Source organism: Myodes glareolus, chromosome X (genome assembly GCF_982192425.1).
Source record: "Myodes glareolus chromosome X, mMyoGla1.1, whole genome shotgun sequence".
Classification (NCBI taxonomy): Eukaryota; Metazoa; Chordata; class Mammalia; order Rodentia; family Cricetidae; genus Myodes; species Myodes glareolus.
The window spans coordinates 112,180,133-112,468,490 of record NC_142053.1 but is presented as its reverse complement, the minus strand read 5'-3'; the positions used below and the strand labels follow the sequence as shown (position 1 = coordinate 112,468,490).

Genomic DNA, 288,358 nt, shown 5'->3' with positions numbered 1-288,358 from the left:
CCTGTTCCCATTCAGAAATATTGAGGGCTCCACTGGTGATGAACCAGGGACTCCACGTTTCTATAGTTTTAAGAAAATCTTTTAAAGTCTTTACAGCTGTTCCCTGCTCTTTCAATAACCTCTTTAACTGAAACTTTAGCTCTGATTTACCCGGGGTATTCACCATTTCTTAATTATCTCTTATCTCTTAATTATCTCTTAATTTTCTTAAATATCGCTTATTTCTTAATTATATCTTAATCCGCAATGCATCCTGGCCGGACTACAGGATGACCTGGTCCACTATTCTCACCTTTCCAATCTCGGTGGGACCTCCAATTACCGTGCCAGCACGGTCTGGAGCCACGAGTCTCGGCGGAGGGTGTCCAGGTTAAATGAATCCACAGAGCATGAGGTTGAGGTGGAACAACTGCTTCTTTATTGTTCTGCTGGGGCTAGCTTTTATACCATGGCACCAAAAGAGGAGTGGGCTGTGAAGAGACTGTTACCTGACCCCAGGAGGGACTGTCACCTGACCACAGTAGGGGGTCAAGGACTGATTACGTGCACTCAACCTTCACCTGTCCCCAGTAGGGACTGTCACCTGACCCCAGCAGGGATCAAGGAATAATCACGTGCACTCAAACTTCCTTATCCAACTCCAGAAGCAGAGGGAAGTTATGATTCTTTGCAGATAAGCACCTCAAATGGGGGCAGGGAAAAGTAACTCGGGGCAGCAATTCCCACAGTCATGTAACTGGATTAGTTGAGAAGAGAGACTAGGAGAGGAAGTCCAACAGTCCACACTCCAAGGAGTGCTTGGGACTCCCAGTAAAACAAGAGAGCCTTCAGATAATCCTGGAGAGTGGCCCCAGGCAAAAGTTGTCAGTTGCTCTCAGGCAAGGAGGGAGTTCACACGAGGACAAGGATGGAAGGAAAAGTGGTGTTCGCTGACTGAGCGAGCTGCTTTTAGTGAGGTGTTTCCTCGGTTTGTTAGGCCGTGGCCCTATGCTCACACAGTGTCTTCAGGAGAAAAGGATCTGTCAGAGAGTTCTTTAATAGTTCTACCTCCTGGGTGATCATCTCTTACATGGAGGTACCTAGATGAATCAAGTCATGATGGAGAGTTCCTAACCGGGAAGACAAACAGGGGAAAGAAGAGAAAATGTAGGGATATGAAAGAAAGCCCCAGCTCACCAAAGCTTAGAAAACAAAAACAAAGGTCAACTTACCAAAAACAGCTGAAGGGGCAAACTCAAGGTGCTGGCAGGGAGATGGGATGGGGACAGCAGCCAGGGAAGCAACCAAGAAAGAAAAATGCCTAAAAGAGTATAAGGAGGACCCAAAAAGCAAGCAAAAGGAAAAGGTCCATCCATGTTGGGCTCCAGTTGTAGTTGTTGCAGGCTTGGTTTGTTTTGTTTTGTTATTTGTTAGTTGTTTTTTTTTTTTCGAGGCAGGATTTCACTGTAGTTTTGGAGTCTGTCCTGGAACTAGCTCGTGTAGACCAGGTTGGCTTCAAACTCAGAGAGATCCGCCTGCCTCCGCTTCCTGAGTGCTGGGATTAAAGATGTGTGCCACCACCACCACCATCCGGTGCAGGCTCATTGCTACCTGTTTTACAACCCCTGTTTTTTTGGTGGCAGGGCGCAGCAGGGGGTGAGAAGATGTAGAGCCAACGACACTGACTCCAAGAGATTCCAATACAGAAGCTCTTTGTTGTAAAAAGGTCGGGGGCTTTTATGGGGCTAGGGAAATTAAGCTGCCACACGAACATTTTTGACTCATCCTATTGAAACTGGCAGTTGATGGCCATGATGCTGGCATGTTGTGATTGGCTAGGAGTGCACATTATTAGTTACCCTTGGGTTTAGGGACATCATTTAGGGGTTGGTTATAATTAGTATAGGGTTGAGGGTTGGGGGAGGAATTTTATAAGCGCAGGAATCTTTTAAAAAAAAAGAGGGATAATTGGATTTGTACTTGTGAGTTATTGTTTTTAGACAAATATATTGGTATTGATTCTTATATATTGATACAAAGTTAAATTATGTTGACTATTTTATGCATGCATGCTTCTACCTCTGTTTAAAACATTTTTATGTATTGACATATATATATTGTATTGATATATGTATATTTTACCATATTGCATTGTACACTTCTACCTCTGATTAAGATACTTATATATTGTTTAGGTGTTGATATATATATTTACCATATTGCAATGCATACTTGCACATTGTTTATATTTGGAGGTCATATTGTCCCCATTTATTGCGCAGTTGTTTACTATCTCAGTCTTTAAGTTAGATAGATATTGAGAATTATATAGATCAATAATCATCTAAGTTTGTCATTTATAATTAGATTAATCAGGTTCTTTAGATACATAGAGATTATATTCAGTATAGATAGATAATCTTCAACCTCTTCAAAGAGCTGTAGAAAATGGCCTTTAATCTAATTCAGAGTTCTGTGGTAGGGAGACACAATCGCTCCTGGCAACACCGATCTATTCCCGAGAGAATGTTGAGCACCAAAGACACTCCACCTGGAGCCTTTCTTCTTGGCAGAACTGGCCTTTGGGTAAAGAAATGCCCATACCTCAACTACTGACAGAGTTACAGAATATCCGTAAATGGATAAAACAGGACTGTCATATCCTGCCAAGACAGGGTAAGATAGTTTTGAAAAGTTCCTTGCCTTTAAAAATGGTATGTCAGTTACGTTAGGCCTTAGCCAAAGTTGGCTGCTTCAACGCTGCAAACGTGACTTTGGGTGTTTGCCCAGGTAGCCAGTTGTCTCTGTGATTTGTTACATGTTCTGGAAGTTTGATTGCACTTCCTAATTACTCAGGTAACATTATTTCCCTTCTCAGATCTTTGATGGGATTGAAGATTATATAAACGTAGTTACTTTCTTTTCATGACGTGGCCAAGTTATTTCTTATACAAGACTTAAGCTAGTTAGAATAGGATATTTGTATTTATTGTATATAATTGTGTAGGTTTGTACTTACTGTATATAATTTAGTAGTAGGCTTAGAACTCTCTTACTTAAACAAAAGGGGGAGGTGCTGCAGGAGTATCTCCCGCTGCCTCAGCCAATAGTCGCTGAAGCACGAGCCCGCAGTGCAGCAGGGAGCGCCTTCCACTCCGTCAGCCAATAGCCGCTGAAATACCAGCCCACTGGGGCATGGTATATCTCTCTTTTAAAAAGAGACACAGATCCCGGATCAGGCCTCTTGGTTCCAGCGCTTGGTCCTGGCTCCTAGTCCCGGCTCCTGCTCCAGGCTCCTGCTCCCAGCTCCTGTTCCAGTGACTAGGCTCCCTTCCTGACGGTTTATGGTGTATGTAAGTTTTACCCCCTCAAAATAAATAACCCCTTAAAACATAACTGGTGTGGGATTGATTCGCCGATACTTGGCGCCTAGCAACAGCGCAGTGGCTGTGTCACGACCCTCTGCATCGGTTTGAACAGAGCAGCAGGGCAGGAGAGCCCAGCCAGGGTAGTCCAGGCTGCCTTGTTTATTGGCCACTAGAAGCTCTCTGACCTTTTGTGATCTGTGAATTTAACCTCTGGATTTGAGTGTATATATTCTAGAGTTTACTTCCTGAATCAACGCCACTGCCATGTGGATTCAGGTGTGCCCCACCTCCTACTGGCAGGCAACGGTCATTACAGGTAAGATTTTTCTTTTCGGTTGAAAATAAATACATACATACAAGTACAATTTCTTTTGATTGAAAATGTCAGAAAATATTACTATCCAAAAGTTCAATGGTTTTTTTAATTTTTTAACTGTGCTATGGAGGATATTCTAAAGGATGTCTCAGATATTCCTCTTACTTTGTTATTCCTGGGATCTGCTGCTTTTCTGGTGTTTGGCTATTTTATAAGAAAGATACAGTCCTTACAGACTGAATCTACAATGCCTGGGAGGCAGAGCAGACAGGTCTCTGTGAGTTCAAGGTGTGGTAGCACATACCTTTAATCCCAGCATTGGGGAGGTAGAGACAGGAGGATCTCTGTGAGTTCAAGGACAGCCTGGTCTACAGAGTTATTCCAGGACAAAGATATACAGAGAACCTGTCTCAAAAAGTAAAAGTAAAAATAAAAGAAATAAAAGTTAAAATAAAGCTGCATAAAGATGAAAAATATACAGAGAATCTTGATACTGTATGCTATTATGCTCTCTTTTAATTGTTTGAATGCTGAGGAAGGAGCAACAGTCGCCAAAATACATTTGCTTATAAATGCTGCAGAATTAATCCAAGATAGGTATTTTGAAAATACCTTGGCTTCAACATTGAAGTCAAAAGGTATGGTACTTTGGAGAAGAGATTGTGCTTTTGTTTCCACAGGAAATGAGAGGCTGTGGATTCATTCTGAGTTAAGAAAAATCCAGTTTGAACAAGGAACACCACCTGAGAAATCTCCGATAGGAACAGATGACCTGGAGTCTGAGTTCTTCATCCAGAACAGATTCAAGACTGCTGCCTGAGATGATCAAGACTCACAGGATACTCCAGTCAGGACTTGATCATAACTCTAAATTTTCTTTAGGTCCCCATAAGACTATCGGCGCCCCCAACCTGCAGGAAGTAGCCTGGAATACTTCGCCCACATTCCCAACAAATGGACTATGGATATTTTCCTTTGTTTAAAAAAAAAAAAAGAGGGAACTGGTGTGGGAGAATTGTCTGTATTCTGTCAATCATGTATTTTAATAAAACGCTGATTGGCCAGGCAGGAAGTATAGGCGAGTCAACCAGATAGGAAGTAGAGGCAGGACAATGAGAATAGGATAAGGCTAGGGAGGAGAAAGCTCCCTCTCCACTCCTGCACAGACCACCGAAGAGGCAACATGTAAGCTGCCCTGTTGAAAAAGGTACGGAGCCGTATGGCTAACTTAGATTAGAATAATGGGTTAAGATAAGTCATAAGAACTAATAAGTAGCCTGATCTAATGGGCCAATCAGCTTTATAACTTATAGAGTTCTCTGTGTGATTAATTTTCTTTGGGGCTTGCCGGTTGTGGGGTACTGGGCGGGACAGATACCCCAACAAGCGGGCCCTCATGCTACAGTTACCATGCTTTTGGTCTGCTGACAGGTTGTTTTGGCCAATTTTGCTTATTCATTGTGAGTTTGCGTGCACTTGCTTGTGCTTGTGCTATTGCCCTGACTCTGGTATGTAAGACAGAAGAGCTGAAAACTCTGAGGTTCACATGTGTGCATGTTTTTACCTCTGACTTGCCAACAAACTTATTCAGCATAGTATATTCTTATGAAGCACGTATATTATGTGCCAGACATTCAGTAGGCATGTTATATATGAAATCAAGTCATCAAAGGTCTTTGCCTTGGTCTAGAGTTTCAGACAGAACACTTACATGGATCATCCTAATATAACAGGAAATGTACTACAAGAAGGGACCACTGGAACACAAAAAAGGATTCAGGGTGGATGGAATCTTGATATATAAGACCGTTATCCAGAGAGAGAAGTGGTTGGTGGAAGACCATTCTAAATACTGTTCAAAACATGATCTGCAGTTTCCAAAGAGGGAAACATTTGAGAGTTTGAAGGGAAGTCAGGCTTTCCCCCTTTCACCTAATTTTTATTAGTGGCTCTTGAGATGAGGGATAGAATGTTCTGAAACACTTTTGTAAAACATTTGGACTTTCATGCATATTTTACTTTCTACTCCTTACTTCTGGAACCACAAGCAAAGAGTGAAGAGATGAAGGCAAGCAATTAGTTTGTTTGTTGCGCTTTGGTATTCAGCTTGCTTTCTGGCACAGATGCATGAATGAGTGAGCTGAAAAACACAGAAAATATGAAAGCTTTCCATATGCACACAAACTTTTTTCTATGTATCATCTATATGTCTAGGTATGTATCTGCCTATTATCTATCTCTCTATTATATACTCATATATATCAAAAGTTTATTGAGTTTAGTTGATAGTAATTAATACGTATAAGCTCAAGTACCTTATTTACTTCAGTGCATGGAGGTGGTGGGGGTGTTCTATTTTCTGTTCCCTTTCTTAAAAACACTTAAAAGCTTCAAAATATTTAAAAGTAGAAGATACTGAGTTCACAAACTCAGGTGAACAGAGAGAAAAATTTCTCCTTTATCATCAGTTTAAATGTGTTGGACTTCCCGGTAGGAATTTAAACTTGTTATATGTATTGACTGCCCTCAATGCCAAGTATTTATAACTGTTAAGTTTATTACTTTCAAGTTTTATGCCATGTCTCTGTGCCTGGGGCAAGTTGGAAAGCCCTACCAGGGTACTGATGTTTTGCTCTCATCCATCTTAATAGAGATATTTTCCAATGACTTATCCACACTTCTAAACCCATGAGAGGAAAAAACTTTCTTTCTCACACAAAGGTGATTTCTTCAACATATTAATTATTAGTTATATTGACAATGATATATGTACCTGTCTGATCTCTCATTTCCACAGAGCAGAAGAAATTCACTTTGCACATCTCACCTTTTTCATCTTTAATATAAAGTATTAGGTCTCAAATTTTTATTTTTCTCTCTCTTCAAATAACACTTTCGGTTAGAAAAATGTTTGCATACATTGGTGAAAGTGATCTTTGAGTTTCACACTCTAAAACATTGATGGTTGTGAGCATCTCAAATCATTTTGTTTTTCCACTGTTAATAAAAGTAGCTACTTCATAAAATATCTTTTTAGTTTCAGATCTCCAAAAAGCAAGTCTTAAAAACAATGGTAAGAACTTAGCATAAACAGAGACAATTCATTAGAAACATAAAGGTATATGCATATGTATATATTTTAAACATTTGTAATTTATGAACTGCATCTATAGTCTTCTGCTCTTAAAAGTAAAACACTCCTCAAAAAAAGGAACCATGCCAGGAAAACTCTCAGTTGCATTAGCGTTTAATATGAATTCATAAAACAAGCAAAGAAGTCTTTGTTTGCAAATATCAAGTCAGCCTAGTTGAGAGATGGAAGTCAATTGATAATTTTAACAGAAAGAATTTGGTATAAATTGTGCCTAGCACAGTAATTAAAGAGGCTTCCTTTGGCAGCTGATGGGATCAGATGCAGAGACCCACAGCCAGACATTAGGTGGAGTTTGGATGAATTGTACAGAAGTGGGGGAGGAAGGATTGTAGGAGCTGGTGGGGTTAAGAACACCAGGGAATTCAGCCCACAGAATCAATTAAGTAGGGCTCATAGGGGCTTACAAAGACTGAAGCAACAATCATGGAGTCTGCATGGGTCTGCACTAGGTTTTCTGCATACATACTGTGGTTGTTTAGCATGGAGTTTTGTGAGACTTCTAAAAGTTTAAGTGAGGGTGTCTTTGACTCTTTGATGCTCATGGGACCCTTTTCCTCCTACTGGGTTGTCTGGTCCAGCCTTGATCTGAGGGTTTGTGCCTAGTCTTATTGCACCTCGTTATGCTGTGTTCAGTTGATATCGCTGGGAGTCCTGCTCTTTTCTGATGGGAAACAGAGGAGCAATGGATCTGGGGGAGAAGTAAAAGGGACTGGAAGGAATGAAGGGAGGGGAGGCAGGGTAAATGGGAGGAGTGGAGGGATTGGAGGCTGTGGTCTAGATGTATTGTATGAGACAAGAATAAATAAAAAGAAAATAAGAATTGCTAAATGCATCTAGAGCTGTTTTTCAACCTGTGGGTTGTGACTTCCTTGGGATCACATATCAGATATTCACATTATGATTCATAATAGTAGCAAATTTACAGTTATGAATTAGCAATGAAAATAATTTTATGGTTGGGAGTCACCACAACACGAGGATTTGTGTTAAAGGGTAGCAGCATTAAGAAGGTTGAGAACACATTTCTCTAAAGTGTCAAACAGAAAGGCCTAAGATGTAATAGAGTTAGCACCTGCAGGACAGAACTGCCACCCTTGGAAAAATAAAGGGAAAGGGTTAGGTTATAATATGATGTGGGCCTGTGACAGTGGTACTCTAAGCCTGGGAAAAGGCACCCTGTTTAATGAGTGCTGGTATTTGGGAGGGATGATGAAGTACAATGACACACATATTGCATACATTGAAAAGTGAAAATTGAATTCAACTGCTCCAGTAGGAAGACCTGACCACTGCTAGAAAAATGTGAGGCTGGGGTGAGGATGATAGGAACAATAATCTAACAAGAAGGCCATGGGAAGCAAACATGAAACAGGAACAAACAAGTCCCCACAGCCCTTTCTGGCCTTGCAGCCTGCTGCTGGTACTCCCTAATGACAGAGCCTCTCAGGAATCAGCTGGAGAAGTAGAAATGGGTTTGCAGCATTCCAGGCCCAGCATCACAGAGCTGAAAATAGAAAGGCAGTTGGAGCTGGGTGGCAGTAGTTTAGTAATGGGCACTTAAGCTTGCAGAAGCAACTTTATCTACAATATGAGTTTGTTTGCCTTATGCAAAATCCAGAAGCTGGCCATTCTAATGGCCGTGATAATTGACTCCACATTACCCCATGGTCCCCAATAATTTGTCTGAGACAAAAATCCATATGCCTTACTAGTGACTGGTATAGAAATGAGTTTTTCATATTTTATCACAATCTAAGAGTTATATGCCCTCCAGAAAATTAATTAAATTGGTTCAATGCCAGAATTTATAATATGCCACAGTCACTAGCATTAGGACTTCATTCCAAAGTCCTGACATGTAACGAATTTCAGTCCTTGGCATTTGCTTTATATCAATAGCAGAGTTAGAAGGGAAAATAAAAGCAAAAGCAAAAAAAATATTTTTTGAAAATGTTTATAATCCATTTACTATATAAAATACAAAAACAAATGTTTAAAACTAAAGACAAATTTAGGTGTTTTTACTATTCAGTTGGCATTATGGGTTCCTAGCCAGTGTGTTTAAACAAAAAAAAGTAAATTAAATGTATGATTATCAGAAATTATCAGAATTTGAAGTTGATATCATCATTCACTCACGAAATCCAATTCAATCAATTCTAACCCTAATCAAATATTAGAGTTAGATAAGTAAACCAGATGTGATTAACATATACAAATAAATCATTTTCCTCCCACCCAGGCATAATTAGTTAGAAAATATAGTAATTAATAAGAACAAAATTTAAAGACCTTTTCATAATGCTATTAGAAACTTTTAAATACTCTATAGAAATAAAGTAAGTTCTTAAAAGGAATATATATATATATATATATATATATATATATATATATATATATAGTCTGTGTGTGGATCTGTGGACATAGTGCAGGTATTCACAGAGGCAAGAAGAAGGTATCTGATTCTCTGGATCTGGAGTTACAGCCTTTGCATGTTGCCAAATGTGGGTGCTTGGAATTGAACCTGGGTCCTCTGGAAAAGTAGGAGTGCTCTTAACTGCTGAACCATTTCTGAATCCCATGAAGTAAGTCTTCTAGAACTTGCAGTATTCTCTGGAATCTCTGAAAATTCTTTAATTTTTTTCCCTCAATTATATCTTCATTTGCAAATATGAGTGGATTCTGAATTAGCTACAACATGGAGTAGTAAATGTATGCCACGAAACAAATCCAAGATATTATTGGTTTTGTAACGGATGGTTCAGTAGACCCAGCCACCCTCACTTATTTATATAAGTATATTATATGTGGTTATGTTTGTACTAGGATGTCAGAGTTGAGTAACTGCAACAGAGACTGTGGCTCGCACAATGGAAATTACTTATTGTATCACCTTGACAGAAATGTGTTTGTTGACTACTGATCTGTACAATCACATTATTAGTAAGCTCAACCTGTTTGCTTTCATGTCTCTAATTAGACTGGTGCTTTATATGACTGTATCTGACTTTCAATATTGCTGGCTGATAACACACTGCTATGTCTAGTTTCGAATAAACTTACCACAAGAACCCATATCGCATTCTTCAATGAGATGAACAAGATGTATGTCTTGCACACCTGATTTCCACTTATAACACATTAATAGAAAAGACTTTTTTTGGTAAGTCATTTAGTAAGCCGGAAGTGGTTTGGTATAATTAAACTAAATTATCACAGTCACCAGACATTTACAGAAGTCTTCAGTAAAAAATTGAAATGTTTTGCCCAGTTATCTCCAAGTGTGTGTCTATAAAAAGGGTTGGATAGTGTAGCTATTAGATAATCCCTGGAATACTTGTATCATTGGATGATTTTCTCTAGCATAAGCAGAGAATACTCACGTTTTAATGGTAGCCACTGATTATTGTTCTATTATCAGACAAGATGTGAATATTTTATTTTCTGTACTTTCCTGCAGGCATTACTTATTATCATGTTTAAAGTACAATGTTTGGGTTTTCATGAATTAGCGAGGTTAAAATGGCAAAGAACTGAAAAGTACAGACATGATTGTTGTGATAAAGGTGAATTAGCATTGATGATAAAGATAAAGATTCTAGGCATGGCCCACACTCAAAATAAAATGAAATGTACAGGAAAATAAGATCACATTGATCAGTAGTTTACCATTAACACCTCTATACAATCAAACATATGCTCTAGTGACGATCCATTATGTGTTTACTTGATGCTGTTCAACTGTGCTTTTACAGTCGTTTGAATCAAATTTGTGAGCTTATTCTACTTTTCTGATTATAGAAAGCCCATATGCATAAATAAGAAGGTTATTTTTGTTTTCATGTTATTTAAATGTGTTCAAATATAAAACCAAGTGCAATTCCTTTACTGGATGGATATTAACTCCATAACAAAACATTCAAGTTGAAAAAAACAAGTTAATAAAAGTAAAGATACCATTGCCATGTTTCTCACCGGCAAAACAAAAGAATGGGCACAACAATCGTGAAAGTGGAAAAAACTGACCTGTCCATGCCTTTTTGTGAAGGCAAAGCTTGTATCACTTGTACAAACAGCATATACTAAAAGGAATGAAAATGAAAGTGATACTGGCAACACCTTATATTTGATTATTTTTCTAATTATCACACTTTCCTGCTTATAAAACTAAGACTCACCCAGGGTTGCTTAATGTAGCAAATAAAAATACAGGATGCCCAGTGAAATTTGAATTTCATATGAATAGAATTTTTTTTAGAATAAGTTTACCCCAAAAGATATTTAGAAGCCACTTGCAATGAATTATTCACCTTTCAAATTCAACTGGGCATTCTGTATAGACCTGGAAACCTTGTTCAAGAAAAATACTGAATTATTAAGACAAGTGCATAAATGAAAGGCATGTGCATCTCAACTCTTGAAAACAATCACTATCGGGGCATAGCTTGTGCTTCAAGGACAAATATGACTGCCTAGATGCACAAAGCGTTGGACTCCATCCCCAGCACGGGATTATCAGTGTAGGCTGGGTTTCCTTTTGTGGTGTGGGGACCGATTCGATGGTCTTATATGTATTAGGCAGGTACTCCTTCATTCAGTTATGCCACGGGATATGCATATTGAGCTTTTCAAGTAATAATGTCTTACATTAAGTACTCTCTCTATTGCCAGGTAACATTTGCAACAGACTATACTGTTGACTAACAAAAATAAAAAAAAATGAAATATGAGGGTATGGGGGAACTCTGTCAAAATGATATTGGGTTAAGCTTGATAGTCTTCAACTGAGATTTCATGTTAGGAACAGTTGACTTCATGTTAGAATCTTTGGATAGGACTAAACATTAATAGCTATGAATTACAGAAAAGTATAAAGGAAAAGGAATTTATTCAACTTCAAATCATGGACTGAATGTACTTTACCATCTGCTTTTGACAAGAGATTTATTGGAATAATACTCATATCTATTACAGGTTTGAAGTACATGAACTTTTTTCTATAACAGTAGAAACAAATGCCTTCCACAGAGACCATATATAGCTCAAAGCTTGAAATATTTATTATCTGGACTTACATGAGTTAAATGGTATCCCATGAAAAAAAAGATATATCTATGTGCTGACATCCAGAACCCACTAATGTAAAATTATTTATAAAAGAATTCTTTGAAGATATAATTGAAATCAAGCATCTCAAGAAGAAATTATCCTGGATTATCTAGGTTGGCCCTAGATTCAAAGGTAAGTGTCCTGTAAGGAATAGAACAGGAGTGTCCACACACACATAGTAGACCATGTAAAGGTGAAAGCGGAGATGAAAATGATGTGGCCACAAGTCGAAGAACATCAGGCACCCACAGAAGGTAGAAAAAGAATTGTAAGAGACCATATAATCATATCAAGGCTTCAATTTCAGATTTATCACCTCCAGGATGATGTGAAAACAAATTTCAGAAATTTCTATTATTTCAGGATGTGAAGTTCACCGTGATTTTATGATTTCAACCATAGGAAACTAAAGTACACCTCTTTACACGAAATGTTTTCGGGCTCCTCATTTCGATATTTTTATTTGGTAAAATAGAGTTCACAGTGTACTAATCAACATTTGCCAATTAATCTTAAAGTTTTTCAAGTTTTATCTTTATAATTCTCACCAGCACACTATCATGGGCAACATGAACACACAAAAACAGCCATACTACGTATATAGTGGTAGGTTAACACTTATCTCCACTGAGTCTTTCTGTAGTTATCAGACCCAAGCTTCTATTAAGAAGTGTGACACCATACACATCAACTCCAAATTCTATTACACACACTTTGAAGGCAGAAGGAAACATAATTGAAGTAAGGAATCCCTGAGATATTTAAAACAGTTGTATAAGCACAGTGATCACATCATGATGCAGTTTTTGTGTGTATAGTTTTTTAAAAGTCTATTTTGCAACAGTCAATGAGGTACATTAAGACGAATCACCTACTATTAGTTAAAGCAATGACCCAAGAAAACCTTCAAAACTTTAACTGGGTTATTGAATTTGGGTAATTTTCTTTTAATGACTGCTTCACAGGTAAACAAAGAATAGAGAGACCGAGGTTTCTAGAATAATATTCTCAAGGATTCCCTTAATAGTTGACAATTACAAATAAAGCTGTAGGCTGCTTTAGTCAACATGAAACTGTAACGTTAGCAGACAAAATTAGTTACCATAGTTACCTTTCTCCCACTGGGGAGAAGACATCAACTGCCTACAGCAGTTCCTTGAAGGGTTTGGTAATAACATACACAGACAGGGTTTCATCTGTTAACTTCAGAATGCTGTGGCTTCCGTGAAATTTAAGTTGGCATTGTTAAGACACACTGTGAGGTTTGCTACTATACCTATCTGCATGATTATTTTCTTAAAAAATTAAAATCTCCCTTTTAAGATTTGTAAACCTTTGATGAAAAATTAGAGGGAAATATTGCAATACAGGCTTCTAATTTCTGATCCCAGCAAGGCTGTGTCTTATAAAATGTGGAGAAACAGTTCCCCTTTGGTTTAATCAACCTTTTGAAGGTAAAAAGTGATGAGGAACCTTGTTTTAAAACTGTATTTTTATCTCTTTCCGTAGCGGCAACTGGAAGACCATGGATGCTTGCCAAGTGTTCCCTTCAAAGTTGCTGTAATGGAGAGCTACTGATATCCAGCTACGCGTTCATTATTTCAAATTGGTGAGGGCATGCCGCTGTGAGGTCACTCTGTGTTCTAGCTGGCTTCAGAGTGCTTCACTTCACCCATTTGCCATTAAGCTGATGTACTTACATGAGGTCACAACAGTGGTGGGATTTGTTTCTGCTGAAAATCCATCTGCAATTTCATATTTCTAGAAGCCCACACACTTGAAGAACCAGAAAGCTTTTTAATCTTGCTTTTTAATGATTTTTTTGTTGTGGAAAAACATGAGAAAATGTTTAAAAGCCCAAAGATACAAATAAAGTTATCCATATTTAATGTGTATGTGAACACACTTCCAGTATTTTGTCTATATTTTAAATGAACATTTGTGATATGTGCATACATATTTTATATGTGTGTACTTGGTATATGTGTCTGGACTATTAAACTTAATACAGATTTTTATTTCACATACTCACCACTTTTCCCTTAATTCAGTATTATTAGCATTTTTATAACAGTGTGCATTCTTCATAAATTCATCTATTATTTTTCTTTATTTTTGAGATAGGCTTTTACTATGTAGCCCAATCTAGCCTCAAATTCGTCATCCTTTTGCTCAACCTCACAAGCGCTGGGATTGCAGGAATGTGCCACTGTGTTTGCTCTACAATTTAACCCTCACAATATACTATTTCACAATTTCCCGAACCCAGTTCCTGTTTTCAGAACATTTAGGTTGCTTTAAGTTTTTTCCAGTTATAAATTCGAGACATGACTGGGAGCTAAATCTCAGTGCATATTCGTGGTTGTTTCTTCATGACAAATACATTGAGATGGATTGATGGTCAGTGGGTACACACACTTTGATTTTTAACTCAAAAATCCTTTAGGTATTTATTTTGTGGCTCTAAACGTTTTAAATGTGTTTTTAATGATGTTTCTAGATAAAGTTATAGAACATTCCCAGACTACAAGGAGACTTCCTTTGTGCTTTCTACCAATGTGTACACATTCCAGACTTAATCCAAGGCTAATTAGTATTCTGATTGCTATCCCCACAGTTTGCCTGCGCTTTGATTGAACACAAACAGAACTGTGCAACATGTGCTCTGTATACAGCTATTTTCATTCCTTATGTCTAAGAGATTCATTCATATTTTGTCTCTACAAGTACTCTGTTCTTCATAATTGCTATATAATAGTTACTTAAATGAATGAGTCTGAATACAACAGTATTGATACCGCCATTCTCTTGTTAATAGACATTTAGGTTGTTTTCAATATATGTGAAGCTAGTAAAATTAAAATTTCTGTGACTATTCCCATATACATCTTCCTCCCAGCAGTTATACACATTTCTGAGAACTGATGGTTTTGTCTTCTTGAATGAAGGAAATGGAAAAGTTAGCAAAGTCTTGGATTCTAGTAGATGCTGGTAGACAGAAATAAAGAGAGAGAGAGAACTGATCCCAAACACCTTTGGTTGTTGTTATTGTTCTGGGTGTTTCAGGAAGCAATCTAAAGAATCTGTAAAAGAAGCAAAGCTCTCACCAAGGGGAAGTAAACTTGGCCAGTGTTATACAACTGGCATTTTTTCTAAAGAGTGTGCTTCCCAGGAAGACAGAAAGAAAAATGCTTAACATGATCGGCAGATGGGAAAATTTGGAATAGATTTCTTAGAGTAGAAGCTGTGGTACTTTGAGCTGTTTCTGTCCCAGGACAAACTCAGTTCCCATTGATATCTTCCTTCACAGATGTGAGCCCAGAAAAGCTTCTCAGGAACTGCGGGTCTATGGATTCACGCAGTGCCACATGAAGTACTTACTGATTTATGACCAGATAAGAAGTAAATCAATAAACTGTGTGCTTTATTGGGGAAACCTTCATACCTGAAAGGTTAGGTGACTCAAATAACTTTACCACCAAAGTTGATTTGTATTTTGGTACAAGCTTCTTATTTTGCCACAAATCAATAATAGTTTACTAACAGATCATCTGTATACTACACAGATGTCTGAGTCACATTATCTGGGTTCAAATGAGCACTGAACTGCTTTAATATGCGACTCCTGTCACACATACATTCTGTAACCAGTTTAGGGTTTAATTTCTTCATCTGGAAAAGAGAGTTGGAACACATGTATACAGAGTGCCAGTTTTTGACACAAAGTCAGAGCTTCTATTGGAGCAGATACTCAGAATCTATAAAATATAATGGGCTACAGATACACTTAAGCACTTGAGTCCCAGTTATGCACTATGCAGTAGAGGCCCCGTGGATGCAAGCAGCATTTCTGAAATGACTAAGTATTCATAGTACCTTTCTACCCAACAAATTCTATGTTCTGTTCAGGGCACTAAGCATTACTTTGCCATCTCATTACAGAAAATATGCCATTAAATTAGCATATATTTTCTTCTTATCTCTCTGCATTAAGTCTACTTATTTACATGTCTTCCTCCCTCCATTGGACTAAGAATTCCTAAGGGTAGAGACTTGAACTAATTTCCTTAATATTTTTGCATGCCTTGCACATGCTGGAGTCGACACATTCTTTATTGACCGTGTGAAATGGCAGCTACTTGACATTAACTAGGAACATAAGATAGCACCAGCCTTTATCTACTATAATTGGGCTGACCTTTCCAGATGAATAATTTCTCCGCATTGTTTGGCCTTCCATGCATTATAATTGTTAGTATTTGACAATTAATTACGGTATGCTAATGTGAAAATACAAGCACCCTCAGGTGCGTGTCAAAGAGTAGATAGATGGACAGTCAGAAGTGGAAGGAACCTGTCACACCCAATTTTCACAAGGTCACTCAACATTTAGAGTCCCTTAATTCATTTTTTTTTTTCTGAACAAGCAGAATCTTGATCATCTATTTTTGGATTCTTTAAAGACAGCATGAAGTTGGTAAGGATTCTTGTCTGAAATGTATTCCTCCATGAAAAGTTCATTTGTCCTACCCGATTAGTTTCATCTCTTCACAATTTCCTTGGTCCTTTCAGCATTTCTGGTCTTCAGCTGAGGGCTTCAAGCAGACGGCACTTATGGCTGTGTGTGCTGAATTTGCCAACACTAGTCAACTTCACTCTTTGTCCAGGACAAGAACCTGGATCAGGCTCATTAGATACCTGTTGAGTCACTCCAATTCCCAAACAGACTGAATCCACAGAAGCAAGGATCCCTCCTTGAACTTCAGAGTCCAACTGTACTTTGAGTAGGGTATCAGAACTGGGAGAGTTAATACTCTCTGTGTGGTCGACATTGTGACTGTCAAATACTATAGTTTGGATAAAAGGACTTATCATGTAGTTGTTTCTTCCAGGTTGAGACATTTTTGCCTAGAGAGAAGAGAGGAAGGTTCAGAGGCCTCGGGAAGCCTGTGAAGCTCATGGGACTGGTCCATAAGGTTACACAAGTAGTAAAACATTGCTAGGGGAAAGAATACTTCTGTAGAACTGCCTGAAATTTGTGCTGGGAGTTCGGGGGGGGGGGGGTGAATAGCTCTGACATGAGTCATCACCCATGCTGGGGCAGGGCTTCTCAGTCATATGAATGGTTGAATAATCCTTGTTTCTATAAGTACCTCTTTCTCTATGCTCCTGTAAATGACTTCAATAAACCCATTTGTTTGCCAGGCTGAGTGTGGTAGAATAACTCCTTTAGTCTGTCACTGGTGGCTCATCTGGTGCTAACAGATATTTAGTCGCATTACTCTAGGACAAATCAGGCATACAGTCCGCCAAGACACATATGTTAGCAGCTTGTTCCCTATGCAGAAGGTGGCACCATTATGAGGCATCAGGAACTTTAAAAGGTAGGGGTCCAGAGGGAAGGTTGGGATCATTGTTGAGAGTGCATCTTGGAAAGTAATTATGGTGTCTTTCTTTTCTTCTTCTTTGGAGCCACTCATGCGGTAAATGATCCTCCTCTGGCACAAGCTCCTACCATGATGCACCGTGGTACCACTAGGCTCAATAAAGTAGTCATGGACTCAAGCTTCCAAAATACTGAACGTTTCTCTTCTTCTCCCCCTCCCTCTCCTCCTCTTCCTCTCTCCTTCTGCCCTGTGTGTGTCTGTGTTTGAAACAGAGTTTCCTGTATCTCAGACTGGCCTCAACCTCTATATATAGTGGAGGCTTGCCCTAAACTCCTAATCCTCCTGCCTCCACTTTACAAGTACGGAGATTACAGATGCACACCATCATGTCCAGCATTCTCAATATTTGTGACAGTAATACAAAAGTGATTAAAATAAGAAGCAATGTGCCTCTTTTCCTCTCAGATAGATGAATCCATTTAATCTGCTCAGCGAACAGAGCAGCTTAGTTTTCTCGTGAAGCTGTGACCAGCTTGAAAATATCCTGTGCTATGCTAGGAAATGTGTAAAAGCTTAACTCTTCAGACAAAAATCCCCAGGTTTGAAGCATTTACTGATTACTATAGCATCAACTCTTGCATCATAGATAATTTAAAGCAATCAAGGTAAGGCCCCTTGACAGAGTTGGAAGTTGACAAGTATAACTGACCCAATCATCAGCTAGAGCAGGCTAGCATCTCATTCTTTTTATGTTTTCTCATTTCTTGTTTTGGTTGCTTCCTTCCTCATTCTGGCTGCACTGGGATTATAGGCTACGTGTGGCCTATGGTGTATAACTCAATGACTTCTTTCAGCAGTCCTTAAGGAGCAAATAGAAGATTTTTATTGCTACTTTAGCATTATAAGTACATCGCTGGCCTCAGTTATTTCACAAAATTGTTCAAGTTCAAAGCATTTGACTAAAGATGCACAGAAATATTCCTTGAAGGATAAAGGGCAGGTAATTTGATTTGTGACATTGTTAAAACTTAATTGACAATGAGAAACCGTGAACCACAAGGGATAAAATTGTAGCTAAGAAGAAAATTCATATCAAATGCTAACTTTTAACCTAGAGCCCATCTTCCTGTGGTTTTCTTTTTTGCTTTATTAAGTACTTTATTGATATAATAGTCCTTTTCTATTTTATGGAATGAAAATTGAATGAAGACTTAGGGTTAGTTTTCTTTCATATTTTAAGTGTCAGAGGAAGAGAAGAGTCTAAGTAAAAGATAAAATAGACTGTTAAGAACTCATGACAGAGTCTTTCCCCGCCCCCCTCGACAATCTGGTCACCAGGCAGAGGCGACTCCTCCCTGCGGAGCTCTCCCGAATCCCGTCCCAGCCTTTATCCAGGTACACCTTCCTCTCTTCCCCCCCTCCCCTCTGGAGACACAAGATCTCCCCAGAGCTGCTCCCTTGCACGCTGGGCCTGGGCTGTGGGCTCAGTCCGGCAGGGGCAGCTCCGGTGCTTTGAGAGCCTGCCTGAGGACAGGCAAGCCCTGTCTCAGCTCAATCACATTCCTGGCCAGCAAGAGAGAGTGAACTTCTAGCAGACTTCCATTGGAGGAGGGAACCCTCATCTGGCAATGGATGGAGATGGAGGCGGAGAACCACATTGGAACACTGGACCTAGCTCCCTAGGTCCAAATGAGAGGCAGAAGGAAAGAGAACGTGAGCAAAGAAGGCAAGGGCAGAGGAAACCTTCATCCGACGTTGGATGGCGATACAGACGGAGACCCATATTGGAACACCGAACTGAGCACTCCATGGTCCAAATGAGGAGCAGAAGGATGAAGAAAATAAAAAAAGTAATCAGTACTGCGAGGGATGCGAGCACCCAATGATACAAGGGGACTGATATAATGAGAGTTCACCAAGGCCTGTTGGACTGGGACTGAACGAGGACATGATCCAACCAGATTCTCTGAATGTGGCTGGCCCGGAGCCTTTTTGAAAAGCCATTGACAATGACACTGGGACTTGCTTCCTCTGCATATACTGGATTTTGGCGCTCCAGTCTGTTTGGACTCTCACCTTCCCTGGACCTGGAGGGAGGGGAGAGGAACTTGAACTTCCCACAGGGCAGGAAACCCTGACTGCTCTAGGGGATGGAGAGGGAGGAGGAGAGGGAGTGGGGGGAGTGGGAGGGTGTTGGGAGGAGGGGCTGAAATGGAAACTTTTATAATTTAGTAAAAAAAAAGAACTCATGACATTTGAAGATAGATGGAAGATTTGCTGATATTTTGAGAAAGAGGTGATTTCTGGTATCTTACCTAGATCTCCATTATAAATGGGTGTAACTAGTCTTCAGCTATTTTTAACATTGGCTTCCCATCTTTTACATCTTCTTCCTTTTTCTGAGCAGGGTACTCCCAGAGTGGCAAACTTACTATAGTGATTATGCTCCACCCTTAGAAATAGAGGGCAGTGACTAACAGCCATGGAGTGTAAGTTGATAGTCTTCATCACCCAATGTAGACACAAACCTGTGGTATAATCCATGCCTTGTTGTTTTTCCTGTGTTCAGGCCAAAGTCAATAACCAGCCAAGATCAGATCTTTGCTTAGCTTTCTCCCCAGTGTACCATGTTTTCCTCATTTCACATCTCCCAAGAGCCTGTCATCCTTCAATGACATTCACAGGAGTACCTGTCTTAACTTCCACTCCCAGGAAACCCAGTTTAAGATGTTTTATATCCCTGCTTCCTTTCCTGAAGACCTCATTCATAAGATAGTCTCCTTTTAGCAGAGCACACCAATGAGAGAGAAAGGTAAAGATAACTTGATAATGTGTCTGGAGGAAGCTGTCTTCTCACTCACTGTTTAGGGAAGAATCAGTGCTGATGTCATTTGTTGTGTAGTGTGCTTATATTTCAAGGACATGTAGATAGATCTGTCTTGTCTTCACAATCAAGTTCTATAATTGAATATTCCATTAGCTTGTGACTCTGATTGTTGATTATCCTTACTAAGTGCTGGTTCTAGTTGCTGGTCTTTGCTATCCACCCTGACAGCCACTGTGTGGGATTCAGTTGCATAAAACTCCTGTGCTTTTGTTATATCAAAATGCTGTAGAATGAAGGGTCTATGAAATGACAGGATGCATTGAGCTGTTAAAGATGTTTCTGGAAAAAAGGAACGGATTATCGGAAGAGTTCCCATAGCTACCAACAGCAAGGATAGATAGCAGCTGAAATATGCCTGCAAGACCTTGGAGCCTTTCTGTAATGAAAAGTATTACTGTAATGAAAATTTGGAGACAGAAAATATAAATTATTTACCCTGAACTTACATTTTCTAAAGCTAGAAAGAACGGACTAAAGTGGAGTGGGGTAAATTTTGGAATAGGAGGACAATTCTATCTTAATCCATATAGAAATGTGCTTGTGTCCTAGATTGGTTGGGATTAACAATCAGGGACTTTTATAAGTAATCTGGGTTTGGTGGGTTAGAGTGTATTTAAGTCAAGTCGTCAATATGCATTTAAGAATGTGAGGGTCCTTTGTTTCTCTGGCCTGCAACTATTAACAAACCAACTTGCTTTATGTCATTTTTCTGCCATCTTCTAGTGATGAGAGGCATGTTAAACTTGAGGCTTGTGGACCACATACTTCCCAGTATCACTATGAATGTGACCCAACACAAAAATTATAAACTTAAAACATCATATTTTTGTGATTTTGTAGGTCAAGCATGTGTTTTGTAAGTCAGTCCTGCCATTATCAAATAAGAACTTTGTAGATAATAACATGGTATGGCTATATCAAAAGATTAGGCATGACCATCTAACTTTTTAAAATTGAATTTAGGCATCTCAGAAATTTTCTTATCATTTGCTAGACTATAATAATATGGCAAAAATTTGACTTCTTTTATATCTGGGTTATGTAAAGGTTCTTCATATAACCTTTACAGGAATCAGACAGTGAAAACTTCAGCATTCTCATTTCACAGGTGACAGTTAGAGACACAAAAAGGCTGAGGACAGAATTCAAGTCATCTAGTTAGAAAGTGGCTCAGAAATTTAACATTAATTTAATATCTCTTTGGGTGTTTCCCTTTATGTGTCTGTAAAAATCTATCATAAAGGTGTGGCCTACATATGTAATCTTGAATTTGGATGTTTCTTGGCCTATCATTGTAACATGAAGGGTCTGCTTGTTGGGGTTTCTGTCCCACCCCATACCCCACAGCTGGCAAGCCCCAAAGAAAATCACACAGAGATTTCCATAAGTTATAAAACTGATTGGCCCATTAGCTCAGGCTTCTTGTTAGTTCTTGTAGCTTATATTAACCCATTGTCCTTATCTACATTAGCCACATGGCTTGGTACCTTTCTCAGCCCGGCAGGCTACATCTTGCTTCTTCCGTCATCTGGGCAGGACTGGGAGAAGAGCTTCCTTCTTCCCAGAATACTCCTGTTCTTAAAGGTGTACCTGTGCTTAAAGGTGTACACCACCACTTGTAGCTTCCTTGTCTTCTTAGGTGCTGTGCTTAAAGGTGTATACCACCACTTCTAGCTTCCATGCCTTTTAGATTACACAGTGAATTAAATTAACAAAAGTAATATAGTTTAGTGGACAAGGCTGGGATAGAGTTTGCTCAGAGATTAGAGCAGACTTGGCAAAGAGCTAGGAAAGGGGAAAGGCTACCATGAAGGAAAAGGGCAAATATTGTCCTTGTCAGTTGCAACTTGGTGAACAAGTGTATCTCTAAGGCAGCACTATTGTGGGCAGATCTGTATAAAGGATGTTTTGAGAAGGCAGTCGTTTGAGGTTGCAAATTTATAGCATCAAGCAACACAAACACTAAAAAGAGGCTTAATGAGTAGAGAATTTACTCAAGGGAATTATTCCAAGGGAGAAAGAAAGCATGGGACCAAGAAGATGATCTGAGCACAGGTTTACACATGTCTCCAGAACTAGGTAAAATGGGATTCTTCTTTATAGGGTAAAATAAAAAGGCTATAAAGAACAAAGCCAGATATAGACGTATACAGCTGTAGTATCAGTATTTGAGAAGTGGAGGCAGGAAAATCAATTCAAGGCCATCCTTGGCTATATAAGGAGTTTAAGGCCAACCTGGGCTTCACAAAGCCAAATCTAAAAAAAAAAAAATACATACGTCATTAGGAATCACTACAATGCTATGTCTATTTAGCATAATAATAGTACTGAGTTCTCTACTAGGGATTATGACCTCTTTACCAGATAGGTATGGATTTCATTTTATAGAGTGGGCCTTAGATAAAAATCAGAAAGTGGTTGGTTATTCCCATATCATTTGTGTCATTATTGTACCAGTGAGTGTATCTTCTTAGACCAGGCATTGTTTTAGCTTGCAGGATTCACAGCTGGGTGGGACTGATGATTGTTTTTCTTCAATATTATGCATAGCACCTACTAGCACCATGAAAGCTGGCCAGCAATGATTGAGTTTCCAGGTGTGACTCCGCTTAACTTTTCTGTGATCTAAGACTCATGTATATGGTATCTTCAGCAGTAGATTCTTTCTATCAAGTTCTGGGAAAAAAAACCAACAGTATTGGCAATAGCTTATAGTGCTTGATGATCTATATATGGGACCCATTGGTCAATTACTCAAAAACAGATAATTTATTTGTAACACTGAGTGAATTATTTTTATACTCATAGGTCAGTGCATGTTTGAAAACTCATGAGAGACGCTTTTCCTTATAGTAGACATTCACACAGAAACCTTCAACTCGAGAGCTTGCAACAAATAAGAGATTTTTGAGTGTTCAACCCTAAATGGAAGATCTGTATCATGCCACCTCCCAAGGCTCCAGAGACCTCACAGAAGGGGCAGAAAGGTTTTAAGAGCCATAGGTGATGGATAACAGCAAGGGAACAGGGTTTTCCAGAAACAAGAGGACAGATGCACATATGCACTCACCGTGATTATGCCAGCGTACATAAGATTTGAAAAGACTCTGGTCACACCAAATCCCAACCTGGAGGGAAAAAAATGGGTGGCATAAAATCCTACCCATAACTGAAGAGCTATTGGCATTTTATACCTGCTGGGAGAGGGAGAAAGACAATTTTGTTTAATGACCCCTGGTAGGTCAATCACACTTCATGTCAGCCCCTACTCCTAGGAACAGTTGAACAATACAGACTATTTGGCTGGTTTCAAAGAAGAAGGAGAAGAAGAAGAAGAAGAAGAAGAAGAAGAAGAAGAAGAAGAAGAAGGAGAAGGAGAAGGAGAAGGAGAAGGAGAAGGAGAAGGAGAAGGAGAAGGAGACGAAGAAGAAGACTCAAAGTTGGATGAGTAGGAAGGGGAGGGCGAAAGGGGTAGGTATGCGACGGATTGGGGAGTAATATTGTTAAATAGGCACATTCTAAGAGGTCAAGTTCCTTGAAAGGGAGCTTATATGTGGCAAACCTAGGATTTCAGCACCAAATGAATGGGGAAAAAGGAAAGGGCACGACTCCTCCTAGGTATGGTGGAGGAGACGTGTGGGAGAGCATAGCCAGAGGCAGACACATCTAGTAGAGTCCAGAGTAAACATGGCCCCTGAGGTGGGCTGTGAAGCAGGGTTGGGAGGAGCCAGATCAAGAGGCCAGGAGGGTTTTGGGTAAATGAAAAAGGGCCAGGTAACCAAAATGGCTGGTTTATTTTTTCTTTTTTTTTCTTATTTTGTTGTTTTTATTGAGCTATAAGTTTTTTTTCCACTCCCCTCCCTTCTTACTCTCTCCTTTGTACCCTCTTCCGTGACCCCCTTGATCCCAATTTACTCAGGAGATCTTGTCTTTCTCACCTTCCTATGTAGATCCATGTATGTCTCTCTTAGGGTCCTCTTTGTTGCCTAGTTTCTCTCGGGTTATGGCCTGTAGGCTTATTTTGCTTTGCTTTATGTCTAAAAGCCACTTGTGAATGAATACATATTATATTTGTCTTTCTGGGTCTGTCTGACCTCTACTGGAGCCAGCAGGCAAAGAAGGGCCTCCCTTCCCCCCCACCTCCACCAGAGCCAGGAGGCAAGGAAGGCCAACCTACCACACTAACTAGACTTCTACCAAAATGGCTGGTTTATATATGAAAAGGAAGCTGTGGGAGGGGCAGCCCAGCACTTGGGCTGGAGAAGTTTAGAGTAGGTAGGTTACAATCAGCCAGAAGGATCCAATAATGGATAGGGACTAAAGGATAATGCTGGGAGAACCTGGTGGCCAGGTCTGCTTTGATATGATAAATAGGCACCTCAGCCATTTGTCCTGGGTTTGAGCCCTAATAAATATGATCAAAATCCACTATATGAAATTCTCAAAAAAAATAATAAAATGTTGTTTTTAAAAGAAAGGAAAGAAGTGGGGAGGGAAAGGACAGAGAGTAAAGAGAGGGAAGGAGTCAGAGAGGAAAAGAAGAGGAAGAGAAAAAAAGAAGACTGTGTCAGGTATTACTAAGTAGGCAGGGGAGCTTGGAGAAGATTTTCTGCTGAATCTAGCCTGCTGTCAAGACCTTGGCCTCTCACACTCATTCACCATGGGCACTTTTTCCCTTATTTCTATGTGCCATACTTTTCTACTAAGGTGACACAGTACCATGACCAAGGCAATCTGTAAAGAGAGAATATAGGTGGGGCACGCTGACATTTTCAGAAGGTGAGTCCATGATTTTCCAGAGCATGAGATTTTGGCTCCCAGCACTCACATCAGTGGGCTCACAATTTACTGTAGCTCCAGCTCCTGGGGTTTTAATTGTCCTTTTCTGGTCTTTGAGGATACCTGCACACATGTAACACACACACACACACACACATAATTTAAAAAAACTTACAATTCATCATTTCCATTAATTGTAGCCTCAGAATTATCAGTCATATATACATAGCTGTACTTCTCTCTGGTGTCCCTTATTGCATCCATTTAATGGGTATATTAGCAGTATTTTGTTTTTATCTGTGGTCTATTTGGGTATCTAGTGTAATTCTCTGCATTTTTCGTGATGTACAAACATATGCATCTCTATCACAGTCCTTTAATCCCTTCACTGGAAGCAAAGTTGCCTCTCTGGGATTTTTGCTAAGCAATTCGGTTAAATTCTCACAAAGATTTTTTAAATGGCCCAACTCCATGTAGATGTTCTTGTGTTGCATATTCAGGACCCAGTCAACAAGAAAGTCCCTCTGCAGAAAGTATCCCAGCACTTAGGAAAGTTCCTCAGCCCTGAGGTAAGAGCAAGCCACTTGAATTCTTATAAACTGCAGTTTCTTAATAAAATACAAAGTGTACAACTGCCCATGACTGATTCACTTTTGATAAAAGGGAATACATGAAATAAAAAAATTTTTATTGCATTAGTTGAATTATTCCTGTACTTCTCTAGCACAATCAAGTACACAAAAGATTATGCTTTCTTAAATCTCCCTCTCTTAGGTGCACACACACGCATACAGACACGTGCACACACACATGTGCGCATACACACATGCATGTGCTTGAGAGCATGCATGAGTGTGTGTGTGTGTGTGTATGTGTGTGTGTGTGTGTTCTATTGGGTAGTTGGGGGTAACTGTGAGTGAGAAAATGCTATCCTGTCAAAATGCTTTATCGTTAAACTGTAAACCAATCCTTATTGAAGTCAGTCTCAGAACACTGCCAACTTTCATCTTGGAGCTTAGATTATCTTTCAGAAAAGGAAGCTGGAAGTTGTGTTGACATAAAAGAAATGTCATTTGTGAAATCCCTGCATTAGCTGAGCTCTTCTGGGAAGTGACTTATACTCAGATTTCAGAGCCAAGTGTCTGTCTATTGTGCACATTTATGTCATGTCAGACAGTCCCTGAATAGTAAGCGACTCAGGATGCCTTCAAGTAATATTTTTAAAGGAATCACCAAAGAACAAAGATACAATGAGCATAATGTTATCTTTGAGTCTGATAAAGACCAAGATAACAAATGAAGCCATCTACAGGTGCCCCAAAGAATAAGAACCAATATATGGGGTTGAATATGATATATTAAAGAAATTGTATGCTTAGAGATTCATGGCTTCGAACATTGCTTATATAGAGAATTTCAAGGGGTGAATCTCAGAAACAGATTATAAAGGTGGATACTAGAGGCCCAGGGGCTTGGAGGGATGGAGAAAGGAAAGATGTTGAGCAAAGCATATAAAATTTTAGTTAAATGGTCCAGGAGGTGGCTCAGCAGTTAAAGAGCTTGCCTTGCAAACAAGTCAACTACAGTTCAGATATGCAGAACCCATACAAATGTCCCACGCGTATGGCAGCTCATCTGTAATTCAAGCCTTAGAAGGTGGAGACGGGGGATCACTAGAGCAAGACTGTTATGAAACAGCTCCACGTGTATGGCTGTGTTTTGCGGTTTATGAGAAACCCTGTCTCAAAGAAAAAGGTGGAAGAATGTTTGAAGAATCCAGACACCAGCCTTGGCCTTTCACACTCAGGGACACACATGTGTCCACACACATTTGAGCATGCATACACATACTGATGTATAACACAGGCATGCATATGAAAGGAAGAAACAAAGGGGAAAAAAGGATTCAATTAAATGGGAAGAGAAAATGCTAAGTACTTTATTGCACGACGTGGTGACCATAGTTCCTATTGCCATGATAACAATAACAGGAGGTATTGTAGCTGGGCGGTGGTGGCACACACCTTTAATCCCAGCCCTCAGGATGCAGAGGCAGGAGGATCTCTGTGAGTTCATGGCCAGTCTGGTCTACAAAGCAAGTTCCAGGACAGGGTCCAAAGCTACACAGAGCAACCCTGTCTCGAAAAACCAAAAAGGATGGTATTTTATATTTCAAATATGCTGAAATCGGTCTGTTAACCTTCTTATTACAAAAATAAACTGATAGATATGTTAATTAACTTGATTAAGACTTTCTATAATGTACACATAGGTCAAAAGATTACACTCTATTCCATAAATACACATTTTTATCTGACATTTTAAAAACTGAATAATAAAAATGTAATGTATTCTATTAATATTTTAGAACATTTCTCTAGGATTTTTGTCTTTATGCAAATTTATGCTTCAGAAAGAACAATAAGCTTGCAATTTGTTTTGTTAGCTTCCTTCCCACCTGTTTACCTCCCTTACAACAGTAATTTTTCCATCCTGCCCACAGACTAAAATCCCTAAAGAGTTTTAAGAGTATGGAAGCCATAGGTGGGGAATGGGTATATCTTGAAGAGCCTTGTTTGGACAGCCTTTTCCGGTTTTGATTGCACGTTAGAATTCCCTTTGGGAGGCTTTACAAACTTTCTTCCCGAGAGCCAATTATACCAGAGTCCTCATGGGATAAGAGTCACAGAATTTTTTTTTCGAAGTCCCCAGATGATCCCAGTGAGAGGTCATGGTTAAGGATCTTTGCCTTAGCATTTGAGCTACAGAGTAGGTTTTCTTATAAGTCTCCCAGGTGATTAAAACATCCATGTAGCCTATATCTAGGTCATAAAATTTGCTTGGTACCATTTAAGATATAGCTGTACGTGCCTAGGCACGTTGTCATGTGTTCTCCTTTTGGCCTAGAACAATCCATTGCTAGGGCCATTGTCCTGAATTACCAAGAGCGTTTAAGGGGTGGAATTAGCAAATGCATAGCAAGTGTCTGCCTAGCCTAGCAGGCATATGGTATAATAATATAGTCAATCTTTTTAAATTAAATTAACTGATGCTACTTCTTAGTTAAGCGCATTGGTTCTGGATCCTGGATCGATACTAGACTGCTTGGGCCTTGCTCTAGATAGTTTTCTTGTTAGCTGACACACATTGCCGTTATCTGAGAAGAGAAACCTCAGTTGAGAAAACGCTCCAGAAGATTGTCCGTCGGCACGTCTATGGGTCACTTTCTTGATTGATGGTTGATGTGGGGGTAGTGCCACCTCTGCCACTCTGGTACTGGACGGTGTAAGAGGACAGGCTGAGCGAGCCATGAGGAATAAACGAGTAAGTAGCATTCTTCCAAGGCTTCTGCTGGAGTTCCTGCCATGAGTTCCTGCCCTTGACCTCCATCAGTGATGGAGTTTCACCTGAGCATTGTAAGCTGAAACAAACCCTTTCCTCCCCATGTTGCTTTGGGTCCTGGTGTTTTATTACAGCAATGGAAATGCTAACCAAGGCGGTCCTCTAATAGCCCCAAACCTCAGTCCACACACTCCTGACCCAAAGGCCAGGACCTATGAAGAAGGGAAAAGAAAGTAATTGATGTTTGAATTCCCAAAACCTATTCCAATGTGCTATCTAGGCACAATAGAGAGCCACTGGTTCACAACAGGGTTTCTTAATTAGTAGTCCCTGACAGTGGCAGCACCAAGTACCTAGAAGAATTGCTAATTTTCAGGCTCCTTCCAAAACCTACAGAATCATGAACTCAGGGGCAGCATCTGGTAATTTGTGTCCTGACAAGTTATTGCAGAAGTATCTAACCTGTGGCTTATGGGCCATATGTGTCCCAGGATAGCTATGAGCATGGACAGCCAAACACATTTGGAGAAGACAACATCATGTTATAAAGGTCAAAATATCGGCCCTCCCTGCAAAGGTTGCTAATGTTCCAGGTTGAAAGCCACTGGTTTAGCGTGTTGGCTACGTTTTCTTTAAGCTTGCTCTATTCTTGTCAAGTATAAAGATACAAGTTCATCACACCCCTCAGATGAAGTCAAACGATCATCTGTAATGTGTTCTGTATTTATATCACTTTTTATTCTACTTACTGTTATCAACAAGCTTGAAACAGATATTCATTTACGTCCTTTTCTTTTTTTGAACTAGGAAAAACTGAAGATTAGGAAAGATCATTTCTAAAGTGAGCTCCTCTTACTCATGATACTTGGATATCTCAGTCTCCCTCTATGTCTTCAAAATTGATAATTGATGGAAAGGGTATGTAGCCCAACAGCACAAATGAGCCTGGTATGTTCAGTTCCCGGATTTCCATCATTATTGAATGGTGGCAGGAGATAAACTATGAAAATACACATGCCCAGAGTCACAGCCAAAACTCCAGTTGTGAGAAGCCATTTCTAGGAATTAGCCACCATTACCTATGAAAGCAGGAGAATGGCAGGCAAGAAGCAGGAGGCTGAGAGGCATGAGCAAGGGTGGGCAGTGCTGCAGTCAAGGAGACAATGATAAGGGAGGGTGGAGACATCAAGGGAAATTACGCTGTCCATAGGTCAGGATCAGGATCAGCTGCACATCTGGCAAGGGCAGCTGCTGCTCTAGACACCCTCAGGCCCTTGCGTACTGATCCTCGGGCAAATCAGTATTTTATATTCTCAGAGAGAAGCTTATCTTATCTAGGACATCTTCTGGGGAAAAGGCTGCTAAGATTTGTGGCAAATTCTTGGAAAATGGTAGGAAGGTAGGCAGTGGTGTCAGGAGAAGAGCTTAAGAGCTGCTTTTGTCAAGTGAAGTATATAGAACACACAGACATACACATGCATACACACACATGCGCGCGCACACACACACACACACACACACCTGGCAGTACTATATGGAGGGAGTGCGTCCCTTGGAAAAGGAATCTTGGAAATATGCTACCAAATTCCTAGTTCCACCTTGCCATTAAAGAGGCTGTGGTTCGAGCCCTCTTCTTTCTTTGTACTACATTTATGAACTGGTTACTGGTGAAAAACAGTGTTTCTCAAGTTGGTGTTTTAGAATGTCCGGGGTTCTAATACTATACTTTAAGGGGAGTTACGTCCACAATAATAAATTATTAAATTTACCTTTGTTGATGATTTTGAAATTAATTTAGGCATGACTTAGATAATCAAGATGGTAACCTTTACAGTTACCAGTATTGTAGTAGTCGCCTACACCATTTGAGGAGGTGTCTATTGTTACCATTGTTTTAAAGATAAGTAAGGCTTTTACAATAAAATCAACTCTCCAGCTTTGAGTGAGTTAAAAGAAGAGGCACCATTAGTGACCTAAATTTTGCCACTGTGTTAGTGTCAGCTTCAATTGTCCCTAGGCAATGAGCCAAACTGAGATAGACTTAATAATGTAAATCATCAATTACACCTGAATAAAGGCCAATTACATCCCAGCGTGCAGTATGAACAGATGTAACGGTAGTTCAAAGAGAGATGTGTGGTTGAAAATTTTAATGACTCCTAAGGAAAACAATTTCCCCAAACAGATTTAAGTAAGCCGGGTATTCAACGGCTTTGATTGCTGGAGAAATCTGCTAATAGATGTTTGGAAAAGAAACAGGAACTGTGCCTATATGGGTTGAGTATTGCTTGGAACGAGTTGGTGCCATTGTGCTAATTGCATCTTCATCAGGGGATAAAAACTTGTAAGTCCAAGTGACAGCAACAAAGTGCTGGCTTTACTCTTTACAACTCAGTACATAGCTAATGTGCATTACTTCTCCTTAAGGGCTGCTGTATAGCCATTACATAAAATGCTTCTGAAGACACTGTGCTTTACTGTTAACCCATACTGCTTGGTAAGGAAGTGACCAGTTTACCTTATGAAGCAAGCAAGTGCTGCCACTAAATAACTGATGCTTAATCTTGATCGTCAGCTTGGCTGGATTTAGAATCACCTAGAAGACAAAGTTCTGAGAGAGCCTGTGGTTGTATTTGTGGAGAGATGAACAGGAGACAGGAGATCCACTTTAAAATATAAGCAGTACCATCTCTTTGCCGGGGCTCCTCAGCTGCGGAAGTGAGAAGGGAAGCAAAGCACCAGCGTTCATCTCTTTCTCTGGTACCCAGCTGTGGGACCAGCAGCCTCACATTCCTTCATCCATGTCTTCCCTGGTTTTGATGGACTGTACCCTCAAACTGTGGGCTGGAACGAACTCCTCTTTCCTTAAGCTGCTCTTGTCACATATTGTGCCCCAGCAGTAAGTAAAGCAAGTCATTAATACAGTAAGTGATCTGTGCTGGAAACAGTCCCCCATTTGGAGCAACCTCTGAATGTTTCTTTTCTTTTCTTTTCAAAACAGCAATCTCCATCTGCTGGTTTCCTCATTAATAAGTAACAAACTTTGGCTTGTGGTCAGATTAATTCACTTAGGTAATTTGGCTGCAATCATCTTTCCAAGTCTCATGAAGACAAGGAGATCTTAAAAAACAAAAACTGGCACCAGTGAAGGCCAGTCATTACTGATCCTTCAAGTGGATATTTTGCTTCAGAAATAAAGAAAGCAAAACAAGATCATTTATCAATGTCTCTTATTTTCATTAGTATTTCTTGAGTAAATTAGTTCCTGTTTCTAGCACTTTCTGCATTGGTTGGTCCATCAATTCAACAAGTTTCTGTCTTCAGAAAACTTATGATGTGAGGACGCCAGGCAATGGCCAAAAGCACTTAAGGGAAATAAATGAGTGGAAAGAAGAACAAAGAGAAGAGCAAGTGTAGAAGAGGGTTCTATTTTGAATAAAGGGGTGGGGAGGACTCTCAGGAGTGACTTCTGAGTAAATATTTGAATAAAGTAGAGGAGAGAGCCAAGAAAAGAGATGGGAGAAGAACATCCCAGATAAAGCATCAAAAATAGGAAAAAGGTGGAGCTGGAAGTGTATAGCTCGGTGGTAGACATGGCTTAGCATCTGCACGACCATCAGTTTGATCTATCCATCCACACACAAAAGAACGCGTGCTTCCGTGGAAAACTATACATTGTTAAGAGCAATGATTCTCAAGCAGGAGGAGGCAATATTGTGCTCCACCCCCTAGCGAGACCTGGTAATATCTGAAGAAATTTTGAGTTGTTTTGCACCTCCACAAGCGTGCTGCTGGGATCTCATGAGTAGAGGACAAAGATACTGCTCCACAACCTACATTGTGTAGGGCAGGCTTTCCCACCACCGAGAATTCATTCAACAGTTCATTCTTTCAACAGTGCTCAGGTCTGAAAGCTTTAAACTACACCTAGGGGTAGTTTGATTATGATTCTATGAGGAGTCTGCATCTATCATAGCCTTTGAATGATTGGGCAGTTCTCTTAGTTGTAAATAAGTGATGTGCATACATAATAGTACCGGTCTATAATCATGCAATGAAATCTTTCTCTTGGAGGTCATGCTGACTTTCCTCTGTCGCTGAGCAAGAGACTTATTTTGTTATTCCAATACCCTTGATCTAGAAATACGTTTGTTCTTTTCACTTACCTTTGAATTGGTGACAATATCTTGCTGCTTTCATCACTGACAATGAGGTAACTAAAGTCCTTAATTGATGTTGATTTTACATTTGCATAAAGAGCCATAATGCTTCCTAAAAAGTTATCCTTAGGCTGGGGAGATTGCTCAGTGGGTAACAGTGCTTGCACTGCGAGTATGAGGACCTCAATTCTAATTCCATAGTTCATGCGAAAAGTCCAGGTATGGTTGTACATGCCAACAACCCCAGCATTCAGGAGGGAGATAAGTGTATTTTGAAGACTAGCTGGCCCACCCACCTAGACCAAACAGTGAACTTCTGGTTCAGTAAGAAGGCCTGCTTCAAGGCAATGAGTCAGAGAATGACAAGTCACCTGCATGTCTTTCTCCGGCGTCTCCAAGTACATGCGAATACACTGGGTGAGTGCACTTCTATATTCATGTGTGTGTAGCGCACATACACACATGAGTAAATTTTAAAAACTATCTTTTATCATAGTAAGGACAAAATCCCTGAATTATGTTTAAATCCTTGTTTTATCTAAACAGATCAAATTATAGACATTATTATATACCCAGAATTTAGATATAAAAGAATACTTAGAGATACTCCCATTAACTCAGAGATACCTAAGCACACCTCAGTCCTTTGCCTAGCTGTATGATATTCAGTTTACCATATGTACTAGCATATATAAGCAGCCTTCTTATAATGTATTTGCAGTGCTATGCAGAGAAAGAATTTTCCATTCACTGCCAAGTTGTAATTAAAGCACTCAGGAGGAGGAAGCAGCTGGAACAGAGTTTGAAATCAGCCTGCTATCTATAGTAAGCCCTTGACTCAGAAAACAAAATCCATTTGCTGAAGATATTACTTGTGATAAAAGTTTTTCAGTGTACAGCTTCAATTTTTTCACTATTTTGTATAAAACAGCCTACTCTTGATTCCCCATGGAATCCTCAAATTGGCTCTTTCAATGAACTCTGAAATTACTATGATAGAATCAAATGTGAAAGGTTGCAGGGAAAAACTTAATCAACATTACACTTCTATGGACCTTACCATTGCCTTTCTAGATTTTTCTTTATTCTGCTCTTTTCTACCTTCTTTAAATGTTAGCCCTGCTGGGCAGTGGTGACACATACCTTTAATTTTTCATAAGTGGAAATTTTCTGCATAATTCCTTCTTCCATCTTTTTATATTCTTAGTCTCACCTCATTCCTACAGACCTACAAATGGCAAGAGCTACCCAGCACTGGGTCCTATGAAACAGAGATCTATAAGTGATCTCTATGTAAGTAGACTTTTGTTTGAGTTTGGAACAACTGTTTACCTCTGCATGGTCCCTACAACTACGAGCTATAACTCCATTTTCACTTTTAAATTCACTTTGAATGAATTATCTTTCCAGACTTGCAACCCCTGTTAAAACCAACTCAAGAACATGAACAGCCTCCGGACAGACTGTTGGAATTCAAATGATGTCTAGGGAACCAAAGTGCTAGCTATTGACCTGGTCAATCAGTCTCTTGCTCAGCAGGTGCTCACTGAGCCCTGAGTTGCTGCAAACCATTCCAGCTAGTGGTAGGAAGGAAGGACCCATAGTCTCTGCACTTTGGTGCTCATATACATATATGGGTGCCACTTGTGCCCTCCAAGCTACGGGAAATGATGAGTATACCAGGCATTATATGCAAGGAATTGCTTTGGAAATGTAGGTCAACAGCTCTAGGGAAATACCTGGCCCCAAAGGTATTTCATCTTTTACTTGCATCTGTTAGGATCTTCTGATCATAAGTAACAGAAATTCAAGTGTAATTGGCGTAGAGTCAAGAAGAGCTTAAATTGCCATGAGCCAATGGAAAGCACAATGATCAATTTGACTTCGGCTTCCTGCTGAGCCCAGGAACATCAGCTTTATAGCCAAAGAGCTGTTATTTCTACATTTCTTTGATTTGGTCTTTATGCTGACTCCATGCTCAAACTCCCACAGGGAGTCAGAACCATAGGCTTCAGGCCTGCATATTCCTGGTGAAAGATTAAACAGGAAAGGAGAAAGAATCTTCTCCACAATTTCCATCAGCTTAACTTGATCATCAACTCAAGTCCGAGTACATGGGAGAAAATGGGGGGAAAAGAAACACTTATTGAGTACCTAATATTTTTCTTTCATTATTCTAAGCATGTTTCCAATTTGATAGTGTTATTACTATGTGCATTTTACTGAAGAAGAAAGTAAATGTATAAACACTACACCCTGGAGCTAATCAGTAAAAACAAAAACAGAGTTCTGACCTAGGTAGTCTTGCTTCAGTCCTGAAGAGAAATCATTATACAGTCCTGTGTATGAAACGCTAAAAGGGCAGAGAGCAGAAAATCTGTTAGGAAAGCCAGGGAATATGGAGAGTGACAGGACAAAGTCCAAACGCTGGAGTCGGAAACACCGAATACAGGAGGGACCATGAGATCTCTGGCACTCAGTGAATTAGGGACATCAGCCCCCAAATGCCAAGTCTGAGGAGCTGATTCTGAGACTTCAGAATTCGTCAGCAATGTGAACAGGCAATGCTGCAACTGAAACTCAGGCCATAACTGCTTAATTAAAAGAAGCCTGGGTTTGGCTTTAATGGCTACAAAAAACGCTGAAGACAAATATTGAATTTCTAGATAGAAGGAATGAGTAATACAGCAGCAAAGCTGGTAGGAAAACATTCTTTTAATTGGGAAAAGATGAGGTTTTTCTAAATGAATTCAAGAATTAGCTTCTGACAGCACCCCTGCTTTTTTCCAAACAATATTCTGGATGTAGAGTGCAAAATAGCCTCATATTTTTGAAGAGATCAAGCATTAATATTCAGAGTCTCTGGTGGAGGAAGAGTGCAGTGGTGCTGAATAACATGAGATCCATTTTCTGTCCAGAGGAAGAAGCTTTTCTCCACCAAACATCTCAAAAACCTTTCCTCTAGAAGTATGCACAAACAGTCTTAGCCACTGGAGTCAAGAATGCTGGCACTCCGAAAATTCAGGTGCAAGTATGGAAGTGTATTGGGCAACTACTCCAAGCACCAAGAGGCAAGCCTTCAGAACTTTTGGTGATTTGATCACAGAACAGATGTCAGAAAGTTTTTGTCTGTTTTTAGTTCTATAAGAGGAGCAGAAGAAACGTCCTGTCTTGAAACCTATTGTAGAAGCCTCAGGGCAGCAGTCCCACTCCTGGCTTCACTGAGAGTCATCCTGGGCTCTTGAAACTTGAAGGACTAGGCCTCAATCTAAGCCTGTTGAAACAGCATATTTTAGAGCAAGCGTCCAGACGTTGGTGTTCTTAGAAGCTCTCTGGGTGACTGTAACATTCAGTCTATACGACAATCTCTTCTCTCCTCTATCTGGCACACATGCATACATACACACACATACACACATGGTAAGAGGCATAGCATTCTCCACGCAGTTTGCTCACAAGGCATAATATGCAGAAATTCCAGCTAGTATTTTTGTTAAATCTAGCATGTCCTCCAGATATTAGTACGTAAAGATATGTAGACTCAGTGTAATTTATTGACTTTGAATATCTTGCTTTGCATGACCAGAACAGCAAAAGTGTTGCATGTAGCTTTGTCTTCCCCTTAGACTGTCTTGCATCCATATGATTCATTTTGCTGTGAAGGTAATATTTGCTTCTTAATAGAGACAGATGCCTAGAAATATAGAAGGTGAAGTATGATCTTATATGAAAAGTTTTTAATTATGCTATAAGGAGAAAAGAAATGTGTCTTGTAAGAACTTACCTTGGAATGAGCATAAAAATTAATGAGAAATGAAAAGGGAGAAGTAAACCCCTTACTGAATAAAAATCATTCTTTTTTGAGATCAGGGTATTTTATGGAAATGCTTTTCATCAAAATAAAATATGAACATCATGCTGTAGTATACATGTTTGCAAAATATATGCACATCATACACACAATCTTCAAAAAATCGGACAGGTTGAAGCTCAGGATTATGATATGTAAACCAAGAGAAAGAAAAGACCATTTCAGAATGCAGTAGTATTAGTAGAGAAACCGGGAAAAAGCTTCTATGTGCTTGTATTTACATTTTCTTCAGTTTTTTCTTTTACCCTGGGTTTCAGCTTGATTTTATTATGCTTAATTAAGACTGAATAGATGATCTTTGATTATTATGGGGTTAGTCCTCAATAAACCAATCACAAGATGAAAACAGCGTATCAAAAATGCATTAAAGGGACTGGGGAGACAGCTCAGGGGTTAAGTGTGCTTGTATTAGTGTTTTCTAGGGCCACAGAAATTATGGGATGAGTCTCTCTCTCTCTCTCTTTCTGTATACACACACACACACACACACACACACACACACACACACACGGGGATTTATTGGAATTACTTACAGGGCACAGTCCATCTAATCCAACAATGATTAGCTGTGAATGGAAAGTTCAAGATTCTAGGAGTTGCTCAGTCCCACAAGGCTCGATTTCTCAAACTGTTATTCTGTATATACTGGAATCCCAAAGAAGTAGGCTCCAATGCCAGTGAAGAAATGGACTTGATAGCAAGGTGAAGGCAAGAAGGCAAAGAGCTAAAGCTTCCTTCTTCTGTGTCCTTATCCAAGCTTCCAGCAGAAAGTATGGCCCTTATTAAAGGTATGTCTTCTCACCTCAAGATATGAATTAAAGGCATTATTCTTTCCACCTCAAGATCTGAATTAAAGGCCTGTATGTTCCAGCATTAATAACTGGATCAAAGGTATGTGTCTTTCTACTCAAAGGTCTAGAAGTGGACTTGCTCACTTAAAACCAAACAGAAAATCTATCACAGGTGTTCCCCTCTATTTCTAGATTGTAGTTCATTCCAGGTGCAGTCAAGTTGACAACCAAGTATAGCCAACTCACTGCTCTTGCAAGGGACCCAAGTTTGGTTTCTAGCACTAACACTTTAGCTCCAGAGGGCAGTACATCCTGTTTTCTCCTCTATCAGTTCCTATATCTCTCTTTCTGTGTGTGTGTATTCACACAAATATATATAGATAATAAAACTATACCTTTTAAAACAAATGCACCAAATATATGTCACCTCGTTAACAAATGAGTTTAGTAAAACAGCTCACTCTATGGAACAGTTATTTCCCCTCACGGTCACGTGACTGAAGCTCCATGACACAATCAGAAGAGAAGAACATCCTACACACCATCTGAGCCCAGGAATATATCCAAGCTTAAAGTACCATTTCTACTGAGTGTGTAGTCACTCTTGCATCTTTGTAAAGTCAGAATCTTAAGTCAAATCCCTTTAAATCAGGAACCATCTCTACTCGTGTTTTTAAAAGTACAATGTACTTCTTTTCTTTTGCAGATTTATTTTAAATTATGTGTATTTGTGTGTTGTGTAACCACATACACAGGTACTCCTAGAGACCAGGGTAGGGGGTTAGATGCCCTAGAACTGGGATTGCAGGCAATTTTGAGCCATCTAATGTGGGTATTGGGGATCAAACTGGGATCCTTTGGGAGAGCAGCAAGTGCTGTTAACCACTGGACTCTCTTTCTATATATACCATGAGCTTTATCTTATAGAAAGGACAAAAAGGTAGAAGACACATTCTACTGATATCATGGAAAATAAGTTGCTGGATCATAGAAGTTAAGCATGCTATACTAGGGGCAGAGTATTTAATATAGTACCAAAAGGCACCAGCAATCATCCAGTTCACTGTCATTCTGGTACAAATTAAAAGTTGCACAAACTTCAAAATTAAAAACAATTTACAAGTTTACATTGAAGGTTTGGAAATTGTAGTCAAGAGATTGAGATTACACAGGACGGCCTTTCTTCTGACACAAATTGCAAGTTTGGAAGGAGGGGAAATCTTCTAAATTTCTCTGGGTGGCGTTCAACAGTATACTAAGAAGACTCACAGCAATCGCTAAAAGCTTCCCTAACTATGGCTATTGTTTAGTTCAAGGAAAGAATACTTTTTAAAATCAGCCAAGGGAGGATATTCACAAGAAGGATGAGGAAAAGTAGAAATGGAGCTTCCAGCGTCTTCTGGGGAGTGATGCACAACATTACTTTCTGGGGTAAATGTATGGCATTTGTGTGAATGTTGCTAAGTGATAAGCCTGTCTGAACTTTAGTGCCATGCTTGTGTGTATATGCAAATGTATATGCAACGGAGTGTATACACATTTTGTGGAGGGCATAGGAATCTGAGCGTGTCATTTTTACGAATGTTGATGCTGTTCTCCTTCTTTAAGTCAGGTTTTCTCATTGATCTGTAGCTCACCACCTTAGAAAGAACAGCTGACCAGCTATTCCCAGAGATTCTCCTGTCACTGCCTCCCTAATGCTGGGATTACCAACATGCTCAGGAAGCAGCTTTGCATGGTTTCTTTGAATGAAATCTTTACTGAGTGAATTATCTCCCCAGCTCAACTATATTGAATTTTTATAAAATATGATGGCTAGAGTGAGGCTTTCATTTGTATTGTATTCCTCAGTCTTGGCTCAAATCGTTCAGTCCTGTATGGTAGCCACGGTTTCTTCTGAATAGCACATGAGGCAATGAGAGTTTGAGTAATTTGGCAAGGACTTGTAGGCAGTGATAGAGTCAAATTCCAGTCTTTGTGGGACAGCCTCCAAGTTCATTTCTTATATCCCCAGGATTTGTCTTCTAGTTAGTAAGCTTTGGATGAAATAATCCAGATCGAGAGGTTGTAACAAAAATATATATGTTTAAAAGACTGAAGAAATGACTCATCAGGGAGTGCTTGCTGGGCAAGAATGAAGACATGAGTTCCAATTCCCAGCACTCACATAAAAATCTGTGTTTGGTCCCATGTGCTTATAATCTCAGTTATAAGTTATAAGGGAAGGGAGAGCTAGGAGGATTGCTGGGGATTGCTGGTTGACAGCTTTGCTACAGGTTCACTAAGAGACCCTGTCATAAGGGAATAAAGTAGGGACCTCATGCACATGCATAGGTACATGCACCTATTCACACATGTGTGGATACACTACATATACACTCTTACATAAACACATGTACATAAACATGTCTGAACATGTGCACATATAGAGAGAGATGGGAAACATAAAAATATTGGAATAATAAAATGACATTAATTCTATTTGCATGCAAATGGAAAGAAGATGGCTGATCACTAATTACCTTTGCCTGGGACAACACAGAAAGACATTAAACATTGAAATACCTGGCTCTTGTTGGATGAGTGGAAAAAACATTAAGGCAAGGAAATTCAATTTTTTTCATGTTGTTGACATTAGGTCTTAAGCATTACAGAAAAATTGAAATCTAATCTGTCTTGTATAGGGAACATAGTAAACATTTGTCTGCCTCCAATTTGAAATTTTCAATATTGTAACTGTCACCTACCAAACCTCTGCAGGGAGATTATGGGAATTAGCAGTGAGCTTTGAAAGCTCTTCTGACTATTGCTCATAAAGTGAGGAATAAGAATAAAATGTTCTTAGAATAACTAGTAAATATGCATGATACTCGAGAGAAAATTTGCTCTACTAAAGTGTGGGCTGGTGAAATGGTTTTGCTGGAGTGTCCCTGTGAATGTCATCCGAATAATACAAGATTTGGGGAATTTTATTGTCTGCGAAATGTCCTCCACCGTTGGGAATCTGAGAGTTCTAAAGGACTGCTGTGTTTTCTATTTCTCAAATGAAGTAATGTGAAGGGGCAGGCTGCTGAGTTGAGTATCCGAAGGAAGAGAGCAGAAGTGTAGAAGACTCATATTTTATTGAAGTGATACTTGAGGGCATGATAGAAATGCTATTAGAACATAATATTGACTCCTCCTATGAGGATGTTCTTTTTCTCCTAAAGAACACATCAAACTCAGTCTATAAAGGCCTCCTATTCCCATAGCCTAAATAACAAACTGTTCTTGAAAGATGCCAGCATTGTTCTAATGAATATGACTGTGTGTCATTGTGAAATAATGTGAATCTAGGTTTTTCTGTGATTTTTAAGCTGGTTTTAAAATTAACTATATTCAGATTTCAATTATTTGTTCATGGAAAGCATCCTATCAGAAAGTATCAAAAGGAAACTGGATGTGCATATAAAAATAAAATGCTGGCTCTGATAAGAATATTAATTTTAGGTTACTTAACTAGTCCTGTTTTCTTCAGCAATTTCAGTTCTGAAACTCTATACCCTAAACATACCGGTAGGAATAAGAAAGGACATATGAACAAAAATTCACTGCAGCTACATTTATAATATAAAAATATTCTTGTGGAGCTGGAGATGCTCAGTGATTATGAGTTCATGCTGCTCTCGCAGAGGACCAAAGTTCAGTTCCCAGCACCCATGCCAGGAGGCTTACAGCCACTTGAAATGCCAGCTCCTGAATCCGAGTCTCTCCTCTGAACAGCACAGAAACTGCTCCCCCTCTTAACATAATACTAAATCTTTTAAAAATGATATCAAAACACTAAAAATAACTAAATGTCCCTCATTAGGAGATTGTGTGTACATTTACACACTAGAACAGTGTAGCTGTGAAAAATAATGTGAAATTGCTCTGAATATTGCTTTGGAATGATTTCCAGGATGCATTACTAAGTGAAACAATCAAAGCATAAAAATTATGTATGCCATTCTACTAGTTAATTTAGAAAATATGAACTTATCTGTATATATTTATTTGTAATAAGACAATAAAAGGCTAGACAATAGTTTTAAGGAAGAGAATGAGGGCAAAAGAGATTGCTCAGAGGGTAAAATACTTGATGCACTAGTGTGAGGACCTGAGATCAGACCCTGCATATCCATGTGAAAGCTGGGCATGGTGGCATGAGTCCATAACCCCAGTGCTGGGGGCTGCAGATAGACAGCTCCCTAGAGTACACTGACAGACAGCCTAGTTGAAACAGTGAGTCTCAGACCATGTGAAAGGCCCTGAACCAAAATAAAACAACAACCATGTAAATGAGGCAAGCAAGCAATTGAGAAACATTCTGACGTTAATCTCTGATCTCCACATGCACCCGCAAGGGTCAGTTAATGTGTACATACACATAAGAGTGCACACATGCAAGTCACGTGCATACACACACATATACACACACACACACACTATATATATATATATATATGCATGCAAACACATTTACTATACGCATTTACAATATGTGCACACATGTATAGGATACAGAGACGGAAAGAGAAGAAAAAGAATAGAATGGGGATAAAATAGAGACTAGACTTTAATGATTGAGCTTGTGTTTGCATAATTAATAAAAAATAAATTTAAAACAATGAATATATGAGTATAAGGGTTCTCTTTGGGTTTCGAGGAAGTTCTGAAATTAGCTAAACTGAGGTCAGCTTCACTGGGATAAATTCAAGCAGGATTGCATTCACTCTGAAGCGTCTTTGGTAGAAATCTTTTCCCTTTTTTATTTCCCGAAATGCAGATCTTGGCTCCTGACCTCCTTCTTCCATCTTCAAAGTCCGCAGTACGTCATCTTCATCTCTCTCTATTCCAGTACATTCTACTTTCTGTTTAGAATCTTTCTCTGCCTTCTTTTAATAAGGGCACTTGTGGTTATATGTAGACTTCATCTGGATGATCCAAGATCATCTGTAACACACCGTCCTTAGTTTCACATCTGAAAGGACATTTTTGCATGTAAGACAATAAACTCCATGTGTTGAAGAAATTTTGATCCATTATTATTAGACACCAATATGTCAGTATACTATGCTTCCAAGTTGGATTGTCTCTAAAAAGACCAAGGAGTCCTAAGTTCATGTGGCATCTTCTGCTGGATGACAGATTCCCAATTGTCCACCAACTTCCATTTGTCCACATTCCCAGAATATACCTCTGAATGTAGAACTCCAGAAGGAATGGAAGAAAGGGAAAATAAGTTTTGTTACTGACTACTCTGCAGAGTTTCTAACCCTCTAACCAACTCTTCTGTACAGAGTTTGGCTTACTGAGCCCAGTGGATAAACTAACACAAGAGAAACTCCAAAGAAGGCAATAGTGGCATTTAGAACCCTCTCTGCCATTTCTCAAACCCTCTTTCTGTGCTCAGGTGCGGTTCCATCCTTTGAATGTAGTGATTGACTCATGCATTGCTGTTCAGATGAAAAGGAAGGTTACAGGAGGATTGCTCTAGGCATGGTTTTCAGGATATTAAGGAGAGTGCAAGGTAAGATGCATTTCATTTCCAGATACAGCAGCCAAATTAAATCGAGCTGTCTGATCTCTTTATATTTAGGGGCCAAAATCAATATCCTGCTACATGTGTAACCTTTTTCCACATGAGCAAGCTTTGAAGGTTCCTGTAGGCATTTGCCTAGGCTCCATATCAGAGTGCTTTTCTGTTGAGCACATTTTGTTCCACTGGTAGTCCAGTGATGTAAGACACTGTTGCATTGCTCGCTTAACCTCAGTGTCATAGGCGAAGATTTTTCCCTCTAAGTAGACAAATGACATCTCTTTTGCCCTATCAACTTAACCTTACTCACCTTTGACTTTAAGTAAAAGTGCTAAGGTGAATTTTTTTTTCTTCACAGTGATAAAAATGCTATCAAACCATTTTTGGGACATGCCTAAATATGCTATATGGATAAATGCAGAATGATTACTGGAGAGTTTCAGGTATCTGTATAGCTCAGTCTGGGATCTTCTGCAAGCAGAACCTGAGCACAAAGTTTACAAAGAGTTTCTTGTGGTCTATCTTTTCTTATTTGGGTTGCTGTAAAATTTATTCTTCAGGGTTCTGTGAGCTGGGAATCCACAGGGCGGGGTGCATGGCACTTCCTTAGGGTTGGAGGGGTGGGGGTAGGGTTGGTGGAGGGAGAGGGAGGGGACTGAAAAGAGGTGAGTGAGTGGGAATTTGGATTGGTATTTTTTAAGTAATAATAAAAAAGAAAGAAAAAATTCACACAGAAAAAAAAGAAAGAAAATATTTTCAGTTAACAGATTATGAACAACAGAAACTTACTTCCTAGTTCTGAAGGCTGGAAGTTGCTAGTTGACTTAGCATTTCATGATGGCCCATTTCTTGATGGTCATATTCTTTGAGATCGTTTTAGTATCTTATTAAAATAACTCAAAGTCGACTTGTATACCATGAATCAATATTGATGATTACTTAGCAGTCATCATGTGGATAAAATGCGTGCTTTTTTCCTTTTCCTTCTTTTATTAAGCTACACATTTTTCTTCACTCCCTTCTCTTCCTCCCCTCTCCCTTCTACACTTTCCCATGACCTCTAAGCTCCCAGTTTACGCAGGAGATCTTGTCTTTTTCACCTTCCTTCGTAGATCCATGTATGTCTGTCTTAGGGTCCTCTTTGTTGTCTAGGTTCTCTAGGGTTGTGGCCTGTAGGCAGTTTTTCGTTGTTTTATGACTAAAAGCCAGTTATGAATGAACTCATACTATATTTGTCTTTCTGTGTCTGAGTTACCTCACTCAATAAGGTTTTTTTCTAGATTCATTCATTTGCCTGTAAATTTTTTGATGTCATTATTTTTTTACTACTGTGTAGTACTCCATTGTGTAAATGTACTGCATATTCTTTATCCATTCTTTGGTTGAGGGGCATCTAGGTTCTTTCCAGGTTCTAGCTATTATAAATAATGCTGCTATGAACATAGTAGAGCACATGTCCTTGTGGTATATGAGTGTCTTTTGGGTAGATACCCAACAACAGTATTTCTGGGACTTGAGGTAGGTGGTTTCCAAAGTTTCTGAGAAATCGCCATTTTTATTTCTGAAGTGGCTGTACAAGTTTTCACTCCCACCAGCAATGGAAGAACTTTCCCCTTACTCCACAGCCTCTGCAGCATAAACTGTCATCAGTGTTTTTGATCTTGGCCCTTCTTACAGGTGTAAGATGGAATCTCAGAGTTGTTTTGATTTGCATTTCTCTTTTAACATGGCTAAGGATGTTGAGCATTTCCTTAAGTGTCTTTTAGCCCTTTGAGATTTGTCTGTTGAGATTTCTCTGTTTAGGTCTGCACCCCATTTTTTATTGAATTATTTGTTCTTTAGATGCCAAGTTTCTTGAGTTCTTTGTATGTTTTGGACTTCAGCCCTCTGTCCATTGTAGGGTTGGTGAAGATCTTTTTCCATTCTGTAGGCTGCTATTTTGTCTTTTTAACCATGTCTTTGCTTTATAGAAGCTCCTCAGATTCAGGAGGTCACATTCATTAATTGTTTCTCTCAGCGTCTGTGCTACTGGGTTATATTTAGGAAATGGTCTCCTGTGCCAATGAGTTCAAGTGTACTTCCCACTTTCTCTTCTATGAGGTTCAGTGTGGCTGGTTTTCTGTTGAGGTCTTTGATCCATTTGAACTTGAGTTTTGTGCATGGGGATAGATATGGGTATATTTTCATTCTTCTACATGTTGATATCCAGTTATGACCGCAACATTTGTTGAATATGCTTTCTTTTTTCCATTATGTATTTTTTGCTTCTTTGTCAAAAATCAGGTATTCCTAGGTGTATGAATTGATATCTGGGTCTTCATTACAGTCATGAAAACAGCCTGGTATTGGCCTAAAAACGGACAATGCATGCTTTTTGATCCTTGACCTAATTACAGATATTCACTTTATTTTCTGGATCCCTCCCAGTATTTCCTGGCTTTGAATTGTCCCTGAAATGGAACTTATGAGAGGTATGTAAGTGTAATAGTTTATTTTGAAAGTGAGAGGCAAAACAGTAGAGTCTATCACTGTAGATATTGAGAACTTGATCCTGCTGGGAAACACTCAGAGAAAACAGAATTTTCCTTTCCGAGGGAGAGAGAACATTATTCATTCTACTTTCTACTAGAGATTGACTGTGGTCTAATAACAGGGTGCATTTGCTGCTCAGTACTTTGCCATGGCACCCAAAGAAGACTTCAGTAACAACCCCAAGCAGGAAAACTCAGTCACTGAAACCAGGGGTAATGGCTGATGCCTGTAATCTCAGTACTAGTGAGGCAGAGGCAGGAGTTTGTACAGTTTGAGGCCAGCCTAGGATACATAGCAAGACCTTGTGTAGAAAAACAAAGCATGGGGAGAGAGAATGGAAACAAGGGGGAAAAGAGGAGACAGGAAAGATTGTTTAGTGATTGAGATCATGCTGCGCTGCTTTTGCAGACCCCAGTTCAGTTCCCAAAACCCAAGTACCAAAACTCACAGGGCTCTTAGGGACCCAATGGTCTCATCTGTCCTCTGTGGGTGGCTGCACTCACATGCATATACCACCACATAGGGATACACGCATGCACAAAATTTAAAGGTGATAACAAAAGTAAAGCTTTTTTAAAAGGAAGAAAGAAAATGAAATGGATTTATTGCCTGTTGGGAGACAAACTGGTAGGCAAAAAAAAAAAATGCAGGAAGGTGCGAACATAGAAGCTAGATTCAACAGACATAAACCATAAACCTTGATGTTCATATATTTATGTATAACATGGTTAATTCTGTAGAGAGATTTCTGGAAATATTAGGCAGGAAAACAGAGCTAACGGTATATTGAGTTATCATAAAAGTTTGTCTCATGTGATGATAGAGGCTGAAGCAGTCCAAGATTTGCCATGTTTAAGCTATTAATCCAAGAAAACCAATGGTGTAGCCGCAGCCTAGTCCAGAGGCCTGGGAATTGGGACAGCAAATGCTTTATTTAGTCTTGTCTGAGGGCTGGGAAAGACTGTTATTCTAGCTCAAGTAGTCAGACTGGGAGACTGAATTCTCTCTGTGACCTTTTGTTCTAGTCAGGTGTTGTAGGAAATTTTTCAGAACAAATGTCTGTTCACCTCAGACAAGGTACCAATGACAGAAATAGAAACGGTACACCTAAATACAACCTGGTGAACCAATGTAATACTTCATATTACTTACAGGAATATTAATTAACTAATTAACTAATTAACTAATATTGGCAACTTACGAGTGGTTATACTACTAAATAAAAATTTCCCAGCACCTGTTGACTCTTTGTAAATTCTGGAAAAACAATCTAATTGCCCTTCCCCCTAGCAACCATTAATTGCCTTTAAATGATCACAAAGGCTCTCCTGTCCAACAGGAGAGAAAGTTAAGGTCCCAGTCTTATAAATGACTCCTGTGGGTAATCGCAGTCTGTCCTCACTAAAACCAATGTTTTAGCCAGATATCTGAGCACTCTTGTGACCGTGAACATTACACTGGATTGAAACATGTGCTTATTTTAATTTCAACAAATGTTATGTGTTTGCTTTTGAAAACAACAGTTATAGTTTACAGTTTCCCAAGCACAATTTCAAATTATTCTTTACTTCTACTTTAAAGCGAACAAGGAGCTAGAACCTTTAAAAACTTTGATCAGTGTAATATCACACAACATCTTGTTACTGCCCAAGTTTGTCCTAATAGTTTGCTTCATTGACCAAGTGAATTAACTCTCTGGAAATAAACACCTCTTTCGAGTCCTCGGACTTTCTTTTAGTCGATTGCTCTGTTTTTCTTTATGACAATGTTTTGTGTATTAATTATAGTGACTCACTGGTTTTTCTTTATGCTGCATAGAGTTTTTTCCACATCTGTTATTTGTCTAGCAAAACTTTACTAAAGTATTTTTGTGAATACTCTATTTTGTGAATCAAAGGTGTCAAGACCCACTACTATCCACTGCTAAAGATTGGGAAAATGCTACCTACTCAAGCTTTCTTGTGGCCTTGTACACTAGTTTACACTTGTAGACGAAACCTTTTCTGTTACTTAATATTGATGATATAATAGTACCGCACATAGAAAAACACTGAGTTTTGTTAGCAATATCTGCTCGACTCTCTTAGCTTTCCTTCTGTTAAATTATATATAGCTACTAGCTTAGAATCAGCTTCTATTCCAAGTCCACAGGAAGTTTTGGACAGCTTGATGTCAGACTCTCTAATGATACCACAGCATGAATTGTTCAGAGTGGCCTTTCATACCTTAGAAATGTCTCTCATCTTTTCCAAGCAATTCCACAGGTCTCTACTCTCTGTTGTTGGACTTGATCGTGAGACTCAGTGTTTGACCACACGTCTCAAACAAAAAATGGAAGGCAGAGTCACTTGTTTCTGGACGTCTTTCTTTCTGGAACCATAAGGAACTTGGTTGCTGTGAGAAGGGCAGAGGTCCTGAGTAGTCCTGTAGCAGAAATGGCGACGTGGTTTTTCTAATAAAAACCATGTGCTTATATTGCTTCACAACCTCAAGAAATGTTTGCTGAATTGGTTAAAGGATGATCTCTGTGGGAAATTTTATTTATTGAAACTTCTCTTATTCATAAAAACTTGTTTTGTTAAATTAGTTAATTTGGGTTCTTTTTTTCCAGCACAAAGTTTCCCCTCCCTCCTCTCCTTCCAGTAGCTCCCCCAACCTATGCTACCCACCCTATCCACTCCTCCTCCTTTCTCTTTAGTCATGGCATATCAAGTTGCAGTAAGACTAGGCACCTCCTCTCCTATTCTGGCTGGACTAGGCAGCCTAGTAGGAGGGAAGGATCCCAACAGCAGATAACAAGGTGAGAGACAGCTCCTGCTCCCACTGCTATGAGTCCCACAAGAAGACCAAGGCACACAACTGTAACATATGTGCAAAGGACCTAGATCCGTCCCATGCAAGCTCTCTGGCCAGTGGTTCAGAATCTGTGAGCTCCTATGAGTCAGGTTAGTTGATTCTGTGGGTTTTCTTGCAGTGTCTTTGGCCCCTCTGGTGCCCATAATCCTTCTTCCGCCTAAGAATTCTCTGAACTCTGCCTAATGTTTGATGTGGGTCTCTGTATCTGCTTCCATCAGTAGCTGAGTGAGGCATCTCTGATGACAATTGAGTTACAATGATCTATGACTATAGCAGTATATCATTAGGAATCATTTCATTGACTTTTTTTTTCTTTTCTGCCAGTCATGTTTGGTTCTGTCGTAGGTCTCTGGGCTGTCCAGTCTCTGGGTTCTGGCCCTCCAGGTAGTGTCAGGGGTGGTCTCTTTCTCATCTCAAACTGGACCAGCCCTTGGTTGGCCATTTCATAATTTCTGTGCCACTTTTGTCGCTGCACATCTTACAAGCAGGACAAATTGTAGGTCAAAGGTTATGTGGCTAGGTTGGTGTTCCAGTTCCTCCACTAGAAGTCATCCCTGGTTACAGGAGATGCCCAATTCAGGCTATGTAACCCCCATTGCTAGGAATCTTAACTAAGGTCACCTTCATAGATTCCTGGGGATTTCCATTGCTCTAGGGTTCTAGCTTGTCCCTGAGGTTACCCCAATTCCAGGTGTGTCTACCAGTAAGTACTCTTTCTCTCTCCATCTTCCCCCCACCTGATTCCTCCTGTTCTCATGCTCACCCCCATCCAGACTCCTCCCCCACTGTCCACTTGTGATGTCTATCCTATCTCCCCTTCACAGTGAGACTCATGTGTTCCTTCTCCCCTTGCGCCCTGCTTGCTTCTTAGCTTCTCTATTCCTGTGGATTGTAGCATGATTATCCTTTATTTAACAGCTACTATCCACTTATAAATGAGGACATACCATGTTTGTCTTTCTGGTTCTGGGTTTCCTCGCTCAGGATAATGTTTTCTAATTCCATCTATTTGCCAGCAAATTTCATGGTGTCATTATTTTTAACAGATAAATAATACTCCACTGTGTAAATAGACCACATTTCTTTATCCATTCTTCAGTTGATGGACATCTAGGTTGTTTCCAGTTTCTGGCTATTATGAATAAAACTTCTATGAACATAGCTGAGCAAGTACCCTTGTAATATTGTAGAGTGTCATTTGGGTATATGCCCAGGAATGCTTTGGTTGAGTCTTGAGGGAGGAAGTTTTTATATATAATAATAATAATGCATTAATTTTTGAGAATGCCATACAATGTTCTTTGATTGTAATCACCCCTTCAGTTCCCCAACTCTTCTCAGATATGCCCCCACCTTCCTACCCACCCAACTTCATCTTCTCTCTTTAAAAAATAAACCATCAAGTGAAATTTGTATTACCCAACTACTCATGTGTATAGGTCCTCCCTTGGAATGTGGTAGATTTATAAGTAATTATACCATTAGAAAAAATGGACTCTTCCTCTCCCAACAGTTTTATAAAAGGCCCAAAGCTCCTCAGACAGAGATGGGACTTGATGCTGCTTTCCTATTTTCATACCAGGATTTGTTTTGCCATGAGGTTGAACAGGTCTCCTGCGGGCTGTCACAACTGCTATGAATTAGTTTATGCAATTTCCCCATAGTGTTCATAAAGCACTATTTTCTTAGCCATCTATTCTATTATCTCTGGCTCTTACAGTCTTTCCTCACCCCTCCCATTATAATCCTTGAGCCTTGGTGGTAGGGGCTGAGTATGATACTGATATCCCATTTATGGATGAGCATTGTATAATATCTTCTGCTCTGCACATTGACCAGTTGTGGGTGTCTGTATTAATTGACATCTACTGATAAGGGCTGAAAAATGAACTGATCTATGGGTATGCCAGTAAGTCATTTAGGAGCTTTTTAATATTGTATCAGTTTAGCAGAATGATAGTAGGGGGCTCTATCCTAGGTCTTATCACATACCTAGTCTCAGGTTAACAATAACGGACCCTGATAATGACAGCAAGTAGGGATTCCATCTTGTGGAGTGGGTCTTAGATCTAACCAGAAAGTGATTGACCACTTCCATAACTTTCATACCACTATTGTGCCAGTGGGAATATCTGGATGAGCTGGTTGTTATTGTAGTTGCCAGGGTTTACACCTGGGTGAGAATGATGGTTTCTTTTCTTTTACAGTAGCATGAATAACATCTTCTATCACTATGGAGTCTAGCCAATATGGAGATATCTTTGAGGTTTGAATTCTTCATGTTTCATGACAAAAAACATAGGAAATCTTCAGCAGTAGGGTCTTACTATCAAGTTCTGGAGGGTGACCAAAAGTAATGGCAATAACCTTTAATGTTTGGTGGTCTCTGGGACCCCATTGGCCAACAACTCAAAAGAGGTAACTTTGGAAAGTAATCTCAAATTTTGTTTTTTCTCCTTTCCTTCCCAGCAATTTCATTATAAAATATAATTTCAATGACTAATAACTCACTTATGTAATGCATATGCCTTAATGAGTTTTTGTGTATTCTCAGTTGTAACGGCATCATCCAAATCAGTTTTAGAGCCTCTTCATCACATTTTATGGAAACCGCCATTGCCTTTAGCTGTTATCTCTATATCTTCTAATTCTCAGTCTTACAAGCAAGATATTAAATAGAAAAGAAATGTAAATGTAATATGTACCTTTTGTGACTGATTTCTTTCATTTGCATGTTTTTAAAGTTCATTCATTTTGTAGCATGTATTAGTATTTCAATCATATTGATTTCAAAATAGTATTTCTTTGTATAAATATACTGTGCCTTATCCATACTTTCATCAGTTGATAGGCTTTTGAGTCATTTCTACTTTTTGTTAGTATAAACATTCATGTACAAGCTCCTGTGTAGACATGTTTTTATTTCTCTTGGATACATATGTATGAGGAGACTTACAGGACCATATGATAATTCTTCATTAAGCCCTTTAAGAAAATAGCATCCCCCAATGTTCAAAATGGCACTTTTGCATAAAGTATCAGAAACAAAGAGTAAGAAGACAAAGTGGGGGTGTTTAGGAGGCTATTAAAGTCATCATGAAAAAGAACATTGAAAGGACACATCACCCTTTAAATAATTTTTGAGTCTCAATCACACACTAAGTCCTGATGTAGGTGCCAGAGATACTTCAAGAGAGGATGGAAAAGTAAATAAATCAGGAAGTAAATAAACCATCTGAAATAGTGAAAAGAACCAAGAAGAAAATAAAACAGGATGATATTTATGATGGGAGATGGTCAAGGGAAGGCAACATCAAGTAGGAAGGTCATGGGGGACACCTTATGATCCTTAGACCTGAAAGGTAACAATATGTCTCCATAGAACCATTTGGAAATGATCATAGTAACCCATATTCATTTGAGAACTTAGGAAAGAATAAAATGATAGGCTATTGTGGGAATTCATTCAGCCAATAACTTTTAGGGTACCGGCCCTTTGGACATGGTCTGAGGTGTTAAGTATAATGGGGAGAAGCAGTGTGCTTGCTCTCTTGGGAGGTCAGAGCAGAGCAAGCTTGTTTCCATCACTCCGGAGCAGAGAAATGGGACACTGTGGTTTTCACCCTATCCAGTATTCAGTGAGTCTGTGTGTTCCCTTTGAACTCTATTTCCTTTGTATCTCCATAATAAAAATAGCTTGTAGCTCTTGCAATATCTCTTGCATTAATAGGCAATATTCTATGCTATTAACTCTTCATAACTGAGTCAATAATCAAGTATATTCTCAAGACTTTTCAGAATGTGGAATAAAGTGTCTTTTTTATTTGCTTCTTCCATCCTTTTTATTGTTTAGGAACTGTAATTATTACCTATGAGGAGTATAAGTTATCACTCTCTTCTCTTTATTGCAAAGTGAATTTCATGACAAAAATTCTGCCTGTAGTATCCTCACTATTTTATGCCTTTGAACTGTGGTTGTCAACCATATTTAGAAATAAAATTCCCAGCAAGGCACAGACAAAATATACTGTTTCTGTAGTCAAATTTGGGAAATGGAAATATGATACCTTATCAGTATCTATTTTTGTCCAAGAAAATGAACTACAACACCAAAATATTTTGACTGTGCACTAGCAAGAAATGATTAGTTTTAATTTCAGCATGGTGGATGCTCACTGGTAAATTTAGCCCTCAGCAGGCTGAGGTGGGAAGATTGCTATAACTTTGAGGCTAACCAGAGCTCTATCATGAGTCACTGCCTCAAAAAGAAAACAAGATATATTTTCCATGTTTCTAGCAGCAAACTTGCCCAGGATGTTTTGGATAAATTAAGATGTAAGAGTTAGCCAATAAAAAGCTAGAGCTAACAGGCCAAACAATGATTTAATAATAAAAAAAACTGCATTCTCCCACTCCCTCAAGATGTGACACTGAATTTATATTACCTGAAGGTTAAGACAACAATCTAAAAACTAAACTATGATTATGTCTCCACCTGTCTCACACTTAGCCTGTTTCTAGTCTCACCTCCTTATCACTAACCTCTCTCCTTCCAGAATTTGCCCTACCAAAAATTTGAGGAAATTTTGGTGGCGAAGAACATGAATTCAATAAATAAACAGATATTTGTTGAGTGTTCTCAGAAAAGCTGTCTTCCCAGATGATGCTCACATTAGGAATAATAGGAGAAGGGAATAAGTAAGTGCGTCATATAAGCCATAAAAAGTATCAAAACTCACCAAGAAGACAAGAAAACCACAAAATAAATAGGAAGATATCGAAGAGGTGGATGAAAATTAAGTTGACCGTGAAAGTCATGCCACCTCCTTTATTTGCTTAATGAATCGCATTGTCCCTCCAAACTCAAGTGCCTGTGTAATTCAGTGAAGGTCAGGGCCAATTTTACCCCAGAAAGTATATCTTGATTAATTTGAGCCAGTTGGCCTGGTCTATCTCTCTTTCCAGTGATTGGTTTAGACCTAAGATAAGACAATCTTGACTGGGGAAAACTTACTAGAGAGAGTTGATTTTTTTTTCTTCCACATCCCTTTAGATTTTCTTTGAGAAACGTTGTGTGGAGCTGTTAGAGAAGTTGGTTCTTAAATCCATAAGGCAGAAGATGAAGGTGAGAGAAGAAATGGAAAGAACCTGGGTCAAAGAAAATCTGGAGCCATGCTATCTTCTGACTTCTTGATATGTGAGATCAAATCCTTTTTTATTATTTAAGGCTGTTGAGTTAGTTTGTCTCTTGCTTGTCTTCTGGGCTATAGTACAAAGTAACATCCCTAAAAAAATATGTGAGCGTCTAGTTTCTTGAGTTCTTTGTATATTTTGGAGATCAGACCTTTGTCTGATGAGGGGTTGGTGAAGATCTTCTCCCAGTCAGAAGGCAGCCTTTTTGTCCTACTGACAGTGTCCTTTGCTTTACAGAAGCTTCCCAGTTTCAGTAGATCCCATTTATTCATTGTTTCTCTTATTGTCTGTGCTGCTGGGGTCCTACTTAGGAAGAGGCCTCCTGTGCCTAAATCTTGTAGACTACTTCCCACTTTCTCTTCAATCAGGTTCAAAGTGGACGGATTAATGTTGATGTCTTTAATCCATTTGGACTTGATTTTTGTGCATGGTGATAGATATGGATCTACTTTCATTTTTTTACAGGTTGACATCCAGTTATGCCAGCACCATTTGTTAAAGATGCTTTCCTTCTTCCATTGTATACCTTTAGCTCCCTTGTCGAAAATTAGGTGTTCATACGTTTGTGGGTTAATATCTGGGTCTTCTGTTCGATTCCATAGGTCGACTTCTCTGTTCTTATGCCAATACCAAGCTGTTTTCAACACTGTTGCTCTGTAATAGAGTTTGAAGTCAGGGATGGTAATGCCTCCAGAAGTTCTTTTATTGTATAAGATTGTTTTGGCTATCCTGGGTTTTTTGTTTTTCCATATAAACTTGATTAATGTTCTCTCAAGGTCTGTGAAGAAGTTTGATGGGATTTTGATGGGGATTGCATTGAATCTGTAGATTGCTTTTGGTAGAATTGCCATTTTTACTATGTTGATTCTCCCAATCCAAGAGCAGGGGAGGTCTTTCCATTTTCTGGTATCCTCCTCAATTTCTCTTTTCAAAGGCTTAAAGTTCTTGTCAAATAGGTCTTTCACATCCTTGGTTAGAGTAACCCCAAGGTACTGATCTGAACAGAGAATTCACAACAGATGAACTTCGAATGGCCAGAAGACACTTAAGGTCATGCTCAACCTCCTTAGCGATCAGGGAAATGCAAATCAAAACCACTTTGAGATACCATCTTACACCTGTCAGAATAGCTAAAGTTAAAAACACCAATGATAGCCTATGCTGGAGAGGATGTGGGGTGAGGGGAACACTCATCCATTGTTGGTGGGAATGCAAACTTGTGCAGCCACTTTGGAAATCAGTGTGGCGGTTTCTCAGGAAACTGGGAGTCAACCTCCCTCAGGACCCAGCAATTCCTCTCTTGGGAATATACCCTAGAGATTCCCAAACATACTACAAAAGTGTTTGTTCAACTATGTTCATAGCAGCACTATTTGTAATAGCCAGAACCTGGAAACAGCCTAGGTGCCCCTCAATAGAAGAATGGTTAAAAAAGGTGTGGAACATATACACATTAGAGTTTTACTCAGCGGTAAAAAATAATGACATCTTGAATTTTGCATGCAAATGGATGGACATAGAAAACGCTTTACTGAGTGAGGTAAGCCAGACCCAAAAAGAGGAACACGGTATGTATTCACTCATAAGTGGATTCTAACCATAATTTAAGGTCTTTGAGCCTATTATTCGTGATCCTAGAGAAGCTAAATAAGAAGACGAACCTGATGAAGATTATTTAGCTATCCGCCAGGAGGTAGGAAATAGTCAAGAGTCCCAGGTAACCTTGGGTGCATGGGGCGGGGGGTAGGAGGGTTGTTGGAAGGGGAGAGGGTTAGAGAGAAGGGAGTAGGGGAGGAATGGAGAAAGCTCGGCTGACCGAGATGGGGGGAAGGGAGGAAGGATGAATGTGGGATCAGGGAAGAATATATTTCAACTAAGGGAGTCATTTTAGAGTTTACAGGAAACTTGATTATATATGGGATCCCAGGTCCAAGGAGAGATCCCCAGATTGTTCTCTGGACAGAGGAGGGGGTGCCTGAACCGGCCTTGGCCCGTGACCATACTGATGAATATTTTGCTTATCACCATAGATCCTTCATCTGGCGTTGGATGGCGATACAGATGAAGGCCCGCGTTGGAGCACCGAACTGAGCCCCCCAAGATCCAAATGAGGAGCAGAAGGAGGAAGAAAATGACGAAGGACTGCGAGGGATACTATCACTCACTGATACAAGGGGTCGGATCTAATGAGAATTTACCAAGGCCAGATGGACCGTGACTGAACGAGCATGTGATCCAACCAGATTCTCTGAATGTGGCCGGATTTTCTGAATGTGGCTGGCCTGCAGTCTTTCTGAGAAGCCATTGACAATGACACTGGGACTTGTTTCCTCTGCATATACTGGATTTTTGGGATCCAGTCTGTTTGGATGCTCACCTTCCTGGACCTGGAGGGAGGGGGGAGGAACTTGGACTTCCCACAGGGCAGGAGACCCTGACTGCCCTTGGGGACAAAGAGGGAGGAGGAGAGGGAGGGGGGGAGTGGGAGGGCGTTGGGAGGAGGGGCGTAAATGGAAACTTTTTATAATTTAATAAAATTACTTTCAAAAAAAATATGTGAGCACAGATATGAATAATAGGAAGGTAAACATAGCACAAAGATATCTGGCCTTCATCTGCCAGTTCATCACAGTGTGATCGTCTTACAGGAGACTCAGCACAGCAAAGCATAGGCACACATTTTTGAATATAGGGCCCTAGACATCAAGACAATGAATTCTTTATATTGCTACATGGAGGAACACCAGTGTACCAGGCTTTTTCTTTTGGGCCACCAACCAGCTCCCAAACCATGGCACAGAGACTTATCATTAGTTTTGAATGCTCGGCCTAGCTTAGGCTCTTTTCTTCCTAGCTCTTATAACTTAACCTGTTTCTCTTCATCTGCCTTTTGCCTCAGGCTGTTTTTACCTTTTTTCTTTGTTTATGTCTTACTTTTCCGCTGTCTATATGTCTGTCAGTGATTCATTTTTGAAACAGTGTCTCTCTATATATCCCTAGCTTTCTTGAAACTAGTTAAGTAAACCAGGCTAGCCTCCAACTCAAAGAGAGAGAACTGCCTGCCTCTGCCTTCCAAATGCTGGGATTAAAGGTGTTCGCAACTATATCTGATGATGCTGTTGTTTAAAGAAATGTGTAAATAGATTTGCAAGTAGATGAATTTCAAGAGATGAATTGCATGTAAAATACAATATATAATATCCATATGATTTTTCTGTGACTATAGTAGTCACTATATGAAAAATAATAAAAAAAAGAAAAACACACACACAAAATAGTCACTATATGTTTCAGCTTGTTGTCCTGTTGACATGAGAAACTACTGACCAAAAGTAACTAGGAGAGGGAAAGATTTATTTTACCTTAGAGGTTGCAGACCATCATCAGGGGAGGACAAGCCAAAAACTCAAGGTAGATGCTTTAAGCCAGTAGTTCTCAACCTGTAGATCGTGACCGCTTTGGGGTAGAATGACCCTTTGACAGGGGTCACATATCAGATATCCTGCATATCAGATATTTACATTGTACTTCATAACAGTAGCAAAATTACAGTTGTCAAGTAGCAACAAAAAATGATTTTATGGTTGGGAGTCACCAAAACATGAAGAGCTGTATTAAAGAATAGCAGCATTAGGAAGGTTGAGAACAACTGCTTTAAACTATGGAAGAAAGTCACTCACTGACTTATGTAGCTTGTTCAGTGGCTCCTGCTCATCTGTCATACAGTCTGGGCCCATCTGCTTAGGATGATGCCACCCTCAGTTGTCTAGACCCTCCAACATCAATTATCAATGGAAAGAATTCCTCACAGGCCAATCTGATTGAGGCAATTCTTCATTTGAGATTTCATCTTATTTAGTGACTCTAGGTTGGATCAAGTTGACAATAGAATCTAACCAGCAGTTTATATTAGGTTTACTTCAGCTCAAGGCATTCTTAAAATCATGTTTTCATTCAACTAATTTACTTTGGAGATCATTCGAGAAGCCATTGTGCGGGAATGAGAAAATGAGCTAGTAAGGAAAGGAAAATCAGTGATGAGGGAGTTAATAAAGAGAAACTTAGAACGGGCAACCAAAGTTCAATCTCCTGGGCCACCTACTAATAGACTTTACATAATAAACACCAAATGTTTTTGTGCTAGCTTTGTTCTCTATGATATAAATCACCTACCTAAAGAAGATAGCAAACAATGCCAATGTCAACAAGTGTTGATTTACAGTTACATAACCATTATAGATCTCCTTATTGTATTTATAGCATTTTATTGGCTATGCATTATATCTTAAGCATATGCAATACTGACTGACATTTAATCATTGCTTATGAAAATATTGAATAAAATAATGATGAATAAATGTTAAACTATAGGAATCAAAATCTAGTATAAAATTTCCTTGACATACTTTAACATTTGTTCTTTAAATAGACATATTGCAGATGCTGAAGACTCAGTGAAAGAGATGCTGCAAATTGACAAACATATTTAATTTTGGATGGACCTATGCTAAATTTAAAAAATGGAAATGCAAATAAAGACAGATTAAAAGCTTTTTTTTCTGGCTGGGTCATGAGGTATTTTGGCAGAGAAGAAGCTCAATAGTGGGATTAGAATAAAGAATTCTGTGTAAATTGAAAAGACTAATCTAAAAATTTAGCTTATATCATCTTTTAATGTATCTAAGTCAACCAGAAAATTTGTGTGTGTGTGTGTGTGTGTGTGTGTGTGTGTGTATCATTGTGATGTGGACTATGTTGATCTATTACTGCCATTTGAAAATGAAATTGTTCCATATCAGAGCCACTTAAATACCCCCACAAAGCAGTCAAACATCCTTCATCCTTTAATCCTCCCTGTTTAGCTTTTTAATTTTAGATTAAAATAAAAACTGTATAAGAAACCATCTAATGCGTGTAATGATTTTTATCTTGTTTACTGAAAAAATTCCAGTGAATGTGATGTGGAATTCCCCTCTGTATGCTGTTATTAACATTGATGAATAAAGAAACTGCCTTGGACTGTTGATAGAGCAGAACTTAGGCAGGGAAAACTAAACTGAATGCTGGGAGAAAGAGGGCAGAGTCAAGGAGAAGCCATGTAGCCCCACCCAATACAGATGCCCGAACTTTACCCAGTAAGCCACAGCCTCATGGCAATACACAGATTAATAGAAATGGGTTAAATTAATATGTAAGAGATAGCTAATAAGAAGTTAGAGCTAATAGGCCAAGCAGTGATTTAATTAATATAGTTTCTGTGTGATTATTTTGGGGTTGAGTAGCTGGGAACCAACAAGCCCCCTCTGTACAACATGAATACACTTGAGGATAACCTAGAATTCAGATTGATTTGGGAATCACCTCTGCATACTGTGAATGTTTTATTACCTTTGGTTAATAAAGAAGTTAGTTTGACCTATGTCAAGGCAGAATATAGCAAGGTGGAGAATCCAAGCAGAGATAGAGGAGGAAAGAAGGCTGTGTCAGAGAGACACCATGCAGCTGCCAAAGAAGAAAGACAGAAAGACAGTTTACAGTAGATGATGTGGAATGACAGAAAAAATGGAGTACTGCAGTTGGCAGATATATCAATAATAGTCCAAAACATCAGTAGTCAGCTTTGACTGGTCACATGTCAGCTTTGCTTATATGTGTGCCTTGTCACTTTCATTACTTTCCTTCGGGTGAATTTGGTGCTTAAAAATAAAGATACCCTTCCCTAAACTTTTATTTCCCTCCAGCTAACATCACATCTTGTTCCTTCCTATCATCTCCATCTTTCTTCAATTAACCTCCCTATCTGGGAACAAATGCATCCAAGTCCTTTCAGCATCCGGCTTCCAGTATCAGCCAGTAGCATCCTACTTTAAAAATCTAGGGGCTGAAGAGATGGCTCAGAGTTTAAGAGCACAGGCTGCTCTTCCAGAGGTTCTGAGTTCAATTCCCAACACCCACATGGTGGCTCACATCTATAATGAGATCTGGTGACTTTTTCTGGCATGCAGGCATTCATGCAGACAGAACACTGTATAGAGTGGTGGATTCTGCTCAGGCCAGTGTAGGCATTCCAGAAAAGTTGGGGAATCAAGCCCTTTGAGACATCTATCAGTAAATAATACATGAAGGTTGGAAGGAGAACAAGCATGGCCTAGTCCCACCTTCTAGTATAGGCATAATTCTGAGTTGTGCTCTGTTATTTCCCAGATATCCCCAGGGGTGATAAAGTCAACAATAGCTCCTCAGGACCACTTCTCATTCCTTCTATCCCTCTTTCCCCCCAGCTCCTATCTCTTCCCTCCTCCACCTCCTCTTCCTCTTCTCTCTACTCCTTTCCTAAGATTGCCTCCCAAACTGAAGATAAACCATCTGAACTCAAGTCATAGTGCCAGGAGATTCTCCTATAGGAACCCAGCCTGGCACCGACCCAATTCTGTTCCTTTATCTTTTGTCATTATCCACACATTCTCATGTTAATTCTGTCCCATCATATCACAGAAGACTTCCATGTCAATGAGCACAAGGCATTTTGATCCACTTTTTCTTCCAATACCATTCCAATCCTTTTGGTGTCTGTTTCAGGGAATGCCAACAACACCCATCCAGCTTTCAAATGCTGAAATGCACCTTAGTAATCATTACCCATTAATTCTTTTTCATTAAAATTCTTAACTCACATGTTTAAACCATCACTTGTTAACATAACTAATGTCACCATCTGAATATTTTTTATTTAGTCACTTCCGTCTCTTCGTCACTGAACCTTTACAGCTAATCTCTTAAATTGCTTGGTCACATCCTCTCTTTGATCCACTTTCAAAGTGGTATGGTTACTGCCATATTTATCTCCACCCCAGATTTAAGATTCTTTAATGGCTCCCCACTGCTCATCAAATAGATACAAGATACTTTATTTAACATGTGGAACCAGATTATCTATCCCATCTACTTTCTGGCCTCACTAGTCTCAGATGCCCCCTAGCCCCCATCCCCTCATCTGATTATAGTGACCTTAATTTTTAATTCCACACATATTCCTGGACAACAGATCCTTGCATATACTATCATTGTCTCTTCTTCCCTTCTACTTTCTCCTCTTCTTCCTTCTTTCTCTAATTTCTAATTCTTGGTTTTTTCTGCTTGTTTGTTTTTGTTTTCATTTTATTTTATTTTATTTTTTCTTAGATCAAATCTGACTCTGCCACCCAGGCTGGCCTATAAATCTCACTATATAGTCTATAACTTAGGCTTGCCTCAATCTTATGACAATCCCCTGTCTCGGCTTTCCAATTACTGGAGTAAAAAGGATGAGCCACTATTTCCAGCTCTGCTTCTTCTTCTTAAAATATGCTTTGCTCCTTAATTTGTCCCATATTAATTAATTTTTATTTTATTCTAATTATTTTTACATCCTGATCTCAGTTTCCCCTCCCTCCTCTCCTCTGAGTCCCTCCTCCACCTCCTGTCTACCCCCACCTACTCTTCTTCTGTTTCTTTCCAGAAAAGGGCAGGCCTCCCGTGGATACCAAACAAACATGACATTTCAAATTGCAGTAATACTAGGCATCTCTCCTCCTATTAAGGTTGGACAAGAAAACCCAGTAGAAGGAAAGGGTCACAGAATCAGTCAAGAGTCAGAGGCAGCTCCTACTCCCACTGTTAGAAGTTCCACCAGAAGACCAAATAACACAACTGGAACATATATGCAGAGGGTCTAGAATTTTTTAAGTTTCTTTTTTACTTATTTTTTATGACTTTCACATCATGCATCTCCATTCCATTCACTCCCCATCCCTTCATATCCAACTTCTGCCCTTGCAATCTCCCCCACTTAAAAAAATTAAAATAAAATAAAAAGAAAAGAAAAGAAAAAAAAAAACAAAAGAAAAAAAGAAAAAAAATCAATCTGGTCATGATAGCTGTAGTGTGACACAGTGAGCCATGCAGTAAACCCCTTTCTCCATATGTCTTTACTTGCAAGTGTTCATTGTAGAGAGTTATTGGTCTGGTTCGAGACCTCCATTTTCAGCTATGCTATCGATATTGGGCTTTTACTGGGACTCCTCCTGGTTATTCTGCTGTTGCTCTGTGTTGTTGAGATCCTGAAGCTTCAAGTCTGCAGGGCCTGCCCTTTCATGTGCTCCAGCAGATCACAAATGGGCTGGATATTGGGATGGGCCAACCCATAACCCTGGTTCTGGGCCTGGGTAGCGCAGGGTTGGTCAGCTCTTCAGGTCTTCCTTGTCCTCACCACCAGTGCACACTCTCCTGCATTGCCCTGGCTAATTCCTCCATTGCAGCTATGACCAAGGGGCAAGGGCAGTTCTCCTGCTTTCACATCCTCAGGGGCAGTTCTTCTGTATCTACACCTTCAAGGTCAATTCTATTGTGTTGTTCAGGTGAGGTATAGGAGCCACTCTTCCAAGTGCTGCGGCTGATGAGGGACAGGGCCAGCTTTTCTGCTCTTACAACCTCAGGGACAGCTCTTTCAACTGCCCGAGGGGGTCATCTCTCCCCCGGCCCATGCTGCCACATGACAGATGAGTAATAAGGACAGCTCTCCCCTACTCACAGCTTTGGGGCTGGCCTGCCCACACTTCCACCAACAGGATTGGCTCTATTGGGCTGCCCAGGCGAAGTGCAGACAGAGCCTGCTCTGACCTGCTACATGTGGCAGAGGGCAGTGACAGCTCTCCCACTCTTATGACCTCACAGCCAGTTCTCCCACCTGCCTCAGGCACTGATGGGCGGGGGCGGGGTGGGGGAGGACATCTCTTCTGCAACCATACTGCCACGTGCCGGATGAGTAATGAGGACAGCTCTCCCATGCTCACAACTTCAGGACCGGCTGGGCTTGGCTCTATTGTGCTATCCAGGCGAGGTACACGGCCTGCTCACCTGAGTGTTACAGCCGGTGAGGGGCAGGGTCTCTCTCCTATGACCTCAGGACCAGCTTTTCCACCTGTCTCAGATGTTGACTGTGGGGTCCTCTCTCCCCATCCCACGCTGCCATATGGCAGATGAGGGGTGGGATCGGGTCCCCCATGCTCCCATTCCCAGGGTGGACTTCCCTGTGCCCTGTCAAGAGGGTCCGTTCCACTGTGCTGCCCAGATCCCAAGTGTTGCAGTTGGTAGAGGGGTCCAGCTCCTTCACCAGCTGGAGGCAGTAGGGACAAGGGAGAACATCTTACCCTCATCCCCACCATCACACCACAGACGAGGGAGGTGATGCCAGCTATGCCCCCTCATGCTCTCAGGGCTGGCTCACTCAGACCCTATCTACAGGGTCAAATCTACAGTTCTGCCAAGGTGAGGTGTAAGGTCTGCATGTGGTGAGTGGTTGGCCAGGTCCCCCACCTGCTGCAGGCAGTGAGGGGTGAGGCGAGGTATCCTTCCCATACCACATGGCAGATGCAACCTGCTCTCCTCTTTTCCCGCCCTCAGAGTCAATCAGCTCAGCCCTGCCCCTGCGAACAGGAGCAGCTCTGTTGTGCTGCCCAGGTGAGGTGTAAGACCTCTCTCCTGAGTGTTTCAGCCCATGAGGGACAAAACCAGTTCTCCCTCATGTGGTAGCCAGTGAGAGTGTGGGGCAGGGCCAACTCTATACAGCCCTATCCTCTCATCCTTTGGTGGTATCAGGAGTCACAGACCGTGTTTACATCAGGGCCATGAACGCAGACATGGGCCCCAGGTACCATCATGCTACCCACGTTAGCCCACTCCTCACCACTTTCGCCTCTTCAGATATGCCTCTGTCCACAGACCATGAACCATTCCGCCTTTCTCTCATACTTCACCATAATAGTGCCCATCTGCTCGGCACCAGCTGTGGGCCTCCTCGTCCACTCAGTCTGTCATGGCACTGGGCAGGACCCTGCTTACAAGTGGTACCTGACTACCTGGCCCCAGAGGTACCTGGGGCAGAGCTCTGTTCTTCTTCTGGGAGTCTCCAAGTTTAGAAAAGGCAGCAGATGGGCTCCTGGGTGAACTTTCTTCAGCCCCAAGTCTAGTGACCTGGGGTAGAGCTGTGTTTGTCCTCCAGAGGTCTGTCAGGTTTAGAAACGAGAGCCGACAATCTTTAAGAAAGGAAAGATAAATTGAACATCTGGAAAAAGAATAGAATTTGACACTTTTCTGTATAAAAGGATAGATTTTGAGTAGTGAATAGACTTGCCCAAAACTGATTAGTTTTGGATCTGTTGGTGGACATTTACTAGGGTTTTCATCACACCGTGAAGTCCATTAGAAGTCATCCAACAGCAACGGAGAAACAGAATAATGATCAGTGGGTCACCCTCATAGATTCCTGGGAGTTTCCATTGCACTAGGTTCCTAGCTTGTCCCCTAGATGGCCTCCAATTCCAGTTCTGTCTCTGGGTACTCTTTCCTTCCATCCTCCTCCCACCTGATCCCTCCTCTTCCCATCTTCTGCCCCCACCCCCTAAATGTTTAGTTAATTCTAAATGCTTTAGTTAATTCTCTGACAAGGCCAAATCCTAATCAGATAAACTTTCATCACTCTACAGGTGATTGGATGACAACTATTATAGTGAAGAGTCATAACTGTTCAACGAATGAACAACTGCATGTAATTAGTGAATGAAGCTACATTTCTAAAGTTAGAATAATCTTATCTCTTGCTCGAGGTTCTATTGTGTGCCCTTGCCCAAAATCCTGTGTTTAAACTCCTAGCCCAAGTACATCACAATTGTATTGTACTTGTATAATTATCTCCTAAAAAAAGTAACCAAGTTTAAGTGGGTTTAATATGTGATTTTTTTTGATGTGACTGATACTCTTTTTAAGATTTATTTTATTTTATGTGTATTGATATTTTGCCTACATGTATGTATGTGTACCATGTGCATGCCTGGTGCCTTTAGAGGTCAAAAGAGGGTAGTGAATTCCCTGGAACTGGAATTACAGACAGTTGTATTTCATCATGTGGATGCTGGAAGCCAAACTTGGATCCTCAGCAAGACCCACTAACAAATATTCTTAAGCACTGAGCCATCTCTTCAGCCCCCAGAACTGATAGTGTCAAAGGAAGAACATACTGAGACAGAGACAGAAGACAGAAGGATGCCACACAGACACAGTCATACTGCAAAGGTCGCCAGTCATCTAGAAGCCAAGGAGAGAAAGAAGAAACCAGTGCTAGCAATATTCTTGTTCTTGGAGTTCCAGCATCCAGAACTGTGACCAAAACGGCATTTATTATTTTCACCATTCAATTGCTGTACTTTGTTAAGGAAGCTCAGGAAAACTAATATATCTCCATTAGTTCAATGGGTCAGTGTGCAGTGCGGTGGGATGCACCCAGAACTCTCTCATTCTTCAGGAGTTTCCCTCATGTACTCTGCCAAATACAGCTTCGAATCTGCCAGGATGTTCCCATCTGCTCTAAATGAAGTAGCATTCATCATTGTCCTGTATGTTCACTGTGAAAGCCAATCTTTATAAACTGGGGGATGAAGTGACCCTGATGCTATGCGCAGTACCCTTACTACACGGGTAGAGATCAATAGTGTTTAAGGAATGTGCCTTCGGGCACCTTTGGTGTTGAATAAATGCAGTTTTACTATCCTTTCAAAAGAGCACACAAAAGTATTTCCTACAGGTTTATGACAGAGAGTTTTAACATTTCTGTCCATTCTATTCATTTTGCTTAGAGCAGCTGTGATAACTGGTAGGCTCATGTTGAAAATGATAAGATTCTTTACATGAGGAGATGGCATTGGTCAGTAGTAGAAACTTATAATGGTTTCTATTAATTTTTAAAAATGTTTTAGAGACATTTTAGAGCATTAGCTTATTTCGTTAATATTTAATATGGTAATATTAATAGTAGAACAAGCCTTCCACTTGAATAGGTTGCATCATTTCTGTAAGTGGTGCCATAAGCGGTTAATAGCCTAGCCCAAAGCTAGCTGTGTTTTCAAATATGATTAGTATTTCTCTGTCTTTTTCTTAATGCTCCATTAACTAGTGCAAAGTAAGTGGTCCCACTGCCAAAAGCCTTTTCCATTAAATGGAAAATGCATTTATTCACTTTGCAAGTTAATTAAGGCCATATGGAGTTCAGAACAGAAGATTGTGGCTTACACATTTTGTTGTAGAGAGATTTAGAAAAGATAGAGCCATTTGTGCCCAACGGGACTCCCATGGGCTTTCATATTTGAAAATGAAAATATCAGTGTTTAAACTTTTACCTCAACTATGACAACTTTTGTATGCATGATTACAGCAAGATTCCAAAGTATATGTGATTCATAGCAACAAGGGGTACCAAATATTGAAACCTTTGTAAGAAAAATAATTCTTTGGTTGATTTCCCCCTGCTTCCCTAAAGCTCTGTTTCAGTATAATAATGGAGGGTTGGCTTTCTAGGAAACTAAGAGGATGCTTAACAGTATCTCTAGCCTGAAAGACAGTAGATACCCACTTAATTCAATAGTTATATCAGGCAAGGCACCATGCTTACTCTCAAAAGTCAAAGAAATAGAAATCTAATATTTTTCTTAAAAATGGTTTTTACTTATTTACTATGTGCCAGTGTACATGTTCTCCTGCTGGGGTACACCTGTGGAGGTCAGAGGACAGCTTTCTAGAGTGCTTTTTTGCCTTCCACTGCACTGAGGATCTTTCATTGTTTCTTTTTTATTGATTTTATGGAGCTATACATTTTTCTCTGCTCTCCTCCCTTCCTCTTCCCTCCCCTTCTGCCCTCTCCCATGGTCCCCATGCTACCAATTTACTCAGGAGATTTTGTCTTTTTCTATTTCCCATATAGATTATATTAGGGTTCTCTCATTGTTTCTGATGCTCAGCATACTCCAGTTTAGCTAGCCCATGAGCTACTGGGGGATTTTCCTCTTTCTATCTCACCATAGAAGAGTTGAGATAACAGATGGGGCTCACTATATTTGCCTTTTTATGTGGCTTACTGGAATCAAACTCAAGTTGTCAGGTTTGTGTGGTGAGTGCTCTTACACCCTATCTCTCGAATCCTCCTAATATTGTCTTTATCCACCAGAAAGGCACACGAAGGTACAGAAGATAGGCCCATATATAAAAGATATCATTTTTTTCCTGGAGTTGCATTAAGAAGAGGTTCTGGTGGATTAAACAATAGTAAACTTTGAGAACTTTTTTCATTAACATATTTTTCTTTGCTCTTTATCACAATACTTGTATATTGAACATTTACTCTAGGCAAACATGAATACAGAAACTAAATTGCATATACTCATACATTATGAGTTGTACATGGTGAGGCAGCTATTCCTCACTCCATGTGAGACAGATGTTCATTCATAGGCATCTTCCACAGAAATTCCTTGTCATTTATTGATAAAGAAATAAGTCACTATTTCATAGGAAAATGTAAATATTCCTATTTCAAATATTCAAATATTCATACTTTTCAAAACCGAGAATATCATTTCTCAAATTTTAGTATTTTTCAAGATGATTTGCTAAAACATAGATCCCTGGGTTTCAGCTAAGTCTGAAGTAGAACTCAGGAATTTGTATTTATAGCAGATGCCCAAGAAGACACTATGTTGATCTGGGAATTTCACTCTAAGAATCACAGACCCAGGACACAGCCAGGACTATGTTCAAGCCAGGCCCTCTCAGATCTTCAATGCTAAAGTCATCTCTCAACATTTACCACCATAAAAGTCCAATATACCAGAAAGAGAATGCTGTCTATAATGGCTTCATCACTGTTGGCCCAGTTGATGACATTGTACCTCCATCAATAATGGACAACTAATTATACCAGCACTATGTCAAACACTGTGATAGGATTCTGAATACAATGATACTAGCTAATAGACACTGAGTCTTTATCTGTGCTAGTCATAGTCATAGTAATTTAAAGAAAAAATCTCATTGGACTCCCACTATAACTCATTTTATTAATCAGAAAACTGAAGTATATAGAGTCCAATAATTTATCCAGGGACATGTGGCATATAGCTAGTAAATAATGGAAACAAAATTATAAAATAAAGGGGTGAGTTCTTGACCCTTAAGACACAGTGCCTCTCAACATGGACCTGTATATATCTAAATTTTATTTAATATTCACAAGAATCTTAAAATTAATTATTGTTAGCCTCATTTTCACATGAGAGAACTAAAACTTTGAGGCATTAACAACTTTGTTATAGACTGAGGGATGGGTAGGAACATAGATTTGCTGAGTGCTGAGTACCAGTTTCTGGTATATAGAAGCCTATATTTGCCTTGGTATATGGGGATGGCCATTTTGTATCAATGTGTATGACACACATATGACCTTCTAGCAAAAGTCATTTCCTAAGTTGGCTGAAATGAAGATGGAAGATGATTTGGAGCCATCAGGAGTCTTTTTACTTTTTATTTTTAAATATATACTTTTATTTTTATAATCCAACCATTGCTTCCCCTCCCTCCTCTCCTTCCAACACCTTCCCCCATCTCCCTTCTGCCCCCCCCCGCCCGCCACTACTCCTCTGTTTCTGTTCAAAGGAGGGTAGATCTCTCATGAATATCAACCAAACATGGCATAACAAGTTGAAGGCTGGATAAGGCAACCCAGTAGGAGGGAAGAGCCCCAACAGCAGGTAACAGAGTCAGAGACAGCTCCTGCTCCCACTGTTAGGGGTCCCACAAGAGGCCTAAGCTACACAGCTGGCACATATACACAGAGTGCTGAGGTCAGTCCCATGCAAGCTCTCTGGTTGTCAGTTCAGTTTCTCTGAGCCCCTATGGGCGTAGGTTAGCTTATTATGTGGGTTTTCTTATGAGGTCCTTGATCCCCCTGGCTGCTACTGTTCTCCTTTCCTCTCTTCAGTAGGATTCTCCAAAGTCCCCCTAATGTTTGATTGTGAGTCTCTGCATCTGTTTCCTTCTGTAGCTGGATGAAGCCTTTCTGTTTCTCATTAGCTGACCATGTAGAATTGTTAAAAGAATGTAAATCATCCTCAGAGGGATGGTTGACTCTTCGTTTTGCTTTCCTCAAATGCCAAAACCACGGTGGTAGAAGTTGAGGACAAGGGCCGCTGAGTCTGGCTTATTTGATTTTAAAGACAAAAATAACTGCTCTGTAAAGTACTGACTGGACCCTCATCTATGCCCATCACTATGTGGTAGTTATGAGTGCCTGGAATATAACTTACTGATAAATCGTCATCTTCCAATGCCCCTCTATTTAGAACTGAAGTATTTACTAGTTTAATTGCTAAAGCAGCAAATGATATATGATATCTCAGTTCCCTTCCAGAATTTTCCCTTAGCTGAAGAGAAACACCTCATCCAAGGCAGTACTTCCTTGGACAGTAGGGAAAAAAAAATCCCTCTATCCAGTGAGTGGTTGGTCTGGAGCATAAACATAATCCTAGTCATGATTCAAGCTACTTCTGGGACCAGGCATATAGCCTGTGAAAAATGAAAATAAAATGTATGCCCTGGTAATGCTGAAGCATGCATAGGCAGCCTGTATATGGTGGTTCTGTTGAACTTGTCCATATTGGGTTTTATGGTCTAAGTTGATGAGGAAGACTGATCAGGTCTCTTCCTCAAGAGGGCACCAGATCTCATTACAGGTGGTTGTAAGCCCCTTAGAGCATATGTATGAAGTCTTGAGTTTATCCACGGCAACAGCAGCAGCAGCAACACAATAGAAATAACAAGATCTACAGAAGATTATATGAACTCCAGAGGTTCTAGGTTGATCAACTAACTCTCTTGGTTTGCCCTAGTTTGACAGGTTTTCCAGGACCTGAGATTTTAAGTGCAAAGACCTGGAAAATTTTCGAACAAAGAGGAAGATTTGAGTCATCCTAAGATATCCTTTTTATGGTTGTTTGAGACCCAGCTTGTCCTCTACCTAGTCGGCTTCCTCTTTTTCCTCACAAGTTTTGCTTCTGAGACCACGCCTTAACCTAAGACATTCCCTGTACGTCAATCCCCTTCTTGGGCCTGTTTAGCATCCTTTTCCTAAATCTTTACAAAATTCCACTGTCACCTGTGAAAGCCAGGGTTTACCAGGAAATGCTAGAGATGGCACTGTCCTCTAACTTGCTTCTTTCTTTCAGAGGTTTAATGACCCATAGAAAGGCTCTAGAGACATGGTGCCAAAAGTTACGATAATGAAGCTGACTGGAATCACAGCCGCTCCATTGAATGCATTCAGCAGTTCCAGTAATTTCAATGCATTTGTCAGAGAGGCACCCATTATGTCTGAAACAGGGTAGAATAAACCTGACTTGTGCCCAGAATGAACACTTTTAATTTTGATTTTTAGAAAAAAAAATGTGTTCCAATTGGAAGACATTCTATAAACTCCAGTTATTTCTCTTTATGCCTTTCCTCTTTCTCTTTCTCCCTCACTCCTCCTTCTCTCCTGCAGTCTGTGTCTTTCCACTTCCTTTCTCACTTGCTTCCTCATGTGTTCTTCCCATTTTCTGGGGCTTATGCCTTTCCCGAAGCTTTTAGAGAATCAAAATGTGTTTGCCAAGCTTGACTCCCTCAAGTCAGATGCAACATTATTGAATTCTAAATTTTGTATAGCATGGGCTATCATCAAGGTGGAGATCCTTACTGCAAAATAATTAGCTTTGGGTATAGAAAGCTCAACAGAAGCATAATAATTAAATTGGCTCCCTGGTTTTATTTTATTGAGAACACTAAGCTATATTGATCTTCTTTCAAACCAGATGCTGATTCATACACTCCCTCGCAGATCTTTCCTGAAGTGCTAATAGTAAAAGAATAAAGTTGAGAATTCTACCTCAGTGCACCAGCATTTGGGAAAATCTCAATGTTTCCGATTCAAAATAATGTTTAGCTTGGGGTTTTAAATTCTTCCAAGTAGGATGACTGAAGTGGGAGATGAGAGTTCTTAAAATATTTGGTTATTTTCCTAACAGAGAAGAGAAAAATCTAAGAAGAGAGTAGGATTGCTAGATTTTCAGTTTCACAAGATGACAAAGCTCTAAAGATCCACAATGATATACAAATATGTTGAACACTATTCAACTCTACACTTAAAGTATGTAAATGGGTACATTTTAAGTTCTGTGACTTTTTGTTAGATATGAGATATTAAAATTATAAACATGAGAAATTGAATGCTTACAGATCTGGAGACTGATGAGTCTGTGGATAGAGTGTCAGAAGGTTTGGTGTCTGCTGAAGGCTCACTTCCTGTTCAAAGATGGCTGCCTAAGCTGAGTTTTTACACATGATAGAAGGCAGAAAACGTGTGTGTGTGTGTGTGTGTGTGTGTGTGTGTGTGTGTGTGTGTAAAATTTCATAAGGGGTCTTTCCTCTAGAAACACCCCCACTTCACATTCAGGAAGCTAGTTATACCCTCTGTTCTGCTCCCGCAGCCCAGTTTACATATTAGCTATGTTGACATAATTGTTCGTTTCCATTTCACTTGTTTATATTTCTATGTCTTTAGCCAATGCTAGGCTTAGGTGGCACGTGATTGACTAGAAAGTTATTTTGTTTGCTCCTATATAGAATAGGTTACTTATTTGTAATTTCATGATTTTTGAAACCTAATGGAAATGAGTTTATTCTAACAATTAATTTGGTTTGAAAAAGGATGATTTTATTGTTGAGCACTCATCCATTTTAGAAGACATCTTTATGATTTTCCATATTATAAAAATATGAAAACCTCTATGATTACAATTGGGCTAGGCACCAATCTATGAGTATAGCATAATATCACCAGGAAACATTACATTATCACTTCATTTTTCTTAAGTTGTGTTTGGTTCTGTCCTAAAACTCTGAGTCATCCAGCCCATGGGATCCTGGGTGCTCCAGACAGTGTCAAGGGTGGTCTTACTCTCATGGGATGATCTCAGGCTGAATCAGTCATTGGTTGGTCACTCCCTCAATCTCTAAGCCAGCCTTACCCCAGCACATCCCATAGGCAGGGCAGACTGCAGATCGAGGTTCATGTGTCTGGGTTACTGTCCCAATCTCTCCAATTGAAGTCTTGCCTGATCACAGGAGATGGCCAGTGCAGGCTACATAGCCGCTATTGCTAGGCGTCTTAGCTGGGGTCATCTTTGTAGATCCCTGTTATCAGAGAGGTTTCATCCAGCAACTGCTGGAAACAAATGCAGACTCACAGTCAAACATTAAGTGGAACTTGCGGAGTCCTGCAGAAAAGGAGGGGGAAGGATTCTAGGAGCCAGAGGGGTCAAGGACACCACAAGAAAATACACAAAATCAACCAACCTGAGCTCACAGTGGCTCACAGAGACTGATCTGACAACCAGGGAGCCTGCATGGGTCTGACCTAGGTAGGCCCTCTGCATATATGTGAGAGTTATGTAGCTTGTTCTTCTTGTGGAGCTCCCAATAGTGGGAACAGGGGCTGTCTCTGACTCTTTTGCTGACTTTGGGCAAACTACTCCTCATACTGGGGCGCCTTGCCCAGCCTTAATACATGGACGTAGTGCTTAATCTTATTGCAACTTGATAGGCCATTTTTTAATATCCATGGGAAGCCTGCCCATTCCTGAACAGAAATGGAAGTGGAGTGGATTGGGGGTGGAAACAGAGTCGGGTTGTGGGTGAGGGACTGGGAGGAAGCAGGGGACCTGAAGCTCAGATGTAAAATTTAACAAAAGCACACCTCTTCTAAAATGGCATAAAATCTTATGAAAGTTATAGAAACAATTTCTATAATATAATTTTGGTTATTTCTCTCTAGAGAGAAACTGCAGTGCTCAATGTTACCTATAATGGAAAATCAATGATTTTAAAAATAAAAGCATTGATGTTACTTGTGTTAGACAGGTCCTCCTTCACTGACTTACAATGACAGCCTGATTTCTTATCATTTATGGCACATTAGATTTATGACATGCTCTTTTTTGAGGCAGGGCCTTATGTAGCCCAGGCTGGCCTCAAACTGGGTGTGTATCCAAAAATAACGACAGTAAACTTTGAATCCTCCTGCCTCCACTGTCTGAGCACTCTGGTTATGCTTGGTTTATGCAATGTTAAATATCTGGTCCAGAGCCTTGTGTATGTAAGGCAAAAACTCTACCAATCCCATCTCTAGCCCCAAATTTATATCTCAGAAGAAAAAACCTTTTGACCCAGGCATTCTTTTTAGCTATTTTTGACCATAAATCTACCTAATCCATAGAGATTTAGAGGTAAGAGTTTTTTATGCCGTGTATTGGTATTTAACCAACCCTGGCTAGTGAGGCCATGGGAAGTAGAGGAAAACCTTTCACTAAGCCTAAACCAGTATAATGTCAAAATGCATTTTAATACTTATCCTTCTATGGACATAGAAGTGTAGCTCTGGTCCTTCATCAAAGAAGGCTTTTTTGTCTTTTATCAATTTAAAATTTTTCATGCTATATATTTCGATCATATTTTTCCTCACCTCCAACTCCTCCCAGATCTTCCTCCCCTCTCTAATCCACCTACCTTTTATGTTCATTCTCTTTCTTAAAGAGGCTTCTTTTTGCAGCAGAGACCATTACAAATGTCTTTGTATGGTCAATGTACAAAGAGCAACTGATCATGGGATATTCAGCTCCCATTGATACATACAAAATATAATTTCTGCAGCTAAGGCTCAGGGAGCATCATGGAAGAGGGGGCAGAAAGATCATAAGATACAAAGGACCAGGATGTCTGCTCTGAGGGTTGTGCCTCCTAGAAACTAGTTATACTTGTGATACATTAATAATATAGCTGCCTAAATAAAATCTGATCAATGAAAACAGGAGTGGACATCCCATCTTGGACGGAGGAAATTTCATGAATTCCTGCCCTTAGATAAAGAAGTATAACTAATTGATGTCTGATGACGGGGGGATTAGTTTTCTCCAATGATGAGATCCTAATTGATTAGCCAGTTCCAAGTAGTCAGCACTGAAAACCTATGCATACTAGCAACATTAGAGAAACTCAGCAGGTTGTACTCATATATTTGTATCTGTGTGTCCATGTAACAACAATGATTAAAGAAAAATAGAAGGAAAAGAGAGAGTGGGGAGGTGGGAGTGGACCTGGGAGGAGTTAGGAGTTGGGTAGAGGGTGAACATGATCAAATTACATTTTATGAAATTCTCAAAGGATTAATAACACGCTGCATTAATTTGTTAGAAAGAATGGCTAGGCGTACAGAAGGAATATAATTTAGTTCCTATTATTTTATCAGAGTTTTATTTAGCTATAAAGTTATAAGACATTCATAATGCACATATTTACTTTTAAGTTTATATAAAAGCACATCACCATCCTCGCTTCCATAGAAGACTGTTTTCTCCTTGATTGATTTATTTTTATGTAACTATCTCATAGCTCCAAATAGCACATTTCACTGGATAATGCTATTTCTTTATGCTGTGGTTCAGGAATTAGAGATTGACTTTTCACTGTAGAAAATGAGCAGCTAACATGCTCCCCTTATCTCAATGCCCATACCTTAACTTTACTTCGACCGATATTGCTTATCTTATTATGACTATGTAACTGTTATCCATGAGTGAGCTTTGTACTAAAATATGATTGCTTTTCCTTTAACATACTTTTCATTCTCTTATGAAAGATAATTGCCTTCTTTTTGCACAGGATGCTAGATTTTCTTGTATCGTATCCAACATTAGATCTTAAACCTTAGATCTTAAATCTTATGTCTGTTGCTTGCTTGACTCTCTTCTCTAGAGATCCAGTCATATCAGGTGCTCCATAGTGTTTACTTTTTATTTATAAACATCTATAAATATTGTTTTTGTGGTTTCTTTTGGTTTGTTTTTGTTCTGTGATACTGGGTACAGAACCCAGAACTTCACTACTACTCGACAAGTTCCCAACCACCGAACTACTGCCCCAGCCTTCTTTCTTGATGTCTTAGGTTGATGGTGCTCTATTCTGGATGAGTCACCTCCATGTCTGCTGCACTGCTGCCACAGTGAGGGCTATCTTTCCCCTTGCTCCAGAGCTATTGTCTCTGGGTGCTATACTGACAAATTGCTTCATTGCATACCTACAGTGACTTCCTCATTGAATATGAAATGTTATATAATGCTTTCCCAATTGACTGACAATTTGGTTGGGTGTATAATTGGGATGGAAATCATGTTAAAGCACTGTTCTATTCTCTTGTAGCTTCTGGCATTGTTATTGAGAAGCCTGTCCGCACTCAAATTTCTGATTATTAGTATGTGGTTTTATCACATTCGCTCCCATCTGGAATGGAAAACAGTTTTCTCAGTTGTGTGTGGAAAGGGGTGATTCTCTGGACCTAAAACAATTCCTAAGTTTAGTTTAGAGGATGCATGCTTTCTTTTATATGCATAATATAGATTTCTATAATATTTATAGACATAAGACATCAAAGTAGAAGTGGATTGTGTAAGAATAAAAGGATTTATCCCTTACGAAAAAGGTTCTTAAAATCTCTCAACCCATGTGTTGGAGTTTGATTTTCAATCTGCTACATTCTGTTTGAGGAATTAGTACCCTAGTCCTTTTTTTGTTTCTAGTATCTTCTCTGGTGATACTAATAATATATCTTTAAGTTTTCTTTAATTTGTGAACTCTAACTTGCTTTTTTTCTAAGATATTGCTATTGTGCTTAACACTGTATTTCAAGATTTTCCTTGTGTGCCTGGTAACGCTTGGTACCTTCTCATATGTTTAAGAATATAGGGTTATGACAACCCCAGAGAACCTAGGTAACAAAGAGGACCCTAAGAGAGGCATACATGGATCCATCTAGGAAGGGGGGAAAAAGACAAGATCTCCTGAATAAATTGGGAGCATGGAGGGCACGGGGGTGGGGAGTGGGAGAAGAGAGGGGAGGAGAGAAGAAGAGTGGGGAAAATTGTATAGCCCATTCCTATTCAAACAATTAAAATGAGAAAAGAAATATTTAAAAAAGAGTGTAGGGTTAAATATCTATTTGGAAGATTGGGCTTATCAGAGTTACCAATTCCCCTGACCGTTAAATTTCTGGTGACATCTTATTTCATGCATGGTGAGTTTTCAAGAGATGAAGAGACAAGGTAGACAAGGAAGAGACAGACTCAGTGGTGAAGTACTTGCCTTCTATCATGAGGCCCTAGGTTTCACCCGAAGTACTGCAGACACAGAGAAAGAATGCAAATGATGCCACTTGAAGCCTCTACTCCAATGTATTGTTTCCTTTCATTTCTCCACAACTTCAGCTGCAGCACCTTGCAGTTTTCCTTTTTTAGAAACTTTAAAATTGTTTTTTATGTTATTTGTAGGACTTCCAGTTGAAAGGTGTGTGTGTGTGTGTGTGTGTGTCAGACACAACGTATTTTACAAGCTTTCTCTTCCTGCCTTAAAATAATGAAATCTATGCTGCCTACAAGTGTGAGTGATCATCAGCTATTCATTATGTCGCTTTGGCTTTCTCCTAATGGTCCATACACCTCATGAATGTCTACATGTTGTCCAGTGTTCAGCAGTGAGAATATGTGATGCGAGGACAGGACATAGGAATTTTTTGCAACTAATGGGGATGGTGAAGTCACATTTTCTCCAAGGGTCATTTTTTTCCCTCAGATATCTCATTCAGTTCAGGGCTACTTTAATGGAGAGAAACAGTGCCATAGATAGCCTGTAATTTCTTACTTTTCAGTCTTACTGATTTTTTTGGCTGATGGAACATGCATTAATGTCCTCTTCTCAGAGTTTCCCTGCACTTACTTTGTGATTACAATGTGAATGAACATAATATCCTTATTTCCCAGATGTATTTTACATTACTACTTTATAAATAATATTTGCTACACAATTTCCAGTTTCTCCTTTAAAGGTGGGAAATAACTTCTCAACCTGAGAGGTATATCTATTACTCAGCAATTTCTGGTTAGTCTCCACAGCAAAAATAATAATAGTGATGATGAGAAGTTAAAATACTGTGATGATAGTTACTCTTCTTTTTGAGCCATAGCCAAATGTAAAATACATTAGCTTTCTATTACATCTAATGATGGTTCACTCTCAAAATTAGGTTGATTTAGAAAGTCTGCTTCGCATACTGCTGAATCCCACAGGACTTAATATAGTTTCTTATTCTTGTTGTTGTTCAAAAAATGGAGGCTGCAAAATAATGCCCAATTTGACTTGGAAACACTTGTTCCTGTCAAAAATACTTTCTGAGATTTGTATAATAGGCATTTCTGATTTTGAAAACCCTGAAAATGGTGTTTATCACATTTATTAGTCATTTCCATCACATGAGCCTCTGGGCATACTTAACATATCCTAGAACTGCAGTACAAGAGATCAGCATTCATTGAGGCTCATACTCTACAGTTCCTGTCTTAAAAACCGCAAGTATATTATTTGATCTCCAACCCAGCAGCTATTTGTAGGGTAAGAACTATTAAATAGGGAATTGGATAGCACCAAAAAGAGGCAGAGTTTGGAGGCCTCAGTGAGAAAGACTAGGTATTCCTTAAGCAGCACCTCCTGATAATTAAAACCTCAAGGGACTCATCAGTTCTTAATTGCCCTCACATTCTCATGAAATCCAAGCTCTTATCTCACCTAATTTCTATTTTCTTTTCTTCCTTTTAAAAAAAAATATTTGACCACTTTTTCCATTTTGTAGACTTTTGTTATTCCTGTTTTCTTCCAAAACACAACACCGTGACTAAACACTCTCCAGTAACTTTTTCTTGAGTCTTATCTGACTATAAAATGTCTGTTAGTTTTTTATGTGTGTATGAGTTTGTGTGTGTGTGTGTGTGTGTGTGTGTGTGTGTGCAAGCATCACAAGCACACAAGCAGGTACATATGGAAGATGAAGGAAAGGTCGGTTTCAAGTATGTTCCTCTATCACTCTATACCTCAGTTTTTAAACATATTTTTAAAATTAATTCTTAGGGAATTTTACTTTATACACCCCAATCCTGCTTATTTCCCAGTCCCTCCATATCTGCTCCTACTCCCATAGGGCCCCCAAAAGAAAATTAAAAAACTATTAGTTAAAAACAAAAGAAAACAAACAAACAAAAACCCACTTCACTCTTCCATTTTTCCTGCCTCTCAAATACCTCTTCATTTGTCTTAGAGACATTGGGAGCTGGGGTGTGTCACACACTATCTCTGCTTTACTAGCAAATGTTCATAGTAATGAGTTGTTGATCTGGTTCAAAGCCTCTGGCATACCATCGACACTGGTTCCACACTGAAACTCCTCCTGGATATTTTTCTGATGTTCCCACGGAAATCCCATGGCTATGGTTCTGCAGAACCATTTCTTTTACACACTTCCGCAGGTCATGGATGTGGTAGATGTTGGGGTGGACCAAACTAAAGCCCAGAATGTGGGTCTGGGTGGTAGCTGATTTGGTCAGTCCAGCCCACTGGGGCTGCCTCCTTCATGTAAGGGGCAGAGCCTGCTATTGTATGTCCATACAATCAGGGCAGATCTCCCACACCTGTGGTGAGAGGTAGGACCACCTCTCTTGACTGTGAGGAATGGTGTTGTCGGAGGCTGCTTGTTCATTCCTGGCTGCCCAGACCTGAAATAATCACACAGAAATTGTATTAATTAAAACACTGCTTAGCCAATTGCTTAGGCATATTGCTAGCTAGCTCTTATATCTTAAATTAACCCATTTCTATTATTCCGTGTATTGCCACATGGTTGTGGCCTACTGGTAAGGTCCTGTTTGGCATCTGGCATCTATCTCCTGTGGCGGTTGTGGCTTCTCTTTGACTCTGCCTACTCTTTACTCCTCTATCTGCTTGGAATTACCGCCTTGCCCTATTCTGCACTGCAATAGGCCCAAAGTAGCTTCTTTACTAACCAATGGTATTCACAGCATATAGAGGGGAATTCCACATCAGGATGGGACCAGTTCTTCTTGTGCAGTGGCCAGCCAGTGGCAGGGCCAGCTCTCCCAGTGTCAGCATAGGGTGGTGCTGGTTCAGTATGGCCCTTGGATTTCCATACACATGGTTCCTATGAGCCCCTGTGATATCATGGGCCATGAAGATCAGCACAGAATCCAGCTGCAACAGGACCACAGACCCAGACATTGCCCTCAGCAACAGCTTGGGCCTGGATGTCACCATGGCACCGGGTGGCAGTGAAGGCAGATACTAACATGACAACAGATGGCAGCCCAGATCCTAGGGCATCTATGCAGCCTTTGGTGGGAACATGGGCCATGGATGCCAGCACAGACCCTGGCTGTGGTAGAACCATGGACTCAGACAGACGTAGTCATCAGCAGCAGCCTGGGACTGAATATCACACTGGCCTTGGGTGACAAGCAAATCACCTACATCAACCTGTTTCTCACTGCCTTTGCTTTTTTAGTTATTCCTATTTCCACCACACATGAACGGATCGACTTACCTTTCTCTCCTATGTCTCCAGACTCCTGGACTTGTGGATGTCTTCAGTCAATCCGGGGTCATGAGGAACCAAGTACCCCCCCCAACCTGGGTCTGTCTTTCACCAACCTGGTCCATGAAGGTCTCTCTACCTTATTTCATATTTTTACACTTATTTATTTTTATTTTATATGGATGGGTAAATTGCCTCCAAGTTTGTATACCATGTGACTGCCTGGGTTCTGCAGAGACCAGAAGAAGATGCTAGGTTCCCTGGATCTGGAATTATAGATGGTTGTGAGTCACAATGTGGGTGCTGGGAATTGGACTCAGGTCCTTTGAGAAACCAACCAGTGCTCTTAACCTCTGAGCTATCTCTCCAGCCCCTCTGGCTTATTTTTTGAGACAGAATTTCTCACTAAAAAATGAAGTGGCTACCCAATAAGCTTCTATGAGCCACCTTTCTGCACACTTCTCCATCTTCTCCTGCACTGGGGATACAGGCCCACACTGCCATGTCCAGCTTTGTTTTTTTAAAAACATATGAGTGCTGGGGAGCCAAATCCAGATACACAGCAAACACCAAGCCATCTCTCCATCCCTGCTTTCAGTATTTTAATCTTAGATCAATATAGTATGCATAATAATTCCGGGACAATTTCTTAATTCTGCTACAGGGAAACAGATAAGAGTGATGAATGAATGTATACATACAGATTCAGTAACTGAGACGGTCCTCAACCTAAATGCTTCCATTTCTGTTTCTTCTAATTCTAAGAATTAGCTCTTTCCAGCCTCCAAATATCCAGAAGGTAAAATAGAAAGGCATTTCTTTAACTCCCCCACTCTCCTTCCTTCAGCTCTTGGAAAGATTTTTACAGAGTGTGATCTATAAAGCAATGTAAAATTTCTCCTCTTTAGGAAATGAAATGTCCACGCAATCTGAGTGCACACAAAAAGATTCATCTGCACCACTACCGTGGTCCTTGTCTTTCCTCATGGCTCAAGGGCGGAGGGTTTCTAGCTGCGTGATCATAAGGCTGCAACTCTAAGAATATTTTTTCTGCGAAGTGACACAGTGGTGGATAATGAAAGTGATCGTATGGGCATCAAGTGGATACACTTCCGGATTGGTAAAATATAGAGAATTAGATGAGATCGTTCTGAGGTCCTTTGCAGCTGTAACATTTTATGCTGTGCATCAATGGGACTATATCCGTCTGGAAGCACATTCTCACCTCTTGTTCTTTTCATTTTGTGATAAGACCTTTATGAAACCCTGACTTTATAGTGTATGATGGATAAGTATATCCCCTTCAATCCTTGTATTATAGTTCTTTCCTTTAGAAATACCATGAAGGTGACATCAACTAAATCCTATACTTCTAAACTCTCTAGGCTTAATATTCTTGCATGGGGTTAAGAGCTCTGAACAGTTACACAGGCACTGTGTCATCTTGCTTTCCCAAGAGGATTTTATTCTGACCTCTAAGAACTGAAATAACTCAACAATATAAAATGCTGAGGACTTTGTGGTAACCATCTCTCTTCAGCAAACAGCTTTCCGTAGCTCACAGGTTTTGTCAGAGGAACTTGCAATAGTGGAATGAAAGTCCCATCATCATATACAAGCATTTTGACTTGTACTCTGCAATGGCAGATGACAAGAGAAAAAGCTAAATTTTTCGCTTCATATTAATAGCTAATCCTCAGATAGACAATTTTTTGATACTAAAATGACTACCAAACAAGTTCTTGAATTGTGTTCATCTCTAAATTCATACTCCCATAATCTGTTTACTGAGAGAGAGTTGATAGAATTATATGATTGAATTCATTTTTCCTTCCTACTTTGTATTGTAAGATCTTCTCCCCTGGAAAATAGAGCCTTGCATAACAGATATATTTCAAGAATCTGGTGGCCCAAGTTAAAGTTTCAACCTCAGACTTTATTTATAGGTCATCAGTTGACTGCCACCAAAACAAATGTAATATGCGACAATGCTTTCTACTGGTGAGGAGGATCATGGTAAGTTCTGAGGTATGACTTCTTGCCATTACATTTCCAGAATTAACTACAGAAAATAGCAGAGAAAAAGTGCTGAGGAAGACCAGGAGCACCTCTTTACCTAAAGAGGTTGTTATGTAAGTCTTTGGCTAGCACCGTGTCACTAGCTAATAATACGTGCATGACTCTATAGAACAACTCTAGGGGGAGCAAATGTTGAATTTCTGATGGAGCTGGAGTTTGATGGTATGAATCCTTGGGAAGGAAGGACCTCTCTGCTACCCTAAGATGAGTTCTTTCCAATTTCTCCTCAGTTCCTATGCTTTCTTGTTTTTTTTTCTCTTTTCTTTTTTCTTTTTTCTTTTTTTTTTTTTTTTTTTTTTTTTTTTTTTTTTTTTTTTGGTTACCTGAGTAGCTAGGCAGCCATCTTATGTGGTATATCAACACAATAGTCAAATCCAATTACTGGAGTCAAAACTCTTGGATAAGAAATGCCAGTCAAAGTGTAGGGATGTGCATGGAAGGGAAGATGAACAGAAATGTGTGTGTGTGTGTGTGTGTGTGTGTGTGTGTGTGTGTGTGTGTGTGAAAAAGAGAGAGAGAGTGAGAGAGAGAGAGAGAGAGAGAGAGAGAGAGAGAGAGAGATCCTGTGGGGCATCTGGAATTGAACTTAAGAACTTAAGAGGAAACTTATAAGAATCATTCTAGAAAGTTAATGTTTCCATTACATTGCCTAAGGAGTAAAGGAACTGAATATTATACAGAAATTTTGTCAGTCACTGGCTGAGCATTACTCTCAACGATGTCCATTTCCTGGCATTACCAGCTTGCATCAGCATGGGCACAGTGTATTCTAATGGTCACAGAGACTCTCAAGGAGATATACAGGTTTTTGAAGTTGGAAATGTCCTTCAAGGAGCAACCTCCAATTTCAAACCCAAGATCTACAATATATAGGGTACTTTGCATGAATCAGGCTATAGATCTGCAAGGTAACTGGGGCAGGTCTGTAACATGCCCTAGTCTCTAGTCTGTAACTTCATGTGTCCATTTTCTTCGTAGCAATGGTCTGGAAGAAAGTACTTGGGGCTTCTTAACATTTAGATATTGAATCCACTCTGTCACTTTTTTTGCCCACTTTTCATTGATCAAGCTTATCAACAAAGAGGTGAGGAGAATGCTATTTTTCCTGTAGAAATAAAGTAAGGGAGATTGATATTGTTAAACAAAAAGCCAGTCTACCATGTTCTCTAAGCCTGAAGTCTCAAAATCCGTATTAACAAATATCCATGGAGAAAAAGAAATGGCTGCTGTCATTGTTGTCAAGTGGTGCCTATTGATTATCTTCAAGGATGCTCTTTCAGCAGAAGAGAGGAGATACTAATGAAACTCTTAGAAAAAAAGATTAATTAAGAAATAATTAATACTTGTATATATCACAATAAGTAATTTGTTAATTGTAATGCAATCTTTAAGAAAAACAACTAACATAACTGGTGCATTGTGGTGATATTTTGTTTGTGCTGTAACATATAAAGCTTGCCTGAAGATCAGTGTGTGAAGTGAGCCACACTAGTTAGCCATAGATGCCAGGCAGTGGTGGCACACTCTTTAATCCCAGCACTCGGGAGACAGAGGCAGATGGATCTCTGTTAGTTCAAGGCCACCCTGGGTTACATGAGACTGAATCAGTCTAAAAGAAAAACAGAAGGAGCTCACCTATGCCAGCTGGACTGGGAGTGATGGAGCGTGTGATCAAACTGGACACTCTCAATGTGGCTGGCAACGAAGGCTGACGGAGAAGCCAAGGGCAATGGCACTGGGTTTCGATTCTACTGCATGGACTGACTTTGTGGGAGCCTGGTTTGTTTAGATGCTTACCTTTATAGACCTGGATGGAGGGGGGAGGACCTTGGACTTCCCATGGTGCAGGGAACCCTGACTGCTCTTAAGACTAGAAAGGGAGGGGGAGGTGAAGAGGGGGAGGGAAAAGACAGGCGGGGAGGAGGTGGAAATTTTTAATAAATAAATTAATTAATTAAAAAGAGAGAGAGAGAGAGAGAGAGAGAGAAACAGAGCTCACACAAAGGTGATCCCAGCCCTTGGGATCACATGCCTTTAATCCTAGCACTAGGGAGGTGGAGACAGGAGTGTTATAGCTGGGTGGAGAGAGGAACATAAGGCAGGAGGAGACAGGAGCTTGAAGCCTTCCATCCGAGGATTCATAGGAACAGGATCTCCCCTTTAGTCTAAAGATTCAACAGAAGTAAGAACTAGTGACTGGCTGCTCTGCTTTTCTGATCTTTCTGCATTTACGTCCATATCCGACTCCAGGTTTTTATCATTAAAACCAATAAGAATTTGTGCTACAGTGCATGGAAAGTCACTTAGGAACTTAGTAGAGAGGCAAATCAAAAGATTGGGCAAGAACTAGATAAGTATGAAGGATTAATACTTTGCTAGAAGTCAAGAAAACACCACGAACTCAAGAAAATAAAGGTTGACTGCAAGAGTAAATTTGAGGAGGAGGTGGGAGAGACTGCCGAAAGCAGCGCTGCCAAGCATGGTGAGCAACTTCACAACAATACATTCAGGGCACTTTTCTGCCAAGATTCCAAACTAATTATTCATTAAGATAACAATTACGAACCCTCATAATAATTTTGTCATGCAATTTTATGTCGAGGGTTTTTCATTCTCTTTATTTTCAGTGTCATCTTCTCTCCTAAACTGCTAATTTGGAAAATCAAACTCTCGACTAACAATATTCTTATTAGTCTTTGTGTGACAGGCAATATAATAGCTTACAAAGTTGTTGAGTTTCTAGAACCTGTGAATACTTTACCTTACAAAAAAACCCCACAGTTTTGAAGATGCTCTTAAAATGAGAGGATAACCTGAATTACCCAGGAAAAGTCAAAGCAAGCAAAAGAAGCTGGTGAGACATAGGAAGGAGGAAAATAGGAGGAGAGAAAGGAATTTGGAGAATTAAACACAAGTAGGATCTATGCCACCAAGAGTCAAGCCATGTAAGAAGCCTCTAGAAGGTAAGAAAGGTGAAGATCAGATTCTCTGAGGCCTCTAGAAGAGTCCACATCTGCCAACACCTTGATTTTATCCCAGTAAGAGTTATTTCAAACCTCTGACCTCTCGAAATATAAGATTACATTTATGTTGTTTGGAACCACTAAGTTTATGGTGAACTGCTGCAGCTGGTATGCTCAGGAAGTCAAAATTCAAACTCAGTGTTCACACTATGGGGTATTCTCCATGTTGAGTTAAGAACATTACAATTTTTTTATTCAAAGGCATAAGCAATTCTCAATGATCAGTTCTAGGGTGGGAGCTAGAAAGACACAGTGGGACAAAATGAAGCTAAAAAGCCTTGTAGTGCTGAAAACCAATATAAAGGATAAGGTGTGCCAAATTGATAGGTAAGCAATCTTAATATGTGCCTCATTGGCCAAAACTGAGCAACTAAATATCTTTATTATTTTTGCATTGCTGTGAGATTTCTGACAGAAGCATTTAAAGGACTAATTACTTACTTTAAACCACAGTTTTGGAAGGCTCAATGCATGGCCACTTCACTTCCTGTTTCTGGGTCCATGATGAAACAGAAAACCATGGGAGTGGGAGAATGTGGTAGTTGATCATCTCACAGTAAACAAGAGATAAAAAGAGCTACGAAAGAAAGGGCCAGGGCAAGAAATAGCTTCTAAGAATGCACACCAGAGGCCTACACTTTTCAAGAGGTTCCCCCACCTCCAGACGTTTTCACCACTTCCAAATGATGTCATCATATGGATTAATGCCACTCCTGGAACAAGCCATTAGTAAAGGTTTTCCCCCAAATCACACATCCATCAACTGAACCCTTAGTACATGAACCTGTGAGGAATTTTCATATTTCAACCATAACAGAACCCAAAGTAGAAGACATAGAACAATGGATCTATTTTTATACAATATTTAGATTATACCCCTTCTCCAAAACTTGGCGCTTCATCTTCTCACTGAGTTTGGACTAAGTTTATTGAGAGAATGATTAGTATTATTAAGAGTATGGCAAGAGAAAAGTGATAACTGTTCAGTGAATAAACTTGGCAAACAGCCCCTTATCTTAGTTACGAAGGATACTATCACTAGTGTGGATGTCAGGTGTCCCCTGTTGGGATGTGATTAAAGCATCTCATTCCAGTGTGGTTTTCTTCTTTCACAATCTCTAAATCCAAACAATGAGAAAACAACAGATAGCCCCAATTAGGGGGCATCCTAAGTTATACACGGCCAACAGTCTTTAAAACAGGGTAACCAATGCAACAAGGTAAACTGGACTATAAAATGATGTTATTGGAAAAACTGATCGAATCCAAAGAAAGTCTGGGGTTTCACCAACAGTAAAAGAGTGAGCCAAATGTGGGGTCTCACAACTGTAACTGCAGTGCTCTAGGGGCTGAAACAGAGATTTCAACAAGTTGTAGGCTAGCCTGGAGTATATAGTAAATTTTAGACCACCCTGGACAGCAGAATAAGTTTCTCATCTCAAAAATTATAGCATATGGCTTGAAAGAGTAAGAAGGCAATCTCGGTAAAAATGAACTGTGGATATATAGTGGTGTGTTGAAGAGGTGGTAGTTCAACAAAACAACAGCAACAACTTAATGGTGTTTTATTCATTTTCACCCAAACCACTTCACTTCCACATGTCAGAGTATCACAAGTAGTAAAGTCTCTCTCTCTCTCTCTCTCTCTCTCTCTCTCTCTCACACACACACACACACACACACACACACACATTGTCTTGTTCTCATTCTCATTATCTACTGGGCACAGTTGACTCTATTTCTTGTCTAGAACTGCTACTTTACAATGCCTTACAGGCTACCTGGCTGACTTAGAATCACAGAGCTGAATGGTTCAGAATTGAGATTAGTATTGAAGCTTCCTGTTTTCCAGTTGGGCGCGTCACCCTCTCTCCAGGTAACAAACCCCACCTTCCTTTTTTTTCATTTTCCAGAGCACAGTGACAGTCTCTCAATTTCAGTAGTCACTCTGACCCTTTCATAATGACCAAAATGGAAACAATTTTGAGCACCAAAATAAATGACATACAATTAAATTACAGCCCAAGGTATAAATAAGCAGGCACAATCGTCGCCACTGTAATTAAATGGTTAAATAACAGAACAGAGAAGAAGGAGTTCCTTTGATTCTTTCCCCTGACCTGGCTTAATAACCCTTAAATGGTTAAGGCTCATCCAGCCTTGGCATGAAGGTCTAATCCTATTGTATCCTGTTCTGTTCAGTTGTAATCCCTGGGAGGCCTGCTCTTTTCCAAAGGGGAAAGGAGGAGGAGTGGGTCTGGGGGAGAGGGGTGGTGTGGGGGGGGGGAGAAGTGGGAGAAGTAGGAGAGTGGAGGGAAGGGAAGCTTAGGTCCATATGTAGCTGTCTGGATGTAATGTATGAGAAAAGGAAGAAAGGAAGGAAGGAAGGAAGGAAGGAAGGAAGGAAGGAAGGAAGGAAGGGAGGGAGGGAGGGAGGGAGGGAGGGAGGGAGGGAGGGAGGGAGGGAGGGAAGAAGGAAGGGAAGAAAGGAAGAAGGAAGAAAGGAAGAAAGAAAGAAAGGAAAGAAAGAAAGAAAGAAAGAAAGAAAGAAAGAAGAAAAAAGCAAGCTCATTGGCATATAGTCTAACTACAAGCTGAGAACTGAACAGTTTTTTTAAAAAATTGTCATTGGTCTAGTTTTTGACAAGATTCTGACCCTAATATATTGTCTCAAGGACTGAGGACAATTCAAAATTTATTCTGCTTTATGGATATTGTCTTGACAGCTCCTGGCCTTTTTTAATCTTTGAGGATTAGATTTGTTTATAGTTGTTTTTTATTTAATATCTTTTGGCAGCCTTTGGAGTTTGACTTTTTATGTTCTCTGCAGTTAGACAGTAGTGTTATCACCAGCTAGTGTCCTTCTCATAAACACTTTACTCTCACAGAGAAGAATAACATTACATTTTTAGGATTGGTGAAGACTTTAACAAGTATTTTATGTCTTGAATCTCCTCTTTCTTCAAATTGTATTCAAATGGAATCTGCTCCTATTTTCTTTAGAATCATGTCAACAGCTCAGCGCTTGGTGGGTTTTCGTGGAAAGCAGATTGGGAACTCTTCATCAAAAGTATCAGCATTTGGATTCGCAATTCAGTCATATGTAGTTCAGAAACAATAAAATGGAAAAAAGCATTTTCAGATTTAGTCACTATCGCAATAATACACATTTGTGAAGGGCATTTCTTCTTCCAGTGAGTGCTTGCTCTGTTTTCTCCCCCCGAAATCTTATGAAACCTAATGAAGTTAGAAATACTGTCTCTTCGTTGGCTGAAGTTTGGTCATTTTCCACTGGCCAGGAGCATGCTCTGGGAGATATTTACTTTTTGTGTGCTATTAATTTTGTCTTGACTTTGTAGGTCAGTGGACAGTCAACTTAGCCTAAGAATGGCTGAGTTTCTCCTGCTGTTGACGTCATCATTTTGAACCAACAAGTCTCAGACTAAGGCTGAGGGATGTTAGGTAATTGAATTGCTGAAAAGGCACAAAGATGAGAGAAGGGAATTATACATCAATTCCAAGGGACAGCAGGTCAATTTCTTCATATATTATGGTCTTGAGCTAAACATTTTAAAAGTTGTCAGCATAATTAATATACAGTTCAGTAGAATCTGACCGAAAGGTGAAAGCAACAGTGCGGACAAACACAATATGAAGACAGAAATTCCCAGTCTCATTATCCCATTGTAACATGAAGAGGCCTACTTGTTGGGGTTTCTGTCCCGCCGGGTACCCCACAGTTCGCAAGTCCCAAAGAAAATCACACAGAGATCTCCATAAGATTATATACTGATTGGCCCACTAGCTCAGGCTACTTATTAGCTCTTGTAGCTTATATTAACCCATTATTCTTATCTATGTTAGCCACATGGCTCAGTACCTTTCTCAGCGGGGTAGGTCACATCCTGCTTCTTTGGTGATCTGGGCAGGAACTGTAGAGGGAGCTTCCTGCTTCCCAGAATTCTCCTGTTCTCATTGCCCCACCTCTACTTCCTGTCTGGTTGATCCACCTATACTTCCTACCTGGCCAATCAGCATTTATTTAAAGCATTATTGACAGACTACAGACAATTATCCCACACCATCCCATTTTAAGCACCAGTTAGATGTTAGCAAGTCCAAGTGTAGATTCAGTGGTTTTAAGCAAAGTATATGTGCAGTAACCTGGGCAGTTGTTTTTATAACTTGCATATACAGGATGTTGTTTACTACAAACAAAGAAATAAAACCTTCATTTACATCAAAAAAAGAAATACTGTCTCTTTCATAAGTGAGGAGATATAAGTTAGACCAAAGTTTGCTAGGTTAATTGTAAAACACAAAGATTTCATGCTTCCTTGACATCTTAAGGAGAAATGATTGTAGTAAGGCAAATTCTACCACCATACCGTAATCATCACTTTGATGAGGATATCATAATGATTCTTAGATACATTACCTCCACAAAAATTACACCAAAACACATTTACTAGTTTATGGTAGGATAGTAAGAAATGAGGCAAAATCAAGGCTACCAATAGTCATTCTTCTGGTTTCCATCTATATTTCACAAGCAAGGAAAAAATCATGTGCAAAAGTCTACTAAAACATGGCGAGATGACATAACAACTCTCTATATATGCCTTTTAGCAGAAAACATCCCAGTGCCTTAAAAAATAACAGAACTGTTAGTTATTTTTAAAAGCACGTAGCCAGTGATGTAATAGGGTGAGTTTGGGACTCAGATTTGAGACTCTGGCACTTAGTAGTTGAGATGCTTAATTGAGATAATAAAATCTTTATGAAGCTGCTGTATTATAAGGTAAAATTATGTCTTTTGCATAATGTACTTACATTCAATAGTTATTATAGTTGTTGTTTGTGGCTTTATTAAATGGCTGTCCAGTTGCATACATTAGAAAATCTTTAGATAAATGCCTTCTTGTCCCTAGACTAGAAAATGTCAGCCTTGAAATTTGTTCTTTCTTTGTACTCACTGGCAACCAATGCTTTCAAAATTAATGTACTGAAGAATTACTTGTTTAATGCTCATAAAACCACTTCTTAGGTTATTTACTTGAAAATGAATTTCATGGGGAGGAAAACATCAAGCAGTAGGGCAGGAAAATTTCTCCTAACTGTGATATCAAGGCAGGTTACAAGTATTGAAGCAGCAGCAGGTACTTCAGATGAAGAAGTACATGCCATTCAAATAATGACGAAAGTCATCTGAAGCAGAACAGTGAAGACAAGTCCAATTTGTTAAATGCTCTTAAGATGTAGAGGTATGAGTAACACTTCAAACGTGCACAGCCTCTGCCTTTGCACATGAAAGGAGTTTTATTTCAGTAACCATGGTTACCTTTTTCACTCTACTAAAATATTCGTTAAGTGGAAGAGACCAATGCAGAATAAAGTTAAGCCCTGTTGAGATGTATAATGCAGGCACTGGTCAAGTAATAAAATGCTCTATTGCTTTGAAAATTTAGATTTGTTTGGACAGTGATGTAGTTATTTTTTATACATGTATTTTTCTCATGTCAGGACAGTACCCTGACCTAGTCCACAGTAATAGCTTAGAAACTAAAATGGCAGCTTCTTGTAGAAAATATATACTGACTGACTGTAAAATCATGAGAGTGACTGAGGGAGTAGGGATGTGAGAACAAAATAACCATTAAGTGTTCATAGCACATACGCCTTAAGAAGTTATACAAGAGCTTCCATCCAGAGGGCCTTCGGAGTGATCCTTCATCTGGCGAAGGACGGCGATACAGTCGGAGACCCACATTGGAGCACCGGACTGAGCCCCCCGAGGTCCAAATGAGGAGCAGAAGGAGGAAGAACATGAAAAACGAAATCAGTACTGCGAGGGATGCTATCACCCACTGATACAAGGGAACGGATCTGATGAGAGTTTACCAAGGCCAGTTGGACTGGGACTGAACGAGGACGTGATCTAACCAGATTCTCGGAATTTGGCCGGATTCTCTGACTGTGGCTGGCCCGAAGTCTTTCTGAAAAGCCATTGACTATGACACTGGGACCTGTTTCCTCTACATATACTGGAGTTTGGGGATCCAGTCTGTTTGGACACTCACCTTCCTGGACCTGGAGGGAGGGGGAAGGAACTGGAACTTCCCACAGGGCAGGAAACCCTGACTGCCCTGGGGGACGAAGAGGGAGGAGGAGGGGGAGTGGGGGGAGTGGGAGGGTGTTGGGAGGGGGGTCGGAAATGGAAACTTTTATAATTTAATAAAATTTACTTAAAAAAAGAAGTTATACAAACCACAATCTTAGAAAATTATAATTCAGAATAAAAAAATCAAAAGCAAGTACCACCACTCCCTAGAAAAAAAAAATAATAAGGGAGCCCAAAGAGTTAAACTGTGTCACTGTGTGGTTAATGAATCACTCAATGTAAGACTATGCAACTAATCAATAAGGGGTCCCAGGAGGCTGGCTATGGGATATAAATCTATTACTGACTTTTCTATGGTTCAGTATTATACAGTGGCATTCGTCTGCTCTACTTTAAATATAGATGAAAGCACAATATAGATGGACTCGATAGATGATTCTGATAATATTTATTAGATGTCACCTTCTTCATCAACCCCATAGAGAAAAGCTGGTCCCGGAGGATTCATGTGTCAAGAAGACATGTTTAGGGAGAGGAGAAAACCTTGAATGAGTGAAGTCCCAAGTGAATGTGTGCTGTTGATATGGACAATGGATATGTCAATGGCACCATAGCTCAGAGGGATGGCAAAAGTCTTTCCTGGGGGACAGAGTGAGAGAGTTGACAGTGTGTACAGAAAATGTCTACCATAACTCTCTCTGCCTTGATACTACTGGCCTGAAGACTGCTCCCTACAGAGACTGTCCTATGGAGATTAGCAAACCTTGTTTTCTTGCTTCCGCTATACACCATAAACCCTAAATTCTTTCTATCTGCATGTAACAACCATGCCTTCCAGCTCAACTGTATGTAATAAACACTCCATGCTCCTAGAGTTCTGTGATTTCTTCACTAGCAGTCCCAGTCCACCTTACTCCAGCTTTTCTGTGTTTGTCAGTCTGTCTTTCCTTCATTCCCTGGATATCCCAGTCAGGTGCTAGATGCAGCCAGTAAACCTTTTGCCACTACTTCCCAAGATAGGGTTTCCTCCCACTCTTTTAGAAGAGAATTTTAGCTGAAAAATCTCACTACTATTCATAGGGAAATCTATTTTCATACTCTCTACAATGTTTATTTTCTCATTTAAAAATTATTCTGTTTAGGGTACCCTGCCTTCTCTTAGGACTGGAAGGGAGGGGAGGGGAAGGGGGAGGAAAATGGGAAGAGGGGAGGAAAATGGGAAGAGGGGAGGAAAATGGGAAGAGGGGAAGAAGTGGAAATTTTGAGTGGTATTATTTATAAAGCAATAAAAATTTTAAGAAATATCCTGTTTAAGATTATCTTTATTTTTAATTATGTGTATACATGTATGTCTCTGTAGTATATGTGGGCATGAGTGCAGGTGTACAAGGAGACAAGAAGTGATTGTCAGATAACCATGGAGTTGCTGGCGGGTGCAAGCCCTTCAGTGATAGTGCTGAGAAATGCATGCTGGTCCTCTTCAAGAGAAGTATGCACCCTGAACCTTTGAGCCATCATTTAAGAACTACTGAATGAAAGAACTTACATAGTAAAAAAGAAAAGAATACAAGACTGTTGTGGAATATTAGTTCAAGATGTGCTACATTCATATATGCTGTGAAATATTTGCTTAATGATGCAAAGATGTGTTGTATTCTTGTATGATCCGTTGTTTAACTCTGTAAAGCTGTGTTAATTTGCCTGCCCAAAACACCTAATTGGTCTAATAAAGAGCTGAATGGCCAATAGCTAGGCAGGAAAGGGATAGGCATGGCTGCCCTGCCAGGCAGAGAGAATAAATAGGAGGAGAAATGTAGGCTCTAGTAAAGAGGGAGGAGTGAGAAAAGGAGAAAGAGAGAACACCAATGGTCAGACACCTACTGACACAGCCACAGAGTAAGAAGGAAAGAAAGATATATAAAAATAAAGGTTAAAAAAAAGTCCAGAGGCAAAACGTCGTTAAAGAGAAATGGGATAATTTCAAGTTAGAAAAATTGGCTAGAAACAAACCAAGCTAAGGCTAGGCATTCATAAATGAGAATAACTCTCCAAGTATTCATTTGGAAGCTGGGTGGTGGGCCTCCAAGGAGGAAAAATGAACAAAAAAATAAAAACCAACTACACAAAACAGTTTATGCAGAAAAAAATAATCTTTCACTTCACAACTCATAACCACCCAGTGTTACTCTTCAGTGGAATTTTGTTTTTATTTTAGCTCTTTTAGTGAGGACATTTAGAGGTAAGTATATGTACAGCCTGGAATGTCTATGACTATTTTGCCAACAAGGGGAAAGGATGCTTGAGAGGAATGCTTAGTCTTGGAAAGGGGGTGGTTCTTATGGAAAGGTAAAGAAATGGAAGCAGAGTCCTACTTCAAGCACACCTAAAAGCCCTCTCTCTACCACAAACTCACCAGATCATTGTTTTCTTTCATTTCAAAGAAGTTTAAAAGTTTACAAACCAAAGTCGCAAAAGAAAATTCTTCTCTTCTAAGCCCTGAGTTTTGAACACCAGTTCTCCTGCCATTAGTATTTAAACTTCCTTAAGCTCTATTCAACTGACAATCTCCCTCTATCTATTTTTTTCATTTTCATTTTTAAAATTGTTTTTATTGAGCTATATACTTTTCTCCGCTCCCCTTTCTTCCTCTCGCCTCCCTTCTACCCTCCCCCAAAGTCCCCACGCTCAGGACCTTTACTCAGGAGATCTTGTCTTTTTCGACTTTCCATGTAGATTAGATCCATGTATGTCTCTCTTAGTGTCATCTTTGTTGTCTAGGTTCTCTGGAAATGTGAACTGTGGGCTGCTTTTTCTTTGCTTTATGTCTAAAAGTTACTTATGAGTGAGTACATATGATATTTGTTTTTCTGGGTCCGGGTTACCTCACTCAATATGATGTTTTCTAGATCCATCCATTTGCCTACAGATTTCAAGATGTCATTATTTTTTTGCTGTGTAGTACTCCATTGTGTAAATGCATCATATTTTCCTTATCTGTTCTTCAGTTGAGGGGCATTTAGGTTGTTTTCAGGTTCTGACTATGACACATAATGCTGCTATGAACATAGTTGAGCACATGTTCTTGTGGTATGATTCAGAATCCTTTGGGTATATACCCAAAAGTGGTATTGCTTGGTCTTGAGGTAGGTTGTCAGATTGGTGCTCATTTTTCTTTTCTATATCCTCACCCAATTTTACAAATAAATGCTCAATAATTTCCATTTCCTCACCTCTTCTCACACTTCACAATGTAATTTGACTCCTTTCCAAGGATCAAAATTGCTTATCCCAAGATAGGTGCTCATTTTCACACTCATAGGTCCATTGAACAGTCTTCAGAATTCTGACGTTTTCCACTACCTTCAAAACTATTACTCTCTCTTTTTTTGATGTATGTATCCTTTGCATACATCAAATGTGGTTGTCAGAGGAGAACTTGTGGGAATCAGTTCTTTCCCTCTATTGTGTAAATAAGCAAATGTTCTTAAAACTGATTCTCTCTTCTGTCCTCCAGATGAGTTTATTGTCTCGTGGGCATTTAAAACTACTTTGTAGCTAAGGTTAAACAGGTCATATGGAATTTTTAAATATGAGTTTCATTCAGTATTTATTAATTTAAAAGTTGTCCCCACAATCTCCCCAAATGTTAAAGACAGAAATCTAAGTAATAGTGTGATTAAGTCTCTCACCCACCTACCTTCCATCAACTCCTGTCTTAGGAGAGAGGGGGTGGTGGAGATTGTAGACCGGTACAAGGACTTCAGGATCCAAAATTTCAAAATGGAAAATATTCAGGCATTGTTTTATAGGTTTGAATATGACTCCCACTGGAGGGAGAAAGTGAAAACAGCTATGAGCCTAACAGGTTGAAACTTTCTACACACCAGTAAGGGGAAAATACATCTATCTACGTATATTGAAAGATAAGACATGCATTCATCTTAATGGTCCTTTTAAATATTTTGCCAGGAAAGTGTGGAGTAATGATTTCCAGTAAGACACAACCAAATCTCAATGCAAATAGTGGCATTTTATACCTTGCAGTATTAAACTGTATATATCTTTTTCTAATTAGGAACAAATGATTACTTTCCAACTTTGCCCTTTGATAATAGAACTAATTTAAAGCTCTGGTTTCTTAGCAACTAGAGCTGACCCACACATTTCATGGGCATAGTAGATATGCACTTCTGAAAGGTTTGAAGTTACTGCCTAAGCATAGCAGAAGATGTTTTGAGAATGCACTTAAATAGCATATGTTCAAATGGAGAGATATGAATTTTATTTCAGTACTCATATACTTTATGGCAATAAAAATCTAGCCAAAGTTTCTGGATTGTCCACTCATATGTAGCTGCAATAGTACCTCAATATGTGCAATAGAAGGGATTGCTTGATGTAATCTGCATTCTAATTTATTCCTCTTTGCCATTTATAATAAAATTTTAGTGAATTGTAATTTGTTAAGTGTTCTATTCTTTTAGGTACTATATTGGTCGATGTATGATCCTCCCTTATTCAGGATTCAAATCTTAAATTTATTAACTCAAATGCCCCTTTCCAATGAATATCTTGTCCCATACAAGGTTATAAATTACAATAATAGAGCACTGTCAAAAGTGGCCCAAGCTGTTGGTAGAAAATTAGCTTCATCAAAGTGGTTTTGTTTTAGCTTCGTTTCTTCCCTTTTCCAGGCCAGGAATACAAATTCATGTAATTGCTTTCAACATACATCAGTGAGAGGAAGGTCAAAAGTTCTCAAGTTTGATTTTTGTGTTTACCCCGTAGGCTCCAACACTTAGTCAGGGGCTTTCAAAATGATTGAATTTGAATTCTGTATATTCTTCCAAATAATAAATGTTATAAGTGCTTGGTCAGAAGTTTCAGAAAATTAATCGAAACATCTTACAAGCAATGTAGGAAAATCATAAAGAATGAAAGAGAAAAGTCAAGCAATTTTCAAATAGGCTTGTGGACATAATTCAAATCTGAGAAAGAAATTCATTAGCAAATACAGTTCCTCCCATATGTTAGAGGCTTCTAGGACCTAATTTCTAGCCTTGGGCTATTTTTATCACTTAACTTTCCCTTCATTTTGAGCAAGGGCATTTCCCAATCATACTCCATATTAATAACCAACTAAATGAAATGAAATATGTTACTTTTGTTGTTCTCTTGAAGCCCATCTGGGTTAAAAATAAAGAGACATCTGTAACAGAGGCCCAGTGTAATACTCATCTTCATAGCCAACCTGAGAGGATTTAGAGCCACCTAGAAAAAAGAACCCTCTACATGTGTCTGTGAAAGTATTTCCAAATAGGTTTAACTGAAGAGGGAAGGCCCTCCTCTGAATAAGCATGGCACCATCCTATGATCTATGGTCTCAGACTGAATAAAAAAGGGAAAGTAAGCAGAGCATTCTTCTCTCTGTGTTTCCTGACTCTGGACTGTGGGCACAATGCAACCAGCTACCTCACTCTTCTGTCAGTATACCTTCCCTGCTGTACCCCAAAATTATGAACCTAAACAAGCTCTTCCTTTCCTACGTTGCTTTCCAGGTGCCCTCCTACCAGAGCAACAAAAAAGTAAGTACTATGTAGGTAAGTACCCATTTGTGGAATAAATAACTATATTTCTGAAATACCACTAAGATCTATTTCATTAATACATCATCTTGTAATTGCTTGTGCAATCAGAAGTATATAACAGATTATTAAAAAACAGCACTGTGGCCTCCTTCTGTTTCTGGATGGTATAATGATGAAGTCCCCAAAAGTCCCTTACCTGTCTCTTCCTTATGATAATCCTAAACACCCCCTGCCTTAACTGAGTATCCTGAATTGCATACTGAATAGAAATTACTTCATTGGCCTATTTTTGATATATCTATCAATCAGATCATTTAGTATATAGCCTAACACATTTAGCTCAGCCTTTCATTAGTATTTACAATTTATCCGTGTTGTTGTGGGGAAGTCTAATTGCCTAGGTGAATGGTATGCTATCCAGTCGATCTCCATTGGTACAATACTGCAACTACTGAGTTGTTCCTATTGGGAGTGCTGTTTACATATAAGCACATATTTCTGTGGAGGGAAAGGCACAGGGATAGAATTGTTGTCTCACAGGCTATACACATTTTAAGCTTTATTCTCAAATATTATTCAAATTTACTTTATTATGTATATTTCCACTAATGGTGCATGAGAATACTCATTGCTGTGCCTGCTTATTAAAACTTGGCAATTATATGTACATATAATAAATTGCCATTCTGATATGTCTAAATAGATAGATAAAAATAGATAATTGTGTGTTTTACTTTTTATGCTTATTTATTTATAGTGCTGGGAATAGAACCCATAGACTTGTACATGTTTGGCAAGTACTTTTCCATTTAGCCACATTTCTAGTCCAGATGTTTTAATATTCTTTTTTTAATATTTTAATCAATGTGAAGCACAACCCTATTGTGCTTAGTAATTAGTAATATTCTAATCAATGTGCAGCACTACCCTATTGTACTTAGTCATTAGCAAAAGGTATATATATATATATGTATGTGTGTGTGTATGTATATATATATATATATATATATATATATTGATGTTGATATTTTTCACCAGTGTATTCTAACTAGAAGCTAGAGGCATGAATAATGAATAGCTACATTTTATCTATATGTACCCTGGGGTCTCAGTTTCCTTAGTGACTCATAGTGATTGGCTTACCCATAAAATTGAAAAAGATTAAAGTAATTCACTAGAATCTATTTAATTTTAAACATACCTGTACTTTTAATTTCTATGATGTTCTCCTTTGAACATTTTCTTCTCTTTTTCATTACTTTTAATGAAATTACTTAGCAACCATTTATTACTTGGAAGTCTCTGCCAATCAGCCCATCTTATCTCTCCCAAGTACAAGGACAAGCTAAATTATATTTTTCTCTGAAACCACGTGTAACATTTAAATTAAAAAGGGCAGCACACTAAATTGAGTAACACATTAGAATTCATTCTACTTATTAAACCCCTTTTTAAAAATAGCACTAATATTACTTCTTGCATCTTATTCCTTACATGTAGATAATCTGTGTCATGTTAAAGTGCTAAAAACTTGAACTTTGATTACCCAAAGTATTTTATGTCTTATAAAATATTGAATAACTCTACTCTCATTAAAAAGCTAGAAGAGAGAGATTACTGTTGTAGTCTTACAGTGGAGCAAGGCCCCAGAATCAATTTCTAACACTGTCAAAAGATCTCGTCTGGCATAAATACTTCCATAGTCTTTGGTATTTGACTTTAAAAAGGCCATTTTGATGTACCTTCAGCTATCCTTTGTCTTTACAGTCATGCTTTGGATTTTTCTTCTTGGGAATTCTATCAGAAGAGGGAGCATTTATCTGCACCAATAGTCCTCTAGAGGACTTACTTTAATATGCAGCCCTGTCTCCTGTGGCTATGTACGAACTTGCAAAAAGATAATCATGTAAATGAACACATAACTCAAATTTCAATAAGTTACATATTTCTGATAATTTTGTTGGGCTAAATCTTTTAGGACTGAATTAAAATATTAACATTTAGCTATATAAAACAATTTCTGGCAACTATCTGTAAAGATGAAAAACACCTATTAAGAGTACTTCTTCTGCTTCTCTCTGGAGGGTGCCTATTTACTTTAGAAAACACTAAGAACTTGGCACCAAGGGTTACAGCTACTGGGGTCTCAACTGCATCGCTTAAAAGTACAGGTGAGGCAACTTAGGGGTTTAAGAAACGCCTTCTTTAGTGATGATGATCTTCGTTCCCCTCTCAGCAGTTTCGCCAAGTGTAAACGTTGGGTGCTTTGATGTACATCATTAGTCTTCCAGCAGTACGGGATCCTTTCATCACAGATGATCTTTGCAACTCAAAGATTCACCATATCCAATGCAAATGCCTGTAGGACTAGCATCTGAAGGACTTCAGTCACTTTTTCTAACTTACCGCTGTAGCTCTAAGGCATCAGAAATTTCATTCCTCATTCTTTTCAGTGGATAAACTTTGTAATGGCTTGAAATATTATGTCTTCGTACAAATTTAGTATGACTAAAGTGAATTGAGACTTGTTGAGAAGTATAGAATATGATGGAATTTGTTCATCAACCATACAGAATTGGATGCTAGAAGTATGATTTATATTTCTACTTTGGAGTGGGAATATATCTAAGGAGGAGAGGGAGAGGGGAGAAAGAGGGAGAGCAAGCCGGCAGGAAAGAGTGAGTGTATGTACTGGGACAATATTTCATAAGACCCAGGCAAAGAAACTGCCTCTTGCAGCAGATGGTAACAAATTCAGAAACCCAGAGCCAGACATTACATAGAGAGGGACAGACTTTGGAACACTCGGCACTAAATGAGATAAACCCATCAAACTCTTCCCCTCTGAGCTCAGGAAACTTCACAGAAGAGTTTAAGAGCCAGAGAAAACAGAGGCCATCAGGAGAACAAGGCACTCTAAATCAACAGAGTGAAGCTCATATGAGCTCATATAGACTGAGGCAACATGCCCAGGACCTGCACGTCTGTGTGGGAGCATCTGCGTATATATTATCACTTCCAGTATAGTGTCTTTACGAGATTCCTGAGGATGTAAAGAATTGGGTCTCTGTTTCTTGTGCCTTCTCTTGGTATCTTTCTTTCTGTTTGTTTTGTCTAATTCCAATTTGTTAGTTTTTGTTTTACTTTATAATGTTATAGTATATTATAATCCCTTAGAAGCCTGTTTGTTTCCTACTGAGAGACAGTAAGGGAGTTGATCCAGAAGGTAGAGGAAGTTGGGAGAAACTGGGTGGAGTAGAGAGAGGGGATATAGTAACCAGGATATATTATATATACAAATTCTATTTTTCAATAAAAGGAAAAAAGGCAGAGGCAATCTATTAAAAGAGACTGAATTATAAGTGAGAAAATAACTATGCTAAGTTTACATTGTTATTTTAACTTTATATATGTTAAGGTTTTATTTTTCATGAAAATTCAGTAGCCCAAATACATTCTATAAGGAAACACAAAATGAACATGGTTAAAGGAATAGTATAATATTACTAAATGAAGGATCAGATTGTAGCTGAGTTGAGTACTTGCCTAGCATGTGAGATGCTCTGGGTTCAAAACCTAACACCACAAAACAATTATTAACTTAAGAGGAAGGTTGTTTTTTTCTCTTTCAAAGTAAAACCACACACAAATTAAATATCAATGTATAGCAAGTTAACTCCTGTGTCTTTGCCAATTAAAGGTAGATAGCTTTCACTAAGGAGTCAAAAATTGCTGCTTGCGAAACCTTCCTAGAATTGTGCAGGCATTGGTAGCAGGCTTTTTCTTGTGGGCCACTAATCAGCATCTTAATCATGACATAGAGACTTAGTTTTGAAAGCGCAACCTTGTTCAGGCTCTTTTTTGTCTAGCTCCTTTAACTTAATCTGCGTCTCATTATCTAAGGTTTGCCTCGGAGCTTATTGCCTGTTTATCCTCTGTAAATCTTACCTTCACTGCTTCTCAGTCTGGCTGGCTGGCATCTGCCTGGCTTCCTGCCCCGGGCCTGTTCTTCTTTCTCTCTTCCTTCTCTCGTTCTTCCCTTTCTTCTTTTAGAGCTCAGATTTCTCCCCATTTATTCTCTCTGCCTGGAAGCCCTGCCTATCCCTCTCTCTGCCCAGCTATTGGCCATTCAGCTCTTTATTAGACTAATCGGGTGCCTTTGGCAGGCAAAGTGGAACAAATGCAATACATCTTTTCATAATTAAACACACATCCTTACATCTCTAAACAAATGCCACGTAAGCAAAAAAACCACACCTTTACATAGTTAAAGTAATATTCTGCATCATAAACAAATGTAGCTCATCTTTGCCTAGTTAAGATAAATTTTATGACATTTATCTTTTCAAAAAAGGAGGGACAATTGCAGTGATGTAAAGTATACAACTTATGGCCTCCTAAAAGATGAAATGAGGCTCAATAAAATGTTAAAGGATTCATGGACCCAAACACCTATTCTCAGCCCTTAACCAGAAGTGGCTCAGGAGCTGCAGCAGGGAGCACAGGAGAATGACTTTAGAAAACAAAGGAAATCAGTTACAGAGGGGCCTTGTTTGTCTATCCTGAAGGGAAGTCCCTAGTTTTAGAACTTCGTGGCTTCTGACTAGTTAGCAGTGCTTTTTCTCCCTTAATATGTTCCGTTTTACAAGAAATGTTATAAATTGTGTTTCACCTAGGGTCACAAATTAAACAAGATGAAGGTCATTTATGAGGTTTGGCTGGCTTTGTCTGCTCAGAGTTTCTTCAGGTCTGGTCTCCACTTTAATTTATTTCAACAAAGCATAGACTCTCCAGCTCAAATTGTTCTATTTAAGTCAGCCTTTTCTGCTAGTTGTCCCAGCTCAATGAAAAGGAGCCTATACCACCTGCATCAGTTCAGCCTAGGAATGTAGTTAGTACTTCTGTCCTTGATTTTTCTGATTCTCAACACAAGGCAAAAGATAATTCTTCTGGAACTATGTTTAGAAGGATATATTGTAGAACTTTTTAGCTTAGTAACTGTTTTGACGTTTTATTTTATCATAAACTATAAACTAAACCAGTCTGTAACAGGATTGTAATGAACAAGGGAAATGCCAGGGGAAAACAATATTCTACAGAATGTCCAAGATCTATTTCTTTGAATGTTGTAGAAGATGATTATTAAAGCTAGACATTGTGACATGTGCTAACAATCTTTCTTGCCTGGGAGGCTAAGACAAGGGGATTCCAAGTTCAAGACCTCTTTGGAAAATATATAAAGACCCTATCTCAAATTTATAGTGGCGGTTAAATATTGCTGACATATTTTAGTGTTCCAACACCAAAACATCTTAAGGCTCATACAACTATTCAGTTCATTCCCAAGAAATTACTTCTTTCCTGGAGGACAAAAATTCACTCCTTTGGTCCTAACACCCCTGATTAATCAGATGTTCTATGACTTATCATGGTCACCTCCTAATGAACTCATACTAAATTGAAACTATTGCAAATCAAAACTGTGTTCAATATACATTCCCATATTTTTATATTGTTGCTTAGCAACATACTGCATCTTAGGGTACCATTGTTTTCGTTTAATACTGTGGAGTTGACTGGGAGGTATGGCTTACTGGGAGAAGATCGTGCCATATCACACCAGCTCAGAGGAAAGATCATTATCTAAAATGTGATGCACTGTTTCTAGTAAATGGGGATAACTTTTACATTACCCTAAATGAAAAACATGGAAGTTGAATCATAACTCAAAAGTTTTCTGCAATCCTGAAATAGCAAGGTTTTGCTGGTATTCTAGATGTCATTGCTGTTTCTGAAAGAGAATCTCACTGTGTAACTATGACTGGTTTAGTAATCACTATGTATGCCTGACTGACCTCTGCCTTCCAAGCATTGAGATTAAAGTCATATATTCCAGATCCAGCCAGAAATGAGTTTTTAAAACATATTACTAGGCTGGAAAGAAAGAGAGAGAGAGAGAGAGAGAGAGAGAGAGAGAGAGAGAGAAGGAGCAAGGGAGGGGGAAAAGAAAGAGAGGAGGTAAGGCAAGATGAAGAGGAAGTGAGAACTGATGTGAGCTCATAAAATACTAAGGTGAAGACCTTAATAAGAGAATTTAGCACAAAGCTAGGACCTTAAAGATCCTTCTTTTTAGGTTCTGCAATGATGAGATTTGAGTCTGGAAACTTGTCTACATCTGTCTTGTTCCTGGAAAGAAGGGGAACCATCTAGAGGGGGAAATAGATATGTCCTCAAAATGGAATATTATATACACTAGAAAATAAATATAGTAGAGCCACATGAATCAATCTGTGTGAATATCAAACTTATAGTGCTCATTAAAAGCATTAAGTCAGGGGGCTGGGGAGATGGCTCAATGAGGAAAGTGTGTGTCATGTAATCCTGAGAATCGGTCTTTGGATCCTCAGCACTCATGTAAAAAGCTAGGTGTGGGGCACTAGAAAGATAGCTCAGCAGTTAAGAGCACTCGCTGATCTTCTGGAAGACTGAGGTTGATTTCCCAGCCCCTACATGATGACTCACAATAGTCTGTAACACCGGTTTCAGGGGATCCAATGCCCTCATCTGGCTTCATCAGGTACCAGGCATGCACATGGTGCACAGATATACACACAGGAAAACACTCATATTCATAAAATTCAAAAATTAAAAAGCCAAGCATTGTGGTATGCAATTGCAATCTTAGCACTGGATAGACAGAGACAGGAGGATCCTTTGCGTTTACTGGTCAACTAGCATAACCATGCAGTGTGCTCTGGGTTCAGTGAGAGACCCTGCCTCAAAAAATGAAGTGGAGACCAATAAATGAAGATACATGATGTCAAATTCTTTCCTCTACAAGCAAGTACAAACACACACACCCCATGCATGCATTCACATGAACACATATACATAAATGTATCAGACACATACATGTATATATATACACAGAGACACAAATTTTAAAAGAAAAAATGGTGATTTTTAGGAGAACACGTATGCATGATTAAATTTATTCAGAGTTATACAATACTGGTAACATTGGGCTAGGCATCTTATTCTGGTTGGAATACATTATAACTCTTAAATGGAATTAGGACTATAACATATATGGGGTGAGGTGACATTATTTAACCTGTTAATAGCACAGGACAGTTCCCCACAACAGAGGGCTATCATCTTTGCAGATCAATAATGCTGCTGCTGAGAAAGTCTGGAGAAAGACAATAATGAAAGGAAGGGAATGAGAGGCAGAGTGCTTGTCTGGTACATACAAGGCCCGCAGTTTGATTCCCAGCACAATAAAAAGTAGTGGAATGGTTCATATACAACTCTGAATACTTTCGAGGAGTGTAAGAATTACACATGAGATATGTTTATTTAGCATATTAATTTTTACCTGTGTGATTATTTTATCGATACTAAAATTAAAAAATGATGGGTGTATGATTAAATTAGAAGATTAAAAAATAGACTTCATATTTGGATGAATCCATTCATTCATTCATTTGAGGTTAAACTGAGGTTATGATTAAATGTATTGTTTAGGTCTCATTTCAGAGTAATGGTGAGAAATAGATAATGTAGCTTGTCAGACGTGATCTGAGGGCTTCTTTTGAGCAGATCAAAGGTTTTCAGGATTCCAGTAGTTGAGATTCTCTAGTTTCACCACATTCCTGAATTTTCAGTCTCATTACTGAGAAAGAAGAGAAGGCAAACTACTGGAATACACGTATATTTCACTGGAGGGCTCATCTTCAAGACCTGGAAGCAGCATAAAGCAATAAATCAGAGTGTGAGGTCCAGAGGCAGTCTCCCTGGAACTGAATCTTGCCTATGTCCTTTGCTGACTGGTCAGGTTAATCTCTCCAAGCCTCTGTTTTCATTAATACAAAATGAGGCTATAAATTATACTTACTAATAGAATTGTTCTAAATAATAAGTGAGGTAGTAGTTGGTATGCTAAATATTCAGTAGTATTCATCATCATCATTATCATCATCATCAACATCATCATTATCCCTTTCTTGTTTCCTTTGATGAGGTTCTTTGAGCAACATGTGCACCTGTTTTTTTATCCATCTCATTCTACAAACTATTATAAGACAAAAATAGTAACAAGAAACTATTTTCTTAGTTCCACGTATTAATATGTGAACACATGTGGCTCACAAAAAGTGATTCAAAGGACTGGAAGCTTGAAACTTAAATACATTCTTCATATAGGTGAAGGCTGTGGGCCACTTAAAGTAAGATTAAACATACAACAAGAAGCAAAGACAAAAAAATAAACAAACACACACAAAAAAGGTGATAGCCTTGGAAAACTTTACTTGGACTCTGAATGTGTTATCAACTCCAGGGCTTCTATGAGTTCATATTCTAGATGATCTGGCTTTTAAATATACAGAGGAGCTCCAGAAAGTGACCATTCCTATGCTTCAGGAGCAGTAGAGAGACAAGAGATGGGCAGGACAAAAGAAGTTCACAAAGACTTTCATCATGAGGTTACTTCTAAGTGTCAAACTAAGGGACATCATTTTCTGAACCTCAACAATACCTTGCCCCCTACAAAACTGCTGCACTGTACAGTGGTAAAGAGGATTATTGAGGCCTAACTGAATCTACCAGCCTATCCAAAGGAATAGACCAGAATATTTTGTGTAGTAGTAATATAAATGAGAAATTGGAAGTTCAGCGCAGTTTCTGAACTTCTTTAACATCTCCTCATATCGTTGCTTTGCTGCCTAAGCAAAGTTGGGATATTAATACTATGCACAGCAACTGAATACCAGACCCCCTCCATTTTCTTGACATTATTCTGTTCCTGCTAAGACTACAAGCAAGCAGAAGGGAGCAGCAAGTCTCAGAAGAAGAAGCTGCTTGCTCTAGCGTAATATAAATTCATCAGTAATTCTTACTGGTAGTCTTGCACCCAGGATACCTTATAGCATCACCATCCTGGAAGCTCACAGAGAATCTCGGGTCTGCCCCAAATCAACTTTATCACAGATCCTTAGGGAAATATTACATAATCTAAAATGGCAAAAGTGTCACTGCAGAGAACTCTGGTTCTGACGCTTGGCTACACATTGGAATTATGTGGAAATCATAAAAATGTTAATGCTTGCATGAGTGCACCTGAGGCAGCTCCACTATAATTTGTCTAGACTATAATCTGTACATTGAGATTTATACTTTTAAAACTCCACACAGGATGTTATTTTGTGCTTAAGCTTGAGGACCATTTCTTTCCATGACACGCTATAGTTTGGATAAGTATACCTTAAAAGTTCCCATGTGGTGTTGGTTCCTAGCCCATGGCAAAGTAGGGAGGCAGTAGACGTTGTGGGAGGTAAAGTCTTGTGAGGAAAAAGTAGGTTATTGAGGGGAATTTGGGGCCTCTAGCTCTTGTTCCCTCTTTCACTTTCCTGCTACCACATGTAATTTCTTCCACAATGCCAACAGGATCTGACACCTCACCACAGGCGCAAAAGCGATGGGCCAACCATTCATAGACCTAAAACTCTATATTGTGAGCAAAACAAAACTTTCTTTGGATGGAATCAATATGTTGCAGGCTGTAGTCACTCAGCACTTTTCCCGTATCTCCATGAGATGGAAGCAAAATACTAGGCCTGTGGCTGCCAGGAGAGGTGGGTATCACAGAAAACCACTGCAGTCTAAAAAAATAGATTGTCTGCAATCAAGTGAAACCTGGAGATAGTAGACTTTAAAATTGTAAATGAAGCAGAGCTCAAACATTGAGTATGAGTGAGTGAAGTAGAAAGAGGGGAAGATCCCTCTCTGTAGGGCTACAAACAAAAGAAAGAAGGAAAGATGTAGAGTCCCCCAAATGTAGTACATCAAAAATTATAATCTATGAGATGGGCTTTGTGGTCCACATAGTGAGGCAATGCTGAAGAATGGGTCTCTGTTACTTTCCATCTTCCTTGTAGCTGCCACTATTGGGAGCAATAATCTTAAGTGGGTGTTCCCTTCTGCCCTTACTGGCAGTGGATTGAAAGCTGCGACATTTTTCAATCTAGAAAAGCAGTTTATTCCATCATATTCTCTTACACAGTTAGTCATGGAGAACAACAGGCCTGATGATGCGTTTTTTTGAATCTCCAAATCCAACTGGCCTCTCCCCTTCGCTGGTTCAATGGGTAGTCAACCTGAGAGAGTCATTGTATGCTCAAGAAATGCACTATGAGTTGAACAGAAGTCTGCATTGTGGGAGTTGTAGTTTGCATTGAGGAAGGAAGTAGAATGCACATCTATTTCAAAGCTCAACCTCCAAGGATTCAGAGTCTGTGAATCAGTATGGGGGCTGGGACAGATACAAACAAGGCAAGGGCTAGCAGGATCATCAGTTCCCTACTTACTGAATAGATTGCTTAGGTTTGAATGACAAAAATTATCCATAATCTCTGACATCTGAACTTTTAGTCCCCAATCAGTGACCCTATTTGGGAATGCTTAGGAAGTATGGCCTTGCTGGAGAAAGCCTATCACTAGGGGAAGGTTGTGTCCTAAAGACTTGTGCCATTTTGATTTGTCCCTGTCTGCTTCCAGCTCCAGGCATTATCATCATGGACTTCTATCATCCTGGAACCATAAGATCAAATAAGATCTTTTTTTCTGTAAGTTGCTTTTGTTGTGGTGTTTTATCATTGCAATAGAAAAGTAACTAATACAGAGACACTTATAGGAAATGCTTGGATATTTCCTACACTAATGACAGAACATAGTAAATACAAGCAACCACTCACGTGGTCCCCAAGCTAGTGGGAAGGGACCACAGACACCTTCTTTTGTCACTTGTGTCCTTCAGTTGTCACAGAGCTCACTGGTATGAGGGGCACCCTGTAGTGGTTCTTGTGTTAACTAGTACCAGCTGGTAAACATGCTGGGTTCTCAGCACCTGAAAGCATCCTCTGGTTAGACCTGTTTGGTGAGAAATAACATATTGGTCCTCTAACTAGAAAACTCTAAAATTAGAATGCTAAGACAAAGACAAATAGGAGAAACACTCCAATCTCTTAAGCAAGGAGAATCTCTCTCTCTCTCTCTCTCTCTCTCTCTCTCTCATCTCATCTCATAATTCATTTGTTCATGTACTTTTATGTTTTTACATTTCATCACCATTTTCTTTATTTATTACATTTTTACTTTATCGGTGTTTAAATTCTTAGTTTAGTCTATGTAGTATTTTGAGGTTTTATCTGTTTGGTTGTTTGAGAGAAGATCTCCCTCTACAGCCCAGACTATCATGGAACTTTCTGTATAGGCCAAGATGGTCTGAACTTCACAACAATCCTGTCTCATATTCTCAAGCACTAGAATTATTACCATGAGCCACCACATCAAGGCTCAATTGGTTATCCTTTATTATTTTATTTTATTCCTTTGTAATCTAGTAGTAGTAGTATGTAGGCTGTGTTTTAATTTTCATTCACTATATTTCTACATCTAATTTATTCTTTTTGTTAAAGCAAAAAACTCTATTGAAACATAGATCAGGATACACACACACACACACACACACACACACACACACATATATATATATATATATATATATATATATATATATATATATATATATATTAAATGATGGCAAAAATGAAAGTAGAAGGTAAAACATCTGGGATTAAAAAATTAAATAGAGAAGAAATTTAGGGATGTCCGGAACAAAGATTAGAGAAGAGGGTTAATTGAAACAAGAGCTTTCCAAATCAGGGTTACTGTCTTAGTTAGGTTTCTATTGCTATTATAAACACCATGACCAAAAGCAACTGGGAGGAAAAGGCTTTATTCTACCTTTGACTTCTAGATACAGTCTGTCACTGAGAGAAGTCAGGGTAGAATCTTGGAGGTGGTAGGCACTGAAGAAGAAAACACAAGGGATGCTACTTACTGACTTGTAAAACAAAGTTTCCATTGCCAGGGTTTGGGTTATTACTTATGAATTGTTGGTTAGGGAGGTTCCAGAGGCCCAATGAACAATATAGGCTCCTACCATTGCTCTTTGCTGCCCGCCATAACTAGATGATACGGCTCTATTACTGAACATGCCAAAGACATTAATTGCAAGATATAAAGCAAGCCAGAACTGAGTTAGAAATTTCTTCATTGTTGAATAATGTTCAATGTGCTGGAAGTTGTGATGCAGGTATCTGAGAGAAAAAAAGATGTTAAATAATCTTACCAGCTCTGCCAGGGAAGATACGCCACACATCTATGCATTAGTGACACAATTGTTTGGGTGGAAGTCAAGCACTCTTTAATATGAATTGAGATCAACTCCACAATATCAAATATATGTCTGGTATAGTAAGCCTCATCAATAACTGATGTATTGAGGGGTCATAGGTCCAAGGGGGAAATTTACTACTGATAGTTTAGTAGATTGACATATAAAATTACCTTCTAAATATCTATGTTTATACTCATAAGCAGAGCTACTTTTAGCCTTATCAGAGAAGTCTCTTTTTGCTGTGAATGGAAGTGAATGCAGAGACTTGTGGCTGCCCCAAATACTGAGAATAAGTGACAAGCAAGGACCCAAGCCCTAAATGAGATGTTTATACCACCCTCTCTAAAGAAAAATTGCAGAATTGTGGGAGGAAAGAATGCAAGAGGTGGAGTAGAGGGAGAAGACAGTCAAATCCATCCTCTGGGAATGACACAACCATTGCAAAATCATGTACTCTCTAGAGCTGTGGTTACTTCCAGTAGCCTTGCACAAGGCTGGCTCTGTTAATAATCAGCCATGAATCAGGGAGGAGCTTAAGAGGCCCCACCCATTCCTGCTTAACTATAGGCTACCGACAGATTCTTGGAGATGGGGAGCCTTTGTCTCTAGTTTCCATGCACAGGTTAATCTATCAGTTTCCGGTGGAAACCTCTAAGTCCATGGTCACCCAGATGGCCCTGGTTAAATTCAATGGGTCACAAAGCAAACCAAACAGGCTTTTGAAAAGAGGTTTGTGAGGAAGGCAGTATAGAAAGAACTGAAAGGAAACTAAGTGTGTGTGCACGCGCTCGCGGGCGTGTGTGTGTGTGTGTGTGTGTACGTTGTAGAGTGATTACAAAGGGTTAAAGAGACAAAGACTTTAAAGAATTTGGATTAGCAAAAACTGGGAAACCAATAAGGACATGAGAGTGGCTTTGTTGGTAAGATGATGAACTCAAAGGGAAGCAAAGGAGAAGATGCTGTGGTGGCCCACACATTTGAGAAGGAAGCTGAAGAGTTGAGGACAGCTTTAGCAGCAAAGGGGAAAGATGATAGTTAGATGAAGAAACGGATGGGTGGAGAACAGGTTCAGACGGGAGAGCATGAGGGTAGACTGCAGTTGAGTAGGCTACATCAACAACTAAAACAGAGCCAAGCTAATGCCCCAGGAATAGTAGGACGCTCTCTATCTATGAGCCCTTGGCACATACACCACCAGGTCCTTAGGTGACAGGTAGGAGGCATTACCATCATAGTCTTAGCTGTCTTCCTGTTTGCAAGATTCAAGTAAAGGAGTTAGACCCTTCCCTCAGCCTAGTATGTTCAGCAAGTTTTCGGAACTGCTTCCTCTAATGTGATTTTAATACACTCGTGTGCTCTCACAGTCTCAGTTTACCCAAGTAAATTTCTAGGGAAGCACTTTTTGTCCTCACAGGAACAAGTCTTGGATCAGTCTGTGACACATGGTATAATGCCAGACAATGGTGCTGTTTACGTATCTATGCAAACACACAGTCCCTCTCCATCCTCAAAATGGAGTAGAATATTAATTGAAGATGTATATTGCTTACATTTATGCTGTGGAATATTTGTTTAATGGTGTAAAGATATGTTGCAGTCTTTTTAAAAAAATTGTTTTCACTGAGCTATATATTTTTACTCACTCCCCTCCTTCCACGTGTTGTGTTCTTTTATGTTGCACTTGTTTAACTCGGTGAGATTGTGCTACTTTGCCTACCCAAAACACCTGATAGGTCTAATAAAGAGCGGAGTGACCAAGAGCTAGGCAGAAGATGGATAGGTGGGACTGCCAGGCAGAAAGAATAAATAGAAGGAGAAAAATAAAAGAGGAGGCAAAGTGAGAAAAGGAAGAGGAGGCTGCCAGGGGTTAGTCACCCAGCCCAACAGCCAGACACAGAAAAAGAAGGAAAGAAAAGACGTGCAGAAATAGAAAAAGGTAAAAGCCCAGAGGCAAAAGGTAGATGGGATAATTTAAGAAAAGCTGACTAGAAATAAGCCAAGAGAAGGCCGGGCATTCATAAGTAATAATAAGTCTACGTGTGACTATTTGGGAGCTAGGGGTGGGCCCCCAAAAGAGTAAAGGGTCCAAGAGTAAAAATAGTCACCTACAGTCAAGAGGTGCTTAAATGAAGTCTCTTTGGGCAAGGCTCAGTCTGAAAAAAGGTCACTGTTTTACACAAAGTAGAGTAATTTAAAACAGCACTCCCTGATCTTTTTATTTATTTATTTTTATTAATTTATTTATTTGTTTATAAAAATTTCCACTTCCTCCCCTCCTCCCCATACCTTCCCATTCCCCCCACTCCCTCTCCTCCTCCCCCCCACTCCCTCTCCTCCTCCCTCTCCAGTCCTAAGAGCAGTCAGGGTTTCCTGCCCTGTGGGAAGTTCAAGTTCCTCCCCTCTCCCTCCAGGTCTAGGAAGGTGAGCATCCAAACAGACTAGGATCCAAGAAAGCTAGTACATGCAGACAAAACAAGACCCAGTGCCATTGTCAATGTCTTCTCAGTCAGCCCCCATGTCAGTCACATTTAGAGACTCCGGTTTGATCACATGCTCGTTCAGTCCCAGTCCAGCTGGCCTTGGTGAGCTCTCATTTTATCAGTCCCCTTGTATCAGAGGGTGAACACCCCCCACACGGGGTCCTGATTTCCTTTTTCATGTTTCCTCTCCTTCTGCTCCTCATTTGGACCTTCTAGCCATAGTTAAAGGTCTTTGAGCCTATAATTCGTGATCCTAGAGAAGCTAAATAAGAAGGTGAACTTGAAGAAAATCATATAGCTATCCTCTTGGATATTGGAAGTAGACAAGATTGCCAGGCAAACTTGGGTGCATGGGGGGTGAGGTGGAGGGGAGATGGTTAGAGAGAAGGGAGAGGGGGAGGATTGGGGATGGCTTGGAGGAATGGGATGGTGGGGGAGGAAGGATGGATATGGGACTAGGGAAGTGTATATCTCAACTAAGGGAGCCATTTTAGGGTTTGCAAGCGTCTTGATTCTGGAGGGGTTCCCAGGCCCAAGGAGAGGTCCCCTAATCTTAACAGTAAGCCTTGCTATGATTCACCAGCACATTCTTTGAAGAACTAGTAATGTCAGGACTGTAGTATCCTGATTATTTAAAACTAAAAGCCCTTGGAGATCAGAAGATTCTCGAGGAACCTTACTCTGAACTTCGTTTTTGTCTTAAGACTTGCTAAAGAGTTATTAGCAATTACTTTTCATCTCTTCCCTGAAGGAAAGTAGAATGAATCGACACCTGGATAGACTCTGTCTCACAGTAATGTCTGTCTCTCTAGGCTCCTCCAAATTAGAAAGGGAATCATTTACAAGGTAATTTCTGGCTCCTGGGTTCATTCATCTCCCCCTAGACCATCTAGTACACCTCAAAATTACATTCCCACATATCCCTCTTTGCTACGAAGAAGCATCTGAACCTCACTGGGCTATTGAGTAATCATTTGCCTGTGGTTTTCCCTATGCACATTAAAGTTAAATACATCTGTGTGCCTTTTCTCCCTGTTGTTTCAGCAGACTCTATTACTGAGCCCTCAGAGAGAAAGTTTAAACATCCTTCAGCTCCTTTCACGGAATGTTCTATTGAGCACATTACAGATATCAGTGGAATAGTCGTGCATGCCACAGATGCAAAGAGTCAGTCGGGAAAGACAGGGGATTACTAACAGGGATCAAAATGAATGCTTGGGCAACTTTTTCTTCAGGGAGCCAGGTACGTGCATAAATAATCATGGAGAGCAACAAAGGGTTTGACCATGTAGGGTGCAGGGTGTTCTAGTAGATGAGTTAGTTTCTGGAAGGGTAATCCCATACCTAGGTCATCCCTACCTAACTGCAATGCAAGAGCATTGCATCAAAATACTGGTGGTGCGGGAGAATTATCTGTATTCTGTCAATCATGTATTCTAATAAAACGCTGATTGACCAGGCAGGAAGTATAGGCGGGAAAACCAGACAGGAAGTAGAGGTGATGCAATGAGAACAGAAGAATTCTGGGAAGCAGGAAGGTTCCTCAGCCACTCCTGCGCAGACCACCGAAGAGGCAACATGTAAGCTGTCACACTGAGAAAGGTACTGAGCCCATATGGCTAACATAGATAAGGATAATGGGGTAACATAAGTTATAAGAGTTAACAAGAAGCCTGACCTAATGGGCCAATCAGTTTATAATCTTATGGAGTCTTGTGTGTGATTTTTCCTTGGGGTATGCCGGTTGTGGGGTACTGGGCGGGACAGAAACCCCCACAAGCCGGCCCTCATGTTACATACTGGGTTCTTACATACAAGTTGGAAAGACAGATCAAGCTAATTTCTAACGTGCTGTCTGCCACATATAACAATGAAAGGGTCCATTTTCCCCATTGTTCTATGCTATTTGACTGGACTATGAATGAAAACTGACATAAAACAGATTAAGAACAACAATCAAAAAGTTTAATTACATCTATTTTCTAGGGAGTCTTGTACAAATATGAGGTTCCTAAAACAAAGCCAGGATTGGGGGAATGGGAGGAAGATTCCTTGCGTGACATATATATGAGGCCCTTAGCTCAATTCCCAGCAACCCAGCGCCCCAACACATACACAGTGACTGGGGGCTGATTCTCATATAGCATCTTGAGCTACAGAAAGAAATGGGGCTTGAGACTTCTGGAAATTTAAAATGACAAGCTCTAGAAGGCTGGGAGGAAATGTATGGTGAGCGTATGAATATATATGATCATATTGTGTTTTAGACAGGCATTGTGTCATTGTGACAGAATCTCTGACTTGACAACTGAAAAGAGAAAAGGTTGACTTTAGGCCATGGTTTCAGGGAGTTCAGTGCACAGTTGCTTGGCTCCATGTGCTTAGGCAAAACATCATCGTGACAAGAAAATGATGATGATGACAATAATAATAATAATAATAGTTTTAATAATAACAATAATAATAATTTTTATTTTGCCACAAAGTAAATATAAAATAGGTTAGAAGGACAAAGGACTTATCCCAAATGAACTACTTTGTCCATCTAGCTCCACTTCCTAAAGTTTCCCAAACTGCTCTAAATAGTGTCAACAACTGAGAACGCATGATCCTGTAAAAAACATTACATAGTCAAATCAAAATCCAAGGCTATGACAATCTCATAATGAGATAAAATGCATTTAGTCCATCTTTCAGAGTCCCTTAAGTCAATTTCCACCATTGTTAAAAAGTTCAAGTGCAGACCAAAGAAATGGGCTGGTAGGTAAGGGCACTGCTCTTGCCACCAAGCCTGTCAACCTGAGTTCAGTCCCTGAAACCCACATGGTAGATAGAGTCAAGTGATTTATGTAAATTGTCCTCTGACCTGCACAGTGCACTATGGGACATACATGCCCTCCCCTATCATGTATATATATATACATGGGCACACATTAAATATAAACAAATAAATGTAAAACATTGAAACAAAGTTTAAAATCTCCTATGAGAGTTAAGTCTAACTTTGAGGTGTGAATCCCTATAAAAATAAAAAAAATTAAAAGCCTTTAAGTTGCATACTTCCAACACCTAATGGCAAAGGAAGCGTTTCTGTTCCAAAAAAAAAAAGAGAGTAGTGAAGGCCCATAGAGTTAGAATGGGGCCCAAACAAGACTGGCACTCAATAGGGAAACTACGAAATGCTACAGTGCCATGTTTGGGATACGAGGTACGCATGGTGTGATGAGAACTCTTACAGGTTTGGGCAGCGCTTACAGCCCTGCTATTTGCAGCCCACATACTTCCCTGTTGGGTGAGCTCTGTTTCTCATCACAGCATTTCTCCATCAGGTGAACTGTGTTTCTGGTGTTTCCAGCACACTGGAATCTCCACTAAATCTTGGGCTGTGCCTTCACAGCTCTGTTCATTGTCAAATCATTGACAGCGATTTGTCAATGCAAGAACTAGCGGTAACAGCGTGACCTGAGAACTTATGAGAAGTGCAAAGTCCATGCATCATCCCTGGTGTTTGATAAAGCACTGCAGGTGATTTTCATGTACTTTTAAGTTTAAGAAATGCTGGCTGGCCGGTTAAGAGTTCATATCAAGGTGGAAAATTGACCAAGTTCCGCCACATTTTTTCTCTGTGACTTTATGTCATGAGCACGCTGTGTCAGAAACAAACATCGAACACAAACATGTTTTTGGCTTCTGAAGATGCCAGAATTGATTTGACTAACAGTAAATTCACAAGGTACAGCAGTTTCAATGGTAGTCATTTGCCATCGTCCCACTTTCTTTGATAGTCCTGGCCAACGCAAGCAGATTCTTTTATGCCAATCTCAATCACTGATACTAACTCACAGGTCATGCAACACACAGTAAATACATCCTCTGCCTGTTTCTCTGTCTGTGTCCGTTTCCCCCAACCTCTCCTAAAATCTACTCCCAGGCTCTTCCTCAGGAAGTATCCAGAACCTCCCAAATTAATGCTGTCAGCTGAGGACCAGTCATTCAAGATGTGAGCCTGTGGGAGACCTTTTATATTTAAACTCTGATGCTTTGTTATGCAGATGATATCTCTCAAGTGATGAAGGTGATCTAGCACTTTTTTTTGAAACAGATATCTTTATTAATGAAAATTTACTTAATAGAGAGAAATTTATTTTTATTGGCATATATTAATTGAACATATCAATGGGATGGAAACTTCTTTTACCAAACAGCAGCTTTTTGCAGTTACTCCTGTGTCATGAAAGCTGTCAAAATCAATAGGCCAAAGGAAAATGTTGGGGGACTGATGTGTTTTATGCCTCCATGTAACTGAGGAGTCAAGCATGTTAAAAATTATGAAGACATACACACATGTTTACAGATCAAGAATATCAAAATGCAATCCAAGCATGGTATCATGTGTCTATTAATCCCAGTACTGGGCAAGAGGAGGTAGGAAAATCGGGAGTTTGAGGTGATCCTTAGCTATATAGCGAGTTTGAGTACAGCCTGGGCTACACGAGTTCCTGCCTCAAAAAAAGAAGATATAAAAATGTATATATCAATGGAAACTAATGTCTAATAATTTGGTAGGTATTTGTTTTTCACTAACTCTTGAAGGAGCCTATTTCAGAATCCTTGGAATTTCCTGACGGATTGCAGGGTCTCTCTACAATTGGCTATGGTCCCATAGAATACGCTTCTCAGGATGGACATTAAACATGCTAGAAAAAGTCAGCCATGCGAAGGGACGACTGGGGCTTTGCACAGGGAAGCTGGGGATTGAGTTTCAATCATATACCCCAAGATTAGTCAATCACACTTGTACAACATAGTCTTAGTAAAAACTCTCAACACCAGGACAAGTTTCCTGGTGCCTGAACACGTGGCTTTACTGGAAGAGTGATGTGGCATGCCGTCATCTAGGGAGAAGGTCGCTGGAGTGGTATGTTTAGCCTCATGGACCCCTTCATTTGATTTGTAGTGATCATAAGTCCAGTGATTTTGTGACCTTTGTGCTTCAAGCAGTTGTTTCAGGACATTACCAAGCCAGAGAAAGTAATGGGAACTCCTGAATTTATAACGGAAGTGAGCACAATAGTTCCGCATCTTGGTGAGTATAAAACCAGTAACTCCAGCCCGAGGATGAAAAGAGTGAAGAGAGATTTCTTCCTTGTGGCTACTAAGGAGTGCACTGGAGGTAATTATTCAAATCAGTGGTGCCCTCTGGCCGAAGAAAGAATGACACTTTTATTGGGAAATTTATTCATATTCATATAGGAAATTCATTGTATGTAGAGGGATACATTCCTGAGTGTACTCACGCACCTGGGTAAATAATTTAATATCATACTTTTAAAAGAATGAGTCAGTATGATGTGGCACTGGTAGCCAGTTTTTGCTAGTTTTTTTTGAAGTCCTTTAAGAAGGACAACAAGAAATAAGTTTGACGTCATACTAACATTCTTTTAAAGAAGCAGAAGCGCTTCCTGTACACAGAGGAGCTGACCCTTAAAAGTGCCTGCCTATTATTACCAGAGTCTTAGTCCAGAGGCCTGACCCTAAGAGCCCCAATAAATCAAGTCCAATCATTCAACCAAATAAAAGCTGAAAATACCAATGGACAAAAACAGGAAACAAACTTCAATTAATATAGCAATAATACCAGGAAAACAAGAGGACAGATGGCCTTCGCCCTGTGTTTGGAGGTACTGACAGGAGCTCCTAGACATTGTAGGGAGGGAGCACGCATGACCTGGGATGCATAGCTCATCTTGGTCACAGTGGAGTCTGGCTGATCACTGTCTTTGGAACTGTCACTTGTGTTGCCATCCTTTGTGAGTAGAAAACCATTGCTGCCTGTGGAGTAGGCCCCACCATTGTCACAAGATATTCCACCGTCAGACCTATTGCTCCTGAAATCCAAGGGAAATGACTCAGAGAAAAGGAGGCAGGTATAGAAGCCAAGATGCCTCTATTTTTTTTATTCTAATTTTACTTACCCATTGGACATTTGCATGGCAAAATGAAAAGTCAGGATTTCTACCAAAAATTATCTGTAAGTTCATGTTATATGCCTAGTAGTTGACAGTTGTTTATTAGAATTGCATGTGTACTGGAGAATGTCACATTTGTATGTGACTATTGTAGTCAGGACCATTTTTTTTCATGAGAGAGTGCTTTTAATCTGTGGAGCCTGCATTAACTGAGATTGTTAACATCAGAATTTCCTGATGGTATTGTAGAGATTTCAGCTCCCTCATCTGGTCTGAGGACACCAGGAATGCACATGGTGCACATGCACACATGTGCACAAAACACTCATACAAACTGTTTTAGTTAGGGTTTCTATTGTTGTGAAAAAACTCCATGACCATGGCAGCTCTCATAAAGGTTTTCCTTTAATGTTTTCATTTAATTGAAACTGGCTTGCATTTCAGAGGTTTAGTTCATTATTGTCATGACAAGAAGCATGGCAGCATGCAGGCAGACATGGTGCTGGAGAAGGAGCTGGGAGTTCTCCATCTGGATCCACTGGCAGCGGGAAGTAAACTGTCTACCACACTGGGTACATCTTGAGCATATGAGACTTCAAAGCCTGCCCACACAATGACATACTTCCTCCAATATGGCCACATCTTCTCCAGTAAGTGGCACTCCCTTTGGGGGCCATTTTCTTTCAAACCACCACATAAACAAAGTAAATATAAAAGGAAAAATTTTAAAGAATGGTCTTTGTAGTGGTTATCTATGGCTTTTGAGGTTGTGAAATAGCTTTTACTGATTCCAAATGGGATAATCAGTCAGAATAAACTATAGATAGTTTCCCTTGAAACTCCAAGTTTTCTCGATATACTAGCTTACATGAGAAAGAAATGGAACCTGAGAAGGTTTTAAATCCATCCCCCAGCACCTAAGGAGAACCTACATAGAAATAATACTGGCTGACCAGTAAACAACACGCAAGTTCTAAACTTAAATATTCAGACAAGCTGAACTTTGTCTTCTACTGACACTTATCCTATGAGCACCAAGCCTCCCAACTGGGAAATTCCTTCAGATGTGCAACTCAGCACCTCATGCACCCTGTGGACATTAATAATCATGAAATTAGTAAATAACCAAAGTTCTCCTCTTTGTTTTCTCAAGGCTGATCTGTCTTCCATAATAAAACATGAACATCTCATCCACAAAGTAGCGTTTCTCTATCTTCCAAGTCTCCCAACTGACCTGCTCTGCTTTATGTATTTTGGGTTTGTTATTTTCCTTTATGCCTCTGACTTTGTTTGCATTGTTATCCTGTATTGCATTTAGTTGCTGCTTTGGGCATGAAGCTAAAAGTTTCTGCTTGCAAGTCATGTGAGGACTATCCAAAGGCAGCACCTCTCATGTGATTTCAAATCCCATGCTAATGTAACATGCTAGACACCCAAATGTTTACCAAAATGAAAAAGTTACTTGGGTACAAATTCTGGCATTGTATGCAAATTTTCTTTTAGATAAATATGAGGTACTCATAAATTATTTTAGGATAATTTTGAAGGTATTTGCTCAGCAGTGGCTCTCTGAGGCTGATCTCACATCTCCTGAGAAGTTCTGGAGATCCAAAATTTCAAGCCCCCTTCCCCCACTCCAGACTTTTAGACCAGAAACAGTGGGATATAGTTCAACAGGCTGTTCTACAGATTTTTAGTTTTTGTAGAATCTGAGGTCCAAATGGTCAGCAGAAGCCAGTATGCATAAGGAAATGCGAGTGCTTTCTGCCTCTGTCTCTGGCCATGGCCTGGTTATTCAGCTTTGCAGGCAGAATCCCCAGGGTTTTGAAGACAAGCATTAACAGAGTCATACTGTTCATGACACTCACTTATTTACCCATACCATACTGTTCCTCATGTAGGACAAGAACTATACAAATCCAATGGGAGTTTAGAAATTCCACCGTCCATCCTAACTCACATTTATGTTCTAACTACACATCTTCATCTGCTTGTGAAGAAACTTTCCAATAGGACCAGCTGTACAAATCCATCGCTGCATCTCCTAAATGCTTAAACGTTTGCTTCCAGAGTGCTTGGCCCAAGAAAATCAGGGGCAATGAGCTTTCAACAGACTTGTTTGCCTAAATTTTTAGCCACAGTTCAGAGAACCTCTGTTACATGCCGTTCTATGTCATTAACATCCCACTCCCCTTGCTAGTGTGACTCATATTTTGGCATCTGTTCCTTTTGGCAAGAGAGGAGACTTTTAGTCATAGTGCAAAGCATGCAATTCTCTCTCATTCGATTCATTTAAACTTCTTTTCTCTTCCAAATCTCCCTAAAGACTGCTGCCAGAGGTGCTGACTCCTCTCAGATGCTCAGCTTGCAAGTGTCTTCTGAATGGGGGCGGAGAGGATGTTTTCCCTTGGGAGGATATCTTCCAGTATTATGGAATCTGGAGGCGAATGCAGACAAATACCTTCCAAACGAGGCTCTGTAATTATGCATGTCTGATGAAAATGACAGCCTGCAGGTGGCATATCGCTTTGGAGGTGTGATCACAAACACCAGCCTCCTTGGGAGATGAGGTAAAGGCAGTTAGTGCTTAAATTGGTTTATCTTTAATTTGCATTTGATGTTGGCCCACCAGGTGGGAACAAGTTGATGAGTTGAGAATCTCTATTTTGCAGAGGAGCTGCTCTCCCTTCAGCACATCTGGAGACTTGGCATGCCTATGAACTCTGCCTGGTTCACACAAGAGATTCTGATGTGCAAGATTCCTAACTGTAGAAGGCAGGCAGTGCTTTGAATTTGAGATCTGCTGTTTCCAGTAACGATGCTTCTACAGACATTGTCTTTTGCATTGGCAAATGCTTCGATGTGTGTAGAAAGTACTTCATTTGAACATTAGGCATATTTTATAAATCTATTCTCTATTTTGTTAACTGTTTTTGTTAAGATTTTCAGGGCATCAAAGTCAATTTTATATCACTAAAACTGACATTTTAGGCAGTGTTTTCAATTTTAGCTGCATATTAGAATCACTAAAGACTCTTTTAAAAAAACAAAAACAAAACAAAACAAAAAACCTCAGTGTACCTGATATCAAGCCTGATGATCTGGGTGTGATTTTCGAAATTCCACACAGTAGAGGGAGAAAACTGAGTCCTGTGGGTTGTCTCTGACTGCCATGTGCATGATGTGTCCCACACCCTACACACACACACACACACACACACACACACACTTAAATAAATAAATGTAATAAAAAGAAATCCCAATGACCAATAAATGATTCCCTCAAAATATGGAAAGGTTTTCTCTGATGTTCTCAAATGGGTGAGACTTATACATGTTACAGGAAGAAAAACTCAAGAGCTAGAGTCCAAAGAACACTCAGAGCCCAGAGAAACTGTTTGAGACTGTTGTCTGCTCTTTGGGCCCATTTATCTCTCTAAGAATCTTTTACACTTCCTCAAAAATGCCCATATCTTCCACTTCCTTATAAACAAGACATAGGGGAAGTGCAGACCTAGATCAATAGTTAAGAGCAAACAGTACTATTTCAGAGGATCCAAGTTTGGGTCCCAACACCCATGTCAGGAGGCTCACAAATAACTATCTGTAACTCTGGTTTCCGGGGCTCTGCCACTGCTGGCTTCCAGGGTACTTGCATTCACATGGTTATTAGATACTGATTTTCTTGTGACATCTCACATACAGAAAACTTAAATGTATGCCATTTCCTCTTTCTCAAAAAAATGAATCTCAGTGGAGGAGAAAGAACAGTCTTGCATACTACACTTAGGGTACACCTCAGACCAATGACGTCACGTTGAATGGTGTTGGGGCAGAAATAACAACATACTTAAAAGATTTCCAGGACATCCTATTGCAGAAGGAGAGAGAGAGAGAGAGAGAGAGAGAGAGAACTAGTACTTGGACAATTGCATGACAGTCAGTTGAGGAGTCCTGTGAGCTCGGGATAGACAAATCTATTTGGAAGAAAAGGGATATTGGGATATGTATCAGAAATAGGATAGGCAAAAAGTTTTCTTGGCCTTAAAATATTAGAATAGTCAGTGAAATTGGAGTGGGCAGAGTTGCCACTCATCCTCAACTTGTCAGTTTCTAAATGGGAAAGCGTTCAAGTTAGTGTCTGCTGGTGTCAATCTTAGTCTATTCCAGGGGTATCTGGGTGGGAGAGTGGCTCACTCAGAACAAAGAAATCATTATCAACATACACATGTTACCCTCTTAATAATATACATATACAGATTCCTTTGTACAATATGAAGTACAAGTATGTCTTTAAAGTACAGAATAGCAAGGTACCTGTGTTCACATCCATTCCTCTTACCCTCTGTCATTTAGGGGCCTTTAAAAACTTCCAGGACTTGGCCATAAAGTCAAGGTCGTTGGATGATCTGCATCGGGTAGTGGAAAAACAAGACAAAACAAAACAAAAAACACCCTCGGGTAATTTTGACTTGCCTGCAAGGTGAAGAAGCAGTGGTTTGAAACAGTGCTTCTCAAATTTGGTTGCATACTAGCATTCCCTCTTAGGAGCAGTGTTATCTTTAGAAAATATCACATGTTATTATCCACTCAAGTGACCTGAGACTTCTCAGGGTATGACTCAGTTATGGACCTTGTATAACCTCCCTGGGTAAGTTCAGACCCACCTGAGAACTAGTCCTCTGACAGGTGAAAGAGAGGCTAATAGAGCAGAAAAGAGGATAAAGGATATAGGAAGACATCACTAAGAATTTTGTACACTTGATCAACTGCTCAAATTCTGTTCTTATAAATGATTTTTTTTCAGTCCTGAAGCAAGTCTGGTGAATCCAAACAGTTTGCTCTCTGGTTTGACATTATGTTGAGGTATAAAGTATCCCCCGAAGAGGCTGTATTCTTCCTCTTGTTTTATGTATTGAAGGTGAAGATCACTCTTATTCAGAAAGCCCCAGATCAGCATTTTTCCCCACCTGCCTCCAGGCTCTATTTTATAAATTCCTATTACGAGACACGCTTTACCCAGGGAGAACCATGCCTTAACTTCAGCTGCGTATTAAAAATTACAGGAAGAGATTTCAAATCTTCACTGCTCGGGTCTCACTCCAGGTCAATGAAAGCAGAGTCTGGGAGAGAGGAGGAAGGGGTGGAGTTCATACTAAGAACGAGAGAGAGAGAGAGAGAGAGAGAGAGAGAGAGAGAGAGAGAGAGAGAGAGAGAGCGAGCTTGTGCCTCCTGCATGGTAAGTGAATGCTCGCCTTGAGTTCCCACCACCAGTCCCAGTGTGTTTTTAAACTGGAAAATGTATTCAGATAATTTCAGATTTTCACACAACAGCTTTGATGTGCATTTCTCTAAAGGACGATATCCAACACCTTTTCACATGCTTATTTGTTGGCCCTGTATCCTCTGTGGGGAGACATTTGTTTGAGTCTTTTGCCCATATTCTAATACATTCTTTGTAGCTTTGCTGTTGAGCTTGAGAGTTCTGTAGAGCTTTGTCAGACGCTGTGTTGGTTATCACTGTCACCTTGACAGGGTCTAGAATTACCATGGAAACAAGCTTCTGAGCATGTGTGGGGAGGTTTGTCTACATTAGGTTAACTGAGGTGGACACAGCTGCCCGAGATGTAGGATCTGCCATTCTCTGAGCTGAGATTTCATATTGTATAACATATAAGGGGGAAAGTTAGCTGAGCACAGAACTCATCTTGTTCTCTCTCCGAGCACAAACATTAGTCTCTGTTTCCTGCCTATGAAAATGATGTGACCACAGGCCTTCTGCTCTGCCCCCATGTCTTCCCCCACTAATGGACAGTATCCCTGGCATTGTGACCCTAAAACAAAAAGCATCAAAGAAATTCAAAACCTACCTTTTTAAAGCTGTTTCTTAGCAGGTATTTCTGTCGTTGCAATGTAAAAACTGGTACAAATACGTTTTCGCACACTATAGCTTGTATTTTCACCCTTTGTACACGGGTGTCCATAAAACACAAGTTTTCAGACTTGACGAAGTTCAGCTTACTGGTATTTCTTCTAATGAATAATGCCTTTTGTACAACGTCAAAGAATTCAGCCTCTGTTTCTGAAGCTTCCCCACATCTTACCCACACAAACTGTGTTGTTGTTTTTTTTTTCTGTAGGTGGCTCAGTAGCAGTAGTAATTGGATTCCGTGAGTTATAAAGATTTTTTTAAAAAGAATAAAAGATAGGAAGTTGGTAGGGGGAGCAGGAGTGGATAGGATCGAAATGCATTCTATACATGTGTGAACTTTTCAAAGAACAGATATGTTGCAAGCTTTATAGTTTTACATTTTCCTTTTTATGATAAAAGGATGCACTTTTGGAATGAGTCAACTGGACTCAGTTTAGGTGATCTAAGTTTGGTTGAGATTCAAAGTACCACAAACAGTAGCCGGTAGAGCAGGTGGCTTCTTGCCATCAGGCCAGATCACAGGATTGGCTTCAACTGCTTCCGTATCACAGAGTTCCACAGCCTGTTTGCTCTGCTCTTTGGTGCTTGTTGGTTTGGACATGCACCATGAACTCAGACTTGGGGATCACAGGGCATTGGATACTGGTATTTTGGCCAAGTCTATTTCTCCTAGAGTATCTCTCTCCTAAATATATTTAGGTTATGTCCGGATTTAACAATGCTGGCCACCAGAAGATGACAGACTTTTTTTTGTTTGGTTTGGTTTGGTTTTTCTGCCAGAGGTTGGGTGTGGAGGTTGTAGACTCATTTCAGCACTTTTGGCTTTCGTTAGAAGCAGAACATTACTTCATCTTCAGTGCACCATCTTCATAGCAAGGTACATTTTTCATTTGAGCATATCTATTTTGAGTAAAGTTTTTATGAGTCAGAGTATATGTCTATTGCCTTTATTTATCTTTCTTCCTTTCTTTCTTTCTATGTCTGTGGATATCGCAAATTGGCATTTTCAAATTTATTTTCTTATTTTATGTGAATGAGCACCTTACTCACATGCAAGTATATGTACTATGCACATGTCTGGTGCCTAAGGAGGTCAGAAGAAGGATCAGATCCCATGTAACTGAAGTTACAGATGGCTGTGAGCTACCATGTGGGTTCTTGGAACTGAACTTGGATCCTCTGCAATAGCAACAGATGTTCTTAACCACTAAGCCATCTCTCCAGCTCTGCAACAGTATTTTTAAAAAGCTCCCCACATCTGGTCAGATGACTCACTAGGTAAAGATACTTGCCACCAAACATGACAACTTGAGTTCAATCCCTGTGACCCACACAGTGGAAAGAAAGAACCGAATCCTGCAAAGTGCCCTCTGACCTGTGGGCGTGCACTATGTGTGCACGTGTATGCATATACATACTCACATGCAATGAATGAAATAAATAAATAATAAAATGGATTATATTTGTAAATAAAATAAAAGCTCTCAAAGTCATCTGTGTAGCCAAGGCTGAAGACCTGTGGTGCTGTGTGATGCTTTCTCATGAGAAAGCAGCACAATGAGATGCTTAAAATGATAGAGAGGCTGGAGAAATGGTCCAGCAATTAAAAGCAGGTACTGATCTTGCAAAGGACCCGAGAGCTGCTCCTACCATCCACAACAGGGGGCTCACAGCTGCCTGTAACTCCAGTTCCAGAGTGCTCTAACAACCTTTTTTGTTCTCCATGGGCATCTGCACACACCCGCACACATATTCGCATAATTAGAAAAAGATAATACGTGTTTTAAAAATAATGAGAGAAGTATATCCTCTCAGATCAACACTGATCAGCAGACATGGAATGGGAATAACACATATAAATTTTAATTTTCTAGTGTGCTCATTAAGAAAGGATGAGGCTTGAGGATGGCTCAGCAGTTAAGAGCACTCATACACATAAAATAAAGATAGATACATTTTTAACAAAAGAAGTTGTCAGGTGTTGGGGGATATTATTTTTAGGTATATGATATTGTTTACAATGCATTTGTTTAACTCTGAGGCTGTTACTGTGCCTGTCTAAAACACCTAATGATCCTAATAAAGAGATGAATGGCCAATAGTGAGGAGCAAGGATAGGCAGGGGTAGTAGGCAGAGAGTATAAATAGAAGGAGCATTCTGAGGGGAGAACAAGGAACAAGAGGAGAGAAGGACAACAGGTGCCAGTCACCCAGCTACACAGCAAGCCATAGAGAAAGAAGTAAAGTAAGGTATGCAGAAATAGAGAAAGGTAAAAGAAGCCCAGAGGCAAAAGGTAGTTGAGATTATTTAAGATAAGAAAAGCTGGCAAGCAACAAACCAAGCTAAGGCCGGGCATTCACAACTAAGGAAAAGCCTGTGTGTGTGATTTATTTGGGAACTGGGAGGCGAGTCCCCCCTCCCCAAGCAAAACCAAGAGTAATACATCGCACAATATTCTGGCGTTCCATTGTGGGACTCAAAAATACATCTTGAGTCTGAAAAAACTGAAAAAAAAATACGGCTCCTTTAAGAGTTTATGCCAGCTGGTGAGCCCTTAAGCAACCAGTACATTAAGTAGGGCCAAAAAAGAAAAGAAGAAGAAGAAGAAGAAGAAGAAGAAGAAGAAGAAGAAGAAGAAGAAGAAGAAGAAGAAGAAGAAGAAGAAGAAGAAGAAGAAGAAGAAGAAGAAGAATTAAAAATGCCTGCCACAACGCGAGTATCGCTATTCTAGAGCTCTAGAATTTAGAATGTTTAATGTGGTTCTTGATTACGAACCTCCAACCAGGCTGCACACTTTGGGCTTGGCTCTCAAGATGCGAGAGTGGGCAGAGTTAGCTGCTAGAGCATCGAGAAGATCCAGGTGTAGCTAAACTGTCTCAAGTTTGCTCATGATGTCAAAAAAAGGCTAAAAGACAAGCAGCAAAAGAGGTCCAAACAGAAGAAACCCCTAGACAGGTTCCGGTGTGTTTTATATTGTGCGAAGGTTTAAGAAAGAAAAAAAAATGGGTATAGGCAGTCATAGAAACAAAAAGAAATAGTTTTTTTTAAGTAAAATAAAATCTTTAAAGAGACAGTAAAAGTAATGTCAAATAAAAAAGTCACATAAAGATGGAAAACACACAGGGAGTCTGGATCCTGTTTAGTATTGTGTTGATTTTGATTTTTTTTTTTGATTGCTGAAAAGCGAAGGACAGCTGCTAAGAGACCTGGGACTGAAAGAAGGAATGTAGGAATAAATGAGTCTAGATAGTTTAAAAATGTCTTAACTTTAAAAAAGTCAAAAAAAATGTATTTGACAAATGGAAATGAAAAATGCTTTGGAGAAGAGGTTTTGCATTTGTTTCCATGAGAAAACAACAAGAGGTTGTGGGTTAGTTCCAGGTTGATTTGCATCTGGTTTGATCAGGGGAGAGCTCCTGAAACTTGACAGGTGATATTTATTAACAAAGGTTATAACTGGTCTTCCCAGGACTTGGCCATTATCTCAAATTTTCTCTCTGGGACCTTAAAGATGCCTTCACTCACATTCAGCAGGAACCAATCTAGAGAACACAATGTCCACCTTCCCAAGAGTGGGGTGCGGGTAGTCTTTGGCTATTTTGCTGGTCATAGATGTTTGTTATAATTTAAAGGAATATAGGATGAAAAGACAACTGTAAATCTCAGATATTTTGCATTGGCATGAATTTGGGTATATAGGTACAAATTCAAAGTCAATTTTGTTACACTGTTTATATGTTTTTACTCTTGTTTAAAGGACTTTTATATATTGATACAAATTTAAGGTAATTTTTGTTACAACACACTGTATATATGTTTCTAATGTTGTTTAAATGATTTTTGTATGTTAATACCAAGTTAAGGTTATTTTGTTACAACATATTGCATATATGTTTTTGCTCTTGTTTAATGTATTTTATCAATGCTATTCACTTAAAAGTATAAGGTAAAATTCTAGTTTTTGAAAACTATTATCATAAACTATTTAGTATAATCAAGAAACACAGGTCAGTAGTTAGTCATCTATAACAAATTTGTAGATATGCTAGGTATGTTTTCCTGATCATGTTGAGATATATTTTAGATATATATAGATAGTCTTCAAATCTTTCAAAGACATACAGAATATGGCATTTAAAATGTTAATTTAGGGATTTTCATAATAATGAGACACATCTGCTCCTGGAGGCACCAATTTGCTACAGAGATGATGGGCATTGAAGAAACTTATTGTGGAGTTTTCTGTCATTGTGGCAAGATTAGCCATTTGGGCGAGAAGGTGCCCTTGCTTGGACTGCTTGACAGTATGGTGTATAAACTGGACATGAAGGACCCAAAAGAAAGGGACCAGTGAAATTTGCCAAACTGGAAAAGGCAGGATGGTTCTTCAGAGTTCCTGTTTCACAGAAGTAACTACCAGACATTCTGCAGGACACAAGGGAAAGTTATGGACAAATGGTCAATATAGGTGGGACAATCTTTCAAATTTCCTGCTTCATTGAAAAGTCTGCCAAATACTATGGGTCTGTAGGCTGAAGATGGATGCCCCAACGTTGCAAAAAAACTTTTTGTGACTATCCAGGCAGTCAGATGTCTCTATCATTTATAGAGTTTTTGGAAGTCATTTGTAATCTACTTTTTGTTTATTTAAATAATATTATATCCTTCTGGTGCCTTTGATGGAATTGAAGACTAGATAATTATAGTTGCAGTTTTTAGATATGATAGTAAGTTAGGTATAAAATTTTGAATTTACTAAGATAGGATAGATCATGGAGTATTTTCTTTAAATTTACCAGATACATATGAATTAGAATTCAGTACATTGTGAATGTAATATTTACTTGATAATTGTTCTTATTGTATACAGTCTTACTATGCTAAAGTCGAAACTTCATTTTTTTTAGAAAGAAGAAAAGGGAAATATTAGGGAATATTATTTTCAGGTATGTGACTTTTGTTTACGCTGTATTTATTTGACTCCATGAAGCTGTGTTACTGTGCATGTCTAGAAGACCTGATGATCCTAATAAAGAAATAATGGCCAATAGTGAGGCAGGAGCAAGGAGAGGCAGGCCTAGCAGGCAAAGTGTATAAATAGAAGCATTCGGACAGGAGAACAAGGAACAAGAGAAGAGGAGGACATCAGGTGCCAGTCACCCAGCTATACAGCAAGCCATGGAGAAGGAAGTAAAGTAAGGTATCCAGAAATAGAGAAAGACAAAAACTCAGAGGTAAAAGGTAGTTGGGATAATTTAAGATAAGAAAAGCTGGCAAGCAACAAACCAAGCTAAGGCCGGGCATTCACAACTAAGGATAAGCCTGTGTATGTGATTTATTTAGGAGCTGGGTGGCATGTCCCCCCCACCAAAAAAAAATTTAAAAGAGTAAAACATCACACAACAGTCAGGCATGGTGGCACAGGTCTGTAGTTCTAGCACTCAGGAGGTGGAGGCAGGAAGATCATGAGTTTAAGGAGAGCTTAGGTTACATAGTGAGATCCTGTCTTTTTAACAAAAAGTCACAGACTCATAACTGAACATAATTTTAACAGTCAATTTTATTTACTTCAGCATAGTTAGAAATTATCACTTCAATGTCAGACAGTCTAGAAATTATTGAGGCATTTTGTATGTTTTCTTATAAAGTATTTAAAACCCAGTTTGACCAGTGAACTGGCTCAGTGGGCAAAGGTCTTGGCACTAAGTCTGAAGTTTGCCAACTTGAGTTCAGTCCCTGGAATCCTCGTGGTGACCGACTTCTACAAGCTGTCGCCTGATCGCCACACATGTATGTGCTTCTCCCCCAAATAAATAAAAGGGAGCAAAAATGAAAAGCCCCTCTGTATCTGACATTTATATACACCTCAATTTGTGCTACCACATTTCAAATGCTCAGTAATCACAAAGGGTTAATACCTAGTGTTTTGGAAATCACAGTTCCAGGCAAAGGAATTCTTATTCTCCATCCCTATCTTTCTCATGTTTGTTAACGGAATAGTAATCTCATGTACTGTTTCTACCCGAAGCCAATGTAGGACCCCCTCACTTCAAATAATAGCAGCTGTATATCGAAAGCCTGGCTTCTGATTAAAGCAGGATGAAACAATCTTGTCCTGGACAAATGCATTCACGGTGGAATGTGCTGATATAAATATTTATATCGGACTGACAGTGATGGCCCCACAGCCTGAGAGCCACCATGTCTTCTCCCTATGCTTGGATCTTATCTTATTTTCCCTCGACTAAAGTTATTAAATTCACATGAGTTTGCACAGTGTTCTAAATTCATGAGAGCCTTGTTTAGAGATGGAATGGCGCAGCGCTGAAGGTGGGACAAGGTAAATCTTCCATGTCATCACTTAAACTGTCTAAGGAACAAAATGCTGAGCAGAACTGATTTCCATTCTACAAATGAATGCATGCAGATTTAAATACATGCATCCTTCCGCACCCAGCACCAGCTAGACTTCTCACCCGCAAGGCTGATGACATTTGTTATTTTTAATTTTTTTTAAAAAAATGTTCTTGCTGAGGGGATGTCCTGTGCACTGTTAGGGTATGTGGCATCATCTGTGATCCCCAATGTCTATGTCAAATATTATCTCTAGACAGTGCTGAATGACCCTTAGAGATCACTCTGAGCTGAGTCTCACTGGCTCACACTGAAATGAATTTCGGAAGTGTGCATAGCTTCCTCTCTGTTCTCATTTCCTTTTCTCTTAACTTTTTTAGGCAGGACCTCATGCATCTCAGGCTGACCTCAAACTCGCCATATGGCTCAGGCTAACCCTAACCTTTTGATCTTGCCTCCACCTCCCAGGACTGGGATTATAAACCTATGCAAACATGTTGGGTTTATTCTTGCTGGAGATCAAACCTAGGGTTTCATTACATGCTAGGAAAGCCCTTACTTGAGCAGTCTTCCTTCCTTTCTTCCTTCCTTCCTTCCCTCCCTCCCTCCCTTCTTCCTTCCTTCCTTCCTTCCTTCTGCCGTCTCTCCCTCTCTCCCTTCATTCCCTTCTTTCTCCCTTTCTTCCTTCTTGGACTTCACCAAATTTGAAGATTCACATGACTAACAGAATTCCTTTAATATTATGGACCATTCCAATTTATTTTTGATGCTTTTTCAAAGTTCTTGTGAAATTTGTTAGTCATAGAGAAAATGTTGCCTGGTTTCAGGTCACAGTACTATGGACACCTTAACATCGAGAAGTGGGATATTTTCTTATACTGATGCAAAACACAGCTCTTACCTCAAAAGAAATGAGAGCGTTTGTTCTGAACCAAGTATGAGTGGCCATGGCCTGGGGGCACAGATTCAAGTGGCCCTGAATAACATGTTCCAGTATGGAACTTTTATAGTCACAGAATAAAAGAAAGTCATAAATCAAGGTATTACCACCCACACTGATGGGGACTGCAGCTAGGCATTTATTTCTTTCAGTGTGGGCAATCTCTGCTGTGTATCCTATCCGTCACAGACGTTATCGGGTGGTGGTCATGGCTTTTTCATTGACAGAAGCTAGGAAATACATTCAAAGTTTGCACCTGAGTAAAATATGTTAGGTCAGACACAGAGATCTATAATGAATAGCTATTAAGAGGACTGAATGTAGGCCAAAACTCAAGGCATGACTAGCACGTGCTAGCACGGGCGGCAGAGACAGGAAGAGAGCCACAAGTTGGCGGCCAATCTGCTCTACACACTGAGTTCCAAGGCAGCCTGAGCTACAGTGTGAGATCCGGTTTCAATGATAGCACTAACAACACTATTAATAAGGGTAGCCCAAAATATTTTAGCTCTAGATCTGCAGTATTCCTACTACCCCTCAGTCATGAAATTCTTTGTGTATACATGTGTTTATCTTCACAAGTGTATGTTCACAGGTAGGTAAGAATGCATGTATTTGGATACATGTGGAGACGAGAGGGAAACCTCAATTACTGTTACTCAGGAGTCATCTACATTATTTTGAGACAGGGTCTCTCATTAATCTGCAGCTTGCCAATTAGGTTAGGCCAGCAGACTGGTGAGCCTCAGGAGTCTACCTATACCTGTGTGCTCATTTCTGGGATTACAGAGGCACGTAGCTGTCATGAGTGTCGGTCTTCTGAGGCAAGCAATTGGCATCTTGGGGCATGCAGTGCCCCCTTGAAACACAGCATTCCACTTGGGCCTGGTGACAGTTTGTTCCTCCAAGAGAGGTATGGGGAGGGTCAGGAGACTCTCACCTGAGTATCCAGCTGCTCCCTACCACTTATTTATGCAACTTATTTAATTGCAAACGGCCTGGAGGAGGGGTTAGAGTGCCTAGGCCTGAGAAGCCTAGGGGAAGCAGGCTTGTTTGTCTGTGTGACCTTCAGCCCTGCTGAGTACGGCTTTTCAGGCCCTTTGGCTTGTTGAAAGGGGAAAACCCACACTCTCCACCTACGTTCTGTGAGGAAGCCCAATACATTCATTGATTCCACAGAGCGAACTTTGGCAGAATCGTGACTCAATTTGTTTTGGGGACTTTGGTATTGGAACTTTAGGAGAAAGGCTAGACCTTGCTTAGGTCTTCCTCTGAGAAGGAATTTAAGTAACAGCCACAATGCCTGGTTTTTAAATGTGGGTTCTGGGGATTGAACTCAGCTTTTTATCTACTGAGACATTTCATCAGCCCAGAGTTTTAAGCCATCAGTAAGCCTTGTAGATTCTTCAACACAGGTGTGTTTTTTTTTTCCTACCAGTTTCAAGATTATTCACTGCCCAATGAGCTTCTCCTCATCCTGCAAGAGACAGCTTGGATTCCCACACATATGGAAAGAGTCTGTTTGTTTCTCTGGGCAGCAAGATGACGCTGGAGTTAGAAGTCTTCCTCTTCTTTGCCAGAGCTCCCCAAAGAGACTTTATTCAGTATTATGGTTGCCTCTGCACAGCGCGTGAATGAACAAACGCAGGATTACAAGTGGCATTGCGGGTAGAAGCTGGGGACTGAAGTATAGGACTAAACCAAGAAATGGGTTTACTAGAATCTGGGGACAATGGACAGAACAAAAGGGATCACTTAGGGATGGTGTGCTTGGAGCACAGTTCAAACTCACCAAATCTACTTGGAAGTTAAAAAAGAAGATTGACAGCATGATGCTTTCAGTGTCTGCCCCGTGTCTTCTGAAAGGGGAAACCTGTGGCACCCCATTCTAGTGATGACCAGCAAGACAGATTCAGATTTAGGGATTTAATTTACATTGAAATTAGGGGATTTAAACTACCATAGATCTACTTTGAACAGATGTGTGGCTGATTTCTGGGGTGTTATCAGGAGTTGTAGTCATATGAGAAAACACACCAATTTAATTTAGCAATCTCAATTCTTGGAGGACCAGGCGATCCTTCATTCAGTGATAGGATGAAATGTTCGGATGGGACAAGAGGAGGTGAGTTTATAAGTATGGCAGAACAGGAGAAAGCAGAAGCAAAACAACCAAAGTAGCCATTCCAAAGTCACTTTGCTTTTAAGATAGAAGCGGTAGCTGATGGGATCGAGGGTACAGCTCAATGATATAGTGCCCTGAGGATGTTGTGTAGTCCCTTAAGTAAATGACAGTTGCTCATTTTGTTCTGATCAGTAATTTCCTCTTTGGGGTGGCTGTAGGGAGAGCAGGGAATTGATCTCAGAGCCATATGTGTGCTAACTGTGAGTTCTGTACCTGAGCGACATCCCCAGCCCTGTGCCACAGCAGCTTTTTCCCATCGCTCTCATGAAATAGCTGTCTAAGGCAACTTGACGAAGCAAAGGTTTATTTTGGTTCACACAGTCTAAGGGAATAGAGGCCATATGGTAGGGAAAAGCATGGTAGCAGCAGCAGCTCACAGCTGCGGTGATGGGGCCCTGATCACTTCTGGGCAAATCAGGAGGTGGAGTAGGGTAATGATGTTGATGGGTTTCCTTTTTCTGCTTGTATTCAGTTCAGGACCCACAACCCATAGAATGATGCCATATACCTTCGGAACAGATCTCCCCAATTTAGCTAATCTGATCTGGAAACATTTTTACAGAAACACCCAAACTGTTCCTCGTTAATGTCCTATTTTATTTTTCTGTGTGTTTGGTGTATGTGCTTGTACATGTGCATTTAGAGGACAGGGGTTGGTGATGGGAGTCTTCCTCAACTTGTATCCATCTTATTCTTTGAGACAGGGTCACTCACTGACCATGGAGCTCCCTGATTGGCTAGGCTGGCTGGACGATAAATTCAAGGGATCTGCCTGCCTTTATGACTCTTCAACATCAACATGCCCATCTTTTATGTGCATGCCAGGGATACAAATTCAGGTCTTCAAGACTGCATAGCTGGCACCTTACCAACTGAACCAGGTGTTTCTTAATCTAATCATGTTGACTTAATCTTGAATTAATTGAATGTGATAAATTTTTAAAGATTTTCTAATCCATTATGAATTTAATCTTTTCGTTTAGCAGCTCTTTTTAGAGTTTATTTACTATGTATTTGAAAAGTTATTTTTCAAGGATTTTGAACTGCAGCTTCAAAGCCAGCAAAAAAAAAAAAACAATCAGAATAGAAAAGTATTTGGAATGGGAATTCCTGAACATTACTTCCAAATTAGTGCTGACCTCCCTTATAAATATGGGCCTGGGAAACCAAAACAAGAACCATCAGATGACTGAGGAAAGCATCCTAAAAAAACCATCCTGGGCTTGCTTTCTGCTCTTCCGTGAAGAAACCGAGGGGGTCAGGAACAGAAAGTTCTTAGCAAACCCAACAGTGAAGGCATGTGAGTGTGTGGCTTTATATTTGTGGTTCTGATAGGAAGAAGCAATTTATCAGCTGAGACAATTCAGGGGGAAAGGAAGGAAAGGGGTGGAGAGAGGGGGTGGAGGAGGGGAAGCATCGGCTATAAGTTTCTGTGCTTAGATACATCTTCCTCAATCTCAGATCATTGACCTTTGACAGTGAAACAGTCTTTGAGGAACTGCTCTGTTTATTGTGTGACATTTCACAACATCATTGCCCTTTTCCAACCAAACAATACATACCTTCCCAGTTAAGAACATCAAAAATGTCTCCAGCCATTGCCAAATGCCTACCAGGGGCAAGCAACTCCCCATCTGACCACCAACTGATCACCACTGCTTCAGATGAGCTGACCCAGATTGGAAGATGTAGAGCAAAACCTCAAAAATTATTGGTAGGGGAAAACCAGTTTGTGTGTGCACGTATGTGTGATGTATGTTCGTTTATGTTCGTGTGTTTGAGTACAGGTAAATGCTATGGTTGCTTTGTGGAGGTCAGACAACAAGCTTGGGAGTCAGTCCTTGCCTTTCGCCTTGTTTGAGACATGGTCTCTTTGTTGTTGACTGCTCTCTGGGTGATGGCCCTGAGGAGTCTCTTGTCTCTGCACCCCATCACTTCATAGAAGCACTGGTGTTAACAGACATTCATGCTCCTGTAACCCATGTTTCTGTGGATTCTTGAGATTCAAACTCAGTTCCCCCACACTTGTGTGGCAAGTGTCTTACCTGCTGAGTCATCTCCTCAGCCACCCCCAATGAATTTCTTAAAGATTTTCACATCCATTATGAACCAAAGTATCTTTAAAACATAAGAAAACTGTGTCATAGTGCAATAACTCACCTTATGGTAAAATGGCACCTTAAATATACATTGTTATTTAAAAACAGAGCAAGGCAAGTAACAGCAGCTGCAATGGAATGAGCCTTTGCGAATGGGAATCGAGTGAAGAAAGTTTGCTCAGTTGGTGGCCATGCGTCTTCATCAGAATTTGTAAGTAATGCATTAACATGTTCCTTAACTGCACACAGCTTAGGCACAGAGATCTTTCTGATTAGATAAAGCACCAGAACTCAGGGGAAAATGACAGCACAGCACAGTGGAGCAGTTCAGGACAAACAATGGGGCGGTGTCAGTTAATGTGTCAGCTGTGGTTATTTTGTCCCTTTAAGATCTTTGGCTGTGCCTTTGACATTAGTAGTGGTGGTGGTGAAGTAGCGCTGGATACAAGAACCTTATTTCTTTTCACCACCACAGCATAGCTTTGGAACGTGGCAATTCAGTAGTAACTGACCTCCCCTTCTTCTGGGATGAGTAAGCGGATGAGAAATCACTGATGCCACAATCCTTAAACACATCCAAAAATGCAATATTTGGTTACTTCTTTTGCTTAGAGCAATGTGTTTTGTAGCTTTGAAGCCCTGTGTGGCATGTCCTCTCTGAAGCCCTGTGTGGCCTGTCCTCTCTGAAGCCCTGTGTGGCATGTCCTCTTTCTCTTTGCAGCACTTCTCCTTCAATGACAGATCCACTAAAATACTAGGTAGACTGCGTCTTGCTTGCCTTCATTCTGCCGTCTTTTATGGATGGCTGTGCTTTGTTGTGGTGGTTGGTTTGGTTTTTGTTTTTGTTGTTGTCATTTGGTCTGTCATTTGGTTGGTTAGTTGGTTTTTGTTTTTGGGGATATGGTGGTTTGAAAGAAAATGCCCCCCATAGACTCATAGGGACTGGCGATATTAGGGGGTGTGGCCTTGTTGGAGTAGGTGTGGCTTTGTCGGAGAAAGTGCATCACTAAAGGTCGGGCTTTGAGGTCTTAGATGCTCAAATGTGGCATTCACTTCCTGCTGAATGTGAAGCTTTCTGCTCCTTCTCCAGTACTGAGTCTGCCTGCATGCTGCCATGCTTCCTGCCGTGACAATAATGAACTAAACCTCTGAAACTGGGAGGCAGCACCAATAAAATGTTTTCCTTTATGAGTTGCATGGTTTCTCTTCACAGCAATAGAAACCCTAACTAAGACAGTGGGAAGAATTTCCTGTTTGTTTTTGTATGAACAATTTCCCCTGATATTCAAAAAAAGAATGAGTACTTAGAACTGTTCCTCTCATGAAAGGAAAGGCTATCTACGATAGTGCATTTCTCTGAAGAGCTCTGTCATACCATTCTTTAGGACCTGTGCTGGAAATGTACATCCAGTCTCAAATGATACCTTTAAATTGTCTGCTCTAGTTTCATAAAGGTGGGGTAGTATCACGTCATAGGTCTGCAAAAGTCAAATACTTTCTACCTATTTCATGACTTGTAGGAACAAGCATGCTTTATCACAGTTCATTTTTTTTTTTTGGTATGATGTCTCATGTAGCCCAGGCTGGCCCTAAATTCTCTATGTAGGTCCCTATTAGGTTGTACACTCAGGTGATGAAAAGGACAACTTGCAGGCAGCTTTTTCTTTCTACCATGCGGGTCCTGAAGATCAAACTCAGGTCTTCAGCTTGGAGGAAAGTGTCTTTACCTACTGAAGCATCTCACTGGTTCTTAATGTCTTCCTTAAGGGACTGGATTAGTTACATGAGGATGGCTTGCTGTAACGTCAGGCTGCCCTTTATGGTTGGCCTCTTCCATGCGTGCCCACTTGCTTTCTACTTTCCATCGTGTTATAATCTATCAAGGGCCTTCAACCAAATGCAGCTTCCCGGTTTGGGATTTCTAGTTCCCAGAACCATGAACGGAATCAACTCCCTTCCTTTATGGATTGTCCATTTGAGATAGCCTATCATAAGAACAACAAACTGGAGCAGCCACTGTAGTGCAGCACCAGCAATAGATGGAAACTTTATGAAACTACAGAATCAGACCTACTGAGTCATAAGCCGCATTTTCACAAACGTCCCAGGGAATCCATTGGCTTAGTAGGCGCTGGAAGCATTGCTATAAGATAATAGAAAAGACTGAACTCTATACTATTTTTCCAGAGGGATATTGTGGTAATACCATTTCCTGTTACTGTGGTCAAATATGATTACAAAATCAACACAGGTTTTATTTGGACTCAAAAGTCAAGGTTACAGCCTGTCATGGAAGAGATGTCATAGTGGAAGGAGTTTAAAGTGGCTGATTGTATTGTATCCACAATCAGGAAGCATAGAAAGAGAGATGCTGGTGCTCAGCTCAGTTTATCTTTTTTATTCAGTCCAGAACCAGAACCCATAGAATGATACCATGCACACTTAGGGTGAGTTTTCTCACCTCGGTTAAACCAGTATTTTAACTCCCTCAGAGACATGTACAGACATTTGTTTCTGTGATAATTCTAAATCCACATTATGTTGAATGTCAATATAAGCTATCACAGACACAGATAGCTATTATAAGATGTTTGAACACTGAAGGTTGGCTAAGCCACGAATAGCTCTAGCTGCTCTCACATTCCTATGCCTTATAGAGCAAGTAGTGTCTTTGAGGAGGTAGAAAAGATAAATCCCAGCAAGCTGGATGCAGGGAGTATGGTGCATGCAAGACAGAGAGTAAAACTGTCTTTAAAGCAAGGACAATCTTCCAAAATTCTAAGCAATATGTAGATTGGTGTCTAACAAAGCAAACTACCATTGGCTGTTTTGGGGGAGAACTAAGGTTATAATTATTCATGGCCCGAAAGTCAAACAAGAAAAAAGAACTCTGGTTTTGAGATGTTCACTTTGAGGAATGAGCCTGGCGAGCTCTTTGAAATGGAAAGAGACCAAACACAGAGACATCGAACAGCTATGAAATGCAAGACACCTCAATAGGAAAAGCATTTTTCCTGTGGCACTCAGTGGCAATGCTTCCTCACTTTATTTTTGATATTGGTTTAAAACAATCTTAGTGTATCAAAAAAAATTATGTAACTAATGTAGGTCATCATTAAATTTGTTTTCATAAATAATTTTTAAGGTCTTTCATCAAATTCCAATTATAAAATATAGAAGTATCATAAGCTCATTTTTTTAAAAAAAAAAAATGAGAGACTGGAGAGATGGCTCAGCAGTTAAGAACACTGACTGTTCTTTCAGAGGACCCAGGTACAATTCCCAGCATCCACATGACAGCTCATCACTATCTGTAATTTCAGTTCTAGGAATCTGACCCCTCCCACAGACACCAAATGCACATACAGTTTTAAAAAAATAAGGAAAGAGAGAAATAGTGGAAACCGAATTTTCACCATAAAAACAACTGCTGTTGATTAAGCATATCCTCAGAGTGTTCCATCTTTCTGGAATGATTAAACTTTTTTTTTGAATTATGTTTTCTCAGTAATCATGGACACACACACATGTACACTGTCTGCTTTCTTCACAAACATTTTCTTACAATCTATTTTATGATTTTAATTTTAGGGGATGTAGAGAGGGCTCAGTGGTTAAGATCACTTGTTGCTTTTGCAGAGGACCCAGGTTTGGAGCCCAGTACGTATAGGGTAGCTCACAATCATCTGCACCTCCAGCTTCAGGGTTCAATGTCCTCCTCTGGCCTCTTTGGGCACTGGACTGGACTCATGAGGTACACTCACATGCATGCAGATAAACATTTATACACGTGAAATAAAATTTTAAAAATTAAAGATTTTGTTTGTAATTTTATTTCTTTCTCTCTGTGTGTGGTTATAAGCACATGGAAGGGAGTGCTCCTGGTGGCCAGAAGAGGCCATCAATACCTGGGACTGGAATTACAGGCTGTTAGTGAGAGACCTGATGTGGGTGCAGGGTACTGAATGTGGTTCCCCTGGGGGAGCAAAAAGTGCTCTTAACCAACAAAGCAATATCCCCAACCCTTATAATAAAACATTTTGTCATGCTATGATGTTTGCATCATTTTGGGTGTAAGATCACTCTAATGATTTGTGAAAATGGTTGAATTTGCAAGTGTGTGAATTTCACAGGTCTTATATTACATAATTATTCAGATAAATACCTATAGAAAATTCTGAAGACCCTATCACCTATCCAAAGAAGTGTTTAATCCAAGAGTCCTCTCTTAGTATAGCCCACCATTTATCTCATTTGGGAGCAAAGAAATCTAATCTCTCCATTGGCAGCAAAGCCCAGAAGAATTGCTGATTTAATTCAGTGGCTATTTGTAGAACCTATTTTTAGATGCAGTCTTGCCCTTTTATTTTCACCTTAAGAGTGACAGACAGAGATGTTGTGCCAAAGAAACAAACAACATTAAAAAAAAAGCCTTGCTTTTCCCAGCTACTTTTCAGTGACATTTCTTTGCAAAATAACCACTATCTAGAATCATACCCTTCTCTCCTATCCCAAGGATGTTTGGTAGCTAGCCTCAGAGGGGAGAACCATTTTCCCCATAGGGTGAAAGTAAATGGAGACAAGTTAGTAGATACATTAGCTAAAGGACATTCAGTAAGAAATGGATTGATTTCACAGACCCACTAAAGCAAAATCCACATAATGAGCACACAGATGAATCCATTCACTTAATATGGTGGTTTTCAGGAAAGAGTTTGGGAAGGACTTCCTATTTCCAAGGACCATATTATGTGTAAGGATAGAAATAATGTAAAAAAAAACCCAAAAACATGCATAATACCCATTTAGGTCAGTTGGTCTCTCTCTCTCTCTCTCTCTCTCTCTCTCTCTCTCTCTCTCCCCCCCTTGAGAGATTTCCAGTGTTGAATAATTGGTCTCTAGAATAAGCTCTGTTTGGATCATGGGTTTAAAAGATTAAACAATTCTGCTAATTTGCATTAAACATCTGAATTAATTTTTAGAGCGGAATGTCAAAATGTCATTTTCTACTAGTGATCATATGAGCAGCTATAACTGCTAGACTCCACCCAATACAGCTCACCATATGCCCTCTATATTTTAAATGTTCGCTTAATGTGCATAGTTATATGTCCCCCAAACCACAGCGTGACACTTGGTTAATCATGAATGTCTTTGAGACAACACAGGGATGCACTATGTATCAGATAGTCTTCCAGGCAATACACCCTAAGACACTTACATTTCCACTTGTAATGGTTAATCTTGATTGCCAACTTGGTGAGATTTAGAATCCCATGGTGGTGAAAAACTATGACCATATCTCTGAAGGATTTCTAGATTCAGTTAATTAAGGTAAGAAAACACACCTTAAATTTGGCTGACACTATTTATGGGTTGAGGTCTTTGGATAAAAAAAAGCAAAGGATATTTGAGCACCACCATTCCTTTCTCTTTGTTTCCTCGCCGTGGATGCTATTTCGCTGCTGCCGCCTCCCTTACCTCCTTCTTGCCTCTACAACATGATGGTCTCTACATCCTGGAAGTATGAGCCCAAATAATCCCTTTCTTCCCGAAATCACTTTTGTCATAGCAACCAGACAAGTAACACATACGTCAGTTCTCATTTACTACCTCCCATCTCCAGGATACATCTGTGGAACTGGGGTGAACTATTTTCCACGCAAGCACTTTTTTACCCACACACTCCCCTTTGGAGACGGTGCATATTATCAGCTAGCCCCTAGGAAGACCACCTATGCCTATGGAAAAGAAAGGTTGAATTTTGGTTTGCATTCTAGCCTTTCCCTCCCTAGTAAAATTAGGAAGACGGACTCTGTCAACATTCCTTGTAGATTTGCTAATTGACCTACTTGATGATATTTCCTCTTGGGGAGTGCTTACTTACACGATATCCTCGTTGTGATACACCAAGTTGGACTATTATTAGTTATGATAATCCCACCAGGCATCTGTAGATTTCTGGGGCATGCCCAGATGAAAAATACTACACTTCTAATTATCCAACTTCAGAATGAAGATGTTTCATGACACAAAATAGTTTGTTTTTTTATATCCTCCCACATACTTCAAACAACAATTTGATATTATGTATGTTAAACCTGGCAGGGACCAATCACCCTATTCTAATTCTATGATTTCCTGACAATAGGGGCTATATCTTGTTTTTCCTTGGGACACTATGCCAAGTATAGCACCTAACATATAGAAAGCATTCAATACATGTATAACTTATTTTGAAGAATATCCATACATAACACAGGTTCCTCATAAATGGACATAAACTATATGAATTATGAAATCCATGGAAGAGCATACAAAACAGCTTTTAACCACAACTCTTGAAGTTGGGGGAATGATTCATAATCAAGTAAAAAGGAGAAATCATTAAGGGCAGAGGGAAAAGTATCCTTTCTATGAATGTTTGTCAGACTTTACATAGGACCATTTGAGAACTTGGGAATCTTATGCACATATACACATGTAGATTCTGTTCTCTCTCTTCTCCTCTCTGTCTCTCTCTCTCTGTTTGTGTGTAGAGAGAAAACATGTTCATGTGTGTGAGTGTAGGCATGTATGCCATAGTGCACATGTGCAGCTGAAAGGACAGTTTCCACTGTCAGTCCTCACTGTCCACCTTGTATGAGACAAGACCTCTTGCTTACATGCCAGGGATTCTCCAGCCTCCATCCCTCACACAACTGCAGGAATGCTGGGATTGTAGATGCCCACTACAGTGTTCAGCTTTATGTGGGTTCTGGCATCCAGACTCAGATCTTCATGTGTTGTCTGAGGTTTCTGTTCTGCCCAGTTCCCGCAATTGTTAAGTCCCAAAGAAATCACACAGAGGTCTACATTAACTATAAACTGATTGGCCCATTAGCTCAGGTTTCCTATTAACTCTTACAACTTCTATTAGCCCATTGTCTGTGTGGTCTGTGTTAGCCACATGGCTCAGTACTTTTTTCAGTGGCATAGGCACATCTTGCTTCTTCTGTGGTTGGGTCAGGACTGCAGAGGGAGCTTCCCTCTTTCTCAGAATTCTCCTGTTCTCATTGACCCACCTCTACTTCCTATCTGGTTGTCCCACCTATACTTCCTGCCTGGCTGCTGGCCAATCAGCGTTTATTTAAAACATAATTGACAGAATATAGACAATTGTCCCGTACCATTCATACTTGCTCAGCAAGTGCTCTACTTACTGGGCCACATGCCCAGCTGGCAGTTAGGCACTGGTTTTAGTCTTTCCTAACATTTCAATAGTCTTCCTCAAAGCATAGTACAGGTACTTTGACCCGAGCATTGCTGGCATGTTAATAGAGCAGAATCTTCAGCCCAGTGCCAACCCTTCTTAGTCACGCTCTGGCTCCTCATTCAATGAGTCCTTCAGACACAGTCCTGGTAAAAAGGTCTAAGGATTCCTTATTGATCTCTCTTCGAGGTTATCTGGCCCTGCTTAAGAAGTGATATTTTCGTTGATTCTTCTATATCCCCATTATGATTGGTTGGCTTTCACAGGCTTAGACCTAAGAGATGACACACCAGTTTTCTATCCTTCATACTTTCCAGAACCTACAGATGTTGACCTTTCAGTCCATTTGATTCAAGCCCTGCATGTTATGGGCTGCTTTGAAAACAGTCTAATACTATTATGTATGCGGTTTACTGGAGGGCAGGAAAATACAATATTGAATAATGAGTCCCATGGGCAGGGAAGGGAATGTGGAAATTTCACCTATAATTGAGTTAACATTAGATTCAATAAGTAGCTGAGAGATGTGCCTGGGGTAAATAAAATGCATTGGTATATAGCAAGTTCACAGGCTCTTTTCCCTGAACCTCTAATAAAAATGTACATTGATTTAAAACGGAAGGGTTAATAGGAACAATTAGCCAAAGATTAGTGTCAGAATCATTGAAATTCAAAATGCCAGTGAAGAAAATAGTACTGGAACGAAAAGAAGCATCCGGAGGAACATAAATTAGCAAGACGCCACATAAAGAAATGTCACAAACCCATGAAGAGTCAAGCTGTCTTGAAATTGTGTGAAGTCTAATCTAGAGAAGAGCACAAACTTGAAACAACCTTGTCACGTGGATACTTACATGTTGTGCTTGTAATGAGATCTGCTAAGGTTAGGGTTTTCATAATGCTTCTGAAGTCTACTTGACTTTACCCCAAGTGAATATTTGCTGCTAATGACTGCCTCACTGTCAGGAATTTAGGTCCTAAGCTCTGTGGGGGTTGGCCAGAGCAGCAAGCACAGAGCAATAGTGACTTTCATGATGACCTTGCATTTCAGTGAGTCTCAGTTGCCGTTTCCTTGTTTCCTTGTTCAACCAAATCACAGAGAGATAACAAACATAAAACTGGTTGAGAAAGACCAGAATAGGAAGGAAGGGAGCCACACACACACAGATTGTGCTCTGGCTGTGACTAAACTCTAGACTACTGTAGAGGTTCCCCTGAAAAACAGGAATGCAAATCCCCTGAGGGGGCTTAGAGATTCCATGTGGTTTTCCGTTGTTGTTGTCCTTGTTGGTAAAACCCACACTTTGGTAAAACTGACTAACTTTACAAATGCCATTCACAAAATGGAGCCTTCTCTCTCCTCTTTTATTTACAAAATAAAAGAGGCATTTTGACTTTGCACATCTTAGTATTCTGACAGTCAGAGGGAAGGAGTCAGGCCTTATCGATAAGCAATTTAAATAAAGAAGAACCAGAGCAAAAAGTTCCCTGTCTTTTGTTTTGGTTTGAGACTGAGTCTTGATATGTTGCCAAGACTAGCTTTCTCCAGCCTTAGTCTCATGGTTACCTAGAGCAACAGGTATATGGTAGGCCCAGTTGAAATGGTCATTTTGAAGCTACTTTTCTCAAAAGTGGGGGTGGGGACAGGGTGACAGACTAGCAGGAGGTAACTGACCAGTTAACCTCTATTTTAAGTAACTTCTTTTGTCTGTAGTTTGAAACAGAAAAAACATCATAGCTATATGCAATTCTTCTATTTGCAAAATTTCAGTGGTGTCTTTCCAATCCCAATTTTTAAGGTCAGAAAAAGCTTAGTCTCAGGTTGGTAAAAGGAAATTTTAGCATAAATGATTCCATTTTGATTTTTAGATTGGTCTATTGGGGCCTAATGCAGGAGATTGGTTCAAAAAGAGAGAGTCACCTAAACTTTTTATTTAATATGAAGTCTACAAATTTGGGGAACACCTTTTACTCTAAAAAATCATTATGCATGTTAGCATATACAGATTCTAGCACATTTGTACTTAGGTGTAGCTCAAGTGGTAGGGCGGTTTACCAGCATCAAAGACCCTGAATTCCATCTCTAGCACCACAACAAAGCAGAAATAGATTGCGAGAAATTCTATAGGCCAGAAACAATTTTGTTTAATGCCATATTTCTTAACATTATATGAAATAGCAAATTTTTGTCCCAGTGTGAGTTAGGGAGGAAGGAATGTTGGGAGAAATCTTCCCGAGAAAATGATGACTTGCAAAGCTAGAAAATAAAGCATAGGGATGTATCCTAATTCAATATTACATGGGTCATAGTGTTCCCTACTAGGATAGGAACAGTGTCGAAAAGCTGGGAAAACAGCCTACTCATCAAAGCTTTGGGTGAGCCCCAATATTTTTCCACTCTAGTGAAGCCAGGATGAAAGAAATTTCATCGTGTGTTCTAGAAAGATAATGCCCCCACTTACCAGTAAGACCCCAGCCCAGTTAATCTAGGTTCTATAGTACTGATCTATCCTTTGCCTAAAGCTGTGCTGGTGGACATACATTTATGCACATGAGGAGGACAGTCAGGAATGAATAGGAAGAATATAAGCACAGAACTTAATTATTTTCTAGCTTTAAAACCGTATTCATTTTTTCCTTCATGCCAGGTCTCCTTGATAAACATCTTCTCTTGTGGAATTTAGAATCTAATAGGGAGAGAAGGGTTAATGCAAATTATAAAGATTTTAAAATACAAGATATTATGAGTGTGCTATGAAAAAAAAAACCTGGTACTGTCAGTTGGGGGAATATTTAATTCTCTGAGTCAATGATGAGTTGAGAGCCAATGGGAAGGGGGTGAGGAAGGTAGGATTTAGGAAATGTCAGGCCGAGAAATGGGCCTGAGTCGTAAAGGTACTTGAGGATTTGAGAAAGGGGCTAGAAAGGTACATAAGGCCTTGAATATTCAGGGAGTTGGAAGGAAAGTTATGAAGTTATTCATGTGCTAACAGATAGGAGAGCCATTTCGTGTTTCGTTTAGTATATGTATAATGTGTATGTGTGAATCCAGGCCTACCTGTGCTACACTGCACATGCGGAAGTCAGAGGGCAGCTTTGGCGAGTTGCTTTTCTCCATTATCGGTCCAAACCCAGGTCACCAGGCTTGTGCATCAAACACTTTCACTTACTGGACTATCTTGCTGACTCTATTTTGAGGGCTTTAATCAGATCTCACTAGATCTATAGTTTTTACACTGTATTTCTGAATTGATATACAGAAGTTGCCCAGATCCGTTGAGACTCTTGAAGGAGTCCGGGTGAAAGAAGCTATGATATATTTAGGGATAGTAGAAGGGGAGAGAGGGAAATAAAAATATGGAGAGATGATACATAGACATACAGATGGATGGATGGATGGATGGATGGATAGACAGACAGACAGACAGACAGACAGACAGACAGACAGACAGACAGATAGATAGATAAGGGAAGGTGTCAAGGTAGAAAGTCAAATTCCTAGGTGGTATAAATGGAGGGAGGGTGGTATCATCACTAAAATGGAGCAGCCATTGCAATAGAGATTAGACTTCCAACTCAAGTGGGTGATCATGAATTTTTGTTTTCTCATTTGTGACAGAGCCTTACCACTCCTAAGTTGATAATACAAACATGTGTGCCAACTCGCAACAGTGTATTTGGGCTCCGAACTTTGGAGCCTGTCCTGGAACTAGCTCTTGTAGACCAGGCTGGCCTTGAACTCACAGAGATCCACCTGCTTCTATCAATTTGCTTTCGACTTCCTCTTTTTACCACCTATCAGTTCAGTCACATTAGAACGGTCCATTTTCTAGACTGTGTCGTGCTATTTTTACTGTCTTATAATAATAACCTCCTTTCGTCTCCACTACCAGAAGGAAATAGTTGGAGTCATAGGGTTGGAGTAGTGAAATCACCTTTGTTTTGACATTTAGTTGACAGTTGAGAGCAGTTTTCTTTTGGCTTCTGATTCATGTTGCTCTACCGCATCTGCATTTCATTACGTTTCTGTACAAATTTGACTGCAAACAAGTTTTACTCAATGACTCTGTATGAAAGCATAAGAGCGCCTGGTTCATAAAAGTGACAGGTGACTATTACATTAGGGAAACACAAATTATTTTTTAATTTCTCATAATCCTAGCTCCAGCAAGGAAAGGGAGCAGGCACAATATCAAGTTTGGGAAATTTCTCAAGTCAGCAATTTATACATATACAAATTCTGATATGAATCAGGAAATCAGTGAGATTTTTCATCATGCATATACAGCTTGAGAACTACTTGAAAATGCATAAAGGGTCTTCTGGAAAAAAAGAGATTGTAAAGTATCAGAATTTGGTTCAAAACGAATTGGACAGCTTAAACGTTAGAAACTGCATGCAGGTCATGGGGAAAAGAGATAGGTATATGCTCTCCTTTACATTCTTCCTATTTTCCCCTTTATAGTTTTAACATTTTCATAGAGAATCCTTATGTGTAAGAAAATTAACGTGAATAAATCCATTGAAGTAAATGGATTATTCCTAAACTTACGCAAGAGGCATGTTTTAAAAGTGAGTTGGTCTTACTAGAGCATCATTTAGAAAAGTACGCAATTCCTGGATATACCCTTTGTTCTAGCAAGTGAACTCACTGTCAGAATCTTTTTTGAGTGCCTTTGTGATGGGATTAATGTTCAAGGTGGGATCACGAGCTTTCTCTTAAGAATTTAGTCCTGAGGGGCTGGAGAGATGGCTCAGAGGTTAAGAGCATTGCCTGCTCTTCCAAAGGTCCTGAGTTCAATTCCCAGCAACCACATGGTGGCTCACAACTATCTGTAATGGGGTCTGGTGCTCTCTTCTGGCCTGCAGGCATACACACAGACAATATTGTATACATAATAAATAAGTATATATATATATATACTTATATATATATATATATATATATATATATATATATATATATATATATATATATATATAAAAGAATTTAGTCCTGAGAGACTAAAGCTGTGACTAGGCTAGAGAAAAACTATCCAGAGTCTGGTACTTGGTGCCTAGCACAGAAGTTCTAATTGATGTTCTTTGAAGTGAGGAGCATCTCCAAAGCCGTCCACGAGCGGACACAAGGCTGAGCTCTGACTCTGATTCCAGGGGTATTGAGTTGGAAGAACTTTCAGATAGGCCCCACCCAACACAGCCTACAAACCATCTACTTGCCGGTGGGGGTGGGGTTTAAGAATGTGACTTTATGTCACTCTCCTAATTAAGGTATGCTATATGGCAGAGACTTTTACAGGCTTAGGCTTAATGAAGTTTCCAAAAGAGTAGCTTTGAGGAGCTAACAGTAAGGCCCTCTGCCACCAACAAATCAAACTAAAGCACCTGGGCACTCTCCCACACCAGTGCACTAATAAAGGGCCTGCAGCCTCCAAAAGTTGGAACATCAATAAAATATCACTTGTTTTGACACTCCCCCACTTTTGTGGACTTTTCTAGAACATTATGATAAGAAATATCCCCAAAAGGAGCTTCCATACATCATAACAGGAGGGAAAAATTGGATTCCCTTACTCCATGAGTATGCCACCCACTTAAACATATTCATATGAGCCAGGTGGTAGTGGCATATACCTGTAATCCCAGCACTCAGGAGGCAGAGACAGGCAGAGGCAGGCAGATCTCTGTGAGTTTGAGGCCAGCCTGGTCTACAAGAGCTAGTTCCAGGACAGGCTCCAAAGTTACAGAGAAACCCTGTCTCAAACAAAAAAACACATAAAAATATTCATATGAAACCTTTTTAAATTCATGCTGCAGAACCTACTGGGCTGTTCCCTGCCCTGGGGCAGCACGCTTCAACCTCTCTTGGGAGTATTTACTTTACTTAGCTTTGCTAAATATCTGCTGAAATTGTCTATGGCTCTTGACCAAGTTCAAAAAGATAAGAACTAAGGGACCCCAAACAGTCCATCTGCCATTTGGAAAACTAAAAATCTCAGTGTGTGTATGTCTCTGTGTGTGGGGGGGGGGGCGTATGCACACATGTGAACATTCCACTGAAATAAAGTTAACTCAGTGAACTTGGAGCTAGGCTGATGGCCAGAAAGCCCCAGCAATCCTCCTGTGTCTCTCCCAGCTCTGCAATTACAGGTATGACCACACCCTGCTTTTTAACCTGGGGACTAGGATCCAAACTCTGGATGTGCCCTTACCCACCGAGCCATCTCTCCAGTCCCAAGAAACCAGTTGTTCAGTTTTTCTATCACATGTTTTTCTTTGAACCTTTTCTGTTCACTCTCTTTTTCTTTTCATCCCATTTAGTGAAGGTAAAGCAGGGTTAGATCTCCCCATTCTACATTTTAACCAGTTTCTCAGATGTGGCAACTCTGGTTTTGCTTTTTTTTAAAAACTTTCTTTTCATTTATTCTTTGTGCCTTTCACATCATGAATCTCCATTCCATTCATTTCCTGTCCTTGCAGATCTGCGCCCCCCCCCAATTTAAGAGACAAAAGAAAAAAAATCAATCTCGTCACGGAAGTTGTAGTGTGATACCATGAGTCATGCCATGAACCCCTTTATCCATAGATCTTGCAAATGTTCATTGCAAAGAGTCATTGGTCTGGTTCGAGGCCTCAGGTTTCTGCTACACTATCAATGCTGGGCCCTCACTTAGAACTCCTCTTGGTTATCCTGCAGCTGCTGTGTCTGCAGGGCCTGCTCCTTCATGTGCTCCAGTATACCCCACATGGGGTGGATACTCATTCACTTAGCAAGCCAGAGAGACTTCCCCACCACCCATCAATGCCTGAGGCAAGCCATGGGAGAGCTGTCCCCCTGAGGTTAGGAGAGGAGGAGCTAGGCCTGCCCCACACCTGCTGAAGCACTCAGGAGAGTGGCCCCTTCACCATGCCTGGGTAACACAGTATAGAGCTAACTTTGGGGGGTTTTAACAGACTTTACAAGGGGGAAGGTGGCTCAACTTAGCTCCGAAGTTGCATAGTATGTAATCTAGGGAAAAAGAATGACTTCTAGGTTCCTCATTTTCCTTGTTCATAAAATCCAAGACTTCATGATACACGGAGGCAGGCTGTTAGGAGAAAGGAGTACGGAAAACTTGTTTCAAGGACCAAACTTGCTCTAGAGTGTGCATATACTGTTTACAAACAATGGTCTGGCCAATTAAACCAATTATCTTGAAATTTTTGGTGTGGTGTGTGTACAGGATTCAGACAACAATCTCAGGTGTCTTTCCTTAGGTATTAGCCACTTTTTTTTTTAAAGGTCTCTTACTAAATGTGAAGCTTGCTGCATAGGTAGACTGGTGATGGAGGAGGAGGGTCATCTGTCTATATGTTACTTTCATTGGTTAGTAAAGAAACTGCCTTGGCCCTTTGATAGGACAGAAAATTAGGTAAGGCGGAGTAAACAGAACAGAATGCTGGGAGGAAGAAGGCAGTGAGACAGTCGCCATGACTCTCCTCTCCGAGACAGACGCAGGTTAAGATCCTTCCTGGTAAGCCACCACCTCATGGTGCTACACAGATTAATAGAAATGGGTTAATCAAGATGTGAGAGTTAGCCAATAAGAGGCTGGAACTAATGGGCCATAAGAACGCAGCCTGCTGTTCCTTCTACAGAGTGGTGCCCAACGTGGTAATAAACTCCATGTAAAACCTGAGAGGGCTTAAAAAAAAGGGAAAGAGAGTTTAACACAGCTTTTTGCTGTTTGCTAGGACGTGCTGTAGAGAGATTTCCTGTTTCAGTATTAGCGGCAGAAAAAACTGTGCCATTTTAAAATGAGGCTTCCTGGGTCCTGTGGCCGGTGCAAACTCCGGCTATGGAGTATTTCTGGGCCCGGACGTCTGTCTGCCCACTCGGGGTCGGGAGCAAAGTAGCTGAGACCATGCCCATGGCTCAGCTCTTCCTGCCTGAGTAAGCAGTGGGATCAGGTCTACTAGAAAGTGGTGGTTTTGAAATACCAGTTTCTGGGCCGTGCCGCCATCGCAATCTCTGTCTGGCTCCTGCGGGAGACAGAACTTTTGAATGGAGCATTTGGAGTAAAGTGCTACAATTTGTTTGATGGCAACTAGACTCATTGTGTGCCTAAAAGGGGATCATTGCGTGCTGTGACTCAGTGCCTAAAAGGGGGTCATTGTGTGCTGTGGCTCAGAGGCACAAGCAGCTCTGCCATGTTGGGGTGGGCAGGGCAAGCAGGCAGTACCTGTTTTTGACCTAGGAATGTCACAGCTTTAGATTCTTAAGTGCTTAGTGATTTAAAACTGCAAAACAAAAATGCTCCTAGATAGAAAAAAAATTACAGATTCACAATAGGACAGATTCAGACATAAAAGACCTCTAAAATTGGATGAGTGTACGTAGGCTTGAGAGAAAGAAGAAAAAGAATATAGAGAATAAAGTTAATGCCTTAAAAAAGGGTAAAGTCTTTAAAGAGACAGAGTACAGATAGTTATAGATTAAAAGGAATAAATAAAAATAAGCCATGTAAAAATGGAAAATTCACAGAGAGTCTGGATTATGTACATTGTGTTTTCTTTAAAAATTTTGACTGTGAAGGAGCTAACTACAGAGAGACATTTCATTATATGGGCTGCCAAGCTAAACCAGAATGGATTTCATAAGGGTATTATGACTTCAAAATTTGGATCTAAGGTTATGATGCTTTGGAAAAGTCCTTCTTTTGTTTTCACAGAGGATGAGACCCTGTGGATTGCTTCTATCCCAATATGGTATGATAGACCACGTCCTCCTGAAAGGTTGCTGTGAACACCTTCAGAAAATTACTTCACTCAACTGCCGACTGAGATGAATCTAGCACACAGGTTATACCATGAAAGACCTGAATAACAGCCCCCCTATTCAGTATGAAGCAGTTTGGAGAGAAATAACTACGTCCACATTCCCAAGTATTGTTTATAAATGTTCTTTTACATTGAAAGGGGGATATGACATAGATATAAATAATTTGCATTGGTACGGACTTTAAAGTCAATTTTGTTATATTGTATATGTATGTCTGCTCTTGATTGAGATATTGTGATTGTGTAGTTCATTTAAAAATGTAATATATAGTTAAGTAATATGGGTTGTTAATGGATACTCATCAATAATAGTCAAGCTTGTAGTCATGTTAGATTTTCTAGATATATAGAGAGATATTTCAGTTAGATAAGCATTCTTCATATTTTTCAAAGACTACAGAATATGGCATTTTAAATGTTTTAATAACTTAGGGCTTTTTATGACAATGAGACATGTCTGCTCCTGGCAGCACCAATCTACTTCAAGAGGAAGATGGGCATTGAAGAGGCTTCTAATGGGATTTGATAGCCACTTTTCTTGCCTGGACTGTTGCATAAACTGGACACAAAGAACCCGCAGAGAGAGGACTGCTGAACTCACCTAAAGGTGAGATGATCTTTCGGGGTTCCTGATTCATGAAAGAGTCTGCAAGACATTCTGCAGGACACAGCAGATAGTGACTGGACTGCCTTTGAAATTTCCTGCTTCATGGAAATGTCCCTGGATACTATGGACCTATAGGCTGAAGATGGATGCCCCAACGGTACAAAAGAACTTTGGGTAACTATCCAGGCAGCGAGATGTCACTGTCATTTCTAGAGTTTGGAAGTTGCTTATTTCTTATTTGCTTAGGCAATATTATATCCTTCTGGAGTCTTTGATGGAGTTGAAGAATTGTTAGTTATAGTTATGGTTTTCCTTAGTTATAATAAAAGATAAAATAGCTATAGATATTGTAACTGTAATTATTTCTTGATAACTGTTTTGTTATATGTAATTTTACTATGTTAAAGTTAAAGCCTTTCTTTTTTGTTTAAACAGAAAAAGGGGAAATGATGGAGGAAGGTCATCTGTCTATGTGTACTTTCATTGGTTAGTAAAGAAACTGCCTTGGCCCTTTGATAGGACAGAAAATTAGGTAAGGCGGAGTAAACAGAACAGAATGCTGGGAGGAAGAAGGCAGTGAGACAGTCGCCATGACTCTCCTCTCCGAGACAGACGCAGGTTAAGATCCTTCCTGGTAAGCCACAACCTCATGGTGCTGTACAGATTAATAGAAATGGCTTAATCAAGATGTGAGAGTTAGCCAATAAGAGGCTGGAACTAATGGGCCATGGAAACGCGGCCCACTGTTCCTTCTACAGACTGGGTGACCAGTGAGCAGTGATTTTCTCTTCTCTGCTTGCCTAGTGTTTGAATTATGAGTGTATGACAATATGCCTGGCTATTTTCTTTTTCTTTCTTTCTCTCTCTCTCCCCCCTCTCTTTTTTTCTTCCTTCCTTCCTTTCTTCCTTCCTTCCTTTCTTCCTTCCTTCCTTCCTTCCTTTTTATTTAATGTGTGCTTTGGGGATCAAACGCAGGTCATTTTGTTTAAAAGTCTAGCAATTTTTCTGAGTGAGCTAAGTTCCTAGTCCTGGTTATCTTCAAATGTTTTAACATGCCCAAAAGATTAGGAAACCTGAATGGGGTAGGGAAGGTATGAGATTTTGGACATTAAAAGCCAATACTGTTTATTCAAAGAAGGAAACCATCAGTAGGCAAATGGAAAAGATCTGATGTGGTGATTATGTTGGGGTGCCAGGGCAGAGGTAGGAATACCAAGCAGGAAAATTTGAAGAACTGATACTTGGCTCTCTGTAAGGTGCAATGTTCAGGATATTCACCTCTGAACAGTTCTAGGAAGGCAGAGGGAGGCCTCACTCTCACACCTATCATGTGTAAGATACAATCACCCAAAAGGGAGAAGGTACACATGGTTTACCTTGCCCTAGATATGAAGTCTAGGGAGGTGACCAGGATGTGCCTAACCACTGTTTCAGATGGAACAAGTGGGAAAATTTCCAGCCAGTTCCTTTGGGTTCTGGAGGAAGGAAACACCCTGTGTGTTGGGAGGGCCCATGCTACCAGTGATGTCAGGAACCCTCCAGTGGGCGGTGAAAAATGCAAGGAGAAAGAGCAGCTTGTTGTAATCAACCCTTCCCTAAGTAGAGAATTTCCCTGAGAAATGTGCTGGCAAGGAAATCTTCCTTTAGGAAAAATCACCCAGTCCCAGGTTGGTACTTAATCTGCAGGTTAATGTTGTCATTTTAAGTCTCTTTCTTTCATCACATGCACTTGGCCTTTATCCTATCTGATTTTGTATCTCTGCTTTCAATGTAGGAGGATTAGTTATTCACTTGATTTTTATGGAGGGGGCTGCTTTCTGGAAAAGTTATGTCTTCTAATAGTGAGAGGACAAAAATTATTAGCTTCACTGGCCTCTTCTGTCACCAGCTTGAGTTCTCCTTGTGCCCTCCCATCACCCAATCACCTGTCAAGTACAAAGGTATGTGGCTACCAGGACTCAAGGAAAGGGTACAAGGGGCAGTCCAGACTTAGGTGGTTCCAGAGTCTCATGCCAAAGCCTGAGTTTAATGTCAAAAACTGCACTGCTGTGCAGCCTTAACTAGACACAGGGACAAGAAGAAACTGGACACACTCAAGGACAGGGGCTTTTGACATGGCAGTCACCTTTGGAAGCCCAAAGTAGGGTCCTTATAAAAATGTAAAGGTGATCCAAATGGAATTCTGATGGTCTTTAAAAGGACAGAGATGGTCTGGTCTGAACACTGATTTTTTTTTAAGACAATGATTTTAGACAATGTCTAATGATTTTAAGACAATGTCAATTAGAGACAAAAGTTTTTCCTGATGATATTTATTTCATAAATGTAATTATTTTCTAAAACATATTAAAATAGAAAACATGTTCTTTTGATCAATTCATACAAAGAAAATACCAATATAGTAATAAAATACTGAAAATATATGAAAAGCACCAGAACATTAGAGAAATTACACTGGCAACAATTCTAGGAATATATTTTTTATAATTATATAATAAAGTGCTATTAAATCCAGTCAAAATTAGTGGCAAGATATAAAAAGTTATGGTTTTATGAAATTTGAGACTAGGTTTATTAGCAATTGCATTTTAGGCTACTTGCAGATCAAGCTAATGATCTTTTATTAATGTTTTCATGGAAAATGTATTAATTTCCATTCCCAAGTGAAAACCAAAATCAAAATGAAAATCTGGCAATTTGATCACAAAAAAGCAATGACATAATTAAAGATAAAAGTATTGATCAGAATACCAAAAATAATCATGCAAATATGATTCAATTAAATGAAGACAGAACAAATAAAATGCAAATATATAAATTAATCAAGATTGGTAGAAAAGTTTAGATGCCTTTGACATTATGGTTAATTTTCCGCAGTTCTGTTTAGTCACATTTACCACACAGTTTTGAGGAGTGATGTAACAATGTATATATGTTACATTCATGTATGTTACATTACAATGAATGCCAACAAGGTATGTTACTAAATTCAACTGACCAGACATTAAGCAAGGAAGGGTGTTTAGTGGGTCAAAATTAAAGGGACACTGTTAGGACAATTATATTCCTCATCGTGGCTAATTGATTCCTCATTTATTTATGAGGAATGAAAAGCACAGAGAAATACTTTGGAATGAGATTATATTAAGGCCCTGAATCTACCACTTGGGAAGATTCCCAGCACAGTGGGAAGTCTCTGTGGACATACAGGGACATAGATACTGTGCACAGGACTTAGTGTGGACTGCAGTCTGTTCCACATCTGGAGGTGGCAAACTGAAACAGAAAAACCCAAATTAAGACAGAGTATCACACTAGTGTCCTTTTAAGGTTTTACTTCCTCAGCTGACCTTTTAAGGAGCTCTGTTCCATCACTCCTCCAAATTCAGGGTTGGAATCAACTTCTTCAAGTTGAGAGCCCCCAACTCTACTCCTGAGAATCCTAAATCTTTAAACATGGCTAAACATTCATTGGCTAGGCAGACTACTTTTCTTTCATCAAAACAGATGTACATTTGAACCTAAAGCAACTGAAACTGGTCATGCTAATGACAACACAAACTAATTGCATCAGCCTCTGCTTCTGCAAGGTGTATTTATGTAGGGATTGAATGTACTGAAGGCAGAGTATCAAGCGATCCAGAGAGCCCATTGGGAGTGGTGGCTCCCGTTCTCTGAGCCTCTAAATATTTGCACACATGGATACTCCAGTCTTTTCAACGTTTCCTTCTCACCAACAATTTTAACAAGGATCATTTTGAACCTAAGGTTAGTTATACTAATGATCAGCTAAAACAACCAGACTTTCAATAACGTTACCTAATGCCTTTCTTTCATTTAAAAGTGAGGGCGAACAAGGCATAATTTGTGGTCCACAGAAAAGACTCCTTTGCCCTGGAATGAAAGTGAGGATGGGACAACGGAAGAGTAGGCCCTTCTACTAAACCAGGCAAAGGTTCACTGTTCAAACACAATGAATGGCATGAAACTGCATAGAACTGATTAGAAAGGGGGCTGTTTTGGACACTTTCCTTCTGGGCATGGCTACCGGAAATCTATGAAAATTCAACCACATGTAGCTTTCCATATTGTGTCAAAACCAAAGTGATCAGTAAAGAGCCCAGATTAATAAAGAGGCAGGCTGCTCAGCGATGCTGAGAAACAAAGGCTAAGGTGGTTTGGCATTAAATAGCTTTACATTCCAAAAAGAATATTGACTATCATCTGGAAGTAGTTCTCAAAGTTACAAAGTCATGGTTACATAAATTACTCTGTTTAAGTAGGTCTCCTTTTCAATATACATATTTTACATACATAGTATAGAAAAGCTAGTAAGTCAGCTCAGCTAGTAATTCTGTATTTTAAAAAAAGCAGATTACATCTTTTGGCTACAACAAAGCATGTTACATAGACTTTTCAGCCCAAATTGTGTATTTACATAATAAACTCTGCTTTGACTGCATTCAAATCAAAAAGAAAAAAATAAATTATGTTTAAGCTATTGATTTACACAATGCATATACCTTTACTTAGTTTCCTAACTAGCTACAGTCTCTAATAGTCAATGCCTTGAACATTTCTCTATCCAAAGAACCTATTTTCAAGCCAGGCACCCTGCTATGTGCTACATAGTTCCTTTTAGGAAGCCCAGATGTATAGTAGTTCTAGAAGGTGGGTGGAGGAGTTTGAGTGCCATCTGTATACCTTCTCCAGACCATGTCTAAAGGAGTTACATTTCTGACCAGGCACCACTTCTTTAACTGTATAACGAATAAAAGAAAGAAACAACAAAAGCAAGCAAGACCATTGTTAAGGCAAGCAGCAGCTGCTGGAACCAGATAGAGCGCTGGAGTTGGTCTTCAAGTTTCCTATTGCTTTCTAGTAAACGATTGAGCTGAATGGGAAGAAAAAGGAACGAAAGATTGACATCAACGAAACAATCATTAATCATGAGAATGCCAAACTGGACTATCAGAACTCCAAACACTTAAGGGATGGGGCCCATCTACTCTGAAAAGCTGGGGGCTAAAAATACAAGAAGGCATCCAAAGTAAAGTTTGGTGGACATATATGTCCTTCTTGCTCTGCTCTGAAAAGTCCCATTTTCTAGTTGAAACAGGAACAGAGCAATAACTTCCTGGAGGTTCAGATACCTTTGAACTATTTATCTCTTTTTGGTTTCTGTTTCTTTTGGGCATCACACCTACGGCACTGCCATGACAAGTAAGAATTCCACCAGTGGGTTGTATACACAAAGCCCCCTTGTTTCTTTCCAATTGAAACACACTAGTTGGTGACCTTTTTCTACAAGATGGAACTCTTTTGTACTCACCAAAGCACCACGTGCTTTACTACTTGGCTCCGATTCCATAGTAAAATTACCGAAGTCTTTAAAAGCTTGTGGCCATCTGAACGCAGCCTGTGGCTTACCATTTCTAACTAGCCTCTTCACGGAGAAGAGGGCACTTCCAAGCCAGGAGTGGCGGCTCATACCTGCAGCTCTAGCACTTGGAAGACTGAGGCAGGAGGATTATAAGGAGTTTCAGGCCAGCCTGGGTTCAAGATGAGTCTTTGCCTCCAAGAGCAGAAACACAGAAACCCCAACAAACAACAAACAAACCCTAAACCCCAGAAAAGAAACAAAACCAAAACTAGGAAAGAAAGAGAGGGCTAGAGAGCAAACCGCAGACTTTCACTGTGTCTCTGCTAAAAGGTTCCCTTCCGTTAGTGGAACACAGATGGCCTTCTGGCGCTGCTTACTACTGGTGATTTGTTTAGGCAGGGAGAAAGCACACTTACTTGCAGATATAGATCTTCACTGGTTTTATCTGACATGTTAGAAGCACTGTCTTTCAGTGTGAGAGTGTTTGGTTTGCTGCTCTCAACAGTATGGCATCTTAACCTAGGAAATTCAAAGGCAACATAACTTCATCAAAGTTTTAGCAAACATTTTTTTTTTTCTGAAAGTAGAATAGGGAATACAGGGTTAAATGCAAGTGCTTGTGTACTGAAGGCACAAGGTTTCACTCCTCTCCGTAAGCACAATTCAACAAGCAGCTCAGTCTAAACTTATCTATTATCTTCCAAGGTCTTTTACTCTCCAGTGAAAATGAAAGCAGGGGCTTTGTGCTTGCTTATAAACCACGGAGCTTAACCCTCAGTCTCCTTCAGCTACCAAATGTGTATAAAGAACAAGAGACTGTGTATACTGCCCACTGCCCCACGGGATGCAATAGAAAGCTTTTTCCCATGTTGTGCAGTAGAATTTACTCCACTTATCTTTCAGTGTCTAGAAGGGAGGATGGCGCTTTACTTGAGCTTTTAGCAGCAAACCACTAGGGTCCCTCCCACCTTCTAGGTGGGAGCAGAGATTCTCTGAGAGTTCTGGAGAAGGTAGCCATTTGGAACTGGTAAAAGCTAAAGCAAAGACTGTAAAGCAACTTATATTTAACAAACCCCTTCATTTTGCGTGTTTTATAAGCACTCTGAATTAATCTCGAATTCTTTTGTGTCACTCATTCTAAACCTTTCAAAAATTTCCCATGCTTTTAACCAAAAACAAAAAGCTCTTGAGGCCCAGGTCACCCCGGGAGTACAAACCAAAGCCCTGTTTCATGAGCAGAACAAACCAATCTAAACAAAAACAAACAAAGCTGGACAGAATGCAGTGTTTTTTCCTATGATATAATTTGAAAATGTCAGTATTATTTTGTGAAAAGCAGGTGGTACCTCTGCACAATGCCCTATATCAACTTCTCCAATAGTTTTTGTTAGCTTTTTTCCCCCTTCTTTGTAACCACATAGGTTTCCCTATGTAGTTCATATTAGCCTCAAACTTTTGATCTTCCTGCTGCAACCTGCAAGTACTTATGTGTTGGGATTATAGGTCTCTATTGCCATGGCCCTCATTTTTTTTTTTGTTTGTTTGGCTGTGTACAGGATGGAACATGTGAATATTGAGTATCTCCTCATGTAGTATTGAGATAGCTCCTCCAGCCTGTTTATTTAAACAGTGCTCAAATTTCTCATGATTAAAACCTCAAGACAGGCTCGGCATAGCAGAGAGCACTTGCAATGCCAATACTTAAAAGGCCGAGCCAGGAGAATTGTTACAAGTTTGAGGCTAATGCTTGGCTATACAATGACACCCTATCTAAACAAACAAACAACTCCCTAAGCCAACATGCATCCCCTAGACCAATACAAAAACAAACCATGACCCCAAACAAAAACAAAAACCTACAGTCGAAGAAGCCAAAGATCCCTTCATCAACTACATGGCTGCTCTGTAATCTGCCACACCTCTAGTCTAGCCCAGTTGTCCCCATCCATCTCTTCAGCATAGGCTCTGGCTTATGTGGTTCCTCCATCCTAAAAATGCTCTTGAAGGTCATCAGTAAGATGACCATCAGTGGGCAGCACCAATACCTCACCCTTCTTTATCTGCATGGCAGTACTTAGTACTCCTGTTTATTTCTCTGCAACACTTTCTTCCGTGGGCTTTGATGACCTGATAAGAGCTAGCCTTTGATCATGGAGTATTCCTCTAGGCTGGGCCCAATTCAATACTCCTTAGAAGCAATGATCTAGCTCCCTGCTAGCTGTCTCTTGGCCACCCCCCCCCAAGTTAAGGCAAACAGACCTCCTTGCTGTTTTCAGGTAAGCCAAGCACATTTCTTTTTCTTGAAACTTGATTTGCCCGCCACCACAAAGCTTTTTGTGCAGTTACAATGAGTCACAACGTGACTTCCTCTTTCATTTCCTTCATGCCCTAGTCACTGTGTCAGCAGAGAGACTATCCTTAACTACCCTATAAACCAGGGTTTCCTACCTCAGTGCTGGGGGGGGGGGCTCATGATTTTGGGGGAATAGTGTCCATCAAATGCATTGTAGGAGGCTTAGGAGCATTTGCTAGATGCCCACTGTACCCCACCCCTGAGTTGTGAAAAATAAAGATGTCTCTGGGTGTTGGCAAATGTCCTTGGGTGCATGGGGGGGGGTCAAAACTGATGTCCCTTCAATAAATTATAATTTCATTTTAAAAAGGAATAAAGCAAAGCAAAGTAGAAAGCAGTCTTCTCTTGCCTCCTTTACTTTCCCATGTATATTTAAAGACATTTGTCCCAGATGACATACAGGGGCATATGGCTGTCACACAACTGGACAACTGTGCACTCACTCTATTTTAAATAAGATACTGTATCCATGTCTCTTTGAGCAGCTTTCCTAATTGTGTATCTACTGTGTTACTTCATGTGGGAGCAGAGTGACTGACTCCTCCCAGTGGCTCCAGAGTACTGCAACACGGGCAGGTGCCAATGCATCTCAACCAGGATTTACCCGTGGCCCTCCATGTCCTGCCTTTCCCTTTGACAGACAATTCGCTTCAGACAATGCCACAGTCTACGAAGCAAGTAAGCTTTCTGATATGGTGGGCTTGAGGGTTAGAGATGCGCACCTGTCAACTGGCCAGTCCTGGGCCACTTCCCTCTTTCAGGTCAGGCCCTCCAAGAATCTGACAGTTGTAAGGAAAACATAGTGCCCTCCACCCCAGGAAGGAATCTCTGATTTTGAGTCTTCCGTCACATTTGAAAGTCTGTGAGTAAAAGCGCTTACCTGTGCTCCATCACTTTGTTTCTTGGAACTTCTTTCCAGAACTGGGTCAATTCTGCTGACCCAGTGCCAGATGACTGCTCCATTTCTGCTGCCATGATCAGAAACCGGTCTTGGGCAGAGACTCTTAAGCCTGCATTCCATAAGAGTAGTGCAACATATGAACACCAACTGTCATTGGGCTAGATATACGGCTTAAGGCATTATTATGATTTTTAAATAATAACTTTATTATTTAAAACAAATTTTAAATGTAAATATATTTTGATCATATTCTTCCCCACCCTAAGTCCTTACAGATCCTCCATATGTACCTTCAAAGGCATACAACTATAAGTTCTTTCTCAAAAAACAAAGGAAACTCCAATAACAACAATAACCCCCACCCAAGAAAACAAAATAAAACACCACCCCCAAACAAACAAACAAAACCCGAACAAACTGCAGCCAAATAAGAGCATACAAAAAGTTTAGTGGATTCCATTATATATTGGCCAACTACTTCTGAACATGAGGCATTAAGAATACATTAAGAGGAAGAAGAAGGAAAGACAGCGCACCTCCATGTGGAGAAACGATGATATCAACTGAAGCTCCAGGATCGCAGCTGCTGTTGCTTGGCTTAACTCTGTACTTCTCTGGAGCAGTAGTTCGTACCTGTTCAGAAACAGCATATCACGTCATGTTGCTTTACAGGAATGGTTTAAGAATCTCTTAAAAAAAAGAGCAGCTCCACTCCGGATGTATAGACAGGAGGATCTCTGTGAGTTCAAGGCCAGCTTGGTTTACAAGAGCTAGTTCCAGGACAGCTAGAACTGTTACACAGAGAAACACTGTCTCCAAACAAACAAAAGAGCAGCTACTAAACAATGAGTGAACTCTATGCATCCACCTTGGTTGTTGCATGGAGAATGTTGTTTGTCTTCGCCAATAAGATAAAAACATCCTGAGTTATTTAAAAGCTACTTTTAAATCCTACTGACACTTGGCCTTCCTCTTTTTTCTTTTTTTGAAACAGGGTGTTACTTTGTGGTCATTGCTGGCCTGAAGCTGGCTATGTTGGCTAGGCTAGTCGTAAACTCATAGAGATCCACCTACCTCTGCCTCTCATGGGCTGGGATTAAAGGCATGCACCACCAAACCTGGCCCTAGCTTTCCTCTTGTATGTAAACATATATGTGCACATGTATGTGCAGTCCCAAGGAAACCTTCGTTAGATGAAACATCTGGTTTCCAACACTGAAGGATAAAGCAGTCAAGTTGAAAGTGTCTTTTCCTGCCAGGCGGTGGTGGCGCACGCCTTTAATCCCAGCACTCGGGAGGCAGAGGCGGGCGGATCTTTGTGAGTTCGAGGCCAGCCTGGTCTACAAGAGCTAGCTCCAGGACAGACACCAAAGCTACAGAGAAACCCTGTCTCGAAAAACCAAAAAAAAAAAAAAAAAAGAAAGTGTCTTTTCCTCACATTTCATATAACCTGGAGTGTAGTTTCTATTGGACCCTCGTGGATCAGCAAATACCAAGTGTAGGAGACTGTGCTCACTATCAGCCTTATGAGAAGGGAATAGGACAGAGTTCATAGTACTAGAAATAAAAACAGGGCACGAGCTGAGTATTTTACACACAGTTGTTTAGTGTCTGACTTCTACTCTTTCCATAAGTATATGTTCCAAATCACTTGCCATTATCTCACTTTCATAATTTATTATGGCTTTCAATTGTTTGTTTGTTTGTTTTTTTACCTTAAAGGCCACTATATTTTTCGTGACGTTTGTCAACACTATTAGAGTTTTCTTCTCTCCAGATTCCATGCTTCCAAAATATAATTCTTCGGCTGGGCTAGGTAGATAAACAAATAAGGCATTTGTAGTACTCAGACTAAATAGCATTATAATCCTTAGTCTGAAAAAAAAGTTTGACTGATAGTTTATGCTCACTTGCATGAGGAGACTTTCTTATACAAGATGCCTACAAAAACAGTTACCTAATATAATTTTGTACTTTAAACTTCCTGATGCTATGCATGCTAGGAAACACTATGGTTTTCCCTAAGGTCAGAAGGAAAACAGGAAGGAACAGAAGAGAGAATTATGAAGACGCTGAATTAATCCTATGATCAACACAATCTAAGGTGGATCTGTGTAAGCTCTCTGGGAGGTTAAGGATTGTAAGAAGAGAAAAAGCACAGGTCCCAGTGCTGATTCTGCTCTCCCTAACTACAAACACATAAGACTTGAGCTGCCTTTTTATACCAACAGAGAAGAACATAATCTCGCAGAATGATTAGTAGGGATATATTTATGTAACAGAATAATTTCTTACTACACAATGGCTATTCTGAGTAATTTGGAGTAGCAACCAGAGGGTAGTTAAACTGGTAAAACTAGGAAGCCTCAAGCTTCCAAGTATGCTATTATTGCTACTGTAATATCTATAACCAAAAATGAAAAGATTCAATTCTCCAGAAAAATTGTATAGTTTAACAACATTAGCCAAACTGTATCAGGTGCCTCAAAATTACAGGAAGGACATTTGTAGTAGTGATTTTTTCTTTAAATTGAAAACCGAATAGCTTAAGTGATTTTTTTAAATAACCCTAAGTGTGTATGTGTGCTGTGTGTATGTGTGTATGTATTTTAAAGTTTTGAGACTCTTTAGGTAGCCCAGGCTAGGCTCCAAGTGTGAGCCTCTTGTCTCTTTTTCGGTTTTTTGAGACAGGATTTCTCTGTAGCTTTGGAGCCTGTCCTGGAACTAGCTCTTGTAGACCAGGCTGGCCTTAAACTCACAGAGATCCTCCTGCCTCTGCCCCGAGTGCTGGGATTAAAGGCGTGTGCCACCACTACCCAGCAAGCCTCTTGTCTTTTAAAACTCCTGGAATTGAAGGCCTGCATTTGGTAAGCCCAGAAGGAGCTATGTTTCTATCTGCTATGTTACACAAGAAATGCCTTCACACCAAGGATATTCATTAGTCTAGAGAAGACCTGTGGTTAAGAATGAACTTGCCCACCTTTGGGCAAGACAACAAACACACAGGATTGCTTAATTCCTTTAGGAGACATGAAAACACAGCGATGGTATAGACGCTAGAGCGTGTCTCGGTAAACACTATAAAAATCAGGAACAGCTTAGGAACATGACATTGGCGGTGTCCTTGTGTACATGAAGGAGCAGCTCTGCAACTCAGGGCCACAGAGTCATGTTCAAAGTGTAGCCCTGGAGATTGTCCTGTTCTACCCTGCCTTCTCAGCTGCTTCCATTGCTAAACCTCAGAGTTGCAGGCTAGGATCTATGCTTTAGACAGCCCTTCTGTGAAGCATGAAATGTTGCCTTCAAAACTAGTAGAAGAAAAAGTGCAAACACACACTCCAAAGGTGGGAAATGGCAAAGAAAAACCATGGGAGACAAAATTTATGTTGTGTGTCTCTCCTTTACTCGCATAAATACACAGACAATGACAATAAACCCAAACCCAACACCACCAAGAATCAACACACATGTAAACAAACCAGTTTTATCAATTAGAGAATTTCAGATTACATTTTTTTTAGAAGTATAGCTGTACTGTTGATGGAAGATGCACTCCAATAAACTCCAAATACAGTTACACAAGAAGGTTTTAAGGAAAAGGACAAAAATGCCATAATTAGGTCATCACTAACTAGTGTTGGTATAGCAATACTGCACATAATAATACAGGAAATAGTCCTGGGCTTTTTTCAGTGCTAGGGATCAAACTCAGGGATTTACACAATTCCACCAATGACCTGTACCCCCAGCTTCCAATCCCAAATCTGGATTAGTGGATTAATAACAAAGAACAGAGATAAACATGTCTGAAATTAGGGTTTCATCAAAACCCTATTTTCCAAGAACATGCTGGGCTTTCAGAAGGTCAAATTGACAAATACATCCTCTTATTTTTACAAGTATCAGTAAAACAAATGCATCAAGATTAATAAATGAAGATTGAATATTACTATCTTAAGTGTGATGAGGGCTTTGACACATATTCAGTGGAAAAAAAATAAAAAGGTAGGTAGAAGCGGTCACTAAGGCTGGAAAACAAGGCAAACTGTACTCTGAACAAACTGTACTCTGTACTCTTAGGAAACTGTCTTAATCTTGCAGTCCTCCTTACCCCCAAGATGATCAAGATAGGTTACAGCAATGCAGTGAGTAAAATCTTTGTTACCTGATGTGTAATAAGGGCCCTTTAAAAACACTCAATGGCTTTTTAAAAGTTTTCATCTTTGAATCAACCTTTTCATTTTCATCTGTTTTAGGAGCAGATTCAGTTGGGCTAGTCTAAAGATTAAAAACAAAAATAGAAACAAAGGAGAAAAGATGTTTTAGTTCTAGTTGGACATGTCATTAGAGAACAAATAAACATCTAGATTCAATGCAAATTAGTTTTAACATGTTTAGCATGCCTGAATGACATGTTTAACATATATTGACATGACCCTGAAAAACATTATATGATTCTCTTATAAACATGACATTATTGAAGATATTTATTCTAAATTACAATGTACTTATCAAGCAAGCCTTTGCTAAGTTTCGTAAAGAGTGACAATTATCAAGCCCTTCAAAATGAGATAAAGAGTAACTTCATCCAGGTGAAGTTTTATATTAATCAGTTTATTTTTATCTTAGATAAATAAATACATTTTTGACAAAAAATTCCTTCCAGATGTACTTTGACAAGTTTTACATAGAGGATGAACTCAGCTCTTTTTACACGAGAGAAAAAAAAAAGATACTACAATTCAATTTACCTCATCCCCTCTTCTTCATTTTCTCAAGAAAAATGTGGAAGCAAGGTTGGGTTATCTCAAGACACAGGCAGAGCTGGGGAGACATGAAAGCACTTCTCCCGTTCGCACTGGGGATCGAACCCAAGGCATCATGCATGCTGAACAAGCGCTCTACCACTGAGCTATGGCCCAAGTTTTAGATGACAGCTTTTGATTCCGTTTGACTTTATTTCTAAAATTACCTTTTCTGTCTGAGCTGGTTGTTCTTCGTTAGAAACTGTTTCCAAGGTTTCCTTACCATCCCCTTCTATATCTTCTTTACTTGAGGTTTCGTCCTCACTGGCAATTGGCCCATTCTCACACAGAGGCGTCTGGAAGTCATCATCTACCAGTGGTGGGTAGCTATACTTGAAAGGATCCTAAAGGAGAGAATTTTCCTTATCAACCTGCTAGTAATGGAGAGAGAAATAATTCTCTCATGATATATTAAAAATTGATTAATTTAGCTAAGAATATATGCTTAATTAGTGAAACAAGGAAAAAATGGGATTCATTTCAAATTAGAGAGGGAAAGGACAGTAATAGAGATAATTATGAGCTACGCAAGAAAAAAAAATCAATCAAGTTACATCTTTAGCTTACTCCACAGCAAAAAAATGTTCAGATGACTAGAAGCATTAAATGTAGTGTGTGTATCTTTGTGTGGTTTTTAAACCATAAAAGTATGCATTAAAACAGAAGAGGAATAAAAAAAATCCACAAAAATCTAAATAAGGCAGATTCTCCTATACAACACAGAACATAGATAACGCAGTACTAGTGACAATTGGTTCTCAACCTGACTCAATGGTAGAGTACTTCCCTAGCATGTTGGAGAACTTAGGTTCAACGATTAGCACTAAGAATAAGACAAACCTCAATCAATTAACAAAAAATTTAAAAACACCATATTACTAAAACAAAATATAAAAAAAATAAAAAGAAGGCTAAAGATGGATTAAGTGACGGTCAAGCAAGTACAAAGACTTGAATTTAGATCCCATGTGAAAAGGCACATGAGGTAATACTTGCCTGTAATTCCAGTACTGGGAGGCAGACAGGAGGACCTTAGGGGTTCAATAGTCACCGAGTCTAGCTAAACAGTAAGTTTCAGGCACAGTGAGAGATCCTTTCTCTAAAACTAAGGTGGAGAGCAATAGAGGAAGACGGCTAATGTTGAACCTGGGCCTCCACATGTACAGGCACACACACATGCACACATACTACAGGCACACACACATGCACACATACTACATACCACACAGAAGCAAGAAGAAGCAAACACAAGGGCTGGAGAGGCGGCTCAGGGCTGAAGAGTGCTTCCTGCACTATCAGGGGCCAGAGCTCAGATCCCAGCACCATATCAGGCTGTTCACAGACAATTGCACTTGGGACTACAGTTTCAAAGTATTTTTAGCTCCTTTTGGCCTCTATAGGTACCTGCACACACACACACACACACACACAGAGAGAGAGAGAGAGAGAGACAGAGAGACAGAGAGGACAGAGAGAGACACACTCAGGGGGAGAGAGAGAGAGGCAGAGAGAAACAGAGAGAAGAAAGAAAATGTATCTTAAAAAAACACAAGTGAACAAAACACATGAAGAGGTAGGCCTACTAGCTAAATATGATAATTATATGCCTATAATCTGAGTACTTCAGAGTCTAGAAGAGACTTAGTCTCAAAACAAAAAGCATAAACAAAGAAGGGGATAATTGCAACGATGGTTTACTTTAATTACAAGCTTAGCATCTGAAATGCAAAATATTCAGTTTTTCTAGGTTAAAAATAAAGTTCCAGAATAAGAAAGGTACAGACTTCAAATTAATTTTTTTGGTTTAAGTCTCTTTTGATTAATGAAAACAAACAGAAGGACACCAAAATTCTAAGCCTGCTAGTCCTTGGTTCTCCTTAAATACAATTCCGTCAGGCAGGCAAAATATACTTACAGTTATTCACATAGGTTTCACACTTTTGGAAAAGTCATTGTCATATTCATTTTTACAGTTATATAGATATTAAAAAAATATTTGTGATGGGGAATCACCATGAAGTCCAGGCTGGCCTAGAGTTTGTAGTCCTCCTTAGGTACTGGGGTTCCAGGTATGTACTACCACATCTGGCCACAACACTAAACATTTCAAACACACCCAACTGTTCCTGACCTCTCTTAATAAGTAATCAAAACCAGTTCAGAACAATTCTGAGGGCGGGGCAAGTGCCATTTGCCTAGTGTGGATCTGGCCCCTGGATTGATTCTTAACGCTCACAATAAAGGAAAAAAAATCAATCAATCAAAAGCAAATACCCCTTCCAAACTTTGGAAGCACATCTTTAAGGATACATTTCAGATTAATAAGACTACTGGATAGGAAAGATGGGGAAAAAAAAAAACCAAGAACACACATCAAAAGCGAATTCAGTAACTTATGGCTCATGTTAGATGCTGGAACACTGTAGCACATAGGCAGAAGCTTGCCACACACTCATTTGGAATCTCTCCACTGTGTTGTAAAGAAAAAAACTGATAAATAAAACATTGTATAAATACACTATTGATGTGGGATTCCCCTCTCACACCTCCTATTAGATGAGTAGGAGGAAGGCTTATGTACACTTGCCCACATGTGCAATACACATCCCTGAAAATTAAGATATGGAACACAATCATGCAAGGTAATAGGGTGGTTGAGACAAGAGTAGAAGACTTGTCTGAATACTTACTTCTGAATATACTTCTGAATCCTAAATGCACTTCAGCTTAGAATCATAATAATAATAATAATAATAATAATAATAATAATAATAATAATAATAATCTTAGAATATATATATGCTATTTAAAAAAGTTAGTGAACTTTGAAACATAAGTGAAAAGTATTTACACCATTGCATCCGTTTTGGGGGCTATCAGTGATCCTTCCTTGGGCATTAAGATATGGCATGGATCTCCATAAGAAGGGGAAATAGAATAGATTTCACAGGCAGACTGGGGGCAGGTGGGGATGCTAACAGGAGGGATCAGGTGGGGGGAAGGAGGGAAAGAGTATGGGGAGAGATAACTGGAATTGTAGGGCATCTGGGGCCTGATGGGAAACAGTGCAGTGGAAACTCCCTGGAATCTACAAGGGTGACCGTTTCGAGGACCCCTAGTAAAGAAGTCTCTGGAGCCTTAACCAGCAATCCTCCTAAACAAGGCAAGACCTCTAGTGGTGGGTTTGTGACACTAAACCAGCCACAAAACCTTCGACCTATAGCCTGCACTGCCTGCAAGATGTGCTGGGGCAACGGTGGTACAGAACTTGTGGGAGTGGTCAACCAATGACTGGTCTAATTTGAGGCCTACACGATGAAAGGGAGCCCATGCCCAATACTGCCAGGATGACCAGGAACTGAAGGCTAGATAGCCCAAGGACCTAGGATAGACAGACTGAAACACGAATGGAAAAAAGTCAATGAAATGATTTCTAATGATATTCCGTCATACCCATAGATCAGTGCCTAGCTCAGTTGCCATCAGAGAGGCTTCCTCTGGTAGCTGATGGGAGTAGATGAAGAGATCCACAGTCAAGTCAAACATTAGGAGGGGCTTGGGGAACCCTGAGTAAGAGGGGAAGGAAGAACTATAGGAGCCAGAGGTGTTGAGGACACTAGGAGAACACAGCTCATAGCTATGGCTGGAATGTATTGTATGAGAGGAGAATAAATAACAACATTTTAAAAAGATACAGTCTTTTTCTTTTGAGTACATACTGTAGAGTGCTATTGCTTAGTGTTATTCTTTTAAGTTCAAGGACTGTACTTACTGTCCCACCCATGTGGGGAGGCAGGTATTCCACACTGACATAGTCCTGGATTTCATTTTTACTTGTAAACTTCAACAAACTTACTGCTTCGGGGCCAAGCCAGCTTTTCACAATTTTGAAAGCAGCTGAGGAGAAATAATCAAGTCACAGAACTTTACCTGCTTTGTCAAGCACTTTAGTTTACGTACTAACCCACATCTTCTGGAACCAGTTTGAACGAGGAGCTGTTAATGTGTTTCTTCTGAGGCAGGGCACGTACCATTCTTTAATTCCAGAGGGAGGCTTTATGGTAGGCACAGCCCTCACATGGGGATTCAGGAAGACTAATTACCCTGATGCTCACTGAGCAGCTTTTCAGGGTTTTGACCTCTGACCACATCTATCAGTGTGGCCTCTCAACAACTTTGACTTTGAGACAATGGACCAAACTACTCTGTGGTTCAGGAAGGAATTGCATGATGTCGTGAAGAATCTTTTACTTTGTGCTTCTTCTGATAAACCCTCAATTTGAAAACCCTCCTCAAAGGGAAAGGCAGAAACAGGAGGAAGAGGCCCTGCTCATTATGGGTGTGAGCCAGAGCCAGCTTCCTTCCTGACTCAAAACTCTGCATTTTCCCAGGCCTCACCGTTTATAGAACCACAAGCAAGACTCTAAGAATAAACTACTATCAAGCACAGCTTGTTGACAGTTACACTTCTGTCCAGTGCCATGCCCTTTGCTTTATACTCAACTTTTAAAATATTTCTGTTGGGAGATTTTTAACCCATTTGGAAAAAGCTGAAAGCAGAATGCTACAGTAAATGTGCAAAAGTGATAGTAGAAAAGAGGGAGAATAAGAATAATAAAAACATGTGGTTTAGAAAATCAGGTTTTTTGTTAATTCTGGTTCACTATGATTTAAGCTTTTGTTCAAATACTATTTAAACTTTCCTTTTCAATTTAAAACAGCTTGCGACTTGTCAGGATTCAAGTCATGCTATTGAAATTAAATGAAGTGTTAACTCTGTTTTTTTTTCATGCCAGCTTTATTGAAATAATTCACAAATGATTATAGCCGTGGGTTATCATAAATGCCAAAACCCTCTGTTCTGTGCAGTTAAAAATTACCCTTACCTAAAGAGAGGTCTGGCCTTTGCTCCCAGCTTCTGGGAGGTAGCCTTCCTATTTGGTAGGATTGTCTTTTTTTAGTTGGGGCCGTAGTGAGAACAGCATGATTTTGGGTTTAGGTTGGGACTTGGAAAACCAACATGTGATTTAAGGTAGGGGTAGTGGGTCATGGAGTGACTAACCACAGGCAAAAATCAATCATGCCCACATAATGGAGCTCCAAGATAATTTCTGAGCACCAAGGCACAAAGGCTTCAAAGAATTTCCTTGGTTGGCAAAACTACATGTGTCCTGCTCATACTGATGCTGACAGAGAGATCTCTTTCACATTTGAAACATCTCTCTGAATCCATTCCCCGCAATAAATCACAAAAGTGAGCATCCTTGCTTTCAATGGGTTTTAGCAGTCATAGTGAACATGAAAGGCATTTGGGGAACTTCTTGAGTTTGTGGAAGGTAGCCTTGTATGAACTGCTAGGTGGTGCGGGAGAATTGTCTATATTCTGTCAATCATGTTTTAAATAAACGCTAATTGGCCAGGCAGGAGGTATAGGCGGGAAAACCAGACAGGAAGTGGAAATGATGCAAAGAGAGCAGGAGAATTCTGGGGAGGAAGCTGATTCCTCCCACTCCTGCCCAGATCACCGAAGCAGCAGGATGTGAGCTGCCCCACTGAAAAAGGTACTGCGCCACATGGCTAACATAGATCAGAAAAATGGGTTAATCAAGATGTGAGAGTTAGCTAATAAGTAGCCAGAACTAATGGGCCAATCAGCATTATAACTTACAGAGTCCTGTGTGTGATTTTTCTCTGGGACTAAATAGCTGGGGAGCTGGGCAGGACAGAAATCCCCAACAAACAGGCCCCCTCATGTTACAGCTAGGATCCTTTTGAAATCGACTGTTTCAACAGCACTTTCTGGTCCTACTTTTTAAAGTGTTTTATCATCAGATGGTATTAGATTTTTGTCATTTTTCATTTTATTAATATGGTGTATTATACTTATTTTCCCCCTTGGACTGACTTTTCATTCTTAAGACAACTTCTGCTTTGTCATGGTTTGTAATGCTTTTTGATGTGTGTTTGTGTGTACATGCATATGCATGCATCTGGGAGCCATAAGACAATTTTAGGGGTCATTCCTCAAGAGTTATCTGCATTGTCTTTTTGACACAGGATCTCACCAGCCTAAGCTCATTAATTAGATCAGACTGGCTAGCTATACAGCTCCAGAATTCTGCCTGTTGGTACCCTCACCCCTCACTCCCAATGCTAAGGTTACAGGAACATACTACTACTATGACTGGCTTCTTTGCACAGGTTCTTGGGAGATTAAACTCAGTTCTCAAGCACTTTATCAACTGAGTGAGACATCTCTGTAGCCTATAATGTTTTTTATATTACTTTGGCTACAGTTGGTTAGCTATGGCCTTCTGTAGCACTAGGGGTGGGGCTTCACACAGGCTAGACCATACCCCTAGCCATAGTAGCGTCAGAGGACTGGTGCATCTATAGGTGTAAAGGGTTGCAGTTGGTAGTTTCATCTGATGTTTGGTATCAGGCCTGCACTTACTCATAAATGAGTTACAAGCAGTCCTTTGTGGCCTATTTTTAGAACTGTTTACAAAGGATCAGGGTAAATTCTTTAACTGTTTCATAGAATTCGTCAGAAAAGCCACCAGGGCCTGAATGTTTCTTTGTGAGATTTTTTTTTTGGGGTGTGTGTGTTGGCTATTACTTCTGATTATTTTTGAGTCAGTTTGAGTCTTTCTAATAATTTGTCAGTTTCATCTAGTTTTCTAATTTCATTGCCAAAATTGTTTTTTAATTCCATAAAGTCAGTAGTGACCTCTGTTTTTTGATTTCACATTTTACTAAGTGTTTCTTTATTCTTTACCAGTATTAAAAGGTCTGCCAGTCAAGAATTTTTCACAGAACCGATTTTTAGTTTGTAGCATGACCCCACTGTTTGCTGTGCCTGCAATGGCGGACTTAGGGCAACAGCAATGAAAACAGAAGGTGAAGCAGCAACACTCCTCTGCAAATCGCTCAGAGGAAAATTATGACTGTCTAAAAGGGCTATGTGACTACAGTGATTTAGAGTGACTCAGATTCCTCCCACCTTGTTCCTCAACACTTGAAGCCCAAGAGAAAAGCTAGCCAATGCATGTTTTATTAGATACCCTATGTGTGGGAAACAGAACAAGGTTTCTTGTCATTGTTTTGACTAAATGGCACATTATCTTGAGGCTGGTTTTAGAAAAGACGAGTGGGAAAACTCTCAGTGTCTCAGAAGAGAATGTCAGCCCTGTTTGTTTAAAAGCAATCTTTCAGTACTCCGGCTGTAGCCTTTTAAGAGTATACAAGTATAACACACACATTTTCCTAAACAGCTGTATAAACATGGTTGAACTGGCCAAGTAAGACAAAAAACAAACCAAGATGCTGTAGGAAAACACAAGTAATATACTCACCATTCATTATCCAAGGCATATCAAAGATCACTATTTTTGCTGAAAGACAAAAAAAAATCACTCAGTTCAACTTTGTACGTTTACATTACTCCACCAGTTTGACCTTATCTAGAAAAAAATCACCACGTCATGGAAAACTGAGCTGATTGGCCAAGTTTTAATTGAAGGACATATGAGTGGTGCTGGGACTGACCATCATCTCACAATGGGGAGGGGTCCCAATAATGCAAAAAAAGCAATCCTCTGTTCATTTGCTGATTTCGCTGCTTGAACAAAAGTACACAGGAGAACAGTTAAGGGGACACGGGTGTGACATGCCAGATCAGTGTTGAAAGCAACTGCACTTTAAAAACAATATTTACATGCCTAATTTATGGCTTCACTTATAATATCCTTGAGATTACACCGTTAAACTAGTCACAGAGCTGCCCCTTTCTTCTGATTCTAAGAAACAGAAACTATTTTTTCTTAAATGTTATGAGCCCAGGAAGCCAACAGTTCCAAGGTACACAGAACTGTTATTTTACATACGGAACTGAGGCTGTAAAGTCGCACTATCAATACCTCTGAGGGAAAAAAAAAATCAGTAACCACAAAGGAGATTTGTGATAGCCAATTCATTCTTCTATTCCAGATGAACCAAATATGTACTTTCACTCCTCTCTGAGCAGAGACTCCCATAGAAGGTGACACAAAACTAGCACGAGGTAAAGTGCACAGAAAGAACATGGCGCCGTGAGAGGTAGCCTGGCGCTCAGGAGTTCTCTTATTCAGTGGGGATATAATTAAGGTGCAATAGTTCATGACAGGTTTTGAAGAACAATCAGTTTAAGGGCCCATAAAACCAAATGTCTGCAAAACCACACCATTTTGGTAGAACACAGACATAATCTATAGTTAACTGAAATGAACAATATTACCGTTCACTTTTATATGAACCCATGTACAACTCTTTCAAAATACTCCTGGACATATTTGATAAATAACTATAGTTATATTTTTTTCTCAGTGGCTCATCACAAATGCTTTTAAGTATTTCAGTCAACAGGTATTTTTGAAGGTGGAGTGTGTTTTATAATGTAATACTTATATTAGTATTATTTCTGCATGGCTCACCACATCCTTTAGATACCCTAATAAACAAACATTTCAGTTTTGTTTTGTCCATAAAAGAAACAAGTTAATATCATGAAGTAGTAATTCTAGAGTACCCATTGTTGGGCACGGCTCAGCAAAACTTAATGAGTCAGGATATGTGGCAGATACACAAGGAGTAATAGATCGTTCAAGTTTCCCAACCTAGACACAGTCATTCTCTTTACGAACATTCACAAATAGTCTCTAAAGAGATTGCAGTATAGGGTTGTAGATGGTGCTGATTCCAGACATCCATAATGGTTTTGGTTACCCAAGAGACCCAAATTGTGGTACCTCTCAGGAATATGTGCAGGCAGTTTTGTGAATTTCCATTTTGATATTCCTTTGTCTCTCCTGCCCTTTCAATGTTACCGAACTAGAGTTGAATATATTTGACTGTTTATGTTGGTTGGCCACTTATTGTCCCCATGGGAAACCCATTACATAAATCCAACTGATGAAAAATGTACACATAAGACTTAGGAGTTCATCATTTGTATCATTAATGGGAGAATTACCATTAAAAACAAACTAAACAAGGCTGGGGATGCTAATTCGGTGGTAAAACACTTGCCTGGCATGTACAAAGCCCTAGGTCTAATCTCCAGCACCAGAAGGAAACAAAATACTATGAAACTCTTTAAATACCAGAGTCAAATGTAGTGCATTCTTATTCAGTATTTTCCTAGCGCCAATTTTGAAAATAGCAAATGGTAACATACTGCATTTATTTAATGTAAAATGTACCTTATCAGTACTCCTAATCTGCTTTAGCAAGCAGCAAGTTCCATATAATGAATATAATTTTAGACAAAGATCAAGAAAAATGGGCTCATGTTGCAAATAAATACGCAATTGCACACAGCTGTGTGTTAGATGCTATGGGATATTTTGGTGTTTAGAATGTCACTTGTATAAGTAACTGTAAAGAAAAACTACTTCAAAAAATTGTCTACCATGATAAGGATTTACAGGTCTACCTAGGAATACATTTAAAGTGCTTCATCAGAAAACAATGTTCCAGGTAGGAAACTTTATATTTTTGGACACCATCTATAATTTCAACATAATATATTGTTATGAAGGAGTAAGTTACTTACAGAGGTATTTGGGGTAATACACCTTAAAGCAGTTGATGATAAAGCGTACAAAGTCCATGTCCTAAAATAAAGATTAAAGATCTGAGACTTTAGAACTTCAAATTACACATGTCTAAAGGTGATAAATTATTAAATACAAAGGAGGTGACTATTTTTCTTAAAAGATAAGCCACTATAAGTATCTACAGACCCAAGGGTTAAGGTTTTAGATCATTAAGCTAAGAATTCGTTCTGAAATTGAGTTGAAGAAGTTAGACACTTATTGGTATTTTAAAAATTATCTGTATTACTTCACACTAGTTATATGCTTCAGGCTACAAAAGCTATAGGGTATGCAATGTATATAAAAGTTATCCCCACAGAGAGACTCTAAAATTCTAGTGTACAAATAAAGAATTATTTAAAAGGGTATACAGTTTATAACCTGACTGACTGGAATAATATATACACATTCATTTGTAGCTATACATATATACATTATGGTTAAGTATTTACTTTCTAAATCTAATTTTTACCTTATAAGAGCTTCAACAAGAATACGGTATTAATATCTTACACAAGATCCCACTGATCAGACCTGCCTGTTTACTTTTGATTTAAGAGGACTCAGATTACTTTTGTTTTTGTTGGTTTTAAGTTTATAATCAAGTGCTGTTCATTCATTCCAATTGTTAGGAGACTGTATTAATCAGCTGTCTGGTTAGTTCTCTTGCTTCGTATACATCGACAGGAAATTAGGTCATTAGGGATATTTTTCATGTTTCACCCCTCATATTATCCCATGCTACCAGGCTGTTTCATTAATCCTGTTCAGCCACCTTATAAACACTGCTAATTTGAAGAGTTAAGCAGACAAGCTGAAATCCAGGATAGCTACTAAAGAGCTGGTTATTCTAGATGGGACAAGCTACAAAGTCATTCCTAGCATATGAGTTGCAGCACCTTTAATTACAGTAAACTGAAAGTAAGCATCCTCAGCTATAACTCTTTAATATGGGGAAAGTCCTAGTATATAATAATACCTTTATAAATAATCATTCTATCCACTGGGCATAGTTTCAAAACTCTATATAAAGAGTCAGAGAAAGGGCTTAAAAAACTAGCTGAACAAAATTTTGGTTACCTACTTTAAAAACATGACCACTCTCAGATACTGATACTAGCTAGTCTTCATTTAGCAGTCATTGCCATCATTTATTCAACTGAATGTCCTTGTTCAGAAAGCTTGGGTTACTGCTAATTTTAGGGGACTTGATGTCAGTGGTGTGTGTCTACACTGGGCCCTACATAACATAGCTCCATGAAATAGTTTGTTTTATAATCTCTCAGTGCTTTTCAGAATGCTTTTCTTATTATGCAAAGTGTTCATCCTCTGATGATGCATGCAAGATTTTTCTTTCTAGTTCAACTGCTGAGAATGGATACATTTCTCCTAAAATGCTGATTATTTAAGGTCTAGCTATTTGTATGATTTTAAGTGATTTCATTCTTTTAGCTAGGAAGGTCACAGGCTATCGTCAATATGGCAGTCCAACTCTTACTAAAGCATTTTTATGCATCTTTATCAGCTGACTTTGTGAATCATGAAAGTGTCATATAAAAAGAAATTATCCAATGAAGATTCAGGTGCTATATAACATTAATAATGACACAAATATGCAATAGTACCAATAGTCTTTCTTTACAAATTAGAAATGATATTATGCAAGTTGCTTGAAAAATCATCAGATAGCTCCTGTCAATCCACTATATTGGGGAACAGAAAACATTAACATACATTGTTCATGGTTATGAGGTAATAAATAGGTGACTTTGGTACCTAAAGAACAACAAAATCATAGTCTATCTTTATTGAATGCTAACTTATCTAAGTAATTTTAGTGTCATTTAGAACATAAAACGTTTTACTCTGTAACTTAAAATCCACTCATTGGAAATTACATTTTTTAAAACTTCAGGGAATTGCATTCTTAACGTGAGAAAACATTCTGCCGCTTCCCTCTCCAAAAGCTCTTTTGATTTGTTCTCTCTACTCTGGTTTTGTTGTTGTTTAAATCTAAGACATCATTATTTTGGGCTACACGGCAACACACATACTGTAATAAAATAAAATAGTTCTTTTGATCTTAAGCAAGTATTCACCAATATTATTAAAGTTCTCCACAAATACCAACATATATAGTTATGTATACCTTATCAATTAGATATAACATAATTTACCATTTTGTTATGTTGGCCATCTAGACTTTTTCCTACTCATTATTTTTTTAAACGGTCTCACCATGCTGTCCAAGCTATCTGTGAACTCCTAGGTTTAAATGATCTTTATACCTCAGCTTCACAAGTAGCTATAGCCATTGGTATACATAGGATAATGTATTGTTATTCTAACTAGTGATTTAACTAAGTTTTTAGGCTGGTAAAATCCCCAAGATTACTAAATAAAATGAACAAATAAAAACATTCAAGAGGTATACACAAGTGTCCGACAAAAGCACAGTATGTTAGATGAGGGACACCCACATGAACATCTTGTAACTTTAAGACAAGGCAGAAATATAAGATAACAGAGAGTACGCATGTGTTCATGCACGTATTCAGTACTTAGTGACTATGTTATTCTGTGCCAGGCATGGTGGTTGGTGCTGGGGGATATTAGCATGGTCAAAAAGTTCAGTGTTCACCACAATGACCCATGTCCTACTGGCCTCCATGTCTTACCTCCTCATCTTTCACGCCAGACATGGAACACTGTTAGGAAACATAGTACTCATACCAAATACTGAAGCAAATTGAATTCTCGGCAAACCCTATTCCACATTTGGCTTCACATAGAATGCAAGGGGAAAAATAATCCTTTTGAATTCTGCTAGCTTCATTACAACATTATTTGGATGGCAAGAAAACAGGGAAAACAGAGGAAACCAGAACAAAGCATGATTTAGGATTAATGAAGAATGCTTACTATGCTATTGAGTCCAGTTTCTGACATGTCAAACATCACTGTGATAGGCTTCCCATTTTCTCTCTTGGCATATCGTTCCAACCAGAACGCTATGAGCTTCTTTTTGTCCATTATGGTTTTCTGGTCTTTTATATGATACTTCACTCTGATCCAGACTTAAAGCAAAACAGCAGATAAAAAAAATACGCATATTATCTGTAGCATTTTATTGGATATATATCCTTCCCTTGGCATGTTCCTCCATTTAAAATTCATCTTGTTTTGAATAAAATACATCTCTTGCCTCCTTACAAGGAAAATAGTTACACTTGGGACCTTTAAATTAAAGAGTAGCAGAGAGGCTACTTTACGAAATAAACAGACGTCACTTTTAAGTGAGGTGAAGAGAGAATGCAGGTGACCAAACAACACTTTGTAATAACCCAGAAGTGCTCTTCTCTATGCTTACTTAAGAGGAAAGCCACTGGTCTGATCAAATGCTAGAAAACATGTTTCACCCGAACAGACACACAGGCAGGAGGGAGGCCTGGGGAATGCCTTGCAGGGGAGGACACACAGACAGGCAGGAGCGAGGCCTGGGGAATGCTGTGCCGGTAAGAGGACACACAGACAGGCACCAGGGAGGCCCGGGGAGTGCCTTGCAGGGGAGGACACACAGACAGGCAGGAGGGAGGCCTGGGGAATGCCTTGCAGGGGAGGACACACAGACAGGCAGGAGGGAGGCCTGGGGAGTGCCTTGGAGGGGAGTGGACACACAGACAGGCAGGAGGGAGGCCTGGGAGTGCCGTGCAGGGTGAAATGGGACAGGGAGAAGAGAGGCAGAGCAGAAGCAGGGGACGGCTAGATGACTCTGAAGTCCTAGCTCTGTTTTGGTTTTCCTATTTCAAAACCTAGCTTGGCAGTGCCATAGAGGTTGGAGTGGAAAAGAGGCCAGGGAGGCAATCTATCTCGTCACAACCTGGGAAGGAACTGGCAATAACAGAACAGGCTAGGCAGGACAGAACTGAGGAAGTGGCTGGTAAAGATAAAACAGAAACCAAAATGAAGCAAAATTACAGGGAGAGCCAAGAAATGGGCCAGAGCTGAGAATCCAGAAGGAACATGAGTGGCAGGACATAAGTTGTAGAGCATGTTGAAGGTGGTTCACAGTCGAGGGACAGCAGGTGGCAGGACATGAGGGTGAGCTGTAGGGCATGTTGAAGGTGGCTCACAGTCGAGGGACAGCAGGTGGCAAGCAGCTGGGTATGTGCAAGTAGGTTGGGAGTTGCACGGGACCTGCACTGTGAATTGGGAGACTGCTAAAGCTGATGTATCTGAGATGACCCCATGGGACAGTATCAGCTGCAAAGTATAAGAAACCACGAAAAACACAGGCTCTGGAAAACACATTTCAGGAGCAAACCACGAAAGAGTTCTAAGAAAAGGAAATGGCAAAGAAAGAAGCAGGGATAAGAGGAAAGTGCACTGTACTGTCAAAATATAGTATAGCTAACAGCTGAAGAAAAGGCAAGCAAGATGCACATGCAGGCTCTCCCAGACTTAGTAACACCTGGAGCTAGACTGGGGGAAGTGGAAGGGAGAAGAAAGTCATGTGGACAGCAGATGACTGCTATTCTTCCCATTGCCAAACAGATTTCAGTAAGAGGAGACCAGGAGAGACTTAAAAGCCATTTTGCATATTTAGCAACTATCAAAAGATTCTCCATAAAAATACATACTAGGTGAAGTGCTACCAACAAGGAGAAAGAAGACAACGACTAACTGAAATGACGCGGGCTGTGTTACCACTGCTCAAGCGCCTGCCTGCTACCATCCTCTCCATTATGGTGGTAGTGGACTCTAACCTTCTGAAACCAGAAGCCCTAAATAAACACTTTTATTAAGTTGCCTTGGTCATGAGGTCTTATCAGTGTTATCACAGAACTAGATAAGTAACTAAGAAACAGCACTTGTGTTTATGCTTAGTTTGTGATAATGCAAACTATGCCTTGATATTATTTGACAGGGGTAAAGATGGCCACACACGTCTAGTTGCAGGATATTTGTTACATCTACATATAGAAAAGTTCTGTGATTATTAATCGAGACACAGACATACATTTTAAAATCTTAAAAAGCTAGGGTATGAACAGAATATACTTACATAATTTGTTTCCTTCTTTGTCATAGCCATGGAGATAAATACCACCAAGTTCTAATAACCACCTTGGAATAGAGGATTCGTTAAGATCTGGAAAGTGGTAAACTCTGATCAGTAACAGTAACCTATGTACCTAAAAGAAAACTCACACTGTCAAGGTAATGGTACACAGCAGTTCAACGATCACTTGAATTTGAACAAGATGCAACTTACTTAAATATTGTCTAAAACAGAACTTATTCAAAAATTAGAAAGAGTGGCTGGTAACACAAAAGCTATTTCCTGCTGAGAAAAACTAACACAAGATTTACAGATGCTGGAAAGAACTGGAAAACTTATTTTGGTGGGTATCTGCAGATTCTGGTCGGCTTTCAAGCCACGATTTGACTTATCAATACATGTTCACACATTTGATTTAACACTGGGGGTGGGGTGGGGTCTGGGTGTAATCCAGTGGTAGGAGGGTACATGTTTAGCACAGACAAGGTCATAGATTCCATTCCTAGGTTCCCCCTAAACAAACAAAAGCTACATTAGTAAAATACTCACACAACCTTGGAATTTGAAGGGGACAAATATCACTATTTTGTCTAGCAAGTTGCGACTTTTCTCTGTGTTTCTTCTCTTCCTCTCTAGCCCCCTCCCCGTGTGTGCATGTATATAGAGCAGGCACTAATGTAGGTTGCTTTCCTCTACCACTCTCACCTTGATTTCGTGAGAGAGTATCTCACTGAATCTAGAGCTCGATGAACAGATTTGGTTATATTATACTAGCTGGCCAGCAAAGCCCCCTGGGATACTGGCTTTGCCCCACCCTCCATGCCCAGCATTCCAATCACAAGTGCATGTTCCCATGGCTAGCTTTTGAAGGGAATGCTAGGGATCTCAACCTAGTCATGCTTACACAACAAGCAGTTTACCTACTGTGCTATCTCCCCAACCCCAAGATGGAATTTTTCTACAAAGTTTAATATACATACAGTAAACGCTAATGTTCTAGAGCAGGTGGGAAATAATTCAAGAAAAAACCTAAACTTCTTTAGCAGGAAAAACAAACAACAGACCTAACTAGTGTCTAAGGGAGGCTGAGGACCAATGCGGCAAGGCAGCACACGGAAGGCGCACACTCATGTTTCCTTCGCCAGCACTTCCCAGAGAACTTTCCAAATTTCTCTTTCATTCCCTCTGCCTAGCTCATATCTTTGCTGTATGTGACCAGGAACTAGCAACCTGTGCAAGAATACATGCATTGTTGAATTTAGTATGACATCCTCAATGAGCTAAAAAAAAGATTTAGAAATTGCAGATATGTGCTCCATTTTTGACTAATACACGTTTCTTTGTTTAAACTGACTACAGTGCTTACATTTCCCATCATTTTACTTCTTATATTTTCGGTATGCCCTTTCTTGTGGACTCTAAAATAAAGAATGGGGGGGCACATTAGCTCTAGATTTGTTGGCTATTGTGCATTAAGTCTTTAGACCCAGTCACTCCAGAGCCCCAGTCATCTAGGACAGGTGATGCTGTATAGGGAGCTGAAATGAGCAATATGTCTACTTATTCTTGCTAACGTTTTAGAGGGAGACAACAGGTTCCAGCAGCATTCTCCACACATCTGCAAACTGCTGTAAAATTCCCTCTAAGATTTCAAACACACACTTTGATGACAGATTTTGATCTAGTGCAAGAGGTTAGAAGTCCGTCACTGGGAATCCTTGCTTTTCTAGGCTCCCCACTCAGTTACAGAACACTCCCAGCACGAGGTACTCCGAGGATAGGACAAAGCAAAACAGGACAGCAACAGCTTATTATTTCTCCATTGTTTAATGGCATCGAACCAAACACAAATTAGGCAACCAGGCTTTTAGTGATGATGTGTGACTGAGCAACCGTGATCTGATTTTATGAATGATTCTCCTTCTAAGATTTTTGTCCCACACTGTCCATTTGAAAGTATGATGAGGACCCTAAGGGTAACATTCTAGTGTTTATAATGACTACTAGGGATGTGTGAAAACACAGACAAGTGTCTAACAGTGACATTTGCATAGATGGTATTACCCTGTCCAGGTGAAGTCTGACAGCTTACCGTTGACAGAAAATTCTTTCCTCCACTGGAAACTCTCATCAAGCATCTTCAGGGTTTCATCCACAACATTATGTCTCCCAAGCAAGTAACTTTCAACCCAGTTATCATCTTGTTGAAGCCTTTCAACATCACGTGCATCATATTTTTCTGACTTTTCTAGGGAAAAAACAATAGTGAACATCTAAATCAGGTTAATTCTGCTGTGACAAATAAAAATAATGGCAAAGAGAAGAAGGCTCTGGAAGACAAAGACATACTTTTCCAAGATACACACACACACAGGGATATTTTTCAGGTAAAAATGCAAGCTAAGGAATCGACTGGATGTCTAAGTGAGAGCAGAATAAAGTTATCTAAAGTCTATAGATTTGAGAAGATGTCTAACTACGCTGTCCAGGATGTCTTTGGATTCTTGGAGCTCAAGTCATCTTCTTGCCCCAGACTTGGTAGCTAGAATTCTTGCTGTGTACTTCTGCACATGGCACAGAAAACTGTCCATTATCTAAAGTGTACTAGCTAATACTTCATTCCTGCGACAAAATCAAAGGAAGGAAGGAAAGAGTTTTTTGTGGATTATAAGGTGATCTCTAATTTGTAGTCCTTCTTCCTCCGTCCCCCAAGTACTGCGGTTACGTGGGTGCACTGCCGAGAGCAGCTAAGGAAGCACTGATCTTGGCTCACAGCTTCAAGGGGTCAAGTCTGTGCCAACTGTCTCTGTTCTTCCTCGGTCTGTGATGAGACAGCTTGTCATGGTAGAATGGTACTCGGGAACAAAACTGCTCATATCATGGCAGCCAGGAAGCAGAGAGACAGCCAGCAAGGGGCCAGGGAATAGGTATACTGTTCAAATGCACATTCCCCCAGTGACTAACTTCTTCCAGCAAGGCCCCATTTCCTAACAGACCACTCAGCTACAAACTCATCAGTGGATTTGTCCACTGATGTGACTCAGTCACTTCTTATCTGCTACCAGCTGGGGACCAAGGCCTTCAACACACAAGCTTTTTTTTCAGGAAATAGTTTACATCTAAATTATAACATGCAGCAGCATCATGTTTTTAGACTCTGAGGCCAACATCTTCAATAATTTAGTGGAGTGATTATATTTAATTATAATTGTGTGTCTTCATACACATGCCACATTCCCCACTGACTTCTCCACCAGATCAGCCTCCTTGTAGTGCTATCTACATGCTATGCTCGCCTCACTAGTTTATCGTGAGGGAATTCTTGTCTCCAGGTAATCACCTTTGTACATCTAAATTCGACCATTTGGGAGCAATCTTTTCAGATACTTCCTCTTCTTACAAATATTTCCTGTGACCAAGAGTCATTCTTGGGTGAGCTGCAGCAACAGGTCTTCATTTAAGCTTTTCCTAAGGCATCCATTCATATGTCTCTTGAATCAGAGACCACTGGTGCGCACACACACCTCAAGCAAACAGGAAAGTCCCAGTCTTTATGCCTTGAGAATTCCCCAGCTGGGTGGCGGTGGCAGACACCTTTAATCCCAGGGAAGCAAAGGCAGGTGGATCTCTGTGAGTTCAAGGCCAGCCTAGTACACCAAGCTAGTTCCAGCTAGGGCTATCCCACAGAGAAACACTGTCTCGAAAAACAAACAAACAAAAAGAATTCCCCAAAGCAGATGACACATTTATTGACAGACTCTAGTCTGTCTTTATTTTCATTTCTTCAACCATCCATTCCCTCTTAAATGCTAAAGCAAACAGATCTGGGAAATTCCCTGGTTTCTGTATCTCCTTTTCTTTCACAAGTATTTAGTTGCTAGGTTGTACATCGTCTACCTCCTCTCCACTTGTACTGCCTTTAGTTCAGGGCCTTGAGCTAACAGATGGGAGGGCAGGAAAGGGTAAAGTGCATTAAGACAATTAACCTCTTTGAGTCTCCACTTTCTCATCTTCAAACTGTTTTAGACACACAGAGTCCTGCGTGAGGCTCCGATGAAAAAGAACGGATCAAAGTGTGTGGAAATGTAAAAACACTACACAATATGAGACCATAAATCGCACATTTGTGAAATGTCATCTGGGGTGAAGGTTTTAATGTATGGGCTCGATTTTTCTAATCTAGAAAATAAGTGTTTCCACACTACATAAACTTCAGGAAATAGTCTTAGCTCTGTAATTTGAAGATTCACTAGCATCACAAGCACGTTTTTCCTTTAACAGTAAATAACGTTTGAGAGCATAAGACAGCTTTAAAAGAGTTAACATAGCCTCTGTCTTATTAAGGAGGGCTTACTCCATTTGGCCATTGTACCAGTAGGATATTTTCCTTAATATTATAGCTGCCTCCATTCACTTGCAGGAAAATGTCTGCCACACAGTCCCAGTTAGCATAAGCACAGTTTACTTTGAAGCTCGTCTTCCAAATAAAAATGGTGCTCAGTGAAAAGGGGACTAAGTAAGCTCCCAAGTCAAACACACTTACCATGGAGAAATGGTCTATGGGTACACCCCCATTTTCTCATACAAGGCATTAAAAGCACAGGTCTTCAAAGATCAAGGTTTAATAAAATTAGCAGTATCATTAGAGAGCTTCTAAGATTATCTGACTACTTCGTCTCCTTCTTTCATGAACAGGATAAGCACCACAGTGACTACTTTCCTTGGCTCCAGTCACAGGGTCAGCAGTTTTCCCTGGTATTGCTTTTGTATAATCAGTACAAATGTCAGCACAATGGAAAAAGCAAATTATATCTTAGGACTATGATTAAAAACCGTTTGACCTCAGAAGCTCTGGAAAAGTCTTAGGCGCCCACTAGGACCACTAGGGTCCCAGACTATACTGAGAAGAGCTTTGGTAGAAAAGTATTCATAAGTGGCATAAACAGCGAGATGCTATCACTAACGTTATTACCCTTGGTAGCACTGCCATCAAGACACTGGCCACTCCTGGCCATGTAAAGCCCTCTTCCTTTGCTAGTGTTCATGGATCCCCATCTCTGCAGTCAGAAGTTCCCGTTTAACATGCTCATGAACAGGAATGAATTTACACAGGAAATACTGCTGCTGCTGTCTTAACCTTAACCCTGGACAAGCAGACCTGAAATCAGATAAAGGGGAAAAAATGAGAGACAGCTGGAGAGGGGAAGAGGCAAAGGTTAGCCGAGGGAGGCAGGAGAAGAGTAGAAGCAGGGATAAAGAACAAAAGGAAATAGGGAAAGGGCCAAGGGAGGCAGGAGGGAGAGAGTAGAAGACAGCAAGAGAAAAGAGGGATATGGGAACAGGGAAGGAAGTGACCAGTCAGCATTCTATGACTTTGGATCACACAGTTGAGGAACTGACTAACCATACTTGGTACACTAAAATCCACAGTTTTCTTTTAAAATTCATTATATTACTCATCAATTTCTTTGTATTATTTACAGTGTGCATGTGTGGTGGTCAGAGGATAACCTGGATGGAGCCAGTTCTCTCCTACCATGTGTGTTCCAGGAATTGAACTCAGTTTGTCAGAGTTGGTGGTCTGCACCTTTTGATGGCACCACTGAGCCATTTTGATGAGCCCCCAGACCTCTTGTTTTCATACATAGGCCTTAGATTCCTCCATGAATCTTTAGTATAGATCGGATGAAAGTTCGAACAGGGGTTTGGGAGAGAAGGGCAAACTATGGATGTGTTGAGAATGGAAGTCATTGGGAAACGAAACAACAATAACATCGACAAAAACCACCCCCTTAGCGGTTGACCACATCTACTCGGAATCTCTCCATATCTGTCAAGCTATCTGGAAGACTGAGTAAAAGGTGATCTATGACAGAACAAGTCTCATGTTGCAGCGTGCATCAGAACCACTAAGGGCTGGTAACACAGGTTCCGTACCTAGATTGTGAATTTTGGAGGCGATCCAAGCATCAGAAAGCTGGCATAAGGACCATACCTAGTGAACCTCTGGTCGACTGCAGGGCTTGGCAATTCCCACCACCATACCCCATGTAGGGTTAGATGGTAAACATCTTAAACCTTGAGGGACACAGATATCCTGTTGCTGATTCCTTGTATGTGTATTAGAAAGTCCTTTAAAATACAAACTGACCCAAATAATTCTCAGGCGAGGGCTGTATAAAAACAGGCCTTGGATGATCTCTACTCAGTTGCAGGGAAGGTGGAACATTCTACTAATTCAGCTGTTTTCCTTCAAGAGCACCAAGGTCTAAATTTTCACCAGTCACCAGCTAATTATCCAGGCTAAGGAGACTTAATGGATTTTGGCCATTCCTACATATGATGGACTGTGTCAGGCCTCAGTGTGGACTCATTATATACAATTTGGTGTGTGCTCTTTTTAGTCCAAATCAAATGTGGGGCCCATCTCATTAAAAATCCAGGCTTGGTGACACAAGCCTGCAATTCCGGTTACTCAGGAGTCCAAGGCCTGCTCCAGCTACACAGTGAATTCAAGGACAGGCAGGTGACTTAACAGATACCTTTTCAAACTAAAAACTGAGAAAAAAAATGGCTAAGTTATACAACTCAATGGAGGGATGGCAGTGTGCTAGCCTAGCATGTATGAATCCCTGGGTTCAATCTCCAACTCACACACATGCACAAATGTCCCATGGAAACACTGAAAAATAAGCAATAAGCATTCATTTTTAAGGAAACAGCTCTTTAAATCACAAGTGCAAATGTCGAAGAGCCTGTGTAATGAGGCAGAGGGCATGAGGGGAGTGCGGGCTGAGGCTGTTCCTGCTCTGCTGAGCTGCAAGAGGTCAGGGACGTAGGAAAGTCACCTCCCATCCTCCTAATGCCTACCAACAATAGATGCACATGAAAACTTTAAATCAGAATGATTATCTCTGTATAAGTCTGCCCCCCACCTACCCCGACATTTCTCAGGGCCCCGATCTTTAATAATAGATTGCATTGTTCTTGCCCTTTTGAAAAGTTAAAAATGTACAGAATAGAAAATAAAGTTATCCAATACCGAGGCAGCAAAGACCCTGAATTGAAAAGAAAAACCAAGCTTACTGACTTCAGCTAAAATTACCCCTGATCTTTCCATATACACGTTCTCCTAGTGTTAACATTTTTTTGCTACTCTCATTAAGCCCCGGGTTATTTAGCAGAAGAAAGAACCGCACACATTGCTGGGAGGTTATTAATCCATAGAAGTATGTTGTTTTAGCTTCTTAAAACTTAATTTGTTTCTAAGTACCTGCTTATTATGATTCCAAATATACTTGCCTTATGGTGTGAGAACCCAGCCTTTCTGATCTAGTTGCTTTAGAACTTTCTGAGACTTCTTTTCTTACTTATCACAAGAGAAATGTTTGCAAAAGCTCCTGTATCCATTTTCTATTTGTTGGTTAGGAAAACCTACATACGCACACACAAACACATACAACAAGGCGACTCAACTGTGTGTCTACAATCAAGTTTGTTCACTGTGCTGATAAAATATAAAATCTTAAGAGTATTTTCACCTGCTGTGTTCTAGTTGTGAAAGAAATCTGCTGGAATTGATTCCTTCGCATGTTTATAGATTTCTTGAGTTTCCTTTTTAATTCTAGGAACTTGAATTTTTAAAGCTACATACATCATTAAGTAGTTTTTGAGTTGCCGAATGTCTTGTTCACTGAGAATACACAGCAGTATAATGAAAAAAGAACCATGGCAACTAGAAAAGGTAAATGAATAAGTTGTACATGAACATAAACTGTGTAACATTGTTACGTTGTTTAGTGAAATGTATCAAATTTATGTCCTCTCATTCTTTGTAAAATGGTGACTGAAGCAGGAGAGAGTCCTTTGGGAAGGTCTAGTCAATAGTCTATAGATCTTTTATTGCTGTTGTTTCATTTCTTTTAATTTTGAGACAGGAATCCATGTAGCCCAGAAGGGCCTCAGACCCACTACGGAGCTCAGGCTGGCTTTCAACTCCTGATTTCCTATGTTCATCTCAAGTGCTGGGATTACAGACCTGACCGACCACACTTGGTTCTTCTAGATATTTTATTGTGATGGTTAGCTTACTGTCATCTTGCTATGGCCTACAAACATCCAGGAAGAGTCTCAAGTGAGGGACTGTCTACACTGGGCTGGACTGTGGGCATGTCTGTGGAGGACTGTCTTAATCAAGTTACTTGAAGTGACAAGGCCCAGCCCACTGTAGGCAGTGCCATTACCTTGACAAGAAGTCCAGAACCACGGAAGAGGGGAGAAATGGAGCATATGCAAGTAAGCAAATGAGTCTAGATGCATGCATTTTGCTCTTTTCTTGATTGTAGATACAGTGGGACTTGCTATTTGAAGTTCCTGTTCCCACTCACCCATAACACTGATGGTAAGCGAATTAATCCATTTTTCCCCTCAGTTGTCTTTTGATCAGGGTGTTATATGACTAGGGATAAATTACATAGAGATATGAATTTTAAAAACCCACTGAAAGATAAAAGGATATTTGCTAGGCAACGCACAGGGTCATTACTGGGACTAAAGATTAAAAAGTAAGCAGGCCTACCAATTCTTCATTCTCATCTAAGTTTATGACTCAAGCCTTTGACGAAAGCCAGATTTCACATCCTCTAAAGCAGAGACTTGGTCATTTTAGATCTATCATAAAGATAAAAATTAATCCTTTTCAAAAACTGACTGACAAATAATTATACACATTATGGCACATGTAATGTTCTTATGCATACATTGTAGAACATATAAATCAAGCTAATGGAAAGATATTTTTCCATACATTTCTTTTTCTTTTTCTTTTTTTCGGTTTTTTGAGACAGGGTTTTTCTGTGGCTTTTGGAGCCTGTCCTGGACTTAGCTCTTACAGACCAGGCTGGCCTCGAACTCACAGAGATCCGCCTGCCTTTGCCTCCCAAGGGCTGGGATTAAAGGCGTGCGCCATCACCGCCCCGCCCATACCTTTTGTTTTTATTGTAAGTGTATCTAAAATCTGCCTTAGTACTTTACAGGTATACAATGTTGCTATTAACTATACTCACTGTGTTGTACAAAGAGCTCTTGAACTCATTCCTACTGTCTGACTGATATTTTCTATCCGTTGACCCTCCTTTCTTTCTGTGTTCAGAAATGTATAGGCAATGGTCACAGCAGCAGCATAAGAAATCAAGCCTGTCAAAAACTGAACTTCAACTGCTTGATGCATTCTACAAACTATTACAATGTTCCAAAATTAGTTATATTACAATATGAAGGAATCCCAAACTGAGGCAAATCACTGGAAATATAAAGGTTAAAAAGAAACAAAAATAGTAATCAAGTTTTTTGTGGAGGAGACTTCTTAGGCAATAAAACTAAGGAAAAACAAGAGAATGAGTAATACAAAAAGCAGGAAAGGTGTCTCTCAAATGTCACAGTGTATGGGAAGCATCTAAGGTAATGGATCTAGATCTTAGGCTGAATAGTAAGTACACGGTTGCATATTCTTTCATTTTTAGAGATTATGTTCATTAAAATCATCAACATTCGACTAAAACAAAATGAAAATGAAAAGGTCAGAAACATCGCTGGGTGAGAGGAATCAACTTAAATAGCAACTGAAGAAACCATAACACAATGGGTGATTTTTAGTTTAAAAAAGTGCCAAAATCAGCGATAGTGGCATAAACAAAGAAAGGTGTATATATAAATAAACATAATCATACAAAAAGAAGTTTAGTCAAACTAGTAATCAAATGCAAACTTAAAAACTGTTAGTTTAGAAATGATGACACTGAACAAGGCTAAGGTGTGAGAGACAATATTGCACAAGGCCAGCAGAAATCAACTTGAGCAGCAAGTATGATGGAAGTTGGATATATATTATCAAATGGGCCCCAAATATGTACTTGGGAAAACAATAATTTGACTCCAAAACATGAATCTAAAGGAAGTAATCTGAACTGCTTCATAAAGCTGTACTAACAAAAACATGGAAGTAATCTAGATATGCAGAAAGAGATTATCTAAATGAAATGACAATTGTCTTTTACTAGTAGATTCAAATATACACACACACACACACACACACACAATGTGGCCTACTTTATAAAATGGGGAATAAGATCATGTCAATGAAAATGTAACATACAAATGATAATCAGGATGGTCTTTAAACTTTTGCTTTCATAAGGATATAGACAAAAGATTAGAAGAAAATTGACCACTATAAAATTAATTCTAGATGGTAGGCAGGCTTTTTTACTGTTCTGCTATCAACTAAGTTTATTTAAATAAATTCCTCTACCTGTAAGATCAGACAAAGCCCTTGAGCAGACATACTAAAGTATAACGCACCACCCAGGACATCCCAGGTTCTCTACTCCATATTTCTATTGTTTTCATCCAGGTGCACAGCAAGCTTTCAAGTGCTTCCTGAACAAGATGTAAACCTTTTTGCCTCAGTGCCTTTGCTCAGAAAGCCTGACCCACCTAGCTTACCTTCTCTACCTGGCCAAGTTCCACCTAAGTTCATAAGAAATACTACCTGGGTTAGTCAGCTGTCTGTCACCACAGCAAATAGCAGAGATCAAGAGAGTGAAGGTTTATTTTGGCTCAGAGTGTCAAAGGTTTAGTGTGTGATCAGTTTGCCTAGTTGCTTTTGAACCTGTGGTGAAGAAGGACTCAGGCAGGTAGAACAAAGAGGCCCAAACTGATAACAACATGGCCAGGAAACAACAGGACAAGGAAGGAACCAAGGTTTCCTAATCATCTTTAAAGGAACCATTCCCAAGAACTCTTACTAGACGGTCAGTCCTTCTTTTGTTTGGTTGGTTTTGGTTTTTCAAGACAGGGTTTCTCTGTGTAGCCCCGGGTGTCCTGGAACTCACTTTGTAGACCAAGATGGCCTTGAACTCACAGGTATCCGCCTGCCTGGGATTAAAGGTGTGTGCCAGTATTGCTGGGGCTATAAATAGCTCTTCAAGATTCTACAATTTCCCACTAGCACCACGTTTTTAAAGCAAGCTTTCCTAAGGTTTGGGAGCTGCTCAGCTTTTCCTTAACATTGCTTTGAACTCAGTACTAACCTGCTCACCAAGCTGCAGGTATCTTTGGCTTTCTTTGAGAAAAGGTCTCAGAAGTTTGGGCGGAGTGCAAATCTCTAAGTAGTCAAGGCTAACCTTTTTGAACTCACAATCCTGCTTTCACTTCCCACTTTCTGGAACTATGGGTGAATACCTCTACGCGGAGGGACCCATTTGGTCCTTGGTCCTTGGGATCCAGCGTACCTTAACTAGCCGTTTATCTTGTTCTAATGTACACTAGAGTGCACAAATTAGGAAAATGGTTCTATCATTCACTAATACTGACACCCTGATTTACAGAATTAAACAGATAATGAGTACTTTCAGAGCTGAATACATTATTGTCACAAAGAGAAAGAAGAAAAGAACAGGAAATGTTTCTTATTTGAGACACAGCATGGAACTTCTCACAGTTAACAATGACGGAGAAAAGTACCATAATTATGGACCTGTATTTTCCTCTTTTTACCTGTTCAAAATCTTCCCATATTTGGTAATATTTTCTACAGGCAAAAAAAAAAAGAGCTTGGAATTCCCAAGAACCTGTTTTCATATGAATGTCTGAAGAGAGATACTAGTGGATAATACTTTTCTTTAGGAAAAACATCATTATGGCTTGTACGCCTTAAACCTTATGAAGCAAAATATTGTTAACGACAATAGAAACTGAAAAACAAAAGTGGATGCTCTAAACACAAAGTTAAGGTTTTTTTCTTATTTTATCTCTTTCTACACACACACACACACACACACACACACACACACACATTTTTGGTTTTTTAAGACAGGGTTTCTTTGTATATCCTTGGCTGTCCTAGAACTAGCTCTGTAGACCAGGCTGGCCTCGAACTCACAGAGACCTCCTTGCCTCTGCCTCCCAGGTGCTGAATAAAGGCCTGCACTACCACCACCCGGCTACTATTTATATTTTTTAATGATGGGATTTCACTTCCGTTCATACTTACCTGGAACTCAAACGTCCTCCTGCCTCAGCCTCTTGAGGTTCTAGGATTACATGCACTAAGAACATCATCTTTACCAAGGTTAATTTGTAAATAGCAACTTTATAAGGGAGAATCCACATGAACTTAAAAAAGCCTTATTTAGTTTACAGTACACCTGCAACTTACAAGTGAGAAAGTCTTTCATGGTTTCTACTTGCCTAACTCACAGACCAATTCACCTATACCTAAGGGTGTGTATTAAGTGTAAAGCCACCCCATGCCAAACACTATCTTTCTCTGAAAAAAAAAAAGTTTGTCTTTATGACATACACTGTGAAGGCTACTCTTTGCCAGACTTTTGGTAACAAAGGGGAGCTGGTTAGGTCAGTTAATATGAATTGGCAGTTCTTCCAATGATCTTCTAATGCAAGTCTTAAAGTAGTGCCATATTCATTCAAGGATTATGTACTCCACACTGCAAGGTATTGAGGGGTGAGAAAAATCCATAAAGCATCTGCCTTCAACTTCTATAGGCTGCTACTAGTAATTAATCCCATCTGTCATCGCTGGGAGGTAAGGAACAGTAAACAAACAGGACAATTACAGGCTAGGAGGGAAAGTACGCAGGACAGGAAGCTACTTAATAACCAGCGAAGGCCACTCAGATACATTGAAGCCTTGAAGAGACAAAAACAAAACAAAACAAAAAGGCCTAACCATACACAGTAACTGGCGAAAAGCAACCCAGGCCTAGAGAAATGGAAAGGTCCCAAGATGCAGACAGACACACTCTGTTTGAAGAACACAGTGAGGCAGTGTAGATAGATATATTTATCGAACTGTGGATCAGGTTTTGGAGTGTGATGTCAATTTTGTGGGTCACTGCATTTTAAAAAAGAAAGTCAAATAGAAAATACATTAGTCACATGTTTTTAGACTATTCTTTAATAAACTTTTGCTTCGTGTGTGTGTGTGTGTGTGTGTGTGTGTGTACTGGCTGGCTATTTGTGTGTTTTTTAATGCAGGGGGTGGTCAAATCTGCACTAAGCAAGGACAGTAATAACAGTTGAGGATGAACAGGTAGCCAAGAGCTAGGCAATATATGGCTTTGCATTTGTAGGCCACCACTGGGAAGAACTGGAACTTTCTTCAAAATACACACAGTGGGAAGGCACCAAAGGGTTTCAGGCTGGGGAGTGACATGACTTAATCTGACATTGCGACGTTGCTGAAAGATTACTAAAGTGAAATCCAAAAGGCCAGGCCAAAACTCTTAACACTGTGGATTCTGAGAAAATTGCTTAATCTTACTACACTCCACTTCCCTCATTTAAAAAAATGAGAAGACTGAATCAAGATGACCTTTAAGACCTTGGAGATTGCATAACATAGTTATCTTCTGCTTGAACCCTTGAGCATAAGTAAATGACTATTAGAGATCATCAATTCATTAGTTACGAGTTACATCTTAGTATACTATAAACCATGTAGCTATGAATTACATTCATATAGAGCATTATTTTACAACTACGGCCTTACTGTAACCAGCTATGATAACAGACACGAGCGAGATCTCTGTGGTAAAAGCGAGTGGAGTGCTTTTGCAATTCCCTGGTACAAAGTTTGGTGTGTGAAGAAAACTGGCCATGAGGTATGAAAAGGTTTACTGACAGGACTATTTGGAACTTCACTTGTTCTAGGTCATCAACTGTTGTACAACACAGACCAGTATAGGGGTATAGGAATCTTCTGGTAAGCACTAAAGTCAGAAGTTTAATTCCTTTCGCAGTAACCAAATGACTGAGGCAAAATCTATATTGACAACCTACTAGTTTTTACTTCTACACTTGACAATCTAAAACAAGCTTCTTTACTTAATCCTTTAACCTTATTTACATTTCACAGATATGGAAACAGGAACTCAGAGCATGTAAGTAAGCTATTTAGTGGAGGGGTCCAGATTAGCGTCAATCAAGGCAGATGGCAACTTGAGCTTTTAAATTCCATATTTATAACTTATTGTAAATGTTTAAAAATACTGATCAGACGTACTTGACAACTCAAATATCTATGACATTGAGACACTGAATGTTCAACCAATAAATCAACTTAGTATTTGACTTACAGAAACTTTCAAGTACAGAGCGTGATAAGTACTTGTGAATAGCACTTTTGGATTTTAGAAGCGGAATTAAGCAAAATAAAGGGAACTGGATTACCAAATTATGTACAAAGCGTATAGCAAAAGTACAATGACAGTTTCCTGGTTTATTTTCTGGTGAGAGGCCAGGACAAGAACCATGAACTGCAATATGCTATTTACCAAATAGCCCGCCAGGGCCATGATCACAAGATGCTAAACATTCTGGTTTCTAACTTACTTACATTAACCTTTTAAAGAAAGAAGCGAGCACACCATCTGCCCATCTGAAGCAGCGCACACAGCATGGCAAAACCCTTGGAACACGTACAGCATCTTTCTAGGGAAGGTTGAAAAGGTCTCTAACATCTGCCAGCAAACACCCAAGCAGCCTAGCAAAAGTTAGATCTTCTCGCTGCACACCCCACTTCAAGCCCTAGAACGCATGCTCACCTGTCACATACTCAGCTTCGAATCTTCGCCGGGTCTCAGAGATTAGCTTGGCTTTATTCTGGGCGTTATTCTGGATGGGAGACACAACAGAACCTTAGATGCTTAGGGTCTTTACTCAGCTCACTCTGAACACAGCGCACCTACACCGGAGCGCACGGGCCCTGGGCCTGGAAGACGGCTTCCCGATCCGGGGACCCAGCCGTGGTGCGGTGTTGCTCACCTCGGCCATGGTCACGGTCGCGGACTTGATTGTAGCTGTAGCCGTCGCCTCTTCCACAGCCGGCAGCCAAGTAGCTCATCACCAGCCAACCCAGCCCAAAGGTAGACTAAGAAAGGAGGGAGGAGGAGGAGGAGGAGGCGGTCGCGTGACACCGGATGGTAGAAGGAAGTGTCTCCATACTGTCCAATCCCCTACTGTCGTCCGGGGGTAGAGGCGGGAATAAGTCCTCTGCTAGGCTCCCACTTGCTTCTATAAGGAGAAACCCCGCCCTCCGTCGGCCTCCAGGCACAGCTGTCCTGCCCCCAGCAGCCTGGAGCACTCCGACGCTGTCCCTGAAGCACAGCCCCTGGCAGACAGGCCGGTTATTCGCTTCCACCACTCGGAGGCCCCGCCCGCTCCCGTCTCCCTTGGCAACCGTCTCCCTCAGGCTCAGCCTCCTAATTTTTTTTCACTCAGCTATTGGGCCGGCTGTCCCAGCGTGCAATGCGCGGGCGGGAGGTTTGGAGTACTAGGTGCTTCTGGAACATGGCGATTTGGCTGCCTTGGAGAACTGTTTCTGTCTCCTGACCCGTCGAGGATAATTTGGATTGTGAGTGTTCTCTATATCCGGCGATTATTTCCGTTAAGAGTTTTTGTTGTAGTGTCTTGCATTATAGGGCTGACAGGCCTGGCTGGAACTTGGTCTGTAGCCCAGGTTGGCCTCAACTCTCACACATGTTTCTCTTTCTGCCTCTCTGGTCGAGACTGCAAGTGTTACCACCACTCTTGCTTGTGGAGTGAGACGCTTGCAAGGAAAAGGTCGTTGAACTCTTGAGTTGAAGTGGTTATAGAAAGTTAAAAGGAAAGGTGTTATATCGAGGTGCTTGTTGCAAACGAGGTGAGGGTAGGGCTCTTACTTCTGCCATGTAAGTGACATTTGTGGTTGTCACAGCTTGGGGATGGGAGTGCATCTGATTTTGAATGGATAAAAGCCTGGGATGCTGCCAGACTTGTGGGACAAGTCACAGTCCTTACCAGGGCAAAATGCAAACCTTGCCAAGGCTGGTAAAACTTAGATTTATAAAGTACTGGAACAAACCTTAGGTTTGGTGGTTTGGTTGAACATAATGTTGCCTTTCTTAAAAATTGACAGATACTGAAGTCTACTTGTAGAAATTGTAAATCCAGCAGCCCTTCCCCTCCACCAAAATAGAAACCCCAAATGTTTCCTCGTAAATCCCTTATCTGTAGCTGGTACACAGTGTTTCCTATGTTTATGTTTTTATTGCAGAAGTTGAACACATTGTTTAAAACTTGCTTGAAAATATTCATAAAATTATTTGAATAGCTAAATTCTCCCCTAGGCTCCATTCCCCTAGTTTAATATCCATAATGCTTATTAAAATTTAACCATCATGATATGCAATGCATTCCTCTTAACTATAGTGTGATGTTCCATCTGTTTATTTTCCTACCGGTAAACATTTGAATTTGTAATTTTTATATTGCAAATAGCAGTGCAGTATATATTTTAGAGTAGTGGTATCCTGCTATAAGTAGTTCTGTTTCTCTGGAATAATCAACTCAGAAATGCAATTTACAAAGATACACATTTCAATTTATTGCCAGGTTAAATTTTTTTCTTTCTTTCTTTTCTTTTTCTTTCTTTCTTTCTTTCTTTCTTTTTCTTTTCTTTTCTTTTTTTTTTTTTTTTGGCTTTTCAAGACAGAGTTTCTCTGTTGCTTTGGAGCCTGTCCTGGAACTAGCTCTTAGACCAGGCTGGCCTCCAAGTGCTGGGATTAAAGGCATGTAACACCACCGCCAGGCTAGGCCAGGTTAAATTCTATAGTCACCGCTCTCTTTCATAAATTGCTTATTAAGTATCCTTCAACATGAACTTTGTTCCTCATTCACATATTTCAGGACTGTCACTCAGATGCAGTAGTACCATTCTGTGATGTTTGTGGTTTTAATTCATTCCATGTGTTGTTACTTAAAAGAGTGATTCTGTATGTATGTAGCCATTGACACAAGAGAGAACAACATTTTTCTATGTCTGTTGAATTTAGAGGCTGTTCCTTTGCTTACATTGATTTTCCTCTTTCTCTCACACTGCTTTCCTATAGGCATTCCTGGCTGTCCTGGAACTCACTTTGTAGACCAGGCTGGCCTCAAACTCCCGCTGCCTCTCAAGTGCTGGGATTAAAGGTGTGCGCCATCACCTCGTTGCTGGCAGTTTTTTTCTTACTAGGGACATGCATCCCATGACAGTATGATTAACAGCCATGGCTCAAGAGACAAGGTGATTCTTTTCGAAAGCTTGGCAGCGCTGCCGATGAGGATTGTAAGCATGAATCGATGCTGCAACCTTGGGACAGTTTACCTTCATTAAAGTAAGGGGTCTGAATTTACAGAAAGGAAGGAGAAGAGTGGTTATTTTGAGAGAATAGTTGTAAACCCGAAGTGATATAGTGCATGTGTTGTAACAGACAGAGATAAAAAGCACAAGGAATTGATCACAGTTACTTAATTCCTCTCTTCATTATAGTTAGTTGTCTTCACCGTCAGATTTCCCCTATTTTGAATAGCCATAGTTTTCCTCCATACATAAGAATGTCTTGTAAGGTAAGAGGTATTTCTGGTTTTTTTTCCTATAGTGATTTGGAAGCTTTGTTTTTAAGAGTTTTCTTTCATCATGGAGCCTGTACAAACTTTGTCCTTAGGAAATAGGGGCCAAATGCCTTGGCTGTGGGGAGCAACCTAATTCAGCAATCAACATTTTTAGGGAAGTTTGAGTTTCAAGACAAGTAAAGCATTGATTAACCGAATCTCATTCTAAAGATATTAAGATAAACCCAGATTAGATTTAATAGATTTGTAACAGAGGGAAGTAGAAAATTCACTGAGCCAGAATGATATTGGAGGTCATTTTGTGTGTGTGTGTGTACTCTCAGAGTCTCTCTGGCTTATGCTGGCCTTCTCCCGATTTTATCTCCAGAGTAAATTAGAGGTATAGTCTCCCACATCTAGCCTCCAGACACCTTTACATTAAATTTGGGGTGTGGTTTTGTGTGTGTGGCCATGGCGCACATAGGAATGTCAGAGGACAGTTTTGCTGGAGTTGCTTCTTGCCTTCTACCCTGCGGAGGCAGTCTAGTTTCTGCTGCTGTTTTACACATTCCAGGTTTAGGTGGCCTGTGGGCTTTCCGGAGGTTTTCCTGTCTCTGCCGTCCCACCTCACCAATGGAATGCTGGGATTACTAGGCACACTACTTCTGCAGGCTGCTGTTTACTTCCTGAAGTCTGACCCTTCTGCTTGTGCAGTCTTGTGCACCTTTACTCTTCCGATAAAAGGGACTTTTAATAGAACTTCTAAATAAAGCTTGCCATGCACAGAGCACATTCAGGTCTCTTTTCTGAATTAGTTAGTCACAGTCTTGCATTGTGTAAGTATGACATTGTCACCAGGTGTGTAATGCATACCTGTAATTCCAGCGCTCCAGAGGCAGAGGCGGAAGCATTACAAGGTCAAGAACAGCAAAGGTCTATTATGTAGCAAGGCCTTCTCTTCATAAAATGTCACAATTGTATAAGAAGTTTTTTGATATGTTTACTTAAAATGAAATATATGGTTACCTGTATGATAATTTTCTAACAAAATATGTTTTCCACTCTACCTGCTCCATTTAGTCTTTCTTCTTTGTTTCCCCCTTAGGATTAAAGGCCTCAATTGGAATCCCTTTGCATTTGGAACTGGGTCAACACAGAGACTTGATATATTAGGATGCCTGGCAACCAAGCAATGCCATTTAATGAGCAAGCAAAATTCTTGTGTTATAATGGAGAAGTCCTTGTTTTTCATTTGTCCAAAGACTATTTTGAAGATTGTGAAATGCCTACAGACACATCTGCATTATATGTCAAAAGGATGATATTTGACAGAGAAAAAGGGACATTTTTTCCTATATCCACGGGTTTTTTAAGCATTAAGGAGAAAGCTTCACATTTAAAAATTCTGTGTTGTAAATGTGTGTCAGATTTCAAAACGAGAATTAACCTCCCTTGCATTTTGATACAATATGAACAATATAATAGTAGAGATTTCAAATATTGTATACTGTTTCTTCACAATCTGAATAAATTTGAAAAACATTTGAGCTTTACACTCAATCATGCGTTGGATGAGAGCTTAAAGATCTTTGATGGTCCTATAATTTTTTGGCAATATCTCAACAAATTCTTCTATATCTCTTCCCAAACTGGAGAGGTTACTCACATATCAGTTACTCTTTCTTCTGTTGAGTGGGTAGGTGAGATCGAAAATTTTGGTGTAGGATTTTTGGGGCTAGCAGAACCACCTGCGGCTGGTACCCATACGGTTTCAGAATCAGATTGTGAATTTTCTGATTCCAACCTTTGTGCATATGATCTTAAAACTCAAGAAAAATTAAGCACCAGTTACCTTATCCCTCTTGCTTATAGTAGTATTGTAACTCATGTGCATGTCTATGCCGCTGAAATGGTCGACAGTCAGCTACAAATGGCTCTGATTGCCCTTACGCAAAAGAATCAGCTCATTTTGTTCCAAAATGGCATTCCTGTAAGAGTGTGCCAGCTTCCATTTGTAGATCCTTGTTCAGTTCAAATTCTCGATTCAGGTAAAAGAAACCGATTTTTCATCGTATCCTTCAACTCCAAGGCTTGTGCCGTTTCGGAAAAGAAATTTAAGGTACAGTGCTTGATCTCAGTCTTACAGTAATTCAGCTGGTAGTCTTGGGCTTTTCGTTTCCTGTGTTTACTTTGTTTTGTTTTTTGAAACAGGGCTGGGTCTTAATATCTAGTACAGATGGCTTTAGAGTTTCCAGAGTCTTGTGCTACCATCATGTCCAACTATTTGTAGGCTTTCTGAGCATTCCTGTTTTGTAAGTCAGTTTTTAGCATTAGTCTTTGTACATGTTTCATTGTTTTTCTCGTTTTGTTTTTGTTTTTTGTTCTTGAAATTGCCTGAATTCTACTTGATAATGATTTGGGGCCTTGGTGTTTGAAGTCATAAAGCCTTTGAGTTTGGAAGCATAAATATATAACTATAATTATATTTATCAGTCATTTATTCTATTTGTAATTTTTATTAATGTGATCATATTGCAACACCTAAGTTAGAAGAAATACAGTTATTATACTTGAACAATTATACTTAGTAGTTAAGACAAAACAATAAACATGGTAAGATTTAAAATGAAATGAAACATTTTCTAATATTGAATACTAAGCCTTTACTATTGATGACTTTACGTGAAAGGTTTTATATAATAGAATTAATATTTTATTTAATAATAAAATTATTTCTTTAATAATCAGGTTTTTTTTGTTGTTGTTCAAGACAGGGTTTCCCTTGTATAACAGCTCCGGCTGTCCTGAAACTCCCTTTGTAGACCAGGCTGGTCTCAAACTCAAAGAGATTGACTTGTGCCTCTGCCTGCAGAGTGCTGGGATTAAAGGCGTGTGCCCTGACTGTCCAGCAAGGACTGATTTTCCTTCCTTCCTTCCTTCCTTCCTTCCTTCCTTCCTTCCTTCCTTCCTTCCTTCCTTCCTTCCTTCCTCCTTCCCTCCCTCCCTCCCTCCCTCCTTTCTTCCTTCCTTCCTTCCTTCTTTCCTTGATTTCCTTTCTTTCTTTTTTGTTTTTCAAGACAAGTTTTCTCTGTGTAGCCTTAGCTATTCTAGAATTTACTCCGTAGACCATGTTGGCCTCGAACTCACAGAGATCCACCTGCCTCTGCCTCCTGAGTGCTGGGATTAAAGGCATGTGCCATCACCACCTGGCTAATAGCAGTTTTATCCTTATATAGAAAGTAACAATATTTCTTTGTGGAAGGTATGAATCTGTTTATTCTGCTTCATTTCAAGAAGGAATTGAGGTAGATTACAAAAATATGTTCAAGCATAAATTTAAGTAAATAATGAAAATCTAAGTCATTCTGCTCCCAGACTAGCCCTTCATAAAAGCCTTAGAGATATTTAGTTCAGTGACAGGACTACATTTTCTCTTAGGCTTTCTCTCAAGTGGAAATTGTCTCTGCACGTTTTGACAAGAATCTGTTTAGTGACCATTTCAGATTTGAGGACATTGTCAGGTAGGCACAGATATTTGTGTTTTCAATAGAAGAGATTCATATGTTCTGTAATTGTACTGTTAAATATAGCCAATAGCCTTGAAGTTATGGAGTATTTGAAATATGAATGGTCTGAATTAAAATATATTAAAAATGCCAAGTCATCCTGAGATTTCAGACTTCGTAAAGGGCTAGGTATGGTGTCATATTGTAACGCCAACAGTGGAGAAATCAAGGCAAACTAGTAAGACCCTGTCTTTGAAAAAAATATTAAAAATTCAGTAAAACATTTTGATTCTTACTTGATTATATTGAATTGCAATGGCAATGTTCTGAACATACTGTGTTAAAGTCAGCCCTCCATATCTAAGTGTTCTACAAGCACTGACTCTGCCAACTGCAATTTAAAATATTTGACAAAAACTAGGGTTTGTATTGAACATGTGTAACCTTTTTCCTTGTCTCTATGCCCTAACAAGTACAGTATAGCCACTGTAATATTGTATTTGACATTATAAATAACCTAGAGATGTTTTAAAGCTTATAGCAGGATATGGGTAAATTATTATTATTATTATCATTCTTATTTTTATTGCTTTTGGTTTTTCAAGACAGGGCTTCTCTGTTTAACAGTCCTGAATGTCCTGGAACTCACTAGGTAGACCAGGCTGGCCTTGAACTCAGAGATCCTCCTGCCTCTGCCTCCCCAGTACTAGGATTAAAGGCATGCACCACCATGCTTAGCTGAATATTATATACAAATTGTAAACCAATAAACATCTACACAATCTTGAATCTATAGAGGCTCGAAGAGCTACTCTTCCACTTACATTGAGAAATGACTATTACATTTTTACTGAAAGTTTAAAATTGTATGTGTGCTTCCCATTTTTGGTTCACTTGTATTTGTGTTAAATAGCACTTTTTGAAAGATATTCTTTACTAACACGCTTGTACATTTATGCATAGTTCTTTGATGTTTACATGTCCTCAGAATGTCAGAAGCTACACCTATAAAAATCTCACCAACACGACTGCCTAAACATGAGCTGAACATGTTAAACAAATTTTGATTGCCAGTTTCTCATTTCTGTAGTTCATTATGCCCCATAATTGTATGGGGTCATATGGGTTTTCAGATATGCTGCCTCCCTGGCCAAGTGAAGAACCACATCTTTGGGAATTAATCCTGTAGAGCCAGGATTGGTGTTTCATTATGTAGATTGAAGTGCCTTACTTACATTCTTTCTGAAGTATAAGCCACATTCCTGGGTCCTCTAGAAAACGTGGCTGTGTTCCTTGGATTCTGGGTAGGAAGTGTAGCTCTTCTGCCTTAGGTGATCTGATACATGCAATGTTAAAGCCTTTAGCTCTATGGACCTTTAAGGAATCTATTTTAAACTCCCTGTCTCCTATTCTATTATAAACTTAACAAATCATTCTATTTAAGTAGAATGCTTCTAGGTGTCCTGCTGTTACAGATTCATTCGTTTCCTTTTGTGTCCCTGATAATAACAATGCCTGTACCACTGCTACTGAGGTTAAGCTGTTAAGTTCCTCTTGAGCTTATGCTACTTTGAGGATTCTTCAAAATGTACTGCTCCCTTTCAGTTATCCAGTGCTACTGAATTCCTTGGGGAATTGCTCTGATTGGAAACAGCATGTCCACTGAGGCTTATGGGAAATAGGGTCATCCTTAAATTATCCATAGTAGAGAAAGAATCTACATTAGAGCTTCACTCATGCTAGATGTTAGGCCTCCCAAAGTTTTAGTTATGAGAAGTATTTGAATTTGTACATAGATCATAAGATTTGAATACAGAAATTAGAACCATGATAGTCTCTAGATAAGCATTAATAAAATATGACATAAATATCCTGTTATTTACAAAGTTGTCATAGTTCTTTATGGTTTTGGATCCTATACTAGTTTTTTTCTTTAGCTTTTGTGTTATGACTTTCATCAGTCTTTTGTAAGAATGAGGTTAACAGATTATAACTGCATGGAACAAAAAGACTTACGAACTAGTTGGTTCATATTTCTCCTTTCTGTATCCCTCCTGTAATGTTCTTTTTCTTTCAGGTTGTTGCTAAGTGGGAACAACTTAGCTTAGTCTTGATAAATGACTTTGTTGGAGTTGGAACTGACCAACTACTGATCATTTTTGATGCCGCTCTGAACACAGATCAGCTGACTTCATTTGCTATAACAGATTTTGTCAGAATAAACTTTTCCGTAAGTTCTGTTTACATAGTATAATTTAAGAGCCATTTTACTACTTAAAAGTTTGATCCGCTATCTAAATGAATAGTTTCTATCTTTAGCGAAATTATCTATCTAAATGATTTCATACTGTAACTTTAAAAGTGTATAGTCTCAGTCCTTTAAATGTGTACATTGTCCTTTTCAACAAAGGCTGTATAAGTTGACCATCCTTTTCTTATAAGCTTGTATGGTAGTATATCTAAGGGTCACTCAAATGATGGGAATGCTGTAAGTAAACTTTATTGTTGCTTCTGAAATATCATTTTGTATCACTAAATAATACTGCATTAATTAAGGAATAAAAGGAAGTATAACTACTTCTTAAAAGAGGAAATCAGTGACTGTGAAATGCCTCAGTGATCAGGGTACTTTGTTGCCCAGCCTGATGCTCTGAGTTGTGTGCCTGGAACTTACACGGCAGAAGGAGAAAGCTGACTTCCACAGGTTGTGCTTTGAGCTCCATATACATGCGAGAATACATGCTGCTGAACACGTCCAACACCAGAAAAAAAATAATGTAAATGTTTTAAAATACAAGATTTAAAGTGGTCTTGGAAGTCTTTATCATAAGAGAAAGGATTTTTTTTTCCGAAGTTTCAGATCTAAGTAGAATCAGAGTCTCCCCATTTTTTTCTTTTGTAAAATGAAGATGATTGTTGTTTGTTCTAGGGTTTTATTGAGAATAATGATACAGCCTCCCAATTTGTGATACAGTATACAACTGTACACAGTATATACAGTATAGGACCCACAGTGATACTCACCTATTTCCCAGATGGTGAAAATACATTTTTTTTAAACGTAGAACTGCCCTTTGGACAAATAGTGACTGTATTTTTAATCCTCTGAATTTTCAGTTTATTTTAAAAATTTTTCTTGTTCTTTCCTGTTATTAGACTGAACCACTGGATTGCATTGAAGACCCTTTTGCTGAAGAGGAACATGAAAATTATTATTTGGTGCTTCCGGCACTGGAAGCACAATTGGAAGTTAGTGTCTCTATCTGCTGTCTCCTTCTGCTTTTTGATTAACCAATTCTAACTGAAGTAAATAACATATAACCAAGTCTAACTGAAGTAAATAACATAGAGGGATGTTTACAGTATTCAACAACTCAGTGTTTAGAAGAAAGGGGTATTTCAGAGAGCTCTAGGTTTTGGGCACTGCTGTAAAAACTATTAATATTATGAAGGTGAGTGTGGTATTGTAGGCTGTGCTTTTGGCACTTGAGAGGGTGAGGCAGGCTAATTGTTAGTTTGAGTCCAGTTTGGCTATACACAGTTTCAGGACAGCTTAGGCAACACAGCAAGAACTGTCTCAAAATTAATAACCCAAACTAGTGTGAGGTTACATGTAAGTATATTGTCTGGAAATGACAACTTTCAGTAGTAGGATTTGGTAAGGTTAACAAGCTATATGAATGAAAATGCAGAAGCCCAGTTTTTTTTTTTTAAATATTTATTTATTTTATCATGTATACAATATTCTGTCTGCATGTATGCCTGTAGTCCAGAAGAGGGCACCAGACCTCATTACAGATGGTTGTGAGCCACCATGTGGTTGCTGGGAATTGAACTCAGGACCTTCGGAAGAGCAGGCAATGCTCTTAACCGCTGAGCCATCTCTCCAGCCCCCATGAATGAAAATGCAGAAGCCCAGTTTTAAAAAGGAGCCTGACCTATAGAATCAGCATGCCACAGCATCTCTCTTAGAATGACAGTGACTATAATAGGTTATAGCACATTAACAGACATGTAACAGTAGAGTGTAACGTCAATACATACCATGTCCCAAACCAGCATAGAAGAGACTCAATAATTCCTGTAAGAGAACTATTAGTTTTGGCTAAATATACCAGCTTTATTGCGCTGTATTAGTTTTCATTACTGACAGAATTCCTAATATAGCATCTAAAGTTGTGGTTCTCAATCTGTGGGATGCAACCCCTTGGGGGGGGGGTTGAATGACCCTTTGACAGGGGCTGCTTATTAGTTATCCTGCATATCAGATATTTACACTATGACCCAAAGCAGTAGCAAAATTACAGTTATGAAGTAGCAGCTAAATAATTTTGTGGTTGGGGGTGACCACAACGTGAGACACTGTAGTAAAGGATCACAGCTTTAGGAAGGCTGAGAAGCCCTGCCCTAAGGGAAGGGTCTCTTTTGGATTCCAGGTTCAGATGTTTCAGTTCTTGGTTAGCCAGCTGCAGTTGCTTGCGGCTTGAGATGAGGCAGAATATTGTGACAGCAGGAGCGTGGTGGAGCACAGCTGCGCGTCACAGGGTAGCCACGAGGCGTCTCATGGTAGCTGGAAAGCAGAGAGAGTATGCTTGTGTTAGTGTGATTCTTCCTTCCCCTTTTAACTTCATACCCTTAGCCTGCGGGGTGATGGATGCTGCCTCACATCCAGAATGGCTCTTGTGCCCCTTAGTTTATTATTTTTGGAAATACCCTCACAGATCCTGTGCTCATTAGGTTTTTTTTTTTTTTTTTGGTCAACTTGACAGAAGCCAGGGTCACCTGGGAAGAGGAAAGTCTTTTAGAGATTAACTATTCCTCCCCACTTGATTTTTGAACATGATGAGATGTGTAGACCCAGAAAGATTAAGTGCCTTCGAGCTAAAACTAGAGTCCATTGCACCAACATAGTTGTCAGCAGGGGGACATGGAAGACCCATACCTTGAAGAAAATTGTAAGCATGTAGCAAGACACTGACATAACACAAGTGCTCATCAACAGGAGTGCACTGTGGTCATGTGACGGAGGACTGTAGGTTACTGAAAAGGATAGATCTACAGCTGTTAGGGGCAACATGACCAACTTTAAAATCTGATGTGCACAGAATGATTCAATTTAAGAAATACTCAGAAAGCATACAAAACTGAAAACATTCCTTAGGAACATGTAGAAAAGATGGTAAACACAGAAGACAAGCAAGGAAGGTGTGGTAAGACCAGGTAGTCTTGCCTTCTGGCTAGAAAAAGACATTTGTGATTAGGTCTCCTAGGCAGCTCCCAGAGTGCTTCCATTACTTGGATATAGTTTTGTAGGTGTTGACATCATTTTTAGTCTTCAAACTTTTCCACATTGTGGCATTTGGGACATGTATAGTAGGACTTACAATAAGGAATATTAAAGCAAGGCTCAGTGTCAAGCAGGGTAGTTTGTCCCTAAATTGCGTTTTTGTTCTGGTTTCTGGTTGTAAGAAAATGAAAGAAATTAGTCCTTAACATATATGGAAAAATTCTGAAAAGGTAAGCCATCTGTCTTTTGGTTGCAGGATTATGTGTGTAGGAAAAAGAGGGGAATACTTTATTGACTTAAATTTCCTGCAGTGAACTTGGTTTAGTTTTATGGTTTAATAACAAAACTTCACAATATTTTAAACTAGAGATTTGCTAGTTTTTCCTGGAGCACAGAGGACATGATGAGAGAAAGAACCGCAGAGGCCAGTGCTAATTTCAGAGAGTTCATTGTCAGTCAGCCCACCTTGAATGTGTACATCTACTCGTATCCAAATTACAAGCTACCAAGTACATGAGCAATGGAATATGAGCACTATGAAGCCAGTAGAACGAGGCCAGCATGAGATGTTTCAAAATCATAGCTACTCTTTACGCCCTTTTTATAATGAGGTAAGAGAAATAATTCAGTCTCCCTGCTCCGACTTCTAGTCATTGATTAAGAAAAAAGTTCTGTTCAAAAGAATGGAGCCCAAAAGATTTTTAAATATGGAAAGACATTTTATTAGAAGCTAAATTAATATTTAAATAGCCTCACGTGTCTGTCTAAATGAAACAACTTCAGTCAATTCAACAACTATTTACACTTTTAGTAGCAAAATATATTCTACAATTTTTTTCATCCTTGGAACTGAAATCTAATTATCTTGCACAATAAAAGAAATGTATGCTGTATTCCCTGTTCTGAGCCAAGTTAGTTCCTTGAATAGTTTTCAGTTTATTTATTTATTTATTTTTTTTTAGAGTTTACTAGGAAAAAAAACAACCGTCAAACAGATTGTGGCCTTTGTTATCTGGGAGACCTCAGCTTTATTCAAAGCGATACATGTTATTTAACTCATCATTGAAATGGATACTATTGTATCAGTATGTTCAGTTTGGTGCTTAGACTCCACAGCAGTTACTTCCCTGTCTTCCTATGAGCACAAAGCACTTCTTTTGTAAGAGAAACAGAATCTAAAAACAAAAGAGTTTCTCTTTGAAAGTGGTTTCTGCAGAGCCTATCTGCAGAAAGTACTTCCTGAATTAATGACATGTCCAGTTTCATTTGGAACTGTCTCTGGTAACTTTTTCTTTCTATTTTTACAGGCTTCATTTGTTTTTCTTAACAAATTACAGAAGCATATCTCATTTAAGGATAAATTTATTGCAAACTCTTGGAAGATTCTTTTAAACTCAATTTATGGGAACGTTGATATTACGTCAAATGATGAGGAGGTAAAGTTAATCATATGACTACTTGTATTATTCAATCAATTGATAATGTGCAATGTGTTGAAGAGTTGTTTAAATTAGAATACAGTAGAAACTATCGCTTACTGGATTGAAGTCAGGGTAATGATAGACTTTCATAATATTGAAAAACATTTGCTTAAAGAGCCAAAGTCAATCGTTTTCAACCCAGATCTGCTACTTTGTAGCTGTGTGATGTCTGGCAAGTTACTTAGCCTCTCTGTAACTCAGAGAGTTTGTCTTATCTATAAATTATAGAGAATAATACAACCAAAAAAGGATGCTATGGTTATTGTGAAGATTGGTGTACAAATGGCATTTAGACATAAAAATAAAGATTCAATAAGTAACACAGTTATTTCTCCTAACCCTGTGGTTTCTATTGTTATTATAGTCTTGTGTTTACGGTAATGGTATGAGAATGGGCTAGACAGTAACATAAAATTTCAGCAGAGTTCTATAAACTACCCATAAAGGATAGTTTAATCAGTTTTTTTAACGCAGACATTTAGACTTAAGCTCAGTGCAATTTCCGGATTGGTTGTTTTCATTATACTTGTGGTGTATATTATCAAACATTATTAAAATCTGGTTTTTTTGTCCCCACTGGCTCTATATCAGAAAGCTTATCTTCCAGTTATGATTCTTGACCTGAGTATATAGTTATGTTTCATGAATTTTTATTTTAGTAAGTTATATGTAATCTATAACTTTTTATTGTATTATTTTTATTATGATAATACTATATTACAATTTATTTTAAAAATGCTTCTGTAGTATTTTGACAGTCTTTTGACATCAACATTATATAATCATCTACAAATGTGTTGGGCTGCATTCATAGCCATCTTGGGAAGCATGTGGTCTGTTGGTCTCGGGCTGTGCACATTTCTTCATGTCATAAAGCCGCAAAGCTAATCTTCCTAATATACATTTTGATTCATTCAGTGCATTTTTTTGTAGTCACCTATCTTAACACTTTTTTCATTAAGGAAGAGCTTGTTCCATTCTGTGATGAAGATGAAAACAGTATCCATACCCCTGTGGAAAAGTTATCAGAGAATTTTCAAGAGCCAGAACATATTGTAAAGCAGACATGGTGTCGAAACTTATCAGAGAATTTTCAAGAGCCAGAACATATTGTAAAGCAGACATGGTGTCGTGTACTAGACAATGACTTAGTTATTGGACTGAAAGTCACATCTTTGAACCCGTAAGTAAATTTTAATATAATAATTCTGTATTAATACTGCATATCAACACTGTCTAATAGAAATTAATTAAAGGAACATGTAATTTTTTTTGTTCTAGTAGCCATATTAAAAATTGAAATAAAAGGAAGTGAAATTAATTTCAATATTTTATTGGGTACCCTCCATCCAAAGTTTCATTTCAATATATAATGAATATACAAAAGTATCAATGAGATATTCATTTTCATACTGAGGTTTTGAAATTTGGTATTATTGGAGGCTGCTTGTTTGTTTCCCAGCTGCCTAGACTCCTGAAATAATCACACAGAGACTATATTATTTGCAATACTGTTTGACCAATAGCTTAAGCATATTGCTAGCTAGCTCTTATATCTAGTATTAATCCATTTCCATTATTTTATATTTTACCATGAGACAAGGTTCCAGCTGGCAGCTCACATCTTTCCCCTCTTATGGCTACATGGTGTCTTCTTTCTCTCAGCATTCAGTTTAGTTTTCCCCACATAGCTCTATTCTGTCCTATCACAGGCCAGAGCTGTTTCTTTATTCATTAACCAATAAAAGCACACATACACAGAAGGACTTTCCACATCATCTCCCCTTTTCTGTCTAAATAAAAAGGAAGGTTTTAATTTTAATATAGTAAAATTACATATAACAAAACAGGTATCAAGCAAGAATTACAGGTATAATACTTATATTTACTTTATCTTTTATCATAACTAAGGAAAACTGTAACTATAACTATTTATTCTTCAACTCCATTAAAGACTCCAGAAGGATATAATATTACCTAAGTAAACAGGAAGTGCATTGTAGGCAACTTCCAAAACTCTAGAACTGACAGAGACATCTCACTACCTGGACAGTCACCCAAAGTTCTTCTGTACCATTGGGGCATACATCTTCAGTCTACAGGTCTATAGTATCCAGCAGATTTTTCCAAGAAGCAGAAAATTTCAAAGATAGTTCCACCTATATTAGCAGTTTGTCAGTCCTTTCTTCTGTGTCCTGCAGAATGTCTGGCAGATTCTTTCATGAAGCAGAAACCCTGAAGGACCATCTCACCTTTAGGCATGTTCAGCAGTCATTTCTCTGTGGGTCCTGTATGTTCAGTTCATACACCATAACATCAAGCAGTCCAGGCAAGAGCAGTTTCTTGCCTAAATGGCTAGCAAACTACATAAGGTATCTCTTCGATGCCCATCATCCTCTTAAAATAGATTGGTGCTGCCAGGATGTGTCTCATTGTCATGAAAAGTCTTAAGCTCTTCAAACACTTTAAATACCATATTCTGAAGGTCTCTGAAAGATTTGAAGAATATCTATCTAACTGAAATATATATCTATATATCTAGAAAACCTAACTAACATGACTACAAGCTTGACTATTATAGATGACTATCTATTAACCTATATTTCTTAATTATACATTACATTTTTAAATGAGCTCAACAAACACAATACCTTAATCAGGAACAGAAATATACATATAACAAAATTGACCTTAAATTTGTATCAATAAACCAATATCCATACCAATGCAAATCTCTATAGCATATCCCCCTTTAAATGTAAGCAAACATTTATAAATAATTATTTAGGGAATTTGGGCATATTTTTTCCAAACTGCTTTTTGCTTTTTGTTGGGTGAAGTAATTTACTGGGAGTGTTACAGTAACCTTTCAGCAGGGTCTTGGTCCATCAAATCATATAAGTCTGGAAGGAGTTCATAGGTTCACATCTTCTGTGGCAACAAAAGAACTCTTTTTCCAAAGTAATAGATCCTTAGATTCAAATTTTAAAGTCGAGATACCTTTAAAAATATATATGTTGGTTTAGCTTAGCAGCCCATACAATGAAATGTTTCTCTGTACTTAGCTCCTTCACATTCAAAAATTTAAAGAAAAAACAATAATATACATAATCCAGACTCTCTGTGTATAGTCCATCTTTATGTGGCTTATTTTTCTTTCTCTATTACTTTTTCTACAAGTTTACTCTGTCTCCTTAAAGACTTTGTTTTACTTTTTTTAAAAAATAAACATTAACTTCTTTTTGTAACTATACTCCTTTTTTTTCCTCCTAAGCCTACATACATTTATCCAACACTGTGACTCATTTAGTAGTCTTTTTTATCTGGATCTGTCTTTATTGTGTATCTGTAATTATTTTTTGTCCAGGAACGCTTCTTAAAATGCAAAGTGACATTACTAGGACTAAGGTTGCTTTACCTTTTGGCTCTGCCCAGTCAAACATGTTGGAGGTTCCTTCATTGCCTCTGAGAGCCATTCTCTACCTCAGATCCAGGGTCAGGTCACAGCAGGTCTGTGTTGCTATGAAACAAGTTGTAGCACTCTGCTCACAAACCTCATTTAAATGCTCTATAGCTGGACTTCCCTAAAGAGTCAGAGTTTGTGCTGGCAGCATGGCCCAGGAATCTACCATTTCCAAACTGCATTTTTTGTTTTGTTTTGTTTTTGTTTTTGTTTTTACTACCACTTAATCAAGAAGACCTCTCTTAAAGGAGCTGTAGCATGCTGCCAGCAAGCAGAGCCCATCTGAAAAAAAAATGCGGCTAAACTTTGTTTTTTAGTTTCTAGAATTCCTTTCCAAGTCCTCTCAGGTTTTATGTGGATTTAGCTAGTACACGTTGGAGCGCCAATCTATTGTGGTTTGTGTAACACATTTTAATTCTCACTTGTCATGTTTCTGCTCTTTAGTAGCTATATGTATTTGGCCTGCAATGCTCTACAAATCTTCATTTTGTGCAAATCCATTGAGTTTATTTGAGGAGCATGACATTTACAAAATTAAGATAGTATTCTCAGGATGGAGATAATTAAAGAGCACATGGAACTTTTAATCAATGCATTGAGAAGAATTAGGACCATGTGGAAACTTTAAACTAGCAAAGAGTGGAGAAAGTTTAGTTAAGTAACTAAGTCTCTGATAACAGAAGATTTTTTTTCGAGCTATTGAAATCATGGAGAGGGAAGCAATATCACTACTGTCTGGAGCCTATCCAAAAGCTTTCCCACCAAAACAGTAAACCACAAATGTGTGTGCAGACAAGTTGGAGAGACTCTGCAAGTCTATTTGACTATAACAGTATCAAGTTTAAACAACTTACCTAGCAATTTGAGTTTTCTACTTGATCTCGTTTCTTTTTATTTCACAACGAAAGATCTCTCTGTAGCCTAAGTTGATCTAGGACTCTGTTTTGCTCAGCCTGGCTTCAAACTCTTGATCCTTGTATCCCAGCCATTCCAACACCAGGATTCCAAGTGTCTGTTACCATGCCTAGTGGTTCAGACTTCCTAAGTTGTTTGAGGTGACAGATAATCAGATTTGGGGCTTTTTTATTTCATGTAGTGAGTTAGGTGAATTCTTTTTCTAGTAAAAAACCAGTTTTACAATCCTGAATTTTATAAACCCAAATTCATTATATAATTTTGGTGCATTAATGATAGATTTGGTTTGATCGTGTTTAGTCAAGAATATGTGCATTTGTGAACATGAGTGAGGTTGGCTTGAAATTTCCTTCAATCATATTTTCTTGGTTTTAGTACCAAAGCTGTTTGCTCATTTGTTCATTTATTTATTTATGTGAAGTCTTGCTTTGTTTAGGCTGGCCCAGCCATCCTGTCAGCTCTGAAGAAGCTAGGTTGTTTTGTTTTTCCTGTTCTATGGAACATTATATAAAATCCAAATTATATAGACTTTGCCATTTGGTTGTACTGATCTAGAAAGCAGTGGATACCTGGAATTTTCTTATGAGATAATTTTAATTTTGTGATCAGTTTCTCTAAAAGTTGTCGATAATTTAGATTTTATTCTTAAAAACTCTTTGTTTATATTTTCTAGTACTTTAATGCTAAGATATTATAAATATTTATTGACTGTATTGTCAGTAGTTTTCCATTCTAAATCTAGTATCTATTCATGATCAATTTTCCAGAATTTTGCTCATTTTGTTACACTTTTCAGTCAAATAATTTTGTCTTAATGATTTATGATTTTGGATTTTTTTCCTATTATTTTTTAATTTTTAGTCCTTCATTTTCTTATTATTTTAGGTTTATACTATTACCCTTTTTCTAACTCTTTCATCATGATGTGGTTGGATGTGGATTTCTTTATTGTTGTTGGGGGATTTCTGTCTTGCCCACTTCCCACAGTCATTAAGTTCCAAAGAAATCACACAGAGGTCTACATTAGTTATAAACTGATTGGCCTAGTAGCCCAGACTTCTTATTAACTCTTACAACTTATATTAACCCATTATTCTAGTATATGTTAGCCACATGGCTTGGTACCTTTTTCAGCAAGGCAGTCACATCTTGCTTCTTCTGTGGCTGGTCCAGGACTGCAGAAGGAACTTTCTTCTTCCCAGAATTTTCCTGTTCTTGTTGTCCCGCCTATACTTCCTGCCTGGCTATTGGCCAATCATTGTTTATTTAAAATATAGTTGACAGAATACAGACCATTGTCCCACACCACTTCCCCCTCTTTTTTTTTAAGCAAGAACTCTGAATCTAATATCCTTTGTTTAGCTTTTCTCCTGACCATTAGCCATAATAACTTGTAATCAACATGCTACACAAAGGAAAATATCCATAGTCCATTTTTTGGAAATGTGGATGTATTATTCCAGATCACTTCCTGCTGGTTGGAGGTGCTGATAATCTTATGGGGACCTAAAGAAAATTTAGAAGTATGATCAAATCCTGACTGGAATATCCCTTGAGGCTTGATCATTTTAGGCAGCATCTTGAATCTGTTCTGGATGTAGAACTCAGACATCTGGGCCTACCGGAGATTTCTCAGGTGGTTTTCCTTGATCAAGCCTGGTTTTTCTTAACTCAGAATGTATTTAGAGCCTCTCATTTCCTGTGGAAAAAAAAGCAAAACCTTTTCTCCAAAATGACATATCTTTGACTTCCAATTTTGAAGCCAAGGCATTTATAAAATGTTTTATTAATCCAGCAACATTTATATTCAAATGTCTTTTAGCAGCTGTTGCTCCTTCTTCAGCTATCAAGCAATTCAAAGACAACATAGTAATATACAGTATCCAGACTCTCTGTGTATTTTTCATCTTTATGTGACTTTATTTTAATCTCTATTTCTTTTATTTTTACTTTTAATTTTTGGTTTTTTGAGACAGGTTCTCTGTGTATCTTTGGCTGTCCTGGAACTCCCTCTGTAGACCAGGCTGTCCTTGAACTCACAGAGACCCACCTGCCTCTGCCTACCTAGCACTGGGATTAAAGGTGTGTGCCATCATGCCTTGAACTCACAGAGGTCTGCCTGCCTCTGTCTTCCAAGTGTCAGGATTAAAAGTGTGTGCCACCACACCCAACTACTCTCTTTCTTTATTTTTATGACTTTAGCTTTTTCTTTTATCTTCCAAGCCTACATATATTTTTAAACACACAATAAACCATTTAGAGGTTTTTTTCATCTTTGAATCTATCTTTACTGTCTATCTCTCTTTTTCTGACCACATGAGTCTTTAATTTGCTAAGGAATATGGGTAGGATTAAAGCTGTGGCTTTGGCGGCTGGATCCTGCCCATTTCTTAGCTTTTTGAGATTCCAGCCTCATGGCAGAAGCACTGGCTGTAGTCATATTTATTGCCACTACTCTATGGCATTTCAGGGTCCCTGCCAGCAAGCAAGCTGCAGCAGTGTGCTCACAAACCACACTCAAGTGCTCTGTTGCCAGATCTCCTGCCTGAAAGAGTCAGAGTTTGCGCTGGCAGGGTGGCCCAGAAAGCTGGCATTTTAAAATGGTGAGGCATTTTTTCCTGCTACAGCTGAAAACCAAAAATCATGCATTCAGCTTTTCATCAACACCATTTAAGTGTTTTGTGGCAGGACCTCTTAAAAAAAACCTGCAAGGTTTTGCAGCTAAAGCTGAGTCAGGAAGCTTCTCTTAAATGAGAGCGCTTGCCTCAAGCAAACAGAGCCCATCTGAGAAAATGCTGCTATCAATAAGCCATGCTTAACTCTATTCTTTTCTGTCTAGAATAACTTCCCAAGCTCTCTCAGGCTTTTAAGTAGGTTTGGTCAGCCCCACGTTGGCACGCCATTCTGTTGACTGAGTTTTCTGTCCTGCCCAGTTCCCACAGGTTAAGGTCTTTTGGTTAAGTCCCAAAGAAATCACACAGAGGTCTACTTTAGTTATAAACTGATTGGCCCATTAACTCAGGCTTCTTATTAACTCTTGTAACTTATATTAGCCCATTATTCTTGTCTAGGCTAGCCATGTGGCTTGGTACCTTATTCAGCAAGGCAGTCACATCTTACTTCTTCTGTGGCTGGGCCAGGACTGCGGAAGGAACTTCCTTCTTCCTAGAATTCTCCTGCTCTTGTTGCCCTGCCTCTACTTCCTGTTTGGTTGTTCCACCTATACTTCCTGCCTGGCCTCTGGCCAAACTTTGTTTATTTAAAATATAATTGACAGAATTTAGACCATTGTCCCACACCACTTTATATTCTCCATTAGGTTGTTAAACTTCCTTGTAGTGATATTTTATTTGTGCTTTAACAGATCAAGTTTGCCTGAAGATCAGAGTGCAGAGTTAAGCCACTAGAGGCCAGGCAGTGGTGGTAGACACCTTTAATCCCAGGACTCGGAAGACAAAGGCAAAGGGATCCCTGTTAGTTCAAGTCCACCCCGAGCTACACAAAATTGATCCAGTCTATAAGAGAAACAGAGCTCACACAAAGGTGATCCCAGCACTAGAGAGGTGGAGACAGGAGTGATATGGCTGTGCAGAGAGAAGAATATAAGGTGGGAGGAGACAGGAGCACAGTGTAGTCTGAGGTTTGCTGGAGACAGTTGTAGTTCGAGGATCCAGTCTGAGATGCATTCTGAAGCAGTCAGAGGACAAGATTACCTCTTCAGTCTGAGCACTGATAGAGATAAAAGGTCTCGTAGTGACTGGCTGCACTGCTTCTCTGATCTCTCAGCTCTCATCCCCTAATGTCTGACTCCAGGTTTTTCTTAAGAACAATTAGAATTTGTGCTATACTTCCAGGCTCTAAGAATTGACTTTTTTTTTAAGCAGTCTGGGAAAGGGGCTAAAAGTGGTGTTACACTTGTTAATTCTATATTCCGTGAATTTTAGCCTACCTCCACACCTTCTGTTCATCTCACTTACTCCTAGGTTGTGTCCTCTGATCTAGTCCATTCACTAATTTCATCCCAGTTTTCTAGTCAACTGTTCATTCCAGTGTATGCACTTCAGATTTTTTATTTGCACTTGATCTATTTACCACTTTATAGGTCTGCCTGGCCAATTTTTATTATCTCACAATTTTAAAGCTTTTATTCCCTTAATAGTCTGAAATAATTACTTTTTAAATGCTTTTTATATATAGAAAATTTCAAGCATACAAAGAAGCATGATGATCTATTCTCATGACTTGGTTCCAATGATTATCAAATCATTGCTAATCTTGTTATATATCCACCTTTATTCACAACCCCCTAAATTATTTTGAAACAAGTATGACATATGTGAGCATTCCAACACACACACACACACACACACACACAGTGAGAATATTAAAATTGTGTTTGGTTGCCTTTCTCAAAGATTAACAATAACCTGGACAATGTTCACATTACTTGTCTTGAGGTTGAAATAAGCTTTTAAAACATAGGCCAAATAATAATTAGAAGTTGGACTTGACTGTGTATATATTCCCATAATCTGTACATACTCCTTTCTTGTATGCATGTTGTTTTTTTGTAATGCATATTTTGAAGACACCAAGCATTTTTCCCTGTAAAGTTCAGCTGAACTCATCACTTAACACGTTTGTTTCCCTGTCACCTTTGTGCCCTCTAAATCAGAAGTTCAGTTTCAAGGCTGAGTCAGAGTAATGTTTGAATTTATGTTAAAAGAATGCTTAATAGATCATGCCTTTTCCCATCAGGAAGCATGTAAAAATGCTTTGGAATTTATCAGCCTAAATAACGTTTTAAGGAGAAGCTCTTCAGTAGTTATATACTTATGCCCTTAATTAATGTGATTTGTGATTAGAAACAAAAGCCCAGACATGACAAAGTGCTTGTTTGTACCTGAATGGATTGTTGTTTCTGGGGATTTTTTTTGATATGCAGAGATTAGAGCTGTCTTTGGTTGGTTGGTTGACTATGGGGTTTTATTCTTAGTGAGAAAACCCAGCATAAATCCACAGTGATACTTTTAATTCAGAGTAAAGACTTTACAGTTTTATCACTACCAGTCTTGTGTCTCAGTTTCTCCCCGTGTGCTGAAAATCTCAGTTCTCAGTTATACCAACAAAATTGCTCTTTTTTCTCATTCCATGGTCTGTATATGGCAGTCACTGAATCAAAATATCAACAGTATGATTATTACAAATGTTTCTTTAAAGTTCTCTTCATACTGTAACGTTCTCTGCATAATCTTTAATATAGCCCAGGAGGTGGTGAAATTCCTCTCTCTGAGATACATCACAGTTCCTTGATAATTTTGGTAGACTTGGAAAGTGCCTAAATAAACTTGAATTATATTTGTCAATTTTGAGGATTACCAAGCAGAAAAATTTCTAAAAGTTAAGAAAGAATTTATATTTAAAAGTTAGGTTTTAAGTTATTCAGAAAAGTATAAGATAGAAGGTTTACTTCAGAGGTATTTTTATTCAAAATTATTACCAGAACTTAAAAATGACTAATTTCTTTTTACTTATTTTAATAATATTTTATTAATTCATTGATAATTACATGCAATGTATTTTCATCATTTTAACCCTTCTTCCTCAACTCCTCCCAGATATACCTCCACCTCCCTACCACTCAACTACGTTATTTCCCTATTTTTTAAAAAACCCAGAAAATCTAGTTTGTATTGGTCAGCTCCTGTTGGGTATGGGGATTACCAAGGAGCGTGGTTGATATTATTTGAAGTCACAGACCTTTTCAAGTCTGAGTGGCTTTTACTCCCGACTCTGTAAAATTTTACATTCATATAATTTTCGCTAGGTAAGGAGACAATAACTGTTTTCTTGTTTTTGTAAATAATTATTTATTAATTCTTTTAAAAGAACATGCAGAATAAATGAAATTCTTGGTTTTTTTTTTGCAGCTCTTCGAATGAAATGACTTTATCACTGATAATGGATCAAAGTAACAGGTCTACCTTTCAGCTTCTGAAGTGTCAAAGTCAGGTGACTAGGTTGAGTATGTATTCTTTTCCAGAAGCAGACTTGAAGCCAGTGGAAACAGGACCAGAGACAAAAAGGATCAAGTTGACCTCTGGTAGCGAGGAAGAAGAAAACTCTTCTTGTGAACAATTATCTAAGATAGAATCTACCCACATAATTACTGCTGTCACGTCTCTTTCACCACTTTTAGTATTCAACAAACTGTGTTGCACTTTGCTGTTAAACATTGGTGACAGAGATAGTGTTAAAAACACTGTGCATGATTATGTTATATGTGGCAGCCTTGATTTTAATCTACAAGATCTTTTTAGTGTGAACCACCTACTGGCATTCCCAAAGAAGCAATCAATAGGTAATTTGAGGGGTAATTTTTTTATTGTATGCTTAATTAAATCAGAAGTTTTTGAAAATTGGTTGATATTAGACAGAATTTAAGGCTAGAATCTGTGATGTGTTTTTCTTGTAGAACATATGGAAGATCTTTTATTGCTTCTTGCAGCATTGCACAAATATTGTTTTCTTGTCACATCACCTACCCATGCCCCAAATCTAATGAAGATATGGCTCTTGAAACACATGAAATGTGAAATAATCAATGGATTTAGAGAAATATACCTTTATAAAATGCTTCGAAATTGTGGGGCGCTCTTCTCTTGGGAGCCGAGAACAACATTTGAAGGAATTTTAACAGTCTATTGCAGGTAATGTACATCCAGTTCAAATCAGCTCAGAGAAGTCCATGTGTCTGAGTGGTCTAATAACAATCCTGTGTAGAATTCTATTTTCAGTGACTACTCTGCTGCTCTTCTTACTAAGCAAAAGATGCATAGTCAGGCCAGTTACTAACTGTACTGCTAGTGAGTTAATTAGCACAAGAGATGGATACTGATATAATCTGAATTTTATTATTGAAAACATGAATCTTTTATTATCCATCTTAGTGTTTATGATATGCATATTAACTGACTGCTGTAATGTTTTGCATATGACTGTTGTGTGCTGTTGCAACTGGGTCACATTATGTCTGTCTTTGATTTCAGGAATGAGGGAGTTTTGTTCCACTGTCTTGACCAACTGATCAGAGTTCTCCCTGAAAGATGTTTCTTCAGTTATCTGAGATTAGGAAATGAGGCTTTCCTAATGGGTCACTGGTTATCCACTCTGGAGAAGGAACTAGTTACCTTTTGTTCTCTTTCCACTTCTGCTTTTGAGTATGCAAGAGATGGAACTATGCATAAGCCAAGTGAACCAAAGACTAGTCCTGCAGCTGCTTCAGAGGAAGAGGACAAGATCTGTCTGCATAAGCAGGCAGTGCAGAGAGAAAAAATGATAAAGAACTTGAATCTGAAAGTGAATGGCAGCAGTTATGTGCAAATGACTTTGGCTTTAGCTGAGACTCAGCTGAAATCAGACCTTATTGCAGAGAAACTGGCCAATTTGTAATTGCACTTTGAAAATCTTGTTTTAAGATATTCCAGCTATCATGAAGTGTTTAATTTGTTATCCTTATTTAATATAAAGATTAAAATTTATTATAATCCCTAGGATCTTGTTTTTCTTCTATTATTTTTGTGTATGCTGCAATTCCATAACCCAGGCTGTTCTAGAACTTGTTATCCAGCTCAGATTGGTTTTATTTAGGATTGGAGAAATATCCCTGCCCCAACCTCCTGAGTACCAAAATTACATGGTGTGCCACTATGCTGGCTCAATGATCAGTTTGATGACACAATATAGTATTTCTAGTAGAGCAGAAGTTTCTTCTGTTCTCCTTTTATCTTCCCCTGCTTCTACTTTCTAATGCAAGGGACATTTGATTGTGTCTGGAGACTTCTTTTCTTGTTTAGAATTTGGAGGGTTAAGTGCTATTCTGAATATTTTATATTCAGAAAAACTAAGACAAATTAAGGATCTATATTAGAGACACTTTGGAATAGATGAGTATTTGTTGTGGGGTTTTGTTTTATGTTAGTAGGAAGTTCAGCAGCATCTTTGGCTTCCTCTACCCACTAGATGCCTATAATATTCCCGGCTGACCTTTGCTGGATAGTAAAGGCCAGGATCCTATGAAACCTTCTATGCAAAGAACTAAATCCAATAATCCAAAGAACTAAAATGTCAATGATTTTAAAAATTTGATTCTTTTTGTGTATTCTGTTTAGTAAAACAGGGCATGTTAAAAAAAAGCTTCAAATGGATGAATTAAATCAGATGATCAGAAACTACTACTTGCTATATTTAGCTCTTCTGGAAAGCTAAATGTAGTGTTGCATGAGACCAGTTTGTAAAGCTCTGGTTATGTTATATTAGAGAGCTGCTCTGAAATTAGACAACTCTGTAGGAATGTAAAGAACTTGAGACATTCTTCTTAAAAGTAGATCTCTCATCTCTCTCAAAGGACGAAGTGTACCTCGCAAGCTACTATACTATCAAAAGTAAAATTGTGGGGCTGGGCAGAGAGCTTAAAGGGTAAAAGCATTTGCCCTGCAAGGCTGGGGACCTGAGTTCTGCTTCTGATCTTCTGAAAGCTGGATGCAGAAGCATGCACCTATAATGCATTGCTCATACAATGGGATGAGAAGTGGAGACAGGGATTCCTGAAAACTCACGTGAAACGGCAAACAGTGAGAGACTCCATCTCAGACCAGATAGAAGGCTGCCGCACATGTTCCTGGGCACACACACATTATATATGCAAAAAGTGAAAATGCTTTTGATGCCTTCTGAAATTCCAACTGTAGGCGAAAATGGAAATACAGCATTCTAACTAAAGGAAAGGAAAGAATATGGTTCTTGACAGAGGCAGAGATTTTAAAATAAGTGAAGATATTAAAGAACTGATTTTTAAGATCTTTTGAGATATTTGAAAGAGATAAAAAAAATCCAACCTACCTTCTCTTTCTGGAAAAGAATTGTATTAAAACTGTAATTAGTATGTGTGTGGGTACGCATGTAAATGTCCGAGAACACTTTTGGGAGTCATTCTCCTTCCACGGTGTGGTTCCATGGGATTGGACTCAGGTCTTCAGGCTTGGAGGCTAGTGCCTCTACCCACCATCAGAACCATCTCGCTAACCCTGAAAAAGAATTCTTAACTATCTAAAAAGGAAAGGAAGTGGGGCAGGTGTAGGCAAAAAGGACTCTTCATGATCCTTTGACTAAGCTGATTGCCTTCTCAGTTGAAAGAGCTAAAGATGATTGTAGAAAGTGGTACCTTTTGTTTGCATACATGATGTGCTAATTGCTCCCCTGCTCCTTGTAACTAATGATCTGGATATGTAAATGGTTTGACAAGAATATAGGTTTGATACTGATTTTTGATAAGAGTAGTGAACCAAACACCCGACAGTGTTCTCACGTTTGGTTATTGACCGTGTACACCTCGGAGTGAGTTTGCTGGATGAAAGTACTTGTGTTGGGGGGTGGTGTGTGTGTAGGGGGGACTGGGAGGAGGGGAAGGAGAGGAAACTGTGCTTGGGATGAGAGAAGAATACATTTAAAAAGAAAGAAAGCATTGGGCCTATAAATAATTCAAAATCATGGCCCGGAGTTCAGCTAGCAAGTTTCCCCTCCCCCCTTTAACTTCATCTTTAATTATCCATTTCCTCACAGTAGTAGTTACTTATTAGGACAAATTATAAACAGTGTTACAGTCAGTAAAGCATAGCGATCATTACCAAAGTGCTTGCCATTAGTCCTTACAGGTTCCGAGAGGAATTAGAGGTAGCATGTGCTATGCTAATTGCCACTCGCATGCCATCTTCTCCTCTTGCTGTACCACAACTTCCTTTTGTTTAGAAAACTCCTTCCCCCCAGTTCAAGTGATTGTGGAGGTGGACTTAATCAGACTGAGAGAGAGGACTTGGCTCTCTGTAGAGGAAAGGACTCTATGTAGATCCTGCTTGAAGAAGCTAGTCCTAATTTTCAAAGCTGAGAGCTATCATCACAGGAAATTAAGCCTTGGAATGAGATTAAAAGTAGACAGCATTTTTACTGTTACATCTGAGTCAAACCAAATGCTGTTTAAACTGCACTGCCAATTACTTCAGAAAAAAATTCCTTTCGACAAAAAGTAAAGGTTCTGTTACAACTGGATTGTTTCTAGCTGCTAGCTTTGATACCAGCACATACTTAAAAACTGTGTTTAATTATCTATCCCCTCCCCCTCTCTGCCTGTCTCCCTCTCTCTCTATTGGACAGAGTCTCATTGTGTGGTCTAAACTGGCATGGACCTTGCTTCATAGCCCAGGTTGACCTCAAACTAAAAATCAGTAATCTCTGCTTAACTTCCCAAGTGCTGAGGTGATGTGTGCCACCACCCCATATCCTCTGCTTCCTCCCTGTTACAGCAGGCCAGTTTCCTTTCTGTCATCCTCATTGAGAGGGTTGTATGCCAGACCATTGCAGTTGCATCTCTGCATTTCCTGTCTTAGAATATAGAATGATAAATGGAAGGGCTTTATTTGTCTAACATGTTTCTGGCTTATGTGTTTCTTAAAACATCTGAAAACTTCAGACCTTCAATTATTTCTTATAGCAATTGTTCTCATATTCTCAACTGGTTCCTGTCATATAGCAAGAGAAGAAATCTTGATTGTTTTTATTGTTCACGGAGTCTTTTGCTGGGGAAAAAAAACCCCGGTTTGATGCCCTAGGGCTGTTTGCAAAGTAGAGTGGCATATTGAGATAGACATGGGGTTGTTAATGTTGAGATTACATACATCCTTTCCAAGGTATACAGTAGTGTGTGAAATATTAAACCATCTTCTAACCTTCTCAAAAAGGAAGGTAAGTTACAGAGTGAGTTTTGAGAGGCATTAGATGTTTTAAGGTTTAGAATGGCTGAGTAATTTGTTTATTTCAAGCACATTAATAAAATCCTCTTGTAAATTAATCCAAATAAGAAATTTATGCTATAGCTTTATACTTTTAAAAGTCTAGCAATAGTAGTAAAAACACGATGCTGTTAGAATCTGACTGGATCCAGGATCCATTACTGAAGAAAAATTCTTCAAAATAGGATAAGTATGCAGTATATATGTTGGTTCTAGAGAAAATGGGGGGGAAGTGTGCTGAGTAGTCTGTTGTTTTCTGAAACCCATGCCTCCTGCAAGGGGTAAAATTAGTCAGAAAGCAAAATTATCAGAAAAAAAAATTCGTGTGATATTAGGGAGAAGAAGATTGACTTGTGCACTACTTTTCTGTGGCATGGATTGCTGGGTAGTAATTATACCATTCATTGAACTAAATACTGTGTTTGTTCTAAGACTGCTTTTCAGGGGAGTGGCCACTAGCCATCTGCATTGCCATTCTAATTTACATTTGCATTAGTTAGAACAGAATAAAAAAACTGAATTGAGTTACTTACTTGATCTAACAAGAATTGTCCCATACAGCTAGTGGCAAGCATTTGGTCAGTGCAGACTAGGACAGAGTCACAGAATGTTTTCTTCCAGTGCTGCTTTAAGGTGTGTACTGTTGACTGCCACCTGTTTACTAATAAAGAAACTGACACCCACACAGGTGAAATAATATAGCCAAGATTATATGGCCAGTAAGGAACAGAGCCAAAATTTTAAGCCTCCAGTAACCATAACCTTTGCTCTATCATGCTGCTTATCATCAGTTTATTAATAAAACAGTCATGACCTGGCAGTTTTATATTTATAATATATATATTTATTATTTCTAAAAGATGAAATTGTAAGTACATAGTTACTAAAATCATAACTTTATTAATATAATTCAAATATGAAGGAAAAGGTAGACTGCTATGGGACAATGGTCACTTGCATTTTAAATAAACGCTGATTGGAGAGTGGCCAGGCAGGAAGTATAGGCAGGGTAACCAGACAGGAAGTAGAGGTGGGGCAAGGAGAATTCTGGGAAGAGGGAAATTTTAGTCTGAAGTCAGGACCCAGCCTCAGAGGAAGCAAGATGTGACTGCCTGGCTGAAAAGGTACCAAGCCACGTGGCTAACTCAGACAAGAATTATGGGCTAATGTAAGTTATAAGAATTAGTTAATTAACCTGAGCTAATGGGCTGATCAGTTTGTAACTAATGTAGACCGCTGTGTGATACTTTGGGACTTAACGACTGCAGGACTGGGCAGGACTTTTTGAGACTCACCTAAGTCGTTCAGTATCAGAAGTATTTGTTATTATTTGGCCATCACTAGAGTAGAGGACTTGGAATTCTGGAGGTGGGGGATGTAAACTGTCTATTCTAGAACGTTAGATCTTTGTTTTATGTAAGACTACATCTCTTGAGAGGGAAAAAATGTGGGATTCTATTTTCTATTTACAAATTTTGTCTTCTGTAATACTGTCAGATGATATTCCTATAAAAAATGTTTCTCCTCTGTGAAAATACCAGTGTTCATGAAGTAGAAAGATATAAAAAGATCTGTCTAGTCAAGCCTGTGTTTTCCTGGGATTTCACTGAATATCTTGTACATATCTAAAGGCTGAAGATGCAAAGTTAATTTTCATGGTTTTTGAGAAGCTTGCACTATTAATGGACAGACAAACATGCACAACTGTATTCTAGAATAAGCGAAACAAGTATCTCTGGTGTTCCATGGGGCAACTTTCAAAGCTTATGTCCAATAGAAACATAATCTGAAAAAAGAGATCTTCATTTTGAGTAAGAGGATTTCTTTTGGGAATGTGACAAAAGCCAAGAGTGTTCATTTGGAACGAGTTATAAGACTAAAGGTATTAAACAGGAGCCTTGGCCATGACTGCCCCTGGAGAGGTCAGTGTCTGGGTTCGTGGCTGGAGGGCTCAGCTCTCTAGCCCCTAGCCCTTAGAGGCATATCCGGTACCCCACTCCCACCCCCACCCAACAAAGCTCAGAGACCTGGGAGCAGCCTCCAAACACCTGCAACCATCCCCTACTGCATCTCTGACTACTTGAGCCTTGACCTTGACTGCCCCTGAAAGATGAGTGTCTGGATTCGTGGATGTAGGGCCCAGCTCTCTAGATCCTAGGCCCTGTAGGCACATCCTGCGCCCCAACCACACTCAGTGAAGCCCCAGAGACCAGGGAGCAGCCTCCCCAAGCCACAACCATACCTCACTGCATCTGAGACCACACAACCTTGGCCCTGACTGCACCTGGAGAGGTATCTGGGTTCCCATCTGGAGGGTCCTGCTCTCTGGACCCTAGCCACAAAAGGTACATCCCATGCCCACACACACCCATCAAAATCACAGAGACCTGGGAGCAACCACCCCAAACCCTCAACCATCCCCCACTGCCTCTGTAACAACTAGAACCTTGGCCCTGACTGCCCCTGGCGAGGTGAGTGTCTGGGTTTCCAGCTGGAGGAACCTGCTCTCCAGGCCCTATACCATGGAGGAACATCCTGTGCCCTACCCTGAACCACCAAACCCCAGAGACCTCAGAGCAGTCTCCCCATACCTGAAGCCATCCCCCTCTGCACCTATGACCACTGGAGTCTTGGGCCTGACTGCACCTTAGAGAGGACCATTCAGAAGCACATCAGCAACTAGCAGAGACACGGTCCCACCTGCACCAGGAGGAAGCCACAGGCCCCACCTACATTAATTGGAGGAAGAGAGACCTCATGAAGCACAGGCCCCAACTGCACCAATTGGAGGAAGAGATGCGTGAGTGCCAATGAAAGAATATATTCAATAAAAGAGCAATATGGCAACACCTGAACCTAGTGGTCTTATTAAACAAATATCTAAATATTCTAACCCAGAAGAAGCAGAAGAATATATCCTTAAATATAACTTTATGAAGATGATAAAGACCCTTCAAGAGAAAATGAAAAAAATTCCTTGAAGGAATGGAGAAAAAGACAAACTAAAAACTGGAAAAATAACCAACAAATTTCTTAAAGAAAGTCAAGAAAAAAACAATCAAACAGGTGAAGCAAACAGTTCAAACAGTTTAAGACTAGAAAATTGAAATAGAGAAAATAAAGAAAACACAAACTGAGGGAATTCTGGAAGTAGAAAAGCTGGGGGAACAACCAGACGCTTCAGATGTAACCTTAACCAACAGATTACAAAAGATGGAAGAGAGAATCTCAGGAGTTGAAGTTATGGTAGAGAAAATAGATTCATTGGTCAAAGAAAATGTTAACTTTAACAAATCCTTAACACAAAACATCCAGGAAATCTGGGAAACTATGAGAAGACCAAACCTAAGAATAATAGGGATAAAAGAAGGAAAAGAACTCCAGCTCAAAGCACAGAAAATGTATTCAACAAAATCATAGAAGAAAACTTTCCAAACCTACAGAAGGCTATGGCTATGAAGGTACAAGATGCTTACAGAACACCAAATAGACTAGAACAAATAAAGTCCCCTCACCATATAATAATCAATATATTAAACATACAGAAAGAAAGAATATTAAGAGCTACAAAGGATAAAAGTCAAGTAATATATAAAGGCAGACCTATCAGAATTACACCTGACTCCTCAATGGAAACTCTGAAAGTCAGAAGGTCCTAGAAAGATGTGCTGCAGACACTAAGAGACCATGGACGCAAGTCCAGACTACTCTACCCAGCAAAGCTTTCAATCACCATAGATGGAGAAAACGAGATATTCTATGACAAAATCAGATTTAAACAACACCTATCCACAAAGTCAGCGTTACAGGAAGTACTATAAGAAAAACCCAAGCTAACTTCCAACCCAAGGAAGCTAACTATACCACAAAAACACAGGCAACAGACAACTTCACACCAGCAAACACCAAAGAAGGGAAACACAAAAATACTACCACCGAAAAACAATGGAAATTAACAATCACTGGTCATTAGTATCTCTTAATATCAATGTACTCAATTTACCTATAAAATGACACAGGTTAGCAGAATGGATATGAAAACAGGATCCATCTTTCTGCTGCATACAAGAAACATACCTCAACCTCAAAGACAGTAATTACCTCAAAGGGAAAGCATTGGGAAAAGATTTTTCAATCAAATGTTCTCCAAACAAGTGGGAGTAGCTATCCTATTATCTAACAAAATTGATTTCAAACTAAAATAAACAAAAGAGATGGAGAAAGAGACTTCATGCTCATCACAGGAGAAGAAAAAGTCCATCAAGATGAAGTCTCAATTCTGAACATTTATGCTGCAAATACAGGAGTGCATACATATATAAAATAAACATTACTGAAGCTTAAATCTCACACCATACCCTACACACCAATAGTATGAGACTTCAACACCACACAATCACCAATAGACAGGTCTCCTAGACAGTAACTTAACAGAGAAATAAGGGAACTAACAGATGTTATGACTCAAATGGACTTAATAAACATCTATATAATATTTCACACAAACACAAAAGAAAATACTTTTTCAAAACACTTCATGGAACTTTCTCTAAAATTGTTCATATACTTAGTATATGAACCTTTGTTTGAGGTAACAAAGCAAACCTTAACAGATTAAAAAAATGGAGTAACATCCTGTGTCTTATCAGCCACCATGTCTTAAAGTTAGAATTTATCAACAACACTAATTGTAGAAAGTCTACAAACTCATGGAAATTGAACAATGCTCAACTGAATCACCCTTGGTCAAGGAAGAAATAAAGAAAGGAGTTAAAGACTTTCTACAACTCTATGAAAATGAATGCACAACATACCAAAACTTATGGGACACTTTGAAAGCAGTGCTAAGAGGAAAGTTTATAGCACTAATTTCTTCCTACATGAAGAAATTGGAGAAATCTTACACTAGCTACTTAACAGCACACTTGAAAGCCCTAGAACAAACAAAAGTAGACTCACCGAGGAAGAGTAGATGACTGGAAATAATCAAACTGAGGGTTAAAATCAATAAAATATAAACAAAGAAAACAATACAAAGAATCAATGAATCAAAGAGCTGGTTCTTCGAGAAAATCAACATGATAGACAAACCCTTGTCCAAACTAACCAAGGAGTAGAGAAAGACTATCCAAAGTAACAAAATCAGAAATGAAAAGGGTACCATAACAACAGACACTGAGGAAATCCAAAGACTATTTAGATCATACTTTGAAATCTATACTCCACAAAATCAGAAAATGTAAAAGAAATGGATAATTTTCTGGATAGGCACCACATTCCAAAATAAATTAAGACCAGATAATCAATTAAAGTATACCTATAACCCCTTAGGAAATAGAAGTCATCAAAAGTCTCCCAACCAAATAAAACCCAGGACCAGATAGATGATTTCCATGCATAATTCTACCAGAAATTCAAAGAACAGCTAATACCCATACTTCTCACATATTCCACACAATAGAAACAGAAGAAACATTGCCAAACTTTTCTTTAAATGAATCTATAGTTATCCTGATACCCAAACCACACAAAAACTCATCTAAGAAAGAGAACTACAGACCAATTTCCCTCATGAACATTGATGCAAAAATACTCAATAAAATACTGGCAAACAGAATCCAAGAACACATTAAAAATCATCCACCATCATCAAGTGGACTCCATCTCAGAGATACAGGGATGATTCAACATACGAAAATCTGTCAATGTAATCCGCTATATAAATGAACTGAAAGAAAAAAATATGATCATCTCATTTGATGCTGAAAAAGCCTTTGACAAAACTCAACACCCCTTCATGATAAGTCTTGGAGAGATCAGGGATACAAGGAATGTATGTAAACATAATAAAATTAATATACAGCAAGCTTATATCCAACATCATATTAAATGGAGAGAAACTCAAAGTGATTCCACTAAAATCAGGAACAAGACAAAGCTGTCCACTCTCTCCACATCTATTCAATATAATACTTGAAGTTCTAGCTAGAGCAAAAGACAACAAAAAGAGATCAAAGTGATACAAATTGGAAGGGAAGAAGTCAAACTTTTGTTATTTGCAGATGATGTGATAGTATATATAAGTGACCCGAAAAATTCGACCATGGAACTCCTACAGCTGATGAACACCTTCAGTAACATGACAGGATACAAGATCAACTGAAAAAAAAAAAAAACAAAAACCAGTAGCCATCCAATATATAAATGATAAAAGGTCTGAGAAAGAAATCAGAGAAACATCACCTTTTACAATACTCACAAATAATATAACGTATCTAGGAGGTAATGTTAACTAAAGACATGAAATACCTGTACAAAAAGAACTGTAAGTCTCTGAAGAAAGAATTTGAAGAAGATATCAGAAAATGGAAATATCTCCCATGCTCTTGGATAAGTAGGCTCTACATAATAAAAATGGGATTCCTACCAAAAGCAAACTATAAGTTCAATGCAATTCCCATTAAAATCCCAATGCAATTCTTCAAAGACCTCTGAAGAACAATACACAACTTCATGTGGAAAGCAAAAAACTCAGGTAGCCAAAACAATCCTGTACAATAAAGGAACTTCTGGAGATATCACCATCCCTGACTTCAAGCTCTATTATAGAGCCACAGTCATGAAAACAGCTTGGCATTGGCATAAAAGCTGACAGGTGGTCCAACAGAATTGAATGGAAGACCCAGACATCAATCCACATACCAATGAACACCAGATTTTTACAATGAAGCTAAAATTATACAATGGAAAAAAGAAAGCTCGTTCAACAAATTGTTCTGGTATAACTGGATTTCAACATGTAAAAGAATGCAAATAGATTCACATCTTTCCCCATACACAAAAGTGAAACCCAAATTGGATCAAAGACCTCAACACAAATCCAGCCACACTGAACCTCACTGAAGAGAAAGTGGGAAGTATCCTTGAACACATAGTCACAGGGGACAAGTAGCACAGACACTGAGAGCAACAATTAATAAATGGAACCTCCTGAACTGGGAAGCTTTTGTAAGGCAAAGGACACAGTCAATAAGACAAAAATAGCAGCCTATAAAATGGGAAATGATCTTCACCAACCCCACATTAGACAGATTGCTGATACTCAAAATATATAAAAAACTCAAGGAACTAGACATTAAAATACCAAAATACCCAATTAAAAAATAGGGTACAGATCTCAACAGAGAAATCTTAAATAGTCGAAAGACACTTAAGGAATTGCTTAACATCCTTAACCATCGGGAAAATGCAAATCAAAACGACTCTGAGTTACCATCTTACACCAGTCAGAATGACTAAGTTCAAAACCACAATGATACCTTTTGCTGGAGAGAATGTGGTGTAAGAACACTCCTCCATTGCTGGTGAGAAGGCAAACGTGTACAACCACTTTGGAAATCGGTATGGTAGTTTCTCAGAAATTGGGAATCAATCTGCCTCAAGACCCAGCAATACCACTCTTGGGTATATATCCAAAAGATGTACACTCATACCACAAGGACATTTGCTCAGCCCTGTTCATAGCAGCATTATTCATAATAGCCAGAACATGGAAACTACCTAGATGCTCCTCAACCAAAGAATAGGTTAAAAAAACAAACAAACAACACAACAACAAAAAAACCAAACAGTAAAAAACAATGATATCTTAAAATTTGCAGACAAATGGATGGAACTAGAAAAACCATCCTGAGTGAGGTAACCCAGACACAGAAAAACAAACATGATATGTACTCATTCATTAGTGGATATTAGACATAAAGCAAAGGATAACCAACCAGCCTATATAGTCTATGACCCCAGAGAAACTAGGTAACAAAGAGAACCCTAAGAGAGACACACATAGATCCCCTGGGAATGGGAAATAGACAAGATTTCCTGAGAAAATTGAGAGCATGGGTGGGTGGAGAAAGGAGAGCAAAAGAAGAAGGTGAGGGGATAAAGGGAGGGAGAAAGAGAACATGAGGTAATGGGATGGTCGAGATGGGGAAAGGACAGAGAGGGAAAGCAAGGAAAGAGATATCTTGATTGAGGGAGCTGTTATGGGGCTAGAATGAAACCTGGCACTAGAGAAAATCCCAGGAATCCACAAGGATGACCCCAGCCAGCTAAGACCCTAAGTGATAATGGAGAGGGTGCCTGTAATCAGATCGATGACTACCTTAATTGTCATCATAGAACCTTTACCCAGCCAACTGATGGAAGCTGATGCAGAGATCCACAGCTAAGCACTGGGATGAGCTTCAGCAGACTAGTCGAAGAAAGGTAGGAGAAGTAATATGAGTAAATGGGTCAAGCCAGTGATGGGGATACCCACATAAACAGCTGACCTCAGCTTGTGGGAGCTCACTGACTCTGAACTGATAGTGGGGAAACATGCATAGGACCAAACTAGGCCTTCTGAATGTGAGTGATAGATTTGTGGCTTGGGCCGTTTGTGGGGCCACTGACAGTGGTACATGGATTTATCCCTACTGCTTGAACTGACATTTTGGAGCCCATTCTTTTTGGAGGGATACATTACTCAGCCTAGATACAGTGGGGCCTTGATCCTGCTTCAACTTAGGTGCTAGACTTTGTTGACTCCCCATGGGAAGCCTTACCCTCTCTGAGGAGTGGATAATGGGTAAGGTGGAAGGTTGAGGAAGCAGGAGTAGGGGAGAATGGGAGAACTGGGATTGGTATGTAAATTGATAAAATATTGTTTTTTTAAAAAAAACTAAATTAATTAAAATAAAAAACAACACTTGCAAATCAAATCCAAGGGCACATTAAAATGTCTAGTCACCATGACAAAATACTATTCCCCAAAAGGCAAGAATGTATCAATACAACATCAATCAATACATACGCTATACATCTACATAACAAAGAGTAAAAAAATACGTGTTTATCTCCCTATTGGGTTGCCTTGTCCGTCTGGATATGAGGGCTTTTACCTTGTCTTATTGTACCTTGTTTTGTCAAATTTGGTTGTGCTCTTTTCTGAAGGAAGATGGAGGGACAGTTGATCTGGGGGAAAGAGGCAGCGGACAGGGAATCATGAAGAATGGAGGGAGGAGAAACTGTTGTTGGGGTGTATTATATGAGAAAAGAATCTGTTTTCAGTAAAACAACTTAAATTAACATGATGATTTCAATGGATAGAAAAACTGGTAAAATTTATGTCCGCTAAGATATAATTTCTGAACAAATTAGCTACAGAAATGCACTACAATATAATAAAGTCATACATATTAAATATACATATTAGGTACTGAATATTTTCCTGAATTCAGAGAGGAAAAACCTGAAATTTTCCTCTCTGATGTCCAGAACAAGGCAATGATGGCTCCTTTATAACTTTCACCCAAACACAGTACAGAAAATCTTAGCGAGAGCAGTCAAGCAAGAGAAATAAACTAAAGTACATGCAAATTAAATATGTGGAAGCCAAATTGTGAATGTGGGGAGATGACATGACTTTCTTTAGAGAAAAGCTTTAAAAGTTCACCGAAAGATCTATTAAAATTAATGAACAAGTTCCTCAAAGTCACAGAATACAAAATCAATATAAGTGGAGGAAATGGTGCGCATCTTCTTATTGTCTAAACCCTTCTCATGTGTTCTTTCTTATCTCTGTAGAACTGTTTCTCAGGAATGAGTCCTCAAAGAGAAAAAGCCACCAGAGGACACAGCAATTGTTACAACTTCACCTGGTGGTTTCCTCACACCTTGAAGCTACCGACCTGACAGGTAAGAATATTGTCAGGGGCTGAAAAGACGACTCACCAGTAAAGAGTACTTGCTACTTTTCCAGACGGCCTAGGTTTGATTGCCAGCACCCACATGGCAACTCCCAGCTGTTTGTCACTCTAATTGTAGTGAATTCAATGCACTTTTCTGGCCTCTCCTGGCATTGTACACACGTGGCACACTGACAAACATGCAAGCAAAACACCTATACATGCCAAATAAAAGTAAGTGAAGTATTTTTAAAAGAAACAAAAAGATTGAAGGTATTATGATGGTGTTTTACCTTGTGGTTCAGAAATAATTCCAGAACAAAAGAAAAACCAAACACACACAAGAAAATTTACATTAGAACCCTTTGAGCACCATGAAGGTATTTAATATATAAATCACACTTTCTGAGATATTTGGATGCTTTTTATATGGAGCTGAAGGGCCTCATGTGTGTTAAGCAAACCTTCTGTCACTGAACTTCATCCCTAGCCCTGAAGTATTTCTTGATGATTGAAATGTTAATTTTAGTATATAGGTTGAACTCTGACTTCCACATATGTACTTACATGCATATGTGTGGGCATTCACACATAAACAAACTATGATTATGATGGTTGCTGTGGGTAAAATAGATGGTCAATGAAAGGAAATGGAGTAGAAAAGGAAGACTTATATTTTGGATTAATGGTATAAAGAATTTTGGAAGATGAGTGTCCAGACAGACTGGATCCCCAAAATCCAGTATATGCAGAGGAAACAAGTCCCAGTGTCATTGTCAATGGCTTTTCAGAAAGACTCCGGGCCAGCCACATTCAGAGAATCCGGCCACATTCAGAAAATCTGGTTGGGTCGCGTCCTCATTCAGTGCCAGTCCAACGGCCTTGGTAAACTCTCATTAGACCTGGAGGGAGGGGGGAGGAACTTGAACTTCCCACAGGGCAGGAAACCCTGACTGCTCTTAGGGATGGAGAGGGAGGAGAGGAGGAAGTGGGGGGAGTGGAAGGGTGTTGGGAGGAGGGGCGGAAATGGAAACTTTTATAATTTAATAAAATTACTTTCTCATAAAAAAAAAGAATTTTGGAAGAAAAATACTTTGAACTCCCTTGATGAATCCATCTAATTTTGTGATTTTTTTCATTAAAAGATCTGTATTCAAAGAGAGAAATATTTTTTTCCTCTGAGCTCAAACAATAATCCCAGCTCATCTCAGTACCTTCTTTGGCACTTGCTATATACTAAAGATAAATCTCACTTTTATATATTGAAAAGCTCAATCCAGTCTATTGTCTTCAAAATGACACTATATAAGAAAGCAAATATAATAATTACAGTAACAACAAAAGTGCCCATAATAAGAAATGTTTCTGACCAGAATGAAGAACACATTTTGAAAGATTTCAAATAAGATTTAAGAATAGTACATACTATTTTTCTAATTTGGAAAGTAGATGACACTAATTTCAGTCTACATTCATTTGAAATTTTAGTAAAATATCAGTAGGGTTTATAAGGAACACATTAAGCTGATTCTAAAATTCTTGTGGAAATAAATTGACAATCCAAAAGACCATTGGAAGTCTTTTTTTAAAAAGCACAGAAAGAATAGCATCTCCCTCTGGATATTACCATGCGGAGTAAATTATCAGTAAGTCAAAGTTTAATTCTGTCATGCATTTAGGCATACCAAAATAGAATAGAATGTTCTTTAATAGGTGAATTTGATAATTTGGTACAGGTTAATAATGGCATTCCACTTAAATAGAGAAAAGATGGGGTTGATGGCACAGCACATAGCTAAATTGGTGAAGATCTTGACTAGCATATGCCAGAACCTTGGGCTCCACACACAGCACCACATACAAACAAGTCTACAGGCCCGGGATTTTAAGGGCAGCACTTTGTGAGGTAAAAGCTGGAGAATTAGACTTTCAAGGTTCCTTTGATCTCCTTCAGTTTTGTTATTGTTATAGCTAAGACTTCAAGTACTATATTGAATAGGTATGGAGAGAGTAGACAACCTTGTCTTGCTTTGTGATTTTAGTGGAATTGCTCTGAATTTCTCTCCATTGAAGTTGATTTTGGCTATGGTCTTGCTGTAAACTATCTTTATTATGTTTAAGTATGTCCCTTGTCTCCCTAATCTCTTTTTTCATGAAAGGGTATTGGATTTAATCAAAGGTCATTTCTGCATCTAACGAAATGATCATATGGTTTTTTTTGCTTGTTTATATGGTGAATTACACTTATTGATTTTCATATATTGAATCTTCTCTGCATCTCTGGAATGAAGCCTATTTAATCATGGTGGATGATCTTTTTGATGTATTATTGAATTCAGTTTGTGATTATTTTATTGAGTATTATTGCATCTCTGTTCATAAGAGAAATTTGTCTGTAATTTTTTTGAATGTTTGTGTGGTTTGGGTATCAGGGTAACTGGTGCCTCATAAAATGAAGTTGTCAATGTTTCTTCTGTTTCTATTTTGTGGAATATTTTGAGGAGTATTGTCATTAACTCTTTCGGTAGAATTCTGCATTAAAACAATTTGTTCCTAGGCTTTTTTGGTTGGGAGATTTTTAATGACTGCTTCTATTTCAGTAGGGGTTTTAGATATGTTTAAATTGCTTATCTGATCTTGATTTAACTTTGGTAAGTGGTATATTTTGAGAAAAATTTTCATTTCTTTTAGATTTTCCAATTTAGTAGAGTACAGGTTTTTAAAGAATATCATTATGATTCTCTGGATTTCCTCAATGTCTGCTGTCATGTTACCTTTTTTGTTTCTGATTTTGTTAATTTGGATATTCTCTCTCCAATGTTTAGTTAGTTTGGATAAGGGTTTGACCACCTTGTTGATATTTTTTTTTCAAAGAACCAACTCTTTATTGCATTGATTCTTTGTATTGTTCTCTGTGTTTATATTTCATTTATTTCAGCTGAGTTTGATTTTTTTCTTGCTGTCTACTTCTTTTGGGTGTGTTTTTTCTTTTTGTTCTAAAACTTTCAGATGTGCTTTTAAGTTGCTAGTAGGAGCTATCTGTAGTTTTTAATGTAGGCACTTAGTGCTCTTGCATCTTATCGCGGCTTTTATTGTGTCCCTTAAGTTTTGGCATGTTGTGTATTCATTTTCATTCAATTCTAGAAAGCCTTTGATTTCTTAATTTATAACTTGACCCATTTTTCACTTAGTAAAGAGTTGTTCAGTTTCGATGAGTTTGTAAGCTTTTTGTTGTTTCTCTTGTTGATATCCAGTTTTACTCTATGGTGGTATGACAGAATGCAGGAAGTTATTCCAGTTTTCTTGTGTCTTTTGAGGTTTACTTTGTGTCTGAGTATGTGGTCACTTTTGGAGAAAGTTCCATAGAATGCTGAGAAGAAGGTATATTCTTTTATGTTTGGGTAAAATGTTTGCTAATTATCTGTTAGGCCTATTTGATTTACAATTTCTGTTAGCTCCAGCATTTCTCTGCTTAGTTTTTGTCTGGATGACCTATCTATTGGTAACCTCAGTACATGAGGGTCAGTATAGTGGTATTTCTTTTATAAATTGAAAAGGTAGAAGTCAAAGTTTGCAGATGGTATGATAGTATCCAAAAGTGACCCTAAAAATTCTAACAGGGAGTTTCTATAATTGATATACACTTTTAGCAAAGTAACTGGCTACAAAATTAACTCAAAAAATCAGTAGCCCTTATAAATGCAAATGACAAATGAACTGAAAAGGAAATTAAAGAAACAACACCTTTCACAATAGCCTCAAATAATCTAAAATATCTTGAGTGAAAGACTTATATGATTAAAAACTTCAAGACTTTGAAGAAAGAAATTGAAGAAAATATCATAATGTGAAAAGATTTTCCATACTCATGGGTTGGTAGGATTAACATAGAAAAAACAATCTTAATGTAAAAAACAATCTTAATGTCAAAAACAATCTACATATTCAATGCAATCCCCATGAAAATTATCACACAATTTTTTTCCGAACTTGAAAGAACAATACCCAATTTCATATGGAAAAACAAAAAATTCAGGATAGCTAAAACAATCCTGTACAAGAAAACAACTTCCAGAGGTATCAGCATTCCTGATCCCTGATTTCAAGTTTCCTACAGAGCTATAGTAATAAATACCACATGACACTGGAACAACAACAACAACAAAAACCAAACACGTTGATCAGTGGAATCATATTCAAGACCCAAATACATATATAAAAGACCCATGCATCTACAATTACCTCATTTTTTTATAAAGAGGCCAAGTACACACTGAAAAACAAGATAATGCCTTCAACAAATGGTGCTACTCAAATTGAATACCGGCATGTAGAAGAATAGATCCATACCTGTCACCTTGCACAAAACACAAGTGCAAATAGATCAAAAACTTCAACATAGAACAATAGGTACTGAACTTGATAGAAGAGAACGTGGAGAATGACCTGGACCTCATTGGCACAGAAGAAGGTTTTCTGAATAAAACAGTATCAGCACTGATACTAAGAGCAACAATTAGTAAATGGGACTTAATAAAACTGAAGAGCTTATGTTAGACAAAGGACACCACCATTAAGACAAAGAAGCATCCTACAGAATGGGAAAATATTTTTTATCAATTTAGAACAAACTAAGTCAATTTAAAAATGGGGTACAGGCAGCTAGGTCCCAAATGCTGCAGGATTTGGACAATCACCAACGTCTGACTTTATCACTGAGGTATTCCATGTCCTCATTTTCCACCACATGGGCTTCCTCTGCATATTCTACTGTGTCTTCTTTTCAGGCCCCTGGGTCCCTCTCATCATGAATTGCAAGTTTTCCCTGGACTCCCTCCTCAGGCTGCTGCCACAACAGGTTAGTCATTTCAACAGCCACTCAGGTTTTTGCTGCTGCTGCCACAGTCACACACTCTTAGCCCCCAATTACACACAAGCAGCTGAAGCTGCCCTTGGCCAGGTCATGTACTGCTTGCATTTTTTATACAGTTGGGCAGTGCGATGATAACTAACCTCACACTTCCCTGTCATCATCAGCATATCTGGTGAGACACCTGGGAGTTCTTAAAGGAGGGGACTTAGACTTTTCTTTAAAAGAGTTTCACCCACATTAAAAATGGGCAAGACTATTATTATGCACGAAGTTAGATCTATGTATGGCTTCACAATAGATAGTTGAAAATGAAAAAGATTAAATGACCGGATAATCAACATAGGATTGACATAATGTTGATTATAATCATTATAAGTTTGGTAATTTGTGTTTTATCCTTTAAAAGAGTGGTTTGATATCAGTATAATACAAAAAAAATTTGACTGAGAAGATACAATCCTTAGAAAGACTTATGAATGAAACTAAGAAAAATATTTACATATGAGCAGAGCAGTTTAGAGCAGAACCCACTGCACCATTGCACTATGAAACTGAAAATGAACAATCCAAGGTTATTAGAAATCAAACTTAATTTATCCAGTTACTATTCAAGAGTGACCACCAGATGATAGGCACCACCAATGCTATTCAGAAGTTAATTGGGATCCTGTAGAATGTTAGATTTGAGGAGATTTAAGGAAGCAGTAGTTTCATATAGAATGCATTCACCTTTAGTGAAGCCATGTTAAATTCATGGGTAACTCAGAATAGAATTATTTCACAAGATTGGAAAGATTTAGCTATAACACTATTTGAATATTGGAAGCTGACCTTCAGTTACAATGGAAAACATGGTGGAGAGAGAAAGCTATCGTCATAGAATAGCAAAATATAGCTAGAGGTATTGAAAGTTTTCAAGATCAGCTCCTTGATGAAGGTCAGTATGTTTACTTGCAAAGGCAGATTACATTTGATCACACCTTGGTTCTGTACTGTATATTGGGACAGGATTGAAGAATTAGAAAAGAGGAATGAGTCATTTAATAAGATTATACAAGGCCCAAAAGAAATCTTCACTATTTTTTTTTTACAAAGATTGACTTCAGTTGTAAATAGAATTGATATCATATCCAGAAGTTAGACAAATATTAACTGAATTACTGGCTTTTGAAAATGCTAATTCAGAATGCAAATGGGTGTTTTAGATCTTTAAAGGCGAAATCAGCAACAACAGTTGAATGGATTTGAAATGTAAGTGATATTGGATTTCAAACTTATGAAGATACTTTGATAGGAGAAGTGATTCCTAAAAAATTTAAGAAAAATCAGAAAGTTAGATGTTTTGAGTCTGGTAAACCAAGTCATCTGTAAAGAGACTATATGCAAGGTGTTCCTAGAAACAATGTTTGTTTTCCAGAGATAATCCAAACAGATGGTCTCAGACTTCTGGAATAATGACAGGGTGTTGGACTAATGAATGCAGATCACCATGGGAAAGATAATGTAACCATTTGCCATTAGGAAATACCTTAGGTGGTTTTTTGCAAACCCCTATGTAAAATTTAATATTTTATTCCCTGTCAGCATTGGGGAAGCTATTCCACAGAGCATTTAAATGACTTAATGCCTATTGTAATAAACCATACTGCTCGGGATGACAGAAGAGCTTCAGTAGATAAAACAAAATTTTCAGGAGAGACCCTAAAACATATATTTTGGCAAACTTCTATAAATTATCAAAGATCAAAACTAAAAGTACAAATAAATGGTTTTGGATTGAAGGTTTACTAGACACAAACATAGATGTAACAATAATTTACTAAAATCTTGGCATCCAGATTGGTCTCTTGAGGAGGTAAATATTCAGCTTCTAGGGATTGTAATTTTATCTCAAGTAAAACAAAGTGTAAGATGGGTCAAGTATACAAGGCCAGAAGGACAGATAGGAAAATTATAGCAATATGTGGCTAATATAGCAATGAATTTTGGGGGACATTATTTGGTACAACAATGAAAAAGCCAGATTAACATTACTCCAATCTCAGAAATAAACTGTAAAATAAAAAATGCTTCTGAGACAAATATTAAAAAATATTAGCAAGAACAGCACCTGACTGTTTAGGTTGTACATAAACAAAGCACAACAGATATTAATCTTTTAAAGGTACCAACAACTCGACCTTTAAAATGATAGAGTGACAAACCCGTGTGGGTGGAATAAAGGCCTTTGACATCAGGACAATTACAGGCATTAGAACAGCTGATACAAGAACAGCTAAATGTTCAGCATATTGAAGAATCAATTGGTCCTTGAAATTCTCTTATATTTGTTATTGAAAACAAAACTGAAAAATGGAGAATAGTGAAAGATCTATGAGCTATTAATAAGGTGATCTAGTCAATGGGTGCTTTACAGTCTGAAATTTTCTTGGCATCTTTTTTACCTAAAGATTATCTAGTATAGCAATTGATTTAAAAGAATGCTTTATTTTTACTATACCTTTCCAAGAACAGAACAGAGTGCCTACTTATAATAAGTTCCAGTCTATTAAGGTATCAGTGGAAAGTTCTTCTACAAGGGAAGTTAAAGAGCCCTGCCTTGTGTTAATGTTTTTGGACCACAACCATTGGAAATAATTCATAAAGCTTTCTCAATCTATAATTTACCATTATATGGGTGATATCTTACTAGTTAATTCATACTCAGATACCTTAGGAAAAATGCTTAAAAGGTAAAGAAATTTTTGCCTTGTTGGGGATTATTAGGACACCCAAAAGGACAGAGAGGAAGGTCTATAGATTGCCTAGGATATAAAATAGGTTTACAAAAGTATTCAACCACAGAAAGTACAAATCAGGAAGTAACAATTACAAACTTTTAATTTTTAAAAATTTTAGGAGATATTAACTGGTTATGTTCCACAACTGGATAGACAACTCAAAAACTAGGTAATTTATTTCAAATCTACAAGGTGATAAGGACTTAAATATTCCAAGAAAATTATCAGTTAATGTCGAGAGAGAATTGGCTTTGCTAGAAAAGTAATTATAGGATGCACATGTCGGTCATTTAGATCCAGTGCTTGATTGTAGTCTGGTTATTTATCTTCTATGCCGTGTCTTTCACAGAATTTCCACAGGAACTCTTATGTGGAATGATTTTAGAATGGATTTTTTTCATACAAAGTATAAAAATAAAGTTAAAATAAAACCAATGTAGAAAAGGTTTCTGAACTGATTCTGAAAGAAAAATTATGACTTTCTCAATTAACAGGAATAGACTCATCAAAAGTTGTAGTACCTTTTACTAATGCTAAAATTGCCTCATTATGAACAGAAAATAAACATTGAGAAAGAGCTTTCTGTAATTTTTTTGGGAGGTATTAGCAATAAATATCCTCAAGGCAAGAGACTTCAGTTTATAAAAGAGAAATAATTGGAACCTTCTTCACATAGTATGGGGTACAGCAATTTCTGGAGCCCCTACATTCTATAGTGATACAGATAAACAAGAAATGGCAGGTTATAAGTCAGGAAATGTAAATAAAGTAGCTCATAGCCCTTATGATTCTGTCTAAAAGTCAGAATTATGTGCTAGTCTCGTAATATTATTAGGTTTTTTCAAATCTATTAATGTAGTTATTGTAGGCACAAGTTTCTGTTCCTCCTGTTCCCAATGAAGCACACCGAGGCTTAAATTAATTATATTTTTTGGCCTATTAGCTCTTATTTTTAACTAGCTCTTATAACTTAAACTAACCCATAATTCTTGCCTATGTGTAGCCACATGGATTGGTACCTTTTCTCAGTGAGGCATTCTCATCTTGCTCCCTCTATATCTAGCTGGTGACTGACTCTCTGCCTCTCTTCTTCCCAGAATTCTCCTGGTCTGGTTGCTCCACCTATATACTTCCTGCCTGGCTACTGGCCAATCAGTGTCTTATTAAACTACTACGAGTGACAAATTTTTACAGTGTACAAGAATATTATCCCACAACAAGCTACTGACTCTCAATATGCAGAGTTGTTTTACATATTGAAACCTCTGAACTTATTTCAGATAATTCATAATTAACTTTGCTATTTATTCAATAACAGGAAATAATAAGAAATATAAATCATCTATTGCACATAACATATATTAGATGTCATACTGATCTATCAGGCCCTCTATCACAAGATAGTGATGAAATTGATCAACTATTGGTAGGAAATTTGCTAGAAGCCTCAGAATTTAATAACAAACACCATGTTAATAGCAAAGGTTTGAAGAAAGATTTTTCTATCACTTGGTAACAATTCAAAGAAAGCATAAGGAAATGTCTTACTTATTCTTTGTATAACCAAACCTACTACCTGCAGGAAGAAACCCAAAAGGTACTCCCAGAAATGAAATTTGGTAAATGAATGAGTTTCAGATTTGAAGTTTGGAAAATTCAAGTATATACACTATACCATAAATATGTATTCAGGATTACCATGGGCAACTGTTTTGAATTCTAAAAATGCTGACCCCACAATTATACATGTAGAAGTTATTGTCATCATGGGGATACCTGCAGAAATTAAGCCTGCCAATGCACCAGCATGTATCTCTAGTAAAGTGAAACTTTTTTGCATATTGTAACATAAAGCATATTACAGGTGTACTACACAATCTTTCCAGGAAATCTGTTATAGAAAGATCTAATCGAACTCTGAAAGATATGCCTAATAAACAGAAAGGGGTAATAAAGACCTTCATAGCTAGATTGCACAATACTTTATCAACTTTAAATTTTCTAAATGCCAATGAGGAAGGAATGACAGTTGTGAAGAGACACTGAATAATAGAAAAAAAATAAAGACTGAATTAAACCAGCCTATGTATTTTAATTATGTATTTACCTCAGAATGGAAACCATGATATGTTGTACATTAGAGAAGAGGTTTTGCTTTTGTCTCTACAGGAGAAGGAAAGCTATGGATACCATCAAGGTTGATAAAGATTATATTCAAACATGAGAGACCTCTTGATTAGGAGAGGTTATAGTTTATTAAACAGTGTGATCACTCAATCTAAAGTAACTAATAAGACTAATAAATAAATGCTTTTTATTTTATCAGCTATAACCTGCCAAAAAGAAACTTCCCGAAGTTAGGGTTGGTGCTGGGTTTTGTTTTTGCCTTTTCAGAATGAAAGCATCCAACTAAGGAATCTGAAGACTTCTGGACAAATGAGACATCAGAAGCAAAAGGACAAATCATCCAGAGGAAATATCCCAAGAAAAAGAAAAAAACTCAAACATAATAAAACTATATATAATAAGAACAAATATTAGGTAAGAATTGCATTCACAATGTCCAGTCCATTTTCATTTGGCAAATTCAGAGAAAATACTCCATTATCTATCCTATCTTTGTGAGTTCAAAGTTTTGTACCTAATTTGCTTTCTATCCTAACTTGTATTATCAAACCAAAACTATGTTTTTGGACCTCAAAACATTTTCTTAGATAAACAATTTAAGCTTTTATGTCTCTCAACTTTATATACTTTATACATTTTTGTGAGTTTTTTTCTGAATTTGATAACAAGGAAAACTGTAACTATAAGTATCTCATTTTCCACTCCATCAGAGACCTGAGAAAAATATAATATTACCTGAGTAAACAAGAAGTGCAGAAGAAACAGCTTCCAAAACTTAAGAAATAACCCAAACATCTGTCTGCCTGGACAAATTAAAATATTAAGGTGCCAACACTCAGACAGTTTTTACCTTGGAATATTTTCATAGTTCTTTCACTATACAAGGAATTTGTCACCAGATCTCCAATTTTCTTAAAGAAAGAACTTTGGTGGAGGTCTATGTGAAATACATGGCTGGTTACCCTGTCAAGACTTTGCCAGTGTTCAAAAATGATTGAAGTAAGAAGCAAAAGAGCTAAGATGAAAACCTTTGAAAATCAAAACTTTTGAAAGTCAAAAAGTTTCTTAACTTCCAGAGCTCATATATCCTCCAGAATCTAGTGATAATAACATGTCAGATGTTGACTGGGGAATACTAATGTTGCAATGTAGTCCAGATCACACAGTTGGAATCAGTTGATTAATCACTCATCCTTATTGCCTAATAAAATAAATGGGAAATTAACACTGGTAAAAGATAAAATCATCTGCAATATCTGTATATCTATGACACTTCTATACACACCACTTGACACACAATTGTTTTTTTCTGGCTACGCAATAAGGAATGCTGTGGGATAATGCTCTTGTACATTGTAAAGATTTAGCACTTGTATTGATTTAATAAAACACTGATTCGTCAATAGCCAGCAAGAGGTATAGGCAGGGCAACTAGACTAGGAGAATTCTGGGAAGAAGAAAGGCAGAGATGCTGTCACAAGCTAGTCTCAGAGGAAGCAAGATGAGAATGCTGCACTGAGAAAAGATACCAAGCCACATAGATAAACAGATAAAAATTGTGGTTTAATTTGAGCATAAAATCCAGTCAGTAATATGTCTGAGCAATAGGCCAAATACTTTATAATTAATATAATCTGCTGAGTGTTTATTTGCGACTGAACAACTGCAGGACCAGGTGTGACAGAAACTTCCATCTATAGAAAAACTAAAAATTGGGAAAAAAATAAATAGATTTAGATCCAGATATAGTTGATACTGAGATTAGCAGGTGACTTTATAATGATGTATTAAATAATATGTCCAAAAGAGAAAAAAAGGATAAGATAAGATATGGAAATATAAAACAATTAGAACACTTAATCATCAATATAACATTTAGAAATGAAAGTTACAGCCTCTGAAATGAAAAGATACAATGCATGTGTTTAGCAATAGACATGGCAGACAGAAGTCTGCAGACAGTCAATTGGGGTGTGGTTCCATATAAGAGAAAGTGAAGCAGAGAAAGAAAAGTGAAAGAAAAAATACCATGCAGTAGCTATGATACATACTTAATGCTTTAACATTTATGTATTTGAAATCTAAATGAAAGGGAAAGATTGAACCAAAAGTAATATTTCAAATGATAATGGCTGAGAATTTGTTCAAAATTCATGAAATACACTAGCTCAGATTTACATTTTAGAAATTCCAAATTGGAAAAACTAGTAAGAAATCACATTTATTTATATTTAGGATAAATAGCTGATTAAACAAAGTCTTTGAAAATGTTATAAAGGTGGCTAGAGCAAATAGAACCTTCAGAAGGGGATAATATAGTTGACAACTGGTGATTTTTCAAAGGCATTTGAAACTTATTTTAGAAAGTAATAGAAATACACTTTTAAACTTATTTTTAAAACAACAGACTGTGGGGACTGGAGAGATGGCTCAGTGAGTCAAGGGTACTTGCAATCAAGCCTGAAAGTCTGGATTTAATCCTTGGGACAAACATGATAGAAGAAGAGAATCAACTCCTTCAAGTCATTCTTTGACTTTGTAACACCTGTCATTGCACCCTCCCACACACATACAAATACTTTAGTAAATGAAACAATAATTGAAGAGGCCATGGATTTGAGACAGAGTACGGGACACAGCAGGAATTGGAAGGGAACACAAAGGTGTAAAAATGATATAAATATAATATTCATGTATTAAATTCTAAAAGATAGAAAAAATTATTAATCAAAAAGGCAAAGAATGAGTGGACATAGAATAGGTGAGTAAAATAAAAAACAAGCATGAAGATGGTGGGTGTAAATCCTACTATATCAGTACCTACATTAAATACAAAAGAAATGAATATTCTATGTAAAGAAAGGTTATCGCTATTATTGGTATCATTTTTGTTTAATTTGTACTGTATATATGAGATATGCTTTAAATAATATGCAGAAAGATAGAAAGTAATAATGTAGACAAAATATATCATGCAAACTTTAAATCAAGGGTAACAGAGTGAAATACATGTGTGTGTGTGTGTGTGTGTGTGTGTGTGTGTGTGTGTGTGTGTGTGTGTATCAAACCTGGGGCCTTACACATGTCGCATAAGCTGTCTAACACTCAGGAATATGCACAATCATACATCTCAGCGTGCTAGCATAGTGATAGTAATATGGAGGTAGTATGAACTGAATCATTTTCCAGGTTATAACCTGTTTATAAGCATCTAAATATGCCTGGCTTTAAAATTAATGCCAAACAATGTGAACCCTATATTACAATCAAAATATACCATTGTTCAGATTAGGGAGAAAAGATATACTTTATGGTAAAAGGAGCAGGTAACAGTCTTTTTTAAGTCATTAGAAAGAAGCAAATCTACAAGTAGAATTAATGGGAATTATTGAGAATTTTCTGGAGTTTATAGATACAGGGGAAACTTATTTCCCTCAACTACATATCTCAATTCTAGAGGGTTCACATGGAAATCTGATACTGTATACCTATTTATTATTTGTAATGTGTAGCAAATTTTACTTTAAAGTATACTATTTTATGAACTCTGTATGCACTGGCTAATTTTATGGCTTTCAAGTAATCATGTATATTATCAAGAATAGTATTTTCGAAATAGGCAGCTAGAGTTCAAATGTGAAACTCAGCACTGACTAGCTAGGAATATCTGGCTAGTTATTCCACCTCCATTAGGCTAAATGTCTTTCAGGAGTTCAGCTTGGAGGGAACCAAGCTGCCTTGCTTTACAGTAGATGGACATTGAGCCTATAATTCCTGAACCTAGAGAAGCTAAATAAGGTAAACCCAAAGAAAATCATATAGTTATCCTCCTGGATATTGGAAGTAGTCAAGATTGCCAGGCAAAACTTGGGTGCACGGGGATGTGGGGGGTGGGTGAATGTAAGGGGAGATGGGTAGAGAGAAGGGAAAAGGGGAGGATTCGGGAGAGTTTGGGGGAATGGGATGGGTGGGATGGAGGAAGGGTGGATATGGGAGCAGGGAAGTAAATATCTTAATTAAGGGAGCCATTTTAGGGTTTGCAAGAGACTTGACTCTAGAGGGGTTCCCAGGTCCAAGGAGAGGTCCCCAGATTGTTCCTTGGGCAGCAGAGGAGAGGGTGCCTGAACTGGCCTTGTCCCATAACCATACTGATGAATATCTTGCTTCTCACCATAGAACCTTCATCTGGCGATAGATGGAGATAGAAACAGAGACCCACATTGGAGAAATGGACTTAGCTCTCAAGGTCCAAATGAGGAGCAGAAGGAGGGAGAACATGAGCAAGGAAGTCAGGACCACGAGGGGTCCGTGCACCCACTGAGAAGGTGGGACTGATCTAATGGGAGCTCACCAAGGACAGCTGGACTGGGAGTTATGGAGCATGTGATCAAACTGGACACTCTGAATGTGGCTGGCAATGAAGGCTGACTGAGAAGCCAAAGACAAAGACACTGCGTTTTGATTCTACTGCATGGACTGACTTTGTGGGAGCCTGGTTTGTTTGGATGTTCACCTTTATAGACCTGGATGGAGGGGGGAGGACCTTGGACTTCCCACGGGGCAGGGAACAGTGACTGCTATTAGGACTAGAAAGGGAAGGGGGAGGTGGGTAGGGGGAGGGAAAAGGGAGGCAGGGAGGAGGTGGAAATTTTTAATAAAAAAAATAAAAAAAGAAAGAAAAGAAAAAAAGAAAAAGAAAAAAGAAAAGAACAAACAAACAAAATGAAAATAACATCTAAGTAAGCATTGGCTTGTCTGCTGCATAATGTAAGAGAAGACTAAATCAGGGAAAGAACCAGAGTCTTCTTGTTCCTGTTCCACCCCCACTCCCAACCCCCACCCCTCACCACAATCTCCATGGAATTGTGATGCATGGATGGAAGATTATCTACATCACCACAGAGGTGAGAAAATCCTGCCATTGAGGGATTCCAAACAAGAAGTTTCTGTCCAGAGGACCAGGTGTAGCAGGAAATAAATCAGTTAGGAGTGAATTCAAGAATATAAAAGTAACTCCAGGGTCTTCTTCTCTCCATGGCCTTGATAAAATCATTTGTGTTTTGACTGCATTTTCTGAAGGGTGTTGACTTTCAGCACACGTGTGGGAAAGGAGGCTTCCTTTCTCCTGAGAAGTCTACCAAGTGAAGCCTTCATAATCCTGTGTAGTTGGACCTGAAAACTCACACATAGATAGATTTCTGGCTCAGAGCTGGTTTCTTCTTGTTCCTCAACTATAAAATGGGGTTCTTATATAAAATAACATATATAAAGTATTTATGAAAATAGCACATAATAAGCCCCTAATAAATGTAATAGTGTCATCATCCCAAGACTAACAACCTTAGCAAGTATAACTATCAAGTCTTGTAACTAATCAAAATCCAATTTTTGATATCTGATTCATACTACTGTTGAAAATCAGGTATAACTTTCCTAGAAGGCTATTTCACCGTATGTATCCATGACCTTAGATTCTTAAGATCTTTGAGCAAATGCACTGCTAGAAATATATTCTAAGGAAGCAAGAAATGATGTATTCTCAGATATTATCACTGTACTACTTCAAATGACAGAACATGATATGTCTGACTATAGGAATAGATATTTAAAATGTGTTTCATTCATATGATGGACTATTCTACAAGTCTTAAAAATTCTGTTCACACATACAAAACGATTCACCAAGATAATATCTTTCAACTTTAAGATGGGCACAAATCCAAGTGTTGTTTGACAATATGTTCTGCTGTCAAGGACATGGGGAAACTTGTACTCTCATACAGTACAGGTGGGAGTTGAGATGGGTAGATCCCTTAGGCAGGTAATTTGGTAATATCTATACAGAATTGCAAATTCATATACGCTTTCACAAAGAAATTCTTCTTTTGAAAAATTGTGGTTAAATTTATTTGCATGTATATTTGTGCATACATGCATACAACGTTATTTGCTTTGTCATTGTTTGTAATGGAAAAAATTAATAATAATGAAAAGAACTAATTCAGCAAATTGCAAATGTACATTTAGTGATAAATATTCTAAGTATCTGTAACACACACACACACACACACACACACACAGAGAGAGAGAGAGAGAGAGAGAGAGAGAGAGAGAGATCATAAGATTGTGAGGTTTGTGAGGTTGTGCTTTTGTTTTTGAACATAAGCTCTCACTTTGTAGCCCAGGGTCACCTGGAACTCTCTATATAATGCAGGCTGGTCTTATACTAGAATCTTTTGCATCAACATATATTATATGATTAGCAGTCCAAGGTACAGAACAGTACACTGTTATGACTTTTGCCAGAAAATGAAAAGTATAAATATGCTTTTTATCTGCTTCCATTTGCTTATATTTATAAATATGAATAAGAAATTATGGTAGGCTGAGTGAAAGCCTCCAAGGATGCATCTACTTCCTATTCTTGGGAACAAGTAAATATTAAATTGTGTGGTAAAAGATGATTAAGTTGTTCATACTATGCAGTATTGTGGGAGGAAGTCTCAGTGCCATCACAATTATCCTCAGAAAGGCAGAGAGATTATACACGAAGAGGGGTAACCTATTCATTGAGGCAGATAATGGAGTTATGCAGCTGTTTTGCAAGGAATGCCAGCAGCTTCTAACAGTCAAAAGAGACAAGCCTCTAGAGTGAGCACATCCCTGCCAACCCCTTGCTTTTCACTCAGTTGTACTGAAGGTCAGAAATTTGAGAGAATAAATTTCTTATTGTCTTAGACCAGTAGCCTTTATAATTTGTTACAGTACCCATAGGAAATGAATACAAATAGTCACCACTTAGGGAGAAATATAGGGGACTGAAACATAGAGGCAGGACCAAGAATTTTCATTGGTTATCTTTTTGGGTTGTCTTATTTACCAAATAAGATAGATACACTTAAAATTTAAAATTCAAACAATTAAAGATGTCATCACAATAAACTGAAAACAAATGTGTGTGTAGGGGTTTTCACACACATGTTCACAGCTCAGTACTGGGTATCTTCCTGAGCCTATTTTGTAAGGCAGGGTCTCTCACTAAACCTAGAGTTCACTGGGTTGCCTAGACTGATTTTGTCAGTAAGCCCCAGGGATCTTCCTACCTCTACCTTCTCAGTGCTAGGATTGCAGGTATGCACTCTGATGGTGAATATTGTGTTTAGAGGATAAATTTACAGTGCTTGACTTGTAAACACAAAATTTCTTTTTTAACTTTTATAACTAAGAGTAAGTTGCTTCTACTCTGAATGCAACCTGTCAGCTGGCCCAAGATGGACCACTTCCTTGTGCATTTGGACTATTCTTTAAAAAATTGCTGCTTGTTGCAAAATATTTCACTGCCTCAGCTATTCCAACAAGTTAATGGAGTCACAGGATTAAAGATCTGCTTTTGTATGAAATGTTTGCTTGCTTGGATGGCTAAGGCACCCACTGGATATCTGTTACGAAATCAAATCTTGCCCACAACAAGTCAAGATATGAGTTAATTTGGCTTCCCCAAATTATAACTTTGTTGTTTTTTCCTTTATAATCCTTAGGCTAACAATAGCCAAAGCCTTACCTAGAGAACTCTCTCTGGTTTGGTCCTGGCCAGTCTCTTCTTAAGAAAAAGTCTCTAAATTAGAGGTTCAAGGGAGCAACCATCGAGGGAGTAGGCCCGAGTCAGAGACCTCTGAAGGAGGAGGCCTGAGCCAGAGACCTTTGTGGGACATCTGTGGGAATAGGTCTGAGCCAACAACCTCTGCTGGAGCAGGTCCAAGGCAGCAACCTCCACAGGAGCAGATACAAGGGAATGACCACTGAGGGAACAGGCCCCAGTCAGAGGCCTCTGCTAGACCCAGCGCAAGTCAGGGACCTCCGAGGGAGCAGGCTCAAGCTAGAGATCTCTGTGGGACTGGGCCCAAACCAGGGACCTCTGTGGAAGCAGCCCAAGCCAGAGACATCTGTGGAAACAGGCCTGAGCCAGTGACCTCAGTCAAAGCAGGCCCAAGGCAATGACCTCCACAGGAGTAGGTACAAGGGAGCCAGCCACTGCTGAGGGAGCAGGCTTAAGCCAGAGACCTCTCCTGGAGTAGGCCTAAGGTAGCAACCTCAGTGGGAGCAGGGTCAAATGACCCCTGGGATTGTAGAGAGACCCCTGGGAGTGCTAAGCAACCTCCACGAACACTGAGTGACATCTGGGGTGGATGGAACCATGGCCCTGACTGCACCACGAGGAGTAACTATCTTAGCCTTGGATCTGCTGGCACCTGGAAGATTGATCACCAGAGATACAGCCCCAACTACACCAATCAGAGGAAAAGATGGGTAGACAAAGTAAGAACACATTCAGCACCATGAAGAGCAGCACAACACCAACAAAAACTTGTGACCCTACAACAGCAAGACTTGAACACCAAAATATAGATGAAGCAGAAGAAAATGACCTAAGAAATAACTTTAGGAGAATGTTTGAGGCCCTTAAAGAAGAAATAAATATTCTCTCAAAGAAATGGAAAAAAAACAAATAGAAAGTTGGAAGAAATCAATAAATCACATGAAGAAAACCAAGAGAAAGCAATCAAACAGATGAAAGAAATGATTTGAGACTTGAAAACAGAAATAGAGATAATAAAGAAAAATACAAACTGAGTAACCCAGGCTATTATACACAGCGAAACTTTCAATCACCACAGAAGGACAAAACAAGATATTCCATGAAAGAACCAGATTTAACCAATACCTAGCCACAATCTCAGCTCTATACAAGGTACTAGAAAGAAAACTCCAATCCAAAGAAGTTAGCTACTTCCACAAAAACACAGGCAATAGATGATCTCACAGCAGTAAATTTCAAAGAAGGGGAAACACACACAATAACATCACCAACAACGAAAATGAAAATAATAGGAACTAGCAATCACTGGTAATTAATATCTTTTAATATAAATGGACTCAACTCACCTATAAAAAGACACAGATTAACATATTGGATACAAAACCAGAATTCATTCTTCTGATGCATAAAAGAAACATACCTTAACCTCAAAGACAAACATTGCCTCAGAATAAAGGATTGGGAAAAATTTTCCAGTGAAATAGACCTGAGAAACAAGCGGGTGTAGCTATCTTCACATCTAACAAAATAGAATTCAAAAGTAAAATCAATCAAAAGAGAGAAAGAAGGTCATTTCCTATTAGTCACAGGAAAAATCCATCAAGAGGAAATCTCAATACAGAACATCAATGCCCCAAATACAAGGGCACCCTCACATGTAAAAGAAACACTTCTAGAGCTTAAATCATACATTAAAATCCACACACTAATAGGGGGAGACATCAACATCCCACTCTCACCCCTGGACAGGTCTGCCAGACAGAAACTTAACAGAGAAATAAGGGCACCAACAGATGTTATGACTCAAATAGACTTAACGAACATCTATAGAATATTCCATCCAAACATAAAAGAATATACTTCTCAGCATCTCATGGAACCTTCCCAAAAATTGACCACATATTAAGTAACAAAACAAACCTCCACAGATACAAAAAAATTGGAATGTCCCCATATATCTTATCAGACTGCTATGGCTTAAATATTAGAATTGACTGCCTAAAATTCAATGAAAATGACCACACAACATACCCAAATTTATGGGACACAATGAAAGCAGTGTTAAGAGGAAAATTCATAGCATTAAATTGGTGCAGGAGAATTGCCTGTATTCTGTCAATCATTTTTAAATAAATGCTGATTGACCAGACAGGAGGTGTAGGTGGGAAAACCAGACAGGAAGTGGAAATGATGCAAGGAGAACAGGAGAATTCTGGGGAGGAGGAAGTTGATTCCTTGCACTCCTGCCTAGGTCACCAAAGCAGCAGGATGTGAGCTGTCCCACTGAAAAAGGTACTGAGCCACATGGCTAAAATAGATCAGATAAATGGATTAATCAAGATGTAAGAGTTAGCTAATAAGTAGCCTGACCTAATGGGTCAATCAGCATTATAACTTATAGAGTCCTCTGTGTGGTTGATTTTTTTCTGTGACTAAACAGCTGGGGGAACAGAACAGGACAGAAACACAAACAAGCAGGCCCCCTCATGTTACAGAATGGCGCCCATCGTGGATAACTGCATCCACAGAAAGCCTGGGAATGCTTGGGAAAGACTAGAGTGAAGCATTTCAGTTTTCAGCCGTGGCAGTAAAAAAGCTACGCTGTTTTAAAATGCCAGCTTTCTGGGCCAACCTGCCAGGGAAAACTCTGACTCTTTCAAGCAGGCAGTCCCGACTATGGATACAATGTTGCAGCTTGCTTCCTGGCAAGGACCTTGAAAAAGCCACAGGAGCTTTTGACTGTTGTTTTCTCCATATTCCTTAGCAAATTAAAGACCAATGTGGTCAAAAAAGAGAGATATACAGTAAAGAGAGATTCAAAGAGTAAGAAAACCTCTAAATGGTTTACATTGTGTTAAAAATATATACAGGCTAAAGGTTAAAGTTCTCAGAGTAAAAAAAAAAAGAAAGAAAGAAAGAAAGAACGAGTAGCCTGGGAGGCAGATACAGACGGATCTCTGGGAGTTCAAAGATAGCCTGGTCTACAGAGTTATTCCAGGACAAAGATATGCAGAGAACCTGTCTCAAAAAGTCAAAAGTTAAAAGTAAAAATAAAAGAAATAGAGGTTAAAATAAAGCTTCATAAAGATGGAAAATACACAGAGAATCTTGATACTGTATGTTATTATGCTCTCTTTGAATTGTTTAAATGCTGAGGAAGGAGCAACAGCTGCTAAAATATATTTGCTTATAAATGCTGCAGAATTAATCCAAGATAGGTATTTTAAAAATACCTTGGCTTCAAAATTGAAGTCAAAAGGTATGTTACTTTGGAGAAGAGATTTTGCTTTTGTTTCCACAGAAAATGAGAGGCTCTGGATTTATTCAGAGTTAAGAAAAATCATCTTTGGCCAAGGGAGACCACCTGAGAAATCTCCAGTAGGAACAGATGGCCCAGATGTTGGAGTTCTTCATCCAGAACAGGTTCAAGACTGCTGCCTGAGATGATCAAGACTCACAGGATACTTCAGTCAGGACTCAATCATAACTCTAAATTTTCTTTAGGTCACCATAAGATTATCAGTGCCCCCAACCAGCTGGAAGTAGCCTGGAATACTATGCCCACATTCCCAAAAAAATGGACTATGGATATTTTCCTTTGTTTGTTTTTTTAAAAAAGAGGGGGAAGTGGTGCGGGACAATTGCCTGTATTCTGTCAATCATGTTTTAAATAAATGCTGATTGGCCAGACAGGAGGTGTAGGTGGGAAAACCAGACAGGAAGTGGAAATGATGCAAGGAGAGCAAGAGAATTCTGGGGAGGAGGAAGTTGATTCCTCGCACTCCTGCCCTGGCCACCAAAGCAGCAGGATGTGAGCTGTCCCACTGAAAAAGGTACTGAGCCACATGGCTAAAATAGATCAGATAAATGGATTAATCAAGATGTAAGAGTTAGCTAATAAGTAGCCTGACCTAATGGGTCAATCAGCATTATAACTTATAGAGTCCTCTGTGTGGTTGATTTTTTTTCTGTGATTAAACAGCTGGGGGAACAGAACAGGACAGAAACACAAACAAGCAGGCCCCCTCATGTTACACTAAATGCCTACATCAAGAAGCTGGGAAAATCCCACACTAGTAAATTAACAGAACATTTGAAAATTTTAGAACAAAAAGAAACAAACTCACCTAAGAGAACTAAACGGCAGGAAATAATCAAATTGAGAGCTGACATAAACAAAATAGTAACAAAGAAAACAGTACAAAGAATCAATGAGACAAAGAGTTGGTTCTTCAAGAAAATCAACAGAATAGACAAAACTTTATTCAAACTAACCAAAAAACAGAGAGAGAGAATCCAAATTAACAAATTCAGAAGTGAAAAGGGGTACATCACAACAAACATGGAGGAAATCCAGAGAATCATTAGTTCATATTTCGAAAACCTATACTCTACAAAATTGGAAAACTTAAAGGAAATGGACAATTTTCTGGATAAATATCACTTACCAAAATTAAATCAGGACCAGATACGCAAATTAAATAGACCTATAACTGCTGAAGAAATAGTAACAGTCATCAAAAAAGTCCCCCCCCCCCAAAAAAAAACTCTAGGGCCAGATGATTTCAGTGCAGAATTCTACAAGATTTTCAATGAAGAACTAATACCAATACTCCTCAAGTTGTTCCACATATAGAAACAGAAGGAATATTAGCAAATTCTTTTTATGAGGCTACAATTACCCTGATACCCAAACCACAGAGACATTACTAAGAAAGAAAATTACAGATCAATCTCCCTCACAAACATTGATGAAAAAATAATCAATAAAATACTGGTAAACAGAATCCAAGAACACATCAGAAACATCATCCATATGATCAAGTGGGCTTCATTCCAGAGTTGCAGGGATGGTTCAACATACAAAAATCTGTCTACATAATCCATATATATATATAAATGGAAAAAATATGATCATCTCATTAGATGTTGAAAAAGCCTTCAACAAAATACAGCATCCCTTTGTGATAAAGGTCTTGGAGAGAGTGGGGATACAAGGAACATACCTAAACATAATAAAGGCAATATACAGGCAACCAACATCCAACATCAAACTAAATGGAAAGAAAATCAAAGCGATTCCACTGAAATCAGGAACAAGACTAGGTTACCCACTCTCTCTATATCTATTCAATATAGTATTTGAGGTTCTAGCTAGAGCAACAAAAGGAGATCAAGGGGACACAAATTGAAAAAGAAGAAGTCAAACTCTCACTATTTGCTTATGATATGATAGTTTATATAAGCGACCCCAAAAATTCTACCAAGGAACATCTACAACTCACAAACACCTTCTGTAATGTAGCAAGATACAAGATTAACTTGAAAAAATCAATAGCCCTCCTTTTCACAGATGATAAATGGGCTGAGAAAGAAATCAGAGAAACATCACCCTTCACAATAGCCACAAATAACATAAAATATCTTGGGGGTATAACAAGAACTTCAAATCTTTGAAGAAAAAAATTGAAGAAGACACTAGAAAATGGAATGATCTCCCATGCTTTTGAGTAGATATAATTAACATAGGAAAAATGACAGTCTTACCAAAAGCAATCTGCCAATTCAATGCAACGTCCATCAAAATCCCAGCAAATTTCTTCACCGACATAAAAAGAATACTCAACTTCATATGGAAAAGCAAAAATCCCAGAATATCCAAAACAATCCTGTAAAAAAGAAACTTCTGGAGCCATTACAATCCCTGACTTTAAACTCTACTACAGAGCTACAGTACTGACAACAGCCTGGTACTGGCATAAGAACAGACAGGAAGACCAATGAAACCAAACTGAAGAACCAGATATCAATCCACACACCTATCTGATTTTTGACAAAGAAGCAAAAAATATCAAATGGAAAAAAGGAAGCATTTATAGCAAATGGTGCTGGTGTAACTGAATTTCAACATGTAGAAGAATGAAAATAGATCCATGTCTATCACCATGCACCAAACTCAAGTCCAAATGGATCAAAGACCTCAACATAAAACCAGCCACAATGAACCTTACAGAAGAGAAAGTGGGAAGTACACTTGGACACATTGGCACAGGAGACCACTTCCTAAATATAACTCCAGTAACACAGATACTGAGAGAAACAATTAATAAATGAGACCTCCTGAAATTTATAAGCTTCCGTAAAGCAAAGGACACTGTCAACACGACAAAATAGCAACCTACATAATGGAAAAAGATCTTAACCAATCCTACATCAGACAGAGGGCTGATCTCCAAAACATACAAAGAACTCAAGAAATTGGTCATCAGAAAAACAAATGATCCAGTAGAAAAATGGGATATAGATCTAAAGAGAGAACTCTCAACAGAGGACTCTAAAATGGCCGAGGCACTTAAAGAAATGCTCAACACCCTTAGTCATTAGAGAAATGCAAATCAAAACAAGTCTGAGATTCCATCTTACACCTGTAAGAATGGCCAAGATCAAAAACACTGATGACAACTTATGCTGGAGAGGTTGTAGGGTAAAGGGAACACTCCTCCATTGCTAGTGGGAGTGCAGACTGGTACAGCCACTTTGGATTTCAATATGGCAAGTTCTCAGAAAATTAGGAAACAACCTACCTCAAAATCAAATAATACCATTTTTGGGTATATACCCAAAGAATCTCCTTAATCGTACCACAAAGATATGTCCTCAACTATGTTCATAGCATAATTATTTGTCATGGCCAGAACCTGGCAACAGTCTAAATGCTCCTCAGCCGAAGAATGGATAAGAAAAATGTAATTTACACAATGGAGTACTACACAGAGGGAAAAATAATGACAGCTTGAAATTTGCGGGCAAATGGTTGCATCTAGAAAATGGCATATTGAGTGAGGTAACACAGACCTAAAAAGACAAATATAATACGTACTCACTCATATGTGGCTTTTAGACATAAAGCAAAGAAAACTAGTCTACAGTTCACAATCCCAGAGAACCTAGACAACAAAAAGGACCCCCTGAGAGACATTCATGGATGTAATGTACATGGGAAGTAGAAAAAGAGAAGATATCTTGAGTAAATTGGGAGCATGAGGGCCTTGGGACGGGGTAGAAGGGGAAGGGAGAGGAAGGAGGCGGAACAGAGAAAAATATATAGCTCAATAAAAACAATTTTAAAAAGTCTCTACTAAAACCAACTTGAGCCAGACTGGTGAAACTTTTTTTTTTTTTCGAGACAGGGTTTCTTTGTAGCTTTGGAGCCTGTCCTGGAACTAGCTCCTGTAGACCAGGTTGGTCTTGAACTCACAGAGTTCCACCTGCCTCTGCCTCCCGAGTACTGGGATTAAAAGCGTGCGCCACCACCGCCCAGCTAAAATTATTTATTTATTTATTTGGTTTTTGAAGACAGGGTTTCTCTGTAGCTTTGGAGTCTGTCCTGGAACTAGCTCTTGTAGACCGGGCTGGCCTCGAGTGCACAGAGATCTGCCTGCCTCTGCCTCACAAGTGCTGGGATTAAAGGCGTGCGCCACCACCACCCTGAGACTGATGAATCTTTGAAGGACCCCAGACCCACAACAGCACCAGCAGGTCTGTCTTGTCATGAAGGTGTGAAATATCCACCAAGCAAGTACTTAACTGAGATGTCTTTCCCCTTTTATCTTCTTAGCTCAGGCCTGAACAGCAATTAGTAAGAAAGAAAATAGGTTATTCCAGAGCTTAGTCTTTTACCCTGCTTCTGGCTAGCCTCTGAAATATACACACACTACAGGCAAAGAACAATTCTTGAGTGGCCCTAGCAACTGATCAGCAAATACACAGCTGTAGGTCTCTATCTCATAGTTTATCTAACCTCAAATATCCTTGTGGGGCCTAGGTATTGGTCCAGTCTATGCCCAAGGTCACAATGATTTCAGAACACCCCCTGAACTTCTCATCTTTGGCAGTACATTTCTTAGGGCACTGCCCTGTTCTGGATGACAGAGACTTTCAAAATGGTTGCTGCTGGCTACCTTCTACAGCATCTAGCTGGCCTACAGAGAAATGTGCCTCTCTTGTTCCCACCAGTCTTGGCGGTATACTTGCTCTCATTGTCCCCTTTCATCTGTCAGGAGGTGACTCTGGCTTCCTCAAAGGACAGTGTAGCATTAGGGCCGCTGCTTCTCCGAAATCAGAGCATACTTACAGGTCTCCCCAAGAACCCAGCTGCATCTGCTCTGGTATCAGAGGGCAGTCCTGCGGATATATCACGTCTAGCAAGCTTCAGTTGCCCAGTGAAATGTCCTTCTTTTTTGAGGGGAATGCCTTCCATCTCTCCCAAGGATTTGTGGTTTGCCCCTTGGGTTGCATGAGGTAAGAGAAAATGTTCACACAAGAAAGAAAGCGAAACCACCAGAATTCTCTCACTTCTTCTTATTTTCTTCTAGTAAGTCTCCTGGGATTTCTCTTAAACATGATAGAGGTCAGTGGTGGTCACTGAACCAGTTTGTCTGTGTCTTACAAAGTCGGCTCCTGAATAGCTAGACCCTTGATGCCTATTGGCCTCGTCTCTGGGAGCTTAACAAACTTCCCAGACATGAAGAAAAGCCTTCTATGAATTAGTAGTCGAATAATCAGCTACTTAAATAATTAGATTATACATGTCACAAACTGCATAAAATGTTTTATCTTATGCTGTTAGGTTCCCTGTCATGGCATATGTCACAATTCTTTGTCAGTAGTATGACTGAGGGCACATTTGGCAGTTAGAGGGAAGAGTTTTCGGACTAGATATTGCCAAATATAATTAAAAACATGAAATTAGATAAACCTCCCCCCCACTTAACTGCCCTTTACCAAGCTTCTTCCCCTCAGCATGGGACTTTCACTTTTCATATAATTTTATCTTCCTCACAAAGATTTTCTGTAATTGAAACCCAACCAGTTACTAAAATGTGGCAAAATTAGTATTTTATCTAAGTTGATTGGGCAGCTTACTTAACTAAAATAATATCTTAGTCGTTAAAAGCATTACAGAATATTTAGAATGAAATAGGCTTATGGCAAAAACTGTCCTATCTGTAGCTTTTATCATCATAACAGTAAGAGACAGTTGGATAAACTAAACTCATTATGACACATTTAGTACTGTGAGGAGGCCAATATTTTAGGTTCTGTGTGTATGTGTTGATACTGAAATCATTAATATTTGATTTGGAAAATGTTCAGATTCTCATTTATTTTGTCTTGATAGTTTTGTTAAATTCCTTGTTTTGAAAAGGAGATTACATAGCTGAAGAGAGGATGAAAGCAAAAAGCATTTTAATGGAAATTTAAACTTGGGACTATTTCAGATTTGCTCCAGAAGAGTTGCGAAACTGACAATTTCTGAATAGAAATCTGTGACTCGTGTTAAACACGGAGAGGACGTAGTCTGACGTACGTGTGCAAAGGACACTGTGTCTGTCATTTGGAGCATGAAAGAGAAGTGGCGCAATCCCAAGCAGGCAGCATTGGGAAGCTGCAGCAATAATACAGCTGAAAGATATGATCTAAACAAGGGAGTGACAAGGCCTATTAATGGAATTAAGAAATGTTTTGACATCTAAAATGGCAGCGCTGTACGGTGGCTTGCGTAAGATGCTGCCTGTAAAGCTGGTTGTCACAGCTCACACCTGTACTTCCAACAGCTGGGAGGGCAACACAGGTGAACTGCTGCAGGTTTGAGACCATCATGGGCTGTGTAGTGAGTTCTAGCCCCGACTTTGCTACCAAGCGAAAGTCTGGTTCAAAACAAAGCATAGGGAGATAATGAATAATTCAATATACCTATAAATTGTTTTGAAAAGGTAGATTATGTCACTTGCCCATTTAGCAGGATCATTTGCTCATTTTTATTTGCATATATTCTAGATACTGGCTCCTTGTCAAAAGAAGAGTTGGCAAATATTTTCTCCCAATCTGTATTTTGTCTATTCACTGTTGGGTTTTTTGTTTTGTTTTGTTGGGTTGAAACTTCTTAGGTTAGATATAGTCCCATCTCTCTAGAGTTACCTGTGCTTCTAGAGTCATATTTAGAAAGTATTTGCCTCTCCTAATACTGTTTCCTCTACATTTTTTTGTCCAGCAATGTCACTGTGCTGTGTGTCACATTTAGGTCCTTAGTCCTTGAGTTCATATCTGAATGTGATAAGAGACAGGGACCTAGTTTCGTAATTCTGCCTATTCTGTTTATCTAGTTTTTCAGTATCATTTATAGAAAAGACTTATTCCAATATATGTTCTTGACATGTTTGCTGAAAATCAGTTAGGTGTTATTCATAGATTAATTTCTGGATTTTTTTGCTGTGTCACTTTGGTGTATGAATATAGTTTTATTACAGTATTTAATATAGTTTTGTAGTATGTTTTGATGTCAGAATTTATGATGCCTCCATTTTCCTCTCACAGCATTTTTCTTCAGCTATTGTGAGACCTTTTCTGGTCCCATACAAATGATGCATTTGTTTCTTTCTAGTTCTAGCCAGAATGTCATTGATACTTTGATGTAGAATGCATGAATCTACATATCATTTTGGGTAGTATGTACATTTTAGAAATATTAATCTTAATTCATGGGCATGATCATGTATTTCCACTTTGTATCTTATAATTTATTTTATCAATATCTTAAATTTTGCATTATAAGTAATCTTTTGCTTCCTTAGTTAATTTTATTTCTAGGCATTTGTTTTTTTATTTTTATTATTTTTTTTATTAAATTATAAAAGTTTCCATTTCAGCCCCTCCTCCCAACACCCTCCCACTCCCTCCACTCCCTCTCCTCCTCCCTCTCCATCCCCTAGAGCAGTCAGGGTTTCCTGCCCTGTGGGAAGTTCAAGTTCCTCCCCCCTCCCTCCAGGTCCAGGGAAGGTGAGAGTCCAAACAGACTGGAGCGCCAAAATCCAGTATATGCAGAGGAAGCAAGTCCCAGTGTCATTGTCAATGGCTTTTCAGAAAGGCTCCGGGCCAGCCACATTCAGAGAATCTGGTTGGATCACGTCCTCGTTCAGTCCCAGTCCAACAGGCCTTGGTGAACTCTCATTATATCAGTCCCCTTGTATCAGTGGGTGCTCGCATCCCTCGCAGTCCTGATTACTTTTTTTATTTTCTTCATCCTTCTGCTCCTCATTTGGACCGTGGAGTGCTCAGTTCGGTGTTCCAATATGGGTCTCCATCTGTATCGCCATCCAACGTCGGTATCGCCATCCATCGTCGGATGAAGGTTTCCTCTGCCCTTGCCTTCTTTGCTCACGTTCTCTTACCTTCTGCCTCTCATTTGGACCTAGGGAGCTAGGTCCAGTGTTCCAACGTGGTTCTCTGCCTCCATCTCCATCCATCGCCAGATGAGGGTTCTATGGTGACATGCAAAATATTCATCAGTATGGTTGTGGGCCAAGACCTGTTCAGGCACCCTCTGCTCTGTCCAGAGAACCATCTGGGGATCTTTCCTTGGACCTGGGATCCCCTTTATAATCAAGTCTCTTGTAAACCCTAAAATGATTCCCTTAGTTGAGGTATATACTTGCCTGATCCCATATCCATCCTTCCTCCCTTCCCCCCATCCCAGTCCCCCGATCTTTCCCCAATCCTCCCCTACTTCCTTCTCTCTAACCCTCTCCCCTTCCAACAACCCTCCCACCACCCCCCCATGCACCCGAGGTTACCTGGGACTCTTGTCTATTTCCTACCTCCTGGCAGATAGCTAAATAATCTTCATCAGGTTCATCTTCTTATTTAGCTTCTCTAGGATCACGAATAATAGGCTCAAAGACGTTTAATTATGGTTAGAATCCACTTATGAGTGAATACATACCGTATTCCTCTTTTTGGGTCTGGGTTACCTCACTCAGTAAAGTGTTTTCTATTTCCATCCATTTGCATGCAAAATTCAAGATGTCATTGTTTTTTACCGCTGAGTAAAACTCTAATGTGTATATGTTCCACACCTTTTTTAACCATTCTTCTATTGAGGGGCACCTAGGCTGTTTCCAGGTTCTGGCTATTACAAATAGTGCTGCTATGAACATAGTAGAACAAATGCTTTTGTAGTATGTTAGGGAATCTCTAGGGTATATTCCCAAGAGTGGAATTGCTGGGTCCTGAGGGAGGTTGACTCCCAGTTTCCTGAGAAACCGCCACACTGATTTCCACAGTGGCTGCACAAGTTTGCATTCCCACCAACAATGAATGAGTGTTCCCCTCATTCCACATCCTCTCCAGCATAGGCTATCATTGGTGTTTTTGAGTTTGGCTAATCTGACAGGTGTAAGATGATATCTCAAAGTTGTTTTGATTTGCATTTCCCTGATCGCTAAGGAGGTTGAGCATGACCTTAAGTGCTTTTTAGCCATTCGAAGTTCATCTGTTGTGAATTCTCTGTTCAGTTCAGTACCCCACTTTTTAATTGGGTTAATTAGAGTTTTAGTGTCTAGTTTCTTGAGTTCTTTGTATATTTTGGAGATCAGACCTTTGTCTGTTGAAGGGTTTGTGAAGATCTTTTCCCAGTCAGAAGGTAGCCTTTTTGTCTTAGTGACAGTGTCCTTTGCTTTACAGAAGCTTCTCAGTTTCAGTAGGTCCCATTTATTTATTGTTTCTCTTATTGTCTGCGCTCCTGGGGTTCTGCTTAGGAAGTGGTCTCCTGTGCCTATATCTTGTAGACTACTTCCCACTTTCTCTTCTGTCAGGTTCAAAGTGGTTGGATTAATGTTGATGTCTTTTATCCATTTGGACCTGAGTTTTGTGCATGGTGATAGATATGGATCTATTTTCATTCTTCTACAGGTTGACATCCAGTTATGTCAGCACCATTTGTTAAAGATGCTATCCTTCTTCCATTGTATAGCTTTAGCTCCCTTGTCAAAAATCAGGTGTTCATAAGTTTGTGGGTTAATACCCGGGTCTTCTATTCGATTCCATAGGTCGACTTCTCTGTTGTTATGCCAATACCAAGCTGTTTTCAATACTGTTGCTCTGTAATAGAGTTTGAAATCAGGGATGGTAATGCCTCCAGAAGTTCCTTTATTGTATAAGATTGTTTTGGCTATCCTGGTTTTTTTGTTTTTCCATATAAACTTGATTATTGTTCTCTCAAGGTCTGTGAAGAAGTTTGATGGGATTTTGATGGGAATTGCATTGAATCTATAGATTGCTTTTGGTAGAATTGCCATTTTTACTATGTTGATTCTCCCAATCCAAGAGCAGGGAAGGTCTTTCCATTTTCTGGTATCCTCCTCAATTTCTTTCTTCAAAGACTTAAAGTTCTTGTCAAATAGGTCTTTCACTTCCTTGGTTAGAGTAACCCCAAGATATTTTATGCTATTTGTGGCTATCATGAAAGGTGATGTTCCTCTAATTTCCCTCTCTGCTTCTTTATCCTTTGTGTATAGGAGGGCTACCGATTTTTTGGAGTTGATCTTGTATCCTGCCACATTACTAAAGGTGTTTATCAACTGTAGGAGTTCTTTGATAGAGTTTTTGGGGTCGCTGATGTACACTATCATATCGTCTGCAAATAACGAAAGTTTAACTTCATCTTTTCCAATTCGAATCCCCTTGATCCCCTTATGTTGTCTTATTGCTATTGCTAGAACTTCAAGCACTATATTGAAGAGGAATGGTGAGAGTGGACAGCCTTTTCGTGTTCCTGATTTTAGTGAAAAGGGTTTGAGTTTCTCTCCATTCAATTTGATGTTAGGTGACGGCTTGCTGTATATTGCTTTTATTATATTTAGGTATGATCCTTGTATCCCCAGTCTCTCCAATACCTTTATCAAAAATGGGTGTTGAATTTTGTCAAAAGCTTTTTCAGCATCCATTGCAATGATCATATGGTTTTTTTCTTTCAGTTTATTTATATGATGGATTACATTGATAGATTTGCGTATGTTGAACCAGTCCTGCATCTCTGGGATGAAGCCCACTTGATCATAATGGATAATTTTTCTAATGTATTCTTGGATTCGGTTTGCCAGTATTTTATTGAGTATTTTTGCGTCAATGTTCATGAGTGATATTGGTCTGTAATTCTCTTTCCTGGTTGTGTCTTTGTGTGGTTTTGGTATCAGGGTAACTGTAGCTTCATAAAAAGAGTTTGGCAATGATTCTTCTGTTTCTGTATTGTGAAATACATTAAGGAGTATAGGTATTAGCTCTTCCTGGAAGTTCCGGTAGAATTCTGCATTGAAATCATCTGGTCCTGGGCTTTTTTTTGGTAGGGAGATTTTTAATAACAGCTTCTAATTCTTCACGACTGACAGGTCTATTTAGATTGTTCACCTGTTCTTGGTTCAACTTTGGTATATGGTACTTATCTAAAAAAATGTCCATTTCTTTTACATTTTCCAACTTTGTGGCATATAAATTTTCGTAGTAAGATCTAATGATTCTCTGAATTTCCTCTGTGTCTGTGGTTATGTCCCCCTTTTCATTTCTGATCCTATTAATTTGCATGTTCTCTCTCTGCTGTTTGATTAATTTGGATAGGGGCTTGTCGATCTTGTTGATTTTCTCCAAGAACCAGCTTTTTGATTCATTGATTCTTTGGATTGTTTTCTGTGTTTCTATTTTGTTGATTTCAGCCCTCAGTTTGATTATTTCCAGTCTTCTACTCCTCCTGGGTGAATCAGCTTCTTTTTTTTCGAGAGCTTTCAAGAGTGCTGTTAAGTCTCCAATGTGTGCTTTCTCCGTTTTCTTTAATTGGGCACTTAGTGCTATGAACTTTCCTCTTAGCACTGCTTTCATAGTGTCCCATAGGTTTGAGTATGTTATGTCTTTGTTTTCATTAAATTCAAGGAAGACTTTAATTTCTTTCTTTATTTCTTCCTTGACCCAGGGGTGATTCAGTAGTTGACTGTTCAACTTCCATGAATTTGTTGGCTTCCTGGGGGCAGCACTGTTCTTGAATTCTAAATTTAATCCATGGTGGTCTGACAAGACACAGGTGGTTACTAATATTTTTTTGTATCTGTGGAAGTTTGCTTTGTTACCCAGTATGTGGTCAATTTTCGAGAAGGTTCCATGAGCTGCAGAGAAGAAGGTATATTCTTTCCTATTTGGGTGGAATGTTCTATAGATGTCTGTTAAGTCCATTTGATTCAATACCTCCAATAATTCTCTTATTTCTCTGTTAGGTTTCTGTCTGATTGACCTGTCCATTGGTGAGAGAGGAGTGTTGAAGTCTCCTACTATTAGTGTGTGTGGTTTGATGACTGCCTTGAGTTCTAGAAGTGTTTCTTTTACATAAGTAGGAGGCTTTATATTAGGGGCGTATATATTCAGGATTGAGACTTCTTCCTGATGAATTGTTCCTGTTATGAGCATAAAATGTCCATCTCCATCTCTTCTGATTGATTTTAGTTTGAAGTCAATTTTGTTGGAGATTAGAATGGCCACACCTGCTTGTTTCTTAGGTCCGTTTGCTTGAAAAACTTTTTCCCAACCCTTTACTCTGAGTAGATGTCAGTCTTTGTGGTTGAGGTGTGTTTCTTGTAAACAGCAGAATGTTGGATCCTGTTTTCGTATCCAGTCTCTTAGTCTGTTCCTTTTTATAGGTGAATTGAGTCCATTAATATTAAGTGATATTAATTACCAGTGGTTGTTGACTCCAGTTATTATTATTTTTTGTTTGTTTGATTAATAGAGTTTGTATGTGTCCCTTCTTTGAGTTAAGCTCGTGAAGGGTCGCTAGATGTCTGAGTTGTTGTAAGCAGTGCTGGCAATGTTGGGCTCCTTGGGTTGCGATTTTCCTTCTATTACTTTCTCTAAGGCTGGGTTTGTGGCTGCGAATTGTTTAAATTTGTTCTTATCCTGGAATATTTTGTTTTCTCCATTGATAGTGAATGATAGCTTGGCTGGGTATATTAGTCTGGGCTTGCATCCATGGTCTCTTAGTTTCTGCAGTACCTCTATCCAGGACCTTCTGGCTTTCATGGTTTCCATAGAGAAGTCCGGTGTAAGTCTGATAGGTTTACCTTTATAAGTTACTTGCCCTTTTTCCTTTGCAGCTCTTAATATTCTTTCTTTAATCTGTATGTTTTGTGTTTTGATTATTATATGACGAGAGGATGTTTTTTTTTGATTAAGCCTATTCGGTGTTCTGTATGCTTCTTGAACCTTCATAGGAATATCATTCTTTAGATTGGGAAAGTTTTCTTCTATAATTTTGTTGAATATATTTTCTGGGCCTTTGATCTGCAGTTCTTCTCCTTCTTCAATCCCTATTATTCTTAGATTTGGTTTTTTTATTGTGTCCCAGATTTCTTGAATGTTTTCTGATGAGAATTTGTTGGATTTGCTGTTTTCTTTGAACAGAGCATTTATTTTCTCTATGGTATCTTCAGACTCTGAGATTCGTTCTTCCATCTCTTGTATCCTATTGGTTTTGCTTGATTCTGTAGTCTCTGTTCGTTTACCTAGATTTTCCATATCCAGCCGGCCCTCATTTTGTGTTTTCTTCATTGCCTCCATTTCAGTTTTCAATTCTTGAACTGTTTCCATTACCTGTTTGATTGTTTTTTCTTGGTTTCCCAGTGTATCATTCATGGATTTACTCATTTCTTCAATCTTTTTGTTATATTTTTCATCCATTTCTTTACTCATTTCTTCAGTCTTTTTGTTATACTTCTCATCCAGTTCTTTAAGGGAGTTATTCATATCCTGTTTAAGGGACTCTATTGCTTTCATAATGGCATTTTTTCCCGCTTCTTCTGAATTAAGAGGTTCAAGTCCTTCTATTGTAGGGTCATTTGGTTCTGGTGTTTTCATGTTGTTTTTTAGATTGTTGGAGGAGTTCTTGCCTCGGCGTCTGCCCATCTCTTCCTTCAAATGTTCTCTACTGGATCTTCTAGTACCAGGTCAGGTTCCCTTGTTGGGCAGGGACTTCACTGACAGAAGACCTACCTTTCCTCAGGCAGTCTATTGAAACACAGGCACTCCCTACTACCGGGTTGCACTCACAACCCAGGCCCAGTGAGCAAGGGAGTTGCTCTGGGGAGATCTTTTGGTCCCAGAGGGAAGGGGGGAAGAAAGGAAGGTGTACCTGGATAAAGGCTGGGACGGGATTCAGGAGAGCTCCGCAGGGAGGAGTCGCCTCTACCCAGTGACCAGATTGTCGAGGGGGGCGGGGAAAGACTGAATTCCTCCTAGTGGAAGCCCTTGGGCCAGGAGAAAACTCACCCCTCCTCCAATGGAAGTCTGCTAGAAGTTCACTCTCTCTTGCTGGCCAGGAATGTGATTGAGCTGAGACAGGGCTTGCCTGTCCTCAGGCAGGCTCTCAAAGCACCGGAGCTGCCCCTGCCGGACTGAGCCCACAGCCCAGGCCCAGCATGCAAGGGAGAAGCTCTGGGGAGATCTTGTGGCTCCAGAGGGGAGGGGAGGAAGAGAGGAAGGTGTACCTGGATAAAGGCTAGGACCTAGGCATTTGGTTTTTGAGTCGCTATTGTGAATAGCATTCATTTTCAACTTCTTTTGCGACCAGTTTGTCATTGATGCACATAAATGTTATTGCCGTTTTTATTTTTACTTTGTAACTCGAGACTTTCCTGGATTTGACTATCAGTTCAAAGTGTTGCTGGGGTCCGTGGTTTCTTCTAAATATATGACCATGTAAAACATGATTCTTCTTTTCCAACTAGGAAAACTTTTATTTCTTTCTCTTGTCTGTTTCCTCTGACTAAGAATTCTAACAATATTATGCTGACTAGAAGTGATAAAGTGGATATATCTGTCTTGTTGCAGACAATTTAGCATGATTTTAACTATAAGTTTGTTATATACAGCCTTAATTGACGTATGCTCAATATCTAATTCTGAGTGGCTTTATCCTGAAGCCACGTTGAATTGTCTTAATGCATCAGTTGCATCTTTTAGTCGTTTCATGTGTTGTAATGCATTACTGATGTGCATTTGTTGAAATATCTTTGGAATAAATCCCACTTATCAAGGTGCATAATAATTTTGATGTGTTGCTGTACTTTGCTTGTGTTTTGTTGAGAAATTTTGCAACTGTACAGATATGTAGTTGATCTTAAGCTACCAATAAGTCAGTAAAATCAGAGATACTTCAACTAATATCAAACAAATACAATGAATCACTAAAGATTATTATAACCAACTATATAAACATATACAAAATCTGAGAATAGTCTGGGTACATATAATACCAAAATTAAACAACAACAAAATGACATGGTGTAAACGAACCACTAATGAACTAAGAGGTTGAAATAATAAGAGAAGAAGTCCTATAACAAAAAGCCCAGATGAAGTTGTATATTAGTGTATTAAGTTGGTAGGCACTATTGATTTTTTTTCCAGCTGAGTACTATATATACTATAGCTTCTTCAGTTATAATTGATGAGTGTTGGCTGAGGGCATGTTCATCTATCTCTGAGAGCCATGTGAACGTGAAACTATTCTAGTAGTGAGGTAGATATAGATGTATCCAGAAAGCTCATAAGAGTGAATACCAGTGGTGTCAGAAGGTTCTGGCAATGGAAGCGGTGGCCCTAAAGCGGTGGGCCAGATGAAACTTTTCCTTTTTTGGTGGGACTACTAGAAAGTAGCTAATATATCTGTGTTGCATCATATTTCTGCAAAAGAATGATGTTCTATGGTAGTTGGACAATTTTCCTTATTTTCATATTCTTTAATTTTATGATTTTTCAGGGAAGGCTCAAATCTTAACATTTACTGTACTCAAATTTTATGAATAATATTTGTAAAGAATATGCATAATGACATGGTTTCTAAAGTGTTACCCAAATTTCTATCCTCTCCTAGCAGGTTTTATTTCCTTTCTCTAAAATACCAGTGATTAAACCAAGGGCCTCAGGTCTCACTCATGGGAAGTAACTACATTTAAGCCATAATCACCCTCATGTATTCTAATATTGTTCTTTGTATCCGGAGCCTTCTGTACAAAGCCTACAGAAATATGAGTCTATTTTAGCTGAGCTTCCCCTTCCAAATGCCCATGTCTGACCTGTTGTGGTTTGCTGTTTCCTCTCTTTGGACTCCCAGAGCACCTAGTATGAGACACTATGCATGCTGACTGCTGACTTACACACATGAAACTTTATATCATTGTGACTTCTTCTATATAAAAATCCCCCTCTCTTCTCAAAATTTCAGTCACTCGAGGCAAGGACATTCTTTTTCTTTCACACATATATCAGATCGACTCTTTCTTTGAACATCACTCAGACTCAGTAAGGAGTAGTTGAGGGAAAATTCTTAATAGGTGAAATATACTCTTATTAAATTGATAAATGTCAAACTTGTCAATCCTAATACACTCAAATTACATATTTATTTCTGCAAAGATGAACAGTAGTGGAAAAATGTCATTTAGTCAGCAAACAAAGCCTTCTATTTTAATTGTGCATCTTGGGTGCCTGACCTTGCGTAAGTGTATTTCCCACTTCTTGAGCTGACTTTCTTCATCTAGAGAATAGACTAAGTAATCCCTAAGGTACATTGCAAATCGCATGTTTTAGAAGTCTACAATGTAAATCTTGCTTGAATCCCTTATGCACCTTCCCGAATTTTTAAATAGAACACACGGAACAGAAATTAACATTTAAAAAAATGTCACAGTCATTATTAGGAATGTCAATTATTCACTGACACTATAATGCAGTTAAGGGGACTATTGTGATATGGATAGCTGTTTCCTCTCCAGAGCATGTGGGCTTTTATTTCTAATTAAAGTTTGCCCTTTAATTTCCTCTTTTAATGTCAGACTGTTACCTGTTGCTGTCACTTTTTACGACAGATACCAGTTTTGCCCGTATCAGTAAGCTCGCCTGATTCGGGACTTCTAATCAAAGGTATGTGGAACAACCAAGAAATGTTAAATTTGACTTGTGTCAAACATTGATCATTTAATTACCCAAGAATAGTTAATTAGGGGCCTATGGTAGTCTACCATACACAGGATGGTGGAAAGAATGAAAAAGCAGTAGCTTTCGACAGATTTAATTCTTTTGGAGAGCTTTATCTTGAAGAATGTGGCTGAACTTCAGTGCAGGACATCTGCAGATCTTCTCTCCTTTCAGTTTTCAGACAAATCACCTGTGGACATTAAAGGAATTAATAATGATAATAAAGATGGCTAAGCACTTGCAAAGGAATATGCAAAGAGACAGTAAGATAGAACCAAATTTCCACAGATTAACTCATATATATATACATATGAACTGAAGTTACTAATATCAGTAGTTTCTAAAAACAAAGAGAAAAAATTTAGTGGCTCCTTTGGTTCTTCCAACAATGTAGTGAGCACAGCAACACTCTTCTTTCTGCTTTGCAGATAGAACAAATAGAGGTTCAGGAACATGCCAAAGTCACAATGGAAATGAGTGGTAGATAGAGCTGAGAGAAAGTCTTACATCTTCAGTCCATTTCTGTCTGACCCCAATTCTGAGCCATTGCATGGCTCAGATCATGTTAACCTTTCCATAATTCTTCAGTAACTAGAACTTCTAGAAAAAAAAAACATAGGCAGTATTCTCTAATACACAGGTATAGAAAAGGACTTTCAGACCAGGACTACATTTTCCAAGGAATTAAGGTCAACAATTACCAGCAGCGGCCTTGTAAGATTTAAAAGCTTCTGTATAGCTAATGTTTAATAAACACAGAGCAAAGCCCTTTGTTATGGACAGAGACAGACACAACTCACACAGCAGTAACACACAAGACAGCTTTTAGACAGGCACAGATTTAGATCATCCAAAAGACAGATGAGGATGAAAGACACAGAGAGTATAAAGTAGATAAGTCAAATCCGGACTCGCTCTTTGTTAACCAATTCCAAGGGGAAGTGCTTTTACTATTTCTTCCCTCAAGTGCTTTTATTTCTTTCCTTAATGTGACACTGATGCATTATGGGTGACTCAGAGTTAATCACTAATGTGTATAACTCTTTAATATGTGAATTCTGAAGTTGTTTTTTTCTAAGATTTTTAAATATGGCACACACAAAGGAATTTTTCTAGCCTTCACAAAAAAATGAAGTCATAACATTTCTCTGAAAATCAATGGAACTAGGATTTCTAATGTTAGTGCAAAAGGCATTACTTATTTTTTCATATGCAGACATAAGATTTTAATTTTTATATATGCACATATACATTGCGGGATGTTTTACTGGTAGAGGTTAAAGAACTACATTAGTATGATGAGGGGGGAAAGGGTCTTCAAGAAAAGGAGTAGGAGAAAAGAGGGTAAGAGAATTGTTATAATATAAACGTTAAATTAGGGCTTACTCTAGCTAAGAAGGGGAGAGGAGCTAGGTGAAGGGTGTACAGTGAAGTTAGTCAATAAAAATATATGGTATTGACATAATTTAGCTACTTGCATGCAAATTTAAAAATAGTAAAAGAATTCACTGGAATTGTGGACATTGTATTAACACCATAGATAGCTGTTTGTAATATGACCATTTTCAAAATATTAATTACTCCTGTCACTGAATTTTGGAAGGCATTTCTATATTTTACTCTCTTTTTAAATTCCTTTTCTTACCAGGTTTGCTATTAGTACATATACAACTAGTGATTTGGTTGTTGTTGCCTGTTTTTATTTTGTTTTGTTTTGAGACAGGTTCTCACTAGGTAGACCATGCTGACACTGAATTTACAGAGACTGGCCGGTCTCTCTCCAGTGTTGGAATTAAAGGTGTACACGACCACAGCCCCAACTACTAATTTTTATGTTGCTGTTGTATCCCGGTACTTTGTTGAAAGTTTTTATCTGGTCTAAAAGTTTTCTGGTGGAGTCTTTCATCTTTAAACCTAGAACCATATGGTCTACAAATAGATAATGAGACCTTTCCCATTTCTGCTTACATATTCCTTTTATATTTCTTCTCTTGCCTCATTACTCTAGCTGAGGACTCAATCATTGTATCGAATAAGAGAGAGACATTAAACATCCTTGTCACTTGCCTGATTTTAGAAGAAGTACTTTTTATTTTCTGCCATTTTGTATAATGTTGGCTATAGGTTTGTCATATAAAGCTTTTATTGTATTTGTGTATGATGCTTCTCGTCCTGGTTTCCTTAGGGATCTTATTATGAAGGAACATAACATTTATCAAAGGCTTTTTCTTTTATGTTTCATAACTTGTGATTTTTGTCTTTGATTCTTTAATGGTGCTATAGTACATTTATATATGTATGTGTGTACATATATGTAATATATAAATGTAGTAATTTAGATATGTATGTGTGTACACACATATGCAAAATGCAAGTATTTGTAATAATGCGTAAGAAATTCACATATTCATATATATGAGAATTTTTGCATCCATGTTCACCAAGGATGAACCAATGTTTTTCAGCTTTCTCTTTTTTGTATATCATTAATTCATTAATATTGACTCTTTAGAATGAGTTATAAATAGTTTGAGAGGTGTTACTCTTTAGCAGTCAGACTTTGACAGTTAATCTATTCTAATAGTAGGTTTCTCTTTGTTATCAGACTTATTGTTTAAATCTCATAGCTCATAGATATAAGTTAAGTCTTAATATCTTCTTAATTCAGTTTTACTAAGTGGCATTTGTCTAGAAATGTGTTTAGTTTTTCAGATTTTCCAACTTCTTTGAATATAACTTTTCAAAATATTGCTTGATTATCTGGATTTCAGTAGTGCTTGTTGTAATATTCTTTAACCAATACATAGTTCTATCAACTTGTGTCTTTTCTTCTTGTTAATTTGGACATTAAAAATGCTGCATTAGGTTGCTTACTTGAGATCTACATTTTTTTAATGAAAGTGCTCATAATCACAAATATCCTTATTAGATCTACTTTGCTATATCGCAAAAAGCCTGATACGCTGTTTTTTATTTACATTTGATTCTAGTAACTAAAAAATTTCCATCATGATTTTAAATAACTCATTTATCATTCAAAAACATATTGTTTAATCTTCATACTTTTAAATGTAGTTCCTCTTGCTGGAACTCTGAGCTATTTTTTACTTTTCTCTGTAGCACCTCCATTACTCTATACTTTTTAGCTGTCTGCTAATATCCTTATTCCTTATGCTCTTTCTCTATTTGTTTAGACAGAATATCATCTCTTTTTGTTGCCCTGACTCTTCTTATTTACATAGTTGCTGGGAGCGCATATTGATATGGACAAATAAGGACACTGAAGTGACATTCAAAACTGTGTCTACTTAGAGAACAGTGGCACTAACCCATTTCCCAAAGTCTGCTGAAGACTTTATATGAGTAAGAAGCAATCTTGTGATGTATTAGCGAGAATATTGAATTTAATTCTGTACAGTCTAAATTATCTTGATGAATATACCAAAGTTCATTAGTATTTACTCTACAGTCCAGGAGCTGCCACAAATTTGTAGGATGTTGCTTTGTTTTGGAAATCAGGATGTATTATTTTATATACATATTATTTCATACTGTTCGCTCTATTGCTAATTATATGAAGGTGCTAGAGAGATGACAACCTCCATTAAAATCCTTGTGTCCCTGCAAGTTAAGTATTGAATGTTATATAGACCTGTTTGAACTATGTGCCTACATTATGTCTAAATTGTTTCTTTTGGAACTGAAATTTGTTCTGAGCCGTGACATCTCAAACTTGAGGAATTTTGTCTTTTATATAAGTCCTATTATGCAAAACATAATGGAAATTTGATTTAGCTTCTTAGATTTCTAGATTAGAAATTGCAAAAATTTTAGGACAATTATAATCAATTCTCTCTTCATTTCTACATACTTCTATTCATTTTGAATCAAATTACATAATTATTCCTATGACCCACTGGAAACACAATATTTTTGTAAATTAAGGAATCACAGAATAAAGAACATTGCTCCCTTTTAAAATTATCATCAGTGGTCTTGTATATTTGCTTTAGATCTACAATGTAGCATAATTTTGTTATTCTTTTCATAGAAGTATATTTATTTTATTCTATTTTGCATAGTTATTATGCAAATTTTAGAAAATTTTAGTTACTTTATAGCAGTTTCACAAATTTATGATTTGGGTTGAAATTCTAACACAAGGGTCAGCTGCCTGGAAATTGCTAATTCTTTCAGCCTTATCATAGTTACACCCTTTTTTACTCTGATGTCAAATAAGCTGCTTTCTCTGAGACAAAATTATTCAAGTGGTAGAAAATCTATCACGTTATTCAAGATGTCGGGTTAATGCTGTCCAGCCAGCTTTTGTCTGATTACTCCTCACTATGACCTTGATCCGCTTAGACATTGACAGCTCTGTCTTCTCTCCATGCCGTGTATGACTTCTTCCTCACTCCTGTAACTGTTCTGTATCAACACATGTGCCAGTGTAACTGATTTTTACAGAAGTTTTAGAAGTCATAGAGAGGCTCACATCTCAGAATAGTCACAAGAAGCCATATGAAGTTGAACCATAGGCATTTCAGTACAGCATAATTTCTTGACTGTTCTTACCACTCAATGGATGTCTTCCTTCTCAAGTCACGGCATCTAGCAACAGTACTGGATGCTTTCATTTGCACATTCTTCTGACGAATCTTCTTCCTTCTTCTGAATGGGCCATCATGCCTCTTCTATCAAGAACCCCTCATCCCATTCCTTTGAAAGTTATAAGTGCCTTATTATGGTAAATAGTGCAATTTACCTGACTCAATATTGAATTCAAATCTGTTTTTTTAATCTTTTTGCCATATGAACTTCAAAAATACATTCTACCCAATGCAGACCATCTATTCCGGGATGCCATACATGTATAAGGTTCAGAAGATCATTTTCTTATGTGATTGGTTCATTAGACATTGGACTTCTACTGAAAGACTATGAGAAGAAAGAGGAAGCAATATGAATGATGAAGTCATTCAAGAAGGATAAGGACAAGACAGTTCTAAAGACAGGAAGGAGCTGAATGTGAGAGTTAGAGGATGCCAGTGAATTGTAGCTAATGGGATTGGAGTCTTCCAAATGAACCACATAATATAGAGTACCATATAATACTTTGCAGGATATTTCCCCAAAAGCTATTGAAAGTTGTAGAGAGGGACCATGCACATTCACTTGTGGTGGTGCACTCCTGTAATCTCAGCACTAGGGGATAGAAAGCAGGACAATCAATCCCAAGTTCAAGTCCAATTTGGGCTGCATAAATAAGACTTCATCTCTGAAACAAAAGCAAAAAACTGAACGTATGGTACTAAAGCTAAACTCTACAAAGATGACTCTGGTTACACTCAGGCATAGGATGGAGTCCAGGAAAGAGTGAAAAACCTTCCAGTCTGATAGAAAATACACAATACCTATGCTAAAGCAGAGAGAGGTGGTGAAACACAGTGAATTCACGGGCTATTCGGGTGGGTCAGTGAGTCACTGGGAAGATTAAGCCAGGGTGAGCATCTTAGAAGGATAATCATGTCTTCTCTGAACTATGGAAAGCAGTTTGGAGTGGCAATGAAGACCATGAATTGGATATTTGTGTGGTTTGCCTTAGGTGCCAGTGAGAAACAGTCTTGAATATGTTTGGTAAGCAGCTATGAAGCCTCAGGTTCTAGCACTCATTGATTTAACATACTTGATCTCGAATGTTAAGAGTCATGTCCTCACTAAAGCATAGATGTAAACCAAGAGACTCTAAAGCAAAATAGTGTTCCGGAGTGAATCATGCAGTGGGAAGGCAGGGCCACAACTTTGATAGCATTAGGATGGGAGGTGTAAATCAGGTAAACAGCAGTAGAATTCCATCTGCTAAACTCTAACTTTTGATTTCTTTGTTTTGTTAAGTCATGTGAAGCTGGGAAGCTGGTCTTAGAACTGGGACTTTGTTCTGCTTTTTACGAGGCACCCTGTTGAGACTGACAGAGATAGGTAGGTCTTTATAATATATGAAGTGATTGAAGTGATGAATGAATTTGGAAAGGGTGAAATTTCATTTACATTAGCAGAATTATTTCTTTGTAATATGTGCTTGCTATGGGTGGAAAACATACATGATGGTTGAAGTCAGGGGAGATGCCAGTTTTTCACTTCTCCCACTTTTCTTATTTTGACTTTACTGGCATCTACATAATGCTCCTTTCTGCGACAAGGAAAAGAAAAAAAACTTAGCAAATATTCCTTTCCCCTCTACTGCCCTGCAACACACACAGACACCTAGAACATGAAGGTTTACACATACACATGCAGTTATTTGTAGGTGTTTTCCCTTCAAAAGATATTTCAAAATGAAATTTCCACATTGGTGAAAAACTCCATGGTGATCGTTTAAAAGTGCTGAGTGGCAAAAAGATTTCCTGACTTTTTATGACAATAAACTGAATCCTTATTCTATAATAATGTTTGCTAGCTCAAAATTTATTACTGAAACCCAAATAGCATGGCTCCTTTACCCAAGGACTGTGCATGCCTGTGGTTAACTGACAGATAGGTCTGAATCCTTTGGTGGTCTGCACAATTTCTATATGAGTAAAAATTTCTCCCTCCAGGATCTTTGGTCTGTAGTATTCACAGTCAAGTCCTTTTGGTATGTAGAAAGCAGTTGGATTCTTAAACTTGGAGAAAATTCAAGGCCAGGACCATAAAACTGGTTGACTTTTCTCTGCCCATGCAAATTTCTTGCCTCTCAAAATGAAGCTTAGCTGTCCAATGACAAGAATTTATTCAAGACAAGAATGGTGGAACATACCTGTAGTTGCAGCACTCATAGGTTGAAGCAGAAGAATTGCCACTAGTTCAAGGCTAGTCTGGGCTACACAGTGAATATCAGCTATCCAGAGCTAGGCAGCAAGACCCTGCTTCAAAAGCTCCATACTCCCAAAATGTTTCAGTAATACTTAGCTTCAGAACTATCAACATTTGTGCCCCATTGTTTTAAAGAATTTCTTATATTTGGTGAATATTGGCATTTTTCTACATGCAAAATAGGTTTTAAAGATACATGGTAGAAACTATTAAGTAGAAAGATTGATTGAACAAAAAAGAGATTGATTGACCAAGGTCTGCATAATGCCTGTATTGTTTGTACTTTGGCTTGAGAGACAGTAGAAAGAGTTGAAGAATCAATTGACTAGCATTCTAATTTCCCTGGGTTTCCTATTTCCATATTTATTCAGGTGAGCTCAAACCATACTTACCTTTTCTCCCATTTTTGTATTAATCCCCTACCAAGTCACTTAACCAAGCAGTCTAGATATCATCCAACTCTTCTGCTTCTTTTCCAATTTCCACATTTTCTTGACTTACCTCTCAAAAATCGGTTTTTATTGCTTCCTTTGCCTTTTCCATCATTTTAGTTAGCTCCTTCCTATGCCTCATATTTAAACCATTTATTGCCTGTGTAACTGACTTGATTGTGCTTGAAAAATGACATTTCATGCTGAAAATTTGATTACTTTAAGATCCCTCAGTGGTTACTCAAGCCTATAAAACAATGTCCAAATTCTTTTGTGGTATTAGGGACCAACGTTAGCATCTTCCAAATGCTAGGCAAATGCTTTGCCATTGAACTATACTATTATCCAACTGAATTGTTAGCATAAACTTTAAGGCTTACCCCCTATGATCTGGTCTTTTCTGTCCCTCCATTCCTCTCTGTCAAATGATGTTTCAGCTACATCATATGATACCATGTTATCCTATACCATATAAACTTCTATACAAAATGAACTTGCTGCTTATTTCACACAACCTGTATAGACCCTTCCTTTCATCTGGAGTGTCCTTCATTCCACTTGTCAGACTAGCAGTATCCTAGCTATATTTTAAGAACATTTTCTCTTCGGTAGTAGCCTACCCTATTTTGCTAACTCCACTCTGACCAAAGCACTTACAACATTATCTTGAAAGATAATTTTAAATGTCTTTATTATCAGTCTAGTAGCCCGTCAAGGGAAAGACTTGATTCAGTATTTTCTATCTCTAGCATCTAAACTTAACTATAAAAAAGGGAGAAAGCTGTGTGGCCCCAGTCCCAAGGTCTTAAGGAGCTCACTAGGCTTTTAAAAGTGATAGAGACGCAGAGCTCTTCTTATTGTGTATTTTACTTTTGTCTTTGTGTTTTCTGCAGACTGAAGTCTTTGAAATCCTGGCACATTTAAAAAGTAGAGGGTGGCCACATTGACTGTGCAACAGGTCAGTGCCTGTTTTTAAACTGAAGATACTTTGAAATCATGATAATGCCAAAGAGAGCTTTATATTTCAAAATTTTTATAACTTGGCACCTAACAGAACATGCGACACACAGCTATGTCACCCACAATGTTTGTGCGTGTGCGCACATGCTAAAGATAAGCTTTGTTTGCAGAGACCCAGCAAGAAGCAACTATTTGTGGAAGGGAGTGATGAGAATCAGTAGGATCAATCTTAAGCTAATGAATGTCATTTTCTGAAACTAGATGTCCATTCCATTTCAGCTACTTAGATCACAGAGATTTGAAGGCCTGTGCTATACCTCCATCATTTGTGACTTCCAATCAGTGACACTGGTGGGCAGTCTGGTGTTTCTGATTTACTGTGCATATCAAAATGACTGACAATTAGTGACTCAGTGCATAAATAAAAACCTGTATAGAATTTAAATCCTTTCCTAACAAGCAGCGGTGCTTGCCAAAATAGTGTTTGCTTTATTTAATTGGATTTAGCATGCAAAATCATTAAGACTTTTACACTCATATGAAAGGGGAGATAAAGACCTCAGAGATCAGAGAAGGTGAAGATAGACAAAAATGATAAATATTAGAAATTTTAAATGTATCATAAGCCAGCTTTTAAAATTATAATTATTAGTTAAATTGTTTAATTAATTTATTGCAAAGTTAAAGTTAAAATTAGATGCCTATTTTGGTTCACTGGGCTGGTTGAGAACATTTGTGTAATTGCAACACAAGGGAAATTTCAGATAGTTTGTATTTTTTGATACTGTATTACTTTCTTAGGATTGACACGGCAGTACTACAAACTGAGCTCCTTAAAAACTAGAAATTTATTCTCCTGTGTTTGATATCTGGAAGTCTGAAATCAAAGTACTGAGAAGGCCATGGTACTTCTGAAGTCTTAAGGTTAGGATTTCTGTCTTCCTGACATTGGGTAGCGTCCGACTAGCTTTCACTTTGTTTGTCTTGAAAATATGTCAATCCAACCATTTCTGAGTCCACATGGCATTCATTCTCCCTGTGAGACTTCCTAGAGAACTCTTCTTTCTTCCTTTCAGTCCAAGTCGACAGTGTCTCTTCTAGTATGAGAGTCTCAAAACTGTATGTATACTTTTTCCACGAAATTCATGGACATTCAAGCCACTAGACATGACAGTTCTGTCCAGATTCCTCATAGGCCAGTCCATCACTGTTTTGGTCTGCTGTTGAGATGGTACACTAAACCTGTGTTGCATCCCGAGTCTCTTTATCAGTCACATCGTTAAGCCATTGATATTTGTTTTTCTGCATTTAAGAATGTGGAGAAGTTCCTAAGACATCAAAGTGCTAGTTCTTTTAAAAAGCATATTTATTCAGTTTATGCCCACCCTCTAGAATGTTATTGTAAGTAGTGAAGAAAAATCAGTTCAAAGCTGGTACGGGAGAATTGTCTGTATTCTGTCAATCATGTTTTAAATAAATGCTGATTGGCCAGGCAGGAAGTATGGGCAGGAAAATCAGACAGGAAGTAGAGGTGGTACAAAAAGAACAGGAGTCTTCTGGGAAGCATAGGAGACTCCCTCTGCCAGTCCTACCTAAATCACGGAAGAAGCAAGATGTAATCTGCCCGGCTGAGAAAGGTACTGAGCCATGTGGCTAACATAGATAAGAATAATGGGTTAATATAAGCTACAAGAGCTAATAAGAAGGCTGTGCTAATGGGCTAATCATTTTTATAACTTATGGAGATCTCTGTGTGATTTTCTTTGGGGCTTGACGGCTGTAGGGTACCGGGCAGGACAGAAACCCCAACAGGCAGGCCCCCTCATGTTACACATAGCCTCTAACATTTTGCTTGGAAATCATCTCAGGCAGAGAACAAAGTTGATCAATTTAAAGTTCTACTTTTCACAAAATACTAGTACACAATTCAGTCACATTCTCTGTCATTCTATAACCAAGATGGTCTTCCCTCTTGTATCCAGAGACTTTCCTGCAGCACTTTTGACTTTCATAGTTCTGCTAACATTCTGTTTTAGTAGTTCCTTCTGAGATGGTAGAATGTTTCTGTGCTGGGCACCCCATTTCTCTTTGCACCCTTACCAGAGTTACCTTTAATATCCACATGAGGAGTAGAATCAGTCATCTCTTCAAGACAATCTGGTCTTTCTCTTTAGCCAGTGACATTTTAATGAACTACAAATTGCTCTTTCAGCATCTACCCAAGTATGTGTGTTGCACATTGTTGAAAATGGAAAGGAAGATCAAGGTTGGAGTCTCTTCTTTTGAGATGCAGCAGCAGCAAGCAAGCAAATGTATCAGAACAAAAATAGAGACATGTCTGGCTAATAATATGCTAATAATTTGAGCATCTAATGGCTACTTAAGAAACACTTCAATCATCATATTGAAACTGAGAAGCTAGAGATTCAAAAGCCATGAGCATTACATGAGCTAATTTTGGAAAACTACTTTTATGATGGCAGTTTTCTTGCCTTACATGTTCACAAGTGACTGCCAAAAGCATATGTGCACTTTCCTCCTTAGAACCAAACCTACCCAAAGCATCTGGTTTTTGGCATGATAACTCCACTCATCTTCCCCATACTTTCTCGTCTGTTGTTCACTAGGTTGCATTTTAGCTATCACTCCAAGGTAACCGATAATCTTTTTTCTACTTTTGTATATTTGCCTATTCTCTGCATTTCTGTAAATAGAACAACATAGTATCTATTTTTTGACTGCTTCTTCATGCTTAGTGTATTATGTTCACATTTCAACCATGTTTTAGCATAAATAAATGCTTTACTTCCTTTTAATTGCAACATGTTTTAGACTTTTGATCCAACGTCTTAGGTCCCTGATTTTTTTTTTAAATCGATGAGAAACTTTATAGACATAAATATATCTATATAAGTACATAGATATATCTCCAGTGAAATGAAACATTAGGCAGGCACTTGCCATAAGCCTGAAAACCTGAGTTCAGAGTTCAGTCTCAGAGATGGAAATGGTGGAAGGAAGGTACTAACTCCCATAATGTTGTCTTCTGAGGTCTATAGCCACACTTACATACAAATACACACATATATACAAATAAAAATAATGTAATTTATGATTAACACTGTAAAAATTATAATAATTAATTAGAGTTGTAATTGTAATCAATATAATTATAACAATGTAAGAATTTATAATTAAATATTGTAAAATGGGTATTGATCAACCGTTTTTGAGAATTCAATTTATTAGCATATTAAAACACAGATAAGTTTATATCAATTATATCAAGTAAATATGGAAGTTTAACTGATTTAGTCATATCTCACTGTAACATCAATGCAGCTTTTAATTGAATAGTTCAATGGGAAGTGTTGGAGATTTAGCTACAAATTTCTATAATTTTCTTTTACTTGATGTTTTATTTGACATTAGGCATTTTAAAAAGTACAAATTCAAAACATGGCAGAAATAACATCTCTCCCATAAAATAAAATTCATGCCTTCAAATGCTCTTTTTGCTTTGGAAATGTTATGGGGAAAGAAAAAGGTTCTCTTATGATATATTTTAGAATATATCTAGTATTGACAATAAGTGTTAGAAAAAGATAACACTTTTCATTCCTTATTCGACAAGTCATAAAACCCAAAAGGCACGTTTTTCTTCTTAAATCTACAGCACTAAAAGTGGAAAGACTATTTATGACAAAATTTCAAGGCTAGTTCCAACATACTCTTTGTATTTTTATCTCTTGAAAACTTATAGCTCCTTTAAAGTGAGACAATGCACTGGATTTTTGAATTCAAGGTATCAGATGTTTTAAAATGGTGCATTGATTTTGAAACCTGGCCCCGGCTTTCAGTTCATCAGCAGGATTCAAAGTCTTTATTCATTCCAGAAAATGGCTTCACTTTGGGGAGGGGCAGGTCAGGTAAGTGTGGAAGGAGGGTCATGTTCCTAATCAAAGTAGGCCATGGAAAGGCTTGCATGGAGAACCTTGCTCTTTCTTCCTATCATACTTATTCAGTGTCTCGGAAAATAAAATCTCCTCACTAATTTCTTCATGTGCTTCTTTTGAGATTGATGCTTTTGGGGGGAAAAGTACAAAATGACAGTGTCTGGGAGCTGTGCTTTTAGCAAGATATTCCTGACCCAGTTAGAGAATGTTAAATTTCAGGCAAAAAACCCTAGGTTTCCATTTTCTCTGGCAGTTCTAGAATACATTTATAGTGAGTTCATTACACCTTTTAAAGCTTTCCCAGTATAAAAGATTATGAATATAAATGTAGGATTTTAAGTTTAAAACAGTTTTTATACTTCTTTTTGTTTCTGTAATTCTCGCCATACAAAGAAATCAGGTTGTTAAAAATGTCCTTGTTTTCAAATGTGCTAGCAAATGTAATTGGTTCATATAAAAGAGAAAATGGAATCTAGATGGCTTCTCTAGGAAGAAATAGTATATTAACAATAGATGAGAACAGGGTGGTTTAACATTGCTTCAAACATAATGAACAAACCCTGTGATGGTTCAGACTACAATTCTAGCCATTGCTGGTCATACCTGTCCTGTCCTTTTTGAGCGGCTGCTGAGAAACAGTGGGCTGATTGCTCAGCCTAAGTACTTCTACCAACCTTAACCTTTGTGGCAGATGGTTTTCAGTGCCCACGACACCTCCCTTGCAACTTGAGAATTCAGGCACAGCTGTTCTGCATAGTTCCTCCCATGCTCAGATTCCACCCAGCGGTGTCATTATTTTGCCAAGGCTTTTGCAACAAAATTCCACAAACCAAGTGACTCACTCAGCAGAGGTGTTTTTTTTTTTTTTGTCTCAAGGTTCTGGAAGCTATGACATCAAGGTGCTGGTCGTTGTTGACCTCCTCGGGAGATACTGGGAAAGGGTCTGTCTTTTCCAGGACTCTTTCATGGCTTCTGCTTGTCCCTTAGTTTGAGGTGGTAGCTCCAATCATTAGGTGATATCTTTTCCTCTAGGCCAGGCTGGGTTGGAACTTGTTGTCTTCTACCTCCTAAATGCTGGCATGGTATGAGGGTATCACCTTGTCTACACTTGTCCATGTTTTAGAGGATACCACTCGTAGTGGGCTAGGTCTCAATTTAATAACTTCATTTTTAACTTGATTACCCCTACAAAGATTATTACCAAATGAAGTTACATTCTACAATGCTGGGTTTAGCGTTTCAACATATGAAATCCATGGGGACACAATTCAGCCCATGAATTTACACCTCACTTTTGCTTCATGACCTGGGTATAGAGAGTGGAATTGTTGACATCTGTGAAGTAATCTTTAATTAGAAACTGAGCCCAAGTGGGAAAGTATAATGACTTCCTTACCTTTGGTGGGCGATTCTGAGAGGTAGTATAGCTCTGAGAAGTCCCGGTGGTACTGGGCTCTGTAACAGTAGCTATTACTGTTGCTGTAACAACAATTGTTAACTGTTATAAGTGTTACTGGTTGCTATAACAGTAACCCCATAACTAGCTACTGTTACCCTTCTCCAGTCTCACTAGGCTTTTCAGTTAGTACAGCTTTAAGGGTATTTTGTCAAAGAAATTGCCACCATTCTGCGGTGCTTAGTTGACATTTTAAAAAGCAATAAATTTATTTTTATTATTTTCAATAGAAAAATTATGTTGATTCCCTAAAAGCTTCCACCTCAAGTTACAATGATAGAAGTATTTTAGTTATGATATTAAATAGAAAAATAATTTCAGTCTTCATAAACATATCCTATCTTGTTAGTATGATCACAATAAGCTTATAACATACTACTTTATTGCTGAGAACACCCTTGTACCTCCTCCTATTTTGGTAGGTAAAGAAGGATTCAGAGAGTGTCCTTGATAATGTAAGATATGAAATTTAAATAGTGTTACTATCTAGTTTCTCTGGTACTAAAATTAGGATTTCCACCTATACATTTAATTCTTATCATCAGGAATGTTTCATTTGTTGGTAATCATGACTCCTCTCAAAGGGCATTCATAAGTTTTTAAGGTAAAGGGATATCACTTTCCAAAGGATAGAAATGATTCCTACTCATGAATGATGGTGTTACGCCTTTGATTTAATGGATGCCATTAACTCCATAATGCCGTAGACTTTTGTCTGGTGTTCTCACTGATATGTTCAGAAGAATCTAGTGGAGTGTCTGGTACCTAGAACACACTCAATTAGTATTTGCTAAGTATACAAATTGGTTTATCAGATAAGAAACAATAATTGTTTCTGTACTGAAAAAAATCCATTGATAATAGTACAACTCTACATGAAAAAAATGTTTTAGCTTGTTTACATGTATCCACAATCTCATTTAATCCTCAAGATATTCTTTAAGGGTAAGGAAGCTGAAGATTAAATAATTTGGTAACTATGATCATTTCAAAGCTAGTGGCTGACCTAACAATGTGTTTATCTCGTTGCCTCTGATTAGCGTAGCAGAGATAATGTCAGGGTCAGCATTACAGAGGGCAAGAGCACAAGGCACTCCTCTCACCACTACTGGAATAAGCAAACATCTTATAGACATCCCAGACTGTCAGGTGAAAGATTCATTCTGAGCTATTTCTAAATCCTGAGTGTGATGGTGTGTGGTGACTCATCATCAAGCCAGGAAAACAAACTTTATTCTTCCCCGAGGTCTGCTGTGAATGTATTTTATGAGCTGAAATTACTTTTATTGTCATAATACCTTATGTGATTATATTCCATTATCAACTTTTTGATTTCTGGACTCAGTTTATTCTTTCTTCACATTTAACATCCTGCTGAACAATTGCAAGCAAAGAAAATTCTCATGTGAAAGTATGGGCTCCCTTTGAAAGCCTGAGGCACTTCCAGAAGTTTAATCAACAGCTCTGGAAACAGCTGTGTATCTCTGTCAAGTTGTAGCTGCTTATAGTTCTTTTCTTTAATACAACTTGATGGATAATTTACAAAATCCAGAAGCATACAGTCTGCCTGATATGCTCAGGGATTCAACACCTAGGAAAAGACTCCATTTCTCAGTGTTCTTTTTGTTTACTTGCGTGAATGAAAACATGCATTTGTAATTGTTTTTTTATGTAATTTTTTGGATCATATTTTCCCATCTCCTAACTCCTCTCAGATCTTCCTCTTATTACTAGCCACCAAACATTATATTCATACTTTATCTCTCTCTTTTTTAAAAAAATTCACAGACCAAAATCAAAACAAACAAAAAGTTAGTATGACAAAAAACAAAAACAAACAAACAAAACCCAACAAAATGCCAAACAAAAGAAAAGTCCTCCCCACAAAAAATTATTTAGAGTTAATTTTGTATTGGCCATCTACTCCTGGGCCTGGGGTGTACCCTGTGGTGTGGTTAATATACCCAGTGCCACTCTATTGGAACAAACTGATTTTCATTTTCCCAGCAGGTACCAATTGCAAATAGTATCCTGATTAGGAGTGGGGCATTATGTCCACTTCCCTGTTTCATTTCTGGGAATGCATCTGGCTTGGACCTGCGCATTAGTCCTGTTGACTCTAGGAAGACACTGTGTTCTTTGAGAAGTTTTTTGTTTTTGTTTCATCAGATGTAAAAATTCAGCTTCTAGGAACTATAAGATGAGTTGATGGGTAACGGCTTTTGTCACCATGCCTGAGTTCAATACTGGGACCCACAAGGGAGAAGGAGAAAACTGATTCTAACAAGTTGTTTTCTGATTTCCAGACCTATGTATATCTTTCCCACCAAAACACAATAAATAAAAATTTAAAACTAAGTTAATTTAAAATCTAGGTGCTATGCATGAAATATGTAATATAAAACTATGTAACTATAATGTAAGATTAGATGAGTGATATGAACTGTTTTGAAGAAACATGATTCTAAATGCAATTACTCCAAATATCACCATGACTGCCATCATCTGGAAGACAAGTCTTTTGTTAATGACCTGGTTTTGATATTTGTTTGAAGAATGGGCCACCTTTGCTGGACTAGAGATAGTTTCCAGTATAAAAGATGAAATTTGCCAAGGTGCTTATATCCCTTCCTCTGTGATTTGGGTCACACTGCTTCCCACGTTTGGATACCAAGATGATCTGTAGCCCTTTCCATGTGATGTGGGTCACACTGTCCCCTACATTTGGAATTCCAAATGTGGCTAGTGCAGATGAAGGACTCCACTTTTTCTTTCATTTTGTTTTCATGTATTTAGATCTGAAACTTAAATAGTCATTTACTGAGATGAAGGGATTCAATAAGAAATAGAAGGAGACAGGAGAGTAATGGATGAATCTTATCAAAATAATTCATATGATTTGTCAAGTCAAATTGCATACATGTATGAAGTCGCCAAAAATAAGCGTTTCTGTCATGCTAAGGCAGGCATTTTGTCAGCCTTTGTCTGTTTCTGGCTCTGCCAGTATGGGGCACTAGAGGGAGACCCGTTCCTATCTGCCATTATCATCGGAATAGTGGGTCTTCATTCAGTCGAACAATGGCACTTGGTCTAGGATTGTCAGATTTCCAGAACTGGCTTCATTGAGTTTCTTAGAGAGTTTTAGACAAGTGGGGAAGTGCCTCATCCTCAGAGGAGGGGTTTTTCTTTTTCTTTTCATTTATTTAATTTTTCTTTATTTTCATTGTCATTATACCTCTCTCCAATTCTGTTTCTATTATTTTCTTACTACACCTCGGCTTTCTAAGCTTTGTTAATTTTCTAGTTTTCTTTAAGTAGAATTTGTATTGTTACTTTGTCTTGTCATGTTTTTTTTGTGTCCTCTTTATTAGGTGTAGTGGTGTAGAAATCAAATACAGAATTTGGGGCATACTTGGTCAGTACCTTATTTTGAGCTAAACTCCCACTTCTTGGTTTCTCATGGAAGGTCTCATCTGTTTCATTCATCTATTTTTTTCCTGTTATTTATACTGAGTTCACTAATGAAAAGACATGAAAGCAGGATGGAAACTATTTTGAAAGAAGGAGGTCAGCAGGGAGTAAAGGGAGCTGAGAGAGAGTAATTGGTGACTTTAATCAAAATATATTTTATGAAAGTGTCAAAACCAATATTGCATACTTTCGTGAAATTTCCCAAAATAAGAAAACCATTTGCAATTAGAAAACTGGCATTCTTTTAAATTGTGATTTATAATATAAATTTAGAGCAGTGGCTTTCAACCTTCCTAATGCTATGACCCTTTAATACAGTTCCTCATGCTGTGATGACCCCCAACCATAACATTATTTTCATTGCTACTCCCTGACTGTAATTTTCCTACTGTTATGAACTGTAATGTAAATGCAGGGTATCTGATATGTGACCCTTAAAGGGGTTGAGACCCACAGGTTGAGAACCGCTGATTTAGAATATTTTTCTTTTTATACATAAAAAAGTAATGATTATATATATTTATTGGTATAATGTGATGCTTTGATGTATACATATATGCCAGAAATGCAAGATTAAGCTAATTAACACACTATTATTTATCTGTGGTAACAACATTTAAATTCTACTTTTTGGCAGCTTCAAAATATTCAACATGTTAACTACTGTTGCCATTTTATACAAGGGATAAGTACATCTTATTCTTCCTGACTAGATGAAATATTGTACCATTTGGTCATTGTGTTATTTTACTCTGGACCCCTCCTCATCTCCCTCTTCTTGGTAACCACTATTCTTTCTGATTCTGAGTCTGACTTATTTTGGGTCCATACAGCCTCATCAATGTGGCCTTTGTCTTTCCTTGCTTGGCTTATTTCACTTATTATTTGTGTCTTTCTCTTTCAATATGTTTTAGATGTCTTTTTCTAGGTGTGGCATGCACACAATTAGGCTTCAAGATCACTAATGAGAAGAAGATTTTAAATTCCGAGGGAAATCTTTCTAAAGAAATGAGCAAAGCTTGACTCTCTCAAAGCCCTTATTTCCATTTGCCTTTGACCCATTTTCTTCTCTGGCACACTTTTGGGTGTTGATAGCTCACATCATCTGACTTACCGAAGTCTCATTCAGTGGCCTATGAATCATGAGTTCAGCTGGTCTTGAACTCACAGAGATCCTTCTGCCTCTGCCTTCCAAGTGCTGGGATTAAAGGTGTGTGCCACCACTGCCCAGCTGAAACAAACTGCTTTTAAGGGTAGGCTTCATGTCCTGAAGTAAATGGTCAACAGAAAAGAACTCAACAGCATCTTTGCAGGTTCCTTGTCTCATAATGTCATGTCATGGCTTTTCCCTTTTTAATTCTAAATTTAATTTAATTTTTAATTTTTATTTTACTTTATACATGCACACAAACATATATGTAGGTATACACTCATATAAATTCACATTCTCTTTCTTACATATATTAATGTTTTACATATATATGATTTACACATATATATTTATGGGTTAGAGTCTTTTACATATATATTATGGCTTCTAGTTTAGTGTTTTTATGGAATTTCTGAGTGTGTGAATGAGTAAATCTCTGTATTTATATATGTTTCATGTGCCTTTTCTTGGAATCTTAGCCTTTTCTTTGCTTTGTCCTATTTTGAAATATTAGTTTTTTATCATATAATAGCCAATCATATGATATCATTATCCTTTAGACGTCTGTTTGCTTTTCAGTAAAAGAAAGAGAGTGGATCTGGATGGTGGTGGAGGTGGGGATGAGAAGAAACTGGGGGGAGACGAGAGAGGGGAAACTCTATTCAGGTTATATTATGTGAGAAAAAAATCTACTTTCAATAAAAGGAAAAAAATAGTTTGTTTCCTTTTCAGAAGTTTCTTTTTTCTTTATCACATTCTATTCTTGGTCATAGATAACAAGAAGAAGTGCCAGACCTTTCTACTTTTAGGTAAGGATCAAAGAAGTCATAATCTACCCAAATGGAGATGAAGAAAAGACTACACATCCAAAGTTCTGGAACTAGGTACTTTTTCACCATCTTACCATCATGTTGTTTGTAAATGCTGCTATGCATCATAAAGATTCCTCTTCCAGACTGAAACAGCAGTCTCTCCATCAACTTTATGCTAATATCTGGAAGCTCTCAGCAGCCTTTGTTTGCTTGTTTTTTTATGTTTGTTTTCGAAACTGCCCTTGGCTGACATAGTATCACATCCTATATCAATTGCAGTTGCATCACTTAGATTGCTGTATATAAAGGCCCAGTCCCTTTGGCTCAAAAGAAGACAACTGAAAATGCAATATGAGTTTCAGTGCTTTCTACCTAGCCTCAGCTGAGGCCACTGCCGTACGAATATTACAGTGAACTTCTCTGTGTTTCCAGACATGAATTCCTTACATATTTTACTATGAGTACTCCCACAACTAAGAGGTTTTATGCCAGGAGTGGTGTGAGGACACATGGTCTAAAATGGGATAATCTACCCATTTCTCATTGTTGTGACCACGTAATGGGCAAGTGACTGTAGGTACACAGGTCGTCGTTCCCCATTTTGCCTGAGCCACTATGCAGGGCCATTCTGCTTCCTGGTTCCACTGCACCAGCTTGAGGGTGTAGCATAGAGAGAACTCGCCCTCTCCTGTTATGATAATTTCACCTACGGCCCAAGGGTATAGCTTAGAGAGAACTCTCCCTCTTCTGTTATGGTAATTCCACCTGCAAGCAAGGTTCTCGCTGCAGGCAAGGTTCCTGGGTCAGCTTCTCTCTTACCCTGAGCATGGCCACCTGGCTTCCTCTTTTCTCTGTTCAGCTTCTCTCCAACCTTGGGTGCGGCCCCCTGACTTTTCTCT

General features: G+C 38.9%; 2 protein-coding genes across 6 annotated transcripts; one reads left to right on the top strand and one right to left on the bottom strand.

The window, feature by feature from the left end:
- Positions 1 to 87,163: 87,163 nt before the first annotated feature.
- On the bottom strand, positions 87,164 to 193,500 carry Mospd2 (motile sperm domain containing 2). 5 transcript variants are annotated; one of them, XM_085684572.2, is made up of 15 exons: positions 193,334 to 193,498; positions 193,114 to 193,183; positions 180,582 to 180,737; positions 178,493 to 178,579; positions 176,350 to 176,504; positions 173,385 to 173,445; positions 171,148 to 171,186; positions 167,565 to 167,689; positions 163,960 to 164,136; positions 163,153 to 163,265; positions 160,703 to 160,799; positions 159,524 to 159,620; positions 158,967 to 159,096; positions 156,150 to 156,252; positions 87,164 to 87,235 (listed from the first exon to the last, which is right to left on the bottom strand). In XM_085684572.2, exons 1-15 carry the CDS (start codon positions 193,340 to 193,342, stop codon positions 87,179 to 87,181), a joined length of 1,476 nt encoding a protein of 491 aa, XP_085540698.1. In that variant the 5' UTR covers positions 193,343 to 193,498; the 3' UTR covers positions 87,164 to 87,178. The 5 variants fall into 5 exon arrangements, with proteins under 5 accessions (XP_085540698.1, XP_048302155.2, XP_048302153.2 ...); XM_048446198.3 differs by lacking the exon at positions 87,164 to 87,235 and adding an exon at positions 102,472 to 103,213 and having other exon boundaries at positions 193,334 to 193,500; XM_048446196.3 differs by lacking the exon at positions 87,164 to 87,235 and adding an exon at positions 152,646 to 155,244 and having other exon boundaries at positions 193,334 to 193,496.
- A 138-nt stretch (positions 193,501 to 193,638) lies between these two features.
- Fancb (FA complementation group B) lies at positions 193,639 to 218,127 on the top strand. Its single transcript, XM_048446195.3, has 9 exons — positions 193,639 to 193,922; positions 197,028 to 198,041; positions 201,506 to 201,658; positions 202,585 to 202,677; positions 206,023 to 206,151; positions 207,159 to 207,379; positions 216,505 to 216,935; positions 217,050 to 217,284; positions 217,624 to 218,127. The coding sequence occupies exons 2-9, from the start codon at positions 197,097 to 197,099 to the stop codon at positions 218,024 to 218,026; spliced, it is 2,610 nt and encodes an 869-aa protein (XP_048302152.3). The 5' UTR covers positions 193,639 to 193,922; positions 197,028 to 197,096; the 3' UTR covers positions 218,027 to 218,127.
- The last annotated feature ends 70,231 nt before the right edge of the window (positions 218,128 to 288,358 follow it).

Coding starts and splice junctions, on each gene's coding strand:
- Mospd2 (XM_048446196.3), bottom strand. Junction 173,446..176,349: donor AAACTGGACTCAATAGCATA/GTAAGCATTCTT, acceptor TCTTTATTTTAG/GACATGGACTTTGTACGCTT. Junction 160,800..163,152: donor GGGCCCTTATTACACATCAG/GTAACAAAGATT, acceptor TTATCTACCTAG/CCCAGCCGAAGAATTATATT.
- Fancb (XM_048446195.3), top strand. CDS start 197,097: ATGCCTGGCAACCAAGCAATGCCATTTAATGAGCAAGCAAAATTCTTG. Junction 201,659..202,584: donor TTGTCAGAATAAACTTTTCC/GTAAGTTCTGTT, acceptor TCCTGTTATTAG/ACTGAACCACTGGATTGCAT. Junction 216,936..217,049: donor CCCAAAGAAGCAATCAATAG/GTAATTTGAGGG, acceptor TTTTTCTTGTAG/AACATATGGAAGATCTTTTA.